Here is a 225,056-nt window from a genome sequence, read left to right as displayed (position 1 = left end):
AGTGGGAAGAGCACGGGCTTTGGAGTCGGGGGTCATGAGTTCGAATCCCAGCTCGGCCACCTGTCAGCCGTGGGACTGTGGGCAAGTCACTTCACTTCTCTGTGCTTCGGTTCCCTCATCTGTCAAATGGGGATGAAGACCGTGAGCCCCACGTGGGACAACCTGATTCCCCTGTGTCTACCCCAGCGCTTAGAACGGTGCTCTGCACATAGTAAGCGCTTAACCAATGCCAACATTATTATTATTACAAGTTAATCAGGTCAGACACAGTCCCTGTCCTGCATGGGGGCTCACAGTCTAAAATAGGAGAGAGAACAGGTATTGAATCCCCATGTTAAAGTTGAGGAAACTGAGGCACAGAAAGCTTAAGCGATTTGCCCAAGATCACACAGCAAGCAATTGGCAGAGCTGGGATTGGAACCCAGGTCCTCTGACTCCCAAGCCCGGGCTCTTTCCTCTAGGCCTAGCTGTTTTTCTAAACCCCCACCCCAATCCCCATTTCTCCCCCTCTTTTCTCCAGCTCCCACCCAGGGAGAATCAAGCTCAAGCTTGGCCCCGAGAAGCTGATTGCTAAGGTTGGGGAAGCGGATGCTAGAGAAAAAAGGGAATCTGACTTAAGTGGGAGGAAGTGGGTGTTTGAATTCATTCGGTGAAATCACTCTCGATGCCTGTGAGTAAATAATATCCAGCAGCTGTCCCAGCAAGCTGATTAACACTCCCAGCTATTTTTACCTGGCTGATGCGTCTGTGCATTTTGATGGCGGAGCGGTTTGATCGAGACTGCAAGCTCCTGCTGGGTAATAATAATAATAATAACGTTGGTATTTGTTAAACGCTTACTATGTGCAGAGCACCGTTCTAAATGCTGGGGTAGGGAACCTATCTGCCAACTCCGTTGTGTTGCACTCTCCCGAGCGCTTAGTACAGTACTCTACACACACTAAGTGCTCAATAAATACGACTGCTTGAACGATCTGTTCTGGGCGCACCTCAGCCTTAAGCAGAACAGAGACGGAGCAGATCCACGATCGTTCTTAGCTTGAAAGACCCGTGGCAGGTCTCTCCCTGTACCATGGTTGTCAGGGGACTCCAGGTCCTAGACAGTAGTAATAATAATAATAATACTGGTATTTGTTAAGCACTCACTATGTGCCAGGCACTGTACTAAGCGCTGGGGTAGATATAAGCCAATCAAGTTGGACAAAGCCCCTGCCCCACACCGGGCTCAAAGTCTTCATCCCCAATTTACAGAGAAGGTAACTGAGTCCCAGAGTAGTTGACCCATAATAAGAAGGATGATGATGGTATCCGTTAAGCATTTACTGTGTGTCCAGTACTGTTCTAAGCACTGGGGTAGATACAACGTAATCAGGTCGGACACAGTCCCTGCCCCACCTGAGGCTCACACTCTTCATTCCCATTTTACAGACGAGGTACCTGAGGCATAGAGAAACGAGGTGACTCGCCCAAGGTCACACAGCAGACAAGTGGCGGAGCCTGGATTAGGATCCAGATCCTTCTGACTCCCTTTATCCACTAGGCCAAGGCTGCTTCTCAAGTCCCACGCTCGAGACTCTGCACTGGCCATGAAGCCGTGAGCAGAATACGCTGAACTTTGCGTACTTCTCATACCGTAGGGGTTTGGCATTTTGAGGCCAAGGCCTGGGACGTGTGTCACACGGACACCGAAACTGCACCCGCGGGTGCCTAGACGAAGTGACTAATCTGATCCCGACTCCTCCACTTGCCTGCCGTGTGACCCAGGGCAAGTCACTTCATTTCCCGGTCCCTCGGTCGTCTCATTTATAAAACGGGGATTAAAACTGTGAGCCCCACGGGGGACAAGGACTGTTTCCAAGCCGATCATCTTGCGTCTACCCCAGCGTTTAGTACAGTGCCTGGGACAGAGTGAGGGCTTAACAGATGTCATTACAAGAAAAAAAGTGAGCTGTTCAGTCCCCGCTTTCGAACCCCACCATCAATCAGTGGTGAGGTGGGGAGATGGAGGGATTCTCCCCGACCTCCATCTATTCTCTGCCCATTGCTCACTTCCGCTTAGAGCAGGGGCCTGGGAGTCAGAGGTCCTGGGTTCTAATCTGGTCCACCGCATACCTGCTGTGTGACCCCGAGCAAACCACTTCACTTCTCAATGCCTCAGTGACCTCATCTGTAAAAGATTAAGACTGTGAGCCCCCTGGGGACAGGGACTGGGTCCCACCCGATTGCCACCCCAGCACCGAGAACAGTGCTTGGCTCATGGTAAGTGCTTAACGAGTACCGTAATAATAATTATTATCATTCTGCTTGTCCTTCATTGCTAAAAAGATTCCTCTGCATAGACTTAGCTCTCTGTTTCCTGTCTGCCTGCTTGCTGCCCCTCTGTGTCAGGGAGATGGGTTCGGGGGCGCGATACATCAAGAAGGGCGCATCTAGGGCCAAGAGCGAGAGTTTCGACTGGAAGTGACAATGAAGGAATGACAATGACAGAGAAGCAGCGTGGCTCGGTGGGAAGAGCACGGGCTTTGGAGTCAGAGGTCGTGGGTTCGAATCCCGGCTCGGCCACCCGTCAGCCGTGTGACTTTGGGCAAGTCACTTAACTTCTCGGTGCCTCGGTTCCCTCATCTGTAAAATGGGGATTAAGACCGTGAGCCCCTCGTGGGACAACCTGATTCCCCTGTGTCTACCCCAGCGCTCAGAACAGTGCTCGGCACATAGTAAGCGCTTAACAACTACCAACATTATTATTATTATTAAGGAGGGGATGGGTTTGGATAGAAGCAGCGTGGCTCAGTGGCAAGAGCACGGCCTTGGGAGCCAGGGGTCATGGGTTCTAATCCTGGCTCAGCCACTCGTCAGCTTTGTGACTTTGGGTAAGTCGGTGCCTCAGTCACCTCATCTGTAAAATGGGGATTAAGACTGCAAGCCCCACGTTGGACAGTCGAGAGTTCGATTTAGAACGGTGCTTGGCACATAGTAAGCTCTTAGCAAATACCGTCGTGATTATTATCATCATGGGAGATGTTACCGACAGAGATAGAGTAGAACAAGCTCGAAGGAACAGGCTCGATTGGACAAAAGATGGACCGGGGTGCAGAAATGCTGAGTGATGGAGGCCGAGAGTCGGGGGGACAAGAGGAACCTGAGAAGGAACTTGCTGGTCTCAAGTCTGACAAAGAGCTGTTCTTCGGGGCGCCACTGCCTCTCACCTCACTTCTTCGATCAGAAATTAACCAAGAGACGTCTGGACTGCGATATAGCAGGATGTGCTGACATGGGCCAGAAAGGCCCAGAGAATGAGAACGTCTCACGCGCATCTGAGGAGAGAAGAGAGAGGCCCCAGAGAGGTGTTTGAATAGCCAGGAAGAAGTGAAAACGGGGCCCAAAGAGTTTCCTATTCCAGAGAAACAGGAAGGGGACCAAAAAAGTCTGGAACCACTCAGTGCTATTTGTTGAGCACTTACAGTGTGCGGAGCACTGTACTAAGCATCGGTTTCAGACGCAGGAGTGTTTGCCCAGCCTCCACCTCCCCATAATGATCATGATTACGGTAGTGCTTACCATGAGCCAAGCACTGTTCTAAGCCCTGGAGTCGAGAGACGTTGATCAAGTTGGACGGAGTCACTGTCCCACGTGGGGCTCACGTTCTTAATCCCCATTTTATAGATGAGGTCACTGAGGCCTAGAGGAGTTAAATGGCTTGCTCAAGGTCACACAGCGGACACGTGGCGGAACCAGGATTAGAACCCAGGTCCTTCTGACTCCCAGCCCTATGCTCTAACCACCGAGCCATGCTGCTTCTTCCACATACCCAGGATCTGGTTCACATGTGAATGAAGAAGAAGCCAGGAGATGGGGAAGAGGCCCGCACTAGAGAACCTGAGGGATGGTAAGCGGCTCTTTGAATTTGGCTGACACCTAGTTCGACTCAGTCCAAAAGCATCCTTGCAATTATCCCCCGTTCATCCGATCCCAATTCCTCTACGATGCAGTTAGCTTAATCTGTAGAGAGGACGTTGTAACCAACACAGAATCCCAAGAAATGGCCCTTTTAAATGATGGGAAGTAGAATAATAATGATAATAATGTTGGTATTTAAGTGCATACTATGTGCAGAGCACTGTTCTAAACGCTGGGGTAGATACAGGGTAATCAGTTGGTCCTCCATGAGGCTCACAGTCTTAATCCCCATTTTACAGATGAGGTAACTGAGGCACAGAGAAGTTAAATGACTTGCCCACAGTCAAACAGCTGCCAAGAAGCGGAGCCTGGATTCGAACCAATGACCTCTGACTCCCAAGCCCGGGCTCTTTCCACTGAGCCACGCCGCTTAAGAGAGGAGGCTGGAGGGGGGGGGGGGCAGGAAGGGGCCGGGAAAAGGCACTGGAGAGCTGTGGTGAGAATAAGAAGAAGAAGAAGATGAATATGTGTAAGAATAACTGTATTTGTTGAATCCCTCCCCAATGCCATTAATAATAATAATGTTGGTATTTGTTAAGCGCTTACTATGTGCAGAGCACTGTTCTAAGCGCTGGGGGAGACACAGGGGAATCAGGTTGGCCCACGTGGGGCTCACAGTCTTAATCCCCATTTTACAGATGAGGTGACTGAGGCGCAGAGAAGTGAAGTGACTCGCCCACAGCCACACAGCTGACAAGTGGCCGAGCTGGGATTCGAACCCATGACCTCTGACTCCAAAGCCCGTGCTCTTTCCACTGAGCCACGCTGCTTCTCCGTTGTTACTAAGGACAGGGGTAGTTACAGATCAATCAGGTCAGACGTCACCCCTTGCCCTACAGTCTAAAGGGGAGGGGTAACAGGCACTGAAGCCCCCTTTTACAGATGAGGAAAATGAGGCACAGAGAAGGGAAGTAATTCATCCAAGGTCACACAGCGGGCAAATCTAAGCCCTGTCCTTTCCCTGCAAAGTTGCCACTGTCCATTAGAGGCCAGCAGAATTCTCTCTCTCTTTCTCTCCCTCTTTCTCTCTTTTAATGGTATTTTTAAAGCCCATTCTATTTGTGAGGAACTGTTCTAAATGCTGGGGCAAGTTAATCAGGCTGGATACGGTCCCTGCCCAACCTGGGGCTCACGGTCTAAGTAAGAGGGAGAACAGGAATTGAATCCCCATTTGGCAGTTGTGGAAACTAAGGCACAGAGAACTCAAGTGACCTATTCAAGGTCACACCGCAGGCAAGTGGCAGAGCTGGGATTAGAACCCAAGTCCTCTGGCTCCCAGACCTGTGCTTTATCTACTAGGCTATAGTACTTCTTCCTCTCTTCCCCCTGTGTCTCCAGCAACCTTCTCCAAGCCCGACCTCTTTTCCTTTCGCCCAGCAGGGCCCTCCCCTGGGAAGTTCGGGGATGGGTTGCCCCGGTGTGCGGCAGGGACCGTGTCCAACCTGATTATCTTGTATCTCTCTCAACGCTTACTATAGTGCCAGGTCTGAATAAAAGGATGGGTTAAGCCGGCAGTGACAGGGAAGCCAAAAGTTGTGAGCCTCGGGTTCAGTGGATTCAATATTGATCGTAATTGTAAAGTTGAGAGAAAGCAGAAGTTAAAAAGGGAAGATCCCTTTGCGAGGGCGGCAGGATAGCCCAGGGTAGGATGGGTACAGGCAAAACTGAAAGACTACTGAAAAGGAGAAAAGTCAAAGTGCTGTGTCCTGTGTATATAAGAGCACTTAATGTACCTATCACAGCTCTTATGTACATATCTGTGATTTATTCATATGAATGTCTGTCTCCTCCTCTAGACTGCAAGCTTGTTGTGAGCAGCGAATGTCTGTTGTATAGTTATACTGTACTCTCCCAAGCACTTAGTACAGTGTTCTGCACACACTAATCGCTTGATATATAGGCTTGACTGCCCGACATTGACTAAGCGCTTGGAAGAGGACAATACAATAGAATCAGTGGTTATGTTGACAGTCCAGAGGGGGAGACAGACATTAATATAAACAAATCATTTCCGATATAGAATTTAAAGATATGTACATAAGTGTAGTGGGGTTGGAGGTAGGGAGAATATCAAATATCCAAATACCACAGGCTCGAGGGAAAAGATGACACAGAAGGAAGAGCGAGCTAGGGGGGATAAGGGCTTAATCAGGGAAGGCTTCTTGGAGGAGATGTGACCTTAACAACGTTTTGAAGGTAGAAAGGGTGGTGGTCTGGCGTAAATGGAGGAGGAAGGAGTTCCAGGCTAGAGAGAGGACGTGGGAAAGGGGTTGGCGGCGAGACAGATAATAATAATAATAATTAAGGTATTTGTTAAGCACTTACTATGTGCCGAGCGCTGTTCTAAGCTCTGGGATAGATACAAGGTAATCAGGTTGTCCCACGCGGGGCTCATAGTCTTCACCCCCATTTTACGGATAAGGGAACTAAGGCACAGAGAAGTGAAGTGGCTTGCCCAAGATCACACGGCAGACGAATGGAGGAGCCGGGTTTAGAAACCACATCACCTGACTCCCAAGCTTGTGCTCTTGGAGACAAAATGGACCTGGAAGTCAGAAGCTCATGGGTTCTGATCCCGACTCCATCAGTTCCCTGCTGTGTGACTTTGGGAAAGTCACTTCACTGCTCTGTGCCTTAGTTACCTCATCTGTAAAATGGAGATTAAGACTGTGAGCCAATGTGGGGCAGGGATTGTGTCCAATCCAATTCGTTCGTATTCCTTCCCAGCACTTAGTACAGTGCCTGACACGTAGCAAGTGCTTAACAAATACCACAATTATTATTATGCGATTTGGGCCACAGTGAGTAAACTGACACTAGAAGAACCAGTTTATTCTGGAATTATTTGTAATTTATTTTAATGTCTGTATCCCCCACTAGACCTGAGGGCAGAGATCATCATAATAATAATAATGATGGTATTTGTTAAGCGCTTACTATGTGCCACGCACTGTTCTTAGCACTGGGGTAGATACGAGGTTATCAGGTTGTCCCACAGGAGGCTCACAGTCTTAATCCCCATTTTCAGATGAGATAACTGAGGCACCGAGAAGTTAAAATGACTTACCTGAAGTCACACAGCTGACAAGCAGTGGAGTCAGGATTCAAACCCATGACCTCTGATTCCCAAACCCATGCTCTTTCCACTAAGCCACGCTGCTTCTCCTGGCTACCAACTCTATTGTACTCTGCCAAGCTCTCAGGACAGTGCTCTGCGTAAAAGAAATGTTCAACAAATACCGTCGATTGATTTTTTTAAATAGTATTTGTTAAGTTTGTTTGTTTTACGGTATTTCAGTGATTACGATGTGCCAGGCACGGTACTAAGTGCTCTTACTCTGTGCCAAGCGATGTAAGAAGCAGTTAGGTAGATACAAGATAATCAGGTTGGACACAGTCTGTCTCACATGGGCTCACAGCTTTAATCTTCATTTTGCAGGACTGGAACCCAGATCCTCTGACTCCCAGGCCTGGGCTCTTTCCATTAGAAAGGCTCTTTCCATTAGGAGGAAGCAGCGTGGCTCAGCGGAAAGAGCCTGGGCTTCGGAGTCAGAGGTCCTGGGTTCGACTCCCGGCTCTGCCACTTGTCAGCTGTGTGACTGTGGGCGAGTCACTTAACTTCTCTGTGCCTCAGTTCCCTCATCTGTAAAATGGGGATTAACTGTGAGCCTCACGTGGGACAACCTCATTACCCTGTCTCTCCCCCAGGGCTTAGAACAGTGCTCTGCACATAGTAAGCGCTTAACAGAGACCAACATTATTATTAGGCCATGCCGGTTAATTGATTGATTGATTGAGTGGGGGCAAAAAACCACACGAGGACCAACCTAAGAAAGTGGAGAGGGGAAAAGAGTTCAGTTCTCCAAAGTCTATTTCCAGCTGTTCAACTCTCACCTTCAACACACTGTGTGTTAGCTGGGTACAATAGTATGTTTCTCAACGGTTTTAGGAATGACTCATAAGAAGTAAGATAAGGAAATAACTTAGTAATTCCATAAACACATCCTTTCTGGGTAACTAAGAATACCTGCCTGGGGATTTTCCTTATCATAGCAGCTCATTATCTTTGACTTCCCACCCCAGGCTATGGATCAATTCGGGTGGCCATGGAATTCTCCATGCCTGGGGAGCGGTTTTGATGGCAGCGGGTCCCACTCTCTCTGGAATAACGGAGTGGTGCCTGGGCCCGGGGAAAAAAAACAGTTATTCAGAAATAAAGGGGGTTTACAGTCTCAACAGGAGCATGCTGGTTTAGTCATTTATTGGTTGACTTGATTCAATCGTGTCTTTTGAGCACTTACTGTGTGCAAAGGACTATACTGAGCACTCGGGAGGGTGCAATTTCAGCTCTACCTACCCCTTAAGAACTCAGAGGGACTAAGGTAATCTGTGTCCCATCCCGTCTTTTCCCACCCTCCCCATCAACTCCATCAACCCATGGCGGCTGACGAGCTCCCATCCAAGACATATCTGTCTGGCTTGTTTGAGCTACCCGGATCTCTGTGCTGCTCGGTCGTTATTTGTTATGTGCAAAGCTTGTTATGGGATCCCTCGAGGGGATTTGCATGGTTTCTTGGAAGAGGGTTGGATGAATGTGCAGATTCTGATTTCCTGGTGCTGACTTTGTTCAAACCTGGTCAGAGGACGTGGGTTCTGATCCCAACTCCACCACTTTTCTGCTATGTGACCTTGAGCAAGTCATTTGACTTCTCTGTGCCTTGGTTACCTCATTTGTGAAATGGGCATTAAGACTGTGGGCCCCAGGTGGGACAGGGACTGTATCCCAACCGATTTCTTACATCCACCCCAGCGCTTAGTACGGTGCCTGGCACACGGTAAGTGTTTAACAAATATTGAAATAGTAATAACAATAATTATCATTGCTATTATTAATCCCAGCTCTCCCTCATGTCTGCTGTGTGACCTGTGGCAAGTCTTCAACTTCTCTGTGCCTCAGTTACCTCATCTGTAAAATAAGGATAAGAGTATGAGCCCCCTGTGGGACAGGGACTGTGTCCAAACTGATTAACCAGTGTCTATCCCAGGGCTTAGAAAAGAGCTTGGCACATAGGAAGCACTTAACAAGTACCATAATTATTATTATTCTCTGTGCCTTAGTTTCCTTATCTGTAAAAGGAGGATTCAATATCTGTCTCCCTCTTGCTTAGACCATGAGGGCCAGGTACTGGGTCCAACCTGATTGTCTTGTATCTACACTGGTGCTTAGAAGCAGCAAGGAGTAGTGGACAGAGCCCAGGCCTGGGAGTCAGAAGGTCATGGGTTCTAATCTTGGTGCCACCATTTGTCTGCTGTGTGACCTTGGGCAAGTCACAGCACTTCTCTCTGCCTCAGATACCTCATCTGTAAAATGGGGATGGAGACTGTGAGCCCACCACGGGAGAGGGACTCTGTGGAACCTGCTTTCTTTGTATCCACTCCGTTGCTTAGCACAGTGTCTGGCACATAGTAAGCGCTCAACAAATACCATTATTATTAGTAGTAGGACAGTGCTTGGCACATAGGAGGTGCTTAAAAGCACTATTATTTTTAGGAGTATTAAAAAGGTATACAGGGCAGAGAGTGGGGGACGGAAGAAAGGTAAGAACAATTCACTGCTCTCTTGGCAGTGAAGGAGAGATTAGAGGACTGGGTGTGGCATAATTAATTAACTAATTAATGAATGATGGTATTTGCTAAGTACTTACTATGTTCCAGGCACTGTACTAAACTCTGGAGTAGATACAAACAAGTCGGGTTGGACTCAGTCCCTGTCCCAAATGGGGCTCACGGTCTCAATCCCCAATTTACAAATGAGGTAACTGAGGCCCAGAGAAGTGAAGTGACTTGCCTAAGGTCACGCAGCAGATACGTGGTGGAGCTGGGATTAGGACCCATGGCCTTCTGACTCCCGGACCCGTGCTCTATCCGCTAGACTGTGCTGTTGAATCTGCCCTCCCTCAGCCTCCCCCTGCCCTCTTGCCCCACTACCTTCCTTCCAAATATTCCCAGCCCCTTCGCAGCCCAAAGACACCTTCCCTAGCAGCAAGAAGGCGAGAGATGCCACAAGTGAGGAGAGAGAGGACTGAATGTTGGTAAAAGTCCCTCTTTGCCATACCCTCTTTTTGACTGTCAGCTTGAAGAACTTCATCCTTCCCGGTCTGATGGTTCCAGCGGTCCTGAGAGGGAGGTCGGGGCCCGGCCCCCACCCCTCACGCCCACCCCATGGAAACCGAGGCCTCCGGTTCTCCAGCTCCTCCCTTGGCCGCGCTGACGCAGACATTCTGACACGGTCTTTATTAGTTGTGCCATCACCAGCAAAAATGCAGTTGCTCGCATCACAGGACTTTAATGCTTTTTTTCTTAACAAAATACAAAATATGACAGAGAAGATGCTCGCGGGGGGCTCTCTAAAAATGTAGCATCTATGGCCATGGCTTCCTTTTTTTTTTTTTAAAATGGTATTTGTTAAGGCCTTACTATCGGATAGGCACTATTATCAGCACTGGGGTAGCTACAAAGTAATTCATTCATTCGATTGTATTTATTGAATGCTTACTGCATGCAGAGCACTGTACTAAGCGCTTGGAAAGTACAGTACAGCAATAAAGAGAGATATTCCCTGCCAGGGGAGCACAAATTCAGGAGTGTTTTTCCCCACAGTAATCAGGTTGGACACCATCCATGTCCCACATGGAGCTCACAGTCTTAACCCCCATTTTACAGATGAGGGACCCGAGATAGAGAGAAGCGAAATGATTTGCCCAAGGTCACAAGTGGTGGAGCTGGGATTAGAACCCAGATCCTTCTGACTTCCAGGCCCACGATCTATCCACTAGGCCATGCTGCTTCTTCCCTCCGTCCTCATCCACCCAGACAAGAGAACCCAAAAAAGGAAAAAGCATAATGATCCTAAACCCAGAAAGCCTGTTTCAGGCCAACAGCTGGAGTGGGAAAGAAACTCCCAGGGCTTTTCTGCTCTAGGAACTTCATAAAGGATTCAGGCTGCTGGGATCTAACAGTTTTGACCTTTCAAGCAGCATGGCCTAGTGGAAAGAGGATGAGCCTGGGAGTCGGAAGACCTGGGTCCTAATTCCAGCTGCACCACTGTCTTCTTGGTAACCTTGAGCAAGTCACTAATTTCTCTATGCCTCACTTACCTCATCTTTAAAGTGGGAATTAATACTGCGAGCCCCACATGGACTGTGTCTAGTCTGATTATCTTAAATCTACCCCAGCGCTTAGTAGAGTGCCTGGCACATAGAAAGTGCTAAACATATACCATTTAAAAAAAAAGTCACTCTGGCTGATCATCCCACTAGCAGCCATTTGGGGGTTACTGCTCTATTGCATCACACCCCCCTTCACTTCCCTTCGCTCAGGGCTTCCCAAGAGGACAACAGGTCAGTAGAAGCCATTGGACAACTTTCTTCGCTGATCTAAAGACTTGGAGGAAGGGGAAGGTTTAGGGGGGGGGCGGGATGTAGTGAGGAAGGAGATTCGAGGCAGGGGGGTCTTGTGGGATCATAGAAACAGCCTAACCACTCCACCCTCCTGGAGCAAAAACCTTCATTTGGGACTTGCTGAGACCAAAGATAACAGGAAAAAAAAAAAATACAAGGTATCCCACCCCTTCCCACTGCCCCGGTCTTTTTGAGAGGGAATGAACTAGCCTCCAGGATTTGGGCAGGCTGGAGGGGGGTTGACCCAGGACGTCACACCTGCTTCATGCAAACAAGTCCCAGCGAAGGTAAACTGTAACTGTACAAGTGACTCGGACGACGCCTCCCGCCGTGGGAACCGGGCAGGCAGCAAAGGACAATAGAGAAAGAGTTCTCGACTCAGCCAGCCAATGGCACGGGGGTGGTATGACAGCCGTCAGAGGCACCTGGGGGCCCTCAATAAATAATAAGAAAATGATGGCAAGGGTTGGGGTCAGGAGGGGAACTGGCCGACCAGCGGCAGAAGGACTTTTTTTTTCTCCAATTAGGGGCTCAGTGACCAGTGAACCGCTTCTCTCGGGCCCAGTTCAGAAGCACCAGTCCACCCTGGGGGCCGGAGTTGGCTCCCTTCCAAGATGACTTCCTCGGGTTGGGGTTTCCGGTTCAGTCCAGCCACCTGGCTCGGGAGAGATGGCATCATCTTAAAAGAAGACGACGTTCCCGGTGAAGGAAAGGAAGGCGGTGAGAAAGCTGACTGAGTCTGACGCTGGGAGGGGCTCACACAGGTACCAGGACGTAAGAGTTACTCCCACAGCTCTTGGGCATGTAGCGCAGCCCCTCCACCACCTCTTCGGCCATCTTCCGGGAGCATCCCTGGAGGCTCTGGTAGGCGAACATGGCGACCCCCAAGAAAAACAAAAAGCCCAGGAAGGCCAGAAGGCCGAAAGCCTGCCTCCTGGTCGCGGCCTCCGGGGAGCCGGGGATGGCCGTGATGGGCATGTCGAGCCCCTGGGACTCAGCCGAGGCCCTCAGAGGAACTTTGGCCTGGGAGGACGGACTGCCGTCGCTCACCGGCTTGGAACTGGCGCTCGACAGAGGGAAAGGAGAAGCAGCTGCTCTGTCTGTCCCCCAGTCGGAGAACGGGCCCGTGGGAGAGGTGGCGGGATCCCCCTCCCCGCTCTTGGGGGCTTCGCTCGTCCCGGTTTCCTGTTCCTCCGTGGAATGGCTTGCCGTCTCAGACTGAACCGGGGAGGTCCCGGGGGAGGACGAAACCGCAGGGGACCCCGGAGTGAACTCAGGGGCCTTATCCTCGTGAGGGAGACCGGCTTCGGATGGGAGGGGAGCCAAGCCCCACGGGGTCTCAGTTGGCATGGATTCGGCAGTCGTGTTTGACCTTTCACCTCCCCGGGGATGAACGGAGGGGCTTCTGGAGGCAGTGTCAGGGTCAGTGGCTGTTGAGGAGGAAACTTCCACCTCAGGATCAGGGCCCGTAGGTGCTGGACTGGACACCTCTAGGGGCCCGGGGGAGATTCCGGTGAGCCTCTCCGTGGCCCTGGGACTGAACCCCTCAAGGCTCTCGTTCATGGGGGCCGTAGCATTGGCTGATTCAGAAGCCGGTGGGGAGCCGGAAACAGGGGCAGCCGCGCCGCTCCCCTGAGGGGTTGTCGGCCCTTGACCCCCTGTTAACTTTTCAAAAGTCCCTCCATCTTTTTTCTCGGTCACGGGATTCTCACGGGTGGTTTTTCTGTCCAGTTTCTTCATGGCTTCCTGTACCCATTCCTCCTTGGGATCCGCACAAAAGCGTCTATTCCTTTTAGTGGTGAATCTGAAAGGCAAAGGATTTGGTTGCATTCCTCAGACAGTAGTAATAGTATTTATGAAGCACTCGACTCTGTGCAGAGCACTGCACTGCGCAGCGGGGAAAGAATTCACAGGTGGGAATTAGGCAGCTACTAAGCCGCCTTCTCCCTTGGTTACAGGCAGGACACTGTGTGGATATCACCCAGCACTGACTGGGAAAGTTGCTGTATGGAACCCTCTGTGGAAGTCAAAAGGTAATTGACTCCATTCGCCCTGTGGTTATGCAGACAGGATTGCTCAAGGCTGTTGGTTTAGTGCTTCAGATTGTTTGTTTTAGGGCTTCTGGGTGAGGTCCCCGGGGTCAAGTACTTAGGGAAGCAAACTGCCTTTGGGGATTTGCAAACCTAGGGCCTTGACCTCCATGTTTTGGATTCTGAAACTCTGTGATGCTACCTTCTGCTCACCCCTTTCACCTTCATATGTGTAAAATGGGTCCCCTTCAAGGTGGAGGTGATGTGAAGTAAAGAATTACCGAGAGGGTAATCCACAAGAAGCCAAGAGCTGGAAGCTGGTCTCATCCATTCTCTGCCTCGTGGGCGGACTGATGAGACTCTTCATAGAAAACAGCTGTTGGCCCTTTTCTGAACAATCTCTAGGGAACTAGATTATACAACCTCACTCCCGTGGTGCCAGAGCCTCCGTCTAAACTCATTCACTCTTGTTCAGAGTAGGGGAAGCCGAACAGCCGCTTACCATCATCCCCACAACATCCCCCGTCCACTTGGAGTTTGTTATTAAATTTCCTCCCTCCCCATTCCTCATCCCCTTTCTTTGGTGTTCTGCTGTAAATAAACCCATTCAATTTCCTTAGTTTCTCCTCGCCAAGCCTGCTTCTCAAACTCACTGTCTTCATTTTTGTTATTTTTCACCATATGCATCCCCAAGTATTCCATGTAAGGTTTCATTTGCACGATCCAAAAGATAAACACTAAACAGTTTCATTTTCATACAAAAAAAAAAGAAAAATGAGGAGGATGCCTGGAGCAATTGGTACCAAGAGGAAAAGGGGCATCACTCAATTCTGGCTCTGCCAGTTATCTGCGGCATTTTCTTGGGCAAGTCATCTAACTTCTCTGTGCCTCAGTTACCTCATCTGTAAAACAGGAATTAAGACTGTGATCTCCACGTGGGTTATGGACTGTGTCCAACCTGCTTAGCTTGTATCTATTCCAGTGCAACACGGGAGGCAGACATTAAAGGAAATTACAGTTAAGGAAAGCAACCGAGTATAAGGATATATTCATAAATTCTGTGGGGATGGGGGCAGGGAAATACCTAAGGGCTTGGGGTTGTGATTAAGTGCTTGGGAGAGGCAGTAGAGAGATGAGAATTTAGATTGGGCCCAGAGAAGGCAATGGGACACTGTGGTGAGGGTCTCAACAATAACCACAGGGTAGTCTGCATTTTGCTTTCACCATGGCTTCCCCCAAAGCCCTCGACTAAATCACTAGCATGAAACCAGATTCTCAGATGCAGGATCTGGCTGCCTAAGAGAGCCAGGCCTTGGCCAAAAGTGAGGTTAGGACTTAGTTGCAGAATGACTTTGTTTCTTTAGCGCTGCTGGTATGTAACACTTGGGGGTCATGAGAATCGGAGCCAAAGCAATGGGCTGGAAAATGTGGCCTCCCTAAAGGGAAAAATATAAAAATGAAACCAAAGTGTCAGGAGCCTAGAGATTAGGTCCAGCTCAAAACTCTACTCTCTCATCAGTGCTCACCACTTCATGGTTATTTGGATGATTTATTTGTACATCATCATGTCTTGTGAAAGAAAAAAACACTCAAGAGACAGTAGGGAGATGCTGGTGTTAACATCTATTTTGTCCAATTCTAACTTCCTCTCACTGTTCTTGGACTTCAAGACAATGCCATGATCAGCAAAGGAAGCTGCCTATTTCCTTCCACAAGTAGAAGTTTCCCATTAAAAATCCCACCAAGTCCCATTTTATTTTTACTCGGGGATATCAATTCATCAGCTACTTTAGACACTGATTCCAGCTTGCCAAATCCCTTTTGGAAAGGAGCGGAAAAGATGAAACTGATCAGATTTAGGAAGCCAGTAGAGAGGGTGAGGTAATTCCATCAGAACATTAAAATAACAAGTGCTTACTGTGTGGCAAGCACTGCACTGAGCACTGGTAGGACACAAGGTTGAATACAGCCCCTGACCCATACGGGTTTAGACTGTAAGCTCGTCTCTAGACTAGAAGCTAATATTACGGGCAGGGAACGTGTCCACTAATTCTGTTGCATTTTAGAGTGCTGTGCACAGAGTAAGCTTTCAATAATACCACTGATTGATTTACATGGCGCTCACAATCTAAGTAGTATTATTTTTTTTACATTCTTTAAGCACTTCCTCTGGGTCGAACACTGTTCTAAACTCTGGGATAGATGCAAGTTAATCTGATTGGACACAGTCCCTGCCCCACATGGGTCTCACACTCTGAGGAGAACAGGTTTTGAATGTCCATTTTATAGATGAGGAAACTGAGGCCCAGAGAAGATAAGTAACTTGCCCAAGATCACACAGCAGACAAGTGCAGGGCCGAGATTAAAACCCAGATCCTCTGATTCCACTAGGGCATATGACTTCGGCTGGTAGACTGACTTTAGCTGCCCATTATGCCCAAAGACCCGTGGGAGCCAAGCTAACGGTTACTATGTCAATCTCCTGGGGTGTCCCTCCCCACCCTCTTCAGATCTGCCATCCCTGATGGTGTGTGGCTTTCAGCGTGAATGTGCTGGAGGAAGAGGACACAGACTTACATGATAGCTTTTCGGAGGCATGATGGTTTGGTCTCCTCATAACTCTTCAAGACACTCTGGTTGAGTTCTTTAGTCATTACCACACAGTCACTGGAACACTTGCTCACACCTAAATGTTGTCCTAAAATGACACAAGCCCCATAGTTAGAGAACACTTGCCCATCTATGTTACTTCTCAGCATTCCATTTCGGTTCCGAACTCATCCACCTCTGTCTCTGTCACTTCAGACCCCTAAGAGGCAGGATAGAAGACGACGTGGGTGGTAAAATGAGGCTGCCTAGTGAGTTAGCAGCCCAACTGGGAGTAAACCCAAGACCCGATTCCCAGTCACGTGCTCCACCGGCTCAACGGGGGAAGGAATTGGAGCCTCCATCAGGCTTCATGATTATGGAAGTCTACTTGTTTCATCCTTCAGCTTCTCCTCTTCACCACCCTGGTTCTTGAGAGGGATAGCCGGGAGAGGATTGACGGGCAATGGGACCGGTCCCGGTTTTCAATGCCAGCAGGAGTGTCACGTGTCAGACAAACTCCTCAAATGTTCTTCCATCCCAAATAACTACCCTTCCCGGTACCAGAAAAAGTGTTTGGGAATGGCCGAGGGTACTGACCCCGCCTCCAGGAGGAATGAAGTAAATGCATTTGGGGTTGGAGGTTTCCCGAGGACATCAAAGACCCTTGTCACTCCCAGCTCCCTCTACTTAGGGAAAGCAGCGTGGCTCAGTGGAAAAACCCTGGGCTTGGGAGTCAAAGGTCATGGGTTCTAATCTGCCACTTGTCAGCTGTGTGACTGGGGGCAAGTCACTTCACTTTTCTGTGCCTCAGTTCCCTCATCTGTAAAATGGGGATTAACTGTGAGCCTCATGTGGGACAACCTGATTAGCCTGTATCTACCCCAGTGCTTAGAACAGTGTTCTGCACATAGTAAGCGCTTGACAAATACCAACATTATTATTATTACTTTATGTGATTCACATTTGGCCCTTTGCAGGTGCTGAGGAACTTCCCTAGAAACCAGCATGTGAAAGTAAATGAGGTATGAGATGTTCTTAGGAAGCTCCCTTCTACCACCCTGTTCTCCCCCCAACACACTTTGGGGGCTCCCAAGTGACTCGGGGCTTTCCCCTCAGCGAGGCCCTCCGTTTCCCAGAGTCCCAGCAGCCTGCTTGGGGGTGGATGAAAAAGGACACTGTAACAGGGTCGGGGTGGTCTTGAGTCCCCCCCGGGACAGACCTAACAGGGCCATATACCCAGGCTCCTTTGAACCTATTGAAACCTCTGACGTGGGCTCTGAGTTTGGGATTTCTTCTGAGGGGTAGGGTAACAGAGCAAGGGTCTTCCCAGTAAGGAAACAAAAAAACAAACTTTTCAGTTCATCTATATTTTCACTGAAGTTTGGGCTTAGGGCAAAGATCCCCCTTCATGAAAAACACCACTCAATGCTCTGGAATTTCCTGAGGTTAAACAGGGAAGATATTTTCTCTCTCCATTCCAAACCTAATAGCCCTTGACAGATCTGCCAAGTAGAGGAAGTCTCTGAGTTGAGTGGCTCCTGTCTTAGAAATCTCTCAAGGACTGTCCCCTGTCCTCCTCCTGCTCCTCCATCTCCTCCTCCCATTCTTCTTCCTCCTCCACCTCCTCTCCTAGGATTGAAGGAGCTGCAGTGTGGCCTGGGATCCGTGCATTTCTTCCCAGAGAGCAGGAACTCACAATCTAAGTAGGAGGGAGTAGGATTTAATCTCCATTTACGGATGAGGTAACTGAGATACAGAGAAATTAAATGACTTGCCCAGGGTCACACAGCAGACAAATGGCAGAGCCTGGATTAAAACTGAGGTTCTCTATTAATAACTGTGGTATTTGTTAAGTACTTACTATGTGCCAAGCACTGTTCTAAGCATTAGGGTCGATACAAGGTAATCAAATTGGACACTGTCCCACATGGGGCTCGTAGTCTTAATCCCCATTTTACAGATGAGGGAACTGAGTCACAGAGAAGGTGAGTGACTTGCCCGAGGTCCCACAGCATACACGTGACAGATCCAGGATTAGAACTCGTGTCCTCCGACTCTCAGGGCCGTGCTCTTTCCACTAGACCATGCCGCTGACTCCCAGAGCCTGTGCTCTTCCCGTTCAGGCAAGCTGCTCCTTTAGCCGATTAGACTGTAAACCCGTCAAAAGGGAGGGTCTCTATCTGTTGCCGACTTGTTCATTCCAAGCGCTTAGTACAGTGCTCTGCTCATAGTAAGCGCTCAATAAATACTATTGAATGAATAGCCAAGCAGGTCCTGGATCAGACTCTAGAGTCAGACTCTAGCTCCAGTCATGGGACTTTGGGGAGAAGAGCCCCTCCAGGGACTGGACTGGTTTGGTGGTCGTCGGGAGCAGCAAGTGGAAGAAAGGAACAGGCATCCTCATCATTATCATCATCAGCAATGCCTGGGAGTCAGAAGGTCATGGCTTCTTATCCCAGTTCTGCCACTTCCCTGCTGTGTGACCTCGGGCAAATCACTTAACTTCCTTGGGCCTCAATTACCTCACCTGTAAAGTGGAGATTGAGGCTGTGAGCCCCGCGTAGGGCAGGGACCTGATCTGCTTGTATCCCCCCCCCCAGCATTTAGTACAGTGCCTGGCACATAGTAAGCGCTTAACAAATACCACAATTATTAGTAGTAGTAGTATCGAGCACTTACTATATACAGCACACTGCACTAAGCACTTGGTCGACATGTTCCCTGCCCACAACGAGCTTTCAGTCTAGAGTCCCACTTCCTTCATTCACCTCTTCAGGTGGCTTTTTCTACTCTGAATTCCCTGCCAAGCCCAAAGAAGGGGAGAGGTGACGGGAAGGATGGCGGAGGTTCTTCTCCCTGCTTGTATGTACCCTCTGGCCCCCACTCCCGTCAACCCCTAGGCCAGGCCCTCCCCGAGAGCCGGCTCTGTTTTATCCGGGAGCTCCTCTCTCCCTGTGAACAGCTCCAGGGAGGGAAGGTAAGAGCTGGTTTTTTCTGTTCCTTTAAAAATTTAGGGGGAAGCTGTGGGAGTGAGTGAGTCAGCTCATAAAAAAAGCCTTTTCTGGCCTTGTTTCTGCATGTTCATTATATAAAGAACTAGAATCTCTGGTTCTGGGGCTGCAAAGCAAATCAAGTCATTTCGGGAGACTGACGTATCCCCGCCTGCACAAGCAGTGACACAGCAGGGCAGGCTTGGGCATGGATTGGAGGGGACAAGAAAGCAAGAAACCCCCAGCCCCCTGGGTGCATCCATGGTATATCTGGCAAGCTCTGGCCTTGGTTTGGGAAACAACAGGGTGATTCGCTCCCAGGGTGCATCCACTGCATCGGGCAACTCTGAAGCTCACCGGCTTCCACTAGCCCTTCCAGGGCTCCAGCTCCTGGCCCCTCTGCTGGGGTACCATCTTCCTGAACATGCTCCTCTTCCCACCCCTCACCTTGTGCTCTAACCAGTAGGCGAACACTTCTTCTATTTCCAGCTACTCCTGACCCACGGGCCATTCTTGAATAACCCGCTGTGCCACTGAACCCACCTTTCCTCCTCACGCTTTGGCTCACCTTCAGCCCCAGTATCCACTAGCGGGGTAAACTAGTGGATAGAGCACAGCCCTGGGAGTCAGAAGGACCTGGGTTCCAGCTCTACCACTTATCTGCTGTATGCCCTTGAGTGAGCCACTTAACTTCTCTGTGCCTCAATTCCCTCACCTGTAAAATGGGGATTAAGACTGTGAGCCCCGTGTGGGCCAGGGACTGTGTCCAACCTGATTAGCTTGTATCTATTTCAGTGCTTAGAACAGTGTTTGACACGTAGTAAGTGCTTAACAAATTCCGTCATGATTATTAAGGTGGCTGTGAGCAGGGGAAGGTTGGCCACAGGTTGGAATGGCGTGGCCTAAGGGAAAGAACTCAGATTTGGGAGTCGGGACACCTGGGTTCTCACCCTCATTCTACCGCTTGTCTGCTGTGTGACCTGTAGGGAGACATTTGACTTCCTTGTGCCTCAGTTTTCTCATCTGCAAAATGAGAGTTAAATACCCCTTCTCCCTCCCCTGTAAACCGTGAGCCCCATGGGCCATGAGAACTGTGTCCAGTCTATTATCTTGCATCTATCATAGTGTTGAGTGCAGTTCTTGGCACATAGCACTAAACAAATCCCACGATTAATTTCAAATGGGAATTTTGATCCCAATAGCACTACTCTAGCCTTCGGACTCTAGGGTAACTTTTTGTTATGGTATTTGTGAATTGTTTACTGTGTCCCAACCAATTAATCAGTGGTATTTAATGAGACCTTACTAAATGCAGATGACTTTTTCTGGGACAGTACAATACAACTGAATTAGCAGAAACATTCCCTGCCCATGAAGAGCACTCTAAGCCCTAGGTTAGATGCAAGCTAATCAGGTTGGACACAGTCCATGTCCCACGTGGGGGGTCACAGTCTTAATCCCCATTTTACAGATGAGGTAACTGAGGCACAGAGAAGTCAAGTGACTTGCCCATGGTCACACATCAAGCAAGTGGTGGAACCGGGATTAGAACCCAGGTCCTTCTGACTCTTAGGCCTGTGCTCTATCCACTAAACCACACTGCATCTCTGGGTTCCCCTAGGAAGGCTCTTTATGTCAGAGGCAGAAAGGACACCAGTGTCTACACTAGGACCAGCCATCCTGACAAAAGGAAAGAAAAGTTCTGGTCACTCTCACTTCCACCTGAGTAGTGGCAACAGCCAGATCTGGTCATCCAAGCCCCAGAGCGCAGGCTTTGAAACTAACGATCTTGTTTGGCTAGGGCTATCGATCCAGTCAGCCAGCTAGCTGTCGGCTCTCCACTTGGGCAGCTGCAGCCGATGTGTGTTCTCAGGCAATCGATCGTATTGATTGAGTGCTTACTGCATGCAGGGCACTGTACTAAACACTTGGGAGAGTACTCTATAACAATACCACAGAAGTGGTAGACAGATTCCCGGCCTGTAAGGAGCTTACAGTTCTGAATCAACTGGGCCCCCAGCTGCGTGACAGAAGGGAGGTTGCCCCTGGCCCATGAAGGGTTTGATTTGCTTTTCCCATCCTCTCCTTCCTGGGCAGTGTGATAGGGGTGAGTCCGCTGGCCATGGAGCATGGCTACTTAGTGGTTTGTTCTGGCCAAGGCTCCTGAAGCTTGCGGTTGGCTGGCTCCCATCCAACAGGTTTCTAGAGGCAGGAAAGCAGTGTGGTCTAGTGGATAAAGCACAGGCCTGGGAGCCAGAGGACCTGGGTGACCGTCTTCACCTGTCTGCTGTGTGAACTTGGACAAGTCACTTCGCTTTCCTGAGCCTCAGTTACCTCATTTGGAAAATAGGAATTAAGACTGTAAACCCCATGAGGGACTTGGACTATGTCCATTCTGATTAGCTTGTTATCAGTGCTTAGTACAGTACCTGGAGCATAGTGAGCGTAGACCGTGAGCCCACTGTTGGGTAGGGATTGTCTCTATCTGTTGCCCAGTTGTACTTTCCAAGAGCTTAATACAGTGCTCTGCCCACAGTAAGCGCTCAAAAAATACCATTGAATAATGAATGAATGAACAAATACCAGAATTATGATTATTCTGAAAGAAGAGAGACAAGGGGTCTCCGACACCTTGGTGGGCCAGGTGGAAGGAAGAAAATCTAACCCGGACTCAAGCTTTGTATTCCATAATTCCCTTTTGACTGTAAGCTCATTGTGGGCAGCGAATTGTTATATTGTTATGTTATACTCTCCTAAGCGCTTAGCACAGTGCTCTGCATACAGTCAGCACTCAGTAAATACAACTGACTGACGATTCAATTCATCATCAGGAGACCATTGGATGTTTTCCAGATTTGGAGTCTTTTGGATAAATAGTGACACAGTGCTAATGTTAAATTGACGATCCTTAATGAGGAAGCCCTCTCCCAATACTGTGGGAAGATGCCAGATGAAATGCGTCCCAGGTGAGAGGAAGGGAGGAAAGAGGGGCTACCCATCTCTCTGAGCACAATCTTCTCCTCCCAGGGCCGAGGGACAGGAGCTGGACAGGGAAAGCCAGGATGCCTGGGTTCTTTCCTGAACTCTGTCCACCGGGGACTGGGGCGTTGGTGGAGGGCAGGCGGTGTAATTTCTCCCCACCCTGGGCCTTCACTTATCCACTTACCCTAACGCTAGGAATGCATGAAGACTTTGCCCTGCTCCCTGGGAATTCCCAGGTGAAAAGATCTGTGAAGGAGAGAGGCCCAGAATGTGTGTGTGGGGAGGGAGGGGTGGTTAGCTCCACAGGGAAGAGCTATTTCTAGGGTCTCCTTCAATTCTAAGGCTCCTCAGTCTGGTGTCTCATTAACCCACTGTTCCCCCAGCCTCCCTTTGCTCTGTGGGAGGGAGGAGGGATGCTGGAGAGAGGAGAGAATGCTCCGTTCCGGTCCAGCAGCCCCAGCCGCGTCTCTGCGGCATTCGGTCTTGAGACCGAGCCGGTGTCCCGGACCTGCTGCTTCCACTTTGCCCACCGGGCAAACCCTCCCAGCTGGGCTCCTTCTCTGCGGCCCCTGCTATTGGCAGCCCCGACTCCCGCCTCTCATCTGACAAGCCTCTTCCCTCCCTGCAGCCTGGTTCCACCTGGCTGGTCACCAGTAACCTTCAGAACCCCACTGCAGTGGTGGCGGGGTCGGCAGTGAGGGGCACCCCTCCTCTGCAGCCCCCGGAACCCTCCACTACATCACTCCCTTCTCCCGGGGGTCCCCGGGGCTGGAATTGTGGCTAATTCTCCGGTACGATGCCAGAGCCTTTATCGCAGGTGCCCAGTTCATCTTTCAGCCGTCGAAACGATAGCGCACGGCTCTCCGGGCAGCGCCAGAACGAGCCAGCAGTTTCCAGTTGGGGGACGAGGGGGCTGTCAGTCATTCTCATCCCCTTTCCTCCCTGCTGGAAATCCTGCCAGATTCAATCAATCAATCAATGCCATTTATTGAGCACTTACTATGTGCAGGACACTGTACTAAATGCTTGGGAGGATACAATAGAATGAGCAGACATGTTCCCTGCCCATAATCAGTCGATCGATCAGTCAGTCAGTGCCTTTGACTGAGTGCTTACCGTGTACTAAGCTCTTGGGGGAGTACGATACAACAGTATTAGGAGATACGTTCCCGCCCATAATCAATCGATCAATCAGTCGATCGATACCATTGACTGAGCACTTACTGTGTACTAAGAGCGTGGGAGAGCACGATAGAATCCCCAGGAGACGAGAAGCAAATGCTTCCTCAGCGCGGTTCTCCCAGCAAGCCAAAGCGGGGCCCTGGGGAGGCGACGGAAAAGGGTGCAGTGTGTGTCATCTCCCCGAAGGACCTCCGCCCCCGTCCCCCCAACTCACCTGCTCCCAGGATGGTCAGGTTCCAGGCAGCCCAGAGGCTGAGCAGCTCCCAGGGAAAAACCGGCATCGTTCTTCCCTGGAGAGGCTCTCTCTGCTCTGAGAGGTGCCCGCTGCCGCTCTGGTACTCTGTCTTCCCCACACTGAAGTCTCAGCCACAACGGCGAACCTTTGGCTACTGGGAGAACACTGGCTGCTGGTTTATGTGCTGCATGCCCAGCCCCCGCACGCCCTCCTCCCCCCCCGCTCTGCCTTGTGGGAGGAGAGAGGAAAGAGGCAAAGGAGCTGCCGCCGGAAGAGTCTGCTTACTGGTTTACTCGGATTTCTCAGGACGTTGCCAAGGAACACACCTTCCGGCTTATCTCAGGGGCAGCATCGAACGTCGGAGGGGCCGCTGCCACGCAGACCCCTACTCTGTTGCCAGTTCCTTCCTCGCTCCCTTTCTTTCCCCTTGGCTTCCATCCAAGCCCTTCCGTTTCTTTCCATCGAGGCACCCGGCTGTTGTCAGGGAAGGTTTCTAAAACCATCCTCCTCCCCGGTCTGTCTCTCTGTCTCCCCTGGAGCCAAATGGCTTTATTCCGCTGTGGAGATGCTCCATTCCTGGAGGGGCCTGGACAGGGTCTCAACCACTTGTCGCGGGGGAGAGGGGTGGTTTGTGTGGCGCTCTTTCTGAACCAGGCCTTTCCCCCCCTACACTGACCCCAAGCGACGTGGGGCCCGGCTCCATTCCCTGCTCCTTTCCCGGGAGCTTCTCCGTTGGTAAGGACAAGGATTCCTTGGCCTCTGTTTAGTTGGCGGAGAGAGACGGATGGGCCTTGACCTGCCTTGGACCCTTGCTGCCGTCCCAGCTGCCTCTCTGGTCCTGGGTCCCTCCTGTGCCTTCTTAGACAGCAGGGACCCTGAGCTTTTGGGCAGCTCCTCTAGATCCCCCGTCAGGCTGGACTAAACTGTAGAACCCCAGACAGGACTCTCGGGCAAGGACTCGGCAACTGGGCTAGCGGTCGTGGCCCTCTCTGAGCAGGCCCCAAATGAAGCCAACCAAACGGGTCAGTGTTCAGGCACAAGTCGTCCAATCAGACGGGAAGCACTTGCCCCCCGGAGGCTCGTCAGTCTGGTGCCGAAAACCCCTTCCCCTCCTGCTCTGGGGGTGCACCTGCCAGATTGGAAAGCCAAGCACAAATCCCCTTCCCTTGCTATTCTGGGGGTGCACCTGAACTGAGGCGGTGGTGGGGGTGGGCATGAGCAACAGGGTTCTTGCCCTGATGTTTTTGCTTGGGGTCAGAACTGCCTCAGAAGGTAGCTTCTGCAGAAAGCGCACAAGGGCTCAGAGTGGGCAAGGGAGGTCACTTGGGCTTCTGGAGCCACCCGATCCGGAGAGACCTACATTGCCCATCCCCTCTGCACTGTCACGTTCCCTCCAGTGTTCTCTCTCTGCTGGGAGTAGCCTGCCCATTTAGCAGAGGGTGAAGGCCGAGAGAAACGCCAAGTAGGGAGCCGTCCAGGAGCTGGGATGGGGATGCGGAGCTGTTGGCCGCCTGGGCGGCAAGCAGTGCCGGTCCGGGAGGATCCCAGACTCACGCTGTGATGTGGGACCTCAGGACTTCTCCACCGGCCCAGACAGCAAAGCAGAAATGACAGGACAAAGTCACTGTCAGAGGTATCCAGGTGAGCCTACCTGCCATTAATCTAATGTCAGTAAGCTCATTAGGGGCAGTGAATGCGTCTGCTAACTCTATTATATTGTACTCTCCCAAGCACTTAGTATAGTGCTCTGCACACAGTAAGCACTCAATAAATGCCACTGATTGACAGATTGATTGAGAGACTAGTTGAGTCACTATGGCCACCATCTCTAAGACTTCGGCGGTCTTAGAGAGCTTGCGATGTTACTCCTCGGCATGACGTCAAATGAGCCCTAGGTAAGAATAACAAAACAACTAATGAAAAGTAGACAGTCATAAAAGTCATAAAAGGACCAGAGTCCTGCGCTGGATAAAATGCTATCTATTTTTCATATTAGCAAACAGAACATTTTTGTAAAGTAGCATGAATTTGAGTGGATTCTGTCAACTTCCATTGAATACAAATAAAATTCAGCCCTCAATTCTGATTAGGATATTTCCCTTATTACCCCCAAGAATATCTTGTGTTGTCCACCCTCTTTTCCTGATATGCCCCAGTTCCTTCCTTAGTCAACATGCTGAGTGGCTCAGTGCAGTCACTGACTCTGCTCAGCATGGCTGCTTGGCTGAACAATGGAAAGTCACTGCTGGAAGTTTCAATTCCAAGAAATCTTTTTTTTTTATGGCATTTGTTAAGTGTTTCTTATGCCAGGCACTGTACTGAGTCCTAGGGTAGTTATGAGCGAATCGGTCTGGATGCAGTCCGTGTCCCAGGAGGGGCTCAGAGTTTCAATCCCCATCTTACAGATGAGGTAACTGAGGCACAGAGAAGCAAAGTGACCTTCCCAAGGTCACACAGCAGGCAAGTGTTGGAGCTAAGATTAGAACGCTGGTCCTTCTGACTCCCAGGCCTGTGCTCTATCCATTAGGCCATGCTGCTTCTGCTGCAGTAGAAATGCAGCAGAGAAGTAAAGAGCTAGGAAAACAGCGCAGTGAAACTTGAGTCGGGGAAGTGTTGGAGCTTTCGGTCTTTCATTCATCCTTGTTCTTGCTAAGCATCTGACTCATTTGCATAATGCTCCCATCTCTTACATACCCTCTGAATTAGAGGCTTCATTGTTATGTGTCCTCATGTATCTTTTCTGTGCTTTTGGGCTTCTGTCACTTGGGTTTTCCCACTCTTGGTATGTCTGTGTTTATGTACTGGGTCTGCATAAGAGCAGACCCTCTTAAGGCCCTGTACTCTTCAAGGGGGTGGTTCATAAATAAACTCAATTCTGCCCTAACAAGGGCCGGATTGGCCCAGGGCCTCATGGGGCTGAGCTTAAGGTCCTTAGACTAAGGAGGGCCTCCCTGAATAGCCCTCGATGAAACCTACAACTGCCGCCGCCTCCTCCCACCCGCACACCAAAAACCAGCCCCAAACACTGCCAAATTGAAGGCCCGTTTCCCACCCCGCACCAATCACTTCCCCTCCCAGGGCAGAATTCTCTCCAATTCCTGCAGCTCTGGCCAGCTCTCAGAGCAGGCCAGATCACTCTGGCCAGCTCTCAGAGCAGGCCAGATCACTCTGGCCACCTTCAAAGCCTTATTAAAACCACATCTCCTGCAAGAGGCCTTCCCCGATTAGGTCCTCATTCCCTCGTCCCCCCACTCCCTTCTGTGTCGGCCTTGCACTTGGATTTGCTCCCTTTATTCACCTCTCCCTCAGCCCCCCTGCAGTTATGTACATAACCTTAATTTATTGATTTATATTGATGTCTCCCTCTGTAGACCGCAGCTCACTGAGGGCAGGGGATATGTCTCTGTTACATTGTACTCTCCCAAGCACTTAGTACAGTGCCCTGCACAGAGTATGCATTCAGTAAATATGATTGATCGGTTGATTGATCAGAGATATTGGGCAGGAGCCTCACAAGAACAGCAGCCCCAGCCAACCTGACTCAGAAGACCTCAGGCCCAGGTCCGGCAAGTCAGGAAGGGGAGGGATCCCCTAGACCAGCAGGGAGAGAAGCGGAGGTAGAGGATCATCCACTCACCTGGCCTCTACCCCCTTCTTCTGCCCCCCAAAACTCTTGGACTGGGCACACCTACCTAGGGTCCACACATGTTAATAGGCCTAATAATTGGCAAGTGCTAATAGATGGGGGAATTCCGGCCTCTGGCCTGGAACACCATTCCTTTTCATATCGAGAAGCAGCATGGCTTAGTGGAAAGAGCACGGGTTTGGGAGTCAGAGGTTGTGGGTTCTAATCCTGACTCTGCCACATCATCTGAGTGACTTACCCAAATGGGGATTAAGACTGTGAGCCCCATTTGGGACAACCTGATTACCTTGTATCTACCTCAGCACTTAGAACAGTACTTGACAAATAGTAAGTGCTTAACAAATACAATCATTATTATCATTATTATATCTGACAATTGCTCTCCCTGCCTTCAAAGCTTTATTGAAGGCACATCTGCTCCAAGAGACCTTCCCTGACTAAACCCTCCTTTCTTCTCTCACTCCCTCTGCGCAGCCCCTACTTGCTCCCTTAATTCATCCCCCATCCCAACCCCACAGCTCTTATGTACATATCTGTAATTTATTTATTTAGATTACTGTATGTCTCCTCCACTAGACTATAAATTCCTTTTGGGCAGGGAATACGTCTACTTATTGTTCTATTGCACTCTCCCAAACACTTAGTACAGTGGTCTGCACACAGTAAGCGTTCAATAAATGTAATTGAATGAATGAATGAATGAATTGTTAATGGAAACAAAAAGGGAGCCTAAACATAAGCAAGGAGTGGCTTATGAGTTAAGGGATGGAGGAGCTGGCTAAATTAATCAATCATTTGAGTGCTTACTGTATGTAGACACTGAACTAAACGCTTGGGAGAGTACAATATAACAGACACATTCCCTGCACACTAAATCCTGTGGGTCCCACCTTGACCACACAGCTAAAATCAGCCCTTTCCTCTCTATCCAAACTGCTGCCACGTTAATACAGTCACTCATCCTATCCCACCTGGATTACAGCATCAACCTCCTAACTGACCTCCCAATCTCCTGCCTCTCCCCCCTCCAGTCTATACTTCACTCTGCTGCTGGGAGCATTTTTCTACAAAAACATTCAGGACATGTCATACGGCTCCTCACCCATCCACCTCTGTTACCTATCCACCTCTGCATCAAACAAACACTCCTCACCACTGGTTATAAAGCACTCTACCACCTTGCCCCTCACCTCGCTTTTCTCTCCTTCTACGACCCAGCCCGCACACTTTGTTCCCCTAGTAGTACCCTTCTCACTGTGCCTCGGTCTTACCTGTCTCACTGCCGACTCCTAGCCCTCAGCCTGCCTCTGGCCTGGAATGCCCTCCCTCCCCAAATCTGACACGCAATTATTTTCCCCTCCCTTCAAAACCTTATTGAAGCCACATCTCCTCCAAGAGGCCTTCCCAGATTGAACCCCACCTTTCCTCCTCTCCTACTCCCTTTTGCGTCACCCTGTCATCTTCCCTTTTCTCTCCGCCCACCCCCCAACCCTACAACACTTATGTACGTATCTGTAATTTCATTTATATTCATATCTGTCTCCCTGCTTCCAGGCTGTAAACTCACTGTGGGCAGGGTATGCTTACTGTCCTACTATACTCTCCCAAGCGCTTAGCACAGTGCCCTGCAACAGTAAGCGCTCAATAAATATGATTGAATGAATGAATGCCCACAATGAGCTAACAGCCTAGAGACAAGTTTACAGTCTAGAGGCCTCCTATATCTTCACGCACAGTGTGATGTATGATGTCCAAAAGCACGTGGGATCCCCCTGAAAGATGTATTAATCCCGGGCCCTCTGGATGGGGGCGGGTGGAATGCCCTTCCTCCTCATATCCGATAGACAGTTACTCTCCCCATCTTCAAAGCCTTCATCTCCTCCACGAGACCCTCCCTGACTAAGCCCTCCTTTTCTCTTCTCCCTCTCCTTTCTGCGCTGACTTGACTTCCTCCCTTTATTCATCCCCTCTCCCAGCGCCATAGCACTTGTGTAAATATCTGTAATTTTATTTATTTTAATGTCTGCCTGCCCCTCTAGACTGTAAACTCATTGTGAGCAGGGAATGTGTCTGTTATACTGTACTCTCCCAAATGCTTAGTACAGTGCTTTGCACACAGTAAGCGCTCAATGAATACGATTGACTGACTGATAGCTCTGCCCATAACACTCATTTTTACTACATATTTGGGCTAGAAAGCTGTGAAAGAAATAGGGAATGTTTTTCCCACATCACTTGCCTATTGATTGATTAATTGATTCCCACTAGACACCTCTTTCCTCCCCCTTCCACCAGCACAATTTTTGGAGGACTCCAACTCTTTGACTGTCAGCCCCTTGTGGGGAGGGATCATGTCTACCAACTCTATTGTACTTTTCCCAGCACTTAATATAGAACTCTGCATATGGTAAGAAATAATAATAATAAAGTACTCAACAGATACCATTGATCGATTGCTTTGAATGCAGTAAGTGTTCAATAACTACCATTGACTTGACCTCCTTCTAAGGCAGCCCCCTCTACTCTCCAAGTGACTGCTCTGTTAATTCTCTCCCCCATCAGCTGGAGGTGATGAACAGATTATTTGGAAATTTTAAAAGAGGGAGCCTGAAAGTCTCCAGCAAATTAACTAATCTGGGTTGAAGGTTCAAAGCTGAAAACCTCCCGGGTAGAGCTATTTCAACAAACAGTTCACCACTCCTCACCGAGCAGGACTCTGAAAAGAACTGATTGCTGCAGTAGATAACCTCAAGGTAGGTTTTAAATTTTTTTGGCTGCTTTTCTCCTCCGCTGTTACACCCCTTTCCGGCATCTAGGAAAGAGGAGAAACAGCAAACAGCACCACACAAGCTCTGACAAGGCAACTTTAATCAAGTGTCTTACATAGAACATTCCACAGGTTTGCTCGAGTGGCAGCAGGCGAGGTGGGGGCTGCAGGGGCGGAGGAGAGGGGCGGTACTTTCTTTCCCCTTGTATTGTCTGGATCAAAAGAAAGAAGCTTGCTAAAAGTGGTCAGGTCCTGGGGCAGTTCACATTGTGCAAGGTGGTGGAGGCAACCCCTGGGGGAATAAAATCCTGATGGCAGTTGCAAAGCAGCATTGCTTTATGGACAGGAGAAGTGAGTCTTGAGCCTTGATTTGGCTCTTCCTTGAGAGGTAGTGGGGCATGTGGGACCTCAGGCAAATGACTCCTCCTCCCTGAGCCCCTTTCCCCATGAGCCAAGTAGGAATGGTCACTTTTTTAATGATATTTAAGCACTTACTATGTGTTAAACACTCTAATACAAGTTAATTACCTCTGGGGAAGAGCACAATAAGAGGGAGAACAGGTATTTAATCACCATTTTACAGGTGAGGAAACTGTGGCACAGAGAAATGATGTACCCAAGGTTACACAGCAAGCAATTGGCCACACTGGGATTAAAACCCAGGTCCTCCACCATCCAGACCTGTGCTCTTTCCACTACGATGCACTGTTTCTCTCCTCCTGGACCCTTCTCTAGCTTACAGGGATGTTTCAAGTGGGGCAGTTTGTGGTGAGGTGTGAGCAACTTGGAAGTAAGGAGTTGGGTGGTCCAGCGCCTTGTAAGCTCTCATTTCTTCTTCAACTTCAACAGGTCAATGGCCTTTTTCACCCAGGGAATCTGGGGGTCAGCGCAGATTTCCAGGTTTTTGACAGTTTTCAATCTGTAAGGTGGGACCAAAAGAGCGTGAGGGATCGACAGGGGGAAAGACCCCGGGGGGAACATCTTCCTGAAAGAAGCAGGAATGTTTATGCTCGCGTCTGGGCCCGGAGGCTGGCTGAAGGCCCAAGTTAGGAGTGTCAGGTCCCCTGGGCTCACTGCCAGCTCCGTGCCAGGCGATCTTAACTAACTCACACGGCCTCTTTGGCTTTCTGTTTCTCCTTGCTGCCACTGGAATTGGGGGATTTCCACCTAGGGAGATTTGTGCTGGGCTGTGGCTCCACTATACACCTGGGACCCAAGGGAGGTGGCTAAGTACTCTGGCAAGGGATCAACTAAGCTATTGCCCCGCCAATGAACCACGTTGGATGATCAGCCCGGCAGCAGAGGGAATAGGGCCTGGTTCTTGGAAGGCATGTGACTGCTTGAAAAGAAGTTGTTGCTGCATCCGGGCGTTTCCTCCCAGGCTCCCTGGAGGGGTGGCGGCAGCAAAGAGAATGGAAAATAATGGCCTTTTCTGGCTTTCTCTGTTCCACTGCCTGACCCTTCCTCTTTATTCTCACCCTTCACTGAAACACGAATGAAGAGAAAAAAAAGATAAAAGGGAGCCAAACTCCTTTATTGAAGGGTCAGAGGAAAAGGGACTGAGCCTTTCGGTCAATTAAGTCGCATGGCCTAGTGGATAGAGTACTGGCCTGGAAGTCAGAAAGACCTGGGTTCTAATTCTGGCTCTACTGCTTGTCTGCTTTGAGACCTTGGGTTAGTCACTTCACTTCTCCGGATCTCAGTTACCTCCACTGTAAAATGAGGAATAAGAGTGTGAGCCCCATGTGGAACTATGTCGAATACGATTTGCTTGTATTCCCCCCCCCCCCCCCAGTGCTTAATAAGGTGCCTGGCACATAGTAAGTGCTTAACAAATAGCATAATTATTAATCAATGATATTGACTGGGCATTTTGTGGAGAGCACTATACTAATTGATAAACTCAACCCCTGTCCTCAGGGAGTTTTCAGCCTAAATGAGGTGCTCCTAGATTATTCTTGAGTGAAGGAATCATGCCTTTCTTTCCTCTCTGCAGAGCACAGAGCCTAAACACTTACAACACTGGCCTTCAGACTGGCTAGTGGCCAAGCAAGGACAGACATCTTTATTACTATTAATGTCTGTCACCTCCTCGAGACTGTGTGCCAGTTATGGGCAGGGAATGTGACCATTAATTCTGTTGTACTCTACTCTCCCAATCACTTAGTTCAGTGCTCTGCATATAGTAATCGCTCAGTAAATACCTCTGATCTCTCCGCGGTTGACTGAGTTACCACTCCTGGGTTCTCTACCATCATTCAGGACCCCGTTGCCGCTATGCTCTGTCTAATCACCTGTCTCTGCCCAGGGGATGGAGACTCTAGTGGTCCAGGGACACTGGCACAGGTGGCATTGGTTGGCATGACGGATTGGCACGGTAACCTTGTAGGCTGTAAGCTCTTTGTGGGCAGGGATCGCGTCTACCAACTCTGTATTGTGCTCTTAAAGCACATACTACAGTGCTCTGCACACAGGAAGCATGGCTCAGTGGAAAGAGCACAGGCTTGGGAGTCAGAGGATGTGGGTTCTAATCTTGGCTCTACCACTTGCCTGCTCTGTGACCTTAAGCCACAGCCACTTGACTTCTCTGTGCCTCAATTACCTCATCTGTAAAATGGAGATTAAGACTGTGAGCCCCACGTGAGACCATGTGATTACCATGTATCTACCCCAGATCTTTGAACAGTACTCAGCACATAGTAAGCACTTAAATACCATAATTATTATTATTATTATAAATGCCATGGATTGATGCCACTCCCTGAGTGATGAGGACAGCTCTATTGCCCGGTACTACCCTGGTGGGAGAATCAATCAATTAATCAGTCGTATTTATGGAACGCTTAGTGTGTGCAGAGCACTGTACTAAGCGCTTGGGAGAGTACATGATAACACTGTAATAGACATGTTCCCTCCCACAGTGAGCTTACAGTCTAGAGGTGGTGAAGAGTATGGCATTGGACAGACTGTGTTGATACCATCCCAGGTCGGGTGTGGGGAGAGAGAGAGAGAGAAAATGTCAGTCTGCCTATCCGTCTGTCCTCTGGGCAGCCTGACTGGATTGCAAGGTCCAGGAGTCTCTGCTCAGTGCTGACTTCCTCCAGTCCGAACCCCCCTCCTTCCTAACGGCCTCCTTCCCCTGCCAAAATCAAAGCTCAGAAGCACTTACACTACTCCTCTCCTCCGGCATGAGAGAGAGGTAAAGTAGAACTCCGTCAGGTACCGAAAACGCACTGGCCATTTGACAAATTCTGTGCAGCAAATGCTGTCTTCCAAGTTAGTAGCATATGGGACTGCCAGGAGAAGAAAAGCAAATTAAATAGACTGTGAACTCTGTGTGACGCGGGGACTGTGTCTGACCCGGTTGACTTGTATTTACCCCAGCGATTAAAACAGTGCTTGATACAGTGTAAGTGTTTACAAATATAATAATAATAGTAAAATTAAGCCAATCTTGAAGTTAAGGCATGAAGCCATATAGCCAGAAATAAACTTCCCTTTATCTAGAAAAGAAATCAGACTGGAAGGATGAGTGGTAACAAAAACAGAAATCACCACTCAGATATTTAATTTGGTGCTTCTCCAGGCCACAAATGCTCCTTACTACCAAAGTGCGGAGAGGACATGAGAAATTTCACAGACCTGTAAGAGTATTTTCCAGGGACTGGGTTCAGGGACAAAGTCACAAACTTACAAGTTGTATTCCACATTCTCCTGATCAGTTCTAAGGCATTTCCCTTCTCTGTTCTAATTTCAACCTCAAAAGGGAAGTGTTTGGAAGCATCGGGGCCCCTATTTGAAAGAAACGAACATCAGAAATTTCCTGAGCATTGATTAGGGTCAACTGTGAGATACGGAACCTTGTGGAACTGGGGACGGGCGAGGGTCTGAGTGCAAGGAGTGAACTGAAGGGATCATCAGCTACAACATGCCCCAACTAGCCAGCCTCAGTGGCCTAATGTTTCTGAGCACAGGCCTGGAAAACAGAAGGACCTGGGTTCTAATCCCAGCTCTGCTACTTTTCTGCTGGGTGACCTTGGGCAAATAACTTTACTTCTCTGGGGCTCAGTTACCTCATCTGTAAAATGGGGATTAAGATTGTGAATCTCATTTGGGATAGGGATTCTGTCTGTCCCGATTTGCTTGTATCTACCCCATCACTTAGTACAGTTCCTGGCACATAGTAAGCACTTATCAAATACCACAGTTATTATTATTATTCTCGCCGTCTCACATTTGGATTTGCTCAGGGGTATTTGCTGCTTCAGCTCACTCTCTACCAGCAAAGGGAAGTATCCATGGAATAGTTGGCCCACTAAGGACTATATATATTCCATACTACCTGTTTGCCATATACTTTTTAATGTACACTTAAAATGAATAAACAGACTATGAATCCATTGATGGGTAGGGATTGTCTCTACATGTTGCTGAATTGTACTTTCCAAGCACCTAGTACAGTGCTCTGCACACAGTAAGTGCTCATTAAATATGATTTTATGAATGCAATAATAAATAATGTACAAATGCATTATACTCTCCCCGACTTCAAGGTCTTATTGAAGGCCCATTTCCTCCAAGAGGTCTTTCCGGACTAAGCCCACACTTCCTTTTCTCCCGCTCCCTTCTGCAACCCCCTGATTTGCTCCCTTTATTCCCCTCCCTCCCCCCCCCCCCACCCTCAGCCCCACGCGCTTATGTACATATCTGTAATTTATTTATGTTGTCTGTCTTCCCCACTAGACTGTACGCTCACTGTGGGCAGGGAGCATAACTGCTATATTGTTACGTTGTATCTCCTAAGTGCTTAATACAGGGTTCTGCACATAATAAGTACAAAATAAATGCCATTGATTGATGTATCCACTTCAGCATTTATTAATCATTTCCAATGGACTAACCCCTGGGAAAGATACAAGAATTGAATTCACAATTTATCGTATCCCCGCTTTACAGATAAGGAAATTGAGACCTAGAGAGATTGTGATTCCTCAGAGGTTATCAGCTCTCCTGATAAGCCAGTTCCTCCAGAGGGAGGGAGTCCTTAAAGTCGAGTGGTGGTGAAGCATTTAGAAAGAGTCCCAACAGCCCCACCCCACTTCCAGCTCTGTGCACGAGTCCGGATCCCCTCAGACCCTTGCTCCAGACTCTTGCTCCAGACAGGGACTCACCTGCTTGACCCGATGGAAGAGACGCCACCAGCACTAAAACCACCAGGAAAGTCACCATCAGCTGCTTCATGGCTCCCGGAGAGTTTTCCCTTAGGGCTTCGTCTCACTCTCTGTACTAGGAGTGAGCGCTGGGAGAGGAGGTTGGGTATTTATTGTCCCAGTACCGTCTTCTACACCCACAGTCCATTTTGAAACTCTTAGTCATGGATGAGATCAAAATCCCAGAAAGGAGAACTGACCTGTTTCCTTGGAAACCTAGGAAATTCTCTGTGGCCAGGTGACCATCTTTCCCGAGGGCCTGAATCTTCATAAAATACCTTGGCCTTCAGTCGTGTCTATTTTGGAAGAACCCTAAGTGCAGTCCAAAAGCATTCGGGGAGCCATCAGTGCACCTTGGTTGTCCTTGTTGATGGCGTCAGGGATAGCCCCGATAAGTGAAATCCCCAGGTCTGCTAATTCTGTGGTATTCTCCCAAGCACTTACTACAGTGCTCTGCAAATAGTAAGTGCTTAAATATCACTGACTGACTGATTGATTGATCCCAGAGCCTCAATTTAATCACTGATTTCCTCCAGCTCCTCCTTCTAAGGGGACACTCTAGTTGGGGCTAAAATGGAGTGATGTGTTTCAGCACCCCACCTGTTAATTAACAGGTCCAAAGCAGCATGGCCTAGTGGAAAGAACACAGGCCTGGGAGCCAGAAGACCTGGATTCTAATCCCAGCTCTGCCACTTTTCAACGCTGGGTGACGTTGGGCAAGTCTGTGCTTCAGTTAACTGTAAAATGGGGATTCAATACTCCCTACTACTTAGACTGTGACCCCCATGTGGGGCAGGGACTGTGACTCACCTGATTGACCGCATCTAACCCAGAGCTTGGAACAGTGTATGACACACAGTGATTTATATTAATGTCTGTCTCCCCCCCTGCAGACTGTAAGCTCATTGTGGGCAGGGAATATGTCTGTATATTGTTGTATCGTACTCTCCCAAGGGCTTAGTATAGTGCTCTGCACACAGCAAGCACTCGAATACAATTTAAGGAATGAATAAACATAGTAAGTATTTAACACACACCATTAAAAAAGTAGCCAGGAGGTGAGTGGGACCCCGAGTAAATAAGAGCTAACTGCCTGTCCATTTTGCAGGTGGAGTCAGTCAATTGTAATTATTGAGCGCTTTCTGTGTGCAGAGCACTGTGCTAGTGCTTGGGAGAGTACAGTAGAACAATAAACAGACACATTCCCTGTCCACAATGAGATGGAGGAACAGGGAGGGTCTATGGCAAAGTGTTAGTGGCCTGCTAAGAGATGGTCTGTACCGGCAGGAGATCCAGTGGGTTGTGTGTAAAGAATGTCTGGTCCAGGAAAGAGGAGAAGGGCTTTCTGGCGAGGGGCAGACCACCCCCTACTTTATTGAAGTTATTTTTATAGGGGGATTATTCGAGATTTCCACCTCCCTTTCTGTCTCCCCCTGAATATATTCCCTGTCCGTTACTTCTGCCTTTCTCGGCTTTGCCCTTTCTCTCCTCTCCCTTCCTCCGGAGGCTCAGACGAGTTCGCTCTTCCTGGTTGTGGGTACCTTGGCTCATGGCACCCAGTTTAGTTGTATTCCTGGAGACGGGTGGCCGGAAAACCACCTGGGGATTGATTTTCAAGGCTGGGAAAAATGTTCCTTTGTAGGGCTGCTAGAGGCGGCTCCTTTCAGAAAACCACCTCTAGAAGTACCCTTACGAGAGTGGCTGCCTTTAGGGGCTCGGGGTACCCCTGGAGGGGATCCAGGGTAAAGAGCCCCCCCCACCTAATAAGTATTTATTATGTGGCTAGTACTGTACTAAGCGCTGTGGTAGATACAAGATAATCAGGTCCCACAAGGGACTCACAATCTAAGTGGGAGGGAGAATAGGTATTGAATCCCCATTTTCCAGATGAGGGAACTGAGGCACAGAAAGGTTAAGTGACTTGCCTAAGACCACATAGCAGGAAAGTGGGAGAGCTAGAATTAAAATCTAGGTCCTCTGACTCTTAGGCATTTAGTCTTTCCATTAGGCAATTCTGCTTCCATATACCTGAGGGGCAAGCCTAGGGGAAGAAGTCCGACTCAATCGGTCATATTTATTGAGTGCTTACTGTGTGCAGGGCACTGTACTAAACACCTGGGAGAGTTGTTGTTGTCGTCTTATGCTGTCAAACTGTGTCTGACCCGTAGCGATGCCATGGACACATTTCTCCCAGAATGCCCCACCTCCGTCTGCAGTCATTCTGGTAGTGTATCCGAAGAGTTTTCTTGGTAAAAATATGGAAGTGGTTTACCATTGCCTCTTTCCGCACAGTAAACCTGAGTCTCTGTCATCGACTCTCTCCCGTGCCACTGCTGCCCAGTACGGATGAGTTTTGACTTGTAGCGGATTGCCTTCCGCTCGCTAGCCATTGCCCAAAGCTAGGAATGGAATGGCTGTGCCTCTGCTTGGCTCTTCCTCTCATTGTGGAGACTGGTAGAGTACTGGAAACTCTCCAGGTGCAACCCTGAGAGGTGCTTGGGAGAGTACAAGATAATAATGCAACAGAGTTGGTAGACACACTTCCTGCCCACAATGAGCCTACCGTCTAGAGGGGAGTTTACAGTCTAGAGTCCAAGAGTCTTGAGCCTGCTCCAACTGCTTCCTCTTACCTCCATTCCCAGCTCCTTCCTCACCCCATCTCGGAGTCCCTAAGGGAGGACTGGGAGTTCTCCGGGGGTCTCTCTTTCTCCTCTCCCTCCCCGTATATAGGGGAAGGGATATTTGGTCTGGAGGGCAACTTCTTTCCTCCTTGAGGGTGTTTGCAGAGCGGCCTAGTGGAAAGAACACAGACCTGGGAGTCAGAGGACCTGCGTTCTAATTCCAGCTCTGCCACTTGTCTGCTGTGTGACCTGGGACAAGTGAGATCGTTGTGGGCAGGGAATGTGTTTGATGTTATATTGTACTCTCCCAAGCATTAAATATAGTGCTATACACAGTAAGTGCTCAATAAATATGATTGTTATTAATGATAACACTTCTCTAGGCCTCAGTTGCCTCATCTGTAAAATGGGGATTAAGCCTGTGAGCCCCAGATGAGACAAAGACTATCCAACCTGATTAGCTTGAATCTACCCCAGGGCTTAGAATATTGTCTGGCGCATAGTAAGCGTTTAACAAATAACATAAAAAAACACTAAATACCGCAAGCAAGACCTGATATTAGCTGACTACTTGTCCCACATTGTCCCCAAGTAAGCCCGGTGAACAAAAACCAGCCATTTTTCGATAGAGTACTATTGCCCTATTTAGATTTCCAGTTAGTCAAGCCGTGGCCACCTGCCTTTGATTTCTGTGAACAACTATGTGTTTGCTCCAATTAGGAATCAGAGGATTAACATCATAAATATCTCAAGGGTAGGAACCATGTCTTTTACTTTAATCAATCAATCAATGGTATTTATTGAGGACTTACTGTGTGCATAGCATGGTACTAAGCACTTGGAAGAGTACAATAAAATGGAGTTGGTAGACGCATTCCCTGCCCATGAGTTAACAGTCTAGATGGGGACAGATATTACTCTCCCATGTGCCTAGATTAGTGTTCGGAGCACAGTTAGTAGCCCAAGTGATTGATACTCTTGAATAAGTGAGTGGGATTAGGGGGAATCTGAAAGGGCTTGGAGGAGAGCTAACAATTGAAGGAGCAATGTTAATAAATTCTCTGTTGGCTGGAGAGGGCTGTGATAATCAGGTAACAATACCCGGGGAGCCATGAGGCAATGTGGTTAAAGCACAGGCCTGAGAGTCAGAGAATCGGGGTTTTAATCCTGGCTCTGCCTCTTGTTTACTGTATGACCTTGGGTAAATCACCTAACTTCCCTGTGCCTCAGTTATCTCATCTGTAAAATGGGTGAGCCCATTAATACTGTGAGCCCACGAGGGAGGGACTGTGTCCAACCTGATGATTTGTGTCTACCCCTGCACTCAATACAGTGCCCGATCAACAGTAAGCGCTTAGAAATGCCATTTAAAAAGGCAAAGTCAGTAGGAGCAAAAGATATGGAAAAACACCTTGCTGGGGCTCTTGGGAAACTGGTCCAACAATGGCAATCTGATTCTGGGAGCCAGCTAGACCTTCTTGTGGCCAATAAATACCATTCAGAGATCACATCGATTAAACCGCGGTTCGTCCTTTCCTTTGGAAGAAAATAAACTTTTTGCCCCTCACACAGCAAATGCTCACTAAATGCAGTCGATTGATGGGACCCGAGTTTCTGCAAACAGGAAGCTCTCTTGCTTGCAGGAACAAAGATTCCTCCTCCATTTAAGGAGCTCACTGTCTACAGAGGAGGAGAACAGGCATAGAGTCCCCATTTTACAGATGAGGAAGCTGAGACTCTGAGAAGCGAAGTTATTTGCCCAAGGGTCACAAAGCAGGCAAGTGGCAAAGCCAGGATTTAAACCCAGGTCCTCGGACTCCCAGCTGTGGCTTTTCCCGCTAAGTTCCTACCGCATCCGCGGGGAAAGGGAATTGAGAGTGGAATGGCTAAATGCGTCTCAGATCTCCAGTCCTGGACTCAGTCCTCTCCTCCTTGAGCGCGAAGAGGCCTTATCTTCCCCATACATACTTAGTGATTGTCCTAAAGGAAGGATCATAAGAAAACTGGAATAAGAAGAGAAGAAGAGTAGCCTGGTGGATAGAGCGTGGGCCTGGGAGTCAGAAGGACCTGGGTTCTAGTTCCGGCTCCACCATTTGTCTGTGGTGTGACCTTGGGCAAATCACTTCACTTCTCTGTGCCTCAGTTACTTCATAGGTAAAATGGGGATTCAATACTTAGACTGTGAGCCCTATGTGAGACATAGACCGTGTCCAACCTGATTGGCTTGTATCTACCGCAGTGCTTAAAACAGAGCCTGGCACATAGTAAGTGCTTAATAAATACCATAAAAAAAAAGAGCAGAGGATACTGACTCCAAGATCCTCTCTCTTTTCCCAGGGGTTTTATTACCCCGACAGCTCCCCAGCCGGGATTTTTTAGGCTTTCTCACCCCTCCTCTTTCAGATCACTTCTCTGGGCTGTGTTGATCCTGGCTCTGTCCCTTAGAAGAGGCGGGTACTGCTGTTTCTCCTTGGGAGAGCTGAGAATCAGTCTAAGGGAAGAAGGAGAACAGGTATTGAATCCCTGTTTTACAGATGAGGAAACTGAGGCACAGAGAAGTTAAATAACTTGCCCAAGGTCACACAGCTAGCCAGAGACAAAGGCAGTGTACCCGAAAAGAATGGAACTAAAAAAGCGGTGAGGATTCGAACCCAAGGTGGTGACGCAAGCAAGGAAAAGTAACACTTTAGAGACAGCGCTGGGTAGATCAGAAAAGGGAGGAATATGACCGAGTGCCCGTTCACCTCCGGAGAGGTACGAGTGACACATAGGCCCCCATCTCCAGTTTGGCTGTGCCTTTATTTACAACGTATAGGAGAACTAGGCGATCACCAAAGAACTCGGACAAGTGTGTTTTGTTCAATGACAAAAGATGCTGTTCAGGCAGGCCCTATCTGTTTTGGGTAAGAAGCAATCTCCCGTCTCCCGGAATTTGCGGACACGTGGTACACATCCCCCCTGAAATGGGGGACATCCTGAGGCAAAAACAGAGTCGTTTAGACCAAATCCTGGAATACTTTGGAATGCTATTCCAAAACAGCCAGGATTAGAGCTCAAATCCCTTGACTCAGAAGCCCAGATTCTTTTCGCTAAACCATGATGCTTCTCTGATGGTGATAAAATTCCCCCGAGAAAGTGTGTTTGTTTTTGAGTGTGTTGGGGGCGGGGTTGGGTTGGGGGGTGTGAGTGCATGCACATGCTTCTGCAAATCACTTGTGGGTGGGTGTTTATGATTAAATGTATCAAGTAAACTCTAAATAGGGTCATAAAAATGCTTAACTTTCCCTAGTGCTCCAAAGGGCCGGTCTAGGGGAAGAAATGCCAACAGTTCTCTGCCCAAGAACCAATGTGGCCGAGTGGCTGGCGCCTGGGCCTGGGAATCGGAAGGACCTGGGTTCTAATCCCAGTTCCGTCACTGGTCTGCTGCGTGACCTTGGGCCAGTCATTTCAATTCTCTGTGCCTCAGTTCCCTCATCTGTAAAATGGGGATTAAGACCATGAGCCCCATGTGGGACCCGAACTCTGTCCAACTCGATTAGCTTGTATCTACCCCAGTGCTTTGTTCAGTACCTGGCACATAGTAAACGCTTAACACATATAAATTAAAATAAATAAAGGCCATTGATTGATCGATTCCAAGGGCCCTGAGCCTGCTCCATCCCATCGCCTGCCGTCCATTCCCTGAATCTTTCCCGGGCCCTCTGAGTGACAAAGACACTCCTCTGTCTCCCTGTTCTGGGACTGAGCCTTATTGAAGGCACATCTCATCCAGGAGTCCTTCCCTAAATCTCCCCTTTCCTCTTCTCCCACTCCCTTCTACATCACCCTGACTTGCTCCCTTTGCACTCCCCTCCTCCCCCAGCACCACAGCATTTATGTGTATATCTGTAATTAATGGATTACTGTCCGTCTCCCCCACTCTGGACTGTAAGCTCACTGTGGGCAGGGAATGTATCTGTTTATTGTTGTATTGTACTCTCCCAAGTGCTTAGTATAGTGCTCTGCCCACTGTAAGCTCTCTGTAAATATGACTGAATGAATGACTGGTCACCCCATGTTTCCTGGCCTGGGATCCTGCAGGCCTGGGGGAAGACTTGGCCTGCTCCAGTTTGAGTGTCAGCCCCGCTTCCTGATAGATGATGCGTTCACACATGCGGAAAGTTGCCATTGTTCCCTGCTGTTTTGGTCTCCCTAGTCCCTTCCCCCCTGGGGATGGTAGCAGGAAGTTGGGTGGAAGCTGAGGTTCCAAAGGGCAGTTAGAGGCAGACTGTAAGTTCACAGAGGGCGGGAAACGTGACCACCAACTCTGTTGAACTGTACTCACCCAAGCGCTTCCAACAGTGCTCTGCACACAGTAAGTGCTCAATAAATACCATTGCAGCTTGGCTTGGCGTCAAGATCACGGGCTTGGGAGTCAGAGGACATGGGTTTTAATCCCAGCTCCACCACTTGTCTGCTGTGTGACCTGTGCCTCAGTTACGTCATCTGTAAAATGGGGATTAAGACGGTGAGCCCCCCCGTGGGACAACCTGATTGCCTCGTATCAACCCCAGCACTTAGAACAATGCTCGGCACTTAGTAAGTGCTTAACGAATACCGTAATTATTATTATCGATTGACTGATTGAATAGAGCTTAAGGTGGGAGCAGGTCCAAGGGGAGGGCAGCAGCTGCTGGGGTTGAGAGTGGGTTGCGGGGGGATTCAGGGCTCCCCGGCCTCAAAGACTGCCAGACCTCAGAGTTAGGCTATGCTTAGGGCCTCAGTCAGAGGCAGGAAAATGGGTCCTGCTCCTCTCTGTCTCTCTGCTGGCCGAGGGCAGATTCCCCAGCACCTTTTCCCCTGGGGAATGGATCTCCGATATTACAGGACCAGGGTTCGATTGAGGTATCAAAGGGTGGCCTTGTGAAAAGAGGAGAAGAAGGGAAGAGGAGGAGAAGGGAGTGAGGGAAATACGAAGGCAGGGGAAAATGAAAGCAAGAAGAAGGGGAGAAGAGCAGAAAAAGAACTGGGGTGAAGCAAGAGTGGGGAAAGAGTGGAAATAGGACGGCGGGACAAAGATAGTCACCCTCTGTTTTGGACATTTGGCCATCTCGACTAGCCAAGCAGCAGCGACTCCGTTGCAGGGCCGGAGCAGACTGTGGATCCAGGGCCGCAGCTGTTTGACCCGTGGAGGGAGAGGTCAGGGTCCTGGAAATCACGCACGCAGTTATACAGCAGACTGACCCTGCCGAGCTGCTGCAGAAGCCACTTGGACCAGGCCTCGGGCTCACCCATCAACCTGTCCGGGAGGGCAGGAAGCCAGATGAATTCCCAGCTGGCCCGCACTGGGAAGAGAAGTCTCTGGCCTCATCCTGGAGCCCAGCGGGAATGAAGGAGAGACCCCACCAGCTCTGGAGCCAAGCCAGAGACTATGTTCTGTCCACAGGGGGCAAAGGTGAAATCACTATCTTGGCTCCACTTCCAGGCCCTTTTCCAGCTCCCGGAAGTAACGTGAGCTAGCTAAACCTGCACGCTATGGAAATGTTTGGGAGCCCCTCCTCACCTGCATGGAGGCAAGGCTCCCTCATCTTCAGGGAGCTAGGAACCTCCCCCCAAGATAAAGGCAGTCTGGGATATATGCCCCCGGCCCTCCCCCATCTTTAATCCTGGTCTGGAGTACTCCAATGTTCCCTAAGCAAGGGGAAGTGGGCCTGGGAGGCCGTGGGGGGCGGAGAGAGGGGGAGGGAAGTGTGACGGGAAGAGTCTCGTAGCTTGGTGATGGGGACCAACGTCTAAGTGTCAACAATCTGGTTCTTTTCTCTCACAGCTGGCTCAGGGGTCACTGGAGGCTCAGCCTCTGACCTCCCCAGAGCAGCCCTTCCCGGAGGGAGTAATGGGAAGGAAGGCTCGGAATTCGCCGAAGAGGTCGGACTCTGCACAGTATGCGGCCCGAGAGGCTTTTCTCAGAGATGAGGAGGAGGAAGAGAACAGATGACTGTGGTTTGGCTCCGAAATGTCAAAATTCAGGAGAATGTCAAACAGAACCTTTCTGTGAGTTTGAGGCTTGGGTACTTTCTGGGGCTGGGGAGGGGCCTTAGTCCTGAGTCTGGGGAATCAAAGGGGTCCCTGTCAAGTAGGCTGAATTGAACAGGGGGCCAGCAGATGGAAGGGTAGAGATGGGAAGCAGTACGACCTAATGGAAAGAACACACACCTGGGAGTCAGAAGACCTGGGTTCTAATCCCACCTCTGCCACTTGCCTTCTATGTGACCCTAGACAAGTCTCTTAATATCTCTGTGACTCAGTTGTCAAATAGGATTAAGATTTTGAGCCCCTTGTGGGACTGGGACCGTATCCAACCTGAAGATCCTATAACCTGTATCTTAGTATAATGTCTGGTGCACAATAAGCACTTAACAAATATCATTTTACAAAATCAGAAACAAAAAAGCCCATCTGCCCTCAGGAGAGAGAGCAGTCAGTCAGGGCCAGTCAACCCAGTGCTACTGTGGCCCAAGCTTGTAGGAGGCACCATGATGCGAGGCTTGCATGGGCTTGGGTGGCTTATCCAGGCTGTGGACGGGTCAGACCTGTGCCTCCAAAATAGGCAAAAGGAGCTTGGACCAGGCCAGGCCCCCACAAGGACCAGGGTGAGTGTGAGACCCGGCACCAGTGGAGCGGTTGCATTTGCACAGCACACTGATTGACAGCTATGCAGTTCCGCCCCTGTGGAAGTGACTTGGGCCAGACCCCTATCCAGCACACCTATCAATCAATCAATAATATTCACTGAGCACTTACTATGGGCAGAGCACTCTACTGAGTGCTTGGGAGAGTATAATACAGGGAGTAGAAACCAACCCCGCCCTTGAAGAGCTTGGAATCTAGTGGGAGAGACGAACTTTTTTATGATTTTTTTAAGCACTTACTATATGTCGAGCTCCGTTCTAAGCGCTGGGGTAGATACAAATTAATCAGGTGGGACTCAGTTCCCGTTCCACATGGGATTCACAGTCAAGTCGGGAGGCGGCATGGCCTAATGGATAGAACCTGGGCCTGGGAGTCCGGAGGACCTGGGTTCCACTTCTGGCTCTGTCACTTCTCTGCTGTGTAACCTTGGGCAAGTCACTGTCTCCCTTCTCTATGCCTCAGTTGCCTCATCTTTAAAATGGAAATTTAGAGTGTGAGCCCATTTGGGACGGGGACTGTGTACAACCTGATTCCCTTGTATCTTCCCCAGTATTTAGAGTAGTGCTTGGCACATAGTAAGCATTAAAAAAAAGCAGGGAGACATTAAAATAAATTACATGGAGGCGAAGCAGTTGACTATAACAATGGTAATAATAATGATGGTATTTGTTAAGTGCTTACTATGTGTCAAGCACTGTTCTAAGCACAGGGGTAGATACCAAGCTAATCAGGTTGAACACAGTCCCTGTCCCACATAAGGCTGACAGTCTTAATCCCCATTTTACAGGTGAGGTAACTGAGGGACAGAGAAGTTTAAGTGACTTTAGCCCAAGGTCACACAGCAAACAATAAGGATGGGTACATAAGTGCTGGGGGCTGGGTGTAAGGTGAATATCTACGTGCTTAAGAGAATACAACAGACCCAAGTGCATAGGGGAGGCAGAAAGGAGGGAGGAAAGGGTGGGGACCTGGGCCTTTAAGGCTAAGACTCCTGTAGCCTTCCTCTCCAAATCAGGAGCCTGGTCCATCCTGCCTAGCACAGCATCCGCCCCCAGGGAACTCAGGATGAGGGAAGGGGAGGCAGCCCAGCCCAGTTTTCCCTGGATTTTCCCAGCCCTCCCCTCCCCCCATCCCATTTTGGGCCAATCCCGTAGCCGGTACTTTCCCCAAGGGCACGAGTTGGGCATCTGTTCTCAAACAACCATTCGCAGCTCCCCAGCCTGCACTTAGTCTTCCTAAGGAAATGGGGAAAGTACCTCTCCTTGGGGTGGGCATTTCTAACCAAGCTGGCTCCACGAGGGGAAAAACCTCACCGGCAGAGATGAGCTAAAGGGATTTTTGTTGTTCCCCTCTGATCGCGGTTATTTTTGGTTCTTACCCAGAAGCACCGCGTCTGAACTAGCACCCCCAAATCGGTGCCCGGTCTCGTGGTCCCGCTCCGCCGGCCTGGTGCCTGCCTCCCCCAGACAAAAGTCCTCACGGCCGTTTCCTGCAGCCATCTCGTTCACAGCAGTGAGGAAATCCAGGGAAGTTGGATTATTTAGAGTTTTGCTATGGCCAGATTTAGCACTCTGGGTTGAATTATCTCCTGAGAAAATGGTTCTGCCCCACCCCAGCAATCATTAAAACAAAGACACTTCCCAGATTGTACAGAGAACCTTTTGTTTGAATCACTCAAATAACATCTCCCCACCACAGAATCCCGAAGCTGGAAGGATCACCAGAGTTCATGAAGCCCAGTCCCCTGCCCACACGCAGACCTGTCCCCAAAAGCCCTCCAGGGAAAGATACTCTTGCTGGTGGCCTTTCTCGTGACCCCTTCCGACACTGGCCAACTCTAAATGAGAGTTGTTCTGTCATCCAGATTCCTCTGGCTGCATCTTCTGTCCATCCCTTCTGGTTCTGTCTGGCCCCTCATTAAGATATCGTTTCAAATGACCGAAGAGTCAAAACCACCCTCGGCTTTCTCTTCTCCAAGGAAAATGATCCCAAATTTGAAACCTCTCCTGAGTTTTATTTTTGACCCTTCAATCATCACTGATTTTTGTTCCATTGTTCATTTTTATGGTATTTGTTAAGCGTTTACCATGTGCCAGACACTGTACTAAGTACTGGAGTACATACAAGCTAATCAGATTGGACGTAGTCCACGTTCCACCTGGGGTTCAAAGTCTTAATCCCCATTTTACAGATGAGGTAACTGAGGCACAGAGAAGTTAAGTGACTCACTGTTGCTTTTACCCAGTGCTCTCTCCTAGTTTCCATAACCTCTTAAACAATTGCTCAATGGTATTTACTGAGCACTTACTGTGTGCATAGCTCTGTACTGAGAGCTTGGGAGAGGGGAATACAACAGAGCTGGTAGTCATGTTTCCTGCCCACAGTGAGTTTACAATCTAGAGAAGGTCTCATGCTCCTCACATCTGTCCCACATGGTAATTAGGGTGAAGAAATATCAGGGCTTACTGTCATCAGGATTGATTAAACACCCACGGAGTTGGGGAGAGAACTTGTAGCCCGAGGAGCTAGTGCTGAAGTTGAGTTGGGCAACCTAAAGCCAGGAAGGGCAAGGTAAATATTCAAGGCTACGAAGAAACAGAGTCTGCAACTGTTCTGCATCGTAGCTGGAAAAAAAGGGAGGCAGTTTCCTTAAATAGACCAACTGGTCACCCTTTAATCAGGAAAGGAGTGGCCCTGTTTGTTTTGTGAGACTGAGACAGGAAAGCGAAAGTGAACATGGTACCAGGCATTGCAGACATCAATGGACATGGAACAATTTTCGTGGATGCACAATGTGGCTGGGACTGTGTTTCCCACAATGAACTACTCAGATTCACACACACACATACACGCGCGCAGGGAGGGGAAATAAGGGATCAGTCGATCAGTCAGGGAAGGCATCTTAGGGGAGGTGTCATTTTAATAAGGCTCAGAATATTTGGACTGTGAGTCCCGGATAGGACAGGGACTTGAGTCCGAACTAATTAACTTGTACCTACCCCAGGACTTAGAACGGTGTTTGACACATAATAAGCACCTAAAAAATACCATAAGAGAAAAAGCTTTTGGAAATGGGGAGAGTAGTGTGGACTTTGGACATGAGATGAGCCCATAGTTACTCTCCGTTACCAGGCACTGCTTAGTAGAGGCCTGAAAGGTAAAGGAAACTGAACACAACAATGAAGTTGTTTTTTAAAAAAAATTGTATTTAAGTGCTTTCCATATACCAGGCACTGTATAAGTACTGGGGTAGTTACAAGCTACTCAGGTTGGACGTGTCCTTGTCCCAGATGGGGCTCACAGTCTTAATCCCCATTTTACAGATGAGGTAAACTGAGGCATCGAAGTGCAGTCACTTGCCCAGAGTCACCCAGCAGACAAGTGGCAGAGGCAGCATCAGAACCCAGGTCCTTCTGATTCTCAGCCTGTGCTCTGTCGACAAGGCCACGCTGATTCTCTTTCTGAAGAGAGTAGCCGGATACATCTTCAGGTAAACTCCCGGACAAAGCGGTCCCTGTTTAAATAGAGAATTTCACAGATCAACTACGGAGATAACCAGACATTTAAGCCCAATGCGGGCTTTTCTAAGGACAAGAACGATATCATGTGCCCTTGAAAGCATGTACGAGAGAGATCTCCTTTCCTCTGCTGCTCCAGGACTAGGGGTTAGTCCGCGGATAGGTATAGCGGAGGTGCCGGCGCGGTTATTTTCTTTATTAAAGCACTCTCTTAAACAGGCAACAGTCCTTATCTAAGTGGACCTCACCAAAGAGAACCAGATCCCACAACAGCTCCTTCCTTATCAGGCGCAAACCAGTACTCCCCTATCTAGGTACACACAAGGGCCTTCTCATTCCCCAAGATCCACTGGATTTTCACGAGCTAATCTCTGATTCCTCACATCTGTCGGGCCAGATGTTTCAGGACCATCCAGACTGTAAATTAGCTCTAGCCTGCCAGCTCATTGTGGGGAGGGAATATGTCTACCAGTGCTGTTCTATTGTACGCTCCCAACCACTTAGTATAGTGCTCTGCACACAGTAAGCGCTCAATAATCAATCAATCAATCAAAGGTATTGAGAACTGTGTGCAGAGGACTGTACTAAGTGCTTGGGAGAGTACAGAAGCGCTTGGGAGAGTGCAGTACGACAGAGTTAGTAGACGCATTCCCTGCCCACAAAGACCTCACAGTCTAGAGGAATGCGATTGATTATTTCATAATGGATTCCTGCAGGAAGGCTGGGGATGAAGTGGGGATAGCTAAAGGCATGAGGGGAGCTTAGTGGAAATGTGGGGAAGGAGGCAACCATCACAGCTTTGGGTAGCCTCTGTTGGAGACTGAATTCTGGCCTCAGGCAGGACCTTGCTAATGGGAAGCAGTGTGGTTTAGTGGGAAGAGCATGGGCCTGGGAGTCAGAAGGACGTGGGTTCTAATCCAGGCTCTGCCATATGTGTGCTGTGTGATCTTGGGCAAGTCACTTCACTTCTCTGGGTCTCAGTGTCCTCATCTGTCAAATGGGGATTAAGAGTGTGAGCCATATGTGGGACAGGGATTGTGTCCAACGTGATTAATTTGTATCTACCCCACTGCTTAGTACAGTGGTTGGCGCAAAGTAAGTGCTTAACAAGTACCATTATTACTGTTATTATTATTATTGGTCCTTGGTTCAAACAGTTAGGTCGCTCTTGGTCCGGGCTGATCCTCAGCCGGGAACCTAACGTGCCCTGGTTATTTTGCACCCAATGCAAAATTTAAAGCTGCCATAAGGAAATTTAAAGAGCGGTTTTTGAGGTTTTGGTTTCAAGCAGTTTGGCTTTTCCAAAACCCTGTTAGACACAATAGCATTTCAGTGAACATGTGCATCAGTTCCTGAGAAAGGAGGGGATTGAGAAGTATGTAGATTTAAGATTTCCCTTGTGAAATCCCAGCTCGGTGCAGGAACTCCCATTGTTGGGGTGCAGAGGGGCAGACCCTTCAGCGTTGAATACAACGCTTGGCATATAGCATGAGCACTTAGCACAATTATTGCTATTATTATTTCTCAGGAGCCTCCTCAGCTGGCGTGAGGGGAAAGTCAGGTCCAACCCCCAACATATCAAAGCTTTGGGACCGAGGAATTAGAATGTCAGTCAGTGTTTGCGGGCTTAGCTCAGCAAAGAGCAGAAAGTGAGGAGCAAAGAAACCAAGCAGCCAGTGGAAAAAGTGATATTTTATTTTCTGTTTTCACGTAAGGGCATTCTCCTGGGTGTAGAAGATTGGATTAAAAATAATTGCCCCCTTAAAGCAAGCGCTCATGCTCACCTCCTGCAATTCAAATCCTTGAGAGGGCCCCCAGCAGAGCAAGAAATTGGTAGTTCCGTGTGGTCACCAGCCCTCCAGAGCATGAAGTAGAGAGTAAGTGGCTCCAAGGATTGCACCCTCTCCCTGGACAGCAGGGACTCAGACCCTGAGCCCTCTCTGCAGCTCCAAAATGATTTTTTGAGCCACCCACCCTTATCCAGCAAGCCAACCAGATGGAATCCAAGAGTTCCGATTCCTAAGATTGGGCTTCTCTAATAATAACTGTAATAATCGTGATATTTGTTAGGTGCTTACTATGTGCCAGCCACTGTACTAAGCACTGGGGTGGATGCAAGCAAATCAGGTTGGACACAGTCACTGTCCCACTTAGGGCTCACAGTCTCAATCCCCATTTTCCAGATGTGGTAACTGAGGCCCAGAAAAGTGAAGTGACTTACCCAAGGTCACACAAGTGGCAGAACCGGGATTAGAACCCATGATCTTCTGAGTCCCAGGCCCGGGCTCTCTATTCACTAGGCCATGGGACAACCTGATTCCCCTGTGTCTACCCCAGTGCTTAGAACAGTGCTCGGCACATAGTAAGCGCTTAACAAATACCAACATTATTATTATTATTATTATTATTCTCTACCCAACCCACCTGCAGAGACTGGTGGTGGTGGGGTGGTCTATGAATGAGGGTCTTGAGCGGGCCACATCACTGGAGGGCAAATGCTGAGTTGGGAGCTCAGCTGGTTCGGGACCAGATCATTACTCTAGACCTTGAGCTCATTTGGGGCAGGGAATATGTCTGCCCATTGTTAAACTGTACTCTCCCAAGTGCTTAGTACAGTGCTCTTCACACAGTAAGCGCTCAATAAATATGACTGAATGACTGAATGATTACTCACTCCTGGGGACTCCCTCCCAAAGGGAGGGCTAACCTGGTGGAATACCAATCACTTATCCGATGGATCCATCAGAAGTCCACCTAATCCCGGGGGAGGTCTAGGAAATAGGAGGAAGGGGCTAGCTAAATGGGGAAGAAGTCCCTGGCTCATTTTGTGGTGGTCAGGGAAGCAGAGTGGCCTAGTGGAAAGAGCAGGGGCCTGGGAGTCGGAGGGACCTGGTTTCTAATTCTGGCTCCCCCAAGGCGTTAGGGTCCTCTTACGGGTGGCTTCGGTGTTAATTTCAGCTAGGGAGAAGCAGAGATCCCCTGAATGACCATCGAGGAGCGATTCCCTACCACGGGGCGGTGGGCATGGAAAGCACTAGTGACCTCACGGGGAGCGGTTCCTCCAAGCTTCGCCACAAAAGGGAAGCCTCCCCCACCCCACCACCACAACTGCCTCCGGTTCCCTCATTCCGACAGTCAGTTCTACCCACCCTCGATGGTTCCTCGTGAGGAAAGAGGGAATGCCAGTCAAAAAGGACTCTGACCCCAAAAGTTGACCACCGATGGCGTAGGTTGGGCTCAGAGCGGGACAGGCTGGCACCCTGGCAGGGACCAGTCGGGGAGCTGTGAAGAGATCGAGACTGAACTTGTTCTCAGGGTGTTCACGTCAGTCCCGTGCCAAGGATTAGTGCTGAACTGTATTCCCGGAACCCTCTGGAAAGTCCCATTGTGCCAGCCAGATAAAGTGCCCTGTGTTTATTTTCTCCCGAAGCCTCTAGCTTAGACCTTTGTAATGAAAGAAAGGAGGCATGTGGCGAGCAGGAGTCAATCAGTCAATGGAATTTACTGAGCACTTAGTGTATGCAGAGCACTGTACTAAGTACCTGAGAGAGTTCAATACAGTAGAGCCCTCAAGGAGTTTACAGTCCAATGGGGGAGACAGGCATTAAAATCAATTAGATATCAGTGAAGTGGCAAAGCAATCAGTCAAATGTATTTATTGAGTTCTTACTGTGTGCCTCTGCACTGTGCTAAGCGCCAGAGGAGATCAGTGAGCAGAGTCGACGAAGGCCGCTCCCGGACTCCGGGTAACCTGACCAGGGTGGCCTTGCCCGGTCGTAGTGAAGGATAGCTGGGTTCTTTTGCAGGGCTAGTCCTCCCAAATGCCCCACAAGAGAAGCAGTGTAGCCTAGTGGATCGAGCACAGGTCTGGAAGTTAGAAGGACCCGAGTTCTAATTCCACCTCTGCCATTTGTCTGCTGTGTGACCTTGGGCAATTCACTTAAATTCTCTGTGTCTCAGTTGCCTCATCCATAAACATGGGGATTAAGACTGAGAGCCCCATAGGGACAGGGACTGTCCAATCTGATTAACACACATCTACCAGAGCACTTCGAACAATGCTTGGCACATAGTAAGAGCTTAATGAGTACCATAATTATTTTTATTGTGCCTCCAGAGAGGAAGTCCAGCAGTCAGTGGCCTCATAGCAACAGAGACTGTGCCACAACTGAGATGCTGTGGACAAGCAGATATGTGGTGCAGCAGTGACCTCACCAGTGGATGCTAGTGGAGAAGGAGTGATGTGCCAAGTGAACCAATTTGTACATTCCAAGCGCTTAGTACGGTGCTCTGCACATAGTAAGCGCTCAATAAATACTATTGAATGAATGAATGGAGCTCAGGAGTCAGACGGACCTGGGTTCTAATCCCAGCTCTGCCACTGGTCTGCTGTGTGATCCAAAGGAGGGGGTCGATGTGTCATGTTGTGGGGTGTCAGATTCCTTGCCTGGGAGACAAAATTGAATCCCAGGCCGATCTGCGTCGATCTGGAGTAAAATTTAGACCTCACGTTTGTGACAGCTCCTTTGGAGGAAGTTGGGCGTCGAGACTGGGTTAGGATTTCTGAGGGCATCAGGGGTGGAGAGGAGGCAGCCAAGTACAATCGGCTTGGGGTTATACGGAGACCTTTGGGTTAGGGCCTCTTTCCTGGTTCTAGTGGCTCTTTGGAGGTACTTCCAGGCCCTTTGAATAGTCCTGGAGCCAGATCTCCCTCCCCACCCCACCCCGAATCTCATTTCCTTTCCATCTGACCTGAACTTGTAACGTCTTATTTATTATCCTCTTTGAAACAGACAACTGCCCTAACTAGCCGAACCATGAAATCGAGCCGCATGGCGTAGTAGATAGAGCACGGGCGTGGGACCTAATCCTGGCTCCGTCACTTATCTGCTGTTTGGCTTTGGGCAAGTCACTTCACTTCTCTGGGTCTCAGTTCCCTCCTCTGTAAAACGGGGATTAAGACTGTGAGCCCCATGTGGGATATGGACTGTGTCCAACCTAATTAGCTTGTATCTACCCGAGGGCTTAGTAAAGTGTCTGACACATAATAAGCACTTAACAAATACCATTAAAAACAGATTGTCTATCCAGATAAACAGAATGTTGTAGGCTAAGGGAGGCAGTATTTAAACTAGAGAAAAATAGATTTGGTGGAAAATACCGTTGGAAATCTCTCTCAGATTGCTAGTTTGACACCTTAAATCCCAGCAGCTGCCACACACTGACAACTCAACCCCCTCCTGCAAAGAGCCGGGGAAACAGCTAAAGGGATCCATGTAGGATGACTTTTTCTCTCCTCTAGACTGTAAGCTCATCTCTAGACTGAAAACTCATTATGGGAGGGGAATGTGTCCGCTAATTCTGTTGTACTATACTCTCCCAAGTGCTTAGTACAGTGCCCTGCACATGGTAACAATAACAATAATTACGGTATTTAAGTACTTACTGTGTGCCAGGCACTGTACCAAGTGCTGGAGTGGATAATAATAATTATAATAATAATTAGAGTATTTGTTAAGTGCTTACTATGTGCCAGGCATTGTACTAAGGGCTGGGGTGGATGACTACACCTGTTCTGACTACACGGTCTGTTTAGACTGTTTGGGCAGGGATTGTCTCTAACTGTTGCCGAATTGTACACTCCAAGCACTTATTACAGTGCTCTGCACATGGCAAGTGCTCAATAAATACTATTGAATGAATGAATACAAGGAAATCAATTTGGACACAGTCCCTACCCCGTATAGGGCTCACAGTCTTACTCCCCATTTTACAGAGGAGGTAACTGAGGCACAGAGCAGTGAAGTGACTTGCCTAAGGTCAAACAGCAGACAGGAGGCAGAGCCAGGATTAGAACCCGTGACCTTCTGACTCTCAGGCTGGTTATGCCATGCTGCTTCCTTGGAAGGGACACGGTCCCTGTCCCACAGAGGGCTCACAGTCTTAATCCCTGTTTTCCAGATGAGGCCCAGAGAAATGACTTGCCCCAGGTCACACAGCAGACACGCGGCGGAGCCGGGATTAGAACCCAGGTCTTTCTGACTCCCGGGCCTGTGCTCTGCCAACTAAGCCACGATGGCGCTCCCTAAATGCCACTGATTGATTGATTTCTTCAGCCTACCTCTCTCAAGCCCCAGACACTGCCCCCCAAACTGGGCCTCTGGCGAAGACCAACTGTGACCTCTTAAAAAGATAATTTGCCCCAGTGGGTGGTGCCATCTTGTGGTTATTTATTTACCTACTTGGAAGCTGGGCAAATTAGGCCCAGATCCAGGGAGGGATCCCGGATCCTTCCCAGTTTGGAGCTACTGCGCAGGCAGCAGTTAACTCCTAAGGCCCAGCTGAGCCACGACCACTAGGACGCCCCCTTTCCTGAGCCTCCTAGAGTATTCCCAGCCTCCTCCTTCTCCTCCGGAGGAATGTTCTTCAAATACCCTGCCAATCCAAACCTCCGCTCTAAATTATCTCACGAAATACGAAACCATTTTTCACCGTTGCTAACGGAACGACAAGTCCCCCGCGGTTATGTTTGGGAATGGACTTTCCTCCGATTGTCTACTCATTTTGTACTTCAAAGGGATGCATTAAGCGTCGGGGAAAATATGTACTTCTCCCCCAACAGCTTGATCTACTAAAGTCCCCTGGATTTTCCTACTGCTGTTAGTCAAGATAATAATAAGAGTAACCATTAATAATCGTAATAATTATGGAATTTGTTAAGTACTTACTATGTGTTTTTCCCATTCTTTACTTTTGAGCTTTGCCCTCCTTCTCTTCCGCCTCCACTGTTTTTCCCTGCCATGAATCTCCCTCTACATGTCTCCTGTGAGTTGTAGTGGTCCACCCAACATTTACCTGAGCCACCCCTCACTTCCACTTCATTTTCTCTCTCCTAAATCTCTACCATGGCCTAAGAGAAGCAGCATGACCTAATGGACAGAGCCCGGCCCTGGGAGTCAGAAGGAACGGGGTTCTAATTCTGACTGCTACTTGTCTGCTGTGTGACCTTGGACAAGTCTCTTGACTCCTCTGGGCCTCAGTAACCTCATCGGTAAAATGGGGATTAATATCGTGAGACCCATGTAGTACAGGGAGTGTTTAGTATGTTAGAAGGCAGCGTGGCTCAGTGGAAAGAGCCTGGGCTTTGGAGTCAGAGGTCATGAGTCCCGGCTCTGCCACTTGTCAGCTGTGTGACTGTGGGCAAGTCACTTAACTTCTCTGTGCCTCAGTTCCCTCATCTGTAAAATGCCTCCGGGACGTCTCCACCTGGATGTCGGCCCGCCACCTAAAACTCAACATGAGCAAGACTGAGCTCCTCATCTTCCCTCCCAAGCCCGGTCCGCTCCCAGACTTCTCCGTCACCGTGGATGGCACGACCATCCTTCCCGTCCCGCAGGCCCGCAATCTCGGTGTCATCCTTGACTCGTCCCTCTCGTTCACCCCACACATCCTATCCGTTACCGAGACCTGCCGGTTTCATCTCTACAATATCGCCAAGATCCGCCCTTTCCTCTCCACCCAAACAGCTACCTTACTATTACGGGCTCTCGTTATATCCCGGCTAGACTACTGTGTCAGCCTTCTCTCTGACCTCCCTTCCTCCTCTCTCGCCCCGCTCCGGTCTATTCTTCACTCCGCTGCCCGGCTCATCTTCCTGCAGAAACGATCTGGGCATGTCACTCACCTTCTTAAACAACTCCAGTGGTTGCCTATCGACCTCCGCTCCAAACAAAAACTCCTCACTCTAGGCTTCGAGGCTCTCCATCACCTTGCCCCTTCCTACCTCTCCTCCCTTCTCTCTTTCTACCGCCCACCCCGCACGCTCCGCTCCTCTGCCGCCCACCTCCTCGCCGTCCCTCGGTCTCGCCTATCCCGCCGTCGACCCCTGGGTCACGTCCTCCCGCGGTCCCGGAACGCCCTCCCTCCTCACCTCCGCCAAACTGATTCTCTTTCCCTCTTCAAAACCTTACTTAAAAATCACCTCCTCCGAGAGGCCTTCCCAGACTGAGCTCCTCTTCCCCCTCTACTCCCTCTGCCATCCCCCCTTTACCTCTCCGCAGCTAAAGCCTCATTTTCCCCTTTTCCCTCTGCTCCTCCACCTCTCCCTTCCCATCCCCACAGCACTGTACTCGTCCGCTCAACTGTATATATTTTCATTACCCTATTTATTTTGTTAATGAATTGTACATCGCCTTGATTCTATTTAGTTGCCATCGGTTTTTACGAGATGTTCTTCCCCTTGACGCTGTTTAGTGCCATTGTTCTTGTCTGTCCGTCTCCCCCGATTAGACTGTAAGCCCGTCAAACGGCAGGGACCGTCTCTATCTGTTGCCGACTTGTTCATCCCAAGCGCTTAGTACAGTGCTCTGCACATAGTAAGCGCTCAATAAATACTATTGAATGAATGAATAAAATGGGGATTAAAACTGTGTGAGCCCCACGTGGGACAACCTGATTACCCTGTATCTCCCCCAGCGCTTAGAACAGTGCTCGGCACCTAGTAAGCGTTTAACAAATACCAACAAAATACCAACATTATTAGAGACAGATTAGTGTTTAGTACAGTGCCTGGCACACAGTAAGTGCTTAACAAATACCGTTATTATTAATGGAGAGAGCTCAGGCCTGGGCATCGGGAGACCCGGCTTCTAACGCTGGCTCTGACATTTACCTGCCGTTTGACCTCGGGCAAGTCACTTAACTTTTCTGTGCCTCAGTTTCCTCATCTGTTAAATGGGGATTCAATATTCATTCATTCAATCAATCGTATTTATGAAGTGCTTACTGTATATCGATCACTGTACTAAGCACTTGGGAAAGTACAATACAACAGTAAACAGTAACATTCCCTGCCCACAACTAGCTCACAGTCTAGAGGGCGGGGAGACAGACCTCAATACAAATAATAAAATTACAGGTATAGACATAAGAATTGCAGACATATTTTTCAATACCTATTCTCCCTCTCCCTTGAATTCCCTCTCTAACTCTCCTCTTCTAGACTTCAAGTAACTTGTGGGCAGGAAACTTGCCTACTAATTCTGTTATATTGTACTCCTCCAAGCTCTAAGTACAGTGCTCTGCACATAATAATAAATACCACTAGTTGATTTATTGCATCACTCCTGGCCAGAGCCTTGCTTCTGGGAGACCCTGCCACATCCCAGCTGGAAAGGAACCCGGACTTCTGCTCCTTAGTCCCCTGAACTGACACTGTCCTTTGCTGCTTGTGGGAGAGGAGCTGGAGTTAAAAGGCCTGGCTGAGATGTAGCCCTGAGAGAGATTAGATACTGCCTGCCCCACCAGAAATGCAGGTCAGGAACCGTCTTCCGATGTCAGGAGAGACAGGGATGAAGACAACGGAGGACAAAGAGAAAAGGGCTGGGCAGTGATAAACGGGGGATTGCTCCATAAAGACCTTTCAGAGGGTCCAGAAGAGTAGGGGTGTGGGAGCACAGAGGTGTGGGAGCATGCCAGGCCAGGGGGAACAGAGAGGCACAGAGGCTGAGCAGCTTCCAGTTTGGGCAGTTGTCCAGCCTTCTCAGGTTGCTGGCGGGAAGTGTCCCACGGAGGGTCCCCGGGTGAAGAGAAGAGGAGGAGAAAGAGGAAGGAGAGGCCTCAGTCCAGATTTTAACTAGCATTAAGCAAGTTAGTTACAGGCTCCAGAAGCCCCTTCGGGGAATATCTCTCCTCAGCAATCCTTTAGATCATCTGGTTAGTTGCAGGGAATCTGCACCTGAGGGGTTGGGGCAGGGAGTCGAACCGACCTTTTTGGTTTCTTCATGGCTTCATTGGGAATCAGGAAAAAAATTATAAAGAAATTTAAAAAATAGAAAAGAAAAAACCTACAGGACTGGAGCAATCATTTTAGTGAGGGCAAACATGGAAATTTGGTTCTTAATGCATGAGAGAAGGTGTTTGAGGAAAGATGCCTTCTGCAAGCACGTTTCACTTGTATTATTGTGGAAAGGTGGAGTTCATTTATTTAGGAAATCAGGATAGTTTCAAATGGTTGCATACAGAAATGCAAGGAATAAATTGGGAAAGGCCAGTTTGCAGTGATCCTGTCAGGCCAGAAACCCCTGATGGTTTCGGTTTTGCCCATGAAGTCGATAGCAAAGTTATCAGGGGCCAGAGAGGGAAGGTGGAGGTATTGGAGCTTTAAATAGGGAGTCGAATGTCAGCAACAGTTGGAAAGAACAATGGGTATAAAAGTCAGTAAAGAGAAGTGGTGTTTCTGGGAAGAGGAGAGGGCAGAGTTAGAGCAGGTGAGGGTGTGGTTGAGATGGATGAAGTCAGCCTCTGGTGTGGATTTCCACCGGCAGCGCTCTGCAGCTCCTGCACGGGAGCAGAGGAAATGTACTGTGGAGGTGATCCAGGGCCGCGGGCTGGTGGGACGAGATAAGGGAGGGATAAGGGAGCGAGGGAGTTGTGTTGCCAAAGATGAAGGCATCAAGGGTGTGGTTCTGCGAGTTGAGAGAAGGGAGGTTGGGTAAGGACACCAAAGAAGAAGCAGCGTGGTGTAGTGGATAGAGCACGGGCCTGGGAGTAAGAAGGTCGTGAGTTCTAATCTCTGCTCCTCCACTTGTCTGTTGTATGACCTTGGACAAGTCACTTCACTTCTCTGTGCCTCAGTTCCCTCATCTGTAAAATGGGGATTGAGACTGTGAGCCCCATGTGGCACAGGGACTGTTTCCAATCCGATTTGCTTGTGTCCACCCCAGCACTTTGATAAGTTAGTAAGTGCTTAACAAATATAATTATTATTGATAGACAAGGCAAGAGAGCTTATAATTATGGAATTTGTTAAGCGCTTACTATGTGCCAGGCACTGTACTAAGCACCGGGTTGGATACAACCAAATCAGGTTGGACACAGTCCCTGTCCCTTATAAGGCTCACAGTCATCCCCATTTTCCAGATGAGGTAACTGAGGCACAGAGAAGTTAAGCGACTTGCCTAAGGTCACACAGTAGACAAGTGGCAGAGCCGACATTAGAACCCATGACCTTCCGACTCCCAGGCTTATGACAGGTGAAGAGGTGTCGAGCTATCGTAGGGACTCTATGACGGGACAGGACAGTTCTGCTTAGAAAAGGTGTGGGGAGAGAATGCAGCTGAGGAGATTGTGGTCAGAGAGCGGGGTTTCAGCGTCGGTGACTTTAGTGACTGTGCAGTGATTGGAGATGATGAAGTCGAGAGTGTGCTCAAGATGGTGAGTGTGTGAGGTGGGGAGGAGCAGAAGGTCGGTGGAGTTGAGGAATGAGAGGAAGCAAGCAGCTGGAAGATCGTCAGGAACATCCAAGTGGATATCGAGGTCCCCGAGGATCAGTGTAGGGATGGAGAGAGACATCAAAATGGTTCGGAAAGTTGGAATTGGAGAAAGATATAGGGGTGGGGGCAAGGGGTAGTACATGGTGGTCACCGTGAATTGGAGTGGGTAGAAGAGATGGATGATAGGGGCGTCAAAGGAGGAGAAAGAGAGGGATGGACAGGGAGGGAATGTGGGTGGGAGTGAAGAAGTCAACTCCTTCTTCAGTGAGCCTTGGGGAGTGGGAGTAGACGAGACCCCCTTGAAAGAGAGCAGTGGATGAGGCAGTATTGTCTGGGGAGAGTCAGGTTTCAGTCACGGCCAGGAGGAGCAATGATTGGGTCTGGCGCAGGTCAAGGATGAAAGGGAATTTACTCAAGCTGGTTCCACAGGCCACGTTAGCTGGGGCTGACAGGAGGGGGCCTTTCAAGGGTGGGGAAGGTCTGTTTGGGAGCGAGCTGGAGATGGGAAACTGACGGAGAGAGGGGCTTGGGGCCGCAGTGGGTAAGAAGGACCGGGATGGAGTGATTAGAGTGAGAGGTTTGAGGGGACACGGTGAGGACGGTGTCTTGAGGGCAGAGGCTTCTGGACTGGCTTGGGGTGATAGTCCAGAAAGAGATGAAAATCCTCAGTCAGGTGGGGTGATAGTCCAACTGTGAGGTTGTCCTGGCAGCTGGGGAGGGGGTCAGGTACAAGTTCAAAGAAAGGACAAATGGGTCATTCCCAGTCAGGGGTTCTTTGCCGGTTCGACAGTCTCCCCCACTAGATTGTAAACTCCTCGAAGGCAGGGATTGTATCTGCCAACTGTCTTGTGTTTCTCAAAGCACCTACTACAGCACCGTGCACGCAGCAAACGCTCAATAGATACTACTGATTGACTGAATGATTGACTGGTGTAGTGAATTTAGCAAGAAGCAGCATAGTGTAGTGGAAAGAGCACAGATCCGGGAGTCAGAAGGTCATGGGTTCTAATCCCAGCTCTGCCACTTGCCTGCCGCGTGACCTTGGGCAAGTCATTTAACTTCTCTATGCCTCAGTTACCTCATCTGCAGAATGAGGAGTAAGACTGTGAGCCCCATGTGGGACAGGGACTGTGTCCAATCTGATTACCTTGTACCTACCCTAATGCTTAGAACAGTGCTTGGCACATAGTAATTGCTTTAAAAATGCCATAATTATTTGAAGCAGCATGGTCTAGTGGAAAGAGCATGGGCTTGGGAGTCACAGGACGTGAGTTTTAATCCTGGATCTGCCACATGTCTGCTGTGTGACCTTGGGCAAATAACAACTTCTCTGTGCCTCAGTTACCTAATCTGGAAAATGGGGATTAAAACTGTGAACTTCATGTGGGGCGGGGAACTGTGTCCAACCCAATTTGCTGGTACCCACCCCAACGCTTAGTACTGTGTCTGCTGCATAGTAAGCGCTCAATAAATACCATAGTTATTATTATTATTAGAAAGGCTATTTAAAGTGGTTAGATATTTAACATAGGCTTGGGAAATTCTGGTGCAAAACTAGAAGGAAAACAATCTGAAATATTTCTTTCCAAATCTTGAGCTGAGCTCAAGACAGTAGGTATGAGGTAATTGAAATAGCTGGGCCAGAATAGCTATGATTGTTCAGAAAATAGAGGAAAGCAGGGAAAAGAATAAGCCAGAGCTGGTTGAAATACATTTTTCCTGGATTAAAAAAAATAAACGACTCATGTTCTCACCAAAGGATGACCCAGTCCCCTAAATTCTTACTCAACAGCAGTCAATCTTATTTGATCTCGGAGCCCAAAGAAATATTGATTAAAAAAAAAGGATCTATATAATAAAGTGAACTTTGAAGGATCTGCATTTGAATGCTGAAATGAAAACCCATCAGGAAGCATGTATTCTCTCTCCGGACTGAGATAGCATCCCACTGCCTTCCGCTCTTGGAACCTTCTCTGAAAACCAATCCTGAATTCCTGATGAGAGACTCCAAAGTTATTATGCTTTTGGCTTTGCTGATGTTTACCATGAACCCAAATGACACGTTAAAGGAAACCGAAAGCACAGTGTTTCCTGCATTGGATCCAACTTCAATAAGTAGCAAGAAGTGATAGACTCTTAGCCTAATCTTTCCAGACATGGACATGGTGACACCTCAAACTTAACATGTCCAAAACAGAATTCCTTATCTTCCCACCCAAACCCTGTCCTCCACCTGAGTTTCCCATCACTATAGACAGCACCACCATTATTATTATCAAGTGCTGTTGAGTCTTTTCCAATTCATAATGACTCCATGGATATATTTTCTCCAGAATGTCCTGACCTCTGCCATAATCCGTAACCTTTCTAAGTGTTCTTTCTATTCTTTCATTATCGTTGTTCTAGTCTCTATCATCTAGCAGCTGGTCTGCCTCTTCAATGTTTTCCCTGGACTTTCCCTAGCATTAGTGTCTTCCCCAGAGAATTAGTCCTCCTGACTGTGTTCAAAATATGCTAATCTAAGTCGAGTCATTTGGTCTTCCAAAGACCACTTTGGCTTAATTTCCTCCAAAATCCATTTGTTTGTTTTTTCCAGCAGTCCATGGTATTCGCAAAAACCTTCTCCAACCCCACATTTCAAAAGAATCAATGATGTTTCTATCCTGTTCTTTCACTATCCAACTTTCGGATCCATACATTGTAACTGGAATCACCATAGAATTGACTATTGGTATTTTTGTGACAATTGTTGCATCAGCACATTTCATGACTTTTTCCAGGCTCTTTATAGCAATGTTCCTAAACATTAATCTTTGTCAATCAACATTAATTGACTACTAGTTCCTGTATTATTGATTATCAATCCCAGAAGAGAAAAAATTGTGAACTATTTCAATCTTCTCTCCATCCACTACAAATGTGTTAAAACTTCCAGTTGTCATGATCATGTGTTTTCTTGACATTCAAATGTAGGCCCATCTTTTTGCTCTGTGCCTTAACTTTTAATAGTAAGCCCTTCAAGTCTTCACTTTCTGCTCGTAAGGTTGTATCATCCACATATTGAAGGTTGTTTACATTCCTTCCTCCAATCTTTACTCCCCGTTCATTTTCATCCAATCTGGTTTCTCTCATTATGTATTCGGTATGAAGTCTGAACAGATAAGGCGATAAGATACATCCTTGTCTTACATCTTTACTAATGGGAAACCAACCTGTTTCTCCATATTCTGTTCTAATCGTAGCCTCTGGTTCAGCATACAAGTTCCGTAACCATGGTGTTATCCTTGACTCCACTCTCTGATTCCACCCATGGATTCAGTCTATCACTAAATCCTATCAGTTCAATCGTCACGTCATTAAAATCCACCCTTTCCTCTCCATCCAAACTACTACCAGTTAATCCAAGTACTTGTCCTAACCCACTTTGATTACTATATCAGCTCCTTGCCGATCTCCCAGCCTCCTGTCTGTCCCGACTCCAGTCCATACTTGACTCTGCTACCCAGATCATTTTTCTACAAAAACGTTCAGGACATGTCACCCCACTCCTCAAAAAACTCCAGTGGTTGCCCATCCACAGCCTCATCAAACAAAAAAGCCTCACTATTGGTTTTAAAGCAGTCCATCACCTCTCCCCCTCTTACCTCACCTCGCTACTCTCCTACTACAACCCAGCCCGCACACTTCGCTCCTCTAATGCTAAACTTTTCGCTGTACCTTGATCTCGTCTATCTCGCCACTGACTTCTCATCCACTGCCTGCCTCTGGCCTGGAACACACTCTCTCCTCAAATCCAACAGACAATTACTCTCCCCCCGTTAAAGCATTATTGAAGGCACATCTCCTCCAGGAGGCCTTCCCTGACTAAGCACCCCCTTTCCTCTTTTTCCATTCCCTTCTGCATCGCCTTGACTTGCTCCCTTTGTTCTTCCCCTCCTCCCACAACACAAGGTTTAACGAGTCAGAATTAGTAATTTGGGAGAAGAGGAAATTCAGTACAGTCTGCAGTTCTATGAAGATGAAGATTATCATCTGAAATTGCTCGATAAATGTGATTGAATGGTTGATTGGAGGAAAGTGAACAGTTGCTTTCCAGGTAAAAGAGAACAAGAAGAAACAGGCATATTGGGGCAATCAATCAATTAAACTCAGCCTTAAAGAAGAACTTCCCGGCTGTGGAAACTTATTATTATTATTATGATTATTAGTAGTTGTAGTTTTGTTAAGCACTTACTATGTACCAAGCATGGGTCCAAGCTCTGGGGTAGATACACGCTAATCGAATTGGACACAGTCCCTGTCCCACTTGGGGCTCGTAGTCTAAATAGGAGGGAGTAGGATTAAATTCCCATTTTACAGTCGAGGAAAGTGAGGTCCAGAGAAGTTAAGTGAGTTTCCCAAGGTCACAGAGCAAGCAATTGGCAGAGCCAGAATTAGAAGCCAGATCTTCCGACTCTCAGGCCCATGCTCTTTACACTAGGCCATGTTACTTCTCATATGCAGAAATGGGGTCTAATAGTCCAAGGGAAGTTGTGGTCGCCTTCCCTCAGGTCTTTGAAAGCAATTTAGATTATTTTCTGACTGTGTGGTTTAAGTGAGCCTTGCAATCACTTCTGCAGTGTGCAAAATGTTCCCATCTCTTGCCATCCTGCCTATAGCATTAGGGCTGGAGGACGAGAGCTGAGAACAACCGTGACCCTGACAACCAAGTTCTGGATCCACAGATTTTACAGCTTTACATTTGTTTGTTTTTTTGGTACTTGTTAAGCACTTACTATGTGGCAAGCACTGTTCTAAGTACTGGGGTAGATACAAGTCAATCAAGTTGAGCATAGTCTTATTATCCCTCAGCCTGATCCAGTCAAAGCCCTACTAGATTTCATTCCAGCCCTTGGATCGAGGTCCCGGGCCTGTTTGCATGGCTGGATGAAGTTCAGTCCTACTTGGAAAGAGGCATTGGATTACATTGTCTTGAAGGGAATTTACAAAAATCCTCAGATACCACAAGTTCCGTTTGCTCTCAAAATGTACCTCAACCCGGCCCGTGTTTCCCCCGACGTCTCTCTTCCTCTTCTTTCACCTCCTTCCACTGTTCCTGCTAGAGAAACAAGTGTCCGTGTATAGCACAAATGCTTGGAGTTTCCTCTTTCTCCTGCCAGGGAAACCAAACTGGAAGTGTGGTCAAATTTCACCTCAGACCTGTTGTCCGAACCTGACTCCAGATGATTGACTGCTCCTCCTAACTGAGGCCTTCAACTATGGACCTACCTGGTATTTGTATCTGGTATTTGTTTAGTGCTTGCCACGTGCCAGGCACTGTACTAAATAAGCGCTGGGGTAGATACAAGCTAATCAGGTTGGACACAGTCCATGTCCCACGAGGGGCTCACAGAAATTCATCCCCACGTTATGGATGAGTTAACTGAGGCACAGAGAGTCTAAGTGACTTGCCCAGAGTCAGCAGACCAGTAGTGGAGCTGAGATGAGAACCCAGGTCCTTCTGACTCCCAGGGCCATGCTCTCTCCACTAAGCCACACTGTTTCCCACTAGGCCAGAAAGGAGTGGGGATTTGACAATCCTATCCTTGATTTGGCAGTCTTCTGGATAATTTAACCACAGAAGACAGGCATGTTGGGAAACACAAGCCCCAAAATGTCAGTAAACCCCTTTGTAGGTGAAGCAGTGAGGGGCTGAAGCAGCTGTGGTGTGAGCCCACCACACACTTTAGACCACTTGGAAGGCTTTGGCTTTGATCGGACTCTACACTCTCTGGATGGCAGACCCACGAGGCTCCTGCTGGTTCCTCATTTTTAAAATTGGTAAGCGCTTACTATGTGGCAAGCAGTGTTCCGAGTGATGGGATAGATACAAATCAATCAGGTCAGACACCCTTCCTGTCCCACATGGAGCTCACAGTCTAAGTAGGAGGGAGAACAGGTATCAAATCCCCATTTTATGGTTGAGGAAACTGAGGCACAGGGAAGTTAAGTCACTTGCCCAAGATCACAGAAGCAGCGTGGCTCAGTGGAAAGAGCACTGGCTTTGGAGTCAGAGGTCATGGGTTCAAATCCCGGCTCGGCCACTTGTCAGCTGTGTGACTTTGGGCAAGTCACTTAACTTCTTGGTACCTCAGTTCCCTCATCTGTAAAATGGGGATTAAGACTGTGAGCCCCACGTGGGACAACCCGATTCCCCTGTGTCTACCCCAGCGCTTAGAACAGTGCTCGGCACATAGTAAGCGCTTAACAAATACCAACATTATTATTATTATTATTATTATCACATAACAGGCAAGTGGAGGAACTGGGATTAGAACCCAGGTCCTCTGACTCCCAGGCCCTCTACCACCTGACTGAGGAAGCCTGTGTCTTAGGTGAGGGGCTGACCTGCCCCCATGTCATCGGGACTTCCCTTCACCCCACTCCTACCTGAGAAGGACAAAGAGACACCCGGCAATGCGGGCCTTCTCCACCTCGCAAAGCTGGGAAGCTGCAGTCCCTCAGGGCCCAGAAATTCCCCTTGCCCCATTCCATGCTCTGCTGTGGCTGTGGCGGTGACTGTTTTGAAGGTTGCACACTGAGTCCTGAGGAGACGGAAAATTATTGTTTATGTATCATTGCCCTTGGCTTTGTATTTTCATTGATTCATCTTTCCCAACAGGTCTCTATTCACCTTTCCCCTCTTTCATAGATTGCAACCCCCACAGGGGCCAGGCCCCTTTTCTTTTTTCTTCAATAATAATAGTAATCGTGATATTTGTTAAGCATTTACTATGTGCCAGGCACTATACTAAGCACTGGGGTAGATATAAGCAAATCGGGTTGGACACAGTCCCTGTTCCACGTGGGACTCACAGTCTTAATCCCCATTTTACAGATAAGGTAACTGAAGCGCAGAGAAGTGAACCAATTTGCCCAAGGCCACACAAGCAGACAAGTGGCGATTCAGGATTAGAACCCAATTCCTTTGGACGCCCAGGCCCATGCACTATCCACTAGGCCATGCTGCTTTCCATTTGCTTTCCTTTCCACAGCAGCCCAAATGGAACCCTATGCCCACTTCTCTGACCTAGACAGAAGCAACCCAAGTCTCTGCTGGACTGATTTATGTTTCCTGAGAAAAACAGGGTGGTAGACTGTTACCGAGACAGTGTGCACAGGCTGAGAAGGTTCCAGTAACTGGGATGACTTCATGAGACTCCTTTCCTGGCAGGGTCCATGGGCTTGGCATTTGCTGCCTCAAGAAACCAGTGGCAGTAAAGAACAGCGGAGGAGAAGGCCGGCCACACTCCCAGACCCAAACCTGATTCCTTGTTTTGACGTGTTCTATGGCGGGCCATTCTGTTAAGTGGAGAAGTAGCATTACTTAATACTTAGTTCAGTGCCTGGCATGTAGTAAACACTTAAGAAATACCATTATTATTGTTGTTGTTATTATTAGTGATAACAACAACAATAATAATAATAAAACATTCATTCCCCGGTTCTCTGGGCTGTGCCGACCAAGAGACGGTATGTGAGGTGCTGCTCTGGAACCCTCTCCCCAGTCCTAGAGGCAGAGCCGGACAGATGCCAGCAGAGGGAATCATCCTCTGGGAATTTCCCCCATCTTGTGGAAGAAAATTTCCCAGATGAAGTAAGGGGGAATTTCCCAGTGGGATCCTTTCCTACACAGCCCTTACCAGAGCAGCTAAACTTGGCTCATTCCTTTCTTTCCTGAATAGGAAAGTGACCTTTTGGCTTTCACTTCTGCTCGCTACTAGTTGTAGTCCCGAAAACCTGTTTCCATGGAGACCATCCCGCACGCAATCTGCTGTCGGAGCAGGCTGGGTCCGTATCAGGAAATGATACCCTACGTTCAGGCTTAGAAATAGCCTTTGGCCATCCTGTCACTGATTTACAGGTTGGGCTAGCAATTTTAGGTTCTTTGCAGGTATTTCTTAAACTCTTACCGTGTGCCAGGCACTGTACTAAGCACTGGGATAGATACAAGCAAATAGGGTTGTACACAATTATTGTTCCACATGGGTCTCACAGTAGATTTCCATTTTACAAGTGAGGTAACTGAGGCACAGAGAAGTGAAGTGACCCAAGGTCACACAGCAGACAACTGGCAGAGCTAGGATTAGAACCCAGGTCTTTTTGACTCACAGACCCATGCTCCATCCACTAGGCCAAACTGCTTCTCTAGGAAAATCTCCCTCTTTCTTCAAAAAAGCAAAAATCTGAGTGCAAATTTATTATTTAATGGAATTTGTTAAGTGCTTTCTATGTGCCAGGCACTGTACTAAGTGCTGGAAATCAGATAAACAGGAAACATCCTGATCCCCCAGAGAAACAAATGAACTCACATACATCTGGCCAAGGCCCAAGTAAGAGGAATGAAGCTCATTATGGGCAGGGAATGTGCCTGGTAATTCTGTTATATTGTACTCTCACAAGTGTTCAGTAAAGTACTCTGCACATAGTAAATGGTTAATAAATGATAATAGTAATTGTGGCATTTATTAAACTCTTACTATCTGCCAGGCACTGTTCTAAGCACTGGTGTAGAGCTCATTGTGGACAGGGAATGTGCCTGTTCGTTGTTTTGTTGTACCCTCCCAAGCACGTAGTACAATGCTCCGCACATAGTAAGCACTCAATAAATACGATGGAATGAATGAATTAATGAAAGGTTGGACACAGTCCCTGTCCCACCTGGGGCTCACAGAATCTTAATCCCCATTTTCAGGTGAGGTGACTGAGACACAGAGAAGTGAAGTGACCTGCCCAAAGTCACACAGCAGAAAAGTGTCTGAGTCTGAATTAGAACCCAGGTCCTTCTGACTCCCAGGCCCAGGCTCTATCCACTAGGCCACGCTGCTTCTCAGGTTACCCCAGCAAAGAGGGAGCCCTGCCTGGATGCCTCAAGAAGAGGGATTTTCTGTTCTTGGCCAGGCCCCAGACCAGCCCATTTGGCCAAGTGAGCAGCGACCATCATTTAGGTCCCACGGCAAGGCAGCTGACTGATGATGCCAAATAGCATCCAGAAGGCTCGAGAGGGTGTCCAGCTGGTGAGATGGGAAAAAGTCTAGCACACAGACCTGGCCCACTGCCTGCTTAACTCAAGCTGCATAATTACCAAAAAGGAGTAATAAGAAAGCTGTGAGATTAACATTTATAAAGGCCTTTTAACAGGCCTAATAGAAGGATCACATCCCAACTGGAGTGAGCCATTTATCTCCATCTTTTGCAAAATAACCCCAACCTGGAAGGAAGAAAAGAGAAAGTTGCATTCTTACGTGTTGAAGAAAGCCCAGAGATCAGTTTGTATCAGATTGTGTCGAGGGGTCCAGAGTAACGCTGCTTATTGGAGACAGGTATTGAGATAATAGTAATAATCATAATGGGACTTGTTAAGTGCTTACAGTGTGCCAAGCACTGTACTAAGTACTGGGGTAGATCCAAGCTATTCAGGTTGGACACAGTCCCTGCCATACATGGGGCTCAAAGTCTAAGAGAATAAGTGTCGAACCCCTATTTTACAGTTGAGGAGGCCGAGGCACCGAGAAGTAAAGCGATAAAGCAGACGAGAGACAGAATGGGGATTGGAATCCAGGTCCTCCGACTCCCAGGCCCGGTTTCTTTCCGCCAGGCCACTCTGCTTCTCCTCACTGTCACTCCCAGGCAGGGGTCCCCACCATCACGAAACCAAGTGATGTAAGTAAGTCAAGTCAGTAACTCTTTAATCTTCCGTTATAATAGCAAGTTCCCACCACAGGTACAAGATTCTTGGTTCTCCCTTTCTGGACCTAGGCTGATAGTAGTAGAAGCAGCAGTCGTAACAGCAATAATACTTGTAAAGTGGTTCCTATGTGCAGAGCACTGTGCTAAGCACTAGGAGGGGACATACAGGTGGGAATTAGACACGAACCCTGTCCCTCAGGGGATTCAAAATCTGAGAGTAGCCCAAATTGCAGTGAGTAAGTTTGGGATGAGCCCCTCTCCTTTTTTTTTTTTTTAAGTAGTAATAATAATCAATCCATCATATTTATTGAGCACTTACTGTGTGCAGAGCACTGTATTAACACTTGGGAGAGTATAGTATAACAGACTTGATAGACACATTCCCTGCCCACAACCAGTTTACAATCTAGAGGGGGAGACAGACATTGATATAAATACATTATGGATAACAATTTATCCATAAATAAAAGAATAAAATACAATAATATTTTGTTGTAACATTAGTGCTCCTTATTGATGAGAAGTTGGGGGACGAGGGGAGGGTGCGCGACAACCTCTCCCGCAGTAAATCCCACCCATCCTGCAGGAAAGTGAAGTCACTTACTAGAGCAGAAGTCGTATCACTAGTTATCAAACACCGGCCTGGCCAGTGGCTGACAGGAAAGGGATCCTGATGAAAATAACAGAGCTGCTCCTTGGGTCCAGAAGTCTTTACACTTGTGATCATCCCCTCTTCATTGTCGTTTCTACCTCTCCTCCTGATGGAAGGTCAGCTGCCTTCATTTTATTGACATCACTCTGACTTGCTCCCTTTACTCTTCCCCCCCATCCCAGCCCCACAGCACGTACATATATATTTGTCTTGATGTCTGTCTCCCCACTTCTAGACTGTGAGCTCGTCGTGGGCAGGGATTGTCACTCTTTATTGTTGTATTGTACTTTCCCAAGGGCTTAGTACAGTTCTTGGTACATAGTGCTTAATAAATACGAATGAATGAATGAAGGGATGAAATCAGGCTGTGGGAGAAAAAGGAATGCGCAAAGGAGTTCTGTAATGCAGAGGTTGGGTTCTTGAAACATTCTGTTATAAAAGAATCGATCAATCAATGAAATTTATTGAACACTTGCTGAGTGAAGAGCACAATACTAATTGCTTAGGAAAGTACAGAACAACAGAGTTGGAAGACACTTTCCCTTCCCACAAAGAGCTTACAGTCTAGAAATTCAAACCTGCTGTGTTCCCCTAAAATGTGGGCATACCATAAATGACTATTTTCTTTTTCTACTGATTTATATGTTATAAAGTGGGGTCAATCAGTCCATGGTATTTTTGGAGTGTTTACTATGTGCCAAGCACTGTACTAAATTTAGGAATCAAATTCCTTAATACAGTGTTCTGCACACAGTAATCGCATCATAAATACCATTGATTGAGTGAATGATTGATTAGAAATCCATTCCAAAACCTCTGAAAAAAATGAAATTTCTATATATGCTCTAAACTGTTACATTAAGCATTACTAGACTATCATTTAACCTTTGTTTAATTAATTCAAAACATACCACTACAATAGTCACAAAATGAGGAGTTGTATAAATCTGTATCTGTTACCGATTTGTACATTCCAAGCGCTTAGTACAGTGCTCTGCACATAGTAAGCGCTCAATAAATACTATTGAATGAATGAATAAATCAATTGAACACTTACTAAGCACTTGGGGAGTATAATATACCAGTTGTAGCATGATTATAAGTCAATCAGTGGCATTTATTTTGGGTCTTCTCTGTACAGAGCACTGTACTAAGCACCTAAGAGAGCTCCACCACTTGTCTGTTGTGTGACCTTGGGTTAGTCACTTCACCTCTCTGCGCCTCAGTTACTGCATCTGTAAAATGGGGATTAAGAGTGTGAGCCCCTTGTGGGACGTGAACTGTGTCCAATCCGATTACCTTGTTATCTACCCCGTGCTTGGTACAGTACCTGGCACATAGTAAGCGTTTACCAAATACCAGAGGAAAACAGAATTGGTAGACATGTTCCCTGCCCTCAAGGAGCTTACAGTCTAGAGGAGGGGAGGGACATTAAAATAAATTATGGCAATGTACGTCAGTGCTGCAGGTGAGGTGAATAAAGGGTCAAATCCAAGTGCGAGGATGGCACAGAAGGGAGAGGGAGTAGGGGGGATGAGGGCTTAGTCAGGGAAGGCCTCTTGGAGAAAGTGTGATATTAATAAGGCTTTCAAGATGGGAAGAATGAACGTCTGTAGGATATGAAGAGAGAGGGCGTGCCAGGTCAGAGGCAGGACGTGGGTGAGGGGTTGGCAGCAAGATAGATGAGGTTGAGTTTCAGTAAATAGGTTGGCATTCGAGGAGGGAATATAGTCCTCATCCTTAAAGAGTTTACAATATAGCGGCAGACTCGGAAGCGCCAATGAATAAATGAGGAAGTAATAGAGTAAAAAGATATGCACTTAAGTGCTAAGCAGGTTGTGAAGAGACTGCAAAAGTAATAGGACTTTTTTTTTCAATTTTAAAGAAAAATCTGTGCAGTATAGTTTTAAAAATAGCTTTCCTTAAAATACCAACTCCTGAAAATCTCTTCACACCTTTGAGCTCCTCTCTTCTCTGGCAATCAATCAATCAATAGTATTTATTGAGTACTTACTGGGTTCAGACCACTGTACTAAGCACTTGGGACAGTAAAATACAACAGATTTGGTAGACATATTCCCTGACCACAATGAGTTTATAATCTGGAGGATGCAAGTGCAATTTAAAGGTAATCCACATGGGATCTTTGATCACTTTTATAAAGTAATTTACTTTCTTTAAAATTAATGCAAGACTTCGTGATCCCCAAATCTTAACTGGTGACCACACCTTCATCTGTTTTGGCTTCTTGCAGTAGTGTCAATGGACAATGATGTCTGTGAATTCTCCAAGGGTGATGTAGATGGAGAGTAGAAGGGGGTCCCAGAAGTGAGCCTTGAGGGGTTCTCCAAGAGGAGAAGCCCAAGAAAGAAACACTGAGAAGGAGCCATCAGAGAGATGGGAGGAAAAACAGGAGAGAACCTTGTTGGTGAAACCAAAATTAGATAATGTTTCAAGGAGGAGGGGGTGGTCTACAGTCAAAGGTACGTGGGGAGTCCAGGAGGAATGGGATGGAGTCGAGGCTGTTGGATTTTGGAAGATCAGTGGAGAGTTTAGAGAGAGGACGTTCTGTGGAGTGGAGGGGATTAAAGTTAGTTTGCAGGGACTCAACGAGAGAATTGGAGAAGAGGAAGGGGAGCCAGTGGGTGTAAACAATTTACTGGAGGATTTTGGAGAGGAATGGTAGGCCGTAGACGGGGCTGTTTAACTTAGAGGGATGCATGGGGACAAGGGAGGGCTTTTTTTTTCAGAATAGGGGACACATAAGGGACACAAGAGCGTGTTGAAAAGCCGTGGGATGGGAGTTACTGGAGACTGAGCAGATGAAGATGGCGGTAAGGGAGGGAAGAAGAGAGGGGCAAGTGTTTTAATAAGATGGAAGAGGGCAGAGGTGGTGAGTGGAGAGTTCAAGAGGAAACGGGAGATCTCTGGAGATACAGTTGGGAAGGGTGGGAGAAAGGAAGGGGGGGCAGGAGGTGGATGGTACTGGAGAGGCGTGGGGTGATTTTAGGGAAACCAAGTCTAAAGATTTCCTTTTTATCGGGGAAATAGGGATGACAGGGTCACTGGGGGCAAGCGATGGGGGAGGGAGGGGAAGGAAAAACTCTGAAAGAACTTGGGCATGGGAGTTAAGAAGGAGGGTGAAGCACCTTTCCTGGGTAGAGGAGAGGGCACAGTCTAGGATGGCTCTCTAGAGCGTGAGTTCATTGGGGGCAGTGATCGTAACTCTACTGAGAAGCAGCATCGTTTGGTTGAAAGAGCACGGGCGTGAGAGTCACAGGTCATGGGTTCTAATCCCCACTCCGCCCCTTATCAGCTTTGGGCAAGTCACTTAACTTTTCTGCCCCTCGGTTACCTCATCTGTAAAAGGGGGATTAAAACCCCACGTGGGACAACCTGCTTACCTTGTATGTACCCCAGCGCTTGGCACAGAGTAAGCGCTTAACAAATACCAATATTATTATAGAGTTGAGTTCCTGCCCACGCTAACGTTTCTAACGTTTCTCCCTCACCTTGTGCCTCGCTATCAATTTTTCTTGACGACCATTGGTTAATTGAGCACGTTGTGGGCAGGGAGGGTCTCTCTTTAGTGCTGCATCGTGCTTTCCCGAGCGCTTAGTACAGTGCTGTGCACACAGTAAGGGCTCAATAAACACGATTGGATGGTCTCACAACAACAGACTGTGAGCCCGTCGTTGGGTAGGGATTGTCTCTGTTGCCGAACTGTACTTTCCAAGCGCTTAGTACAGTGCTCTGCACACCGTAGGCGCTCAATAAATACGATTGAATGAAGGAATGAACCTTTCCTGTAAAGAGGAGCTACAGCGTGCGATGTTTCGAAGGGGCTTGGGGAAGGGCGTCGCAGCAGGAGTCAGGATGGCCGAGCGGTCTAAGGCGCTGCGTTCAGGTCGCAGTCTCCCCTGGAGGCGTGGGTTCGAATCCCACTTCTGACATCCGCTGATCTTTTTCGTCGAACAAGACTCACTTGTTCGTCTCACTTAATGTGGTTTTTATACACACGTTTTGGCCTTAATTGTGGTATTCGTTAGCTGGGTATTTTCGTCGAACAACTCTCACCTAACATGGCTTTTGTGCACACATTTTGGCCTTAATGGTGGTATTTGTTAGCTGGATTTTTTCGTCGAACAACTCTCGGTTGACATGGCTTTTCTACACACATTTTGGCCTTAATGGTGGTATTTGTTAGCCTGGGTTCGAATGTCACTTCTGACATCCGGGTGTTTTTTTTTTTCAATAACGACTCTCACTTGACATGGTTTCGAACACACATTTTGGCCTTAATCGTGATAATTTGTTAAGCGCTTACTGTGTGCCAGGAAGGCACTGAGGCGGAGTGGGGGGAAGAGAAATACAAGTAAATCGGGTTGGACACAGTCCCTGTCCCACGTGGGGCTCACAGTCTCCCTCCCCATTTCACAGATGAGGGAACTGAGGCCCAGAGAAGTGAAGTGACTTGCCCAAGGTCACACAGCAGCCATGTGGCGGGGTCGGAATTAGAACCCCTGACCTTCTGACTTCCATGGAGGGCTCTGTCCACTCTGCCATGCTGCTTCTCAATCCATCAATCAATCAGTGGTATTTATTCAGCCCTTACTATGTGCAGAGCACTGTACTGAGCGCTTGGGAGAGTCCACTTTTCCTCATCTCCCACCCCTTTCTGCGTCGCCCTGACTTGCTCCCTTTGCTTTCCCCGCCTCCCAGCCCTAAAGCACTTGTATTTATTTGCATTATTATCGTTATTATTATGGTAGTTGTTAAGCGCTTATTATGTGCCAGGCCCTGAACTAAGCGCTGGGGTGGATACAAGCAAATCGAGTTGCACCCAGTCCCTGTCCCATGTGGGGCTCACAGTCTCGATCCCCGTTTTACAGAGGAGGTCACCGAGGCCCAGAGAAGGGAAGTGACTTGCCCAAGGTCACACAGCAGACAAGTGGCGGAGCCGGGATTGATGTCTGTTTATTTATTTCAATGTCTGTCTCCCCACCTCTAGACTGTGAGCCGGCTGTGGGCAGGGATTGTCACTGTTTATTGTAAAGTACTTTCCCAAGCGCTTAGTACAGTGCTCTGCGCAAAGTAACAGCTTAATAAATACATTTGAATGAATGAATACACGATAACAGAATTAACAGGGTTGTTCCCTGCCCCTAACGAACTTACAGCCTAGGGAGGCTTTATGCAGAGTCCTAAAATGTCCTAGCAACTGCTTGCACTTTTCAACACTTCATGCACTCTATTGTATTTATTGAGCGCTTACTGTGGGCCGAGCACTGTGCTAAGCGCTTGGGAAAATCCACTACAGCAATAATAATAATAATGGTGGTATTTGTTAAGCGCTTACTATGTGCAGAGCATTGTTCTAAGCGCTGGGGGAGATACAGGGGAATGAGGTTGTCCCACGTGAGGCTCACAGTTAATCCCATTTTACAGATGAGGTCACTGAGGCCCAGAGAGGTGAAGTGACCTGCCCACAGTCACACAGCTGACAAGAACAATAATAATAATAATAATTTTGGTATTTGTTAAGCGCTTACTATGTGCAGAGCACTGTTCTAAGCGCTGATGTAGTACAGGGTCATCAGGTTGTCCCACATGAGGCTCACAGTCTTAATCCTCATTTTACAGATGAGGTCACTGAGGCCCAGAGAAGTGAAGTGACCTGCCCACAGTCACACAGCTAACAATAATAATAATAATGTTGGTATTTGTTAAGCGCTTCCTATGTGCAGAACACTGTTCTAAGCACTGGGGTAGATACAGGGTAATCAAGTTGTCCCACGTGAGGCTCACAGTTAATCCCATTTTACAGATGAGGTCACTGAGGCCCAGAGAAGTGAAGTGACCTGCCCACAGTCACACAGCTAACAATAATAATAATAATGTTGGTATTTGTTAAGCGCTTCCTATGTGCAGAACACTGTTCTAAGCACTGGGGGAGATCCAGGGTCATCAGGTTGTCCCACGTGAGGCTCACAGTTAACCCCCATTTTCCAGATGAGGTCACTGAGGCCCAGAGAAGTGAAGTGACCTGCCCACAGCCACACAGCTGACAAGTGGCCGAGCCGGGATTGGAACCCGTGCCACTCCCTGCCCCCAGCGAGAAGGCTCATCATTCTACGCGTTTCTCTCCCGGCCTCCTGGCAGAGAGATTTTTACACCCGAGCGGCGAATTGCAATGATTTTTAAAATTCGCTAACTATAAGGGGGGGGGAAGAAAAAAAAAAAAATGCGGTTGTCAGAAGTGGGATTCGAACCCACGCCTCCAGGGGAGACTGCGACCTGAACGCAGCGCCTTAGACCGCTCGGCCATCCTGACTTCCTGGTGGAGAGTTGGGCGAGGTTCCCTGTGACAGGGCGCTCAGTACTGTGCGGTGTCGTGGTTTGGACGCCTCCTGGTGGACTCTACCGGTAACTCCCTTCAAACGCACGACCCCATCACTTCTCCCTCTCCTTACTGAGCGCCCCACTCTGAGCAAACCGTTGGCTGAGAGCAGTTTCCCATTAGGTACCTGAATTCCCCTACCTGTGTGAGTACCTGCAAGAGGAGGTTGCCTCTTATCTGCCCCATTACCCTATTTATTCTGTTAATGAAATGTACCTCGCCTTGACTCTATTTAGTTGCCATTGTTTTTACGAGATGTTCTTCCCCTCGACTCGATTTATCGCCATCGTTCTCGTCTGTCCGTCTCCCCCGATTAGACCGTAAGCCCGTCAAACGGCAGGGACTGTCTCTATCTGTTGCCGACTTGGAATGAACAAGCGCTTAGTACGGTGCTCTGCACATAGTAAGCGCTCAATAAATACTGTTGAATGAGGAGAAAGGGAAAAGGTGGAAGCAGGGATGGACTACCCGTCTGTAGCCATTCTCTGGTACCTGCATAAAATCCACTGACATATTAATAACGTCGGCATTGGTTCATTCATTCATTCATTCATTCATTCATTGAGCGCTTACTATGTGCAGCGCACTGTACTAAGCGCTTGGAATGCACAAGTCGGCAACAGAGACAGTCCCTGCCGTTTGACGGGCGCACGGTCTAATCGGGGGAGACAGACAGACAAGAACAATGGCGATAAATAGAGTCGAGGGGAAGAACATCTCGTAAAAACAATGGCAACTAAATAGAATCAAGGCGATGTACATTTCATTAACAAAATAAATAGGGTAATGGAAATATATTCATCTGAGTTAAGCGCTTACTATGTGCAAAGCACTGTTCTAAACGCTGGGGAGGATACAAGGTGATCAGGTTGTCCCACGTGGGGCTCCCAGTCTTAATCCCCATTTTCCAGATGAGGTCACAAGTCACTTAACTTCTCTGTGCCTCAGTGACCTCATCTGTAAAATGGGGATTAACTGTGAGCCTCACGTGGGACGACCTGATTCCCCCGTGTCTCCCCCAGCGCTTAGAACAGTGCTCTGCACATAGTAAGCGCTTAACAAATACCAACATCATTATTATTATTAAGTGACTTGCCCAAAGTCACACAACTGACAAGCGGAGGAGCTGGGATTTGAATCCATGACCTGACTCCCCAGCCCGGGCTCTTTCCACTGAGCTTCATTCTTCATTATAACGGGGCTTGCTACGTGCCGGATATTGTAGTATGCGCCGGGGTAGATACGGGATAATCGGGTTGGACACAGTCCCGGTCCCACGTGGAGCTCTCAGTCGAACAGTGCTTGGTACATAGGAAGCACTTAACAAATACCATAATTATTATTACGGATGAGGAAACTTTTACAGATGAGGAAACTGAGGCACAGAAAAGTCTAATGACTTGCCCTAGGTCTCACAGCAGACAACTGATAGAGCTTGGATTAAAACCCAGCTCTTCTGACTGCCAGGCCCGGGATCTTTTACTAGGCCACACTGCTTCTCAACCACCAATAATATTGGCACTATTTATTAAACGTTTACTATGTGCCAAGCACTGTGCTTAGAACTAGGATCGATACAAGACAATGAGATCGGACCCAATCCAGGAGAGCTCTATATGAGGAGGTAATTGTAGCCTTTAATTATGTAACATTACTGCTTTACTGTGATGAACATTTCTATTGTTAAATGAGCTCAGTATGAATAGTTATCGTCAGAGGGATCTGTTGCTCCAGTCCTGAGATCTACACAAAGTCTTGGTAATAAATTGATCATTTAGGGGGCTGACCTAGTTGAAATCTGTGGAAGTTTAACGGTTGTTTTTTTGGGGGGGGGATTTTTTTTTGTAGATTGTGTAGAAGGAACCAAACACATCCCTCTGGAACAATAATGTTTCCTGAGGTCCCACCCAAGGTGTTGCACCAGAACATCTCACCACAAAATTTTAAAAAGACTGATATAGCTAGAATTAACCCCCGTATTTCTGGCTCCCAGGTATCTATAGGTGGTATCTATCCCAGCGATCAGTACGGTGACTGGTATATAGTAAGTGTATTAAAAAAATCATGAAAAATTACTACTGCTACTCTAGGTGAAGTCAGAGGCACAAAGTGGGCAGGGGTCTTTATTAATAATAATAATATTTGTTAAGCACTTGCTATGTGCCAAGCACTGTTCTAAGCACTGGGGTAGATGATGAGTAAGAATAATAACAATAATAATAACTGTGGTATTTGTTTAGTGCTTACTGTGTGCTAAGCGCTGAGTGAAGACAAGCAAATCGGGTTGGACAAAGTCCGTGTCCCACATTAGTCGGAGAGGACCTATTGGTGGAGATGGGATGATGACTCTAATAATAATAATAATGGTATTTGTTAAGTGCTTCCTATGTGCCAAGCACTGTTCTAAGCAATGGAGTAGAGACAAGATTATCAGGTCGGCTGCAATCCAACAACAACAACAAATTGGTATTTGTTAAGCGCTTACTATGTGCCGAGCACTGTTCTAAGCGCTGGAATGTCCCACATGGGGCTCACAGTCTTAATCCCCATTGTACGGGTAACTGAGGCACAGAGAAGTGAAATAACTTGCCCAAGTTCACACAGCAGACAAGTAGCAGAGCCGGGATTAAAACCCACGTCCTTCTGGCGCCCAGGCCTGTGCTCTGTCTACTGTGCCTCTCTCGAGAGGGGGAGAGGAAGGTTCAAGAAAATGTATTCAGTGAATAAATGCAAAAACAGCTTAAATATTTCCATTATGAATGAAAGAGTTTGGGAGCAGAGAGGGTGACGGGAAAGAAAGTAGTGGGGGGAGACCGGCAGCAAGCGGAGATATTGGTGTGAATACAGGAGCGCTGAGGATGCTTCCTCCAAGGAAAATTCAAACCCCCACACACATCAGGGTGATGATGCCAGCCTCTTGAGAATTGTCGCTTCACAAGCCATAAATCCGACCGGAGTCTCGGCCCCGCAGCTGCCTATGATGTCATGCTGCTAAGGCTGCCAGTCTTGAACTGCCGGCTCTCAGCGTGGCACAAACAAAGGCCCCAAAGTCTCCTCTGCCTCCTTCCCCCATCTGTGCTTCAGCATCCTGGAAGATAGAGCCAGTTCAGGAAGCAGGACCTCCGGGACCCGACTCCCAGAGGCCCCTCACCTAGCCAGCCAGAGTCAGGGGACTTGGGTTCTAGTCCTGGCTCTGCTGATTACTTGCTGTGTAACCTCAAGTGAGTCTCTTCACTTCTCTGTGCCTCAGTTTCCTCATCTGTAAAAGGAAGATTAAGACTGTGAGCCCCACGTGGGATCGGGAGTTTGTCTGATTATCTTGTCTCTACCCCAGAGACAAGAGACAGTGCCTGACACATGGTAAGCACTTAAATGCCACAATCCCGATGACTAAACTTCTCTGTGCCTCACTCACTTCATCCGTAAAATGGGGATTAAGACTATGAGGCCAGTGTGGGAGAGGGACTGTGTCCAACCTGAATAGCTTGTATCAACCCCAGCGCTTAGTACAGTGGCCGGCATAAAGTAAGCACTTAACAAATACCATTAACAAAAGTAAATAAATAAAAAGTCTACCCTTCTCCCTCATCCCCATTTTACAGATGAGAATGTACAGGTCTTGAGGCTGTCTGACAGAAGGAAGTATTAGCTGATCCATTCTTTATCCTGGCACCATCTCAAGATCATCTGGACCAGGAACCAAAGCATACAAGGCAAGTGATTCATTCATCATTCGGTCGTATTTATTGAGCACTTAATGAGCAGAGCACAATACTGAGCAGTTGGGAGAGAACAATAAAACAATAAACAGACATATTCCCTGCCCACAACGCGTTTACAGTCTAGGGGTAGGGAGACAGTCATCAATACAAATAAATAAATTACCGATATGTACAGAAGTGTTGTGGGGCTGGGAGTGGGGAAGAACCAAGGGAGCAAGTCAGGGTGATACGAAAGGGAACAAAGAGGGGAGGGAAAAGAGGAAAGGAGGGGCTTAGTCTGGGAAGGCCTCTTGGAGGAGAAGTGCTTTCAATAGGGCTTTGAAGGAGGGGAGAGTAATTGTCAGGTTTGAGGAAGGAGGGCATTCCAAGCCAGAGTCATCTCCGGTGTCTGCCCAGTGAACCAGTTTATGAATTTCCATCAAAACATTTTCAGAGTAGTTGCTGTTGCTCCAGTTGCTGTTGCCCCGGGGATCTAAGGGGACCTTAGTGTGCAGATGGAGTGGACTGAGGCTCCAGGGACTTAGAAAAAGCACGCAGAAACCAGATTGGCAGTGACCTGGAACAAGGAACGTGGAGCCAAGGAAGAAGCAAACAGCTCAGGGAGCAATACAATTCCCTTTTGTAAGGGACTCAAGAATGGCTAAACCAAAGGTTTAACCTTCTTGAAACCTTTTAAGCAAATCAGTAACTGGACTCCCTCCCGGACCCGGTTGGAACCGACCTCAGCAGTCTTGCTTTAAGGCTGGCTCTTCCTTCGTGGCTGGACTTCATTCATTCATTCGGATATTTATTGAGCGCTTGCTGTGTGCAGAGCACTGTACTAAGCGCTTGGAAAGTACAATTGAGCAAAAGAGACGATCCCTACCCAACAACGGGCTCACATCTAGAAGGGGGGAGACAGACAACAAAACAAGTAGGCAGGCATCGGTAGCATCTATATAAATCAATGGAATTATAGATATATACACATCAATAATAAAATTAATAGAATAATAAATATGTACATATATGCACAAGTGCTGTGGGGCGGGGAAGAGGGGAAGAGCAGCGGGAGGGAGTAGTGCGATGGGAAGGGGAGGAGGAGCAGAGGAAAAGGGGGGGTTCTGTTTGGGAAGGCCTCCTGGAGGAGGTGAGTTTTCAGTAGGACTTTGAAGGGGCAACGTGAGCTGGCAAAGCGAGGAGGGAGGGCACTCCAGGTCAGAGGTAGGACAAGGGGCAGGGGTCGAAGGCGGGACAGGTGAGAATGAGGCACAGTGAGGAGGTGAGAGACAGAGGAGCGGAGTGTACGGGGTGGGCTGTAGAAGGAGAGAAGGGAGATAGGTAGGAGGGGGCAAGGTGAGGGCAAGGTGACGGAGAGCTTTGAAGCCAAGAGTGAGGAGTTTCTGCTTCATGCGAAGGTTGATAGGCAACCACTGGAGACTTTTGAGGAGGAAGGTGACATGCCCAGAGCGTTTCTGTAGAAAGATAATCCGGGCAGCACAGTTTAGTATAGACCGAAGTGGGGAGAGACAGGAGGTTGGGAGATCGGAAACTCTTTCTTACAGCCAACTCGGTCCCATAGTCCTGACCAACAAAGAGGGGTTAGTCGGGAAAGGCCTCTTAGAGATCTGATTTTAAGGAGGCTTCGAGGCAAGGGAGAGTGGTGGTTTGCCATATATGAAGGGAGAGGGAGTTCCAGGCCAGAGGCAGGATGTAGGTGAGAGATTGGCGGTGAGATGGATGGGATTGAATACAAGGAGTAGACTGGCAATAGAAGAGCAAAGTGTGTGGGCTGGGCTCTATTAGGAAAGCACCAAGATAAGGTAGGAGGGGCAAGGTGATTGAGTGATTTAAAGTCTTATGGTAAGGAGTTTCTGTTTGTTGCGGAGGTGGATGGGCGATGTTCTTGAGGAGCTGGGAAACAGGGACTGAACGATTTTCTAGAAAAATGATCCGGGCAGTAACGTGAAGTATGGACTGGAGTGGGGAGAGACAGGAGGCAGGGAGGCCAGCAAGGAGATAGAAGCAGAAGTTCAAGAAGGGATGGGATAAGTGCTTGGATCAGCACTGTAGCAGTTTGGATGGAGAGGAAAGGGCAGATTTTAGTGATCTTGTCGAGGCTGAATTGACAGGATTTGGTGACAGATTGAATATATGGGTTGAATGAGAAAGATGAGTGGAGGAGTGGAGCCCAAGATTATGGGTTTGGGAGACAGAGAGATTATTGGTATTGTCTTCAGTGATGGGAAAGGCAGGGGGAAGACAGAGTTTGGGTAGGAAGGGGAGGAGTTCTGTTTTATTGGACACCAGAAATAATTTCCTGCCTGTAGAAGTCAGTGGACACTGAGGGGGATTGACAACCATCTAATAGCAATAATAATAATAGTACTTGTGAGGTACTAAGTGCCAAACTCTGGTCTAAACCCTGGGGTAGATATAAACTAATCAGGTTGGACACAGTCCCTGTCCTACATGGGGCTCACAGTCTTAACCCCCATTTTACAGATGAGAGAACTGAGGATCAGTGAAGGGACTTGCCCGAGGTCACACAGAAGACACGTGACAGAATGGGGATTAGAATCCAGGGCCTTCTGATTCCCAGGCCCTTGCTCTATCCACTAAGCCATGCTGTTTCTCATTTAGACATTTGTCTGCCTGAAAACAGGGAGCCAGATCAGAGGAGCTCTGGGCTAGAATCTTTGACAAGGAAACTCAGAAGCCACAGTGAGCCAGGGACCCCTCTGCCGTCAAATGGGGGTCGTTCTACTTCTACTTCTTTTGTGAGGCTGAGGACAGTGACAATTGCCCTGTGGGAGCTGTTCAACATTAGGGGGTTAAAATGGCGGGTGAGAAGCAGTGTGGCCTGCTGGAGAGAACATGGGCCTAGGAGGCAAAAAGACCTAGATTCTAATTCTGCTCCAGCACTCCAGGCAGATAGAGTGTTACTTCCTAAGAGCTGTAAAAGACTCACTTATCACCTAATCAGCACTGACACTTATCAGTGAGTCATTACCATTTACTGAGTGCCTATAAGGTGCTAAGTGCTTGTGAGAGGGTGGAAGAGTTTAAAGAGAGACCCTTGCCTTCAAGGAACTTCTAATCTCTTGGGGGAGACATCAAATAATTAAGAGGAAGGAGGAAGAAAAGTCTGGTGAAGGATATGTGGAAAAGTAAATGCTTCAAGAAGTAGAGAATTTAAACTATGTACTACAGATATAGGCTACAGGTTGTTGTAGATCCAAAAGTGCCGAGTTATAGGGAATGAGTCTACCAACTCTGCTGTATTGTACTCTCCCGAGGACTTAATACAGTGCTCTGCACCCTGGAAGAGCTCAAAAAATATGATTTATTTATTGACTGATTGGTAGTTGGGAGGATATGACGCCTAGACCGAAAGCTCACTGTAGGGAGAGAATGTGCCTACCAACTCTGTTATGCTGTACTCTTCCAAGTGCTTAGGATAATGCTCTGCATACAGTAAGCACTCAATAAATATAATTGATTGATTGATTGACCTGGAGAAGGTAGGATTTCAGAAGGGCTTTAAAAGATGGGGAGAACTGTGGCCTGGTGGATTCACAGGGAAAGGGAGTTCCAAGCAGAAGGAAGGGCATGAGCAAAGGGTCAGAGGGTGGAGAGATGAGAACAAAGTACAGTGAGATGAGTTTGAGAGAAACGAAGAGTGGAAGCTGGGGTAAAGTGGGAGAAGAGAGTTGGTAGGCAAGAGGGAGAGAACTATTTGAGGACCTTAAAGCCATGGTCATCAGTTTCTGCTTGCTGTGGAAAGGAATGGGTACTTATTAGAGGATTTTGAGATCAATCAATTAATCAGTGGTATTTATTGAGCACTTATGTACAGAACAGTGTTTGAAGTTCTTGGGAGAGTACAATACAACAGAATTAGCAGACGTATTCCTTGCCCATAATGAGCCTAAAATCTAGAGGAGTTGTGGAGATGTGGGGAAAACGTCTATTCCATTCTAGAAAAATGGCTCGGGCATCAGAGAGAAGTAGGCCAAGAAAATGAAATCAGACCAGGGAGAGGGTAATTCAGTAGGCGTTGGGATGTGCCGAGCCCCTGGGCTGGAGAGGGCAAGTGGCAGATCCCTGAAATGAGAAGGAAAAAATGATTGGACTTAGAGTCGGAATGAATGTGGGAGTTGAAAGAATGCAAGGAGTCAAGGATAATTTTAAGGTAGGACCTCACTGAAGCAAAAGTAATGTAGCCTAATGGAAAGAGTCCCGTCTTGGGAGTCGGAGGACTTGCATTCTGATCCCGGCTCTGCCACTTGCCTACTCTGTGATTTTAGGCTATTCATTTTACTTTTTTGTGCTTCACTTTCCTCAACCGTAAAATCAGGATTTAAGATCTGTTCTTCCTCTGCCTTTGATTGCGAGCCCCATGTGAAACAGTGACTGTGTCTGACCTGATTAGCTTGTATCCATCCCAACACCTAGAATAATGCTTGACACATAGTAAGCGCTTAACGGATACCACCATTATTGTTATAAGTAACAGCCTCTGGGCCAGCTGCTTGCGGCTCCAACTTCTCAGGACCTGTTCACCCCTACCCGGGGCAGAGCCGGCAGGTGAGGAGGTGCCTGATCTGAGGAGAGAGCAAATGGAACATCAAACAGAGTAGAGGAAAGGTGAAGGGAGAAGGCAAAAAGTGAATTATGTTGTATGTGTGGAGAGAAGGTGAAGAGGGAGAAGTTTCCATTTAGGTATTTGTGATAGTGCAGCATCGAGGAGGATGACCAAGACTCCCAGGCAGGCTCAATCTCTTTGGCAACTCCCTTCCTAACTCAAATTAGCCCTCCCACATTTTTGAAATAACAACACGATTCATTAACTCCTGCTGACTTGGGTCGAATGTGGGTGGGAGAATAATCTCAAATTGCTTTTGAAATCCAGGGTGGTCCACTCTGTACGGTGTCTGTAGAAACATCCTAATAAAGCTGATCTATCAGAGAAGAAGAAACCCAATTTGGCTGCCGCACTGGAGTTGATCTGGATTGTCTTGGCTTTTTCAGGTCAGGGACATAGGAAGGCCTGTTGCAATGAAACTTAATAAGGAGGGGTGAGGTGGTTAATGCAAAGTGAACTTTCTATTTATGTGAATTACATGAATTTCACAATTTTGTCACTCACAAAAATGATGTGTATCTTTTGTTTTGAGGTAAATGGTCATTTCCAATTAAACTCATAAATCTTCAGCCCTGATCTTTCTCCATCTCACATTTCCTCCTACCTTCAGGATATCCCTACTTGGATGTCCTACTGACTTCTTAAATTTAACGAGTCCAAAGCAGAATTCCTCATCTTCTCATCCAAACCCTATCCTCCCCGTGACTTTCCCATCACTCTAGAGAGCACCACAATGTCCACCAACTCTGTTATATTGTACTCACCTGAGTATTTGGTACAGTGTTCTGCACAGAGTAAGTGCTCAATAAATATCATTGATTGACTGAAATATCCTAACCTGAAAACAAAGCTCATTATGGGCAGGGAATGTGACTACACACTCTGTTGTATTGTACTCTCCTCGGATCTTATTGCAGTGCTCTGAGCACAACAGGTGCTCAATAAATGTCATTGATTGACTGAGACCAAGTAGGGAGTTAGTAATTGCCCAGTGAAATCAGCTGATTGTCTTGAATCAGTTTTCAGTCTCTAGCAATATAAGAAAAGCTCTTCAGAGGCCCCACCCACTTTTCTCATCGTTGCCAATTTACCCAGAGATCCTGCATTTACCCCTGTCCCCTTGGGATTGGTAACTTCTTTGATGGTCTCAAGAGTGGGGAGAGATTTGTTGATATGGCTGTCGTCAATCAGTCAGAAGTATTTATTGAGCACACTGTCTGAAGAACACTGTACTAAGGGCTTGGGAGAATACAAGAGAGTTGGAAGACATGTTCCCTGTTCAGAGTGAGCTTAATCTAAAGGGATTAACATCTAGACAGATGTTAATATAAATAATTTGTTTATTTTTTGTCCCATCAACTGGATTATTTCTTCTGCTAGGTGCAGACCTGGAGATGAACTGTTCAAGTGAAAATGTCTGGGGCTGCATCATCCCCACTAGCCTTGACTCCTTAGCTCAGGAGTCTTCCAGACGGCCAGGCCTGAAGGGCTCCACAGCTGCCGACAATTTGGCCTGATTGGGCCTGGCCTATCCACCCTCACACCTGCAGAAGCCTCCCACTTTAGTCCCTATTCTCCTCAGCTGCTTTTCTCTGGAATGATCGGCAACCTTCCCAAAGACACGCTTCCTGGGGAAAGAGTTCTCCTTCCTGGCTGGCCCGAGAGATGGAAGCAGCATTTTTCCTTCGGTAATCCGTGGAGGTCAGGCCCTCCAGCATCATGAGGTGGGTGGGGATCCTGAGGGGTTTAATTTTTTTTTAAACAGCATTTAAGTGCTCACTATGTGTCAAACACTGTCCTAAGTGCTGGGGTACTTAATTAGGTTGGATAGAGGCCCTGTCCCGCGAGGGACTCACAATCTAAGTAGGAGGGAAAAGAAAAGAACTGAGGCATAGACAGGTGTGGGAGCTGGCATTAGGAACCAGCTCCTTTGATGCCCAAGCCTGTATTTTACTCACTGGACCATGCTGCTTCCCACTTGAGGTCTCTGTGCCTTGCTCAGTATCTCCTCAAAAGCAGCGTTAGGGGCAGGCTGGGAGTTGCAGTGGCCTCTACTCGGCCCCTTCTCCTGATAACTGGAACCGCTGGAGAGGCAGGACTCTCTCTCTCTGCCAACTCGGGCCGTGTTTCCTTGCTTTCAGAGCCGGCCCCCGCCAGGCGCTACTTATTCATTCAGTAGTATTTATTGAGTGCTTACTATGAGCAGAGCACTGTACTAAGCACTTGGAATGTACAATTCGGCAACAGATAGAGACAATCCCTGCCCAAAGATGGGCTCACAGTCTAAACGGGGGAGACAAACAGCAAAGTGAAACGGAATAAAACAAAAACAAGACATCATCAAGATAAATAGAATCAAGGAGATATACACCTCATTAACAAAGTAAAAGGGTAATAATATATACAAATGAGCATGGTGCTGAGGGGAGAGGAAGGAGGAAAAGCAGAGGGTCGGGGGGAGGGAAGGGGGAGCAGAAGGAAGGGGGGCTCAGTCTGGGAAGGCCTCCTGGAGGAGGTGAGCTCCCTGTAGGTGGATAGAGCAGGGGCCTGGGAGTCAGAAGGACCTGGGTTCTAATTTTGGCTTTGCCACTAGTCTGTTGTATACCTTGGGAAAGTCACTTCACTTCTCTGTGCCTCAGTTACCTCCTCTGTAAAATAGGGATTAAGACTGGGAGCCCTATGTGGGACAGGGACTAATAATTACTAATGGCATTTGTTAAACACTTACTACATGCCAGGCAGCATACTAAGCGCTGGATAAGTATGGTATTTGTTAAGCATTTACTATGTGCGAGGCACTGTACTAAGCACTGGGGTGGATACACACACATCGGGTTAGACACAGTCCCTTGTCCCATATGGGGCTCACAGTCTCAATCCCCATTTTAGAGATGAAGTTACTGAGGCCCAGAGAAGTGAAGCGACTTGCCCAAGATCAAACAGCAGGTAAGTGGCAGACCCCAGACTGTCCAACTCAATTTCCTTGAATCTACCGCAGCGCTTAGTACAGCACCTAGCACATAATAAGCACTTAAAAATCCCACGATCTCATAGAGAAGCAGCATGGAGTAGCGGATGGAGCACGGGCCTGGGAGGCAGAAAGTCATGGGTTCTAATCCTGCCTGTACCCCTTGTCTGCCATGTGACCTTGGGTAAGTCAGTTAACTCCTCTGTACCTCAATTCATTCATCTGGAAAATGGGGACTGAGACTGGGGTCCCCCCCTTGAGACAAGGGGCTGTGTCCAACCGGATTGGTTTGTACTCCCCCCGCCCCCCGGCGCTTAGTACGGTGCCTGGTCCATAGTAAGCACTTAACACATGCCACTATTATTATTCCCAGTATGCACGGCCATCCGATTGGCTTGTATCCAACCCAGCGTTTAGTACAGTGCCTGGCCCCTAGTAAACTCTTAACAAATACCATCATTACGATACTATTCTTCGCGGGATGCACGGCCACCCGATTGGCTTGTATCCACTACAACGCTTAGCACAGTGGCTGGCCCCTAGTAAACTCTTAACAAATACCATCGTTATGATTATTATTATCACTATTCTTCGCGGGATGCACGGCCACCCGACTGGCTTGCATCCACCGCAGCGCTTAGCACAGTGGCTGGCCCCTAGTAAACTCTTAACAAATACCATCATTATGATTATCATTATTACTATTCTTGGCGGGATGCACGGCCACCCCATTGGCTTGTATCCAGCCCAGCGCTTAGCACAGTGGCTGGCCCCTAATAAGCGCTGGACACAGGCCGTCACTGTGACTCTCATCCTGATTCTTCTTCTAAGGATGCAGGGCCGTGCGTATTGCGGATCGGTGGTGTGGGAGATTTGCCTCCTCGCGTGGAGGGTTAATTAAAGGGGCGGTGGCTGCGGTGGGAGGGGCGAGGAAGGGGGTCGGGCCGTCCTACCTGGCCCTCGCTGGGTGCCCGGGCCCTGCCCCCTCGGGCCTGCAGAGCGCAGAGCGCAGTGCTTGCGCTCCGGGGCCGGCGCGCTTGCCCCTGGAGAGGGGCTGAGCCCCGCAGCCCCCCGCACCATGTCCGAGTTCCCGTCCAAAGTCAGCACCCAGACCAGCACCCCGGCTCCGGGGACCCCCCGCTCCACCCTCCCCGGGCTGCGCGCCCTCCGCCCCGACCTGCGCTTCCTCCGCTCTTCGCTGGCCGCCCTCATGCTCCTGGAAATGGTGAGTACCCTCTTCCCCACCTCGCCTGCCCTCCGCTCCCACCCTCGGCGGGGGAGCCGGCCGGCCCGCCCTCATGGCCCGGGCTAATCAGCGTCGTGATCACTGGGGTATGCGCTAAGCGCTTAGTGCGACCTGTTGGGCCTGGGTACCAAGAAGAATAACGATTGGGGTATGTGCTGAGCGCTTACTGCGCCCTGATGGTCCTGGATAATCGTCATAATAATGACTGGGGTGTGCGCTAAGCGCTTGCTGCGCCCTCCTGGTCCTGGATAACCATAATAATAATGACTGGGGTATGTGCTAAGCGCTTGCTGCGCCCTGATCCTCCTGGATAATCATAATAGTAATGATGATTGGGGTATCTGTTAAGCACTTCATGCGCCCTGATGACCCTGGGTAACAATAATGATAATAATGCTTGGGGTATTTGTTAAGCGCTTCATGCGCCCTGATCGTCCTGGGTAACAATAACAATAATAATGATTGGGGTATTTGTTAAGCTCTTACTGCGCCCTGATGGCCCTTGATAATAATAATTGGGGTATTTGTTAAGTACTTACTGCGCTCTGGGTCTGGATAATCATAATAATAATTGGGGTATGTGTTTATTTACTGTAAATGTGTTTATTTAGTACCTACTGCGCCCTGATGGTCTTGGGTAAGAGTGATAATAATAATTGGGGTATTTCTTAAGCGTTTTCTGCGCCCTGATGGTCCTGGATGATAATAATAATTGGGATATTTGTTAGGCGCCTACTGCGCCCGGGTGGTGCTGGATAATGATTGTGATTTCTGTTAAGCTCTATGTGCCAAACACCATACTGAGCGCTGGGGTGGATACACCAAATCGAGTTGGACACAATCCCTGTCCCTCTTGAGGCGCGCACTCTTAATCCCCATTTGACAGATGGGGTAACTGAGGCCCAGAGAAGTGAAGTGACTCGCTCAAGGGCAGACAAGTGGTGGAGTCGGAATTAGAACTCATGACTTTCTGACTCCCAGGCCCGGGCTGTACGACTCCCCCCCCCGCCTTCCCTCTCCTCCGAGCCCCGGGGTGCGGGCAATGCGAGGCGCCCTGGTGGGTTTGGATGGGAGGAGTCCCGGGATGTGTAATGGGCAGCGGGGGGCCACCGGTGCCGCCGTCCAGGTTGGGCGGGGGAAGCCCTGGTCCTGGTTATTTGTTAAAAGGACTAGAAAATAATACTAATGTTGGTATTTGCTTAGCGCTTACTATGTGCCGAGCACTGTTCTAAACGCTGGGGTAGATACAGGGTAATCAGGTTGTCCCACGTGGGGCTCACAGTCTTAATCTCCATTTTACAAATGAGGTAACTGAGGCACCGAGAAGTGAAGTGACTTGCTCAAAGTCACACAGCTGACAAGTGGAGGAGCTGGGATTAGAACCCATGACCTGTGACTCCTAAGCCCGTGCTCTTTCCACTGAGCCTCACTGCTAGAGTCAGAGACCCACTCCATCGCATCCAAGCCTCAGAAGCCTGGCTTTGTGCCGCGGCTCCCGGGACCCCCCTGGGACCGGGCCGGGCCTCGGAGACGCTTTCTCGTTGCGGGGATGCGGCCGATTACAACTCCAAAGCTTCCTGCTTCTCGCCGGGGATCGGTTGCGGGATCGAGCTGGTGTTTTTACCCCCACCTGCCATTCCTGAGAAATTCTGAGCCGGGGGAGACAGCAAACCTCTAGCTCCGCCCTGAGAGATGGGGTCAAAAAGCGCCTAGTACAGCGCTTTGCACACAGTCAGCACTCAAAAAGGATTGAATGAAAGAATGAAAAAGCAGAGACAGTGGACACGATAGCCAATGTTAGCCAACTCATTTATTCAATCGTATTTATTGAGCGCTTCCTGTGTGCAGAACACCAAACTAAGCGCTTGGGAGAGTACAGTATAACAGTAAAAAGACACATTCCCTGCCCACAAGGAGCTTACCTATCCCAGGTGGATAGGTGCTGTTTTCCTGGAGAAAATGCTCAGTCTCCCTTAACCTTCACTTCCCTAACCCCAAATCAGTTCTTGGGAAGAAATGAAAACGTCTTAGTGCAGTTGATCCCTTCCCCAAAATGACAAGGAAAGAGTTTTAATTCCAGATTACTTTTAGAAGACTCACAAGGGATCTTATTCCCCAATCCCTCTTTCTGTTTTCATAAATCGCACCCTACACTGGAAAGCCCTTGGGAACTTTCCCCGGTTTAAGGCTAAGGAAACGTTCTAATTCTTCCTTGTTGATGTTAAACAGGGAGCCATCAACCCACACACCCTTTTCTGTTAACCCTCCCTTCAACCAACATTACTCATAACTCCAACAGTGTAACTCCCCCTCCCTCTGCAATGCTGCCTTCCCCGATCTTTTAATGATAGGAGAGGACAGTGGGAGTGGTCTAGCTCTTAGTGTATTAAGTGCTTAGTACAGTGTTGTGCCCCTGGTAAACTCTCAGTACCACTGATTGATTGCTCTTGGGGATATATGGATTTTTCAAGAAGCCAGATGGAGGGATAAAGGCATTTCTAAGCGGGAATGTTGTGTAAGGAGTGGTGAGAGAGAAAGGCTCGGGGCTCTAATCGTGAACAGGAAGAAAGAAGGGTTGGCCCGGGCTCTCACTGAGAGGGCAAACCGTCTGAGTAGTGGGCGGACATCTGGAGGTGGAACTTTGAGACTCTTACCCAGTCTTCCCAGAAAGTGATTCCTGGGGGGTGGCGTCCTGGCCCCGAAGTCTCCCGAGGCCATAAAAGGCCTTTGGGCCAACCCCATCACTTAACATGTCAGGGATGACCCCATTTTCTCCTCTGGTGTTAAGGCCAGGAGGCATTTTTCACCCCAACTGGCTTCTGTTACAATGCACCATCCTGAGTCAACTGATTCTACCTGACAACTTACATATGGGACATTAAGAATGAGCTCCTCCATCAACTAATCCCAGTTCCGTCACTTGTGGCCTGGGGCGAGTCAATTCACTTCTCTGGGCCTCAGTTACCTGTAAAATGGGGATTAGACTGAGCCCCATGTGGGACATGGACTGTGTCCAACCTGATTAGCTTGTACCTTAACCAGTGCCTAATTCAGTATTTGGGACACCGTAAGAGCTTAAATACTTTTAAAAGAAAACTGAGGGAAAACCACATCCCTGAGTTTAGTTACTTTGAAGGACAGATTTGGGATTTTCTTTCTAATGAATCCCCAGCTGTCGACTTTCATGGAATACTCGGAAAAGTTTCAGTGAAATGCAAATCCCTCACAGACTCCTGTTTCTAACCGCTTAAGAAAAGGCTGCTCTTACTGTCAGATGTAGTGTGAGGCTTTACCCGTAAGCTCTACAGAACAGACTTGACAGTTATTCCTGGTGACCACTATTGAATATTAGAAAAAGATGGCTGAAAAAGCAACTTTTTCACTTGCCACTGTCTGTAAGAATTACCTCATGTCAGTCTTCAGGCTGAATGAGTTTAACCTTTTGGAGAAAGGGAGTTTGGAACAGGGTGAGATTCTAGGATGTCTTTCCGAGTTGATGATGGTGTTGCTGGGAGAGGATGAGTTTTCTTGAAGCCATGATTATGTTGAAAAGGAAAGGGATTCTGGACTTTAGAATTTCTGGAGGAAGAAAACCTCTGTTTCCAACCTTAAACTAAGGATCCCAGTTCATATACATGTTGATTAATCTTCACTGTGCTGTGTGACCTTGGGCAAGTCATGTAATTTCTCTGTGCTTCAGTTTCCTCACCTATAAAATGGGGATTAAATACCTTTTCTCCCACCCATTTTGACTCTGAGTCCTGTGAGGATCAGGGACTGTGGTTTTGTTGTTTTTTTGGCTTAATGGTACTTAGGTGCTTACTATATGCCAAGCACTGTGCTACGTGCTGGGGCAGATACAAGACCATCAGGTTGGACACAGTCCTTGTCCCACATGGGGCACTCATTCTAAGTAGGAGGGAGAACAGGTATTTAATCCCCATTTTACAAATGAGGAAATTGGGGCACAGAAAAGTGAAGTAACTTGCCCAATGTCACACAGCAAACAAATGGCAGATTACAACCCCGGTCCTCAACTCCCAGGCTCATGCTCCTCCCACTAGGCCACACTGCTGCAGGGCTGTGTCCAGCCTGCTTAATGTCTCTCTCTCTCTCTCTCTCTCTCTCTCGTGGTGTTTAGTACACAGCTGGCACATAGTAAATGCTTAACAAATACCACGACCCTTATTAATAAGTAATACTTAATTGCTATTTTACAGCTGAGGAAACTGAGGCACAGAGACATTGAGTGACTTTCCCTAGGTCACACAGTAGGTGAGTGGTGGAGCCGGGATTAGAACTCACATCCCCTGACTCCCAGCCCTGTGCTGTTTTCCTGTGCTGCTTCTAACTACTATATTTTACCCTCCCAAGTGTTTAGTACTGTGCTCTGCATACAGCAAATGCTCAGCGAATACCATTGATTGATTTGATGGTACACAAGATGTTAGATCTCCTAGGGTTGTAGCTAGCAAGGAAGCCCTGCTCTCTGCTCATTACAGGGCCTTAACCAAACCCTTGGATGGAGAAAATCCCTGTATGTCTGTGTTCCGGGTCCTGAGTTCCAAGGATCACTTTGTTCCTTGGCTCTCCTCAAGTCTGGCATATCTGAGCTTCTCTTTCATCCCTGAAAGAAGGAACATTTCTCCAGGGGTTCTGAGGAATCTTGCACTTCCCATGGTTGGCCATACAACCAAGTCTTCTTGATGCTGGCCCCAGAAAAATCAACTGATCAGTCGTATTTATTGAGTGCTAACTGTGTGCAGAGCACTGTACTAAGGGTTCGGGAGAGTACCATATAACAGAATTAGTAGATTTAATCCCTGCCCACAATGAGTTTACAGTCTAGAGGGCTTCGAAGATGGACATGAATATAAGTAAATTACATCTATGTACATAAGTGCTGTGGGTCTGAGGGATGGGTGAAAAAAGAGTGCATATCCAAGTGCAAGAATGACACATTGAGGGGAGTGGGAGAAGGGGAAATTAGGGTTCAGTCGGGGAAGGCCTCTTGGAGGAGATGTCCTTTTATTAAAGCTCTGAAGAGGCAGAGTGGCCGTCTGTTGGTTATGAAGAGGGAAGGGCGTTCCAGGCCAGAACCAGGACATGGGTGAGAGGTTGGTGGTGAGGTAGATGAGATGGAGTTGCAATGAGTAGGTTGGCACTAGAGGAGTGAAGTATGAAGGCTGGGTTGTCATAAGAAATCAGGAGGTAAGGTAGGAGGGATTAAATTGACTGCTTTAAAGCCTATGGTAAGGAGTTTCTATTTGGTGAGGAGGTGGATGGGCAACCACTGGAGGTTCTTGGGGAGTGCTGAATCACAGCCTGACTTTTTTGTAGAAAAATGATCTGGCCAGCAGAGTGAAGTATGGACTGAAGTGGGGAGAGATGGGAGGCAGGGAGGTCAGTAAGGAGGCTGATGCTATAATCAGGGTGGCTTAGGATAAGTGCTTGGATGAGCATAGTAGCAGTTTGGATGGAGAGGAAAGGGTGGATTTTAGTGATATTGTGGAGGGTGAACCCCCAGGATTTGGTGACAGGTTGATTATGTGGTTTGAATGAGAGAGATGAGCCAAGGATAACACCAACAGGCTCGGGAGACTGGGAGGATGATGTTTCTGTCTACAGTGGTGGGAAGGTCATGGGGAGGTCAGGATCTGTATGGGAATATGAGAAGTTCTGTTTTGGATTTGTGAGGTTGGAGGTATCAGCGGAACATCAAAATAGAGATGCCCTGAAGGCCACAGGAGGAAATATGAGATTTTCGAGGAGAGAGATCAGGGATGGAGATGTAGATTGGAAATCGTCTGCATGGTCTTAGCAGTTGAAGCCACAAGAGTGAATGAGTTCTCCAAGGGAGTGGGTGTAGATGGAGAATAGAAGGGAACCCAGAACGAAACCTTGAGGGACACCTACAGTGAGGCGGGGGTGGGGGAGGCAGAAGAAGAGCCCACAAAAGAGACTGAGAATGAGCGGCTAAAGAGATGAGAACCAGGAAAGGACAGTGTCAGTGAAGCCAAGGTTAGATAATGTTTCCAGGAGAATGGGGTGGTGAGCACTTATGTAGCTGTTGAATTGGTAAGGAGATGAATAGTGACTATTCGTTTGCAGTTTTAATGAAGCGAAGGGGGGTGGAAGCCAGACTGGAGGAGGTCAAAGAGAGAATTGGAGTAGAGGAAGTAGACAACTCGTTCAAGTGTAATGGAGAGGAATGGTAGGAGGGAGATGGGATGATAACATGAGGGAGTTGTGGGGTCAAGGGAACATCTTTTAGGATAGGGGATACATGAGCATATTTGAAAGCAATGGGGAAGAAAGCATTGGAGAGTGAATAGTTGAAGATGGCAGCCAGGAAGGGAAGAAGAGGGGGGCAAGTGATTTGATAAGATGTAAAGGGATGGGTTGAAGGTGCAGGTGGAGGGGGTCGATATTTAGAGGAGGCAGGATATCTTTTGAGTTACTGCAGGGAAAGACTGTGTTTGCCATGGGCTGAGAAGGTGTCTTATATTGTTACACTGTAATCTCCCAGTACACAGTAAGCGCTCCATAAATACGATTGACTGGACTGTGTGAAATTCCAGAAATATTCCACCTCTGGCCGGAGAAAGGAATTAACCTGGTCTGCTGGGCTTGGGTGGCCTATTTGGCATTAGTGTGCTTTATGGGATTTGGGATCAACCCGGTTTTCCTAAACTTGGGATTTTTTTTAAATTTATGATATTTGTTACATGCTTACTATGTGCCAGGCACTGTACTTAGTGCTAGGGTAGATAAAAGCAAATTGAGTTGGACTCAGTCCCTGTCCCACATGGGTTCACAGTCTCAATTCCCATTTTACAGATGAGGAAACTTCACAGAGAAGGGAAGTGACTTGCCCAAGGTCACACGGCAGACAAGTGGCGGAGCCAGAATTGGAATCCAGGTCCTCTGACTCCCAGTTCCCTGCTCTATCCACTAGGCCACATTGCTTCATTGTGAATTTCTGTTATTGCACTGGCTTCAATCAGTTAGGAGTATATATTAAACACCTATTGAACACCTCTATACACCACTTAGTGAGTGCTTAGGAGACTGTAATAGAGTTAGTAGACATGATCCTCACCCTCAAGAATGTTATAATTAATCAGGATTGGAACCTGAGAAACCTTTAAATTAGGGGGAAAAAGTCATTTAAACTTAAAGAATGGAATTATTTAATCTATATGAGATTCCAACCCCTCCCAATCTCTATTTTTATGTGCCTCAAATTTGAGTAGTTTAAAAACCAAGTTGCCCATTTTAAGAAAAGCATCATTTTAATACAGCAGTGTCTTTGATAAGATCATAAGGGTTTTTCTGATCATTGCTCTGCTGTTTTTCAAACATAATTTACTGTTCAGGTATTGGCCCGGATTAGCAGGAAATAACTGCAGCTGCTCATTACCATTCATAATTTTTTTATTTTATCAACATACTGAGAGCGGAGGGAGTGTACAAAAGGGAGAAAGTCCAAGTCTCTCGAAGCTTGTAGTTCAGTTTGGGAGAAAACAAAGGCAAGATGGCAGTTAAGTAGAGGATGTGAAACAAAAATGACGTACCTTTTTCACAGAACTTCAGATTCTCATGCTGAGTTGGATGGTGGGATAATGGTCACCATTTTCCAGTTGGAAAAACTGAGGTCAAAAGGAGGGACACGGTCAGAAGACCCAAGGCAGAATCCACCAGGAGGAATGCAAAGCAGAATCTGTTTGCCTCCCCCAAGCAGAATAGAGTTGTATTTGTGAGAGGGTTGGTCTGGACCAAGCGCATCGCTGGGCCCATTCTGCTTCAGGCCAGTCCTGACCACCCTGAGGCTGTGTCAATTTACAATCAAGTTTAAATCAAACCCAGCCTAAGTGAGAGTAGAAGGCACGGCAGGCATTCATTCCTCTCAGGGTCAGAAGTTCAGGTTTCTTTTCAGATCACCTGCCACCGAACTCAAAGTGCCCCCATGTTTACCATCACATCCTGGCTCCTGTTAGAATGCCTTGTTGCCTGGAGAGGCCCAGATTGAGACTTAGAATTACTTAGAATTGAGAAGAAATGTGGTCTAGTGGATAGAGCATGGGCCTGGAAGTCAGAGGACCTGGGTTCTAATTCTGACTCTGCCACTTGTCTGCTCTGTGACCCTGGGCAAGTCACTTCATTTCTCAGGGCCTTAGTTGGCTCATCTGTAAAATGGGGATTAAGACTGTGAGCTTCCTGTGGGATATGGATGGTGTCCACCTGATTATCTTGTAGACCAGCACTAAGTAAAATGCCTAGCGCATAGTAAGTGCCTAACAAATACAATTTTTAAAAAATTACTATTAATTTGGGGACACCTTCATCCTGGTCTATGCAACTAGTGCGGGACTTGTTTAGCGGCCTAATGCAATAGTGCCAAGAAATGGTCTGGCTTCGTATTGTTAATGAAAAATGCTAATGGGACGAGATAGTCCAGGGTGTCTGTCTCTCTGGATTGTGGCATTCTTGAAATATTAGGTAGTTAATGGAGAGATGAGGTAATTTACTTTAACAGTAAAGTCCATGTGGGACAGAGACCATGTTCTGTTTATCTTTAACCCAGGGATTAGTTTTAGGGAGCCCTTAATGAATTCAGGACCTTTACTACTTAGTGTACCCTATTTACTGATCAGTCTTTAACCTGTAATTCACATTCCCAGTCTATAGGGCATGGAGATGTTGCTGGTATGGTATTTGTCAAGTGCTTACTATGGGACAAGCACTCTTCTAAGTACTGGGCTAGATACAACTTAATTGGGCTGGACACAGTCCCTGGCCTACATGAGGTTCACCATCTGATTTGGAGGTTGGAGGATATAGTCCCCATTTTAGAGACGAGGTAACTGAGGTCAAGAGAAGTGAAGTGACGTGACTTGTCCAAGGTCATACAGCAGGCAAGTGGCAGAGCTGGGAGGGGAAGAACTTTGGCTCCCAGGTCTGGGCTCTTTCCACTAGGCCATGCTGCTCTGTAAAGCTTATGGGCCGAGCACCGTACTGAGCACTGACACAGTATAAGCGAGCGGACAGTGTCCCAATCCCACACGTACTCACAGTCTAAGGAAGAAGGACAGGTATTTCATCCCCATTTTACAGATGAGGACACTGAGCCACAAGGAAGTGACTTGCAATAAATGCTGAGGGAGAGCAGAGGCAGTGGCATTTACTGAGCTCTTACTGTGTGCAGAGCACCGGGCTAAGTGCTTGGGAGAGCCCAAAACAATGAAGTTAAAAGACGTGATCCCAGCCGCAAGGAGTGTACAGTCTTCAGGGCATTAACTCGACAGGACCTGGACACAGTCGCTGTCCCACTTAGGGCTCAGAGTCACAATCCCCATTTTACAGATGGGGCCATTACTGAGGCCAAGAGAAGTGAAGTGACTTTGCCACTTGTCTGCTGTGCAACCTTGGGTGAGTCAGGTATAGAACCCAAGACCTTCTGACTCCCGGGCCCGTGCTCTATCCACTATGCCATGCTGCTTCTCCATCCAACCCTGTCCCCACCTGTGCTCTTTCCCTAACCCAGATTCCCAGGCCAGAGTTGGAAAGAGCAGCTTCACCCACACGGCTGTTGGGAGGAGGGAAGCTGGGGTTGGGGGGAGAAGGAAACACCGGCCCTGTGCCCTCTCTTCTTCCCTCCCCTCTCGCTAGGGTTATTTTCATGGTCACCACATGTGACTTGCCCGAAGTCAGGTAATACGTCAGGACCAGAGTAAAGGCCAAGTGTCCTGGGCTTCCAGATCTCTGGGTGCAGGCACCCTGCTCCTTGCTTAGCAGCCACTTGAGCTGCAATCAAGGGAGTGGTTGCTGCGGGTGGGTGGTGGCTAATCTTATTAACACTCTGAAACCTTTAAGGAAAAAAAAGGGATCCTCTCACGTACAAGACTCTGCCCTTCCTGGAGCCAATCATTTATTTAGCTCTTACTGTGTGCAGAGCACTATACTACACACCTGGGAGAGCACAATACAATGGGGTTGCTAGTCATGATCCCTGCCCACAAGGAGTTTACAGTTAGTGACTTTGTAAGCTCTCTTCCTAGCTTTTGACAGTCTCTAGACTGTAAGCTCATTGTGGACAGGGAATGTGTATATTGTTATATTGTACTCTCCCAAGTGCTTAGTACACACCACACAATAAGTACGATTGACTCTTTATGAAGACTCTCACTGTGTTGAGCTCTGACAAGTACCTGTATTGCATGTGCTCAGGAAGTTTGTAGGGTGCAAACTGCAGTTGAAAAAAAAATTACCAATAAATTAGTATTATCAGTAGAAAGGCTTTGAGGGTTTTTGTTGTTTTAATCTTTAAAAGATTGCCGTTGTCCCTACCTCCGGCTGCCCCCCCGGTGAATGGCTCTTCCTGCCTTTTGCCCTGGCCTCCATCCAAAAATATCTACCAGGACAGGAGAAGCTAGTGGGTAGAGCAGTGCTGGCCCACGAGTTGGCATTGACATTATATTCTTCACACCTCTCAGCCCCTCGAGCAGGGCAGTGTCCCCATGGGGAAGGACAGAGTGGCCAGAGCACCCACACCCTCCAACTCTCCTGGGTTGGGGCTTTCCTTCATCCACTGCCAGCCAAACCTAACCCTGATGTAGCAGCAATACTGGAGCCATTGCTCATCTGGACACCCATGTGGAGAAGCTAAATCAAAGCACACATTTTAACATCATAAAAAATCATTATTCAAGTAGGAACCTGGTTAAGAATCGGGAAAATGAGAGCTAATTTCATAGAGGGGATGGTCTGTCTCGTTCATGTGTGCTGCTCCGAGTCAGACAGGGAGAGACTGAGGTAAAACATGTCAATTCTCCCCTGAGGATCTCCAAGAGCTTCACACACAAGCAATGACACCTCCTGCCCTTTCTCTGCTCCAGGGCAGTGAGAATACAGCTTTGATACGAAGAAGCTGAGGCTCAGAACTCCCTCCACCCTCCTCCCCTTCCAGCTCTCTGTTGTTCAAGTCTGGATTCAGGGTTTGGCGGCTCTGTGCCGAGGTTGAAACCAGGAAGGACAAATGCTCCCGGCCATGCTCCTTCACTGTTCTGTCTGCCCGGGTTTGCACTGTGATTTTTGTGGGGTCTTCCTCATGGTAACAAAATTGGGGACTCCTGCGTAATAGCCGAAGAATATCTTCCTCCTAGCGAAAGGACTCTTCTGGGCTGGGTGAACTCCCTTCCAATGAAGGATGAACCCAAGGAGCAGCCTGACCTTGGATGTCAGGCTGGACCGGCCTCTCTGACCAGAAGTTGACCCTCACTGAAGCCTCCAGTCAGGGATTCCTACCTGAGGATGGGAACTCGGCTCCCAGATCCCTTTATGAGCTTTGCTGGCAACACGGGAGGCCCGAAGCTTTGGGCATGCCTGAGTTTAAAGCAGAGATGTCCGAGGGGAGATCCAGGGCTTGGGCTAAGAGGGGTGGGACCGTGGAGGTTGTGAGGTTGAGTTAGTAACACTCCCTACGCCACTGTGGGAGAAAGTGGGGACTTCACAAGGTGCTTCTTGTGCTGTTTGTCCTCCCCAAAATACATTCACTGGGCCCTTCAGGGAAAATGAGCTGCTGTTCCGTCTGAGGCAGAAGCCAGGACACCCGCCACCGGCCCCTTTGTGCTCCAGGCTCACAAAGGCCTTTCTTCTCCATAATGTCCCTTTCATCCTGTTCTAAAGTAAGAGATGGGGCCTGGTGAAGTCCGAGCCGGAGCAGACAGCTGCGGGGTGGGGGTGGTCCTTTTTTAAGGCCCTTTCCACTAAAGGCATCAGGAGTGGCCCCCCCGTTGGCGGTCAGGGAGGGTTGCAGGAGGCCAGACTTTCCACACCCAGGAATGGGGAGACTAAAAGGTCCGGTGTTGTTCCGGACAGTCCGGTTTTCAGCTGTCCTGACTCTTCTGGTTCCAATACAGTGCCAGGCACTCACCTCAATTTAACTTTCGGTGCCAAGCTTCCTGCTGCCAAGTTCTGAGGCTTAGGCCCTGGGCCGGGCTTTGGGCAGACACAGGAGGGGAACACAGGGGCTCTGGAGCAGCTGGAGGACAGTGGTTCCCGAGTAACACTCCATTCATTCATATTTATTGAGCACTTATTGTGTGCAGAGCATTATACTAAGTGGTTGGGAAAGTACAATACAACAATAAAAGACATTCCCTGCCCACAACGAGGTTACAGTCTAGAGGGGGAGATAGACGTTAATATAAATCAATTACAGATACTGACATAAGTGCTGTGGGATTGGGAGTGGGAGGATGAATAAAGGGAGAAAGTCAGGGTGAAGTAGAGAGGGTGGGAGAAGAGGAAAGGAGGGCTTAGTCAGGGAAACCCTCTTGGAGGAAGTGTGTCTTCAGTAAGGCTTTAAAGTGGGAGAGATTGTCTTCCCGTTATGAGGTAGGGCATTTCAGGCTTGAGGTAGGGTGTGGGTGAAAGGTCGGTGGTGAAATAGCCTTCGATTGAATCAAGCTGATTTCTGCAAAACATAGTCCAAGACGTCATCACCTCTCCCTGCATGTCGGCGGAGCTTGTGTGATGCCAAGAGAGGTTTTGGGTTTGGATTTTCAGAGGCCGGTGCTGGCCACCCTATCTGGGGAGGGAGTGTGGGTGAGGTGGAAAGTGAATGAGGCAGTGTCTCTACTGTGGCAGGAGAAAAGGGACAGGAGGGAGGAATCTTGTGGCTCGGAGAGGTGTGCAGAGGAGCTGATGACCATGGTGGCTTTGGGGAAACTGCCGCCCTAGTTTTGGTGGAATCCTAAACAGGAGAGACAGGAAACACGGGTGGAGTGAAGGTGAAGGGTCTTGAGACACAATCTCATGGCATCCTGTGTCAAAAAAGCATCTGGATCAGTTCCAACTGTGTTTGGAGTTGTACTTGCGCCACACATTTGATGTGCCCTGTATGTTTTTTTCTTATAGTTATGAAGTGCTTACTTTGTGGCAAGCACTGTTCTAAGTGCTGGGGCAGAGACAGGTTAATTAGGTTGGACACAGTCCCTGTCCCGCATGGGGCTCACAGTCTTGATACAGTAGAACTTAATTCCCATTTTACAGATGAGGAAACTGAGGCATAGTGAAGTGACTTGCCCAAGGTCACACAGTTGACAGGTGCCAGAGGCAGAATTAGAACCCAAGTCCTCTCACTCCCAGGCCTGTGATCTTTCCACTAGATCACACTGTATTTATCCTCAGTGTGGTCATATTTCTGTTGGGGCCTTATAATTCCCCTCGGTGTGATTTGGTCCGTGTCTAAAGTCAGAATTCTCTGCTCTTTTAACATTTGAGGCGCCTGACCCAGTTCCAACATGGAGACATTTGGTTCCACCAGTTTCTAACTTCCAACCAGTGACCCCTGAGCCACGTCCTCCCGCGGTCCTGGAATGCCCTCCCTCCTCACCTCTTCCCCTTGACTCTATTGCCATTGTTCTCGTCTGTCCGTCTCCCCCGATTAGACCGTAAGCCCGTCAAAAGGCAGGGACTGTATCTGTTGCTGACTTGTTAATTCCAAGCGCTTAGTACAGTGCTCTGCACATAGTAAGCGCTCAATAAATACTATTGAATGAATGGTGGAAAGAGCATGGGCCTGGGAGTTGGAGGACCTGAGTTCTAATCCTCGTTCCACCACGTGTCTGTAGTGTGACCTTAGGCAAGTCACTTCTCTGAGCCTCAGTTTCCTCATCCGTAAAATGGGGATTAAAACTGTGAGCCCCTCGTGGGACATGGACTGTTGTCCAATCCGAGCATCAGGGATCTATCTACCCCAGCAGTTAGTTGAATGCCTAACACATAGTAAGCACTTAACAAATACAAAAAATTAAAATAAGGCTTTGAAGGTGGGGAGAGTGTCTGTTGGCTAAAAGGGAGGGAGTTCCAGACCAAAGGCAGGATGTGAGTGAGAGGTTGGTGGCAAGATAGATGAGATCAGTCAATCAGTCATATTACTGAGTGCTTACTATGTGCAGGGCATTGTACTAAGCGCTTCGGAGAGTATAATACAACAGAATTAGCAGACCCGTTCCCTGCCCGTTGAGTAAATGCCCCATAAACACTATTGATTGATTTATTGATTGGTGAATGAAATGAGCCCTGGGATAGTTCTGCATAGTTCTGGGGCATTTTCAGACAAAGTCACTTCTGGGTAGATAATCCTGGGTTTCACTCAGAAAATTGAAGTTCCATGGGGCGGTGGCAGGCTGAATGCTGATTGCTGTTTCCCTCTGGTTTCAGTAAGATTCTCTGGTTACAAATTAACCCCATTTGTCCATCTGTTTTGAAGCTGAACAGGACAATCTCTTGGCAGATGGGGCGTGTGAGTGGGTGATGGGGAATGAGGAAGGGAAAGGTGAGAGGAGGAGTGCAAGGTTGTGGAATCCCTCCTTTCTTGCTGTAGTAGGAGTTTGGATTGATTCGGAGGATTTTCAAATACGGTATCAATTTCGTCTCAGTTGTTAAAGTTGACCTCACAAAATCAGTTCAAGCACAGCAGAGGTCATGGCCTGATTCTGGGAGCTTCGATCGATTATATTTATCGAACACTTGCTATGTGCAGAACATTACACTACTTCTTACGGGCTCATGTGTCTTCCAATTCTTGCACTGTACTATGCAGTGCTCTGTGCATAGTAGGTGCTCAAAAAATGCCACTGATCAGTTGGTACATGTGATCCTCCCCTCCAGGTGCTTGGAATCTAGTGAGGGAGACACATTTAAATGAACTACAGATTAATTGTATTAATGCCTGTCTCCCCCCTTTAGACTGTAAGCTTGTTGTGGACCGGGAACACGTTTGCCAATTCTGTTGCATTGTACCCTACCAAGCGCTTAGTACAGTGCTCTGCACACAGTAAGTGTTCAATAAATACCACTGATTGGGGGAAGCAGCAGAGTATAAGGATAGGTACATAAATGCAGTAATTTATTTATATTAACGTCTATCTCCCCCTCTAAACTGTAAGTTCATTATGGGCAGGGAATGTGTCTGTTTATTGTACTCTCCCAAACCCTTAGTACAGTGCTCTGCACATAATAAGCACTCAATAAATGCAGTTGACTGACAGTGGAGGTGAATCTTGAGGTGCTTTGGTACAGCTCCCAAGTGTATAAATGACATACAAAGGAGGGTGAATAGGACAAGAAGATTAGATGCTAGAGAAGTCTTCAATCAATGGCATTTATGGACTGCTTTCTATGTGCAGAGCACTTTACTAAGCACTCCCTGTAGAAGATATGATTTTAGCAGGGTTTTGAACTCAGGACTCCCCGAATCTTCAGGTCTTCCTCTCCCCTCCTCCTTTATTTTAAATTTTTTAATGGTATTTGTTAAACGCTTACTCTGTGCCAGGGACTGAACTAAGAGCTGAAATAGATCAAATCTAATCAGGTTTGACCCAGTCCCTGTCCCATGTGGGGCTCAGACTTTTCATTCCCATTTTACAGGTGAGGTAACTGAGGCACAGAGAAGCAAAGTGACTTGCTCAAGGTTACGCAGCAGACAAGAGGCGGAGCGGGGGGATTGAGACCCAGGTCCTTCTGACTCCCAAGCCAGTGCTCTATCCACTAGACCACACTGCTTCTCATAAACTTCTCCTTCCCTCCTCACCCCAGTTCAGGGAAGGAAGTGGGAATCTGGCCTTGCTCTGGGGGCAATGGTGCCTTGATTCGGACTGAATCTTCAGCAAGGGAGAGGCCTGAGGAACTCAGAACTTCATCCGAACTGGGTCGCGCTGCTTGGCTCCCGCCGGGGTGAAACCTGGCTAAGCTGAATGTCTTAAATAAATAGTTCCCACCATGGTGGTTTTCTGCCACTCCCTGCCCCTCCCTAGTCAGCCCCGAGGAAAACCAGTTTGTCTGGAATTGGGGCGGCTTCCTGGCGGTTCTTAGGCCAAGACCATGCTATTCAACATTAAGGTAGTGATAGGTAGTGGTGGGTACCTCCTGGTAATGGTAATAATGATGATGGTCCTTGTTAAGTGCTTACTATGTATCAAGCACTGTTCTAAGCGCTGGGGTAGATACAAGCTAATCAGGTTGGGCACTTTCTCTGTCCCACATGGGGCTTGCAGTCTTAATCTCCATTTTACAGACGAAGTAACTGAGGCAGAGAGAAGTTGTGACTTGCCTAAGGTCACACAACAGACAAGTGGCGGAGCCGGGATTAGAACCCAGGTCCTTCTGATCCCCAGGCCTCTACTCTATCTACTAGGCCAGGCTGTGGGAACACTTACTCCTGTAGCCTGTCTGCAGTGCTTGGGACAGAAGCCTTGTCATTGGTACTGGGGAAAGGGTCTTCTCTGATCATCAGAAGACCCGGGGGTATTTATCAAGCACTTACTGTGTGCTGAGCACTGTTCAAAGCATTTGGGAGAGTATAACAGAGATATTCCCTATCCAAAAGGAGCTTACGGTCTAGAGGACAATGACCTAAATAATAGTAGTAATGATATTGGTACTTGTTAAACGCTTACTATGTGCCGAGCACTGTTCTAAGCACTGGGGTAGAGACAAGTTAATCAGGTTGGACACAGTCCCTGTCCTACATGGGGCTCATCGTCTTAACCCCCAGTTTACAGATGAGGAAACCGAGGTGTAGAGATGTGAAGTGATCTTCCCAAGGTCATGCAGCAGACAAGCGGCGGAGCTGGAATTAGAACCCAGATCTTCTGGTTCCCAGGCCAGATTCTGTCCTCTAGGCCATGCTGTTTCCTGTGGACTTGGGGAACGCTTGGTGGGATAGACAACAGAGATGAATAGAATGGGAGTCAGGAAACCTGGGTCCAAATCCAGCCACATGATGTGCCCCCACCCCTCAATACTCTGGGCCTCAATTTCCCACCTGAATGAGAAGCAGCTACTAATTACAAAAAGTGTAACTGGAGGATGTTTGGACTGCTCCTGTGGATTCTACTCACAAGTGTGATGATGTGGCTAAGATCTTCCGTTATCGGTCTTTAACTGCGCTAGTAAGTGGTCTCATAATAATAATTATGGTACTTATTAAGTGCTTACTATGTGTCAAGCACTGTTCCAAATGCTGGAGTAGATACAAATTAATCAGGTTGGGGACACAGTCCCTTTCCCAAGTGGGGTTTGCATTCTCAATCCCCATTTTACAGATGAGGTAACTAAGGCACAGAAGAAGTGAAGTGACTTGCGCAAGGTGACACAGCAGACAAGTGGCCAAACTGGGATTAGAACCTATGACCTTCTGACTCCGAGGACCCTGCTCTATCCATTACTCTATGCTGCTTCTCTAGTATACTGTGCTCTGTGGTCTCTATAAGCTATGGTATACTAGAAGGAGAAGCAGCGTGGCTCAATGGAAAGAGCCTGGACTTGGGAGTCAGAGGTCATGGTTCGAATCCTGGCTCTGCCACTTGTCAGCTGTGTGACTGTGGGCAAGTCACTTCAATTCTCTGGGCCTCAGTTACCTCATCTGTAAGACGGGGCTTATCTGTGAGCCTCATGTGGGACAACCTGATTATCCTGTATCTACCCCAGTGCTTAGAACAGTGCTCTGCTTAACAAATACCAACATTATTATTATTATAAGCGTGAGTCTGAGCGGGAGAGAAAACTGAATGGATAGTCTGTTGCTTGATTAAAAAAAAAACACCAAAAAAACAAAAACCCTGCTGAGTCCATTAACTGCCTAAACAGAAATAGCCCAAAAGAAGGGCAAAAAAGAGAAATAAATATGTGGAGCTGGTAGAGAAGATTTAAATGTGGAGACTAATGTACAGCCAAGCCAAGTATTTCAGCAGCTAGGGTGGTGCCACAGAAGCTACTTAAACATTTTAAGGAATTGGAGAATGATTCTACAGTGACTTCAATCCAAAAACTCTCCTGCCTGGTTGTGTACCACATAACCAGAAGCATTTTCTCTCAATAGGATCATGGCTATTGTGAGTATTTCCCCTGTCTCCTTACTCCTCATCCAACTCCGCATCAAACAGGAACTCCTTACCGTAGACTTTCAAGCACTCAGTCGGCTTGCCTCCTCCTACCTTACCTTACTGATCTCTTACAGCAGCCCAACCTACACACTGCACTCCTCTAGCGCCAGCTTGCTCACCTTGTGCCCATCTCGTCTATCTTGCTACCAACGTTTTCCCCACGCCCTCCTTCTGGCCTGTAATGCCCTCTCTTTCCGTATACGCCAGAATATCACCAGCCCTTATTAAGGTCACAACTCCTCCAAAAGGCGTTTCTCGATTAAGCCCTCTTTTCCCTGTCTCCCTCTCCCTTCTGTCTCATCTGTGCACTTGGAGCTGTACCTTTTGGACATTTGGTATTTCCCCCACCCTCACCTCAGTCTCACAGCACTTACATAAAGATCCCTAACTTATTTATATTAATGTCTGCCTCTCCCTCTAGACTGTAAGCTCCTTGTGAGCAGGGATTTTTAAAAAAATAGTATTTAAGTGCATATTATGTGCCAGGAACTTTTCTAAGTGCTGGGGTAGATCCAGGGTAATCAGGTTGGAACCAGTCCCTGTCCCACATAGGGCTCACATTTTACAGATGAGGTAACAGGCACAGAGAAGTTAAGGTCACACAGTAGACAAGTGGCAGAGCCAGAATTAGAACCCATGTCCTTCTGACTCCCAGGCCTATGCTTTAATAATAACGTTGCTTTTGGTAAGCACTTACTTGGTATTTGTTAAGCGCTTACTATGTGCAGAGCGCTGTTCTAAGCGCTGGGGGAGATAAAGGGTAATCAGGTTGTCCCACGTGAGCCTCACAGTTAATCCCCATTTTACATATGAGGTAATTGAGGCACAGAGAAGTTAAGTGACTTGCCCACAGTCACACAGCTGAACTAAGTCATTCTGGTTCTCAAAAAGGCCATTTATAGAGGGAGGCACATGTGACTCTGTGGTATTATGCTCTCCCAAGTGCTTAGAACAGTGCTCTGCACACAGTAAGCACTCAATAAATACCATTGAATGTGAAAAGACGAATCTGAGAAGTAATAATAATAATGACACTGCTCCCAGAGAGACCAAAGGCATTTCAGCTCTGATCTCTTTTTGTGTTTCAGAATCCTTGTGAGGGAGGAATTAAGGAAAGGGTGAAAGGGAGGGAGGGGCAGGAGGGATTCTTAACCCCGTTTCATGGATGGGGAAACTAAGTCACTGAGAAATTAGCCGACTTGACCAAGGCTGCTCAGCAAGCCAGAAACCGATCTAGGCCTGGAATCCAGGTTTCCGGCCTGCCAGCTCTACCTGTTACGCCCGAGTCGGGAGGTTGAATCTTTGGTGGGATTTCTTATCAGCGATCCAGCTCAGTTGGGCCTAGTTCCCCTCACCCTTCCAGACTCTGTAGACTCTTGAGCTCAGCAACTCTTTGAAAGGAGGAGTCCGTGCCACTCAGTTAAACTTAATCCAGCTTCCACAGCGCAGGAGTTACTCAGCTGTGCAGGGAGCCGGAAAAAATTTCATTACCTTTTTTTATGGTTTGTTAGACGTGTTTACTATGTGCCAGCATTGAGCATCGTTCTAAGGCACAAAAGGAAGTTTTTGAGGGGTCCTGTTCCTCTCGACATGAAAGCTGAGCAGAGAAACAGGGGAGCAGTGATTTATTGAGCAGAACTGTATTGTTCAGTAAGTAGCTCTGCTCCATCAAAGTCCCCCGGCGGGAACCTGACCAGGAAGGGATAGCCACACCTCAGCTGACTGGACCAGGCTTCCGGCCACCTGGGATTGACTAAGAGCACTGGAGAGATAGGAGCCATTTGAGAGTTAGGACACCTGAGCTCTGATCATCCCTACTCTGCCACTGGCCTGCTGGATGACCTTGGACAAGTCACTTCACTTCTCTGGATCTTGGCTTTCTCATCTGTACAATGGGGATGAGCTACCGGCTCACGCTACTTTTTAGAATATGAGGCTCATGTAGGACAGGGATTGTGCCCAACTTGATTATTATTATTTTAATGCTATTCGTTAAGCGCTATGTGATGAATTCTGTCTTAAGTGCTGGGGCAAATACAAGCTAATTAGATCAGACACAGTTCCTGCACTGCATGGGGCTCACAGCCTGAGCAGTAGGGACAACAGGTATCCCCATTTTATGATTGAGGAAACAGAGGCACTGAGAAGTTAAGTGACTTGCTCAAAATCGCCCAGCACACAAGTGGCAGAGCCAGGATTGAGCTCCCAGGTCTGAGCTCTTTCCACTAATAATAATAATAATAACTGTGGTATTTGTTAAGCACTTAGTATGTGCCAGGCACTACTGTAAGCACTGGGCTAGATACAAGCAAATCGGGTTGGACACAGTCCCTGTCCTCTATAGGGCTCACAGTCTCAATCGCCATTTTACAGTGCCTCTGTGCCTCAGAGAAGTCAAGTGATTTGCCCAAGGTCACACAGCAGACAAGTGATGGGGCCGGGACTAGAACCCAGATCCTTCTGACCCCCAAGCCTCTGCTTTATCTACTAGGCATTAGGCCATGCTGCTTGAATCTAGTCCAGAGCTTGGTGCCCAGTAAGCATTTAATGCCCTACTAATAAGGCATTCATTTATTGTCATATTTATTGAGAACTTACTGTGTGCAAAGCACTAAGTGCTTGGGAGAGTACGATATAACAATAAACAGACACCCGGTTGTTGTCCTTCAGGTGCCTCTAATCAGCTAGAATTGTTCAGTGTTCTGCACACAGTAAGTGCTCGATAAATTCAAAGAATGAATGATTGAGTTGTGGAGACAGGGCCTGCCCTTAAATCCAGGTGATAACCAGAAGTTCCCCAAGGACACCGACAGCTCAGAGATACACAAGGAGCCTGGGGGCTGGTCAATCGATCAATCGTATTTATTGAGAGCTTCAATCCTGTTCACATATTGCTTTTCTTCTCCGCCTGTCCAGGTGCTGGGATTGCTGGTTTGGGCCCTCGTTGCTGACACCCCATACCATCCCTACCCGGCTTATGGCTGGGTGATGTTTGTGGCTGTTACCCTCTGGCTGGCAACAATCATCCTGTTCGTCCTCTATTTCCTGCAGCTGCACGTGAAACTTTACATGGTTCCCTGGCCTCTGGTGGTGAGTACCTGATCCCCAGCGGAACAGGGGGCTGGATCTCTTTGTCAGTGGAACGTATAATAATAATAATAATGTTGGTATTTGTTAAGCGCTTACTATGAGCAGAGCACTGTTTGAAGCGCTGGGGTAGGTACAGGGTAATCAGGTTGTCCCACGTGAGGCTCACAGTCTTAATCCCCATTTTATAGATGAGGTAACTGAGGCACAGAGAAGTGAAGTGACTTGCCCGCAGTCACACAGCTGACAAGTGGCAGATCCGGGATCCGGGATTGGTGGACTTGTGGTCCACATTTAATCTCTGGTTCTGTCTGTGTGTGGTACAGCACTGAGGGCAAGAATTAAAAAACAAAAAGCAAACAAATCAAATCCATTTGGTTGGGACCTACATGGTCCCAGGATTTGGCAATGTTTTTTTTTATGGTTTTTGTTAAGCACTTACTTAAGCACTTCAATAAATACGATTGAAATACGATTGAATGTGCCAGGCACTGTACTAAGCACTGGGGTGATTGCGAGGTAATCCGGTTGGACACAGTTCACATCCCACATGAGGCTCACAGTTTTAATGCCCATTTTAGGACTGAGGTAACTGAAGCACCTCAGTAGTGATACCTAAGATGGTGGCCCTTTGGTCCTTTTCTTCCACATGTTAAGGAGTTGCCACAGGATCCCAAAGATGTCACCATTATCACCTCCTTCAAGAAGGTGAAAGTTCTCACTGTGGCAATTACTGAGGCATCTCATTGCCCTCTGTTGTCAGCAAGATCCTTGCCAGAGTTTCTGCAACAGCTCTGTATATATCACCACAGGAAAAATTAAAGACAAGAAAACTGGAATGTCAAGTATTTAAGAGTATTTGAGCAGCAAGAGAATGAAGTGGGGCCTTTCCCATGGCATTTAACTGGATATCAATACATCGTATACATCGAGTGCTTACTATATGTAGAGCACTGTACTAAGCGCTTGGGAGAGTACGATGTAACAATAAACAGATACATTCCCTGCCCACACTGAGTTTACAGTCTAGAGGACAAGCGTACGGTTCAGCTAGCCCCAGGCAGAGCCAGGTACGCCCGCGTCTTTCAACCGAAATGGGAAGGAGAGTTAGAATCGTTCGTGGTTGCAGGGCTCATCTGGGGATCTGAGAGGTGGCTGGGTTGTCTGAGAGCAGGTCCCACATCTTGGCCCCACGGTCAGGAGGGTGACTCTTGGTTTTCATCAGTCAACAGTATTTATTGAGAGTTTATTGTGTGCAGAGCACTGCACTAAACGTCTGGAAGAGTACAGTATAACAGAGTTGGTAGACCTGTTTTCTGCTCATAGGAGCTTAGAGTCTAGAGGGGGGACTGATATAAATATCTGCTAATTAACATTTTGGATGTGTTCATAAGGGCTGTGGGACTGAGGATTGGGTGAATAAAGGGTACAAATCCAAGTTCAGTGGAGATGAGGAGAGGAAATAAGGGCTTAGAAAAGGCCTCTTGGAGGAAATGTGATTTTAATAAGGCTCCGTAGGTGGGGAGAGCGATCGCCTGTCGGACATGAAGGGGGAGTTCGAGGCCAGAGGCAGGACGTGGGCAAGGGGTCGGTGAGGGTTGTAGTAGGAAATTAGCAAGGTAAGATAGGAGGGGGCAAGGTGATTGAGTGCTTTAAAGCCAATGATAAGGAATTTCTGTTTGATGCGGAGATGGATGGGCAGCCCCTGGAGGTTCTTGAGGAGTGGGGAAATGTGGACTGGTTTTGTAGAAAAATGATACAGGCAACAGAGTGAAGTATGGACTGGAGTGGGGAGAGAAATGGAAAGTCAGCAAGGAGGAATAAGTGCCTGGATTAATGCGGTAGCAGTCCGGATGAGAGGAAAGAGTGGATTTTCTCACTGTTGTAAAGGTAAAGCCGACAGGATTTGGTGGCAGATGGAGTGTGTGGGTTGAATGCGAGAGATGAGTCGAAGATAATGCCAAGGTTACAGGCTTGTGAGACAGGGAGGATGGTGGTGTCATCAACAGTGATGGGAAAGGCAGGGAGAGGACAGGGTTTGTGTAGGAAGATAAGGAGTTCTGTTTTGGACATGTTAAGTTTGCGATGTCGGTGGGACATCCAAGCGGAGATGTCCTGAAGGCAGGAGGGACTGTGAGATTGCAGAGCAGGAGAGAGATCAAGGCTGGAGATGTAGATTTGGGAATCATCCACCTGGAGGAGGTATTTGAAGATGATGTTTCCAAAATCATCGCCTGTAAATAGCGACTGCTCATCGTACCGTGAAGAATCCCTCCCGCCCTCCATTTGTGGATTTTCACACGGTTCCTGTCCTAGCGACAGTCGGTCGGTTAATACGCTTCCCACCCTCAGATCTCATGGAACCCTTTGATCATATTTTTGCACCAGAAAATCCCCGCAACTGAGATGTGGAGCTTTCGGAGTGTGAATGACACGTGACATTACAACCGTCAAAGCAGGCAAGAGGCAGCATTGTTCTGGAATTCAATGACATTTTAAATTTAGGAATGTGAGTCATCTCTAAGACAGAATGGTTTTGTTAGGTGTTAACACACTGGTGAGAAGCCAAGCTGTCTCCCTAGAATGGTTGGGAAACCCTGGAGGAGGAAGGAATTAACGGCGTCATTGGATGTCGTATGTATAGTTCACCCCCTCGAATGAATGGATGTTTGACCTGTTTAAAGCGATCTTCAGGGAAAGAGATGCCTACAGTTTCCTCTGGTCCCAGACAGCCTGGAAGTTCTTTTTTATACCTAAGTCCTTCACGCTACAGCTTAAACTCTTTTCCTCTTGTTTCGTTTTGGTGGATATGAAAAAAAGCCAGCACCACCTCCTTCTTTTACCTGATGATGATTGTGTCTCCTGCCCGGCCTTCTTTTCTCCGGGATCAAAACCTCCAGTTCCTCTTATTGGATGACTCTTTCTGTTCATTGCAATCATGTGGCGTCGGGTACATCCTCTTTCAAAATACTCCACAGTCATAAATGGGATTGGGGATTTCTGAAAGGGCGTCAGTTGTCTTCCAAAATTGACTGATCTAATTTTACTGGTGGATTCTCTACCAGAAAGTGATGATTATTACTAATGCCCACTCTGGCCTAGACTGTAAGCTCACTGTGGGCAAAGAAAATATCTACCAAATAATAATAATGATGGTATTTGTTAAGCATTTACTATGTGCCAAACACTGTTCCTAACACAGGGGTTGATACGAGGTAATCAGCTTGTCCCACGTAGGGCTCACAGACTTAATCCCCATTTTACAGATGTGAGGTACAGAAAAGTGAAGTGACTTGTCTGAAGTCACCCGGCAGACAAGCGGTGGAGTCTGGATTAGAACCCATGACCCCTGACGGCCAGGCCCGTGCTCTATCCACTACACCGTGCTGCTTCTACTTCTGCCAGTCACTTATCTCAACCTCTTCTCTTTCCTTTATAGCTGCTGATTTTTAATGTGTCTGCTGCCATCCTGTACATCACTGGCTTCATAACTTGTTCCGCGTCAGTCCAAAGCACATCCCACCGTGGCTCTCTGTCCTACAACAAAAGGGCCGCGGCCTCGGTAAGTGTGAGGGACTTTGATCTTTGCGGTGGGTGGAAATAGGGATAAATGGGATTCCCATCTCAACTCGACCGAGAGGTGAAAATGGGCCTCAGAAGAACCAGAGAAATAATTTCAATCTCAACCGGAGAAGGTTGGCCTTCTGGAAAGAGCATAGGCCTGGGAGCCAGAGGATGTGGGTTCTAACCCCCCCGCTCTGCCGATTGCTTGCTGTGTGACCTTGGGCAAGTCATTTAATAATAATTATGGTATTTGTTAAACACTGTTCTAGGCACTGGGGTAGATACAAGGTAATCGCGTTGTCCCAAGTGGGGCGCACAGTCTTAATCCCCATTTTACAGATGAGGTACCTGAGGTGCAGAGAAATTAAACAGCTTGCCCATGGCCGCACAGCAGACAAGTGGTGGAGCCGGGATTAGAACCTGCATCCTCTGACTCCCGAGCTTGTCCTCTTTCCACTAAGCCACGCTGCTTCTCTTGTGTGCCTGTCTGTTACCTTGTCTGTAAAATTCATTCAATAGTATTTATTGAGCGCTTACTATGTGCAGAGCACTGTACTAAGCACTTGGAATGTACAAATCGGTAACATAGAGAGACAGTCCCTGCCCTTTGATGGGCTTACAGTCTAATCGGGGGAGACGGACAGACAAGAACAATAGCAATAAATAGAATCAAGGCGATGTATATCTCATTAACAAATTGTTCTCTCCCAAGTGCTCCGTGTAGTGCTCGGTATATAGTAAGCACTCACTAAATACCATCTATTTGATTGGTCTACCCAGCGGCGCTTAGAACAGTCCTTGACAAAAAGTAAGTGCTTAACAAATACCATTTAAAAATAATTACATTCCCATAAGAGCCATTTATGGATACCTGTAAACACACTTTCCCCCTCAAGAATCCAATGGAAAAAGAGTTTGTCATGGTCCCTTCCAACCTAAGTTCCTGGGACTCTTAATTATTTGATAAAAGCTTCAGAGTCCCAGGGCTCCTTGTCACTCGTGGACTGGGCCGCACCGTCCTCCTCTCTCCGCCTCCCGCCCCCTGGAGATTAGGTCACGCTGACCCCGTCCCACCCGGTGTTTCTCTTCTTTTTCAGTTCTTTGCCTGTCTGGTGATGATTGCCTATGGGGCAAGTGCTTTCTTCAGCTTCCAGACCTGGAAAGGAATTGGCAGCAATGCAGCGACCAGTCAGATGACTGGCACTAACTATGCTTAAAGTCACCAACGCCCATGGGCCGCTTTGGTTCTGACATCTACCTGGCAACGGGCTGAAGCTCTGGAGAGCACCGTTCACCAGATACGAGGCCTACTGCCAACGTGGCTGTGGCCGAGGGCACCCATTGATGCCCGCCCTCCGTGACTTAGAGAAGCAGAATCTCCACCCTGTATTGACGCTGATTGATTACCCGCTGGTAGATCCAAGAGATAGGCTGAAGGGTGACCTTCTCATCACCAAATGCGTTCCTATTTTCAGGAAGTTCCTGGGAGAGGAAGAGGGACAATGGGTCTGTTCGGCCCCAGCTTTGTGGTGAACGATAGACACGGGGCAACTGAAGATTTTTACGACACTGTAAGCTCCTTGTGGGCAGGGATCGTGTCTGCCTGCTCTGTTACACTGTACTCTCCCAAACCTGTAGTACAGTGCTCTGCACACCGTAAGTGCTCAATAAATACCATTGACTCTTACTGTCCCATCAGTAAGGTCACCTTAAACTCCCTGCAGTTAAATGTACATAAAGCTAACCATAGGGGTCTTAGTGTTTCAAAAGGCTTAGCCAGCCTTATGCTTAAATTCCTTCTAATCATCTGATTTCTTAAAACTTACTCCCTGTGATTGTTTTAATAACTTTTCTAAAGCTCAAGTTCCATGGTAGAGTTTTAACAGCATTTGACGGTGCAGAATTCTCCCCACCCTCCTCCCACCATACTTACGTGCTAGTTAAAATTATCCTTTGAGCAGAAAAGAAAATGTCATGTTCACTGGCGTACCAAACTAGGAGAAAAATCATTTGAAGTTAAAAAAAAAAATTCTTAAAAATAGTATTAAGTCTTCATCCTCGTTCTACATATCGCACGTACAAAGCAGCACATAAGGGATTTCTTGGTGAGTTTCAAATGAGGTGGTTATTTAGTGGTGAAAGACATCGGTATTAAAGCCTTTAAAAGGATACCTTTTTTTTAAGTTATTATTTTGGAGGGGAGGTAGGAGGACTTATACTTTGAAACCTGTATGAGCTCTCCATGGTTTTTAGTTCCAATTTTGGCAAAAGTTTATACAAAGTGATTTCCTTTCTGCGTGTATTATATGAAGATAGATGATTGGTTGTGGTCCATCATCTGTTGTAAGTGGGTAACTGGTACTTCTGACCTTGTTCTTTCTACACAGAGGTCTCAGCAACAAAAAGATGGTTTTGAGAGGGTGAGAAATTCACAGCTTGGTAAGACACTCCTCTTGACCAGTAATAATAACAATAATGATGGTATTTGTTAAATGCTTACTTTGCGTCGTGCCGTTCTAAGTCCTGGAGTCGATACAAACTAATCAGGTTGAACACAGTCCCTGTCCCGCACGGGGCTCACCCTCTTAATCCCTGTTTTACAGATGAGATAACTGAGGCCCAGAAAAGTGAAGTCTCTTTCCCAAATTCACACAGCAGCCAAGGGGCACAGCTGGGATTAGAACCCTGGTCCTTCTGACTCCCATTCTTTCAATCGTATTTCTTGAGCGCTTACTGCGTGCAGATCACTGTACTAAGCGCTTGAATGTACTTGCTCTATTCGCTAAACCATGCTACTTCTCCATTGTGAACTTCTTGGGGCCAGAGTCGCTCCTTGGCTCCCGTAGATCCAAACTCACCCCCTGATCCCATAAACCCGTCACCACCAGCTGATCAGAGACAGGGGACAGCTCTCAGCAGGATCCTGGCCCTTTGAGGCTCTTACTCCCTTCCTTTTTTTTTTTTTTTAAAACTCAGCTCTAGTTTCTTTCTGGACTTTAAAACTCTTGTGGGCAGGGAATGTCTATTAACTCTACTGTAGTGTACTCTCCCCAGTGTGTAGTTCAGTGTTCTGTCCATGGTAAATGCTCAAATACCACTGATTGATTGATAGGCCTAGTGATCAATCAGTGGTATTTATTAGGTGCTTGCCTTCTGCCAAGCATTGTTCTAAGCACTGGGGTAGATACAAGGTAATCAGATTACAGAGGGCTCAATATCCATTTGGCAGATGAGGTAACTGAAGGCTAGATAATTGAAGAGACTTGCCCAAGGTCACACACGGAGTCAGCATTAGAACCCAGATCTTATGACCTCCAGACCCGTGCTCTTTCCACTAGGCCACGATAACGCAACAGAGATGGAAGACACAGTTCCTGCTCATAACAAACTTACAGTTTACAGGGAAGAAGTCCTCACCGTCACTTTAGCTGATCAATTGCTTATGTTTGTTCATTTTGTGTCTCCTTTCCAAGAGGTTACCATTTATTATTACCCTCTAAATGCCTCTGCCGTGGTTAAGAGTGACTAGGTCAAGTACTGAAAGTGGGTGAAAGTAAAATATCACAATGTTCACTTGTCTGCTGTAGCAAAGCCTATTTTTGTCCTGGGTTATCTGCATGACTAAAAGCCAGGTGTGTGAGTCTTTGAAGAAATCCAGCTTGACGGAAATGGAGGCTTACAAAAGGATGAAAAGATTCCTTACAGAGAGAACAGTGTGGTAATGTCTGTTTATACCATATCACCTTTGTCCTGTACCTGGAACTTGCCCGCAGCCATGTCTAAACAAGCAAAAGATTGAAATATTGCCACTGTAGGAAACCCTAAGAGCCCCCCAAAGCCAGACTCAGGGTACAAAATGAAGGAAGTGATCTTTAATGTTTGGGGGATTTTTCTTGCACAACAAGACAAGTTACACTCACAGTAGAAAAATGTTTCTCAGTACATGACGTATATACATAAAGAAAATGACATTCAACACCCCACAGTCTAAATTTAATGTAGATTTTTCTTTGAATAGGAAGTTAAATAATAGAAGTTAACCATATGTCTTTTCTTCTTTCAAAAAGGACAAGATTTGTCACAGTTTCCTTTTCCATACTGTCGAGAGAAGTGAATGACTGTCCCAAACATTTGATTAGTGACATAAATACCTGCCTCTTCTTCTACAGAAGGTCAGAGCTGGGCCAGTGGTGACAGAACTGAGGCTGTGGAACAGCTGGGAAGTAAGTTTCATTTTTATGATTGGAAACAATACGATTGGAACCTATAGGACTTTAGCAAACTAGACAAGCCGGGCTAGCATTCTGTGAAAAAAGGGTCTTATTTCAAGGTCACTTTTCCAACACGAATTAGCCTCAACAGGTGACCTATTTGGAAACAAAGTTGTGGCTCTTCTTCCCCTACCAGAGTACTTATACCATGAACTCACTGGCTAATATTTACAATTCTTAAAAGAACATCCAAGGTGACTTCTAATTTTAGAGCAAAAATCACAGAATTTTGGATTTACTTTGGGAAGTCCTACCTGAAAATGGAGTGTCCGCTTACTGTACACTTTTGGCTGAATATTCTTCCACACTTTAAAATTTTGATCAGAATAATGGGACCAGTAAAGTGCCAGCTGGGATGACTGGATACTACAAATACATGCACATGCCTCATTCGCAACTAGGTTTAGAGCACTTCGTTCAGCTGAAGATACTGAAGGAATGATCCAGTTGGCTTTTCTTGGGACAGCCAATGGGAAACACTGAACACTTGGATTTAGGAAGTCCAAAGACAGAAGCAGGCTGTTCCTTGACAAACGGCTCTTTCGGGCAACCTTGACAAGTGGCCATAAATCCTGTCAGCTTTTGGTGCCGAGATACACTTTTCAAAAACAGATCCTCTTTTTAGGCCAAAAGAGCGTACGCACCTGAACCCATCCTGCTCCAAAGGCAGAGGGCTTATCCCCTTGTTCTGGTTCTTTGGACCTAAAGGGATCCAGCCCCGAACCAGAGATGTGAATGGTTACTTTCTCTTCCAACTCTTCCAAGAACACTCTGGAGCCGCACTGAGTATGCTGGGCTGGCGTACTGGGGAGGTCGGGGGGTTAATGTGGGTCTGTGCTAAGCAGCATACAGAGCCCATGCGGTTCACGTTACTCTTTCTGGGATCATTCAACACTTGACCCCATTCTTTGTGAAAATTTCTGTCAAGTTGGCCAAACTACTGTTCCTGCTTGCACCGCGTCTGCCATGTAACTCGCTGAGGTCACAGCCCGGGCTTTAACCGGGAAGTCCAAGAGCAGAGACCTCGCCTCGCGAGGCCTGAACTAGTGTCGAAAATTATTCTGGGGGGCGGAGGAGGATCTGCATGAAGTGACAACCAAGCCACTGCTTAAGTCCAGGCCTCGACCTTCTTTTTCCTTAATGAGAAAAAGACAATCCTTAAATTAGCAATCCAACTTGGCGGACATGGGGCCGGGAAAGGGGCAAGGAGTGACTTGAGTGTTATCCTATGCAATAATTTCCTAGGCTAAGAAAGTGCAATACAGTCTTGCAGATAGGAACAAAATGGGCACCAAAGTTCATTAGTATAATTTTACTCCCCTCTTCCTCCTGCTGTAGCTGCCTTATGACCCAGAAGAGCACATGCATCTATCTGCAGCTCAACACAGTCCGGTCCAGTTTTGAAAGGGGTGCCAACTTTTCACTGTGAGTGAGGGTGGGGAGGAGAGAAGAAGGGAGGAGGCTGAGGAAGAAGGTTCTTGCTCTACTATTGCCCGATGTTGCAGGTAAGGGCAGGGGTTCTGGCACTGGCCCGGGATGCAAAAGCAGTGTGGCTAGTGAAAAGACCACGGGCCTGGGAGCCAGAGGCCCTGGGTTCTAATTCCAGCTCCGCCGCCTGCCTGCAGCAGGTAAGGTGACCTTGGACAAGTCACTTATCTGTACCTCAGTTCCCTCATCTGCAAAATGGGGACTCACGACCTGCTTTCCCTACTACTTCTGTGAGCCCCCTGTAGGGCCCGATTATCTTGTAACTACCCCAGCGCTTAGAGCAGTGCTTGACACGTAGTAAACGCTTAACAGATAGTGCAATGACTTTGATTATAATTTTGGAGCTGAGGGCCCGGCTTGGGGTTGGAAGCAGTGAGGTGACCGGGATATCTGTTGCAGCAGCACCAGAGCTCTGACACCTGTCCGGACCCCGGAGCCTCTCCAAGCCATCCGGGAGAAGCAGAGGGAGCAGAAGAGGTGGGAGATGGCTCATCCAGTGACAAAGATGGGAATCCGGTAGAGGTGAGGAGGTGCAGCCTGCTGGCAAGGTTTGGGCACAAAGAATGGAGCCTCGTCTGGCCCCTTTTTGCTTCTAAGGGCATGGACAGGCTAGCTCTGCCCAAAAAGCTGTGCCAATCCCGCTGGTTGACAACACCCCCTTGCCCCTACCTCATTCCCAGGGATCTGGTCCCTGCTTTCAGGTAGAAATCTCCAAGAAAATCAAATAAAATGATGATGAGGGACAGCATTTTAGATTTCTTGGAGGCAGACGCCAGACTTGTTTTAAGCTTAAGGCCCAGCATAACAATGTGACTGCCAGGGGAAGACTGTGACCCAGTGACAGGAAGCTGGGCTTCCTGCCTTCACCTTCTGGGAAAAGGCCAGTACCTGGAGGATGGATGGAAACGGGTCGGGCCAGCCCAGGATCCCAGCGGGGTGAGGTCTGGCCTTCCTCCTCTAAACCTTAGAGTTTACCGTAGCCCAGGGAAGTTACTTACGGCTCGATAGTCCAGGAACATTTCTTTGAAGGCCAGGAAGTCAGTGAATGTGAGCAGCATGTCAAATATATCGCCTGCCACCTCGTCTTTGTGCTGCCTAGAAAACAGAGGTTTGCAGCTTTGAAATTTGATGCCACTTGTCTGTGTGACCTTGGGCAAGTCCCTTCATTTCCCCGTGCCTCAGTTACCTCATCTAAAAAACAGGGATTAAGACTTGAGCCCCACATGAGACAGGGACTGTGTCCAACCTGATTTGCTTGTCTCCAACCCAGAACATAGAGAACAGTGCCTGGCACACAGTAAGTGCTTAAATACCATTATTAGTAGTAGCAACAGTCAAGGAGCCGCTGCTGGCCTCTACATTTCAATGAAGGGCCAAAAGCGTTCTCTTCTGGGGAAACTTCGATCCGACTGAACAACCTGAAAGAGCTGAAGGGGAGTTTGAGGAGAGAAGGCAGGAAGAAAAGGCTGGCTTACAGTAATGTTGCTGTAAAAGCGGGCATGTTAAACCCAGGAATCCTCTCCAGCAGCTGCTCTTCAATATATTTTTCTATCAAAGAGATCTGCAATATCAGAAAGAATGCTGGTCAGCCAGATCAAAAAAACAAATAAAAAACAAAAAATAAAATTCTGTGGGGGAAGGGGAATTTGTTTTGCTATCACACTGCTCCTCCATGCCCCACAGCAGACCCGTGAGTAAGGAAATGAAGTGAATTATCCATACTGAGTAGGTAGGATGAGCATGAAAAAATGAAATCTAATGTTACTTACATTTTTAACTGTTTCTTTCCCAGGCTAAAGTTCAATCCCTCTCATTCTCCTTAGAGCATGGACCTCTGCCTCTGGGCCCCCATACCTTATTCCAACCCCAGGTAGCAGCGTGGCCTTTTGAAAAGAGCGCGAGTCCGGGAGTCAGAGGACCTGGAGTCTGATTCCAAGTCTGCCAACTGCTTGCTGTGTGACCTTGGATGAGTCACTTAACTTCTCTGTGCCCTCAGCTTCCTTAAATGTAAAATGGGATTAAATAGCTATTCTCCCTCCTACATAGTCTGTGGGCTCCATGTGGGGACAGGGACCATGTCCGACGTAATTACCTGTATCTACTCCCGGGCTTAGGACAGTACTTGACATATAGAAACTCTTAAATACCATTTAAAAATAAGAAAAAAGGAAAAAACAAAAAAGAGCGGGCAGCATAGAAGTGGCTCCTGGAAAGATGTGGACACTGGAAAGGCTTCTGACTAACTGCAGATTCCATTTTCCTAAGACCCTGAGTGATGCAAATAGGAAGCCTTCCTAATTGATTCTTTTAATTGCTAATTATCATGGTGGAGAAATAAACTCCGGAGGCCAACTTTTGCTCTGAGGTAGGGTGGTAATTCCCACTGAGCTGTGTATGCACAACCCCATGCTGGATCTGACTGGGGACTTTTAATGCCCATCAAGTTACTCAAGCCCTCTTACATGCAATGTGCAAAACACTGCGCAGTCAGTTCTGCCAAAACAGAATGCCTCGGTGGAATCAGGGAACATCCTGACAGTGTGTGCCTGTCTCTAGAAATGACACAGAACTGTGTTGGGAGAAATGGTTCTGTGTCTACATGCGGCTTTGGAACCGGCATGCGGGTCAGCCCAAGGTTTTTGTGGATGTAAGTTTCTTCCGGAACACAACCCGAGTTGTGGTAAAAGTAACTTTGGTTACCGTGGGGAGAAGACATGATCATTCAGGAAGACACCTTCCCCAGCTCCTAAAAAGAGAAGTCCACATGCACCTCAAAACAGACTACATTCAACAATTCAGAGGTGACAAGTTTAAAAACGAAACAGAACAGTAGGCTTTAGAAAAGGTTAGCCCTCTGGTTCCTTGCTGCTCTAAGCGATTGATCAGGGGTATTTATTAAGTACTCGTGAGAGTAATTTAAAAGGAGTGGTAGACTCGTTCCCTGCCCACAAGGTGCTTAGAGTCTAGGGCAGAACTAAAATTGCTGGTTGACAAATAAAAAGCTGATTAAATCTCTCGAAATTTTAATAAAGAATCCCATAAGAAGAAATAGGAACTAAGAGGTTAGAACAAATCCAAATTAGGTACGAAATAGCAGGTTATTGTTTTTGTTTCTCAAATAGTGGTTTAGGAAATTCTATAGCTTGATTTGGATAGACTTTGTAATCTACCAGTAATAAAGCAATCAATGACATCTGCTGAGCGCAAAGCACTGTACTAAGCATTTGGAAGAGTACAATACAAAAGAATTGGTAGACCTGATTACTGCCCACAAGGAACTGACAGTCTAGAGGGGGAGAGAGACGAGACGTTAAAGGGATGAACATTAAAATAAATTAGATAAGGAAAGTAACAGAGTATAAGGATATGTATCTAAGTGCTGTGGGATTAGGGTGGAGTAAGTATTAAAGTGCTTAAGAGGTACAGAACCAAATGCATAGGTGATGCAGGAAGGAGGGTAAATAATGGTGTGGAAATGAGGGTTTAGCCAGGGAAGGCCCCTTGGAGGAGGCAAAATTTTAGTGGGTCTTTGAGGAGATGGCCTATCAGATATGGTAGGGAAGAGAGTTCCAGACCAGAGGGAGGATATGGGTTAGACAGCGAGACAGATGAGAATGAGATACAGTGAACAGGTTAGTGGTAGAAGAGTGATGTGTATGGCCCGAGGCTGTAGGAGAGCAGCCAGGTAAGGCAGGAAGGGGAGGGAAGAGTAAGAATGCAAAGAAACAAACTTACATATTCATTAAAAATTGGAGTGTAGATGAGTTTGTTCTCTTCGGTATCTTCAAATTCCTGGTAGTACTTATCCATGAAATTTCTTTGTAACATCTGGAACTCCTCATCTGTGCCACAATACAGTAAGAGAATATTCAGATCAGTCTTACCTTTTTCTCAGCCAAACAACTTTATGGGGTGTGACCTGCTAGAAAAGCTAAACTATTCCTCGTCTTCACTTACAAGAAGTGAAAACAATTTTTCAAGGCCAAAACCACTATTTCAACAGATTACGTGTCTCACCGCAAATGAAACACCCGTCATAATCGATCTCACTAATGCAAAAGCCTCAAAGGAGAAAGGCGCGCTCTATTTCATGCTAAATTCAGCACCAAGAGTAACCGAACATTTACCAGCAATGCAGAGACCCAGTTCACAAACAATGTGTTTTTAAATACATTGAAGGCTACAAGGCGGCGTGTGGGGGCGGGGAGAGGGAGAGGTTTAAAAAAAAATATATCAGACTACTGCCTTTCCAAAAGGGATTTGCTGACAGATATTCCGCAGTTTTTGTCACAGTATAGTGACAGTCATAATTCAGGCAATGCAGATTTAGGTTTGAACTTCCAAGACAAGAGCTACACTGGGGAGACCTAGGGGACTGGAAGAGATCATTAGAGTAGCCTAGAATGCTAAAAATGAACTTCCCTCATCCGGTAGCATCCATAAGGAAGTCCACTCGGCTACAGTTAGTTTGGCACGGCAAAGTCTGCCTGGGGGCCACGGTATTGTTGGAGAGGACTTTTGCAATGGCAGGCACCAGGTGGACAAGGAAAATATTTGTAGAGTTTTCCCGGAACCTACCTTCTACCAGACTACAACTATTAATTTTGTTGAGCTTTCCTGGAACCTACCTTTACACCAGACTATCACTATTATTATTATTTCTACCTCGATTACTTAGCATCTACCCCAGCGCTTAGTACAGTGCCTGGCACATAGTAAGTGCTTAAATACCACTATTATTATTATTAATAATTGTGGGAGACTGTCAGCTCATTATGAGCAGGGAATATGTGTATCAACTCTGTTATACTGTATTCTCCCATGTGCTTAGTAGAGTGCTCTAGGTACAGTAAGCACTCAATACCATGATTGATTGGTTGATTAAAACTGTTGTTTATTAATTCAAGCACATTTGAGTGCTGACTGTGTGCAAAGCACTGTACTATGCACTTGGGAGAGTACAACAACAAACAGACACATTTCCCTGCTCATGATGAGCTCACAGTCTGGGCTGACTGACTGGCATTTAAGTGCCTATTATATGTTTAGCACTGTGTTCAATCAATTCAATTGCATTTATTAAGCGCTTACTGTGTGCAGATGACTGTATTAAGCGCTTGAGCACTGTACTAAGCGCTGGAGTAGATACAAAATAATCAGTTTGGACACAGTCCCTGTGCTACTTCGGGCTCACAGTTTAATAGCCCATGTCTTTGATTCACCCACTCGGTTAAGCTAGCCTAGTCTGTAAGCTTGTCTAGTCTTTAGACTGTAGGCTCCTTGTGGGCAGGGAACGTGCGTGTTCATTCAATAGTATTTACTGAGCGCTTACTCTGTGCAGAGCACTTCTCCCAGGCACTAAGTACAGTGTTCTGCACACAGTAAGCACTCAGCAAATACAACTGATGGATTTGAGTATGCTGTTTTGGTTGGGGAGGGCAGGAAGGGGTGGCTTCCCCCCTTAACTACATATTTTCCTCCCGTTCCACCCCTCTCTTTCTGGCTCTCCTGACTGGCAGCTAGAGGAAGCAAGTGGGAAGGGAAAGAAAGGGGGGAGTTTACTCGGTCATTTTTTCTTGTTTTTTTCCCATTAGAGAATCAGTTCCTTGGGTCACAGGAAATAAGACATTTCTAACTTTCACTAGGCTTTAAGTTCCTTGAGAGTGGGGATCAGGTCTATCAGTATTGTACTTTCCCAAGCACTTAGTACAGAGCTCTGCATAAAGGAAGCACTCAATAAATATCACCGATTAATTCTACTTTCCCTAACCTGGGCTTCCACTTAGGCAAACTCACTAAATACTATTATTATTATTAGGTAAGAGTGCTTTAAAATCTCAAGCCAGGGAATGTAGAGAACCACAGGGAAGAGAAATCCTCAGAGGAAAACAAAGGGAAGACCCAGGATCTATTCAGTGTTAATTCTTTACAGACAGTTAATTAACTGTAATTAAGATGATGGATTAACCTACTTATTAAAGTCAAAGAAATTCACACTTTTCAAAACTTACTACCCTAGATTATTTTGGCTAAAACAATTTCAGTGCATCCGGATAATTAAATCTGGAAAAAAGAAATTTCGAACATTCATTTCACTTTCTAAAAAGGGAAAAGAGGTGTTTCGTGCCCATCTAGCTGCCTCTGAGGCCAATCAAAAGCCATGCCCAAGAATGTAGTTTCCGCTCCACCACCTGTCTGCTATGTGGCCTTGGGTGAATCACTTAACTTCTCTGTGTCTCAGTTACCTCATCTGTAAAATGGGGATTGACCGTGAACCCTACGCAGGATAGAGACTGTGTCTAACCCAATTATCTTGTATCTATTCCAGCACTTAGTACAGTGCCTGGCACATAGTAAGGGCTTAACAAATATTATTTTAAAAAACAAAAAACTTGTCTGCAGTCTTAAATGGCTCTCAGTTGACCTATAAAACCTGGTTGCAAATTCCCGTTTCTTTTAAGTGTAAACCAAGTTTGGTTAAGGGTTTTGCCCTGTTTGACTGCCGCAAATTCAGCCAGCGAGTTTTCAGTCTCGGAGAAAATAATTTCTATGATAAACTGCAGCAAGAAGCAGTGCGCAGGGGCAGAAGAGCCTTTGCAGGGGGGTGAGCCTAAGCAGTGTGACTCAGTGGCAAGAACCCGGGCTTGGGAGTCAGAGGTCATGGGTTCTAATCCCGGTTCCGCCACTTGTTAGCTGTGTGACCTTGGGCAAGTCACTTCACTGGGCCTCAGCTACCTCATCTGTAAAATGGGGATGAAGACTGTGAGCCCCACGTGGCACAACCTGACAACCTTGTACCCCAGCGCTTAGAACAGCATTTGGCAGATAGTAAGAGCTTAACAAATATCAACATTATTATTATTAAAATTCTGCAGATCGGCTTTATATTAGGCTCAGGAAATCAAGGAACTAATGGCACTGAATCAGACACAGTGAAAACTGTCTTTCCAGGTCTTTTCTGAACTTCACTTTTACATTTGTTATGTTGATTCATTTTAAAGCTAATACCGGAAACTTACCCATGATTATATCCTCTATGTATCCAATCACAGCATCAAATTCTGCATCAGAGGGGGAGGAACTAAATAAAACAAATGAGTTGAAGGGTTAGTTTTTGTCAAAGCATTGTAATTTTACACTTCTTTAGAGTGTCCATATTGCACTACAGTAAACACACTGGCTTTCTGCAATTTGAAACTTGGAGGAGCCCTGTGTCCTGGCTCTAATCCTGACCCTATCATTTGCCTGCTGTGATTTTAGGCTGGTTACTTAACTTCTCTGTGCCTCATTTTCCTCATCTGCAAAATGGGTGTTAAATACCTATTCTCCCTCCCCCTTATACTATGAACCCCACGTGAGATGGGGACTGCCTGACCGGATCGTATTGTGTCTACTCACCTCTCCCTTACAAGCTCACTGCGGGCAGAGAACGTGTCTACCAACTCTGGTGTATTATACTCTTCCTGGCACTTAGTACAGTGCTTTGCTCCCAGTAAGTGCTCAATAAATACCATTTTTTTAATGCTATTTGTTAAGTGCTTACTACATGTGCCAGACAGTGTACTAAGCATTGAGGTACATACAAGCTAATCAGGGGTCACAGGCCATATCCTTGACGGGCCTCAAAATCTTAATCCCAGTTTTACAGATGAGTTGAGGCCCAGAGAAATGACTTGCCCAAGGTCTCACAGCAGACAAGTGGTGGAGCCACGATTAAAAGTCAAATTGTTTCTCAGTTGATGGTGGTGATGATGGAGACTCATGGACTGGGACAAGATGGTTTCATTTGCAATGGGGGCAGTGTGGCGTAGTGGTGAAATCACTGGTCTGAGAGTCAGAGGAACTGGGTTCTAATCCCGGCTCAGCCAACTGCCTGCTGTGTGACCATGGGCAAGTCACTTAAATTGTCAGTACCTCAGCTGCCTCATCTGTAAAATGAGGATTGAATTCCTGTTCTCCCATCTACTTAGACTGAGTCTCATGAGGGACAGGGACCATATCCCACCTGATTGACTTGTATCTGCCCCGGTACTTAGAACAGTACTTGACACATAGCAAGTGCTTAACAAATGTCGTTAAAACCCCCCCCCCCCCCCGAAAGTCAGTGTGATCATGCAAATTGACCCTACCTTTCGGCCTTTCCTTCCCCAAATTGCGTGGGATTGGTGGGAGATAAAGGTCGGGGGCTTCGAGCCCTTCTTTCCTCAAGAGGCCCCCTCCATAATGCCACCCGCTTCACTCTTGCTCGGCTCCCACGCCGTCCCTCTGTTCCCAGCAGAAGCAGCGTGGTCCTGTAGCTACAGAACTGGCCTGAGAGTCTGAAGGCCCTGGGTTCTAATCCCAGCCCGGTCACTTATCTGCTCTGGGACCTCAGGCAAATCATTTCACTTCTCTGTCCCTTGGCTAGCTTCATCTGTAAAATGGGGAGGGTGAGCCCCATGTGGGACATGGATTGTGTCCAACCTGATTAGCTTGTTTCCATAATTTATTTATATAAATGTCTGCCTCCTCCTCCAGACTGCAAGCTCCATGTGGGCAGGGAATGTGTCTGCTATTATATTGTTATAGGGACTCTCCCAAGTGCTCAGAACGGTGCTTTGCACACACTAAGTGCTCAATAAACATGACCGATTGATCGATCTATCCCAATGCTTAATACAGTGCCTGGCACATAGTGAACGCTTAAATACCACACAAAAAGTCCGCTTCCCTTGTGGGCAGGTTTCGTGCCTATCAACTGTTATACTGTACTCTTCCAAGTGCTTAGTCCAGAGCTCTGCACACAGTAAACGTTCATTCATTCAATTATATCTATTGAGCACTTACTCTGTGCAAAGCACTGTACTAAGTGCTTGGGAGAGTACAATTAACAAACATATTCCCTGCCCACAATGAGCTCACAGTCTAGAGGGGGGAACAGACATTAATATAAATAAATTTCAGACATATACAGAAATGTGTCCCCAACCCAGTTTGTTTGTATCCACCCCAGTGCTTGGTACAGTGTCTGGCACACAGTGCTTGAACACCATAATTATTATAAATACAACTATGATTGATCGATCGATTGATTCCCTAGATACTCACAAGGACAGGGCCAAGTTTTCTTCTTCTACAGTGTCCATCACCCCGGGCCCTGGGGCATTACAGCCACCTGGAAGGGAGGGAAGGAGACGCGGTCAGCGAAGGGAGGAGTGCGTTGACCTGAACCGAAGGCCACTCTCAGCTCCCCATGCCCCCCCATCCCAGAGGTTGTGGATGGCGCGCTCTGGGGCTGTCAAATGCTGTGCGACCTTGGCCGAGTCACTCCATTTCTAAACTCTAAGACTCCCTTCTAGACTGCCTGCTTGTCATAGGCAGGGATTGTGTCTGTTTACTGTTGCGCTGCACTCTCCCAAGCGCTTATAACAGTGCTCTGCACGTGGCAAGCATTCAATACGTAAAACTGGATGAATGAATCAATGAACTTCTGTGTGCCTCATTTCCCTCATCTGGAAGACTGGGAGCCCCAACGTGGGACGGGGACTGGGTCCAACCCAATTACGGAAGCAGCATGGCCTACTGGCAAGAGCTTGGACTTAGGAGCCAGAAGGTCACGGGTTCTAATTTCGCCTCTGCTACTGGTCTGCTCTGTGGTCTTCGGCAAGTTACTTCACTTCTCTGGGCCCCGGTGACCTCATCTGTAAAATGGGAATTAAGATTGTGAGCCCCATGTGGGACAGGGACTGTGTCCAGGATTACCTTGTACCTACCCTAGTGCTTAAAACAGTGCTTGGCACATAGTAAGTGCTTAATAAATACCATTAGTATTCTTCATTCAATTGTATTTATTGAGTGCTTACTGTGTGCCAAGCACTGTACTAAGTGCTTGGGAGTGTATAACATAACAACAGACACATTCCTACTCACATTCCAGAGGGAGAGACAGATATTAATATAAATTAAGTATTTAAATAGATAGATTACATATGTGTGTGTGTGTGTGTGTGCATGGGTTGGAGGGAAGGGAGGGACGATGAATGAAGGAGGGGAAAAGAGGAGAGGAGGTCTCAGTCAGGGAAGGTCTGAATCTTCCCCAGCGCTTAGTACAGTGTCTGACACAAAGTAAGCACTGAACAAATACCACTATTATTATTATTCATTCAATCGTATATATTGAGCACTTACTCTATGCAAAGCACTGTACTAAGTGATTGGAAGAGTACAATATAGCAATAAGCAGACACAATCCCTGCCCGCAAGAAGCTCACAATCTAGAGCGAGAGACAGACATTATTATAAATATATCGTAATATAAATATATATAATATAAATATATATCAATATAAATACATAAACAAATTACAGATATATACATATGTGCTGTGGGGAATGAATGAATGAGCAAATAAGGAGTGCTCAGTACAGTGCCTGGCACAAAGTAATGGCTGAACAAATACCACTATTATTAATATTCATTTAATTGCCTATATTGAGCACTTACTGTATGCAAAGCACTGTACTAAGCGCTTGGGAGAGTACAATATAGCAACAAGCAGACACATTCTCTGACCACAAGGAGTTCACAATCTAGAGGGAGAGACAGACATTAATATAAATAAATGAATTACAGATATATACATATGTGCTGTGGGGAATGAATGAAGGAGCAAATAAGGGGAAAAGACGAGGGGGGAGGCTCAGTCAGGGAAGGCTTGCCTCTCTCCCAGGGCTTAGTGCCTGGCACATAGTAGTCATTCAATTCATCAATAGTATTGACTGAGCACTTACTGTGTGCAGAGCACTGCACTAAGCGCTTGGAAAGTACAATTCAATACAAATAGAGACCATACCTGCCCACTACAGGCTCAGCGCTTAACAAAAACCCTTATTATTATTCATTCAATGGCATATCTCGAGCGCTTACTATGTGCAAACCAAATACCCTATTATTATCATTCAATGCTATGTATCGAGCACTTACTGTGTGCAAATCAAATACCCTTATTATTATCATTCATTCAATGGTATATATCGAGCACTTACTGTGTGCAAATCAAATACCCTTATCATCATTCATTCAATGGCATATATCGAGCGCTTACTGTGTGCAAATCAAATACCCTTATAATTATCATTCATTCAATGGTATATCTCCAGCGCTTACTGTGTGCAAATCAAATACCCTTATTATTATCATTCATTCAGTAGTACATATCAAGCGCTTACTGTGTGCAAATCAAATACCCTTATTATTATTCAGCGGTATATATCGAGCACTTACTGTGTGCAAATCAAATACCCTTATTATTATCATTCATTCAGTGGTATATATCGAGCGCTTACTGTGTGCAAATCAAATACCCTTACTATGCATTCAATGTTATATATCAAGTGCTTACTGTGTGCAAATCAAGTATCATTATCATTATTCATTCAGTGATGTATATTCATTCATTCAATAGTATTTATTGAGCGCTTACTATGTGCAGAGCACTGTACTAAGCGCTTGGGATGAACAAGTCGGCAACAGATAGAGACAGTCCCTGCCGTTTGACGGGCTTACAGTCTAATCGGGGGAGACGGACAGACGAGAACAATGGCACTAAACAGCGTCAAGGGGAAGAACGTCTCATAAAAACAATGGCAACTAAATAGAATCAAGGCGATGTACAATTCATTAACAAAATAAATAGGGTAACGAAAATATATACAGTTGAGCGGACGAGTACAGTGCTGTGGGGATGGGAAGGGAGAGGTGGAGGAGCAGAGGGAAAAGGGGAAAATGAGGCTTTAGCTGCGGAGAGGTAAAGGGGGGATGGCAGAGGGAGTAGAGGGGGAAGAGGAGCTCAGTCTGGGAAGGCCTCTTGGAGGAGGTGATTTTTAAGTAAGGTTTTGAAGAGGGAAAGAGAATCAGTTTGGCGGAGGTGAGGAGGGAGGGCGTTCCAGGACCGCGGGAGGACGTGACCCAGGGGTCGACGGCGGGATAGGCGAGACCGAGGGACGGCGAGGAGGTGGGCGGCGGAGGAGCGGAGCGTGCGGGGTGGGCGGTAGAAAGAGAGAAGGGAGGAGAGGTAGGAAGGGGCAAGGTGATGGAGAGCCTCGAAGCCTAGAGTGAGGAGTTTTTGTTTGGAGCGGAGGTCGATAGGCAACCACTGGAGTTGTTTAAGAAGGGGAGTGACATGCCCAGATCGTTTCTGCGGGAAGATGAGCCGGGCAGCGGAGTGAAGAATAGACCGGAGCGGGGCGAGAGAGGAGGAAGGGAGGTCAGAGAGAAGGCTGACACAGTAGTCTAGCCGGGATATAACGAGAGCCCGTAATAGTAAGGTAGCCGTTTGGGTGGAGAGGAAAGGGCGGATCTTGGCGATATTGTAGAGGTGAAACCGGCAGGTCTCGGTAACGGATAGGATGCGTGGGGTGAACGAGAGGGACGAGTCAAGGATGACACCGAGATTGCGGGCCTGCGGGACGGGAAGGATGGTCGTGCCATCCACGGTGACGGAGAAGTCTGGGAGTGGACCGGGCTTGGGAGGGAAGATGAGGAGCTCAGTCTCGCTCATGTTGAGTTTTAGGTGGCGGGCCGACATCCAGGTGGAGACGTCCCGGAGGCGGGAGGAGATGCGAGCCCGAAGGGAGGGGGAGAGGACAGGGGCGGAGATGTAGATCTGCGTGTCATCTGCGTAGAGATGGTAGTCAAAGCCGTGAGAGCGGATGAGTTCACCGAGGGAGTGAGTGTAAATGGAGAACAGAAGAGGGCCGAGAACTGACCCTTGAGGAACTCCAACAGTTAAAGGATGGGAGGGGGAGGAGGCTCCAGCGTAGGAGACCGAGAATGATCGGCCAGAGAGGTAAGAGGAGAACCAGGAGAGGACAGAGTCCGTGAAGCCAAGGTGAGATAAGGTATGGAGGAGGAGGGGATGGTCGACAGTGTCAAAGGCAGCAGAGAGGTCAAGGAGGATCAGAATGGAGTAGGAGCCATTGGATTCGAGGGCTTACTGTGTGCAAATCAAATACCCTTATTATTATCATTCATTCAATGGTATATCTCGAGGGCTTACTGTGTGCAAATCAAATACCCTTATTATTATCATTCATTCAATGATATATCTCGAGGGCTTACTGTGTGCAAATCATATACCCTTATTATTATGCATTCAGTGGTATATCTCGAGCGCTTCCTGTGTGCAAAGCACTGTACTAAGCGCTTGGGAGAATACACTGCAACAGGCACATTCCCTGCCCACAAGGAGCTCACCATCTAAGGGGGGAGACAGGCATTAATATAAATAAATGGACAAATAAGCCAGATATATACCTGTGTGCTGGGCTGGAGAATGAATGAAGGTGCAAATTAAGGGGAAAAGGCTCAGTCAGAGAAGGCTTGCATCTCCCCCCCGGCGCTTAGCACATAGTAAGCGCTTAATAAATACTACAATTGGGCTCTGCTTGGCCCAGGGGATGGCGCATGCGCCGTCCCGGGGTGTGTGGGGGGGGAAGGGGGAGGTTTCAAGCTGGCGGCGCATGCGCCGACTCGTCCCCGGGTGTGTGGGAGAGTTGTCAGGCTGACGGCGCATGCGCCGTCCCGTCCCCGGGTATGGGGGGGAGTTGTCAGCCTGGCGGCGCATGCGCCGTCCCGTCCCCGGGAGTAGGGGGCAGTGTTCAGGCTGGCGGCGCATGCGCCGCCCCGTCCCCGGGTCGGGTGGTCCAGGCTGGTGGCGCACGCGCCGCTCCGTCCCCGGGTGGGGGGGAGCGTCCGGGCCGGTGGCGCATGCGCCGTCCCCGGGGTCTAGGGCGGAATGGGGAAGGGCTATGGGGTGGGGGATCCCTGTTCCTTTGGCGCTAGGGCTCCTTTCCCCGCCACCGCCACGCGGGGACCCTTAGTCCTTACCGTCCGAGCAGCCGCCGCCGCCTCCGCCCGCTCCGCGGCCCCATTGGGCCGCCCAGCAGCCCCCTCAGGCCCGAGCCCGGCAGGCGTCGCCGTTGGCCGAGTCCCGCCCCCCGTCACCCTGGCAACGGCCCCTTCCGCCCAGCGCCGGGCCAATGGGGACGCGGGGCCGCTCCGCCGGGGAGCCAATCAGCGCCTCGCGCGCGGCCTCGGGGCCTGGGCGGGGGGGAGGGGAGGGAGCTCGCGGGCCTGGAGGCCGCCGACCTCAATGGGAAGAGGGGCGGGGGGCAGTGGGAATGAGATAATAACAATAAAAATAAAGATAATCATCATAAAGATAATAAAAATAGCATCTTTCAAAACTGTGAACCCGTTATGGGCAGGGATTGTCCCTCTTTGTTGCTGAATTCTACTTCCCAGGCGCTCAGTAATAATAATAATAATAATAATAACAATGTTGGCATTTGTTAAGCGCTTACTCCGTGCAGAACAATGTTCTAGGCGCTGGGGAAGATCCAAGGTCATCGGGTTGTCCCACGTGAGGCTCACAGTTTGCATCCCCATTCTGCAGATGAGGTCACTTGAGGCCCAGAGAAGTGACTTGCCCACAGTCACACAGCTGACAAGTGGCAGAGCCGGGATTCGAACCCATAATAATGATGCTGGTATTTGTTAAGCGCTTACTATGTGCAGAGCACTGTTCTAAGCGCTGAGGTAGATACAGGGGAATCAAGTTGTCCCACGTGAGGCTCACAGTTAATCCCCATTTGACAGATGAGGGAATTTAGGCCCAGAGAAGTGACTTGCCCACAGTCACACAACTGGCAAGTGGCGGAGCCGGAATTCGAACCCATGACCTCTGACTCCCAAGCCCAGGATCTTTCCACTGAGCCACGCTGTTTCTCTGTACAGTGCACTGTACAGTACAATGTACAAGTACAGTGCCCTGCACACAGCGCTCAGCAAATATGATCGAATGAATCCATTTGTTAAGCGGTTGTGATGTGCCAGTCACTGTACTAAGCGCTGGGGTGGAGACCAGCAAATCAGGTTGGATACAGTCCCTGTCCCATGTGGGACTCACCGTCAGCTGTGTGACTGTGGGCAAGTCACTTCACTTCTCTGGGCCTCAGTTCCCTCCTCTGTGAAATGGGGATTAATAATAATGTTGGTATTTGTTAAGCGCTTACTATGTGCAGAGCACTGTTCTAAGCGTTGAGGAAGATACAGGGTCATCAGGTTGTCCCACGTGAGACTCACAGTTAATCCCCATTTTACAGATGAGGTCACTGAGGCACAGAGAAGTTAAGTGACTTGCCCAAGGTCACACAGCTAACAAGCGGCAGAGTGGGGATTAGAACCCATGACCTGTGACTCCCAAGCCCGGGCTCCTTCCACTAAGCCACGCTGCTTCTCTTCTCTAATAATAATAATGCTGGTATTTGTTAAGCGCTTACTATGTGCAGAGCACTGTTCTAAGCGCTGGGGTAGTTACAAGATAATCAGGTTGTCCCACGTGAGGCTCATAGTTAACCCCCATTTTACATATGAGGTTACTGAGGCACAGAGAAGTGAAGTGACTTGCCCACAGCCACACAGCTGACAAGTGGCAAGAGTCGGAATTCAAACCCATGACCTCTGACTCCCAAGCCCGTGCTCTTTCCACGGACTGTAAGCTCGTTGTGGGCAGGAAATGTCTGTTTATTGTTATATTGTACTCTCCCAAATGCTTAGTACAGTGCTCTGAACACAGTAAGTGCTCCATAAATATGATTAAATGAATTTTCTCCAACCCCAGACATAATGCTCACTTACTACTGCCCCCCAACATAAACAGCGTGGGAAACAGGCTGACTATTTGGAAAGAGCATGGCCCTGAGAGTCAAGGGCCTGGCCCTTAACAGTGATTCTCCCACTTGCCCCTTGTGTGACTTTGGACAAGTCACTTTACTGTTCTATTTTTTTTTTAATGGCATTTGTTAAGGGCTTACTATATGCCAGGCACTATGATAAGCCCTGCGGCAGACACATGCTAATCAGGTAGGACACAGTCCATATCCCACATGGGGCTCACAATCTTCACTCCCATTTTACAGATGCGGTAACTAAGGCACCACGATTGCAGATGGAGAGTGGGGCGTTTGAGAGCTGTGTCCGGCGTGTCGCTATGGGTCAGAGACAACTCGACGGCATAAGACAACTAAGACACAGAGAAGAGAAATGACTTACCCAAGACCACACAGCAGACAATGGATCCAGGATTAGAACCCAGGTCCTCTGACTCCCAGGTCCGTGCTCTTTGCACTAGCCATGCTGCTTCTGCCTCGGTTTCCTTATCTGTAAAATACCTGGATTTAATACCTGTTCTCCCCTCTACTTAGACTGTGAGCCTCATGTGGGACAGGGACTGTGATGTGATTATAGCTTCCTCAGTGCTTGGCACATAATAAACACTTAATACCACAATTATTATTATTCACATCTGACTGGCCACTACTCCCTTCCTCAAAGCCCTTTTCAAATCTCACCTCCTTCAGACCACCTTACCTCATTAATTTCTAATCTCCCCACCTATTCCACACTTGCCCCATTAAACATTTGGGCACTCTCCCCGACCCCCTGCCCCCAACCTCCAGAGCAGTTACGTACATATCTTTCTACTCCTTTCTGTGATTTCCTTCTCTCCATAATTATTTTATTGTCTGTTCCCACCCCATTAGACTGTAGACTCCTTGGCAGGGACCATGTCTACTTGTTCTATTGCACTCTTCCAAATGCTTAGTCCCATGCTCTGCACACAAGGTGCTCAAATATTTTTGATTGACTAATTGATTCATAGGGAGGAGTGAGGGGCAGGAGGGCATTAGAGAGAGGGGAAGAAGAACAGGGATAAGAGGATGGGGAAAGGTTCTACATAGGAAGTTGGGGAGAAGGTGGATGAAGAATTAGAGGGGAGAAAGGGAAGAAGTTTAGGTGTTTTAGCTTTTTCAATCCTGACCTCATTGTCAGGGACAAGCTACTACCTTGGGAAAACAGCTAAATTTAGAGGCCCAAGACATTTCATTTAATCATTCATTAATTCAATAGTATTTATTGAGCCCTTATTATGTGCAGAGCACTGGACTAAGCACTTGGAATGTACAATTCAGCAACAGAGACAGTCCCTGCCCAATGACGGGCTCACAGTCTAAACGGTCAATCCACAGATCCAACGACAGATCCATTGATCTAATCAATTAATCCATAGTATTTATGGAACACTTAATGTGTGCGGAGCTCTGTACTGAGCACATGGGAGAGTACAGAACAGCAGAGATACAATTTCTGCCCTCGGTACGTTGCGGTAGGAGTTGAACTCGTGATCAAATGCAGTACTACGGGGTAATAGCTATCACTTCTGCTAGACAGCAGAGTGGGAGGATTCCACTGGAGATGTTCGAGCCCTTGATCAATTTTCATTCATTCAATAGCATTTATTGAGCACTTACTATGTGCAGAGCACCGTACTAAGCGCTTGGAATGTACAATTTGGCAACAGATAGAGACAATCCCTGCCCAATGACGGGCTCACAGTCTAATCGGGGAGACAGATGGATAAAAACAAGACAACATAATCACGATTAATAGAATCAAGATTTTGCATTTATGGTTTGGAAGGCACTTACTCCCTCTTCTGGATGAGGATCCCCATTACAGAGACACTTGAAATTTGAATGAATCCTCCTCCCCATTCGTTGAAATTGATTAATTTTTCAGTTTTGCAAAACATATGTCAATCAATAGTACTTATCGAGCAGAGAGTTAAAGGTAGCTATTGGAGATGTATGAGAAGTGGGAACAACTATGCAGAATTTCATGGCAGCAGAGTGAAATATGGACTGGAGAGGGGCGAGACTGGAGACAAAGTAGATTCATTCAATAATATTTGAGCGCTTACTATGTGCAGAGCACTGTACTAAGCACTTGGAATGTACAAATCGGTAACAGATAGAGACAGTCTCTGCCCTTTGACGGGCTTAAAGAGGAGGCTAATCAAGCTGGGATATAACCTAGACTAGCATGGCGTTATTTGGGATGGAGAAGAATAGGCAGTTCCTGGAAGAATGGAGGAAGATTTAGTGACAGAGTGAAAATGGAGATTGAAAGAGAAGGATGAGTCAAGGATCGAATCACAGTTATGGCCTTGAGGGATAGGGACAATGGTGTCGTCAATTGTAGTTGGATGGAGGAGAGGATTTGGGAAGAGTTGGATTTGGGGCATATTGAGTTTCAAGTGCCGGTGGACATCCAAGTAGAGATAGCCTAGAGGTGGGAGGAAATGTGATGGTGGAGAAGAGAGGGGACGGGACTAGCGAGGCGAAGTTGGCAGTCATCCCCATTGAGGTCTAAGCAGATGAGCACCCCAAGAATGTGTAAACTGATTAGAGAAAGGCTTGGGGACGCCAACCATTATAGATAAGAGGGGGCTGAGAGGAAGAGACGACAAAAGAGACCGAAAAAGGGTCGGGTGGAGAGGTATAAGGAGAACCTGTGGGCAGGGAATGTGTCAGTTTATTATTGTATTGTACCACCAAGCGCTAAGTACAGTGCTTTTCACACAGTAAGCGCTCAATAAAAACAACTGAATGAAAAACTACGGCTAGGGGTTTCTAGCAGATAGTCCTTAGCAGTACTGCTGCAAATGAGCAAGGTTTAATCAACTCATAAAGTCACCTACCAATGGTGAAACAATTTGCCGTCAGGAACATGAGAAATCTGAAGTGGAAACAGCTGAGAGGTCTTCCCTCCACGGATGTTCTCAGGAAAAGGGATTTCCAGAACTGTGGATCCCAGGAGGATATCTAAACTTCATTTCACCTGTACAGAAAACATTCAAAGCTCGGTAGAAGCTGATTCTCATTAAAAATGTGACAGCAATTTACACAATTTTCATTTAGATGTTACTGGTGCTATGTGTACCTTAATTTTACAGAACTCACTCCTTGAGTACTTCACAGTTTTACCTAGCCACCTTTATTTTCCAAACAGAAGAAAGAATCACCATGGCCTAGTGGATAGAGCACGGGTCTGGGAGTCAGAGGACCTGGGTTCCAATCCCAGCCCTGCCACTTGCCAGCTGTATGACCTTGGGTAAGTCACTTCCCTTCTCTGTGCCTCAGCTGCCTCATCTGTAAAATGGGGATTAAGGCCATGATCCCCATGTGGGACCTGGACTAAGTCCAATCTGATTAGTTTACCACAGTGGTTAGTACAGTTCTTGGCACACTGTAAGCACTTAAATATCAGAGTTATTATTCTTATTATCATTAGTGCTCTGGGTGTCTCAGAGAATCCCAAATCAGGAAAGGACTCAAGCTTCCTGAGGGTGGTAGCTGTTTTCTTTAGAAAAATCTACACAATCATTGGTATTTATTGAGCACTTAAAGAGCACTGTACTACATGCATGGGCGAGTAAAATAAGTTGGTATTCACGTTCCCTACCCACAATAAGCTTATTCATTATTGGTTAGGGAGATGATATTGGGCTCTTCAGTGAGTTCCAGTCTTTCAGTTGAGGTGAACACCAGGATAGCACAAGGAAAGTGTCTGCTAATTCTGTTGCACTGTATTCTCCCAAGCACATAGTATAGTGCTCTGCACATAAGAGCTCAATAAACACCGTTGATTAATAGCTGGTAGGTGCCGAACATGAGCTGATATTTTCTGGAATTACCACCAGCAGTGACATGGTCAGTCACCTTAACACATTTTATTTTTTTGAACTCAACCTAAAGGAGCTTTTCCTATAAACAGATTTGCATCCTTGTCCATTAGAGCTTTTTTCCTCCCTCCTCCTGTTCCTCCACTCACTAAGACTTAAGAAGAAAATTTGGTGATTGTGACACCATGACTACAAGGCTTCAAGTTTATTCTCTCCAAAAATCTCTGATCATTATTATTATTGTACTTATTAAGCACTTCCTATGTGTCAAGTGCTGTTCTAAACATTGGGAATAGATACAAGTTAATCACCTTGGACAATGTCCCTGTCCCACATGCGGCTCAGAGTAAGTAGGAGGGAGAAGTATGGAATCCCCATTTTACATCTGAGGAAACTGAGGTCCAGAGAATTTAAGGGACTTGCTTAAGGTCACTTTCTCCACCCCTTGCTCCCAGGCCAGTGTTCTTTCCACTAGGCCACTAGCTTCTCAGTGGTATTTACTGAGTGCTTATTTTATGCAGAGCAGTGTACCTAAGCACTTGAAAAAGTATAAAACAACAGTTTCCTGCCCACAGTAAGCTTCTATTTATTCCCAGTATTCATTTCCTTTCCTTGTCTTTTTTTTTTTTTAGGTCTTCTGGCCCAAGGTTGCCTTGAGAATAAATATATAAATAGGTTTCATGGGATTACAGAAATCAAAGGTGGGGTTCTGAAAATTGAAGGAGCAACTGGGGGGCAAAATTCCAGGGTCACTTTGCCAGCCTAGCTATCGTAAACACTTTCATTCTGGCATAATTATGGAAGTAAGGGCTAACTATGGGCTACATGCTGGAGTTGCTAACCAGAGCATTGCCTCTCCACTCTGAGGATTTGCAAATCCTTGGAAAACCACCATTTTACCAAGGTGAAAAACCAACACATTTCTTAATGCTCACAGCATGCGCCAAAGTAGGCTTGTCAGACCTTTTGTGAACAAAAATGCCAACAAGTTGTTTATTCAATGAAAATTACTGTATTCAGCACAAACTAAGACCTGAAAGGAAGAGCATTAATCCTTAGAATTTATGGAAGCCTGAAGACATCAAACCAACAGCTTACAGTACAGTCAGGAACGAAATCAACTCTCTCATGACAGAGGTTTCAGTTGTTACTATAACTTTACAGAGGGGAAGTGGTAGGAAAGGGGAAAAAATGACGTTTTCTTTTGAAATGAAGTTAAACTCGTTGGAATCTTTTTTTTTTTTTTAAATCAGTGGGAAGAAAAAAATGTGCAGAAAATTTAAGACATTGTAAAACTCAAAAGACTCTGTTTAAGCATAATTTCAGTAAGTAGTTGCTGTAAAATAAAAGTCAACTGATGAGATAAAACCTTGTAAAAAGTAAGGGCTCTCAATTTACACTTCTACTTTTCACTGTTCTGATTTTAACTGAAGAAACTCTGGGGGATATACTTTCTCATGAAGACAGTCAACAATTCATGATTGAATTTACTATTCAAATAACATGAATTTATTTAAAACAATATCAATACTTTCTCAAAATCCTTTTCCAGGCCTTGAGTATTCAAAAGTTTCAAAGGTACATTGCTTGCAAAAACAATAGATTAAAAAAAAACTGATTGATGGTATCTTTAAAAAATACCCTAAATATGAAATTTTCTTCAGTCCAGCATTGCTATTATTGTAGAATTCCACCTGCATCAGTAAAACATTATTTCTTTCACAAAATGTGGGTACCGAAATTGGCTAAAAACACTATGAATGTGAAAATACCACCAATCTTCCGTAGTTAAAAAAAAATTAGGATGTTCTTTGGAATCACTGAGTTATCAAAAAGTTGGGATTTTTCCTCTATAGTCTGTGCACTTTCTTCCAGGTCCTTCATGTAACTTGCAGGTAAGACGTGTTTACATTTTACAGATTCAAATCTTGCAGTCAACATACAGTCTCTGACCAGCAGGAAGCTATACTTAAACCAAGAAACACCGGCAAATCACTTCTCCTTATTAACGTCTGCCAAAAATAAAGAATTCAGAGTTAGGGACAGCTCATCTGGATTTAGGACAATCGAATGTGTTCCACATGTAATTCCAGTGCAAAAATTCCATTTCAGCCCTTTTTGAAGGCTGTCTCCTTTTGTCTTCTTGGAGACAAGATTTAGTCTTTAGTCAGCCAGAGCATATGGCTCTCCCTTAATTTGAAAGAAAAAAAAAAGTAATTTCCCGGACCGAGTTGAGTTAAAGGATTCTAGAATTTTGCCTGAAATCAGACAAACTGCTGCTTAGCTTTCGATCTGGCCATGGTTAGAGTTTGGATGTCCGTACGACTGGTGAGAGGTCCTTGTTCCTTATGCCGTCAGCTGGAATTGATAAGAAATTAAGTCCATGAAGCTTCTCCACGTGTGTCATGAAATATGAGAGATCTGTCTGACCCTAGTCACTATTTCTTGTCGACATAATGGGCAGTTCTCCAGTTGCAAGGCACAGTCCATGCACAGGTCACTGGGAAAAGAAAGAAATTCCAGGTTTCGTTACACGATGCGATCAGAAAGAGGCCTGACTTTTAGGACCGAACCATGGTTGAAACATCAAGGTGCGTGCATGAGCTCACAAGGGCAAGAACCCAAAATGGACAGCAGCAAAGACCAACTCCTGATCAGCAAGATTTCCTCCACACCCTGAGCTGCAAGAGGCAGAAAGATGCAGAGCACGGAACCTGTGAGGTTCCATTCCAGGCCTTAATCCACACCACTAGACAAGAAAATCCAACTCTCAGAGTGGCTGGGAAAAAAGGGAAATCAGATTTCTCTGTCCTTTGCATTGTGGATCTGCGGCTGTTGGCGGGAATGGTGTCTTGCATTTGCCTTCCTCCCTCATTTTGCTCATCCCTCCCAACCTGGGGGCCTTTCGGTGCTCTGTCACCCTGGTGGGAGACTGTTTATTTAGTGGAGGTGGGAATTTTCACTCTTGAGAAGGACTGGGGAAATGAATGGCTCAGGACTGGGTCTCAACAGCCAAACTTTCATCAGCTCTTGAACATAAATGTGGAGAGGAGTCATGGCATGAAGCCATGTTCTATGAGAGCTGAATACCCACCGCTGAATGCTGGTTCAGGAATTGGGACAGGAGTTCAAGGCTCCTGCTCAAGTCTCACAACCATTCTCTCAACCCTCTGCCTGATACCATCATTAACTGAGTAAAGAAAGGAGCAATAAGGATTTCTAGTTTAACCATTGTGTGCAAGATTCTTCCAGGGTGAGGTGCCAAGATAGCACCCTGCAAGAATTTCAATCTCTATTTTCTAGGAAGACTATACAACACCTTTGATTTATGGGAATTACCACCCCATGATCAAAGATTATTACCTGGGATTGCCCTCCCCCAAAGTCATCAATGACCTCCTCAGAGCCAAGACCTAATCCTCCTTGGTCTCCCGGACCCTTTCACCCCCAGTTGAGGATTCCCTACTCAAAGAGAGGCTACTGGACTTGGGTTTCCCTGAATAACATTCCCACCTGGTTCCCGCTTCCTAAATTTGTGACCACTCCTTCTTCCAGGGAGTGCTCCCAATGCCCCGTTCTGGGTCCCTTACTTTTCTTGCTCAATACACACTCTCCTGGGGAGCTCACCAGGCTCCCGAGCTTTAGCTGCTACCTCTAGGCAGACGACTCCCAAATCAATCCCCCTCCTGCTAGGCGATCCCTCACTTCCTCTTGCCTTCAGGACATCTCAATCTATTACTAAATCCTGTCGGCAGCTCCTCTCTATCCAAACTGCTCCCGCGTTTATCCAATCGCTTGTCCTATCCTGCCTTTATTACTGTATTACTCCTTGCTGACCTCCCTGCCTCCCGTCTCACCCCCCTCCCAACCATACTACACTCTGCTGCCCGGGTCATTTTTCTTCAAAAACGTTCAGTCCATGTTTCCCCTCTCCTCAAGAACCCTTTTTCCCCTCCGCAAACAGAAACTCCTTACCACTGGCTTTCAAGCACTCAATCACCTTGCCCCTCCCACCTCACCTTATCACTCTCCTACTAAATTCCAGCCCGTGCACTTCTCTCTTCTAATGCCAACCCACTCACTGTACCTCGATCTCATCCTGCCACTACCAATTGTATCCTTGTCCTTCCTCCTGATCCCACTATTTACATATAAGCAGTGTGGATTAGTGGAAAGAGCAGGGGCCTGGGAGTCAGAGGACCTGGGTCCTAATCTTGGCTCTGCTAACTGCTTGCTGTGTGACCTCGGGCAAGTCACTTCTCTGTGCCTCAGTTTCTTCAACTGTAGAACGGGGATTAAATACCCCCCTTCCTACTTAGACCGTGTTCCATTCAATTAACTTGTACCTACCCCAGTGCTTAGAACAGTGTTTGACACACAATAAGCACTTAACGAATACCATAAAAAGCTGTGTCTCCTTCCTTCCCCATTGGATTGTAAACTCCTTGATAGTAGGGAATATGACTTTTGTTTCTACTGCACTCACTCAAGGGGTTAGTACATAGTTTGGCAAACAGCAAGCACACAATAAATATCATTTGATTAAGTGATCTCAGCCTAACAGGCTCCTAAAAAGCAATCCTACCTATGTCCACAAGGTTTGAGTTCAGTATCTGCTACTTCATCACAACAAAGTGAGCAGCAGTTTTCTCGAATACTAACTTGCTTCAATAGAGCCAGGCGCCGGTGTCTGAAACAGAAGTGGGGAAAAAAAAACAAATCAAAAAAACAAAAAAAAAATTTGACATTAAATTTGGATACCAAGTGTACTCAAAAAAAAAAAGCTTCCATGAAATGTTCTGTTCTTAAGTAATGTTTGAGAAAACCAAAAGAAAGGTAAATGGGCTCTAGTGAAATATTTATGTCCTATGTGAAACGTGTGACCCTCCTGTGATTTACTTCATTTTCAAACTTTGGAGGTGCAATCCTACGTCCTCCTACTTAAACGGTGATCTTTACGAGGGACAAGGACTGTATCCAACCTGATTATTTTGTAACTACTCCAGTGCTTAGGACAGTGCTTGGCACATAGTAACCGTTTAAGCACCAAAACAAAGAACAAAAAAAGCTATTGCAAAGTTATTACTAGCAACAATTTCACAACACCCCAAGATGTCTAAACACATCCAAGGCAAGCAAGAGGACTACATATTTCTCTTGCATTACATTTTTGGGTCACAGAGGCCTCCTAGATTTCATGTATGTTTAAAAATCTATGCATATTGTAGGATAGTAGTTTTTGTATGTGATACAATGAATTCTATGGAATTCTATGAGAGAGACTTTTCAGAACTGGATGTCAACTGCTGATGTACCTGTCTTCAAACATAAGTCGAACTAAAACTGGAATTAGATGGAAGAATCTACTACATGATTTTGGGGGTTTTGCTTTGTTGTTGAGAGGGAAAAAGGTATGTAGAAATCTGCCCCAAACTGGGCTAAATAAAGACAATTTCAGGGAGGTGAAGAGGAGGAGAGGAAAACAAGAGACTAAAAAGCACTGAAGGGTTCCCGCATCTGGAACACCCTCCCCTTTCAAGTTTTCTGGATCCCAACTCTAAAACCTTCCTGAAATCTCACCTCCTCCAAAAAACCTTCACAAATTATTGCTCGTTTTGAAGTCCTGGACATTTTTGGATATAAGACTCAATGCAAACTTAAATTAGCAGGGAGTGCCTCTGGAAATGAGCAGACCTTTCAACAGGTGTAAGTTAAGCGGAGAAACAGTGGGCTTTTCCCTGGAGAAGAAACTAGGGAACTTCTTTTTGGATGCTGCCCAGTGCATAAGGAGATGTAAAGGGCATCAAGGCTGAAAGGTGAAGCATTTTTATTCGCCAAGCGGCAGCTGAATTGGGACCTTTCTCTTGGCAAGGACACTGTCCGAGAACTGATGCCGCTGCTGTTCCCAAGGCACCCTTCCCTCCACCAATAATCCACCCCAAATAATAACCAACTATGATAACAAGAAGTAGTGTGGCCTAGCGGAGAGAGTCCAGGCCTGGGAGTCAGTAGGACCTGGGTCCTAATCCCGGCTCTGCCACCTGTCTGTGGGCATATCACTTCACTGTGCCTCTGTTAACCTCATCTGTAAAATGGAATTAAGGCCATGAGTCTCATGTGAGACATGAACTCTTTCCAACCTGATTAGCTTGTATCTACCCCAATTTGTAGTACAGTGCCTGGCATACAGTAAGCACTTACACACACACACACACACAAAAAAAGAGAGCATGGCCAAGTGGAAAGAGCATGGGCCCAGAGGACATGGGTTTTAATCCCAGATCTGCCAATTGCTTGCTGTGTAACTTTGGGCAATTCAGTTAACTTTTCTGTGCCTCAGTTATCTCATCTGAAAAATGGGGATTAAGCCTGTGAGCGAGGACTGTGTCCAGCCTACTTAACTTGCACCTACCCCAGCACTTAGAATAGTGTTTGACTCAGAGTAAGTGCTTAACAAATACCATATAAAAATATCATTGATTAATACTGCATTATCACTAGGTCTGTATTTTTGAAAGACTGAGGAAGACTGTCCCTTTCAAAAAGAAAGATTATTTTTACAATCATCTAGGGATAGTCATAACTTGCAATAAGTACTCACAAGTTGGAGACTTTCAGATGTTTGGGTAAGTCACATTCAATCCTCATGGGAAGAAAAGTGCTTAGTACAGAGCTCTGCACACAGTAAGCGCTTAATAAATGCAAGTAAATAAATGAAATGGAAGCACTCAGCAGTTGAGGGACATCTGTTGCCAGTCTGTCACATCTGGGAGGAAAAATTAAGTGAACTGACATTCACTGTCCTGACAGCTGTAGAACATTCCTGGCATCTTATATCACCAAACGTAGTTAAGAAGATTGGTAAGACTTTATGGCTGAGGGTAAAGACAGTGAAGAGCAAACCAAATGTTTGGGAATTGGTCTTACCTTGGCAGAATTATTTTTTCTTCTGGCGATAAGAAAGCGTAGTCATTAAAAGTGCTAAATTTAATAGGTGGTGGGAATTTGAATGGTTTTGCTCCAAAATTGAACTCACACTGTTGATATGACATGAAGCTAGCTGCGGCAAAAAAGCCAGATCTGCAGATAAGAGGACAAAGAATGGTGTCAAATAAACTGCAACTTATGAACTGGTTTAGTGGATCGGGATGATACGACCTTGAACTCGAATGGCATGGGTTTTTGTCAATAACTAAGAGCACTTTCAGTGAATTCTTCTCCTACACAGTTCTGCTACCACTCATGTCTTTACCGGGGCATTTAAGCTAGAGCACAGTTAGGGAATTAGGAAATATCATTCCAACAGTGTAAACTTGTTTTGATTCGGAGTGCTGCAATGTTGGAAGAAAGTCGTGCAAATGTGCATGGCTCTAAACCGGGTGAGTACTTTAGCACAGTTTTGCAAAAATGCAATCTTGGCATTGTAGGATATATTATAAATTATTTACATTGCTGTGCTATACTCTCCCAAGCGCTTAATATGGTGCTCTGCATACAGTAAGCACTCAATAAATATGATTGATATTAATGTGTGTCACCTGCTCGAGACTGTAAGCTTCTTGTGGGCACGGTATCCTCTCAAGCACTTACAACGGAGCTCTGTACATAGTAACTGATCAATAAATATGACTGATTGATTTGGATTACTATCTACCTCCTGCTCGAGACTGTAAACTTGCTGTGGGCAGGGAATGTATCTGCTAACTCTTACATTTTACTCTCCCAAGTGCTTAAGCAGTGCTCTGCACACAGCAAGCACTCAATAAATACAACTGATTGATTTATAGTAACGTCTGCCTTCGCCTTGAGACTGTAAGCTCACTGTGGGTAGGAAACACACCTGCCAATTCTGTTGCAATGTATCCCCCGGGCACTTAGTATGGTGTTCTGCACAAGGTAAGCACTCAGTAACTACCACTGATGGTAGAACAGGTGTAACAAACCTTGTGATTTTGGTCCGTGCATTATCTACATGAAATACCTCCAACTTGCAGTAAACTAGAATTCAGAGCCTTGCTTTTGGTCCACTGAGGCTACAGCAATGGTCTGGGGAAATCAGGACACCTGGGTCCTGGTCTTGGCACTCCCCATAGCTTGGCTAACTGGGTCTGTGCTGGCTCATTTGAGTCCCTGCTCCAGCAGGCCCGTGACCAGGAGGGAGAGTGGAAGATGCAGTCTGTGCAAAGCCGCTGTCACTATAAATCAATTCCTCTGTGCAGCTTGCAGTGTGAGCCTCTTTGGGTCTCCCCGCCTGTCACCCGGAAGACAGGGTTTGACTCCTCAGTGGGGAGAAAAATTTTATATAAGCAGCACGGCATTGTGGATAAGGCACGGGCCTGAGAGTCAGAAGGTAATGGGTTCTAACCCCGGCTCTGCCGCTTGTCTGCTATGTGACCTTAATAATGTTGGTATTTGTTAAGCGCTTACTATGTGCCAAGTGCTGTTCTAAGCGCTGGGGTAGACACAGGGGAATCAGGTTGTCCCAAGTGGGGCTCACAGTCTTAATCCCCATTTTACAGATGAGGTAACTGAGACACCGAGAAGTTAAGTGACTTGCCCAAAGTCACACAACTGACAGGTGGCTGAGCCAGGATTCGAACCCATGACCTCTGACTCCAAAGCCTGTGCTCTTTCCATTAAGCCACGCTGCTTCTCTAGGCCTTGGGCAAGTCGCTCTGCTTCTCTGGGCCTGAGTTACCTCATCTGGAAAATGAGGGTTGAGACTGTGAGCCCCATGTGGGACAGGGCCTGTGTCCAACCCAATTTGCTTGGATCCACCCCAGGGGTTAGAACAGAGCCTGGCACAGAGTAAGCACTTAAATACCATAAACATTATTATTATTCAGGACTGAGGCTCTTCCAGCATTCCCGATAAGAGACTCCCAACAAACTACAATTCAGCCCCTCCAGAGATGGGGGTAGTGTCTAATTCTCTGTGTATTCTCTCCTAGCGTTTAGCACAGTGTTCATCCCACAGTAAATGCTTAATAAATACCATCCCCACTACTATGACCCAATCTGGTAACAAACCACAGCTTGGGGGACGAGCACAGATTCATTTTTGTTTGAAACGTGGAGAAGGACTTACACAGCCGACGAAAAGACTTGCTTTTCAGAAGGAAGTTGGTTACCATTTAAGCAGAAGACCATTTGCTTTTCTTGCAAGTCTAATAAAAATCCTATTGTGTCTCCTGGAAGGTAAAGTGAAAATGCGTTCAGAATTATATCAAATGACAGAGGGGCCCGGTTCCTACCGCGAGTCCTAGTTTGAGACTACGGGTCTTTCCGCCTTACTCTGTCCTTTAATGACCTACAAACTCTTGAAACAAGTTTTGAATTTTCAGGTTTTCCTTTCTAAGGACATACATTTAGCCAGCAAACCTACTCATGTCTTTAAGCGACCGGAAGCCCGGGATCTAGGAGCCTGGGGTGTGAAGGGTCATTTAGACCTAGGAATGACGAAGGCAGGTCAGTCGGAAAGGGAAGTGGCCAGTCCGTTTGTTGCCTTACAGTGATTAAGCATTTTAGAGAAACAGTGTGCTTAGTAGATAAAGCACGGGCCTGGGAGACAGAAAGACTTGGGATCTAATCCCAATTTCACCACATGCCCGAGGTCACACAGCAGACAAGTCACTTAAATCCTCTGGGCCTCTCTTACCTCATCTGTAAAAAAACGTGCATTAAGAACCTGAGCCCAATGTGGGATAGGGATTGAGTCCAATCTGATTAACTTGTATCTATTCCAGTGCTTACAGCAGTGCTGGGCAAATAGTAACCGCTTAACAAGTACCATAATAATAACTATTATTACTACTCCTAAATGCCTCCGAAACCTTCGTGGGAAAAGCTCCAAACTAGCTGACTTCAGTCACGGTCGTGACAGCTGCAAAATACTCAAGACCGAAGAGATACTTTCATTTACAAATACGCTTGCTAAGGAATCTGGATTCTACTAAAATACAGAGGTGTAAATGAAATTCAGTGAAGTCACTTTATCTACCCAAAGAAGCATGTAATGTATTCAGAGAAGATTACTTTGATACTAGAGTTAACTGTATGACCGCTGAAATGACTAAGGATACGGTAGATAATACCAACCATGAGAGCAATTTGCACTATGAGTACAGTCTACTACTAACCCTTTCCTTTATTTTCTTGCAGAAAATTAAGAGGAAAAGGTCAGATTACATAGACTACTAATCTTTGTGAATTCCCCCAGTATGTTTCATCCACCGTGATGCAGGAAGTGAGTACCTTCTTTCCAGCAGGGGTGGGAATGTGGTTTACTTCGGGCATTATACCAGATCAGCTGCCGGCAGCCATCATACGCGCAGGAGTATTCATCATCCCCTATTCCGTAACCTTCCTGAATGAAACAAAGCAGAGCAGGAAATAAAGACCGAGACGCTTAGAGAACACTGGGATGTTGGCTCTTCTTGATATCCAGTCTCACGATTAGCCACTTACCATCTAGCAACCCTAGCAAACCCACTGTAATAATAATAATAATGGTATTTGTTCAGCGCTTACTATGTGCCAGGCACTGTGCTAAGTCCTGGGATAGATGCAAGCAAACTGGGTTGGACACACTCCCTGTCCCATGTTGGGCTCACAGTCTTAATCCCATTTTACAGATGAGGTCACTGGGCCACAGAGAAGGGAAGCGACCTGCCCAACCAAGAGAAGCAGTGTGGCTCAGTGGAAAGAGCACGGGCTGGGGAGTCAGAGGTCATGGGTTCGAATCCCAGCTCTGCGGCTGTGGGCAAGTCACAACTTCTCTGTGCCTCAGTTACCTCATCTGGAAAATGGGGATTAAGACTGTGAGCCTCATGTGGGACAACCTGATTGCCTTGTATCTACCTCAGTGCTTAGAACAGTGCTCTGCACATAGTAAGCGCTTAACAAATACCAAGTTCACACAGCAAATAATTGGTGGAGCCAGGATTAGAACTCAGGTCCTTCTGACTCTAGGCCCGTGCTCTATCCACTAAGCCACGTGGCCACTAATGCTAGGCTCCCTTGGTGCCTTCTGCCTAGGAGCCCCTTCCGCAATGGCTCCCTGGCCTGCTCACCCCGGGTCTTGGAAGAACTCATATGCAAGCTGTCAATCAGGACCAAGAGGACCCAAAATGGTGGCTTTCTAGCTAGTTAGAGGAAAGCAGCATTGCCTAATGGATAGAACACAGACCTGGGAGTCAGAAGGACTTGGGTTCTAATCCCAGCTCTGCCATTTGCTGTGTGACCTTGGGCAAGTCACTTCACTTCCTCAGTGTCTCGATTCCCTCATCTGTAAAATGGGGATGAAGACTGTGAGTTCTATAGGGGACATGGACTGTAACCAACCTGATTAGCTTGTATCTACCCCAGCACTTAGAACAGTGCCTGGCACATAGTAAACAAATACCACAATTATTATTATTATTAGTTGAAAGAGCACGGGCCTGGGAGTCAAAGACCTGGGTTCTAAGGCCGGCTCTGCCACTTGTCTGCTGTGTGATCTTGGGCAAGTCATTTCACTTCTCTGTGCCTCAGTTCCCTCAACTGTAAAATGGGATTAAGATTGTGAGCCCAACATGGGACAGGGACTGTATCCAACCCAGTTTGCTTGCATCTATCCCAAGACTTAGCACAGTGCCTGGCACATATTAAGTGCTGAATACACTTAGCACTTAGTAAGCACTTAAATATCCTTAAAAAAAAAATAGTTCTTTGACACCTGTCCCCTCCTGGGCTCCCCCACACTCCAAATGAAAAGTGGCCTTAAGCTCATTCAAGTTTAAATGAATACCAACTGGTCATGGCATTGTGAAATTTCACAAACAACAATTTTGTGATGTCCCAACTAATACCCTTCGTGATGTGGCAAGCCTCAAAAATCACAGCCTCAGCTTCCATTGCTCCACCAGAAGTCTCCTTTTTTCAGACTACTTTTGTATGCAAACTGCACCATTCACTGATCCTTTTGGCTACCCTTGCTTGGGCTTTTTTCAGCTCTGTTCTTCCTCACGGCACACGGTAATAACGTACTCCAACAGAAGCACCACACTATTTTAAAGGGGAGATCGTGAACGTATACTTTCCCTAGCCAACCAGAATGGATTCTGAAGGTTATTCAGAGAGATAAAGATTCACAGGGTTTGTTTTGGGTTAGCAAATTATGACTGGGGCAAGTAACAACTTCCTCAGTCAATCGACTTTAGTAAATGCTTACTGTGTGCAGAGCACTGTACTTAGACCTTGGGAGAGTACAGTGTAACAGAGTTGGCAGACACATTGCCTGCCTCGTGTTTATCTCGACTGACGAAAGAGCAACTTGTATCTAGATGAAGTTTTTGAAGTCCTTAAGCAGTTCTTTCAACCTCATTAAACCGATACAAGGAGGCAGGTAATCAATATACTCAAATATTCAGGGACTAATGATCCAATTTATGGATCACCCGGTTTCTCTGCATCTCCTTTCTCCAACAGTCTCTGAAGCCACTTTTCTACAGCTCTAGCAGAGGCTAGGTAAGGGAAATGAAAAAAGATGTAACTGCCAATTGTGAACACTAGAACTGATAAATATATTTTGATATGCAAGACATCTACTTCTGCATGGAAGTCAAAAAACAAGTAGTAATGCAGAACCGCAGTTCTATGTAGTCTTTGTCAGAGAGTTTAAAAGATGGTCAGCGAAACAAAATAGAAATCTTATGGTGATGTAGTCTGATATCTTGAATTAGTCTAAGAATCTGACAAAAGGTGACCAAAAAAACCAAAAAACTCTCTAGGTCTTCAAGCCCCCATACACCAGGGAAAAATGACAGACTAAAATCCCAGGAAATAAATTTTACCATGATTTATACCAAGAATTTTACGGCGATATTTTATAGCCTCTTTTCTCCCTTTATACATGTAAGATCAAAAAACCAAGAGTCATTTATAATAGGAGATTGCTGCCGAATTCTAAGCTGTATTTCTAAACCGTACGTCTAAATCCTGGTTAAGAACAGTTTCAGAGTCTGGGTCATCCTAACCAAACTGAACAACACAATTCTGGAAACTTACATCAAAAAGAGAATGTAAATGGTTAGTACTTGGGTGAATCCAGAAGTTATCTGCCTTTTATAAGTGAATACTATCTCCAGTCTAATAACTATATTAACCACCCAAACACCACCCTCATTTGAAGTGAAATTGTAATATGAGTAATATAAGCAATGAAGTCTGCTAACATCAAAGAATAGGTGGGTGGGTATGTGATGAAACAGAATGCCCTTTGCCTCAGAGGCCGATAAAGGCATGAGTGACAAGAAATTTCACCTGTCTGAGATAAACTTTGAAATTCCGATCTCTTGGGACCAGTTGAAATGGCCAACCCAGAGTTCTGGGAAAGTGCCTGGAGCCATCAGAAGTCTATTCAAGCAAGATCTGGGGCCAACAGGAAGCTTAGGAGCTAGCAATTCTCTGGAGATGCTGCCGGACCAAGAGGCAGCATGGCCTATTGGAAAGAGCACCCTCCTGGGAGTCAGAACACCTGGGTTCTAATACCAGCTCTGACAACTGCTTGCTGTGTGACCTTGGGCCAGTAACTTAACTTCTCTGTGCTTCAGTTCTCCTGTTCTCCCTCCTACTTAGACTATGAGCCTCATGCATAACATGGACTGTTTTCAACCTAATTAACTTGACTTCTTTCCCAGTGCTTAGAACAGTGTTTGGTGCGTAGTAAAGTACTTAAATACCACAAATGTGTCTGCCAACTCTGTTACACTGTACTCTCCCAAGATCTAAGTACAGTGCTCTGCACACAGTAAGCATTTAATAAAGTCGATTGACTGAGGAAGTTGTTACTTGCCCCGGTCATAATTTGCTAACCCGAAACAAACCCTGTGAATCTTTACCTCTCTGAATAACCTTCAGAATCCATTCTGGTTGGCTGGGGAAAGTACCATTCACAATCTCCCTTTTAAAATAGCGGGGTGCTTCTATTGGAGTACGTTACTAGCCCTGAGGAGAGGGGGCCAGGAAGTCCTTCCTGCATAAAGATAACAGGAGTTGGAAGCCAGGAGTGCCTGTAGTGTTCAGACCCCATTCAGCCAGCAAGGAGCCTTCGTCAAATCAGAAGCATCCCTGTCTAGGACAGGAACATGATCACAGGCATAAGAAGAAAATTAAAAAAAAAATAAAAAAGGAAGAAAAAGGGAAGGAGGCTGTCTTTCAAAGGCCTAGCTGTCTTTCAAGGGCCGGGGGACTACAAGGCCTACAGCTCCCTGAAATATGTGGTTTCTTTCTTGGATGGGAAATTGACTTTACAGAATTTCATCTGTGACAAACTGTTTGCTGAATGAGTGTTGGAGATCACCGTCGGGTTGGGGAGGCCCATCTCAAACCACTTCCCCTTTGTATCGCCAAAAAAGAACAAAAAAAACCCAAAGACAAAACAGTTTCCTTTGTCAAGTTAGAGAAGCAGGCAAGGCATAGTGGAAAGAACACAGGCCTGGGAGTCAGAAGGACCTGGGTACTAAGCCCAGCTCTGCCACTCATCTGCCATGTGATCTTGGGCAAGTAATTTCACTTCTTCGTGCCTCAGTTACCTCCTCTGTAAAATGGGTATTAAGACAGTGAACCCAGTGGGACAGGGATTGTGTCCAACTTGATTATCCTGAATCTACTCAAGTGCTTAGTACAGTGCCTGGCACATAGTAAGCACTTAAACACCATTTAAAAAAATTTCCATATAAGTGCTAGAAAGACAGTTTGAAAAGGAAGCAATAGTTTGTCAAATGAAGGGAATAAAATTAATCTCTTAATTATAGGAGCCAAAAGTTTATTTTATTTCATAAGCTAAAGCTGTGGTACTCAGCTTACTTAAATCTGGTGCTCATTCCCCCACCCAGCTCCACAGCACTTATGTACATATCTTCAATTTATTATTTATATTAATGTCTGTCTCACTGCTAGACTGCAAACTCATTGTGCTCAGGGAATATGTCTGTTTATTGTTATACTGTACTTTCCCAAGTGCTTAGTACAGTGCTCTGCACACAGAAAGTGCTCAATACAACTGAATGAATGAATAGCTATTAAAAAGAAAAAGCTAAGCACCAGGCATATTTATCCAGCTCTTTGGCTCTTCTTGGAGTTAGTTTTACTTCTGATAAGCTTTCAGAGCGTTTTTTCTTTGGAATTCATCCCTGTTCTTTGAGGGAAAAGAATAACCACCCCAATCGATCCACTTTGGAAATCATTTCTTTCGGACTGACTGGGCAGTTGAGATTTCCTGCACGGCAGGATTTATTTTGCCTGAAAAACAAGAGCATTTCGGATTTACGGCTAGATGACTTTTACTGGCTCTCAGTCTAGACCCACCACTAAATATGGAGAGCTTTCTTGGCTTTGCTTAAACCCTCATTTCTTAAGATGGTCTTGGACAGAAAGGAAAAGAAAAAATAGGGTGGGGTTTGATCTCTATCTTTAAAAGTCTACTGACCCCCCCTTCTAGGCAGGTACAACAAGAAGAACTGTGTTTTTTTAAATGATATTCATTAAGCACTTACTATGACTGTTGTGTGTCAAGCTCCGCAGTTCTCCCCCTCTTTAAGGTCCTCCAGGGAACCTTTTCCAGTAATTCCCAACTGCCCCGAGTCGGGGCAGCCCAACATTTCTCCACACCAATTGGGAACTTCCATCCAGTCCTCAGCACTATATGTTCAATTACCTGTTTTGCTTCCTTTAATACTTCTTCCTCTGGCTTTTGAAATCCGTGAATGATTTTTGTCCATCTACCTCAGACTAGATTGTGAGGCCCTCGAGGGACAAGGATTATAATTTATTCCCCCTTGTGTATTCTTTCCCAGTGCTTAATACAGTGTTCTGCACATAAGAAGTACTTAGAAAATACTATTATTACTTGAGGGAAGGGAATGGGTGCCTTGTGTGTGCTATTGTTGTACTCTCCCAAATGCTCAGACAGTGCCTAGCTTTTAGTGGGTGCCCAATGCCACTGATTGGTTGGGATGCTGCCAAGAGGGACAAAGAATCTTTCACAACTACGGAAAATTACGAATCAGGTAAGATAATGAAGGGGCAATTCGTCCGGCATTCCCTTCTCATAAATCAGTGAGAACCTTTTGGAGACAGCTAAATGCATCAATGGAAATAAGAAGTCATATTTATTGAGTGCTGTGTGCAGTGCCCCGTACTAAGCGCTCGGGAGAGTACAATATAACAGAGTTGGCAGACACGTTTCCTGCCATAATTATTGCTTTGTCCTTTAGCATTCAAATGCATTTTTTTTTGGCCTCACATTAATGACGATCAGATCCCCCGCCGCTCTGTGAGTGCTACTTACATGATTAAGAAATTTGCTGTCCTTGGTGGCCCAGCCGATCTGCATTACTCCTGAAGTGATCACTGTGACTTCATAATACCAAACCCCAGAATCAACACAGAAAGTGCAGCGCACACTTTCAAAAGAAGAGGCATCACAGCGAGCCTTACAAAACAAATGGCATAATTAAGAACCATTAGCATTTAAGAGCCAGGAATCAACTAGACACAACACAGAACATAACAGTCTCTGCTTGGTGGAAAATAACAATAATACTAATGATAATAGCATTTGTTAAGTGTTTACTATGTGTCAAGAACTGTACTGAGCTCTAGGATAGATACAAGATAATCAGGTCTTACATGGGGCTCACAGTCTAAATAGAGAGGACAGGTACTGAATCCCCATTTTGCAGCTGAGGGAACTTTCCTGATTTTCCCACACTTTATGTTTGATAAATGTCAAGTGGAAATACCCTCCCTCAGTTTTGCAAAGAAATCATGCAATGAAAAAAAAAAAATCGAGTGGGCTGGCTATCACTGCTAAGGGGTTCAGTTTCAAATCCTCAGAACGACAACTCATTTTGTTCTGCAGAATCCAAGATTTGTGTGCTTTGTAATTGGCTAGTCTAAAAGTTAGCACAAGCCATTACTTTAGTAAGAAAGTAAGTATGGGACTTAGGTTGTTTAGATGATAATGCTGCCAACTATGGGTTCTAATCTCAGCTCCGCCACATGTCTGCTGTGTGACCTTGGGTAAGTCACTTTGCTGTGTCTCAGTTACCTCAACTGTAAAATGGAGATTAAGATTGTGAGCTCCACTTGAGACAGGGACCATGTCCAACCCGATTTGCTTGTATCCACCGCAGCACTCGGAACAGTGCCTGGCACATAGTAAGTGCTTAACAAATACCATCATCATCATTATTATTGTACTAGTAACTCGCCCTGCCTTCTACTCCATAGGACAGATACATATTTATAAATTACATCTTATAAATGATTTGTTTATATTAATGTCTGTCTCCCCATCTAGTCTGTGAGCTCTTTGTGGGCAAGGAACAGGTCTGCCGACTCTGTTGTATTCTCCTCTCCCAAGTGCTTAATAAAGTGCTCTGCAAATAGTTAGTGCTCAGTAAATACAATTGATGATGATACAATAATATCTTCTAGGAATTATGGTAATGAAAGGTATATCAGAGGGATGTCCAGAATGGGAATCAAGGGTTGAAAATGGCACTGGGACACAATAAAACTAACAGAGACTCAAAGAAGTACCTGAAGCTCCTCCTCTCGATTGTAAGCTTGTTAAGGGCATGAAATGTGACAGCTAATTTGGTTATATTGATTCTATGATCCCCTAGATTCTATTTATTGCTATTGTTCTTGTCTGTCTGTCCCCCAATTAGACTGTAAGCCCGTCAAAGGGCAGGGACTGTCTCTGTTACCGATTTGTACATTCCAAGTGCTTAGTACAGTGCTCTGCACATAGTAAGTGCTCAATAAATACTATTGAATGAATATTGTACTCTCCCAAGCGCTTAGTACAGTGCTTTGCACATAAAGTGCTCAAAAAATACTATTAATTGATTGACTGAAGCTATTCTTTAAACAGCTCTGCATCCACATGACACGTATTTCGTGATCTAGATCTACCATCGCCAAATGGCTCAGTCACTTCCTCCAGAGCCCCAGATACGTCTGGGAAGGGGTTGAGGGCCAGAGAGGGGAAGTATTGGCTTACTTAGAGTGCTGAATCTAAAAATGCCAGTCAAATGAGGAAACTAACCAGCAGGTTGACAAGGATAAATTGACATTTTTTCCCCTGAAATTTCTGGTTTGGAGTTTAAATCGGGAAACATTTTGAACCCAGAAAAATTAAAAAAAAAATACAAAAACACAGCTTTTCCAAAAGAGAAAATATACTGCTTCTGTACCTCCAGTCCATGTGGTGAGATCTTCAGGTATTCACTAACATCATTGCTATTTAACATGGCCTTTATTGTAATCAAATCAACCTTTTCATATGTGAATCGCCTGCCTTCTTTTAAAACTGTGGGAAAAATTGAGTAAAAAATGTCACTTTTAATCAGCCCAATTCTGAAACACACATCTTTCAATAGCTCCAGTTCTGATATATAGTAGTTGTACATTGCAGTGGAATTCAAATGTGGGAATTCATAACCTTGGCTGGGATCCTACATTTTGACAGTTAAAGAGCCACAAGCGAGTCAGGGAAGGAAAGAGGACACGCAATCATTGCTAAATTTTCAACTTCCAATTTGCACCGCCCCACTTTCCAATTCTTGTACTTCATCATCTTCAAGACTGGCCCTTTACAAGGACTTTTTTTTATTATTTTATGAAAAACCACACCCCCACTTCTTAAAAGGGATATGACTGTACAAATGGCAACAGCCAGGCAATGAACCACCCATCATCGTCCAACAGGTAATTCAGCTTTCCAATCTTTCCCACCATCCTCCAGAATCTCCGCCCTCTATACTCTTTCCTTCCATCCCCCAGATCCTCTACCTTTATGCCTCATCTCCATGGTGGTGGTATTAATCCTCCCACCCTCTTAGTGGCAATCAAATGGAAACGGCTTTTGAAAAAGAAGTAAACATTTTGACTACAAAGAATCCACACACTTACAGAGATTGTCTAAACTCCACTGAGCACAGAAACCAACTTGGCGTTTCAGGTAGTCAGGGTTATCTGCCCAAGTCTCCAACATGACAAGCCGGTCACTGATACAGGATTCAGAAACAGTCATTTTATTTTCACCTGTTTGAAGAAAAGCAATTCAGTCTTGAAAAAGTCACTGAACGTATAAATAAATAAAAAAGGGCAGTGCCACTCTAAATTAACACAAATCTAGAGTCAAAGATCAACTTGCTTTTTTGGTAGTTTGTATAAACAATAATGCCCAAAATAAAATCAGGCCTCTTGGACACTCTCTGGAGAAAGGCAGGTTTTTGAACAAGTGTTTGTTCTAGAGAAGAGAGATCCACTGAGATCCAGAAAGGCCCTATTCCTAGCACATATGCTCCCTCTCCACTTCAAAAAAAAAAAAAATCCCAGCATCACAGTGGTAACATTCCCCCTGGAGAAATGACCCAAATAGATCTCCTTCTTGGAGATCATCAAAGAAACATCATAGGAGATTCGTCTCCCCACAATAACCACGCTACACATATGGCTCTATAGGACTGTTGCCCATGACAGATCTTCATGCCACACTATAATGAAAGTTCCCTCTAGACTGTAAACTCACAGTGGGCAGGGATCATATCTACAAATTCTGATATACTGTATTCTCCCGAGCACTTAGTACAAGTGCTATGCATCCAGTAAGCGTTCAATAAATATGACTGAAATTTACTTCGGCATGAGCAATACTAGAATTCCTGTGATATCAAAGTGAGCACGGGAACCTATGCAAAAAATGGAAATAACCAATGAAATGAGTGCCCCCTCCGCTGTGTTCGGCCCATGTCATTGCCAGAGACACCACGCCAAATGCTTACTTGTTTGTGCAAACTTTTCCAATGCGATTAGTGCAAAAAGCATTACTGTAGGATGGGACTGGAAATTCTGAAAGAGAAGTCAAAGATTAATAATAAAACTCAGACATTTCCCTGGTAGAGTGGCAAACGATAAACTTTGCCTTCTTGCTCAACATATTCATACTCTTGAGCAGTCAACAGTTTTAGATAGCTGGGTGTCTGGAACACCTCTTAGTTAGCTGTATAAAATTCAAGGCCAAGATAACTCAGGAATGAGAAACTTTTTCCTCATTTGGAGAATGTGCTGACTTCAGTCGAGAGCTAAACTTGGAACATCTACGTATAATAAAAAAACCCATACACAGACCCATTACACATAGGCGATTTCTGTACCTTTACAAACATTGTAGCAAGTCCTCTGCTATGGAATACAAATTCCTGCCATTCCTACCAAGTGGAATGACCCTTGCCAAGTTGCTATTAGTTTTGCCTGTGGCCTGATATTAACTCAGAGAGGGAAAAGAACAGCTTAGCAGTCCAAAACTCATCTCCCCCTCTAGACTGTAAGCTCATTGTGGCAGGGAACGTGACTGCTAACTCCGCTGTACCATACTCTCCCAAGCACTTATGTTCTATACATAGTAAGCGGTCAATAAATATCATTAAGTGATTTGCTTATTTCATCTTTTTGTCTCTTCCTAATTACACTACAGTAGCAGAGAGGGCATGAACTGAGATATTCGCCCCCAGCAGAAAAATTACAAATCTCAGGAGTTGGAGAGAGGTGTGTGCTTTTCCTGCACTACCAAATTATAAAGGGATTTGGATTGCAGGGCCACTGAAGCACTTAGTAGATTTCTGGTTCCATTTAAAAGAAAATGTACATTAGAGGTTAAGGTTTAAGCATGCACCCCTAAAGCATTACCACTGAAAAGGGAAGAGACCATGGAAACTAATTTCCTAAGTAAGCAAGCGAGAACAAGTGCTTTTTGTCAGTAATAATAGTGGTATTTGTTAAGTGCTTTCTACGTGCCAAGCACTGTTCTAAACTCTGGGGTAGGTACAAAGGTAATCAAATCAGGTTGGACACAGTCCCTATCCCACGTGGGGCTCACTGTCTTAATCGCCATTTTACAGATGCAGGAACTAAGGCATGGGGAAGTTATGTGACCTGCTCAAGGTCACACAGCAGACAAGTGGCAGAGCGGTGACTAGAACATATCTTTTTGCCTTCCAGGCCTGTGCTCTTCCCACTAGGTCATGCTGCTTCTCAATTGTCCTTGTAGGCAATGTTTTGATTGTAACTCATATTTCTGCCACAAATCACAGTCTATGTGCCTAGCTTATAACGTTTCTTTAACATATTCCTTGACTTTTACCCTTTTCTTCTAAGCTGTGGTCAAACTTTCCAGCCCTTGGTTCTTTTAAAAGGACTTTTCTATAAGGGGTAATCCTTGTGTTTCAAAATGGCAAAATTATTTCTACGACTGAACACCTCTCTATTCACATTTCCCATTCACCTCTAGTGAAGCTGTTGAGCTGCAAATCCTGGATATTCTAGCTGTGGAAATTCATCCCTCCAAAACTGCCCCTCTAAGACCGTAAACTCCCCTGTAGACTGTATGCTCCTAGTAGGCAGTGGTTGTATCTGTCACCTCTATCATACTGTACTTTCCCAAGTGTTTAACACAGTGCTCTGCACATAGTAAGCACTCAAATTCCACTGACTGTAGGACTGAGTTCGAAAGTCATGAATCTCTCCACAGTTCAGTTTCCTCAAATCTATATAATCACTTAGCAGAACTTGTGGATAGCCTGTCATGATTACTTCGCAAAGTTCACAGCTAGATTATATATTTTACTTTAAATTTCAATGATTTCTACCATTCAAAGGCAGTTGGAAAAAATATGGCTTCATTTAAAATGCTGAGTTCATTCTATGTGGCTCTGACACTTCAAAGCAACTATCAACAATTCAATAGGGAAAATGGACCATTTAATGTTCTTTTACAAGAGAGGAGTTCAGTGACTTGAACTCCTGGTTTTGATTCAATACTTACCAGACTCTGAAGCAAATATTCCAAAATTCCTGGGCTAAGTAAGCTTATACTTGCAGGACCTGTCCAAAAACACAATGAATATGCTGCATGTTATGTGCATCTCTTCACATTAGAGACAGAGTTTAAGGAGGGTTATTTTTGTGCAGATCCAAAATATCCAACTGAATTTTAACACTAAACTTAGAATTCCCTATTAAATGTGTTTCTAGGCCCAAGTTTTCAGATTTCTATAAACGTTCAGTCAAGGTTTCAAAAGATGAAACTACCCTGTCACTGGCCTCCGAAATGGACCCTACTTTTCCTGTACTTTAAAATCAGAAAGACTTTTGACAAAGGGTCCTCTTTCACGGCCAAAGCGATATCATTGCCATTTGATGGTCTGCCATTTAGGGAAAGCAAGTAATATCCACATTAAAATGAACATCTGGGAGGTACTTGCCTTTACTTTCAGTATGACTAGCAGGAACACCCTACTGAAACAATGTCAACAAGGGTCAAAGAAGCATGAACCCCGAGTTTCTGAAGAGGACCTCGAGTTTCAGCTGAAGTCCAGGAGGGCCTAGGTCTCATTTCTAGGGTTAAGCTGCTGCTGCATCAACACAGTAGCTTCCAGAATGTTCCTGGACTGCTGGAACGTAGTCCAACGGACAGCCATATAGGTACAAAATCATTGCTCTTACATGAAAGCATCAGGGACACTCGAAAGCTCTACTATTGCATGTAGTATGTGTCTACCAACTCTGTTATTTCACACTCTCCCAAGCACTTCATATAGCACTCTGCACAGAGTTAGCATTCAAAAAATACTACCGACTGATTGTAACGGCACGCAACGAGGGGGCTGGAGAGCTTATTGAGAAGCGTGGACTGGGTTTGAGTTTGGCTGGCATGATTCGACCCAAATGCAGGATTGCTATTGATACATGCTATGCTATCAACACATGCTGCAATTTTCCAGTCGTTCACTACACTAAGAACATTGGTGTATAATAAAAGGACATTTTAAAGTTTTTTATTATCGAAAACTAGACTGTAAGCTCATTTTGGGCAGGGAACATATCTATTAACTCTGTTGTACTTTTCCAAGTGCTTAGTACAGTGCTCTGATCAGAACCAATAATTATTTATTTGTTAAAAGGACTAGAAAAAAACTGTTAGGCACTGAATTTTCTTTCAGTGAAAGTGCTAGTGCAACGGTCTCCAAAGTGTGATTTCTGATGGCCCTCTATTCAGTCCACATATATTTGTCAAACTATAATAAAAACGGGGAGAAAAATGCTTCCAAGTGCTCTACCTATTAGCTAAAATGATGTATGTTGGATAAATATATGGTATATGTAAGGAATGTGTTATGCTGGCCTTAAATTGCTAAATTTGATCTTCTGCCAGCCAATGCCCCACCTCGGGTGAAATTTTTAGCAACCTCGACATACGGGGTTGGGTCAAAGCTACCAAAGAACAGAGTTCCCCCTGAGAGTCAAACACCATTTGAGAATTGCTTTCTGAATGCGCCTCATAGTTACCTGCCAGTTTCTCAGCTAAGCATCCTAGAACTGCAGTTGTGTTACGGTGTTTGGCAGGGTGACTTGCATCCTGGCAGGCAACATTTCCATTTAAATTTAGAATTTCGGTCAACTTCTGCAGAGCATCCTAGAAAGCAAAGGAGTTCAAGATAGCTTGAAAAAAGTGTGTACACACACACACACACACACACACACTTTCTACCAATTCAATGCCGTGCAAGCACTAAATCGGCTCCAACAAAATCAGGACCTACATTCTGCAGGAGGGATGGAAATAGTAATCTAAATTTGTTGCACCATCTATAAGACCAACCTCAAAGTGATATTACTTTATTACTTTACTGTGGCATGGAACACCCTCCCTTCTCATATCCAACAATTAGTCTCCACTCCTTCAAAGCCTTATTGAGGGCTCATCTCCTCCAAGAGGCCTTCCCTGACTCAGCCCTCCTTTCCTCTTCTTCCACTCCCTTCTACACTGCCCTGACTTACTCGCTCCCTGTATTCATACCTACTCCCAGCCCCACAGTAATTATGTACATATCTGTAAATTTATATTAATGTTTGTCTCTTCCTCTAGGATGTAAGCTCATTGTGGGCAAGAAATATGCCAGTTTATTGTTGTATTGTACCCTCCCAAGAGCTTAATACAGTGCTCTGCACCCAGCAAGCGCTCAATAAATATGACTGAATGAAGTGCTGCCTGATAAACCCAGTGTCATTCCGACATCTCTGCTGGGAACTAAGTACAGCTTTGTATTCTGTTCATTTTAAGGGAATCCTGAACTTGGCAGGAGGCATCTAGAACCAACAATTTAAGAGCTAAAAGTTTTTACTCTTTTCTGGCCAAGGCAGCTTCTTTCTTCAAAATAATTATAATGTCAATTAGAGTTTTCAAAACCAGAGTTAAAAATAGACACCAGCCCCGTGTCTAACCCCTGCCCACGAAAAAAACCAAAAACGGCATTTAAGCGCTCACTAGCTGCAATGCACTGGGGTCGATACAATACAATCACATCAGACACAGATCCCATTCCACATGGGGATCACAGTCTACGGGGGACGGAGAACAGCTATGTAATCTCCATTTGATGAGAAAACCAAAGAGAAGTTAAATGACTCTCCCAAGGTCACACAATAGAAGCCACCTGACTCCCAGCCTGTGCTCCATGCCAACGCTTCAAGTGCAAAGTAGAGGAAGTTTCCCATTTTGCCATTGTTTATGATCATTTCCTTTGCTAGGCACACCTACTTCAAGTCCAATCCCAATGCCTGGCATAGTGCTCTGCTCCTAATAGTAAACATTCAGTAGAAAACGTGTGGGTTAGAATTGAGTCAATCAGCCTAAACAGGAGTGACTGTGGACAGCAGTAGCAGTAATATTCAATCTGTCCCCAGATCCAGTCGGTTCTATCTTCGCAACACCTCTAGATTCCACTCTTTCCTTTCCATCCAAACTACCGCCATGCTGATTCAGGCATTTATCACATCCCGCCTTGACTACTGCATCAGCCTTCTCGCTGAGCTCTCCGCCTCCTGTCCCTCCCCACTCCTGACTATACTTCATTCTGCTGCCCGGATCATTTAATCTACAAAGTTCAGCCCATATGTCCCCTCTCCCCAAGAACCTCCAATAGTTGCCCATCCACCATTGCCTTCAAGACACTCAAACAGCTCACCCTTTCCAACCGATTTTCTACTACAACCTAGTCCATACACTCTGCTCCTATACCGCCAACCGACTCGCTGTACCTCGATCTCGTCTATCTCACTGCCAACCCACTCGCCCATGCCCTCCCACTGGCCTGGAACTCCCTCTCCCTTCTTACATAATAGATGACCTTATTAAAGCCTTATTAAAATCACTTCTCCTCTAAGAAGTCTTTCCAGACTAATCCCTCATCTCTCCAACTGTCTCCCTTAAGCACTTGATATTCACCCTACTCTCAGCCCCACAGCACTTATGAACATAGTTTTAAATTATTTTAATGTCTGTCTCCCCATCTAGACTGTAAGCTCCTTGTGGGCAGGGACTGTGCCTACTGAATCTCCCATGTGCTCTGCACCCAGTAAGCATTCAATAAATACCACTGAACGGTCCATTAAATTAACTGACTAAGCCCAAGGATCTGACAATTTCTGTCCCACTCGGGGGTCACAGCTTAAGGGGGAAGGAGAATGGGTATTTAATCCTCATTTTACAGACGATGAAATTGAGGCACAGAGAAGTGAAGTGTCTTCCTTAGATCACCCCTCAGGCAAGTGGTGAGACCAGAATTAGACCTTTATAAGTCTTGATTCCCAGACTTATGCTCTTTACAATGGATGAGGCTGTTACCGCCAGAACACTAGAAGGTTTTTGATAGGGTTTTTAAAATAGCAAGTTGAAAAACCCGAGTATTTGTAGCTATAAATGTTGCATTAATGTAACAAGGTATAAGCAAGTGCTTTTGGAAAATGTATGGCAAAGAGTCATCAAACCTATAATCACACTGCTTCCTGAATCTAAATTCCTAATAGTCACAATAGCGAGATCTATATTGTGTTCTTGGTGTGCAAAGTACTTGGTGTGCAAAATGATAGGGAACTAGAAGAAATGGAAGCACAATTTAGGATGACTAAGCAAAGATCACTTATGACTGAAGACATTACAGTGAAATAGAATGACCAATTTCTTCCACGAACTCCACCCTCTTCGTTAAGTAAACACTAGCAGAACTCAAACCCAGAATCGAGGGCAAGCGACTTTCTAACCAAAAGGTTTCATTTCACCTTTCACAGTCATAAATCAGCGCTCAAAGAGGATCCTGCCAAACAACAAGACTTCCAAAAGTGCTTCATCCATTAGTGTTCTTAACGTTTCTTTAGCAACCTCAAGTCTCATTATTTAAAACAAAGCAGTAACAACAGATACCCTCTATCTCCCACTGCACTTAACAGCTAATCATCTCATTTCCTTACTTTCCTTCTTGACCAAACTCCTCAAATGGATTGTATATACCCACTGATTCGACTTCCACTCCACTAACTCTTCTTAGTCCACTGCAATCTGGTTCTCACTTCCCCACTCCACTGAGATCACACTCTCCGAAGTCCCCAAGGACCTCAAACAGACCAAACAGTCTCTGTTTTAGCCTACTCCTTAACCTCTCAGGTGCCTATGATGGAGACCATACCTTTCTCCTGGAAATACCCCCAAGCTTGGTTTTACTAATACAGTTCTCCTCTATGGCTGTTACATTGAAAGCTCCTTGAGGGGAGGCATTACGTCCACCTATTGTATTCTTTCAAGTCCTTAATATACTGTACTCTTCATATCTGACAGGACACTACTCTCTCCACCTTCAAAGCTTTAATCAAAAGCACATCTCCTCCAGGAGGCTTTCCCCGACTAAGCCCTCATGCGTTCTCTGCTCCCTCTCCCTTCTACGTTACCTTTCCACTTGGATTTGCACCCTTAAATCACCCCATTCTCAGCCCCACGGCGCTTATGTACATATCTATAATTTATTTATGCTAACGTCTGCCTCCCCTTCTAGATTGTAAGCTTCCTGTTGACAGGGAACATGTCCACAAACTCTGTTACATTGTTCTCTGCCAAGTGTTTAGTACAGTGCTCTGCGCTCACATACTATTGATTGATTGCATCCAGTTGGCACTCAATTAAAACCTCAGAATGACTGATTACTTTCCCAATCTCATGTATCATTTCTTCTTCTGCCTCTTAACTGTGGGTGACTCTCAAGGCTCTACTCAGAGTCCCCTTCTTCTCACAGGAAGTTCATCCCGCTCCCCAAATTTCAACTATCATGTTTATGTCACTCACAAATTTACCTCAAAAGCCCCCACCTCACACCTGCTCTACCATCATACACTATTTCCTTGTGCCTTCAAGACAGCTCTACAAGCATATCTTACTGGCATCTCAAGCTCAATATGCCCAAAACCCACTTTCAAATCCACTCCTCCTCATCAGTTTCCTATGAAACTTCATTCAATAGTATTTATTGAGCGCTTACTATGTGCAGAGCACTGTACTAAGCGCTTGGGATGAACAAGTCGGCAACAGATAGAGAGAGTCCCTGCCGTTTGACGGGCTTACAGTCTAATCGGGGGAGACGGACGGACGAGAACAATGGCACTAAACAGCGTCGAGGGGAAGAACATCTCGTAAAAACAATGGCAACTAAATAGAATCAAGGCGATGTACAATTCATTAACAAAATAAATAGGGTAACGAAAATATATACAGTTGAGCGGACGGGTACAGTGCTGTGGGGATGGGAAGGGAGAGGTGGAGGAGCAGAGGGAAAAGGGGAAAATGAGGCTTTAGCTGCAGAGAGGTAAAGGGGGGATGGCAGAGGGAGTAGAGGGGGAAGAGGAGCTCAGTCTGGGAAGGCCTCTTGGAGGAGGTGATTTTTAAGTAAGGTTTTGAAGAGGGAAAGAGAATCAGTTTGGCGGAGGTGAGGAGGGAGGGCGTTCCAGGACCGCGGGAGGACGTGACCCAGGGGTCGACGGCGGGATAGGCGAGACCGAGGGACGGCGAGGAGGTGGGCGGCGGAGGAGCGGAGCGTGCGGGGTGGGCGGTAGAAAGAGAGAAGGGAGGAGAGGTAGGAAGGGGCAAGGTGATGGAGAGCCTTGAAGCCTAGAGTGAGGAGTTTTTGTTTGGAGCGGAGGTCGATAGGCAACCACTGGAGTTGTTTAAGAAGGGGAGTGACATGCCCAGATCGTTTCTGCAGGAAGATGAGCCGGGCAGCGGAGTGAAGAATAGACCGGAGCGGGGCGAGAGAGGAGGAAGGGAGGTCAGAGAGAAGGCTGACACGGTAGTCTAGCCGGGATATAACGAGAGCCCGTAATAGTAAGGTAGCCGTTTGGGTGGAGAGGAAAGGGCGGATCTTGGCGATATTGTAGAAACCTCCTAGGCGCTACAGCACTAGCACTTGCCCTGTCCCAGAAGCCCCCAACTTTGGTCATACTCACCATAATAAGACTGATAAGACTTGTGGCTGTCTTTCATTCAGTGTTTCGCTAGATCCTGCCTGTTTTTATTTTTCCTAATGATATTTTTTAAATGTTTACTAAGTGTCAAACTTTATTCTAATCATTAGAGTAGGTCCAAGTTAATTAGGTTGGACACAGACCCTGTCCTCCATGGGGCTTAGAGTTTAAAGAGGATAGAGAACAGATATTGAAGCCCCATTTTACAGCTGAGGAAACTGAGGCAGAGAGAAGTGACTTGCCCAAGGTCACACAGCAAGCAATTACAGTTAATATCCAGGTCTTTCTGACTTACAGGCTTGTGCAGTCTCCATTGGGCCACGCTTCTTTTTCTTCCGATTTCTTGACTCTATTTATTGCCCTTGACTCTATTTATTGTCATTGTTCATGTCTGCCTGTCTCCCCCGATTAGACTGTAAGCCCATCCAAGGGCAGGGACTGTCTCTATCTGTTGCCGATTTGTACATTCCAAGCGCTTAGTACAGTGCTCTGCACATAGTAAGCGCTCAATAAATACTGTTGAATGAATGAATTTCCCAGACCCGCCCCCTTCCTCTCTATCTAAACCACCACCACGGTGTAGACATGCACCCTCTGCATAGTAGGCTACTGGGATCAGTCTGCTCACTGGTCTCCCTTTCTCCAACCTGTAGGACACTTCATTGTGCAGATGATCCTCCCAAAATGTCTTTCAACACCCATCTCTCTACGCCTTAAAAACCTTCAACAGCCACTTATTTCCCTCCACGTCAAGCAGGATCTCTTTACATTTGGCTTTAGGTATTCCATCAGTTCTTTCCCTCTAACACAGCAACCGTCTTCTCCCACTTTGCTCCAGCTGGCACTCTTCTCGTCTTCGAAAGTTACTCTCTCACTGTGCCTCGTACTCACCACTACCATCTTCGAGCCCTTGTTCGCACCCTTCCTTCAGCCTAGAACTCCCTCCCTTCTGCAAATCCACAAGACCGCAGCTTCAGGCTATCTTCAAGTCCTCCTGAAAGCATTTGCCAAATGAACTCCATCTTCCCACACTGCATCACACCTAAATGTATTCACCTACTCTTAACACTTAACTCAGGGTTGACCTAAATTCTATTTATCAATTTATCCTTTCACACTCTGCTAATAGCAGCTGCTGTTTCCTTATCCTCCTCCAAGCCTGAATGGCTTGGGTGTCAGTTTCCTCTTTAGAAAGCCAGCTCTTCAAGGGCTGTGATCATCTCTCTCACTCAATTGTACTCTTCAAAGTGCAAAGCAGGCACTCAAATACTAATGACATTTAATTTTTTAAGAAGAAAAGGATGTGCAAGATTGCTGTGGAAAAAGAAAGATGCCGGCAAATTTGAGCAGCCTAAAGTTCTGCTTCCAGAAGGAAGAATCCTGCTAAGACCAGAAGAGACTTCTTTTGCTTTCACCTTTAGTTTTCTGATTTGAAAGCTCCAAAGTTTATTGACAATGAACTGCTTTGTAATAATAACGATAATAATAATAATGACGGCATTTGTTAAGCGCTTGCTATGTGACAAGCACTGTTCTACGCACTGCAGTAGAAACAAGGTAATCAGGTTGTCCCACGTGGGCCTCACAGTCTTAATCCCCATTTTACAGATGAGGTAACTGAGGCACAGAGAAGTTAAGTGGCTTGCCCAAAGTCACACAGCTGATAAGTGGAGGAGCCAGGATTAGAATCCATGACCTCTGACTCCTAAACCATGCTCTTTCCACTAAGCCACTCTGCTTCCCAAGAGAAGGGGATTTAGTCTGATATGTCTAGTAGCTAAATTAGAGAGGTTAGCCAGAGCAGATACAAACTAATCAGGTTGGACACAGTCCACATCCCACTTGGGTTCACACTCTTAATCCCTGCTTTACAGATGAGGTAACTGAGGCACAGACAAGTTAAGTGACTTGCCCAAGGTCACACAGCAGGCAAACGCAGAGCCAGCATTAAGACCTAGGAACTTCTGAATCCTGGGCCCATGTTCTATCCATTAGACCACACTGCTTCTCATTGGCCACTCTTCCTCTAATCATATTTAGGCATGTATGTGGACCCTATAGAGATTACATTTGCATTTACTCACTTTAGTAGGCAAAGGACACTCATCCAGTAGTAACGTTATAACAGCTGGTCCCAGTGGATCTTCTAACGGTATAACTCTAATTAAAGACTGGACAACTTCCAACCATCCTTCATCTGGAAACATGAAGATTCAGAACACATTAAAAAATATGAAGATAAATCATAAACGTTTATAAACTCACTCCATTCCAAAATCAAAAATCCTGTTTGGATTTGACTTCAGCTTTTTTGGGAGCCAACACTCATAATAGCTGCTTGAAAGCATACTTGGTTAAGTCATCTTAAATTTATAATATTCTGGGGCTTTGTCTTGGGAGAACAACAACTTTGTTCTTAGGATTAAAGACTGGAATCACCTCAAGTATTCGATTAGAGTTTTGCTCCAAAGATTTAAAATGTATCAAAAAAAAAAGTTGCATTCCCAAGAAACTCTATTATTACCTAAAGAATGCTTCCGGAAATCATATTCCTAATTCCACAACACCAAAGTTTAAAGACTGACTTTTCATCTTGGCCCACACAGTCAGTCAATGCCTGCCTGACAATTAAGAGGCTGAAAGACCATTTTCTGTTTTTAAGCAAGACAATACTCTTTGGAAGGTTCATTCAATGTGCACGCACAATGTCTGGCACATATACCCAAGGAGTTTCCACAGAGGCAGGTTTTTCACTCATTACATTGCATATTAGTATATTTAAGAATCTGTTACTTAATGGGAAGAAAAGACCTCATTGAAAACATTATGGAATTCAAAGCAAAATTGAAGATTATTTGCCAAAAACAAAACAGAGATATCTCCATTCTCCTTGAATCTGAGGCAGTGCTTTATGGGAAAAATGAAAGAAAAAGGGTATTCATCTTGCCTCCGTGACAGTTTGGGGAGGCATGTCTCAAGAGTCTCTGCCCCCAAAAAACCACTACTTACAACAACAACAACAAACAACAGCAAAAATAGCTCTGGAAGTGAGCTCATAAGGAGATGGCCAATTTAAGATCTGGCTAAATGACCACTGGAAATTCAGCCAACGTGGAAGGGAACAAAGTACTTAATTCTGCTCTTCTCAGGTAGATGTAGGAGGAAGAGAAATTTTAGTTGCAAAGTATTCATTCATTCAATAGTATTTATTGAGCGCTTACTATGTGCAGAGCACTGTACTAAGCGCTTGGAATGAACAAGTCGGTAACAGAGTAGAATGAATGCAGATTCTCAACAGAGTTCTGGTTATAGAGGAAGCTGATTTTTTTTTTTCCTAATTCACATACACACTGGGACCAAAGGTGACTATGGAAATGGTCCTAATTCTAACACTGCCAGATACTCAAGTCCAGAGGTTACAGGTCACAAGGTCCAGTACATCCCAGATCTTGTGTGTTGGGAGGCCTCTGAGGCAAGCTGGGAGTCAGGGAGGAAAAAAGTGAGTCTATTTAAATTATATATAAAAGATAGGCACACCAGAAAGGCTTAGAATAATTTCACATTTTCAAAAAAAAATTTAAATATGTTTGGAATACCCAAGCAACTTACTCAGCTTCAGTCATACTGTCATACTTGTTAGCATGATAAGAACCCTACATTTTGAGTGGTTGTGTGCATTCTGAATAAAATGGTTGTGGCATTTCTCTGAATAGTACACACAGAAGTACTGAATGAAAAAAGACCTTGAATACCTGTTTCTGCCATTTCGTGCAATGTGATCATTGAATAGGGAGGTTCCTGGTCACTGAAAAATAAATATTTATGAGTAGATTTGACAAAATCATAAATGACAGTTTTGAACCAAAATTCAAGGATCAGAGATAAGGTAGAGAGTGAGTCTATGTGAATTGAGGGAAGAAAGGGAGGAAGGAGAAAAAAGTACCCTTAAAATGTGAGCCTTAAAAGATTAAGAATAATCCAAAATTCATTCTGTGAAGCCAATCATAACCACAATGACAGCCACCCAAAACAAGAGACGCAGTAAAGACGGTCATTGTGGTTGGGTGGAAAGTGCTCTGGTCTAAGAGTTATGGGTCTGTGTTTCCATTCTCAGTTCCTCTTCCCGCCATATGTAAGGCCTTCAGGGAGATCCTTCGATTTTCTCATTTGTCTCGCAAGCCCACGACCTTGGCGTTGTCCTTGACTCTCTCACTCCACCTGCATATTCAGTCTGTCACCAAATTCTGTTGGTTCTACTGTCACACCATCTCTAGAGTCTGCCCCGTCCTCTCCACCCAAACTGCTGCCCCGCCGGTCCAAGCACTTGTCCTATCTGGCCTCGGCTACCTCATCAGCCTCCAAGCTGAACATCGGCCTCCAGCCTCTCCCCTCTCCAGTCCACACCTTAGTCTGCTGTTTGTATCATTTTTCTTACAAAGAGATAATGAAAATTCTTCGGCACATCTCCCCACTCCTCAATAACCTATAACCGTCAATGACTGTCCTGCCTTCTCCACATCAAAAACACAGGCTCCTCACCACTGGTTTTAAGGCTCACAATCAGCTCTCTCGCTCCAACCTATCCTTGGTCCTCTCCCACTCCACACCTAGCCTGCACACTTCACTCTAGCACCAACCTACTTAAAGTGGCTCATATCTCTTTTCTCGTTACCACCTTGCTCACTCCCTCTCTCTGGGCTGGAGCTCCTCACCCCATTCATATTTGACACACCACCATACTTCCCATCTTCAAAGCCCTACTAAAAATCACACCTCCTCCAAAAAACCTTCTCTGATTAGCTCCTCACCTCATTCTCCCTTCCATCTGAGCCACCTATGCACTTTGATACTCACTCCACTCTTGCTCCAACTTTTACTGTTACAATTATTATGGCCCTTTTTAAGTGCTTATTATAGTGCCAAGCACTATACAAAACGTGGGGGTAGATACAAGATAATCAGGGCAGATACAGTCGCTCTCCCACAGGGGGTTCATAGTTTAACTAGGAGGAAGGGAATGTTTTGCAAAAAATTGTAAAAGTTTGGTTGTTATAAAATGTAATTCATCTTACAGATTAGGAAAAGGCACAGAGAAGTGAATTTGCCCAAGGTCACACAGCTGACAAGTGGTGGAGCTAGGATTAGATCCCAGGTCCATGGTTGTTCCACTAGGCCACGCTGCATCCATATATATAATTATGGTATTTGTCAAGCGCTTAATATGTACCAAGCACTGCTCTAAGCACTGGGGTAGATCCAAGTTGATCAGGCTGGAGACAGTATCTATCCCACATGCGGCTCATATTCTTAATAATGAACTTATATACGTATTTTTGTACTCTGTTGCTTCCTCTTTAATGTCTGTCTCCCCCACTAGACTGTAAGCTTCTGAAGGGCAGGGATGGTGTCTACCAAACTGTACCATGTACTTAGTACAGTATACTTTACACAGTACACGCTTATTAAATAAGGTTGAATGACTAACAATAAGGATAACGTCATCTGCCCCATATCTATCTCCAGAGATGCTGGAACAATGGGAGAGATAAACAGATCAGTTCAGAGTTCCCTGAAAGGGAAGTCCTATAGAAATTTAAGGTGGTGGTAATTACTCATTGCTACATCTCAGTTCTACTCTGGTCCACTTTAAGGACTAGCGAATATGCATTCATGAAGGTTGGAATGAAACTTTCCCTTTGAAAAGATGTAGATTGATTAAAAGAAAAAAAAGAATGGGGGAAAACAATGCATATTGAATTGATTAGAATAATGCTTTTTGAGAAATCACAGGACAATCATTTGCACAGCAGGCCTCCAACTGGATGCCTACTACATTTAAACTGCTGCACTTAAAGCAACCCTGAGCTCCAGATGTAGCTATATTTAAGGCTGTTCAAGGAATATGCCAAGAACAGGAGAGTTTTTTTGGGTTTTTTTTACAAGCACTGGGAATAGTATGGCAAGTGTGATCACATTATATTTACAATCCTGAACACGTGAAAATTCATGTACTGCTAACAGAATCAAGCCCCAGTGTAGTATTACTAGGGAAGCAGTATGGCTCAGTGGAAAGAGCCCGGGCTTGGGAGTCAGAGGTCATGGGTTCTAATCCCGGCTCTGCCACTTGTCAGCTGTGTGACTTTGGGCAAGTCCCTTAACTTCTCTGGGCCTCAGTTACCTCATCTGAAAAATGGGAATTAAGATTGTGAGCCCCAAGTGGGACAACCTGGTTACCTTGTTTTCCCACCCCCCAACTTTCCAGGGCTTAGAACAGTGCTTGGCACATAGTAAGCACTTAAATGCCATCATTATTATGGTCATTATGACAATACTGTTAGCAAAAATAGGTAACGCTGTCTTAGGGAATTTTGGGGTTTGTTTTCCAACAACACACACCAAACACCTAAACTTATGGAAACTGAAAAGAATCTAAGAGAGAAAACACAGACCAATGGAAAAGTCATCTCTTAAGATTCTCAGGCTAGATTTCAAGGTGAATGAAATGACTGTGGAATGTACCTGATAATTTTCCTTAAGGCAAGGCTCTTGCTAATAGCCCAGAACCCTTTATTAGTTTGCTTTCCACCCAAGAAGACTGCAAAATAGGGAAATACATAGGCTAATAATAATCTTTAATACTCATCCACCAAAAATTGCCACTTTGCTTCATGGTAAACATTAATTTACTCTAGTATTTAAAGGAAAATGAGGGAAAATTGGCTTTTAAAAGTCCTTAGATACTAAAATATGTACATTGCATCAAAAAAAACCTAAAGCACAAACTTTTCACATGACACAAATATGTTTTATATGAAAAGAAATTTACAGAGTGGCATGCTCAAACTTGCAAGTGGACCAGGGTTCTAATTCTGCCTGGGCCTCTTACAAGCCGTGTGACCTTCGGCAAGTCACTTAACTTCTCAGTGTTTCAGTTTCTTCATCTGTATAATGCTTACAGATGTTTAGAATGTGAGCCCAGTGCTTCAATTTCCTCATCTGTAAAATGCTTACTGATGTTTTAGAATGTGAGCCCCATGTGGGACAGAGACTGTGTCTGACATGAATGACTTGCATCTAATCCACAGTAAACACTTAAATTCAACAATTACTAATTCTAGTTAGATTAAAAAAGTGGAAAGAGAGCAACGTGTTCTAACATACTAAGATATGTTCTTCCAGTTGAATAGTATCTTTCCAGAAAAACAGGAGGGAAGAAAAGATGATGGCGTGTGTCAATCATTTTAGAAACAATTCTCTCCTACAAGCTGTCGTCCTGTTGCCTTTTAAGTTTGCTTTGAGGGCCGTATAAACTTTAAGAGGCTTATAATTCCACTCCTTCCAATGACACGTCAAGAGTATCGTCTTTACCAATTACTATCTTCAAAAATTTCAACTGCTATTCTTTACCCTTTTAAAATAACCTGCATAGGGAAGAGTTGTTTACCTTGGCTTTCCTTTGTCATAGTAAATATTTCCTAAAAAGATGTTAAAAAGCTTTTTAAAAAACACGGCTCTTCTCATTTAAGCAACAGTGACATATTATTTATATGTTTCAGCAACAAAAAGACCACCCCCCGTTATGGGACACATCCTTCAAGCTTTCCCCCTAACTCCAGTCAATCCTTCACTCTTAAATTTGCCATAGGCTGTTCCACAACTCTTTTTTCAATGGGATTGTAATTAAACATAGAATGTTGCTTACTTCCCCAATTTGTGTATACAAACACACATTCATAATAACAACTGACCTGGGAACAGTTTTTTGAATTACTTGTTCCCTAGAAGACTCTGAAAGCACTAAATGTTTTTCTAAGCCCCCAGACAGAAGTTAAATGCATTCTCCATTTATGTCAGCCCCAAATTAGAGGTTTGTGATTCCATCGAACACAAGCTTTGGGTTTATACAATACTAGTACAAAGCATGAGGAAAAAAAGGAAATAAAATTCTGTGCCTAGAGGTGACTTAGTAGATAGAGCACACGCCTGGGTGTCAAAATAATGATAATGATGGCACTTGTTAAGCATTTACTATGTGCCCAGCACTGTTCTAAGCAATGGGGTGGATACAAGGTGAACAGGTTGTCCCACGTGGGGGTCACAGTCTTAATCCCCATTTTACCAATGAGCTAACTGAGGCACAGAGAAGTTAAGTGACTTGCCCGAGGTCACAACTGACAAGCGGCAGAGAGGGGATTAGAACCCATGACCGTTGACTCCCAAGCCCATGCTTTTTCCATTGAGCCACGCTGCTTCTCCCGGCTTTGCCATGTCTGCTGTGTGACCTTGGGGAAGTCACTTGGCATTTCTGTGCCTCAGTTACCTGATCTGTAAAATGGTGATTAAGAGTGTGAGCCCCATTGTGGGACAGGGACTGAGTCCAACCTGATCAACCTGTATCTACCCCAGTCCTTAGGACAGTGCTTGGCACATAGTAAGTGCTTAACAAGTACCATAATTATTATTAAATTGGATTAAGTGCAGAGTTGTTCCCTAGACAGATAGCAGGAAACATTTTGAACAACAGGAAGGCAGGTACCCTTTCCTGTGCTTTCTCTGAAGGAGAAATAAAATGTATTGCTTTCTGCAGGCTTACACAACAGAAACTGGGGCAGAGGATTTCCAACCGTCACCATCTTCTAATCTGTTAAAATTTCATGTCAGGACTGGCCACCTAGGGCAAAGGGCCCTTCGTCTTCTTTCGAGAATTCAAAGTCGCTTCTCAAGGAAATACCATCTTGAGGAACATCTGTAGGGGTAATCCCTGAAAAGCAGCTAGCTTTAAATGCATTTTTGAGAATCAATAGTACTTTATTGAGCATTCCGCTTAGTACAGTGCTCTGCACAAAATAAGCGCTCAATGCATACAATTCATTGATTGCAGAGTACAGTTCTGTGTGCCTGAAACTTCCAGAAGCCCTGGCTTCTTTGTTGGCTTCTTCTCCACCCAGGCCACAAGTACACATTGTAAACTCGCTGTGGGCAAGGAATGTGTCTGCTTACTGTTATACTGTTCCCTCCCAAATGTTTAGTACAATGCTCTGCACAAAGTAAGCGCTCAAATGCGACTGCATGAATGAATATGAGCTGACCTCTATTATGACAGTCTTTTCTTGGTGGAAGCAAACACAGCTTCAATCTCTGGCCTGGTTAAGTAGCCACTGCCGTCCATGATTTCTTAGAAACCATTTCCTTTAGCACTCACCACAAACCTACTCTATCTGTGCTAATGTAAGCTCGTTGTAGGCAGGGAACGTGTCTACCAACTCTGTTGCAGTGTACTCTCCCAAGTCCTTAGCACAGCGCTCTGCATACAGTGAATGCTCAATAAATTCCATTGTTGATAATAATAATGATGAAGATCACAGCTTTGTTACTGTTTTTGACCTATGACAAGGTTAGGCAACCCCAGACCAAAATAGTTGTTGCCCAAGAAATCAATCACATTTTATTGAGCATTTACTATGTGCAGAGCACTGTACTAAGCACTTGGCGGAGGACAATAGGCTAGAACAGACACATTCCCTGCCTAAAGTGAGCTTACAGGTCAGAGATGGGGAACAGACATTGATAGAAATAAATAAATTATGGATATGTACATAAGTGCTGTGGGGCTGGATGAATAGAGGGAATAAGTCAGGGTGACGCAGGAGGGAGTGGGAGAAGAGGAAAGAAGGGCTTAGTCAAGGACGGCTCCTTGGAAGAGATGTGTCTTAAATAAATGACGAGGTCTGAATGGACGCAGCCCTTGTCAACCTTAAAATTAAAGCTTCCAACAGAGGGAGAGGCCAAAACATACTTTTTTCCCCTCAAAGAGTAAAGCTCGCTATATACACCCTGACATCTGGCATACATCCAGGCACTTCCATCCAAAGATAATAATAATGACGGTATCTGTTAAGCGCTTACTGTGAGCCAAGTACTATATTAGGAGGAGGGGTGAATACAAGCAAATTGGGTGGGACACAATCCCTGTCCCACATGGGGCTCACAGTCTCAATCCCCATTTTACAGATGAGGCAACTGAGGCCCAGAGAAGAGAAGTGACTTGCCCAAAGTCACCTGGAAGATATTTGGCGGAGCTGGGATTAGAACCCATGACCTTCTGACTCCCAGGCCCGTTATCTATCCACTACTCCGTGTTGCTTCTCATAATCTTTTGGATAACTGTGGGGGTTTCCAGGCGAACGATTTTCAAATCCCGAGGTCACACGCAGGCGGACACTTACTTATCTACAAGCGTCCTGATTACTGCCAAAGTGTCCAGCACCAACCCATCCACGTTTTGCTTTTTCCTTCTGGGTTCATGAGGTCCCCTCCCCCTCCTGGGTGGCCTCACAGGGTCCCTCAGGTGGCTCCTGGTTTCGGCCGCCGGTAGGACGCTGTTCTCCGTCTGCTGATGGCGGGGGTCGGCGTTATCCTCGGCGCTATCGTCCCGGCAAATGCAAGAGTTGCCCATGTTTGGGGTCCCGGGGGTTCCCAGCAAGCTGGCCACGTGCTGCTCTAGCGACAGCAGGAAACCTGGGAGCAGGCTTCTGCTAGCATAGAACACAACCAGAGCAATGACGATCATTTAGAAAGTTTTCGGAGGACTGTTTCCGGGATCTTGAATTGAGGTTTTTGCATCGTTTTCACGCCGTGGAATGGAGATGAGATGGAAGAGTCGGGTGCCAACATTATTGGCTAAAATTGATCTGGGGCATTCGGAAGCAGGCCTGAAAAACAGAGGACAAGATGAATGAACGATTTTCCTTCTCCTCAAATCTTCGAAACAAAATCCCAGGCCTTCCTGGGAATTCGTGCTACCACCTTCCCTTGGCCACAGCCGAGGGACCCTGCTTCCCATATGCCTTTTGTATGAGGATCGTAGCGGCATTTTGGTTTTTCTTTTTACTGGACTGCCGAGCAAATGTGCCCCTTTTCCCCTAAGCCCCCCAAGGGCCCTACTGATCCCAATGACCCCCCGGACTAGTTCAACCTCAAACTTTGTCTTTTATCTCGAATGGTCTTTCTATTATGTCATCTTTCCCAATGAGTCTGTCATGCAGGAGAAGCAGCATGAGCATAGAGCAGGGGCCTGGGAGTCAGAAGGACCTGGGTTCTAATCCTGACTCCGCCACTTGTCTGCTGTGTGACCTTGGGAACATCACTTCACTGAGTCTGTTACCTCATCTGTTAAATAGGGATTAAGACTGGGAGCCCCATGTGGAACATGGACTGTGTCCAACCTGAGTAACCTGTATCCACTCCAGTGCTTATTACAGTGCCTGGCACATAATAGGTGCTTAACAAATTTCACTTTTAAAAAAAACAAACACAAAAAACAACAAACCTTTCCCCACCTTACTGTTAGTCAATAAGTCCTTGGAGGGACAGGGACAAAGTCAGCCGTGCATTTTTTTCCAGGGCCTTTGTACAGTCTTCTGCAGGAAGTAAGTGCTTGAAAAATACTATTACTAATACCACTATGAATGTCGAGGACACTTTCTAGGATTCCAGCACTAAAAACAAGTATTTTAGTGCATACAGTGATAATCGATTTTCCATACCTAAAAGAATTGTTCATTAAGCCAACCAACAAGCCCAGGAGGGTGTCTGATTATTGTTCCCTGCAATTTACTTGAATTTGGTCTTTGATATTTTCTTTCTGGGGTCTTCTATAAAAAACGTAAGTGAGCAGTTATTTTAAGTGTTAATAATAATAATAACTGTGGTACTTTTTAAGCACTTACTATATGCCAAGCAACTGTACTAAGTGCTGGAGTAGATACAAGGTAGTCAGGTCTCACATGGGGTTCAGGAGGGAAAACAGGTATTGAATCCCCATTTTACCGTTGAGGGAACTGAAGTACAAAGTAGTTTAGTGACTTACCCATGGTCACAGAGCAAGTAAGTCACGGAACTAGGATTAGAACCCAGGTCCTCTGACTCCCTGGCTCATGCTCTTTCCGCTAAGCCACGCTGCTTCTTAAGTTTCATATACAGGAAAACCAATTTAATCCCATCTGCTTTTTCTTTTTATTTATATGAATTTTATGTTCTCCCTCCTAGACTCTGAGCCCCATGTGAGACAGGGACCTAATTCGCATGTATCTACCGCATTGCTTAGAACGGTGTTTGATACATAGTAAGCGCTAAACAAATACCATGAAAACAAAAGAACCAAACAGATGCCAAGTGAGTGCTGAATCAGCTTATATTTGTCCACGTTGAGGTAAGGGGTAAACTGACATTCTAAGAAACTCAACTAATGTTGCTAATAAATTTGGCTAGAATTTTGTCCCTATCTAAAATTGTTTAGCCTTCCCAAAATGGCTACTCTACTGCTAACTGATGACAAAGCTGTGAAGGGGTTATGGCATTTTCCTGTTATGTAAGTAGGAATCTGTTTTCCTTTTCTCTGGGGGGAAGGATGTATTTTCATTCTATTCCAGCAAGTTGTACTTACATAATAGATAGTTATTTTTGTTGCTTGTGCATTTTCTGCTACAGATATGAGGGTGAGCCAATTCTACTTTGCTAGAATTTTAAGACACTCTGTTCTTTGTCCAAATAACTGCATTTCTGTAAAAAGAGAACTAATGCTAACCTGGGCGCCCACTCCTTTGGAATGATGGAACATCCACTTGGATTCTTCGCCTCACTCATCTCAGGTCAGTGACAAGACCTGAGAGTCTCCAAACCATGGTTTCCAAGGCCCAAAATGGTGGCTTTCTGGTATGTTGGCTCTTTGAAGTCTGCCCCTCCCATTTCCCCTAAGAAGCTTGCTTCCTTGACACCCAAACCCTCACTATGAAAATCTGGCCCCTCCGAAAGCTAGAACTACATTTTGAGGCTAAAAAATTCTGAATCTCAGGCAGGGGTGTTTGCTAGCAGAGGCCATAAAAGAATTATGCCCTCACACCACATCTATCTGGAGATACAGGTGAGGAATCAGATCGTGGAATTAATTCTATGGTTACATTTTTAGGGCATTTAACCTAAGGTGTAGGTTAAGAGTAGGATGGCCTAGTGGGTAGCGCATGGACTTGCAAGTCAGAGGGACCTGGGTTCTAATCCCGGCTCAGCCTCTTGTCTGCTCTGTGAGCTTGGGCAAATCACTTCTCTTCTCTGGGCCTGGAGTTCCCTTATCTGTAAAATAAGGATTAAAAGTGTGAACCCCACATGGGACAATCTGATTACCCTGTATCTACCCCAGCGCTCAGAACAGTGTTTGGCACATAGTAAGTTCTTAAGAAATACCATAATTATTACCCAGTACAGTGCCTGGCACATAGAAATTGCTTAACAAATACCCTTTAAAAAAAAAAAAGTAGTACCTGGATAGGGTAGAAGCACAGGCAGGGTGAAAGAACTCAGTTGGAAACCATATCTCCAAAGCTTGGATGGGAAAACTGGCCAAAATTCTGCTGCAGGTTATCCCCATTAGTGAGCGGTCAGGGCGCTTGCAAAGAACAGAGGAAATTGCAAAACTTTAAAATGATATTTTTCGGCTTAACCAGCCAGGGAGGGCACTACCGACCAATCCCCGTGTTGAGGTCCCCAGGGTGGTTTCTCTAAACTAACAATAGGCTGGGTGCAATCCTGGGGGCGGGGGGAGAGAGTAGAGAAGCAGAAGACAGAGAAACCTGTATTAACCATTCCTCTGGTATTTCGACTTTCGAGTTGAAGAAGGAGAGGAGGAACGCCAAACATTGCCATGCAGAGATGCAAAAAGCTGACAGGCTCTTTTACTGCAGTGTTTACTTAAAATGTCTCCCCTTCCCTTAGCAAGGAAGAGCAAATAATGCCAAGTAACTTGAGATGGGCAGGGAACATGCCCACTAATTCTGTTGCATGATACTCTCCCAAGCAGTTAGTACACTGATCTGCAAATAAGCACTCAGCCACTCTCATTGATTAAGATTTCTAGATTCACTAAATCCCAACTGAAATAGATGATACCTGTTACCTGAAAGAATGAGGTCGATGACACAGAAATTATTCAGCAAACATGTGTCCAGGGATGTGTTGGAAGAAAGCCGCGAGAAGCAGCATGGCCTAGTGGAAAGAGACTCAGCCTGGAAGGCCTAATCCCGGCTCTGCTGCTTGTCTGCTGTGTGACCTTGGGCAAGTAAGTCACTTCACTTCTCTGTGCCTCAGTTCCTCATCTGTAAAATGGGGATTAACACTATGAGCTCTATGTGGGGCAAGGACTGTGTCCAACCTGATTAGTTTGTATCTACCCCAGTCCAATGCCTGATACTTAGTAAATGCTTAACAAATGCCACTTAAAAACAAAAAGAAAAAAAAGAGAAAGCAGCACAAGGATCAAAATCTTGGCAGATTCTTAAACATTCAAAAAAGGTGAGATTTGGGCCTCTATTTTGGAAGATTTTAAGCAGGGACGACTAGAAGAACCTGTTATCTGTAATTTATTTATTTTGTCTGTCGCCCCATCTAGACTGTAAGCTCACTGTGGGCAGGGAATATATCTGCCAATTCTGTTGTACTGTACTCTCCCAAATGCTTAGTACAGTGCTCTGCATATAATAAGCACTCAATATAAACACAATTTATTGATTGGTAACAGCTTAATACCAATCCTTACATTTTCATAAAGAATCAAACTGCTAATCGCTAAACCACACTGGAAAATCTTTTTTTTTTAAATAGGATAAGGGTATATGCTTTTTAGAATAATCTTAAGAAAAAGCTAGAGTTTAAGCTTCTTAGTCAAAACAGGAAATGAGGTGGAATGAATTCACCCTGACTAATTTGTTGTGGTTATCCCCTGCATGAGATAGTAAAAGCCATATACAGTCCTTTGAGATGAGTTCCGGGTGATTTAACAATTCAGGGGTGGAGGGAGGTGGGGGTAGGGTGACTGTTTAGCGTCCAATTGAGCGGGAGGGTAACGAGGAGTTCTCTCAGGCACGGCCCTTTCTAGTACGCTGGCAAAGGTGGCACTTAATAGGAGGGCTCCACTCTCAGGAATTGAGTCCCAGGTTCTCAAATCCATCAAATTTATTGAGCATTTACTAAGTGCAAAACACTGTACTATGCACTTGGGATAATAATAATTAATTATAATTATGACATTTCTTAAACGCTTACTATGTTCTAAGAACTGGGGTAGATACAAATTAATCAGGTTGGACACGGTCCCTGTCCCTGTCACATGGGGCTCACAGTCTTAACCCCCATTTTACAGATGAGGTAACTGAGGCATTCATTCAATCGTATTTATTGAGCGCTTATTGTGTGCAGAGCACTGTACTAAGCACTTGGAATGTACAATTTGGCAACAGATAGAGACAATCGCTGCCCAACAACGGGCTCACAGAGGCACAGAGAAGTGAAGTGACTTGCCCAAGGTGACAGAGCAAAGAAGTGCCAGAGCTGGAATTAGAACCCATGACCTTCTGTTTCCCAGGCCTGTGCTTTATCCACTTTACCATGCTGCTTCCCTTGTATTATACTGCACTCTCCCTTGGGAGAATACGATATAACAGAGTTTGTAGACACAATCCATGCTCACAAGAAGCTTACAGTCTAGAGGGGGAGACAGATATTAATATAAACGAATTACAGACAGGTTCATAAGTGCCATGGGGTTGAGGGAGGGGTGAATAAAGGCAGCAAATCTAAGTGCAAGGGTGATGCAGAAGGGAGTGGGAGAAGAGGAAATGAGGGCTTAGTCAGGGACGGCCTCTTGGAGGAGATGGGCCTTCAATAAGGCTTTGAGGTGGGGAGAGTGATAGTCTGTCGGATATGAATCTTCTTGCTTGTAAGGAGGGTAAAAGAGAGGGGAGAAGAGTGCAGTGCTTTCCCCAGTCACCACCCCTCGACAACCGTGCTCCTGAAGACCTCCACAGAAAAATAATGTTGGTATTTGTTAAGCGCTTACTATGTGCAGAGCACTGTTCTAAGCACTGGGGTAGATACAGGGTAATTAGGTTGTCCCACGTGAGGCTCACAGTTAATCCCCATTTCCCAGATGAGGGAACTGAGGCCCAGAGAAGTGAAGTGACTTGCCCACAGTCACACAGATGACAAGTGGCAGAGCCGGGATTCGAACCCAGGTCCTCAGATGCCCAAGCCCGGGCTCTTTCCACTGAGCCACGCTGCTTCTCCCCACCTAGGAGGGGCCCATATGCTTGGGAACAGAATCAAGCCCTGGTATCTGCTGAAAATTTACTGTGTGCAGAACTTAGTGCTTAGGAGAGCCCAGGACAAGAGAGATGGCAGACACATTCCCTGCCCACAATGAGTTCACAGTCTACAGAAAGTGTTGGGACATATTAATGCCTGTTTACTTGTTTAGATGTGTATCTGTGTCTATAATTCTATTTATTTATATTGATGCTACTGATGCCTGTTTACTTATTTTGATGTCTGTCTCCCTTCTAGACTGTGAGCCCATTGTGGGCAGGGATTCTCTCTCTTTCGCTGAACTCTACTTTCCAAATGCTTAGAACAGTGCTCTGCACACAGTAAGCGCTCAATAAATATGACTGAATGAATGACATACCCTCGCCGAAAGATCTAGTCCAAGTGGAGTATTTCCTTGAGAAGCAGCGTGGCTCAGTGGAAGGAGCCCGGGTTTTGGAGTCAGAAGTCATGGGTTCAAATCCCAGCTTGGCCACTTGTCAGCTGTGTGACTTTGGGCAAGTCACTTAACTTCTCGGTGCCTCAGTTACCTCATCTGTAAAATGGGGATTAAGACTGTGAGCCCACGGGGGACAACCTGATTCCCCTGTGTCTACCCCAGCGCTTAGAAGAGTGCTCGGCACATAGTTAGCACTTAACAAATACCAACATTATTATTATTATTAAAGACTGGGAAAATGAGGTCACCAGTTAACTTCAACTGAAGAGGGAGGGAAATGGAGTTCTCAAATATTTTTAAGATCAAGAGGGTTGTTATTTTGATGGGGTTTTTTTAATGGTATTTGTTAAGCGCTGGGTTAGATCCAAGCTCATCAGTTTGGACACAAGTCCCTGTCTCACATGGGGCTCACAAATCTTAATCCCCATTTTACAGATGAGGCAAGTGAGGCCCAGAGAAGTTAGGTGATTTGCCCAAGGTCACACGGTAGACAAGCAGCAGAGCCAGAAGTAGAACCCAAGTCCTTCTGATTCCCAGGCCCGCGCTCTATCCTTTTAGGGGCACACTGCTTCTCACTTAAGGTAAAATGTTAAAAATAGTTAAAAGTTTTTAAAAAATGAAATTCAATTGAGGAAAAGAGTCAAGTGGTTCATAAAGGAAAACTGGGATGAGTTACACTGAAAGACATCTGAAATGAACGATGCTCTAAGTTAGCAATCACAGAAGTGGCACCAGACCTCATGTAAATGTATTATCACTTTCTTTTCTAAAATTCCATTTGGGGGATTGAATCTGCACAGCGCAAGGGTGGTGTTAAGCACCAATTTAAAATTAGTGGGGATTATTATTATTTTTAGCAATAATAATACCATCTTCGGTATGTAAGTGCTTACTATATGCACTGTCCTAAGCACTAGGGAAGATACAAGCCAATTGCACTGGCCACAGTCCCTGCCCCACATAGGGCTCGCAGTTTCAATCCCCATTTTCCAGATGAGGGAACTGAAGCCCAAAGAAGTGAAGTGACTTACCTAAGGTCACACAGCAGACAAGTGGTGGAGCTGGGATTAGAACCCAGGTCCTGACTCCCTGGCCTGTGATCTTTCCACTAGGCCAGGCTGCTTACTTTGTGCAGAGAGGATTAATGTTTGTGGAAGCAGAGAGAGGCACTAGAAACCCTTCAGGCTGCCCAAGGAATCCTCTTTTCAGCAGGTCAGAATAAATAGCAGGGAACATTTTGACTTTTCTACCTGCCAGTCTCTTAACCATGGCTTAGTTGATAGAGCAAGGGGCTGGGAGTCAGAAGGACCTGAGTTCTAATCCTGCCTCTGCTACATGTCTGCTGTGTGACCTTGGGCAAGTCACTTCACTTCTCTGTGCCTCAGTTACCTCATTTGTAAAATGGCGATTAAGACTGGGAGCCCAGTGTGGGACAGAGACTGTGCCCAACCTGATTAATTTGCATCAAGCAGCGTGGCGCAGTGGAAAGAGCACAGGCTTTGGAGTCAGGGCTCATGAGTTCGAATCCCAGCTCTGCCACTTGGCAGCTGTGTGACTGTGGGCAAGTCACTTAACTTCTCTGTGCCTCAGTTCCCTCATCTGTAAAATGGGGATTAAGACTGTGAGCCCCACGTGGGACAACCTGATTCCCCTGTGTCTACCCCAGCGCTTAGAACAGTGCTCTGCACATAGTAAGCGCTTAACAAATACCAACATTATTATTATTATTTTTACTAATAACCCTACTTCTTCTGTGAGAGCCTTAGGGCAGACACCCAGGACCAGGGAGTCTGGCAGAAGAGTGACAGCCAAAAAGAACACCAATCCTCCAGCAGCGGCTGTCAATATCAATCCCTATGAAATTAGGAGACACTCCAGGACCTGATTTCCTGGAAAAAAATTCCCTGATGACCTCACCCTATGACTTTTCAGTCCTTGGGGCTGAATTATGACAAAATATGCTACTGTTAAATTCCCCTAATGTTGTTAAATCCTCCTATCTGGGTAACAAATAAAAATTAATCATTAAAGCTTTCCCCTTTGTCACTGTTTGCCCCCTGCACACATTGCAAATGTCATTTTTTCCAGCTTTCCTCAGCACTAAAGAGTTGGACCTTTTCATTTGGAGATGAAATTCACCGTTGTACAAACCTATAAAATGACAGTAATAAAGGTCTGAATCAAGGAACCTTAAGGAATGGATTTTGGCCAGTTTCACCTTAATGAAAAATATGAACCATGGAAATTATTTCACTCATCCTCAGGTTTTTCTGGAGACTGATGATTCCCCATGCCAGTGTGGTAAAGCAGACATGCAAGGAAGGCCCAGTCTTGTTAATTTACTCCTAAAGAATGTTTAGGACTGACTAATGTTGCATGTTTCATGATTTCACTGTCTGCAACTGGCACCTCCATTACCAAACCTCTTGTGGCTGCCAATATTTTGTACATTAGAAGTGAGATTCTCACTCAGGAGTGGTACAAACCAGACTGAGGCAACAGGAGGACAATAAAAGCCGCCTATTTTGTTTCCTTTCACTGGTTCCCCTAAAAAAGGGAATTTCTAAGAAACCCAGATTCCCCTCTCTCTGGTTGCCTGAGTTGCGGTTTTTTGTTTTGGGGTGTTTTTTTTTTTTAAATGGTATTTGTTAAGCACTTACTATGGGTCGAACACTGCCCTAAGTGCTAGGGAAGGCACAAGTCAGCACATAGTTCCTGTCCCAACAGGGGATCAGAGTCTAAGCAGGAGGAGGGTGCAAGTGTGTTTTCTATACCTTTGACACCTGCAGATAAGGAAGGGTGGAAAAGTGCCAACTGTGACCTCTGTGACTTGGGGCTGCATCACCTAGACAATACGATGCCACTTTGTTGCACATGGACTACCTGGGTATGGATGTGATAGCACAGAAGCGCCGGGTGTGACTGTATCTATGGCACAGTAAAGGATTCATTCTTTCATTCAGTCATATTTGAGCATTTACTGTGTGCAAAGCACTGTACTAAGTGCTTAAGGATGGGTCATTAAGGTGGGCTCTGAGGGGACTTAATAATTGTAGTTATTTCTTAAGTGTTTACTAAGCGCTGGGGTAGATGCAAGGTGATCAAGCTTGCTGTGGGCAGGGAATGTGGCTGTTACTGTTATATTGTACTCCCTCAAACGATTAGTTCAGTGCTCTGCACACAGTAATTGCTCAATCAATATAATTGAATGAAGTCCCACATGGGCCTCACAAACTGTAGGCTTGTTATCGGCAGGAAGTTCCATTGTATTGTACTCTCCCAAATGCTTAGTACAGTGCACACAGTAAGAGCTCAATAAATACCACTGACTAAGGGAGAAGTGGTATTGAATCCCCCTTTTACAGATGAGGGAACTGAGGCCCAGAGAAGTTAAAGTGCCTTGCCCAAGGTCACATAGCAGGCAAGTGGCAGAGATGGAATTAGAACTCAGGTCCTCGGATGTCCAGGCCCATGTCTCTTGTTACGGAGATGTCTTTCCTGATCAAACTGGGAACTAAATGGGGGATATTTCTCACCATCAAGCACTCGCTGGGGCCAGGCCTTCAAATCTGGCAAGATTGCTCTGACCCCCAAATTGGCCACCCTCACCTGCTCACACCCACTCTGAAGCTCTCGCTGTTTTCTAGCTTTAGACTGCCCAGTTGTACAACAGACAACCATGAAGCTGTGCTGTTGTTCTTCAGAGAGTTTTTGTCTGCCCCTGGTTTTTGCAATAGCCTGGAAAAGATCCTCCCAACCCTTACGAAGCCATGTGGATTTTTTTTTTGTATTATGGCATTTGTTAAGTGCTTACTATGCACTTAAGTCAGACATTAAGTATTGGTGTAGATTCAAGCTGATTGGGTTGGACAGAATCCATGTCTTATATGGGACTTCCAGTCTTAATCCCCATTTTACAGATGAGGTAACTGAGGTACAGAAAAGTGAAGTGACTTGCCCAAAGTCACACAGCAGGCAAGTGGAGGAGCAGGGATGAGAACCCAGGTCCTTCTGACTCCCTAAAAGCATGAGGACACAGGGTTTTCCACTGCTGCTGAGGTCTCTGAGAGAATCTCTTCTATGACCACATACCCCAGTTCATGCTGCCAGGCACAGGGGTAGTTGGTGACCGAGATGGTGAGTGCCTTAGTGCAAAGCATTACCACCATAATTACAAATACAAATTACAATTCTAATGCAAAAATAAACTACAAATCCAGCACTTAGTACAGTGTCTGGCACAGAGTAAGTGCTTAGCAAATACCAGAATTATTATTATTAAATATGCATTGTAATTAATGTATGTTAAGCTCTTCCTATGTGCCCCCTGGGGTAGATACATGACCAGTCAGGCTGATCAGAGTCCTGCTGGCAACAAAACATACCTTTTGTGTCAAATGGCAAGAAGCAAGAAAAGGTGGTTCTCAAGAAATACTCTTCCAAGTGCTTAGTACAGTGCTCTGCGTGCAGTAAGTGCTCAAAAACCCCCCACTGATTGATACACTCATGGATGCAGCTTCATCATTGACACCTTGGAACTAAAGGACAGTATTAAGTTTCACCAACTCCCAATATTCCACTTAGAAAAAACTGGATGAAGCAGCATATTAAAGCTCAGGATCTGTTGAAAATAGTGTTGTACAATAGGTAACGAAGGCATCCACAAAAATGATTGGGGTTTAGACAAAATTTCAGTCTGCACAGGAAACGACAACTAAACCCCACATACCCCGGTTCTTTTCTTCAGAGGGGTATGAATTTCTGGGTCATGACTAAGGCCCTACTGAATGAAGAATTCTGCAGAGACCAAGAATTCCAAATTGTATTTTTCTATTTCCTCAGAGTTCTGGGACACAAATTCTAGAAGGCAGATGTTTTTACTTAGTCATCTTGTTTTATACATAGAACTTAATTTCATTTCTTTGAGATCTCTCCCTCTTTAAAGGATTAGACTCTGAAAAATCTTTTTTCCAGCATAAAAACACTTTGGAATAAGAAAGCCAAAATATCTATCTGTATGCTGTCCACATCTATTACAAATACCTGTCTTTATATTTTCAGTATGGCATAGTGGATATAGCGTGGCCTTGGGAGTCAGAAGGTCATGGGTTCTAATCCTGGCTCTGACACTTGTCGGCTGTGATCTTGGGCAAGTCACTATACTTCTCTTTGCCTCAGTTTTCTCATCTGAAAAATGGGGATTGAGGCTCTGAGGCTCATGTGGGAGAGGAACTATGTCCAATCCGATTTGCCTGTATCCACCCCAGTGCTTAGTACAGAGCCCAGCACATAGTAATCACTTAACAAATACTATAATTATTAAACATTAGTCTCCACTAGGATCCTACTTGGATCCACCTCACATGCCACCAATTTAAGCAGACTGATAACCTGAACGGTAATCCTAATGTTGAAGCAAGATTGAATTAGACTAGGAAAATGAGTGCTCTTGGGGGAACTCTCTCTCCTAGACAGTAAAATCTTTCTGATCAGGTGCCCATGCAGTCTCAGGTTTGTGCTGCATAAGGTTTAAGACAAACAAAGGAAAGGACTGAATACTGACATCAAATTGGACCCATCTACCAGCTGTTTTGCCAGTCGGGGGGGGAAAGAAAAGAGGGTTGGGGGCTCATCATGTAGATGCAGTACTAAAAGGTCTTAGTTTGGGGTATGCTTTAATAATTATTTTGCCAATGAAGTGGTTAAGACAAAATCTGTTTTAAGAAAAGACTTTACTATCCAATTGGTGTCCGTGCTGTTTATCATGCTGTCGATAATAGGTGAGAGAAGCAGCACAAATACAGAAAACTGCCCTCTCAGAACGCCGTTCCCTAAACTGTGTTATTGATTGATGTTTTTGCAAAGGTAAATGCTAGTCTCTTTCTATGTTTTATTATTCACTGAAAATACAACTTTATCCTCATCGTGTTGAGCCAAAAGAGTAAAGCCATGGCATTCTACCATCAATATAAAACATAGACCTCACTATCAGAAATTGATTTGTCACTGAGAAAAAAAACTTGGCTGAGTATTCATCTAGCTTTCTAACAAATCAATCCAGACTTCAGTGATTCATCTCAAATATTTGCTTATAGCCAACCATAATACTGCTGGAGGAGGGAAAGCAAAGCTCTTCTCTGAAACAGAGAGGACAGGTCCAAGTAAAGGAGATATTCATATTCACACATGTGAAGTAGCGTGGCCTAGTGGAGAAAACCCAGGACTGGGAATCAGAGGGCCTGGGTTCTAATTCGGGCTCCACCACTTTACCTATCATGGGACCTTGGGCAAGTCACTTTTCTCTGCACCTCAGCTCCCTTGTCTGCAAGATGGGGATTCAATACCTGTTCTCCTTCATGCTTAGACAATGAGCCCTGTATGGGACCTGATTAGCTTGTATCTACTCCAGCGCTTGACAAATACCACAAGTTCTATTCTAATCCCTGATCTGCCACTCATCTGCTGTGTGACAAGGGGCAAACCCCTACACTTCTCTATGCCTCAGTTACTTCATCTGTAAAATGGAAGTTGAATTCCCCTCCCTCTGATTTAGACTGTGAGACCCATGTGGGACAGGGACTAACCCGGTTATCTCATCTACTCTAGGGCTCAGTGCAGACACTAAGCATTTAAATACCACACACACAAAAAAAAGAATTGGCCGCAGAGATGAAAAAGTCTTCAGTAACCAAACTACTCATTCCTTAAAAATAGTACTGTATGATGTGAACATTTCTTAGTCCCTCCTCAGGGTAAAAAAACGAGCATGAACCTCAGAAATGAATAATTGTGCCAGGGTGGGATTTGAAAGCATTTTATCTTCTGCTCACAAAAAATGATCCCTATTTGTGCAATACTACTCTCAAACCAGCATTTTAAATAAACTTTCATATCTGCTTCAGAAAGCAGTGCTTGGGAACATTTAATAGAAATAAAAAGCATTTCCCTGCTCTCAAGGCATTTACAATCCAAGGGAGGAAACAAGTACAAAAGAGCATAACTACAAATGCTAAAACCATAGATAAACAACCAGATGAATGCTTAGGAGACTGATGGAGAGGCATAACCAGGCATCTGGACATGTTTATCTGGCCACTCTTCCTTACTGGGTAAGAGGGGCTGTAATCTTTGTGTGCAAGTGTTTATTTACACTAATGCCTGCCATCATTTCAGATTCTTGCTACTTTTCCTTTGATAGAGGAATTCCACTGGGGGAAGGCGGTAATAAGGTAACACAGGTTGCCTCCTCTTCAAGCATGCTTGAAGAAACCCCAGGGAAATAGGTTTGAGAAATGGAACCAACTCCTTTTCAAATAAAAATTGTCGGGAAAGTATTCGTATGACATTTTACCCACAAAGAAAGGTTTCTTAGTAGTTGCAGGACTGATGACAGCTAAGAAGTTTGGCAGAAGAATGGCAAAATGCTTCCGGCTATCTTTGGCCTAGGAAAACCACTCTTATAAATGAAGCAAGAAATCAGAGACCTACTAACCCAGACTGAGATCTAGAAAGTCCAGAAAAATCCGCTGCCACAATAAGGATGACCACCACCACCAAGAAAAAAAAATCGCTTAACTTTTTAAATTTAAATTTCTAAAGGAATTGCTTGAGGGTACAAAGGAATGTCAAAGGAAGTAGAGAGAAAAACCTGAATGATGGCAAGTACCAGTGTAATAATTCCATACAATATTTCCCTCAGGATATTAAATAACAGCTTGTGGAGCTGAGAATGACAATTCTCATCCTGAAAACCTGCATGTACTATAAACCTACAGGAAAGGGACTTCTCTGCTACAGGAAAGTTTTCTGATAATTAGAAAAATGAAATGGATGTGAAACATTAATCTCTTAATATGATAAAATTCAATAAAATGAAATCTGAAACTATTTCCTAACATATACCAATGCAGGCCAGCACTCAAAGTTTCTGTCCTAAGTGTTAATATAAAAAGTTCTTATTTGTCTTTGAAATATTTGACCAGAGAGGTAATTAGGGTCAGTTTTGAAGTTGGAAATGCTAACCTGGGAAGCAACTGAATCAAAGTGAACTAGTACAAATAGTCCTAAAACTTCTATTTTGAGGAACACAGGGCCCAAGAAATTACAAAGGGGAAGACAAACTAATGACCATATCCAACTGTACTTTCGGGCAACTAGCAAACTGCTAGTTTGCAAAAGGAAGGGGCATTCCTAACAGTTAATTCTAGAAAAGAAGCTTAACCCTTTGTTGGTTTGTGTTCTCAGACATTCTACCAATCAAAGGCATTGAAAGCCTGCCAAAAGCAATTAAATGTAGCATTACTTGATGTGGTCTTTTAAGTACAACTAAATTACCACCTCACATTATGTTTGAACAGGGTTTCCTTTTCAGAGATATCTTAGAAATAAAGAAACGGCTATTGCCGTTTCTTTAATACTTGCTCTGGAAAAACAGGTAACTTCCAAGCCTGAATAAAATAGTTGTTTTTCCCTTAAAATTTTGTGAGTAAAAATTCTTTGCTGTTAATAGTTTCTCTACTAGTGTGTAGCAAAAGATTTCTACGGCTCAGAACTCCATGTCACTAACTTCTGTGTTCCAATTTTCCAATCTGTAGTCCAGAAATAATTTTCCTGACTCATTTTTTTCAAATACATGAATTCCTGGTAAATACTTAAACGCTGTATTAGTAACTCAGATGATCTTTTCTGTATTGATTGTGAGCTCCTTGTGGGCAGGGAACTTGCTGAGTGACTTCGGGCAAAGTCACTTAACTTCTCTGTAACTCAGTTACCTCATCTGTAAAATGGAGATTAAATCTTCCTCCCTCCAGTCTAGACTGTGAGCCCCATGCAGGGACAAGGACTGTGTCCAACCTGAAAAAAACTTGTATCTACACCAGCATTTAGAACAGTGCTTGACACATGGTAGCATTTAAGAAATACCACTTAAAAAAAAGACAAAAAACTGATATATTGCACTTTCCCAAACACTCAGTATAGTGTTCTGCACACAGTAAGTGCTCAGTTAAGACCACTGATTGATAGATTACAAATTCCGTTTCTTTCCGAAATACACAGCATGGCTTTAAACTCACAGAAAATAGAAATTCAAAATGAGGTGGTTTGTCAGCTCCCTGAAAGTGCTCAAAATTCAACAAGGTTCCAGATGATTTTGTTACACTAAACCTAAGGAAATGACAGAAAAAACACATAAGATTAAATACGCTGTCACTTTTTAATAATTTGGTTTTGATTCCCCATCAGCAGCAATACCTATATGGGCATTTGGTGACATACCAAAAGAAGGCATGACTTCTGCACAGTTGCACTGGTGAGGCTATATATATCTATCAATCGGGGCATGACATCATTTTTGATAAATTTCTCCTTCCAACACACAACTCTCCACTTCCTTTCCCAGTCAAACAAAAATTTTAACATCTACATGCAAAGCAAAAATCTAAAATGGAATTTTGCTATTTGGAGGACAGAAGTCAGTCTGTCAATAGAGGGAAGTGAAATTGATAGAAATGTTTAAACACTAATAATGCTGTCATAATATTATAATATGAAATACAGAGATAATGAGTGGCTTGTAAAAAAAATACTAAGGAAAGGAAACACAAAAACACATAAACCAGAGGGATTAATTTATATGAATCCTGGATAAACTCAGAAAGTATGAGTAATTTATTTATTTTTTTTAGAGATTCACATAACAGGGGACTTTAGGGAATCCCAAGAGCCTCAAACACCTTATTCTGAGACCTATAAGAGACTATGATTATTATGGCACTTGTTAAGCACTTATGATGAGCCAAGCACTGCTCTAAGCACTGGGGTAGACAACTTAATCAGGCGGGGCAGAGTCCCTGATCCACATGGGTCTTCACAATCTAGGAAGGGGTTGGATCTAATCCCCATTTTACAGATAATAATAATAATAATAATAATAATGTTGGTATTTGTTAAGCGCTTACTATGTGCCGAGCACTGTTCTAAGCGCTGGGGTAGACACAGGGGAATCAGGTTGTCCCACGTGGGGTTCACAGTCTTAATCCCCATTTTACAGATGAGGGAACTGAGGCACAGAGAAGTTAAGTGACTTGCCCACAGTCACACAGCCGACAAGTGACAGAGCTGGGATTCGAACTCATGAGCCCTGACTCCAAAGCCCGTGCTCTTTCCTGGGGTAACAGGCATAGAGAAGTGACTTGCTCAAGGTCACACAGCAGACACGTGGCAGAGCCGGGATTAGAACCCAGGTCCTCGGACTACTACTACACTAAGGAAAACTACCTGTATATCTTTTATACTTCAGGGCAGGGTGGAGGAGGAGGAATGTAGAGGGAAGAATAATCCTACAGGAGATTTACAAGGGCAGGGGGAAATTCTGTGAGTTATTCATGAGCGATTTAGGGTGATAGCAAAACCCAGTGGAGCATAATCCCATATTTTGGACTGCACACCACTATACATCCTGTCACCAAACCAGAAGGTGGAATCATTTCATTAAACCTAACATCAAAAGGGGGCAGCATTATATAAATCTGAAGAAAAAAGGAGGATTGAAATAATGAGATCAAATTACTAGGAGAAAAATATAGGCTGAGTGTCAGGAAAAACTTCCTGTGGGAAAGACCTATTATATTATGGAATCACCTCCCAGAACCCGGGCATCACCCTTTCACATATCGAAGACTAGACGGAACAAAGGAGTGTGAAGCGGCGTGGCCAACTGGATCGAGCACAGGCCTGAGAACCACAAGGACTTGGGTTCTAATTCCAGCTCCTCCACTTGTCTGCTGTGTGACCTCGGGCTAGTCACTTCCCTTCTCTGCCACTTGGCAGCTGTGTGACTGTGGGCAAGTCACTTTACTTCTCCGTGCCTCAGTTACCTCATCTGTAAAATGGGGATTAACTGTGAGCCTCACGTGGGACGACCTGAATGCCCTGCATCTACCCCAGTGCTTAGAACGGTGCTTGGCACATAGTAAGCGCTTAACAAATTCCAAACATTATTATTATTATTATTATTATTCTCTGAGCCTCAGTTCCCTCATCCGTCAAATGGGGATTGAGACGGTGAGCCCTTCGTGGGACAGGGACTGGGCCCAACCTGAATAGCTTGTATCTACCATGTTGCTCAGACCAGTGCTTGGCACATACTAAGTGCTTAATAAATAGCTTAAAAAAACCCCGCAGGGATACAGAAAATCTACCCAGCTCTCAAGCACTCTCTCCTCTAACCCATCACAAGAAACATTACAATTTACAATTCCTGGCTCCAAAGCAAAGCCCATGTCAGCTTCTGAGTCTGCATTGAGCCGTTCCTCCTCGCTACTGCCGGTGCCCAACAAGCGCTGAACATCCAAAGATGAAAACAATGCTCTCCTATGCCGCAAGAGCTCAAAACACTTCCTAGGGAAGAGCTCCTTCATTCACACTATTCGCTGGGGAGGGGAGAAAAAGAAGAGTGCTTATTTAAGAGAAGCAGCACGGCCTAGCGGATGGAGTACAGGCCTGGGAGTCAAAAAGGTCCGAGTTCTAATCACCGCTCTGCCACTCGTCCGCTGGGTGACCTTGGGCAGGGAGCATAACTTCCCCATGGTACCCCAGCGATAAAAGAGGAATTAAGTCTGTGAGCCCCACGAGGGACAGGGACTGTGTCCATCCTGATTATCTCGCATCTACCCCAGCGCTTAGCACAGTGCCTGGCACAGAGTCGGCCCTTAACAAGAACCGTTCCTATCATTCCCTTATCCATGTGGGAAGCAGTATGGCCTAGTGGAAAGAGCACGGGCTTGGGAGTCAGAGGTCCTGGGTTCTAATCCCTGCTCCGCCACTTGTCAGCAATGTGACTGTGGGCAGGTCACAACTTCTCGGTGCCTCAGTTACCTCATCTGGAAAATGGGGATGAAGACTGTGAGCCTCATGTGGGACAACCTGATGACCCTGTATCTCCCCCAGCGCTTAGAACAGTGCTCTGCACATAGGAAGCGCTTAACAAATACCAACATTATTATTATTAATCCTCACTCGGCCACCTGTCCGCTGTGCGATCTTAGGCAAGCCACTTCACTTCTCTGGGCCTCAATTCCCTCGTCTGTAAAATGGGGATTAAGAATTTGCGCCTCAGGTGGGACAGGGATTGTGTCCAACCTGATTGCCTTGTACCTGTCCCAGCGTTTAGAAGAATAATTAATAATGACGGTATTTGTTAAGCACTGTTCTAAGCGCTGGGGTAGATACAAGCTAATCAGGTCTTCCCACGTGGGGCTCACAGTCTTAATTCTTAAGGCTTAATTAGAAGAGCACCCATAGTAAGCGCTTCACACCATAATTATGAAAGAACACAGGCTTGGGAGCCAGAGGCCGTGGGTTCCAATCTCGTCCCCGACACCTGTCTGCTGGGTGACCTTGGGCGAGCTCCTTCCCTTCTCGGTGCCTCAGTTCCCTCATCTGTAAAATGGCTCAGTGGAAAGAGCCCGGGCTTGGAAGTCAGAGGTCATGGGTTCGATTCCCGGCTCTGCCACTTGTCAGCTGTGTGACTGTGGGCAAGTCATTTCACTTCTATGGGCCTCAGTTCCCTCATCTGTAAATGGTTCAGAGGAAAGAGCCCGGGCTTGGAAGTCAGAGGTCATGGGTTCGATTCCCAGCTCTGCCACTTGTCAGCTGTGTGACTGTGGGCAAGTCATTTCACTTCTATGGGCCTCAGTTCCCTCATCTGTAAAATGGCTCAGAGCAAAGAGCCCGGGCTTGGAAGTCAGAGGTCATGGGTTCGATTCCCGGCTCTGCCACTTGTCAGCTGTGTGACTGTGGGCAAGTCACTTCACTTCTCTGGGCCTCGTTCCCTCATCTGTAAAATGGGGATTAAGACTGGGAGCCTCACGTAGGACAACCTGGTGACCCTGTATCTAACCCAGCACTTAGAACAGTGTTCTGCACATAGTAGTGCTTAACAATCGATTCGACTGTAAACCCATCAATGGGCAGGGACTGTATCCGTTGCCCATTTGTCCATTCCAAGCGCTTAGTACAGTGCTCTGCACATAGTAAGCGCTCAATACTCTTGAATGAATAAAAGGGGGATGAAGCCTTGTGAGCCCCACCTGGGACCACCTCATTACCTGGGCTTGGGAGTCAGAGGTCATGAGTTCGAATCCCAGCTCTGCCACTTGTCAGCTGTGTGACGGTGGGCAAGTCACTTAACTTCCCTGGGCCTCAGTTCCCTCATCTGTAAAATGGGGATTAACTGTGAGCCTCACGTGGGACAACTGATGACCCTGTATCTCCCCCAGCGCTTGGAACAGTGCTCGGCACATAGTAAGCGCTTAACAAATACCAACATTATTATTACCTTGTATCTGGTTGCCGATTTGTCCATTCCAAGCGCTTAGTACAGTGCTCGGCACATAGTAAGCGCTTAACAAATACCAACATTATTATTACCTTGTATCTGCTGCCGATTTGTCCATTCCAAGCGCTTAGTACAGTGCTCTGCACATAGTAAGCGCTCAATAAATACTGTTGCATGAAGACCTTACCCCGGCGCTTAGGACAGTGCTTGGCACATAGTAAGCACTTAACAGCGTGGCTCAGTGGAAAGAGCACGGGCTTTGGAGTCAGAGGTCATGAGTTCGAATCCCAGCTCTGCCCCTTGTCAGCTGGGTGACTGTGGGCGACTCACTTCACTTCTCTGGGCCTCAGTTACCTCATCTGTAAAATGGGGGTGAGGATTGTGAGCCCCATGTGGGACAACCTGATTACCCTGTATCTACCCCAGCGCTTAGAACAGTGCTCTGCACGTAGTAAGCGCTTAACAAATACCAACATTATTATTATTACCGTAAATAACAACAGTATTATCTGGTGTGTGTGGAAGGGGGGAGCTGAGCCACTGGGGAGGGGAAATGACTTACCCAAGGTCACCCAGCTTTTCTGGTTTCCCTTCTTTTGGGAGGGGAAGGGCCCCCTCCTACTTCCCCAGCATCTTCCCCCAGGCAGGCTGCCCTGCTTTCCTCCCGGCTTGGCTCCCTGGGCCAGGCCCTCCCTTCCCTCTCTGGGGGTCCCCTCCCTCGGGAGGCCTGGATGGGGGTGGGGAGGTCCCCCTTTCTCTCGGGGAAGCCCGGCCGGGATTGCCCCACCTCCAACAGCCGCCGCAGCAGTTGCAACAGCCGCCGCAGCAGTTGCAACAGCCGCCGCAGCAGCTGCTCCGGGAGCTGCAGCCGTTGCAACAGCCGCTCCGGGAGCTGCAGCCGTTGCAACAGCAGGTCCGGGAGCTGCAGCGGCTGCAGCCGTTGCAGCGGGCTCCAGCCCCTCCCCACGAAGGGCTGCAAGCTCCAGACTCACCGGATCGGGTCCCCGGGTGGCGGGCGCTGCGGCGACCCCTTTGTGACAGCTCGGTGCGCGCTATAAAGATGGACGCGCCGGCCCGGCCCTGCCATTCCGCGCTCGGCCCTTCCCCCCTCCCCCTCCCCCACCCCGCTCGCGCCGCCCCTCCCCGTTTCCCCGGCAACCCCCCCCGCCCCTCCAGCCCCGCCGCCCCCCGACCAATGGGAAGCGAGATCCCGGTCAGCTGACGCGGTCGCACGGGCGCCGGCCAATCGCGGCGCCGCTCGGGGCGGGTCGGTCCCATCGCGGGGGGAGGGGGGGGCGGAAGGTCCGACTCCTTCAGGGGGCGGGGGGACGCCGCCGGTCGGCCGAGCCGGGAGGGACGGCGCCGCTGATTGGCTGGCGGGGCTCGGGCTTGGGGAGGAGGAAGCCGCGGAGGGTCAAAAGAGGGGAGAGGGCGAAGCGGCCTCCCGCTTGGCGGCTGCAGCGGAGCTGAGCGTGCAGGTGGGTGCGGGGTCGCGGGGGAGCTGCAGACGGGCTTGCAGACCTAAGCCCGGGGCTCCGGAGCCGCTCCCATGGCGGCCCAGAGCCCTGCAGCCGTTGCAGCTCAGCCTGCAGCAGCTGCAGCTCGGCCCTGCAGGGCCTGCAGCTCGGCCCTGCAGGGCCTGCAGCTGGGGGGAGGGGAGACCTGCATGCAACCCCTCCCCCAATCCTCTCTCTTGAGCGCCCTACTCTCTGCAGAGCGCTCTAACCCTGGCCACGACGGGCTCTGGAGCGTTTGCACGGCTCTAAGCGCTGGGGGAGGGGGGGGAAATCCAAACCAATCCGGTTGGACCCAGTCCTTGCCCCTCCCCCCCTCCCCCCCCCCCGCTTAATCCCCATCTGAGAAGTGAAGGGGCTTGCCCAGGGTCACGCGGCAGGCAGATGGTCCCTCTCTGTTGCCGAATTGCACGTTCCAAGCGCTTAGTCCAGTGCTCTGCACATAGTAAGCGCCCAAGAAATACTCCTGAATGCAGTGGTCGAGGCGGGATTAGAACCCAGGCCCTGCTGACTCCCAGGCCCGTGCTGTAGCCACTACCCCGTGCTAAATCCTTGGAAATAATAATAATGAGGGTGTTTCTTAAGCGCTTACCATGTAATAATAATAATGTTGGTGTTTGTTAAGCGCTTCCTGATTTAAGTAACAGTGCTGAGCACTGTTCTAAACGATGGGGTAATAATAATAATAATGATGATGGCATTTAAGTGCTTACTATGTGCAAAGCACTGTTCTAAGCGCTCTGGAGGATACAAGGTGATCAAGTTGTCCCACGGGGGCCTCACAGTCATAATCCCCATTTTCCAGATGAGGTCACTGAGGCCCAGAGAGGTGAAGTGACTTGCCCAAAGTCACACAGCTGACAAACGGCGGAGCTAGGATTTGAACCCATGACCTCTGACTCTCCGGCCCGTGCTCTTTTTACTGAGCCACGCTGCTTCTCTCAGATACATAATAATAATATTGGTATTTGTTAAGCGCTTACTATGTGCAGAGCACTGTTCTAAGCGCTGGGGGAGATACAGGATCATCAGGTCGTCCCACGTGAGGCTCACAGTTAATCCCCATTTTTCAGATGAGGTCACTGAGGCAGAGAGAAGTTAAGTGACTTGCCCACAATCACACAACTGACAAGTGGCAGAGCTGGGAGTCGAACCCATGACCTCCGACTCCGAAGCCCAGGCTCTTTCCATTGCGCCACGCTGCTTCCCGGGGGGCTCACAGTCTTAATCCCCATTTTCCAGATGAGGTCACTGAGGCCCAGAGAAGTCAAGTGACTTGCCTAAAGTCACACAGCTGATCAGTGACAGAACCAGGATTAGAACTCACAACCTCTGACTTTCCACCAAGCCACACTGCTTCTCTGGTTCAGCCATAAAGAGAGACAATCCCTGTGTGTAGCGGACTCACAGCCTAACAGGGGGGAGGCAGACCTCAAAACAAGTTGTTCTTGTCTGTCCGTCTCCCCCGATTAGACCGTAAGCCCGTCAAACGGCCGGGACCGTCGCTATCTGTTGCCGACTTGTTCCTTCCAAGCGCTTAGTACAGTGCTCTGCACATAGTAAGCGCTCAATAAATACAATTGAATGAATGAATGAAAGTAAAGAGGCATCAAGATAAATACATGGAATTACAGATAAAATACATTTATACATAGTGCTCTGGGGCGGCGGGGGGTTAGAGCAAAGGGAGCGAATGGGGGCAATGGGGAGGGGAGGCAGAGGAAAAGTGGGGCTTAATCTGGGAAGGCCTCCTGGAGGAGGTGAGCCTTCAGTAGGGCTTTGAAGGGGAGAAGTATAATTGTTTGGCAGATGGGAGGAGAGAGGGCGTTCCAGACCAGAGGTGGGACGTGGGCCAGGGGTCGACAGCAGGACAGGTGACAGTGAAACATGCTAGCTTAGAGGGACGCCCTAATCATAATAATAACTACGGTATTGCTTAAGCTCTTACTATGTGCCAGGCACTGGTCTAAGCGCTGGGGTAGGTACAAGCTGCTAATATTTATGGTATTTGTTAAGCGCTTGGTATGTGCCAAGAACTGTTTTAAGCACTGGGTTAGATGCAAGCTAATAATAATAATAACTATGGTATTTATTCAGTGCTTACTATGTGCCAGGCGCTCTTCTAAGCACTGTGGTAGATACAAGGTAATCAGGTTGTCCCGGGGGGAGTCACACTGTTGATCCCCATTTGAAAGATGAGGTAACTGAGGCACAGAGAAGTTGTGATTTGACCAAGGTCCCACAGACAAGTGGCAAAGGTGGGATTAGAATCCAGGTCCTTCGGACTCCCAAGCCGTGTCCCGGAAATCAGCCGGGCCCCAGGAAGAGGTCAGGAATGATAGTAATAATTATGGTGCTTGTTAAATGCTGATTATGTGCCAGGAACTGTACTAAGCACTGGGGTGGATACAAGCAAATCATGGTGGAAACAGTCTCTGTCCCACACAGGACTCACAGTCTCTATCCCCATTTTACAGATGAGGTAACTGAGGCACAGAGAAGTGAAGTGGTTTGCCTACGGCCTCACAGCAGACAAGTGGCGGAGTCAGGATTAGAACCCATGACCTTCTGGCTCCCAGGCCCGTGCTCTAGCCACTACGCCATGCTGCTCAGGTTGCTATCTGATATTGGGCCCCAATTGCCCACTCCATCAGTCAGTCGATCGTATTTATTTCAAGTGTTTTTATTCAGCGCTGACTAGTTGCCAAGCACTGAGATAAACGCCGTGGTTGAGGCAAGAGAATGAGATCAGACCCAGTCATATTTGTGGAACGCTTACTGTGTGCAGAGCACTGTACTAAGCACTTGGGAGAGTACAACACAACAAACACATTCCCTGCTTACAACAAGCTTAAAGTCTAGAGGACCCAAGCTCTGTACTCTGTCTGAGGAAGGACAGGTATTTAATCCCGATCGTACAGATGGGGAAACTGAGGTCAAGGAAGTGACTTGCCCAGCGACCTTTAGCAGGCAAGTGGCAGAGCTGGGATTGGGATCCAGGTTTCCCGGCCCCCAGTCCGGTGCCCTTTCCACTAATAATAATAATAATGATGGTATTTGTTAAGCGCTTACTATGTGCCAAGCACTGTTCTAAACACTGGGTTAGATAGAAGTAATCAGGTTGTCCCACGTGGAGCTGACAATCTTAATCCCCATTTTTACAGATGAGGGAACTGAGGCACAGGGAAGTTGTGACTTGCCCAAAGTCACACAGCTGACAAGTGGCGGAGCCGGGATTAGAACCCACGACTTCTGACTCCCAGGCTTGTGCTCTTTGCACCTCTAGGCCACACTGCTTATGGAGTGCTTACTCTGGGTAAAAGTACTCTTCCAAGCACTTGGGAGAGGAGAGGCCATCGATGTTTGCCCATAACGTGGAAGAGGATCCCCTCTCCCTCACTGCGGTCTTCGACCTTTCACTTTCAAATGGCTGCTGATCTCCTGTCCTACAAAACCCCTCCCTTGACCTCTCTGCAGTTATCGCCTCATCTCCCTCCTACCCTTCGTCTCCAGACTCTTTGAACAAGTCGTCTAGGCCACTTCCTCTCCTCCAGTTCTCTCCTTGATCCCTGCATTCTGCCTTTCACCCTCTTCGCTCCACCGAAACAGTTCTCTCTAAGGTGACCGATGACCGCCTTCTTGCCAAATCCAGCGGCCTTTGCTCCGTCCTAATCCTCCTCGACCTCTCTGCTGTCTTCAACACTGAACCATCATGGCCTAATGGATAGAACACGGGCCTGGGAGTCGGAAAGACCTGGGTTCTAATCCCAGCTCTACCCCTTGTCTCCTGGGTGACTTGAGGCAAGTCGCTTCACATCTCTGTGCCTTGTTATGTCATCTGTAAAATGGGGATTAAGACTCCATGAGCTCCATGTAGGCCATGGATTGTGTCCAACCTGATTAGCTTATATCTGGCATACAGTAAGTGCTTAACAAATACCCCCAAAAAACCCAGTCAAACTAAGAAAAAAAAAAACAAAACACCACCCCCTTCTTGAAACATTATCTAACCTTGGCTTCACTGATACTATCCTCTTTTGGTTCTGTTCTTATCTCTCTGGCCGCTCCTCAGTTTCTTTTGCAGGCTTCTCCTCTGCCTCCCACCCTCTCACTGTGGAAGTTCCTCAAGGCTCAGTTCTGAGTGTCCTCCTGCCATCCATACCCACTCCGTGGGTGATTCCCAAGTCCACATCTCCATTCCTGTCCTATCCCCTTCTCTGCAGCCTTGCATTTTCTCCTGCCTTCAGGACATCTCTGCTTGGATGTCCAACTGACACCTCAAACTTCAGGTGTCCAAAACAGAACTCACCTTCCCACCCAAACCTTGTCCTCCCCATGACTTTCTCATCACTGTAGGCAATGCCACCATGCTCCCTGTCCAGCTTATCACCTCCGCACGTGTCTGTCAACTCACCTCTTTGGTCTGTCACCAAGTCCAGTCGGTTCTATGTTCACGACATATCTAAAATCTGCCCTTTCCTCTCCATCCAAACTGCTACTATGCTGATCCAAGCACTTACCATATCCCGCTTATCTAGTGCATCAGCCCTCTCATGGACTTCCCTGCCTTTCATCTCTCCTCTCTCCACTGCATTCGTCACTCTCCTGCCCAGGTCTCTTCTAAAAAAAGAGTTCAGTCCATATCTCTCCGCTCTTCAAAAACCTTCCATATTTGCCCATCCACCTCCACAAGAAACAGAAACTCCTTACCGTCGACTTTAAGGCAGTCAGTCAGCTCACCGCCACTTACCTTACCTCGCCGATCTCCTAAAACCCAGCCCACACACTTCCCTCCTGTAACGTCAACCCACTCCCTGTATCTCCAACTCATCCATCTCGCCACCGACCCCTTGCCCATGTCCTCCCTCTGGAATGGAACAGCCAACAGACCACCACTCTCCCTCTGTTCATAACCAACAGACCACCACTCTCCCCACTTTCAAAGCCTGACTAAAATTACATCTCCTCAAGAAGCCTTCCACGATTAATCCCTCATTTCCTGTAAATGCTCCCCCTTCTCTGTCGCCTATGCGCTTGAATCTGTCCACTTTAAACACTTCTTATTCGTGCCACCCTCAGCCCCACAGCACTTATCTACATATCCGTAATATATTTATATCCATGTCTGTCTGCCCCTTTAGCCTGTAAGCTCCTTGTGGGCAGGGATTGTGGCTACCAAATCTATTTCATTTTACTTTCCCAAGCGCCTAGTACAGTGCTCAGCACAGTAAGCGCTCAGATACCACTGATCGATTGAGTATAGGCTCATTGATCCTACGAACCTGTTTAGAGTAAACAACTGAGATGGTCAGCTCCTCACATCCTTAGAGTAATAAAATCCTTTCCTGAAAAAGAATTATTTAATTTTAAATGTTATTAGTAATTTAATAATTATATTTATGTATGTCCTTATTTATATTAATGTTTGTCTCCCCCTGTAAACTGTAAGCTCATTATGGGCAGGGAATGTGTCTGTTATATTTTTATATTTTATTCTCCCAAGCCCTTAGTACAGTTCTCTGCATAAAACAAGTCCTCAATAAATACAATTGATGGACAGTTTTGTCTACTAGGAAGAAGCCTGACTGTCAGAATTCCCAAATTCTGTTTCAGACTCTGTGATTGGGGGGTGAGAGGGGAGGGTTGCTGACCCCTTTGGCTTTTAATTTACAGGCCCGGGAATATCTTGGGTGAGGTAAAATCCACTCATGGGAGTGTCACTTAATGTTTGAAAAGCCCTCTGAAATCCTTGGGTGAAAGGTACATTCTACTGTATTTGCAAAGTATATCATTTTGGCCCAAGGGATTCCCTGTGGTGCAGGCAGTTTGTGGTATTTACTGAGTGCCTACTGTGTGCAGAGCGTTGGGAGAGTGCAGTACAGCAGAGTTGGTGGAGGCAATTCCCGACCACAGCGAGTTTACAGGCTAGAAAACCTTGCCAGTCTGGATTCCTATAAGCAGGGGCCCAAAACAAGTTTTCAGGCCTGGAATCTTGATGTGTCAAGCATCTAAAGTATAAGCTTTTTAGGAAAAGCAAGAACTGTAAAATCAGTCAGTGCTTATTGTGTACAGACGGGTTAGAAGGCGTAAGTCCTGCCCTCAAGGAGCCCCCAGTTTAATGAGGGAGTCAGAATAATACATGGTAGTAAAGGAGAAAAATGGATACCTAGAGGAAAAAGGCTTAACAAGGGGGGCCATAGGTCATTACGCACCAAAATGCAGACGTCATGGGAGTGCTTAAGAGCCTAGTGTGTACAGAGTTCTGAGGAGGGAGAGATGAGAAAGAGGCACAGTTAGCTCGAGTGAAATTTGTTGGAGAGGGGCAAAGAGTGTGAGTTGGAGTGTAGTGAGAGGAAAGTGGGTAGGGAGGAGGGAGCTGGAAGACCTCAATGCCAAATGAATATTTTTAAATGGAAATTACCTTACAGATGCAGTTCTCAGATTAATGTGCCTGGAACTGTGTACCACACCAAGTGAATGTTCAGTAAACACTGCTAATACTCCGATGTGCTTAATTTGGAAGGAAACAGCTACAAAAATCTAATTGAAACCACGCCAAACTGATTAAGTGTTGGTACTGTGTCTTCTTTAAGATGTGGTCTTCTTCCATTCCCTTCTGTGCCACCCTGGCACTTAGATTTGCACCCTTTGTTCACCCCTCCCTCGACCCTTGTGTACATATCTGTAATTTCTTGATATTAATGTTTTTCTCCCTCTCTAGACTGTAAGCTCACTGTGTCTATCAACTCTGCTCCACCGTGCTCTCCCATGCATTTAGTCTAGTGCTCTGCACACAGTAAGCGCTCAATAAATACAATTGATTGATAGGTCTCTGCAACAACTCATTCGTGCCTTGGGTGGCACCGTCATTGAGCGATTGCTCTGTACTTTGCAGGTGTACCCCAGGTTACAGCTTCCCCACAATCCATGCCACCCGGAGACCCGTCCTGCAGTATTTGCTGACTTGCTCCAGCACAGATAAGCCCCATCCTCAGCCTTCCATCCCGTCACTGCAGGTAAGTTAATCTCTTCCCCACTTTCTCCTGTTCTCAGCCTCCTCCATACCCCGACTGTGGCCTCCCCCTTCTTCAGGCCCTTTTTTCTTTAGGCTAATCCTAGCGAGGTGTGCAGGGCTGTCCCCACTTCCGTTGGGGTCCCCGCCTTTCCTTTCTGGCCGCAGCTGTGGAATTGGGGAAGCAGCATGGCCTAGTGGACAGAGCACAGACCCGGGAGTCAGAAGGACCTGGGTTCTAATCCTGACTCTGCCACTTGTCTGCTGTGTGACCTTATCACTTCCTCCGGGCGGCGTTAGTTATCTCATCTGTAAGGGCAGAAGAGGAGAGGTGAGAGGAGTGATAAGGAACCAGATGAGGGAGACCTGTGATTCCCTCTTCCTGCCCTCCTCCCCAGAAGGGTACATGTTCATTGGTAGAGGTTTCCCATAACCAACATCCTTGCGGTCTTAATGTAATAAATGATAGTACGCTCAGTTCTGCGGTGAAAGCAAGGGTTGGGTTCTTGGAAAACTCACATTCCAATACCGGGGTCTTGATTGTTACCTCGTGCAAAGCACATCACGTTCTGTTCCATCAAGAGAGATGCGGCGTTGAGGGAACAATGTTCCCCAGCGTGGAGTGAAAACATGTAATATGGAAGAACTTAGCCTGTTCTCCTCTTGGAATAGAAGAGTTCAGGCCTTTGCCCTAAGTCACTGGACTCTGTCTTCCAGTCAGTATTGATGTCAGTCAGAGAAGCAGCGTGGCCTAGTGGAAAGAGCACGGGCCTGGGAGTCAGGACCTGGGTTCTATTCCTGGCTTCACCGCTTGCCTGCTGTGTGACCTTGGGCAAGTCTCTTAACTTCTATGCCTCAGTTCCTTCACTTGCAAAATGGAGATTCAATACCATTTTCCCTCCTACTTAGACTGAGAGCCTATGACTTGCCCAAGGTCACACGGCAGGTATATTCATTCAATAGTATTTATTGAGCACTTACTATATGCAGAGCACTGTACTAAGCACTTGGAAGGTATATGGCAGAGAGGGATTAGAACTCAGGTTCTCTCAGGCCCAGGCTCTTTCTACTAGACGATGCTGTTTTCCAGTGTACTCTGCTTTTGGAAGAGTACAATAGATCAGCACTGGTAGCCACATCCCCTGTCCACAGTGAGCTTACAGTCAAAAGAAGGAGCTTACAGTCTGGAGGTGAAATTCATTAAGCTTTAACTCCGTGCCGAACCCTATGCTCACGCTGGAGTAAACTTGAGAAAAATCAGATGGGACTGTCTCCCCGTTCCTCGTGGGGAACATATTCTTGGAGGAAGAACAGATATTTTATCCCTGTTTTACAGTCGAAGAAACCGAGGCACAGAGAAGTGAAGCAGCCTTGCCCAAGGTCACACAGCAGGCAAGAGACAGGGCCAGCATTAGAATCTCCCTGGCCTTGCTCTTTCCATTAGGCCCCTGCACCTTCCTAAACAAATCAACAGTGTAACCACAGTGGCTGATGGGGTGACACCTAGGATCATGTGGATTGGTCAGAGAGGAGGAGGCTTTTGAAGAGAACTTGGTTGAGGGGAGAGATGTGGTTTGGCAGTTTGTTGCAGAGGGGAGGGGATAAGCATGCCAAGACTGGAGAATTGCAAGGAAAGTGTAGTTTAGAAGTAGAGTGTGATCTTAGGGTCTCAGCAGCTAACTAAGGTAGAGATAGCTGGCAGAGTGCTTTAAAGCCCATGCTCGTTCCCTGTTCTAAAACTCTTAAAATCTAAAGAGGGAGACTGACAAAAATTAGATACCAGTAGTGGGAGAAGGAAGAACCACAAAAGAAGTACAAGTAAATACACATCTGATGAGAAGCAGCATGGCCTAGTGGCAAGAGCACAGGCTTGGGGGTCAGAGGAAGTGGGTTTCTAATCCCGGCACCGCCACTTGTCTGTTGTGAGACCTTGGGCAAGCCATTTAACTTCTCTGTGCCTCAATTACCTCATTTATTAAATGGGGATTAAGACTGTGAGCCCCACGTGGGTTAGGGACTGTTTCCAACCTGATTACCTTGTACCTACCCCAGCGCTTAGAACGGTGCTTGGCATATAGTAAGTGCTTAAGAAATACCATTATTATGATTATATCTGTCAGAGTGAAATAGCTGAATAAATAATTTACTGTAAAAATAAAGTACTGAGGGCAGAGTTGCTATGGTTAGTAATTTCGCTTAATTTGGAGGAAGACTTCCAGAAGTAGGTGAGGTTTGGGGAGAACTTTGAAAATGGGGAGAGCTGAGGCTTGCGGGGTTGGACGTTGGAGGGGTTTTCGATTTGGGGTTCCGGGGTTAGTTAGGGATCGGAGGTGGGATAAGAGGGTGAGGTACAGTTAGGATTTAGAGGGAGGAAATAATCAGCTAGTGGGTAGTGGATGAAAAGAGCCATCATTGAGCGTGGCCTTGTGGCTAGAGCACGGGCCTGGGAGGCAGAAGGACCTGGGTTCTAATCCTAGCTCCGCTACTTATCTTCTGTGGGACCTTGGGCAAGTCACTTCACTTCTCTGTGTCTCAGTTGCCTCATCTGGAAAATGGAGATGAAGACTGTGAACCCTGTGTGGGACAGGGACTGAGTCCCACCCAATTAACTTGTATCGACCTCAACCCTTAGAACACTGCCTGGCACATAGTAAGTGCTGAACAAGTATCACTGTCATCGTCATCATCCTCATCAAGTTGGAGAAAGTCAGAGGAACCCTGAAGCCAGCTCTAAGGAGTTTCTGCTGGATAACAGAGGGAGATTGGAGGTTTTCAGGGTGAGGAGAGATTTATGTCAAGTGATGTTTCAGGCCCTGCAAGCATATAGAGAAGAGACTGGAGAGGAGGAGACCAGTGGTGAGGCTGATGTGATAGTCTAACCGTAAGGTGGCAAGAGCTTGACCTAGAGTGGAAACCAGGTGGAGAGGAGGGGTGGATCGAGGAAATACTGAGGAAGAAGAACCAGCAGGATTTAGCGATTGGATTGAACGTGAGGGCCGAAAGATGGCGAAGAGTCAATGATGGTACTAAGGTTGGGTGTTTCTGGAAAAACCAAGATGGTGGGGGGATCGGGAGAGATGGGAAAGTCAGGAGGTAGAGGAGGGTGTGGAGAAGAGGTGAGACGTCCAGATTGGGACGGGTTGAGTTTGAGGTGCCGGCATGCCATCTAAGCAGAGGTTTCATGACGGCAAAGGGAATTTTTGAATGGGTTCAGCAGTTCGTATTGTCCTCTCCCAAACTCTCTCCACATACTAAGCACTCCATAAATTCCACTGATGATGATAATGATTTTTGTTAAAAAGGCACAAAAAAAAAATCCAAGTGGTTGGAAATGGTTACACTAATATTTAAAAAAAAACGCAGTCTTGAATTTCAGGGCACTTTGTATTAATTGGAGACGGTTTAGTAAACCGTGAAATTGAAATAACTGATTAACATCATCTTGCTGGGAAAATGAATATCATCACTGGTTTCTCATTTAGATAACAAAAATATCTAAACTGGGCTTAAATCCCAATTTATTTTGGTCTGTTGGAAGAATTTTCCAGAATATGCCATCATAAGTGTAGTTTTTAAACCTTCTTGTCTTACAGAGAGGATCAAGGAGATGCTTCTGAAAGTCTTCAAGTGAAGTTGTTCTTCTTAACTCAGGGCTAGCATATGGGTTCTTCTAAAAACCCAGATGTGGGATCTGTTTGTTTATTTTTTTTACACCAAATATGTAATTTTTCTTGGGCAGGAGGAGGAGGGAATTTCAGTGCCTTTCATAATGTTTTTTAGGCAATCAGTCAAACAGTTGTATTTATTGAACACTTACTGTGTGAAGAGCACTGTACTAAGCATTTGGGAGCATACAGTTAGCCGAAAAGTCATCTTAAATGATCTCAAAGGGAACAACAGAAGTGTTGCTGTGCAGAACGTTCCTCATTCCTGGCAGGGCTACAGATCTAGAGCAATTTTGTTTACAAACCAAGTTATTTAACCAGGGGAGAATGACGATGGGGAATGTAAAATATCAAATCAGTAATCTGAAGAAGAAGATTCTGTCAGTGGGGCTGAGTTCTCAATCTTTCCGCATTTTTATTATTAATGCATTTCCAGTTCAGAGTCCCCACCCCTGCTTCTGTATGTATGGAGGCCCAACTTGGAGTCTATTTCCTTATTTCCATTTAACAATGGCAACAATGAGGTAGGCTGGAATTCAGTTCTGTTTTAGAATTCCACGTAAACAGAACCGAAGTTGGTCCCTTCTTCCTTGGATAGAGATCTGGAGTTTTTCGAGCAGGGGGGAGTTTTCCCCACTTGGGTAAACAATTTACTTTGCAAATTTCACCGAGTTTGGGCTGCCTTTAGCTTGTATTCATACTTTTATTAAAAAAAAAAACCCCAAAGATAAAACCCCATAGTTCATGGAGGAATGGCTCCATGGAACAGTGGCTGAGCTGTTTGTAGAAGTCAAAAAAAAAAGGGGGGGGGGAAGCCAGTGGGAGAGAATATGTAGTGAATTTGGCCAAATGGGCAAGGATAAGAAACATTCTCCCTCACTCCACTCGGCCGGGGGACTGAAGTCTCCAGTGCTTCTGAAAAAGTTGTTTTTACTTATGAGCAAAGATGTCTGTGACTTGGTAGCTACGCTGACTGGGAAGTTGGGATCTGTTTTTGACTCTCTGGGCAGCTAATTCAGCGCTGTTGTTTCCAGCACAGACACCTAGAGTACGAATTGAGAGTAGAAATATTTGAAGTAACACTGAGCATGTTAGTAACCTCGTGAGACAGGGAGCGTCAGGTTTAAATAGTTGAGAGATGCAGTGTGGCCTAGTAGATAGAGCATGGGCCTGGGAATCAGAAAGACCTGGGTTCTAATGCCATGAAAAGGCCAATGGAAGGAGAGAGAAATGTTCAGTATTCTGCATGTCTCACAGATATTAGCTAGTTTTCTACATTTTTCTAAAATGCAAAGCCAACGTCCCCACTCACCGACTTTGATTTTTCACTTGTCGGAGAGAAGTAGGCCAGGGTATTTTTCACTCCCTGCTGTCTCAAACCTCAGTTTTCACTACAGAAGTGTCATCTTTGGTAGGCAATCCCATTATGGATGGACGAGATGAGGGTAACCTCATTATCAACAAAAGATTCGTATCGGAGACGGAACTAGATGAACGGCGTAAAAGGAGGCAAGAAGAATGGGAAAAAGTGCGAAAGCCAGAGGACCCAGAAGGTATGAAGGTGCAATTTGATAACCATAGAAGGAAAGGTTAGAAAACCCGAAACCAGAAACTGCTAAAGGTGCTCTTTTCAGTTCTCTGAAAGATATTTGTTTAGAGATAACAACAACTCACCACAAAATTATTTCTGATGTCACTCTTTTCCCCCATCCACCCATTTTTACTTCTCTCTACAATAAAGCTAAATGAACCCAGGGGTGTGCTGAAGCCAAATACGCTTGACAGTCATCCCCAGTGGTCAAGCCCATTGACTACCTCCTGAGCCCAGCCTGATTTCTTGTGGACTCTTGGCATTTGGTAGTTTATCAGCAGGAGAAGACTCTTTCAGAACACTATTCTATGACTAAACCTTAAATGTAAAAATGTGTTTTCCCTGTTTCAGAGTGCCCCGAAGAGGAATATGATCCTCGTTCCCTGTATGAAAGACTCCAGGAACAAAAAGATAAGAAGCAGCAGGAGTACGAAGAGCAGTTCAAATTCAGTAAGTCACAGCAAGTTATTATAGTGCATCGATTCTGGAACTTGTGGAACTTCTCACAGGGGGTCTCGGCTGTTTTCGATAGGGCCGGGGGTATTTATTGAGCACTTCACTAAGTGCTTGGGAAGGTACTATATAACAGTCACATTCCCTGCCCACAACAAGCTTTCGGTCTGCCTCCCAGTGATTGTACCCAAGAAAATTTGCCTTGTGCAAGTAAATCAATCAGTCTTATTTACTGAGGGCTTATAGTGTGTGGAACACTACTAAACACTTGAGAGAGTACAATATAGCAGAGTTGGTAGACACTTTCCCTGCCCACAAGAGGCTTAAAACACTAAATTTGGAACTCGAGAATGCCTGATTAATCCCAACATCCATAAATGGAGGGCGGTTGAACGTTCTCGATAGACGCCATGTTATTGTTTTGAAGAGGGGGTGAACGCTCGGTCCCCTGTAATATCTGCTTTTCTTTTCTTAGAATGACTCTCGGCATTTTCCCTTTAGCCTCCTAAATGTTCCTTGCTCTACTTTATTTGCTCAGAAAATATGGTAAGGGGCTTAGACGAAGATGAGACAAACTTCCTTGAAGAGGTTACACGGCAGCAAGAGTTAGTAGAAAAGCAACGAAGAGAAGAAGACTTGAAGGAGTTGAAGGAATACAGAATATCCTTTTCCCTTAATGGTAAATTGCTGGGTGGAGTAGGGAAGTGCAGTTCTTGGATTGCACAGGTGGACTGTAATTAAGTGTTCGTTCCAAAAGATTTCTGAAAACAAAGTAGATGGTGCCTGTGATGAAATGGAAACTCAATAGAATATGGTCCTAAGCTTTTGAGTATATTCAAGAACTTTCGTATACGAAATGATCGGGATTAAATTTAATTTTATTGAGGCGAGGTGGAGAAGGGGATAAATTGAAGACATCTAGGTCCTGTTCCTGATTGAGGGGTTTAGTCTAACCACAAGGAGGGAAGGGGTGTTCTTTCCCTGATGGCCCAACTATTTTCTTCCCTTGCAACCGCAGACCCCTGAATGAGTTCAGAACTCCCCTCCCCAGTCAGAGTCAGAGTCAGGATGTAGAGGTCAGTAAATATAATTGAATGAATGAATGAACGGTCACTTAAATCACATTTATTGAGTGCTTACTGGGTGCAGAGCACTGTAATAAGCTCTTGGGAGAGTACGCTATAACAGACTCGGTAGACACATTCCCTTCCCATAAGGAGCATACAGTCTAGAGGGGGCTGTAGGTCTCATTTCTGATGCAGGGTTGTGGATTCTAGAACTAAGTAGGAAATAATGAGCTCTTCCTCCCGCGCCCCCCAACCCCCTGCAACCAGACAAACTGGCAAAGGACCCAGGCCTAAAACTAATATGGGGTTGGTGGCTGTGTTCTGTTGTAGGCAAGAGTCCTAGAGCGAAGAAGAATTTGACAGTATTTAATTTGTTGGCAGTTTTGGTATGTCACTATCAAGGATTTCTCTTATTCCTCAATAAATGTCCATTTAATTTAGGACAGACAAACCCAGAATCCCCCCCACAGTGCAGTCACATGTCCTTGGGGGCCGGGCTGTGGGACAGCAAGACTTTAGAGGAGTGACCATCCCTGGAGTAGCTTCGTTTGCTGCTAGCGTTTCATGGCAACGGGCTCCAATAAGGCCTGCTTCACCCTGAGGGGAAATTTGCCTTTTGTTTTGTCACACAGGCACCTGCTCAACCTGTCTATTAATGCACCCAGAAGCAGCATGGCCTTGTGCATAGAGAGCTCAGTCCTGTGAGTCAGAAGGACCATGTGTCTGCTGTATGACCTTGGGCAAGTCACTTAACTTCTCTGTGCCACAGTTACCTCATCTGTAAAATGGGGATGAAAACCGTGAGCCTCATGTTGGACAGGGACTGTGTCTAATCCAATTAGCTTGTATCTATCCCAGCGCTTAGAACAGTGCCTGGCACATAGCAAGCGCTTAATAAATACCAGAAGGAAAAAAAAAATGTTTTCAGCCCCTTAGGGACTGAAATAAGATTCTCCTACTTTGGAATTAAAGATACAAATGCTATGATTATTTGTGGAAACCTCTTTGTTTTCAATTAAAATGGTAAATCCCCAGAAAAATCTACGTAAACCGGACAATACCGCTACATTTTGGAGAAACTTTAGATACATGCTACTTGTCTAGAGTGGGGATGAAAAACAACTCGAACAAACTAATTATTAATGTACTGTATAACTGAAAAACACTTAAGTAGCAGGAAACCTATTGAGAGAGGCATTGAAGGATAAAACATTTTATTATTAAAGTTAGAAATCAGTGTCTGATTCATGGCTTTGCTGGATAATTATTATATTTGTGATAGTTTTGATAATGTAATCATCCTGAATATAAATAATCTACTTTAAATTGGTAGGTGAAATTTGGGCCTTCTTCCCTCACCTCAAAAAACGGGCTGATTTAATAAGTCAATAATGCAAATTCTTGAGGGTTCATATGGTAAATTAATGTGACTGCATCCTTTAATTTTTTTCAATAATGAAAAAGTGTGGGAATAGATGCTTTCTAACAGCTTGCAGGAAACAGCTATACGGCTCCACTTCCCTCGGTGTTCCTTGCCCCATTTCTAGAATAATAATTGTGGTATTTGTTAAACGCATACTGTGTGGTAATCACTGTAGTAAACGCTGGGGTAGATTCAAGATAATCGGGTTGCACAGTCCTGTCCTTCACTGGACTCAGTCTAAGTCAGAGAGAGAATACGAACATAATCCCCATTTTGTAGACGGGGAAACTGTGACACAGAGAAATTAAACGACTTGCCCAAGTTCACACCGGAGGCAGCTGCAGGAGACGGCATTAAAGCACAGGTCCTCTGGCTTCTAGACTGGAGTTTTTTGGGTGGTTTTTCCACTAGGGCACGCTGCCTCTGAGAAAAATAAAATGTTCTTTTTCAGATGCTCTTCTTATAATGAACCCTGAATATTAAAGTATTTTTCCTGTGGTCACTGTCCCTTTGAAAGTATTGAGGCGATACTACTCAGACTAGCACCCTGAGTTTGGGGAATGCTGAACAATTCCCTCAGGTCAGTTGGGTCACCTGGCAGGTGTTGTTTAGAATCTGGTTTGTCTTGACTTGTGGCCAAATGCTCTGGCCCAGTTTCCTTTTTCCCTTACTCCTGAGTTCAAGAGTAATCCATAACTATGTGGCTCTGAGCCCAGAATGGGTACATGAATAATGGCAAAAATTGTCTTAGATCGGTGAATGAACCAAAACTCCAATTTCAGTCGGGGACGAAGGTGTTTGCTTGCTCAACCACAAGATGTCACCAGTTCCATTCAAAGCTCCCAAGTCCTAATTAAGAAGCTGCTGGAGTTGACGAAGAAGAAAGTCTGAAATACTTATTTGGGTCAGGTGATATATATGGTTAGCACTCCTGGGAATCAAGTATGGGGAAAAATATGTTGCAAGTGAATATTAATGGGTTTCATATTTCATTTTTAAGTGGGAACCTTGGTTTTTTTTTTTGTTGTTTGAACAAATGTAGAATTTGATTATACTTACGGACTCTTAAATTAACCTAGTCCTGTAGTTTCCCTAGTAGAAGCACTCTGATTTCCTTTAGCATGTAGCTTCACAGAGTGTGGAATCGTTCAGAAATCTTCCTCAAAACAGTTTAGCTCCTTCCATATCTCTTTAGTGATTGTGACCAAGTCAATCAGTGGTATTTATAGAGTGCTTACCAGGTGCAGAACAATGTATTAAACACTTGGAAAAATACAGTATAGTTAAGTTGGAAGGTACGATTCTTGCCCACAGGAACTTAACAGTCTCCTAGATTGGCTGGCAGATTTCAAGGTTAAGGAAGCGAGAGGAAGATGCACACTGATGATTTGTAAGTCAATCAGGAGTATGTATTGAATGCCTGCTTTGTTCAGAGCACTTGACCAAGCACTTGGGAGAGTACAATACAATAGAGTCGGGAGATTCTGCCCACAAGGATCTCAGAGCTAGAAGAAGAGACAGACTAATATAAATAAATTACAGATATGTGCACAAGTGCTGTCTGTATAAGTCTTCTTTATTCAGAGAACTCAAGATTATGTTTCTCTTCCTTCCCATGGAGCTCCAGATTTTCAGGAGGGTTTGCCATGGGGGAGTCATTTTATTTTCGAGGTGATCTTTAACCTTCAACTCACAGTACCCTTACCAAGGTCGGAGGAACTCTGGACTCCAAGAAGGAAACAGAGAGAAAACTTGCTGCAAAACCGTTAGAAAACAAGAATAAGTTCTCTCAGGCTAAACTCTTAGCAGGTGCTGTCAAACATAAAAGGTGAGTGTTGGCATAATTTCTCAATCTTTCTTCCTCCAGCTCTCTCTTTTTTTCCTTTTTGGTATTTAACTGTTTGCAAGTGCCAGGCACTGTACTAAGTGCTAAGGTAGATACGGTAATCAGGTTGGACACAGTCTATGTCCCACATGGGACTCACAGTCTTAATCCCCATTTTACAGATGAGGTCACTGGGGCACGTAAGTCGGGTGATTTTGCCCAAAGTCACAAAGCAGACAAGTGACGGAGCTGGGACTAGAATCCAGGTCCTTCTGACTCCCAGGCCCGTGTGCTATCTGTATATTTAATCCACACTGCTGGGGATTAAAACTGTGCGCCCCATTTGGGATAGGGACTATGTCCAACCTGACCACCTTATATCTACCCCAGTGCTCAGTATGGTGCTTGATATATAGTAAGCAGTTAGAGTGAACATAAATAATATCGTCATTATTATTATTATGACACTGTAGCATTGGGGAAAAAAATAGCAAGTGCACATGTGCAGGTGAGCTGCACAAACTTTCCCAGCCTGCAGCTGCTGTATTTCAGAAGAACTAGGTGACAAATGGAGCCATCCAAGCTGAGTCACTTCAGTCTTCTGGTTGGCTGAGTTCTGGTTGGTAAGGGATGCTACAATGGAGTGTGGGGAAGAGAACCAGTAGAAAGAGCCCAGGCCTGAGAGTCAGAGGACTTGGGTTCGAATCCCAATTCACCACTTGCCTGCTGTATGACCTTGGGAAAGACACTTAACTTCTCCATGCTTCAGTTACCTCATCTGTAATTATCCAGTTACTTTATGGGGATTAAAGCTGGGAGCCCCATGTGGGACGGGGACTGTGTCCAACCTGATTACCTTGTATCTACCCCAGTGCTTAGAATAGTGCCTTAGTACATAGTAAGCACTTAATACCACAGTTATGGTTGTTATTATTGTTATTATTTTGCAGATAAGGTAGGTAACTGCAGCAGTTGTAAAGGTAGCAGATTTTCAGTGGTCAGAGTTAAGCCCATTTTCCCCGCTTTGCTGTGGCAAATGTGGCAAGAGCATTTACATAAAGTGTCCTTTTGTGTGAGGCATTATTTTTTCTTTCATTCTGTTGATTAATCACGCATGTTCAGACTGTATAGGTTGGCCCAGCTCACAAGTACCCAGACTGCTAATCGGTTCTATTTGTGCCTTGCCCAGATGCGGCTCAAAGATGGCCATACTTAAAAAACAAAAAAAATGGAATCTTTTGCTAATGATCGGAACAGTCCTATTTAGAATAGTCACCCCTTTCAGTAGCAAATCAGGAATTGGGATCTAGCTCCAGTGTCGACGCCCCCTCTCCCCCCAAAAAATATCGATATCAGTCATCAGTAGTTTTCACGAAATAGGCTGCTGTGCACCATGTGGAGCAAAGGAAATTCATGAGCAATTTCCTTTCTGCATTTAGTCTGCTGCTTCATTAAATAATTGGCTGCATCCTTTCCCTCCAAGCTCATTTGAAAGTAAACCCGTTCTAAAATGTGATTATCAGTCGGGACGGGAGGACAGGCCTGGATCTGTGCCTGTTGCATAAACGCTAGGGTGTAGTGTGTTCGGGGTCAGTAGTAGGTTGCAGGGTGGGGTGCAGCTCCGTTATTTGTCTTCTTCCCATTCCCAGGAAAGCGGTGGGTAGCATGTTTGTCGTGTTGAGCTCAGCTTCTGTTTCCATGCTTGCCCTCTAGGGTCCGTCTGCCACATCCTCGAGGTTGAGTCCAACAGCACTCCATTTGGACTTCTGCTGAAACTCAGCTAATTCCTGAACAGCTCCCTCCCTATAAACTTGACCAAAGCGTCTGTACCAACCGTTTGAGCACTAGGATGCCTAGATAAGGCCAAAAGGGTAAAGTAGCCAGAATCAATCAATCACTGGTACTTATAGAGCGTTTACTAAGTGCAGAGTACTGTATTAAGTGCTTGGGAGAGCACGATGCAACAGAATTAGCAGGCACGTTCCCTGCCCAAAACGAGTTTATAGAAGAGGGAGAACCCAGACCCGAAGTGTCTCCGTTAGTTTTTGAAGGTTCCTTTGGATCAAATCGGATGGAGAACGAGAACTTGGTTCCTCAGCGATGGTGGATATGCCTCCCTTGCAGTTCTTAATGCGGACATAACCCGAGTCCCTGCTTTTCTTGTTACAGTTCGGAGAGCAGCAACAACGTCAAAAGGCTGAAGTTGGCCCCTGAGCAGGGTGACAAGAATCAAGGTGAGTAGTAGCATTAGTCTCATTGTCAATCGTATTTATTGAGCACTTACTCTGGGCAGAGCACTGTACTAAGCGCTCGGGAGAGTACAATATAGCAGTATAAGAGACACGTTCCTTGCCCACAGTGAATTTACAATCTCATCCTACAGTGCGTGCAAATGCAGTGCTGGGGAGGATATCCTTAGATGAATCCAGTGGCTTATCAATAGATGGACAGTATCGATTAGACGGGTTTGTAAATGAGCCCCGGAGCTTAATGTTTTAGAGGACGATGCTGGGACTGGATAGTACACAGTGTTTTCATGTAGGGTTTTGAAGTCCTCTGCCAGAATAAGCTCGTATCCTTGGAGTGGGCGCTTCTCTCAGGATGCCGAGCCAAGCCGATTGAGCGCAAGAAGGATTTTTCTTTTTCTCTTCCAAAAATGCCATAAGGTGCTACTTCCCCTTGGCTTCTCCCGTTTAGCGGCAGAATCCCAAAGTCCTTTGAATGTCGGGCCCAGATTTGAGCCTTGATCGAAACCTTTCATCTGAGTGGGGATACAGTTGGAATATGGAGGATGGGAGAGGGGAATCAGGCCTACGGCGTCGTCACGAGGCAGTTCCTTGTGTGAAAGAGCCCATCTTCGCCGCTGGTTAGGACAGAGAACTGGAAATGGAAGAATCTGGTATTTTGTACTTGTAACTCAGCCTGTGGAACGGCTGTTTTCCAGTGACGAGGATGTTGCCGGATTGCTCGTTCACGCATTGTACACGGGTCACAGTAGGAGAGGGTGTCTTTGGAATGGGTGATATCTGGCTGGTTGGATTACAGGTCGTAGTCTAAACCCATCAAGGGTTTCAAGGGTAGAGAGCCAAATGCATAGGCCATGCCGAAGGGAGAGGGAGCAGGGGGAAAAAGGGGCAAGACCTCTTGAAGGAGATGTGATTTTAGTAAGAGTTTGAAGGTAGGGAGAGTAGTGGTCTGTCTCATCTGAAGGGGTAGGGAGTCCCAAACCAGAGGGAGGAGGTGGGCAGAAGGATTGATGGTGAGAGAGATGAGATGATGGTATAGCAAATAAGTTTTCGTTAGCTCAGGGGTCGTGTAACTAACTGAATCTAAAGCACGCTAGGTCTCCATGGCCTCCCCTCTCGCCGCCTCTCACCCTTGCCTCTGCTCCCCAATCTCTCCAGCTCTACTCTTCCCAAGCCCCAAGATCCCTCTTCCCTCACTTTTCACACCCTCCCCCAATATCTGCCATCTCAACACCCAGCCCCAACTCCCTCCTGCCTGGATTTGTGCTCTTTGGCGAAGGAGCTTTCAGGGAGCAAGGTGGCTCCCTCCGTCCTCAGAGGAATAAGGGTGGATTCTCTGGGGAGGGAAGGCAGAGGAACGCAGGAAATGAAGGATCTTCCAGGATGTGGGGACTTTGCTGACGGGCAGAGAGGGAGACAGAGTGAGGAAGCTGCTGGGAGGGAGAACAGTGGTCCAGGCGAGGTGGGCCAGAGAGGGTAGCAGTAGGAGTAGGGGACCCCTACTTTTGAGCTCAGGCAATTTTTTTTTTCTTTATGGTATTTAAGTGCTTACTATGAGCCAGTCAGTCTTCTAAGCACAGGATAGATACAAGCTAATCAGATCAGACACAGTCCATATCCCACATGGGGCCCACAGTCTTACTCCCCATTTTTTACACGTGAGGTAACCGAGGCACAGAGAAGCAAAGTGACTTGCCCAAGATCACAAGGTAGCTGAGCGGCAGAGCTGGGACTAGAACCCAGGACCTTCGGACTCCTAGACCCGTGCTCTATTCACTAGGCCACTCTGCTTCTTGACATTTGGATATTTAGAGGGAGAGGTCGGTTAGAGAAAGGATAGGTGTGCTGGAGAAAAGGTGGCTGGCATTTATTGGTTCATGATATTTGGAGGGCAGCCATTCTGAGAAGCAGGGAAAGTAATCTGAGGCAAAGATTGGACAACAGAAAATCAAACGGGTGGCTACACCACAATGCCTCATTCACATTTGAAGTGTACTAGAATTGGCAAATCTCTGCCGTGGTCTTGAACTCCAGTATTGCTTGGTGTACTATGCCATTGTGAGTCTTTTTCTTGTGTTTCCACGAGACCAACCGGGAAAGAAATCAACGGATCACGGTCCAGATTCGTATTTATTCCGAGCCTCCAGTTACAATTGTATTCTTTGGTGGAGTCTCGCTAATTTGGAAAAAATGGATCTCGACTAATGTCTGCCTAAAGTAGAGAAGAATGTCATGGTGGCAGCAGGGTTTTTTAATGGAGGTTGACTTGACTGGGGTGGGACTGCTTCTCCCCGTAAGTTTGGGCATCTGTCTTTGTCCTCTGTGGCGGAGACCTATCTGTCTCCTTGAATTGAGCCAGGGTAGCTGGCCTGCTCAAAAACTGGCACCCCTTTCCCCTCTCACCCCGCTGCTTCTGCACCCCTCCTGCCTCTTGCAGCTTTAATAACTGAACTCTGGATGACCCCAGGATGGTACAGGACAAACTCTTCCTTCTTCCCACTAAGCCCGTCCTCTGCGGGTAGCAGTAGGGAGGAGCCGCCCTGAATGAATACATAATTGGACCAATTTAAAAAGTACAAGAACCGTTATAGAATTCTTGACATCCTCCAGGAACGTACCCACGGGGAACAGCAGGGTACTCCAGATCCAGAGATTTGAAGCAGTGTGATCTAGTGAGTAGAGTACGGGCCTGGGTTCTAATTCCGGCTCTGCCACTTGTCTGACGTGTGATCTGGGGCAAGTCACTGTACTTCTCTAGTTCTCAGTTCCCTCATCTGTAAAATGGGGTTTTAGACCTGTGTGGGACAGGAACTGTGTCCAACCTGTTTAACTTGTACCTACCCCAGCTCTTAGTAGAGTGGCTGGCCCATAGTAAGCACAATTCAAGTGCCATAAAAAACAAAATAAAAAAAAACAACTTGGGTTTCCAGGATCCAGGACTCATTGGTTGAATGAGTGTGATTTTAATGTTGTTGGGAAACAGGTCTATATTCATTCATTCATTCATTCATATTTATTGAGTGCTTACTGTGTGCAGAGCACTAAGCGCTTGGGAAAACACAATACAACAATACCATATACCACCCAGGTTCCAGAGGGCTGCCAGGACTGAAGCTTTTCCATCACTGACCAAAAAAGGGTGTGTGTGTGTGTGTGTGTGTGTGTGTGTGATTTTTTTAAATGGTACTTAAGTGCTTACTTTATGCAAGCACTGTACTGAGCACTGGGATAGATACAAGATAATCAGGTCAGACACAGTTCCTGACCCACATGGGGCTGCCAGTCTTAGTAGGAGGGAGTAGGATTAATCTCCATGTTACAGATGAGGAAACTGCGGCAAAGAGAAGTTAAGTGACTTGCCCATGGTCATATAGCAGACAAGCGGTGGAACTGGGATTAGAACCCATGTCCTCTGACTCGCAGGCCCGTTCCATTAGGCCATGCTGCTTCCGTTTGCATCTAGAGAGAGAATGAGCTTTGCATTTGAACCAGGCTTGTCCAAATCGGGGAGCTGCTGATGGGCAGGAGCTGCTCTCCCAGACAGATATGCTGTTTGTAGGTAATAAAAATAATAATTGGGGTATTTGTTAAGTGCTTACTATGTGCCAGATACTCTTCTAAGCACTGGGGAAGATTCAAGCTAATCAGGTTGGGCACAGTCCAACCTGGGACTCGGTCTTAATCCCCATTTGACAGATGAGGGAACTGAGGCACAGAGATTTGCCCAAGGTCTCAGAGCAGACAAGTGGCGGAACCGGGACTAGAACCCAGGACCTTCGGAGTCCCAGGCCCGTCTCTGTCAACTAGGCCACGCTGCTTCGGCCGGCCCATCGGCAAATCACATTCCTCGCTCCTGCGGCCCAGTCCGAGGTTCTGAGTCTTGTCCGAGGTGGTCACTGGCTTCACCTCCACGGGGCCTGGTTGGTGAGCCCGGGGGTGAGGTCTCTTCAAAGCATTGCAGATGGGGTGCAACTCTTTCTGTGCCATGCTGTATTTTGGTTTCTAGGAGACGAGTCAAACGCAAAAGTTGCCCACATCTGCTCCCAAGTCACGCATCTGTCTGAAGCCTGAGAACACATTCTTATTAGTCATTTTCGTGTTAATTTGACTTGACAATGAGCTCCTGCAAATGAGGAAGTTGGCAGGAAGCTTACCCAATGTACCAAATGTGTGAGATCAGAGGGCAGTATCCTTTCTTTGGGGGCAATTAACTGCTTTTGGATGGAAGCTAGTCGCTTGTTTTTTCCCTTTCCCTTTCAACCAATCCTGAATAATTGAGACTTAATGTCTTTCTCGTGGAAGCTGTAGGCATATTGAGGCTTTACGTACTTTCATCAGTTTGGACAGTGAAACGTTCCCGTTTTGTATTTTTGTGTCTGGCTAGTTTCCATTTTGGCTCTGGAGCTCGTGGAATCTAGGGTAGGGAGCTGAGAGTCCCTCCTCAATTAAGTGACACCTTGAAATCCAGCTGCTTCAGTTCTTTTTATTCTGTTATCCATAAAACTGATTTTTGGATTATCCACCAATAATGGAATGGAAGGGAGAGGTATCCCGCAGGATGTAAAACACCATATGATACTAAAAGAGTTGACTGTGGGAGGGAGGAATGGAGGGAAAGGGGGAGATCTGGGTCCAGGGTAGCCTGGAGAGAGATAGTTATTATTAATTATAATAATAGTATTTAAGTGCTTTCTATGTGCCAAGCACATAGACAAGGAGTGTTGCCTAGTGGGTAGAGCATGGGTCTGGGAGTCAGAAGGACCTGGGCTTTAATTCCGGCCCTGCTACTTGTCTGCTCTGTGATCTTGCGCAAGTCACTTCACTTCTCTGTGCCTGTTACTTCATTCGTAAAATAGGGATTAAGACTGTGAGCCCTATGTGAGACAGGGACTGTGTACAACCTGATTAACTTGTAACTATAGTTCATACAGTGCCTGGTACATAATAAACATGTAACAAATACCAATTTTTTTTAAAGCACTCTACTAAGTGCTGGGGTAGATACATTGGAAAGAGCACCGGCTTGGAAGTCAAAGGTTGTGGGTTCTAATCCCCGCTCTGCCACTTATCAGCTCTGTGACCTTGGACAAGTCACTTTACTTCTCTGTGCTTGTTGCCTCATCTGGAAAATGGGGATTAAGTCTTTGAGCCCCGTATGGGACAACCTGATTACCTTGTATCTACCCAGGGCTTAGAACAGTGCTTGGCACATAGTAAGTGCTTAACAAATACCAAAATTATTATTATATACAAGTGAATCAGGTCCCACATGGGGCTCACATTTTAAGTAGGAGGGGGCACAAGCATTGAATCCAAATTTTGCAGATATAGGAACTGAGAGACAGAGAAGTTGTGACTTGCCCGAGGTCACAGAGCAGACAAGTGGTGCAGCCGGTATTAGAACCCCAGGACTTCTGACTCACGGGCCCAGGGTCTTTCCACTAGGTCACAGTCTCTGCTCTGCACAGCAGTAGCTAGGAGAAAATTTGGAGGCAAGATTCAGCTTAGTTCATCTTTAAAACAAACAAGCACCCCCCCCCCCCCAAAAAAAATGCCCTGGATTTTTGATGGATCACAGAATAGATGATCAGGTCACAGATAATTGATTTCTGTAGGGCCTGGGGGCCAATTCTCAATCAGCCATATTTATTGAGCACTGACTGCATGCAGAGCACTATGCTAGGCACTTGGGAAAGTACAACATAACAGAGTTCATTTAAGAAATTTAAACCAAGACCTGAAAGTTATTTATAAAGAAAGGTCAAGGTGGAAAATACCCACAGTATTTAAGGGGGATTGCCATTTATCATTTAGAAATAGTTTGAACAGTGAGTGGGATAGAGGCGTGGAGAGGTTATTCTGCATACCCAGGTACTGAGACTGGATGACCCTCTCGTCCCCATCTTGTGGTAATTTGCAGGACCTTCTGACCACAGGATCAGAAATCCAAAGATCCCTTGGCTCTGGTCGCAGCTTTGTTACTTATCGCGATGCCGGCCGAGTCACCTGAGGTATCCCACCCTTTGTTTCTCCAAAGGGCTGGGAGCATGACCATGGGCAAGTCACTTCACTTCTCTGTGCCTCAGTTCCTTCATCTGTAAAATGTGGATTGACTGTGAGTCCCTAGCAGGACCGGAACGGTGTATATTGTGATTAGCTTGTTTATACCCCAGCGCTTAGAACAGTGCTTGACACATTGTAAGGGCTTAACAAATACCATCATCATCAGATGGCCTTGAGAGGAAAGTGAGGGAAATCCAGAGTGACGGCGTAAACGCCACCGTGCAGGCCGAGAGCCCCGTGGATCAGGCTGCTGACAGAGGGCCTTGAGGGGGTAGAGGCTCGTCCCTGTTGCCCTGCTTCCCGAGTAGTAACGGGCCTTTGTTTCCTCAGAGACTCAGTCTGGCGCACAACGTGGAAGTGGTTCCCTGAGCGGCCCGCCCACCATCCACTGCCCCTCGGCCGCCATCTGCATCGGGATCCTCCCCGGCCTGGGGGCCTACTCCGGGAGCAGCGACTCGGAGTCCAGCTCGGACAGCGAAGGCACCATCAACTCCACCGGGAAGATCGTCTCTTCGGTTTTCCGTACCAACACGTTCCTGGAGGCCCCGTAGCCTCCTCATCCCCGTGGGCCCCGAGGGCCGACTGGACACTTGATCCGGCCTCGGGGCAGTCCCTCCCCCCAGACCCCCACCCGCTTCCTGTGCGTACGGCAATGTCTTTAACTTAGTCTAAGAATATACCAAAATCCAACCTGGAAGCAACGGAATTTGTTTTCACGTGGCGCTGTTGGCGGTTGGGTTGCAGTGAGGGGGCAGGGCGATAGATGAACCAAGTAAGTCCTTGACTGGGAGACTTACTTTGGCACTAAAGGTTGTTTGTTTTTTTTGCTTTTGGTTCTTTTGTTTTAACAGGACGAGTCAGCAGAGACGATCATTGAATGGCCGTAGTGTATTCCGTTGATGGATATTTTAAACCAGTATTTTATTCCCTCCGCGTTTCGGCACGTAAGGGGTGGGGGTGGGGAGCGAACTTGTTCCAGCCGTGAAAAGAAGCGTGTGTGTGTCCCCCCCCACCAACACTTAACACATTCTTATATGTCATGTGTCCAAATAAAAGATCCTAAATCCCTTTCTGCAGCGGGTGGCTCTTATTCACTAGGAGCCTTTATTTACTATTCTTTTCCTCTTTTGACAGTGTAAATTGGTCTCCTGGGTGATAGCCCTTTCAGAATCCAGAAGTCTGGAATCTCCTACCTATGTAATGTAGAGTGACGCTCTGCTTCCCCCATCCAGTGGTGGAAAAAAGGGGACTTGTTTCAAGTGGCTCAAGAGCCAAGTGGCTCGACAAGGTTCGTGATGATAATGTTGGTATTTGTTAAGCGCTTACTATGGGCCGAGCACTGTTCTAAGCGCTGGGGTAGCTACAGGGTAATCAGGTTGTCCCACCTGATGTTTATCCTGTAAGAAAGGGACGCGTGGTCAAGGAAGCAGGGTGTATGTGATAAGGAGCCATCGGGAGAGAAGGGGCCTG

The 225,056-nt window shown here is 46.4% G+C and overlaps 6 protein-coding genes and 3 non-coding genes across 17 annotated transcripts; 3 read left to right on the top strand and 6 right to left on the bottom strand.

Annotated features, from left to right (window-relative positions):
* Window positions 1–11,180: 11,180 nt before the first annotated feature.
* CX3CL1 (C-X3-C motif chemokine ligand 1) lies at window positions 11,181–23,632 on the bottom strand. The gene is made up of 3 exons (XM_029076206.2): window positions 23,405–23,632; window positions 16,025–16,145; window positions 11,181–13,221 (listed from the first exon to the last, which is right to left on the bottom strand). The coding sequence occupies exons 1-3, from the start codon at window positions 23,469–23,471 to the stop codon at window positions 12,174–12,176; spliced, it is 1,236 nt and encodes a 411-aa protein (XP_028932039.1). The 5' UTR covers window positions 23,472–23,632; the 3' UTR covers window positions 11,181–12,173.
* Window positions 23,633–30,467: 6,835 nt separating this feature from the next.
* On the bottom strand, window positions 30,468–35,173 carry CCL22 (C-C motif chemokine ligand 22). Its single transcript, XM_001511278.3, has 3 exons — window positions 35,010–35,173; window positions 33,008–33,131; window positions 30,468–30,757 (listed from the first exon to the last, which is right to left on the bottom strand). Exons 1-3 carry the CDS (start codon window positions 35,077–35,079, stop codon window positions 30,664–30,666), a joined length of 288 nt encoding a protein of 95 aa, XP_001511328.1. The 5' UTR covers window positions 35,080–35,173; the 3' UTR covers window positions 30,468–30,663.
* Window positions 35,174–37,404: 2,231 nt separating this feature from the next.
* Window positions 37,405–37,543, bottom strand: LOC114815312. Its single transcript, XR_003763076.1, has one exon. It is a non-coding gene; the product is annotated as a small nucleolar RNA SNORA7 (small nucleolar RNA).
* Window positions 37,544–73,380: 35,837 nt separating this feature from the next.
* On the top strand, window positions 73,381–73,463 carry TRNAL-CAG. The gene has a single exon. It is a non-coding gene; the product is annotated as a tRNA-Leu (tRNA).
* A 2,298-nt stretch (window positions 73,464–75,761) lies between these two features.
* Window positions 75,762–75,844, bottom strand: TRNAL-CAG. Its single transcript has one exon. It is a non-coding gene; the product is annotated as a tRNA-Leu (tRNA).
* A 12,338-nt stretch (window positions 75,845–88,182) lies between these two features.
* On the top strand, window positions 88,183–115,247 carry LOC100080393 (plasmolipin). The gene is made up of 4 exons (XM_001511228.4): window positions 88,183–88,452; window positions 109,344–109,517; window positions 112,954–113,076; window positions 114,176–115,247. Exons 1-4 carry the CDS (start codon window positions 88,306–88,308, stop codon window positions 114,293–114,295), a joined length of 564 nt encoding a protein of 187 aa, XP_001511278.1. The 5' UTR covers window positions 88,183–88,305; the 3' UTR covers window positions 114,296–115,247.
* Window positions 115,248–116,930: 1,683 nt separating this feature from the next.
* Window positions 116,931–132,817, bottom strand: LOC100073653 (ADP ribosylation factor like GTPase 2 binding protein). Of its 2 annotated transcripts, none has more exons than XM_001508623.4 (7): window positions 132,705–132,817; window positions 127,925–127,991; window positions 125,857–125,918; window positions 122,573–122,679; window positions 120,313–120,398; window positions 119,836–119,932; window positions 116,931–118,485 (listed from the first exon to the last, which is right to left on the bottom strand). In XM_001508623.4, exons 2-7 carry the CDS (start codon window positions 127,960–127,962, stop codon window positions 118,393–118,395), a joined length of 483 nt encoding a protein of 160 aa, XP_001508673.1. In that variant the 5' UTR covers window positions 127,963–127,991; window positions 132,705–132,817; the 3' UTR covers window positions 116,931–118,392. The 2 variants fall into 2 exon arrangements, with proteins under 2 accessions (XP_001508673.1, XP_028930850.1); XM_029075017.1 differs by lacking the exon at window positions 132,705–132,817 and adding an exon at window positions 129,321–129,339.
* Window positions 132,818–139,371: 6,554 nt separating this feature from the next.
* RSPRY1 (ring finger and SPRY domain containing 1) lies at window positions 139,372–197,833 on the bottom strand. Of its 3 annotated transcripts, XM_039913486.1 has the most exons (17): window positions 197,720–197,833; window positions 180,749–180,947; window positions 180,117–180,241; window positions 177,027–177,512; window positions 170,553–170,605; window positions 168,885–168,997; window positions 161,803–161,929; window positions 160,280–160,338; window positions 158,241–158,307; window positions 157,366–157,497; window positions 156,648–156,763; window positions 154,733–154,876; window positions 148,657–148,768; window positions 147,491–147,593; window positions 145,330–145,482; window positions 142,988–143,092; window positions 139,372–140,902 (listed from the first exon to the last, which is right to left on the bottom strand). In XM_039913486.1, the coding sequence occupies exons 4-17, from the start codon at window positions 177,368–177,370 to the stop codon at window positions 140,806–140,808; spliced, it is 1,725 nt and encodes a 574-aa protein (XP_039769420.1). In that variant the 5' UTR covers window positions 177,371–177,512; window positions 180,117–180,241; window positions 180,749–180,947; window positions 197,720–197,833; the 3' UTR covers window positions 139,372–140,805. The 3 variants fall into 3 exon arrangements, with proteins under 3 accessions (XP_039769420.1, XP_028931450.1, XP_028931451.1); XM_029075617.2 differs by lacking the exon at window positions 180,749–180,947; XM_029075618.2 differs by lacking the exons at window positions 180,117–180,241; window positions 180,749–180,947.
* A 274-nt stretch (window positions 197,834–198,107) lies between these two features.
* On the top strand, window positions 198,108–224,660 carry PSME3IP1 (proteasome activator subunit 3 interacting protein 1). 6 transcript variants are annotated; one of them, XM_029075939.2, is made up of 8 exons: window positions 198,108–198,205; window positions 205,137–205,257; window positions 210,334–210,471; window positions 210,861–210,959; window positions 211,501–211,622; window positions 215,147–215,280; window positions 217,447–217,511; window positions 223,917–224,660. In XM_029075939.2, exons 3-8 carry the CDS (start codon window positions 210,345–210,347, stop codon window positions 224,135–224,137), a joined length of 768 nt encoding a protein of 255 aa, XP_028931772.1. In that variant the 5' UTR covers window positions 198,108–198,205; window positions 205,137–205,257; window positions 210,334–210,344; the 3' UTR covers window positions 224,138–224,660. The 6 variants fall into 6 exon arrangements, with proteins under 6 accessions (XP_028931772.1, XP_028931778.1, XP_028931776.1 ...); XM_029075945.2 differs by lacking the exon at window positions 205,137–205,257 and having other exon boundaries at window positions 198,134–198,205; XM_029075943.2 differs by lacking the exons at window positions 198,108–198,205; window positions 205,137–205,257 and adding an exon at window positions 207,923–208,030.
* The last annotated feature ends 396 nt before the right edge of the window (window positions 224,661–225,056 follow it).

Source organism: Ornithorhynchus anatinus, chromosome 11 (genome assembly GCF_004115215.2).
Source record: "Ornithorhynchus anatinus isolate Pmale09 chromosome 11, mOrnAna1.pri.v4, whole genome shotgun sequence".
Taxonomy (NCBI): Eukaryota; Metazoa; Chordata; class Mammalia; order Monotremata; family Ornithorhynchidae; genus Ornithorhynchus; species Ornithorhynchus anatinus.
This window is presented reverse-complemented; position numbering and strand designations above follow the sequence as displayed.

Coding starts and splice junctions, on each gene's coding strand:
- CX3CL1 (XM_029076206.2), bottom strand. CDS start 23,471: ATGCCGGTTTTTCCCTGGGAGCTGCTCAGCCTCTGGGCTGCCTGGAAC. Junction 16,146..23,404: donor CCTGACCATCCTGGGAGCAG/GTGAGTTGGGGG, acceptor GTGTCATTTTAG/GACAACATTTAGGTGTGAGC. Junction 13,222..16,024: donor TGCCTCCGAAAAGCTATCAT/GTAAGTCTGTGT, acceptor TTTGCCTTTCAG/ATTCACCACTAAAAGGAATA.
- CCL22 (XM_001511278.3), bottom strand. CDS start 35,079: ATGAAGCAGCTGATGGTGACTTTCCTGGTGGTTTTAGTGCTGGTGGCG. Junction 33,132..35,009: donor TCTTCCATCGGGTCAAGCAG/GTGAGTCCCTGT, acceptor TTCTCCTGGCAG/TCCCATATGCTACTAACTTG. Junction 30,758..33,007: donor TGCCGGAGGAGAGGAGTAGT/GTAAGTGCTTCT, acceptor CCCACCTTACAG/ATTGAAAACTGTCAAAAACC.
- LOC100080393 (XM_001511228.4), top strand. CDS start 88,306: ATGTCCGAGTTCCCGTCCAAAGTCAGCACCCAGACCAGCACCCCGGCT. Junction 109,518..112,953: donor TGGTTCCCTGGCCTCTGGTG/GTGAGTACCTGA, acceptor TTTCCTTTATAG/CTGCTGATTTTTAATGTGTC. Junction 113,077..114,175: donor ACAAAAGGGCCGCGGCCTCG/GTAAGTGTGAGG, acceptor CTTCTTTTTCAG/TTCTTTGCCTGTCTGGTGAT.
- LOC100073653 (XM_001508623.4), bottom strand. CDS start 127,962: ATGGACACTGTAGAAGAAGAAAACTTGGCCCTGTCCTT. Junction 122,680..125,856: donor CATAGAGGATATAATCATGG/GTAAGTTTCCGG, acceptor ATTGTGGCACAG/ATGAGGAGTTCCAGATGTTA. Junction 119,933..120,312: donor GCTTTTACAGCAACATTACT/GTAAGCCAGCCT, acceptor TCTGTTTTCTAG/GCAGCACAAAGACGAGGTGG.
- RSPRY1 (XM_039913486.1), bottom strand. CDS start 177,370: ATGATCGTCATTGCTCTGGTTGTGTTCTATGCTAGCAGAAGCCTGCTC. Junction 154,877..156,647: donor TCTCACCACATGGACTGGAG/GTACAGAAGCAG, acceptor TTGTTTTGTAAG/GCTCGCTGTGATGCCTCTTC. Junction 148,769..154,732: donor ACAGCAAATTTCTTAATCAT/GTAAGTAGCACT, acceptor TGTTTCATTCAG/GAAGGTTACGGAATAGGGGA.
- PSME3IP1 (XM_029075939.2), top strand. CDS start 210,345: ATGGATGGACGAGATGAGGGTAACCTCATTATCAACAAAAGATTCGTA. Junction 210,472..210,860: donor AAAGCCAGAGGACCCAGAAG/GTATGAAGGTGC, acceptor TCCCTGTTTCAG/AGTGCCCCGAAGAGGAATAT. Junction 215,281..217,446: donor GGTGCTGTCAAACATAAAAG/GTGAGTGTTGGC, acceptor TTCTTGTTACAG/TTCGGAGAGCAGCAACAACG.